The sequence below is a fragment of the Colossoma macropomum genome, unplaced genomic scaffold (genome assembly GCF_904425465.1).
Source record: "Colossoma macropomum unplaced genomic scaffold, Colossoma_macropomum, whole genome shotgun sequence".
NCBI classification, from domain to species: domain Eukaryota; kingdom Metazoa; phylum Chordata; class Actinopteri; order Characiformes; family Serrasalmidae; genus Colossoma; species Colossoma macropomum.
Window position 1 is genome coordinate 31,532,421 of NW_023494803.1, and position 243,079 is coordinate 31,775,499.

General features: G+C 38.5%; 19 protein-coding genes across 39 annotated transcripts; 11 read left to right on the top strand and 8 right to left on the bottom strand.

Moving 5' to 3' along the window:
• The first annotated feature begins 1,358 nt into the window (after nucleotides 1–1,358).
• On the top strand, nucleotides 1,359–12,750 carry LOC118823475 (peptidase M20 domain-containing protein 2-like). 5 transcript variants are annotated; one of them, XR_005008530.1, is made up of 9 exons: nucleotides 1,359–1,834; nucleotides 3,466–3,614; nucleotides 3,774–3,916; nucleotides 4,074–4,228; nucleotides 4,351–4,477; nucleotides 4,923–5,030; nucleotides 6,248–6,416; nucleotides 6,506–6,549; nucleotides 10,584–12,750. XR_005008530.1 is itself a non-coding variant. In XM_036593138.1 (8 exons), the coding sequence occupies exons 1-7, from the start codon at nucleotides 1,430–1,432 to the stop codon at nucleotides 6,394–6,396; spliced, it is 1,236 nt and encodes a 411-aa protein (XP_036449031.1). In that variant the 5' UTR covers nucleotides 1,359–1,429; the 3' UTR covers nucleotides 6,397–6,416; nucleotides 10,584–12,750. The 5 variants fall into 5 exon arrangements, 3 of the variants coding, with proteins under 3 accessions (XP_036449031.1, XP_036449033.1, XP_036449030.1); XR_005008529.1 differs by having other exon boundaries at nucleotides 6,248–6,549; XM_036593138.1 differs by lacking the exon at nucleotides 6,506–6,549.
• LOC118823476 (gamma-aminobutyric acid receptor subunit rho-1) lies at nucleotides 8,347–20,130 on the bottom strand. The gene is made up of 10 exons (XM_036593141.1): nucleotides 19,695–20,130; nucleotides 17,063–17,113; nucleotides 16,608–16,714; nucleotides 14,485–14,552; nucleotides 13,266–13,489; nucleotides 11,818–11,900; nucleotides 11,348–11,488; nucleotides 10,914–11,066; nucleotides 10,510–10,706; nucleotides 8,347–8,653 (listed from the first exon to the last, which is right to left on the bottom strand). The coding sequence occupies exons 1-10, from the start codon at nucleotides 19,808–19,810 to the stop codon at nucleotides 8,357–8,359; spliced, it is 1,437 nt and encodes a 478-aa protein (XP_036449034.1). The 5' UTR covers nucleotides 19,811–20,130; the 3' UTR covers nucleotides 8,347–8,356.
• Nucleotides 20,131–22,751: 2,621 nt separating this feature from the next.
• On the top strand, nucleotides 22,752–29,972 carry atxn3 (ataxin 3). The gene is made up of 11 exons (XM_036593464.1): nucleotides 22,752–22,838; nucleotides 24,027–24,191; nucleotides 24,286–24,330; nucleotides 25,295–25,380; nucleotides 25,483–25,549; nucleotides 25,789–25,876; nucleotides 25,980–26,115; nucleotides 26,463–26,626; nucleotides 27,173–27,332; nucleotides 27,540–27,592; nucleotides 28,340–29,972. Exons 1-11 carry the CDS (start codon nucleotides 22,815–22,817, stop codon nucleotides 28,375–28,377), a joined length of 1,026 nt encoding a protein of 341 aa, XP_036449357.1. The 5' UTR covers nucleotides 22,752–22,814; the 3' UTR covers nucleotides 28,378–29,972.
• A 221-nt stretch (nucleotides 29,973–30,193) lies between these two features.
• Nucleotides 30,194–32,973, top strand: si:ch1073-416d2.3 (protein Z-dependent protease inhibitor). 3 transcript variants are annotated; one of them, XM_036593462.1, is made up of 5 exons: nucleotides 30,194–30,334; nucleotides 30,637–31,251; nucleotides 31,418–31,691; nucleotides 31,885–32,032; nucleotides 32,249–32,973. In XM_036593462.1, the coding sequence occupies exons 2-5, from the start codon at nucleotides 30,657–30,659 to the stop codon at nucleotides 32,438–32,440; spliced, it is 1,209 nt and encodes a 402-aa protein (XP_036449355.1). In that variant the 5' UTR covers nucleotides 30,194–30,334; nucleotides 30,637–30,656; the 3' UTR covers nucleotides 32,441–32,973. The 3 variants fall into 3 exon arrangements, with proteins under 3 accessions (XP_036449355.1, XP_036449352.1, XP_036449353.1); XM_036593459.1 differs by lacking the exon at nucleotides 30,194–30,334 and adding an exon at nucleotides 30,367–30,516 and having other exon boundaries at nucleotides 32,249–32,631; XM_036593460.1 differs by lacking the exon at nucleotides 30,194–30,334 and adding an exon at nucleotides 30,382–30,405 and having other exon boundaries at nucleotides 32,249–32,631.
• Nucleotides 32,974–33,502: 529 nt separating this feature from the next.
• On the top strand, nucleotides 33,503–38,996 carry ddx24 (DEAD (Asp-Glu-Ala-Asp) box helicase 24). Of its 2 annotated transcripts, none has more exons than XM_036593457.1 (9): nucleotides 33,503–33,624; nucleotides 34,412–35,270; nucleotides 36,154–36,651; nucleotides 36,730–36,883; nucleotides 37,126–37,638; nucleotides 37,727–37,802; nucleotides 37,898–38,086; nucleotides 38,332–38,461; nucleotides 38,553–38,996. In XM_036593457.1, the coding sequence occupies exons 2-9, from the start codon at nucleotides 34,421–34,423 to the stop codon at nucleotides 38,789–38,791; spliced, it is 2,649 nt and encodes an 882-aa protein (XP_036449350.1). In that variant the 5' UTR covers nucleotides 33,503–33,624; nucleotides 34,412–34,420; the 3' UTR covers nucleotides 38,792–38,996. The 2 variants fall into 2 exon arrangements, with proteins under 2 accessions (XP_036449350.1, XP_036449351.1); XM_036593458.1 differs by having other exon boundaries at nucleotides 33,505–33,624; nucleotides 34,409–35,270.
• LOC118823708 (ubiquitin thioesterase OTUB2-like) lies at nucleotides 38,780–41,401 on the bottom strand. Of its 2 annotated transcripts, none has more exons than XM_036593465.1 (6): nucleotides 41,177–41,401; nucleotides 40,944–41,024; nucleotides 39,831–39,958; nucleotides 39,649–39,733; nucleotides 39,364–39,555; nucleotides 38,780–39,283 (listed from the first exon to the last, which is right to left on the bottom strand). In XM_036593465.1, exons 2-6 carry the CDS (start codon nucleotides 41,022–41,024, stop codon nucleotides 39,077–39,079), a joined length of 693 nt encoding a protein of 230 aa, XP_036449358.1. In that variant the 5' UTR covers nucleotides 41,177–41,401; the 3' UTR covers nucleotides 38,780–39,076. The 2 variants fall into 2 exon arrangements, with proteins under 2 accessions (XP_036449358.1, XP_036449359.1); XM_036593466.1 differs by having other exon boundaries at nucleotides 39,840–39,958; nucleotides 41,177–41,399.
• Nucleotides 41,402–41,861: 460 nt separating this feature from the next.
• On the bottom strand, nucleotides 41,862–45,834 carry si:ch1073-416d2.4 (coiled-coil domain-containing protein 42 homolog). Its single transcript, XM_036593463.1, has 9 exons — nucleotides 45,319–45,834; nucleotides 44,900–44,954; nucleotides 43,897–44,073; nucleotides 43,468–43,625; nucleotides 43,292–43,374; nucleotides 42,941–43,113; nucleotides 42,572–42,682; nucleotides 42,369–42,485; nucleotides 41,862–42,266 (listed from the first exon to the last, which is right to left on the bottom strand). The coding sequence occupies exons 1-9, from the start codon at nucleotides 45,423–45,425 to the stop codon at nucleotides 42,048–42,050; spliced, it is 1,200 nt and encodes a 399-aa protein (XP_036449356.1). The 5' UTR covers nucleotides 45,426–45,834; the 3' UTR covers nucleotides 41,862–42,047.
• Nucleotides 45,835–46,340: 506 nt separating this feature from the next.
• Nucleotides 46,341–60,466, top strand: asb2b (ankyrin repeat and SOCS box containing 2b). Of its 4 annotated transcripts, XM_036593468.1 has the most exons (10): nucleotides 46,341–46,371; nucleotides 47,012–47,121; nucleotides 48,590–48,688; nucleotides 49,172–49,335; nucleotides 49,603–49,758; nucleotides 49,893–50,138; nucleotides 51,766–51,937; nucleotides 52,930–53,536; nucleotides 55,018–55,171; nucleotides 55,361–56,391. In XM_036593468.1, exons 2-10 carry the CDS (start codon nucleotides 47,114–47,116, stop codon nucleotides 55,564–55,566), a joined length of 1,812 nt encoding a protein of 603 aa, XP_036449361.1. In that variant the 5' UTR covers nucleotides 46,341–46,371; nucleotides 47,012–47,113; the 3' UTR covers nucleotides 55,567–56,391. The 4 variants fall into 4 exon arrangements, with proteins under 4 accessions (XP_036449361.1, XP_036449362.1, XP_036449363.1 ...); XM_036593469.1 differs by lacking the exons at nucleotides 46,341–46,371; nucleotides 47,012–47,121 and adding an exon at nucleotides 60,354–60,466 and having other exon boundaries at nucleotides 47,188–48,688; nucleotides 55,361–55,410; XM_036593467.1 differs by lacking the exons at nucleotides 46,341–46,371; nucleotides 47,012–47,121 and having other exon boundaries at nucleotides 47,190–48,688.
• LOC118823711 (protein FAM181A-like) lies at nucleotides 57,006–58,267 on the bottom strand. The gene has a single exon (XM_036593471.1). It carries the CDS (start codon nucleotides 58,253–58,255, stop codon nucleotides 57,434–57,436), a length of 822 nt encoding a protein of 273 aa, XP_036449364.1. The 5' UTR covers nucleotides 58,256–58,267; the 3' UTR covers nucleotides 57,006–57,433.
• A 4,314-nt stretch (nucleotides 60,467–64,780) lies between the features above and the next one.
• LOC118823662 (proline-rich membrane anchor 1-like) lies at nucleotides 64,781–77,569 on the top strand. Its single transcript, XM_036593394.1, has 4 exons — nucleotides 64,781–65,467; nucleotides 67,113–67,254; nucleotides 70,861–70,987; nucleotides 76,042–77,569. The coding sequence occupies exons 1-4, from the start codon at nucleotides 65,372–65,374 to the stop codon at nucleotides 76,145–76,147; spliced, it is 471 nt and encodes a 156-aa protein (XP_036449287.1). The 5' UTR covers nucleotides 64,781–65,371; the 3' UTR covers nucleotides 76,148–77,569.
• Nucleotides 77,570–80,930: 3,361 nt separating this feature from the next.
• LOC118823809 (protein unc-79 homolog) lies at nucleotides 80,931–130,715 on the bottom strand. The gene is made up of 51 exons (XM_036593640.1): nucleotides 130,615–130,715; nucleotides 127,308–127,428; nucleotides 121,667–121,980; nucleotides 120,591–120,761; nucleotides 118,848–118,943; nucleotides 118,610–118,665; nucleotides 118,403–118,532; nucleotides 118,167–118,231; nucleotides 117,008–117,096; nucleotides 115,652–115,692; nucleotides 115,263–115,291; nucleotides 113,215–113,444; nucleotides 111,765–111,936; nucleotides 111,156–111,386; nucleotides 110,872–111,062; nucleotides 109,697–109,820; nucleotides 107,076–107,216; nucleotides 106,389–106,604; nucleotides 105,246–105,473; nucleotides 104,790–104,937; nucleotides 104,390–104,469; nucleotides 104,142–104,290; nucleotides 103,764–103,921; nucleotides 102,947–103,128; nucleotides 102,265–102,466; nucleotides 101,760–101,939; nucleotides 100,221–100,289; nucleotides 99,046–99,347; nucleotides 98,712–98,894; nucleotides 98,141–98,306; nucleotides 97,875–98,024; nucleotides 95,657–96,919; nucleotides 94,450–94,551; nucleotides 93,597–93,713; nucleotides 92,810–92,912; nucleotides 92,230–92,370; nucleotides 91,962–92,000; nucleotides 91,155–91,267; nucleotides 90,979–91,064; nucleotides 89,719–89,892; nucleotides 89,529–89,597; nucleotides 89,324–89,434; nucleotides 86,410–86,514; nucleotides 86,245–86,322; nucleotides 85,642–85,731; nucleotides 85,133–85,308; nucleotides 84,620–84,803; nucleotides 83,730–83,933; nucleotides 83,269–83,346; nucleotides 81,787–81,828; nucleotides 80,931–81,681 (listed from the first exon to the last, which is right to left on the bottom strand). The coding sequence occupies exons 1-51, from the start codon at nucleotides 130,634–130,636 to the stop codon at nucleotides 81,493–81,495; spliced, it is 8,100 nt and encodes a 2,699-aa protein (XP_036449533.1). The 5' UTR covers nucleotides 130,637–130,715; the 3' UTR covers nucleotides 80,931–81,492.
• Nucleotides 130,716–138,489: 7,774 nt separating this feature from the next.
• LOC118823393 (BTB/POZ domain-containing protein 7-like) lies at nucleotides 138,490–177,809 on the top strand. Of its 3 annotated transcripts, XM_036592957.1 has the most exons (12): nucleotides 138,490–138,824; nucleotides 151,024–151,276; nucleotides 153,493–154,692; nucleotides 165,387–165,595; nucleotides 167,078–167,153; nucleotides 168,220–168,380; nucleotides 168,622–168,765; nucleotides 170,164–170,353; nucleotides 170,739–170,917; nucleotides 171,469–171,861; nucleotides 172,356–172,409; nucleotides 173,351–173,491. In XM_036592957.1, exons 2-11 carry the CDS (start codon nucleotides 151,195–151,197, stop codon nucleotides 172,386–172,388), a joined length of 2,667 nt encoding a protein of 888 aa, XP_036448850.1. In that variant the 5' UTR covers nucleotides 138,490–138,824; nucleotides 151,024–151,194; the 3' UTR covers nucleotides 172,389–172,409; nucleotides 173,351–173,491. The 3 variants fall into 3 exon arrangements, with proteins under 3 accessions (XP_036448850.1, XP_036448848.1, XP_036448849.1); XM_036592955.1 differs by lacking the exon at nucleotides 172,356–172,409 and having other exon boundaries at nucleotides 173,351–177,809; XM_036592956.1 differs by lacking the exon at nucleotides 172,356–172,409 and having other exon boundaries at nucleotides 138,490–138,699; nucleotides 173,351–177,809.
• Nucleotides 177,810–178,247: 438 nt separating this feature from the next.
• Nucleotides 178,248–183,999, bottom strand: LOC118823394 (putative E3 ubiquitin-protein ligase UBR7). 5 transcript variants are annotated; one of them, XM_036592962.1, is made up of 12 exons: nucleotides 183,958–183,999; nucleotides 182,334–182,457; nucleotides 181,616–181,749; nucleotides 181,397–181,457; nucleotides 181,154–181,249; nucleotides 180,996–181,049; nucleotides 180,785–180,890; nucleotides 180,510–180,640; nucleotides 179,231–179,434; nucleotides 178,784–178,937; nucleotides 178,611–178,672; nucleotides 178,248–178,448 (listed from the first exon to the last, which is right to left on the bottom strand). In XM_036592962.1, the coding sequence occupies exons 2-12, from the start codon at nucleotides 182,454–182,456 to the stop codon at nucleotides 178,356–178,358; spliced, it is 1,218 nt and encodes a 405-aa protein (XP_036448855.1). In that variant the 5' UTR covers nucleotide 182,457; nucleotides 183,958–183,999; the 3' UTR covers nucleotides 178,248–178,355. The 5 variants fall into 5 exon arrangements, with proteins under 5 accessions (XP_036448855.1, XP_036448852.1, XP_036448851.1 ...); XM_036592959.1 differs by lacking the exon at nucleotides 183,958–183,999 and adding an exon at nucleotides 183,812–183,950 and having other exon boundaries at nucleotides 179,231–179,431; XM_036592958.1 differs by lacking the exon at nucleotides 183,958–183,999 and adding an exon at nucleotides 183,812–183,950.
• Nucleotides 184,000–184,093: 94 nt separating this feature from the next.
• ttc8 (tetratricopeptide repeat domain 8) lies at nucleotides 184,094–189,603 on the top strand. Its single transcript, XM_036592965.1, has 14 exons — nucleotides 184,094–184,270; nucleotides 185,661–185,781; nucleotides 185,877–185,940; nucleotides 186,293–186,452; nucleotides 186,655–186,744; nucleotides 186,846–186,890; nucleotides 186,979–187,064; nucleotides 187,219–187,306; nucleotides 187,407–187,517; nucleotides 187,646–187,785; nucleotides 187,926–188,100; nucleotides 188,284–188,406; nucleotides 188,809–188,892; nucleotides 189,179–189,603. The coding sequence occupies exons 1-14, from the start codon at nucleotides 184,151–184,153 to the stop codon at nucleotides 189,293–189,295; spliced, it is 1,524 nt and encodes a 507-aa protein (XP_036448858.1). The 5' UTR covers nucleotides 184,094–184,150; the 3' UTR covers nucleotides 189,296–189,603.
• LOC118823396 (C-type lectin domain family 4 member E-like) lies at nucleotides 188,490–194,681 on the bottom strand. The gene is made up of 6 exons (XM_036592964.1): nucleotides 194,474–194,681; nucleotides 192,715–192,831; nucleotides 192,346–192,609; nucleotides 191,991–192,154; nucleotides 190,566–190,702; nucleotides 188,490–190,000 (listed from the first exon to the last, which is right to left on the bottom strand). Exons 1-6 carry the CDS (start codon nucleotides 194,574–194,576, stop codon nucleotides 189,847–189,849), a joined length of 939 nt encoding a protein of 312 aa, XP_036448857.1. The 5' UTR covers nucleotides 194,577–194,681; the 3' UTR covers nucleotides 188,490–189,846.
• A 3,628-nt stretch (nucleotides 194,682–198,309) lies between these two features.
• On the top strand, nucleotides 198,310–207,902 carry ndc80 (NDC80 kinetochore complex component). The gene is made up of 17 exons (XM_036593427.1): nucleotides 198,310–198,389; nucleotides 200,980–201,076; nucleotides 201,228–201,308; nucleotides 201,635–201,761; nucleotides 201,991–202,163; nucleotides 202,302–202,404; nucleotides 202,658–202,747; nucleotides 203,039–203,132; nucleotides 203,526–203,626; nucleotides 204,428–204,572; nucleotides 204,999–205,204; nucleotides 205,945–206,097; nucleotides 206,196–206,285; nucleotides 206,470–206,562; nucleotides 206,942–207,072; nucleotides 207,197–207,299; nucleotides 207,658–207,902. Exons 2-17 carry the CDS (start codon nucleotides 200,988–200,990, stop codon nucleotides 207,784–207,786), a joined length of 1,908 nt encoding a protein of 635 aa, XP_036449320.1. The 5' UTR covers nucleotides 198,310–198,389; nucleotides 200,980–200,987; the 3' UTR covers nucleotides 207,787–207,902.
• Nucleotides 207,903–209,142: 1,240 nt separating this feature from the next.
• LOC118823347 (serine/threonine-protein kinase Nek9) lies at nucleotides 209,143–221,610 on the top strand. Of its 3 annotated transcripts, none has more exons than XM_036592885.1 (24): nucleotides 209,143–209,347; nucleotides 209,865–210,075; nucleotides 211,122–211,299; nucleotides 211,425–211,480; nucleotides 211,571–211,641; nucleotides 211,767–211,872; nucleotides 212,095–212,226; nucleotides 212,320–212,430; nucleotides 212,626–212,690; nucleotides 212,918–212,968; nucleotides 213,468–213,660; nucleotides 214,867–215,011; nucleotides 215,161–215,361; nucleotides 215,468–215,514; nucleotides 215,856–216,017; nucleotides 216,181–216,289; nucleotides 216,431–216,592; nucleotides 216,709–216,876; nucleotides 217,057–217,116; nucleotides 217,311–217,495; nucleotides 217,593–217,754; nucleotides 218,447–218,569; nucleotides 218,728–218,781; nucleotides 219,975–221,610. In XM_036592885.1, the coding sequence occupies exons 2-24, from the start codon at nucleotides 209,896–209,898 to the stop codon at nucleotides 220,086–220,088; spliced, it is 2,835 nt and encodes a 944-aa protein (XP_036448778.1). In that variant the 5' UTR covers nucleotides 209,143–209,347; nucleotides 209,865–209,895; the 3' UTR covers nucleotides 220,089–221,610. The 3 variants fall into 3 exon arrangements, with proteins under 3 accessions (XP_036448778.1, XP_036448777.1, XP_036448779.1); XM_036592884.1 differs by having other exon boundaries at nucleotides 209,143–209,285; XM_036592886.1 differs by lacking the exons at nucleotides 218,728–218,781; nucleotides 219,975–221,610 and having other exon boundaries at nucleotides 209,143–209,285; nucleotides 218,454–218,563.
• A 94-nt stretch (nucleotides 221,611–221,704) lies between these two features.
• On the bottom strand, nucleotides 221,705–224,495 carry zc2hc1c (zinc finger, C2HC-type containing 1C). 2 transcript variants are annotated; one of them, XM_036592888.1, is made up of 3 exons: nucleotides 224,322–224,495; nucleotides 222,408–224,050; nucleotides 221,705–222,167 (listed from the first exon to the last, which is right to left on the bottom strand). In XM_036592888.1, exons 1-3 carry the CDS (start codon nucleotides 224,356–224,358, stop codon nucleotides 221,937–221,939), a joined length of 1,911 nt encoding a protein of 636 aa, XP_036448781.1. In that variant the 5' UTR covers nucleotides 224,359–224,495; the 3' UTR covers nucleotides 221,705–221,936. The 2 variants fall into 2 exon arrangements, with proteins under 2 accessions (XP_036448781.1, XP_036448780.1); XM_036592887.1 differs by having other exon boundaries at nucleotides 222,408–224,495.
• A 78-nt stretch (nucleotides 224,496–224,573) lies between these two features.
• acyp1 (acylphosphatase 1, erythrocyte (common) type) lies at nucleotides 224,574–226,618 on the top strand. The gene is made up of 3 exons (XM_036592889.1): nucleotides 224,574–224,722; nucleotides 226,048–226,137; nucleotides 226,253–226,618. Exons 1-3 carry the CDS (start codon nucleotides 224,669–224,671, stop codon nucleotides 226,466–226,468), a joined length of 360 nt encoding a protein of 119 aa, XP_036448782.1. The 5' UTR covers nucleotides 224,574–224,668; the 3' UTR covers nucleotides 226,469–226,618.
• The last annotated feature ends 16,461 nt before the right edge of the window (nucleotides 226,619–243,079 follow it).

Sequence of the window (243,079 nt, forward strand, 5' to 3'; positions counted from 1 at the left end):
TAGTTAAATGTGAAATGGTGCATTGAGAAGAAACTTACCAACTCTGCTTTCTTTGCAGCGGTTGTGATTGGAACTGCAATAAATACAGTGAAAATATAGACATTTCATTTGCTGTCCTAAATGGCCAGTGAACCGACACGTGTCTTCTGTGCATGGGCGTAGCTAGAACTCTTAGCAGTGGGCCACCCCGTTCTAAGAAAAAATATAAATAAAATAGTGTTACTGTACAAAACTGACATATAAACTGATGCACTGGATTTTCTCTGTACAGAACAAAATCTGGCCATTTCCATATGAATAAAACATTACAATAATACAAGTGTTGCTGAAAGTAAACTACAAGACAGAACTGTTGATGTAATGTATTTTATTATTTATGGCTTTTTTTTCCTTTCATAAGGAAATGATGTATTTGAATCAAGTAAATTAAATGCATCAATTTTTAAATGTACAAAGTTAAGAAAAATATTTCATACACACAGACCACATAAATTATTTAGATTGCATTCACTACAGGTTATACGTGAGTCTAATGATTAAGTTAGCCAGACTGAACAGTATACTGGAAGCTACAGCACATGCATGTACTTAACTGTAAAAAGTGATTAGTTAGTATGATACAGTTGTAGCTGACTCATTTTTGATACTTAACTCATCTTACCATGGCATAGCCTATTTCATAATGCAGCTCACAGAGCAGCACTGCTGCACTGCACATCAACTCTGTTTGCTGAGCAATTTAGCCTGTCACAACAAGATAAGCTAATTATTTAATGCAGCGCCATCCGACTCTCATAACTGACTGGTAACTACTCTGATGGCAACTGAATACTTACTCTAGCTAAGTTTCATGTACATAAATGTGCTTTTACTAACAAAAAAAACTTTTGTTCTATTTATGAAACTGAAGGCCTTATTAAAACTACAAAGCTCTGTGACAATAAAGAAAGCCAAAAACTCAATGGACATATGAAATTTAATATTTTCAGATGATGGTCAAGGCCTAGGCTCTTTTTGTGTTTTATTTTTTATTTATTATTTAATGTATGCATGCGATTTATTTTCCTTAACATTTGGACGTCTGGCCGCCATGGAATAATTCACATCAAATCACTCGTTTTATATATATATATATATATATATATATATATATATATATATATGTGTGTGTGTGTGTGTGTGTGTGTGTGTGTGTGTGTTTTGTTTGTTTGTTTGTTGGTTTTTTTGTTTGTTTTTTTAACAACTATATTATGCCGCATGTTCCGATTTTTTTTTTTCGGTGGAATTCCCCTTTAATGGTTCCAGTACAATAACAGTACACTAGGGGGAAGTATTTCGCCCTGTATAAAAAAGACAAAATGAGGCAAGTTTTGTTTCAGAGAAACTCTAACGAGCAGTCCACCTGCTTGGCTTTAGCATTGAACAACTCATGGCGTCAGTGTGCGGGGTTGATGGAGAGAGACTGAAACACAACATCTGTGTTTGCATTGATGAGTGCAGAGAGAAGCTGTACGGTTTAAGTCGGGACATCTGGAGCAGACCGGAGCTGGCCTACAAAGAAAAGCAGAGCCATGACTTGCTCGTTCGCTTCTTTTCGGAGGCGGGCGGCTGGAGCGTTGAACCCAGCTACATTTTAGAGACGGCTTTCCGGGCGACTTGGTGTCTCGGCGCTCAGAAGAACCTCAAAGTCGTAAATGTTGGTTTCTTGTGCGAATACGACGCCCTGCCTGGTCTCGGTCACGCGTGTGGCCATAATCTCATCGCAGAGGTTGGTGTAGCTGCAGCATTCGGCCTGAAGGGGGCGTTCGAGAGTCAGGCAGACATTCCTGTGAAGGTAAAGTCAACGAAGATACTGAAACACTGACAGATTACTTTTTATTTTAAATGTTATTTAAACAGTCACGTACAGGGCTAAATGACCAGCTCCAATTCCATCTGGAAAGAATTAAACATGCAGATTTATATTGAACCTATTGGAATGAAAGGACAGTACATTCATCCACACATGAGCAATAAATTATAATTAATTTTATATTAAAAGTTAGATAAATGAAATTAACATTGTAAATAAATAAATTGACCTGTATATAATGTTGCTCAATACAGTGCTTGAATAAATTCATCTAACAGCTGAGTTGTCTTTTTAGCTTTTTTATGCTGTTGTATTTAGGAACCAAAAAAAATGAATCTGCAATCAGGTAACTGCAGAATAGCCTAAAATTAGGAACCAGAGTCATGACTCTGAAACTGTGTATATGAAATTTGCTGAATAAGGTTACAGACAAATTACTATTTTTTTTTTTTTTACTCTATTCGTATTGTAGTACAAACGTAATATGGGCTTACTACAACCCTGGACATTTGAGTGTGTTCCCTGCTCCCAACACACCTGATTCAATAAATCAATGATCTAATAATCAATAAAAGAAGTGTAAGTACGGCCCCATCTCATACAGAAAATAAATACATGTAAAGTGGATTTGTCAAGTGTAAAATTTTGGAATGAAGCAGTGTGTGTATGTGTGTATGTGTGTATGTATGTATGTATGTATGCAGGTATTTATCTCACATTTAAAAATTCCATCCCGTGTATTTCATGTTATTCTTACTTAACATGTCTCAGCATTTTTAGGAGTGTAACAATATGCATATTTTCAGGCTCAATACAATTTAGATTCTGAGATTTGTTAAAACATCTTACATTTTTTACATGTTCAGTTTCAGTTTCAAGTTTCAGTTTCAAGTTTATTTGTCATTTGCACAACATATCAGGACATTCATGCATTGAAATGCTTATGGTGAGGCTCAGGTAATCACTCTACAGAAAGTAAACAAAGTAAAAATAAAAATACAAGAAAATACTGAAACTGAAATAATATAAATATACACAAAATATACACAAAATATAGAAACAGGAGGGACTTATGTAAGGAGAAGAAGAATCCTCTCTGCTATGTACAAATATATTTATATTAAACAAGAATATATAAATTTTAAAGTGACTTAAGTGACTCAGTGTTATTGTTATTAAAGTGACTTGGTGTTAAATGTTATTGTCCATAGCAGTAATATGGTATAATAATAATAATAATACTGACAAAGTGTTAGCTCTACTGGACGTCTATCCTGTAACAGCATTTTTTATCCTAATTTAATGTTTAATTAGAGATTTAGTTTAATGTCTAATTGCATCTCTTTTAAATTATTGTTTTTTACATTCTCATTCTATTCTCATGCATCTCTTTAAACTTTAATTTGAAATATCTTTGTCCTTTTTCATTTGTAAAGCACTTTGAATGAACACAGTGTATTAAAGGTGCTATACAAATAAACTTGCATTCATAAGCTCTGCAAATCAGGTGAACATGAATCATAGGATTTTTATGTCATAAGAATGTAAATGCATAGAAGAGTGAATAGATGGACCAAGGTTGGGCTAAGTGTACAATAATGTGCATGCTTCAGATAACAGTTCTGGGAACCCCTGCTGAAGAGGAAGGAGGAGGTAAAATAGACCTGATCCAGGCTGGAGCGTTTGCAGACATGGATGTTGTGCTCATGGCTCATCCCTCCCAGGAAGATAAAGCCTTCCATCCCTGCACTTCCATAAAAGAGTAAGCATTTTTAAAGTGTTAGGTGTCACATTTCATTATGGTCTGCACATGTTCACTGTCCTTTGCTATGCTGACCTACGATCTTTTCAAAAATAATTTTCAAAGAATTTCTAAACCAGCATAGCATGTTTACACTCTGTTGTCAAACATGTTTTTCAGTTGCACTGTAAAGTATTATGGGAAAGCCTCTCATGCTGCTGCTTACCCATGGGAGGGTGTCAATGCGCTGGACGCTGCTGTGCTTGCTTACAGCAGCTTGTCCGTGCTGAGGCAGCAGCTGAGGCCAGATTGGAGGCTGCATGGTAAGAGACAGACATGCGGACACATCTGCTATGGAATTTCGTTCTTCCTATATAGTATCCTCAAAACATTAATCCTGATTAGCCTGATGCAGTTGTTCATGTTGGCCTACTTTTGATCCATGGTTTATGAGCATTGTCACCACATTACCTTTGGCAGGCATTATCAAGCATGGTGGAACAAAGCCTAACATTATTCCAGACTACACAGAGATGGATTATTATATGCGTACACCGCTGCTCAAAGACCTTCCTGACCTCAAAGATAAAGTAGAGGCATGCTTCAGATCAGCTGCCATAGCAACCGGCTGTCAAGTAAGTGGGAGAAAATAAAGACTGTCATATTATTGTGACTATTGATGTTGAACTTAAGGTATTTTGTTTGTTTCATCTTCTTCTTTGTTATTTAAATAGTCACTCAGTCACTGTCATTATAGGTGGAAATAACATATCCTCACCCAGCCTATTCCAACATCCTTCCAAATCCTTCCTTGGAAAAACACTATGAAGAGAATGGCAGAGCTCTAGGCATGGAGTTCAAAGAAGGAGGCAGTAATTTTTCCGGTAAATAAATATTTCAACTTTTTGTTGTTTTGTTTTATGTGCAAATCATATTCGTTTTAACAAATAATGTTGAAACCACCTCAGCTTTTAATGGACCTGTATCATGGAAAAATAAATGCCTCACTATTTCTAAATAAGAGTTTGATGTAGGATGTAAACATTGTTAAAGTCTCACGACATACTGTTCAGTCCACATTCCACACACTCCATATATGGAAACTATGCTACAAAACAGCCTGTGTATTTACCAAAAACAACGCATTTGAATATATCTGCCCTTTCAGCCTGCAACAGTTTAGCCCAACACATTCAGAAGCCCTGGACTGCTTTTTTCATGTGGGACAATACAGGACAGCAAATCAAAACAGAGATTATTAAAAAGTATGACTCATAAGTGAGAATTTTTTTTTCTTTCTCATTTTTATTAAGTTTGTTTTTTTGACAGGCTCCACAGACTTCGGCAATGTGTCCTATGTTGTCCCTGGAATTCACCCTTTCTTTTACATCGGGACTGAGGCACTGAACCACACACTTGAGTATGCAACAGCTGCAGGTGAGCTTCTCCCAATGGAAAAGTTTTCTTTTGACTTATTTAACTGTCAGTAGGAATAATTAACCCATACCACATGCTGCCACCACCATGCAGTTCACTAGAGATGGGATTTTTGACTCCTGCATTGTGTTGTGTCTGTGTTTGTCTGTTGCTCTGTTTTGGCGAAACAGCACTTTGCTACATGTGTCTATACTTAAAACATTTCAATGTGGACACTAATGAGTAACAAGCCAGATTTGTGGATTACTCAGTTTGTTTTTGTGAGTCACTGAGCGTGACCATTCAGCACTACAGTAACATCTGTAGCTCCTTTAGCCCTTTTAATTAAGAGCCCATATGTGGTCCAAAGTTCATTTTTTTCCGCTCTCATAATTTATAGTTTATAGATCAGTATCTTAGTAGTTACTGAATAATTTGTAGTAGTTACTGAACAACAAGTCTTAAGATTAATAAATGAATAATAAGCCCAGGGTTCAAAAGTTATTGGTGACCTCCTGAAAGCTGCTTGAATTATATATGGTGGTCCTGTGTGAAGGACTGACCAACTCAAAGCAGGCAGATGATGGTAGCACAACCTTTTCACCACTTTTAATATTCTTGTGCATTTTACAGATTAAAACACATAAATATTACACTGCAAAGTCTCTTTAACCTTGTCTTATCTTAAAATCTGAAATGTGTTGAATGCTAATTATAAAACACAGTTATTTTCCATCAATGATTTATTTTTTAGAAGGGCAACAATTTAAAACAAAAAACTCCAAACATTGATTTGAAGACACCACACTTAGAAACATGCCTGTTGTAATTTTTCAAAGGTGTCTTGGTCTAAAGTGTTAAAATCGTGTATTATACCACCATGACTGGCTACCTCGTCTGACATTTTATGAGATACACAAATAAGAAGATGCACTACTTTTTCACATTGATAAGCAGCAAACAAAAAATCATGCCAAACTACTTGGTTCTTTTTAGAGAGAAAGTCAGAAACATGTTTTTTTTGTTTTGACAATAACACCAGCTCTGAAACTTCACAAAATAAAGAAATATCCTTAAATCTCAGTCAATACCTATCTATTATGCTATCTTTTTTAACATATATATATAGTTATTCATTCATTTTTTTTATTCAAATACAAAAAAATAACATAACTCATGCAATAAATGTTGGCCTTCTGGCCTTGGTGAGTAAACTACATATTCACTCTCTGTTACAGGCTCAGAGAAAGCACAGATGTACACGCTGAGGACAGCCAAAGCTCTGGCCATGACGGCTGCTGATGTGCTTTTGAACCCAACCTTACTCAAGCAGGTCAAAGAGGAGTTCATAGTTGCCAAATGCTCACAAGAGCAAAAAAGCCAATAAGGCATTTACTCCATAAACAGGTATGACTTAACACATTGAAGCATTGCCTTATATCATGTACATTGTGATATATCACGTTCATTTCTTCTCCTGTTGTGCACCATATCAGAGTACCCTGAAGTTCCAGTAACAGACTGCATCATAACATAGCATGTAAGAGTCCTTTAATTCTGTCAGGTGTTAATCACATTTCTAACTTTTAGCATGATCTGTTAATGAGATGACTAAGACAGTGTGTAAACAGGTCCCAGGAAAAAGTGTTTGATTGCACCATTGAAACTTTCGCAAAATGGATTGTTTATTACACTTCTCAAACATGTTCAGATATGATTTACCTACTTGAAGGACAAATAAAAAAAATAACCTTTTTAGAAGGTAGAGGGAAGTTTAATGGATAAGTAAATTCTTTTTGGATTTGTCACGTTCCTAAATATGAAAGAAATGTTCTTAATTTGTTTGTTGTTCTCTGACACATCTTTTTCCCCACTGAAGACTGTTGTTACTGGCATTAATCAAATAGCATCATGCCTCTCGATTCACATGTAATTTATCCTGAAAAGTGTCCTTATTACACCATAAATTATTCAGTTTTGTGATGTAATAGTAACCAACTTGATATGGCTTTGCATTGTATTCACTATTATACAATGTGGATACAGTTAAAATAACATAGAAATGCATAATTACAGGCCAAACAACAAATAAAAATGAATGTCTGATTCTCATATACAACTTCCCAAACACAACAGTGCTTTTTTTAACAGTCTGGTATCTTTAGTTTTTTTTTAATCTACCTGGCATGCTCATGTACTTTTGTTTTGGTTTTGTATTTTTCATAGTAGGTTGCTATTGGCATTAGAATGGTACATAGGACAGATGCATGTATTTGGCAAAACAAAGCTGGGTCCTTATCTGTAAATAATGAATGGGTAATTCTTTGTATCAAAGCAAAAGGTGTTTATTTTCTCCTGTAGAACATATTTTATTAAGGAAGGTTGTGGTTGGTCAAGTTATTTAGAACAGTTCATGAGTGCTCATTCATGAACAGGGCTTATAGGTATTGAAAAAAAAAACTGTCATTGGGGCAGTACGCTCAAGGGTACATCTCAGTACCTTTAGTCAGGGAACATAATTAGTTAGTTAAGTGACCCTTATTAGTCCCACAGTGGGGAAAATTTCACCTCTGCATTTTAACCCATCGTGCAGTGAAACACCTCATACACACTAGTGAATGCACACACACTAGGGGACAGTGAACACACTTGCCCAGAGCGGTGGGCAGCTCTATCCACAGTACCCAGGGAGAAGTTGGGGGTTAGGTCCCATGCTCAAGGGCACTTCAGTCATGTACTGTCAGCTCAGGGGACCAAACCAGCGACCTTCCAGTCATAAGGCTGGTTCCCTAACCTCCAGCCCACGACTGCTATAATCCATTGAAATTATATTTTCTAAGTTGTATTGACTCCACACACCTCATCTCCAGGCTTTTTATGTTATTGTTCTGTTTTAAAACATTAGGTTATAAAAAAAGGTACAAATATGTACTTTCACCTGTGAAAAACCTATTTAAGGTGCACAGTTGGACTTTAAAACCACTGTTGTACCTTTTGAGGGTACATTTACGTTGTTTGTACCTTGATGAACCTGTACAGTACCTTTGTTTCTGACAGTGTCTAACTTGAACCTTTTTACACTACCTTACATTACCTAGTTTTAAACTATTTCAGTGAGAGATTCCAAAACTGTTGTCAAAATGCAAGAAACAAGATCCATTTTTTAAAAAGTACAAACAGTTCAAGACATGAAGCATGAAGAAGGCAGAATGTACCTTTTTATTTCCATTTGTCAGTGCCTCATTCCTCTAGTCAGAATATGTCACAAAGGATTCCCTGCCTTCAGTTGTTCAAATCGCATTGCTGTTTAAATAGAGGCAGGTGCTGTCCTCTGGCTTTTTATTGTGTTAGGAGTAGATGGACCAGTAGATGATGTTGAAGAGGGTGTAAGCTCCTGGAAAGATCACCCTTGAGTACTTGTCTATGGCATGTGTGTCTATCCAGATGTTAACATAGCCTCTTGAGCTTTTCACCTGCCTGGGGGTCTGACTGTCTGCTATTGTGAACTGGGCCAGCATCCTCTCCTGCCTCCCTCCGTTCTCTGGCATCCCATAGTTCCCTGTGGTGTTCTGGTCCATGTCACTGTAGCCAGTCGTCATCATGATGTCCTCGTCTGGGTTTGCTATACCACATGTGCAGGGTAACTAGGGAGTAAGAGCATCAACAGGATAAATTGCTATAATGAGGTGTTGGTTTCCACATTGTAAATTATAGGAGAAAGTGTTGTTATTTGTCATCAAGGATATTTTAGAAGTAACTGCATTATAATATGGAGTTAGAGAAGCTGGATGTGCACACTTGATTGCCAGTCCATTGTGTCATTATTTTTACCAGTTGGTTGAGTTTCTTTCTGCTGTATATTCTTAAATAGTTTATTTTTGCAAACACAACTGAAAACAATTATTTTATTCATAGTTGTTCATAGCCATTTGTAGCCCCTTTCTGCAGGCCACCTAGAGGCCATTCTGCTATTGGAAATTAACTAGGACACTGCTGTGACTCTGTGTTGAGCTGTTAGTAAGCAATGAGGGGTAAAAGGGGTGAAAACAACTCAAAACTTCTCTCTGTGCTAGGATGAAACAACTCCAGCTTTCTTGGTATTGAAAAGTTGTGCACGACTGACACAATAAAAATAGCATTGAAACACAATAAAAACACTTTTATAAATTATGCTTTCTCACCTATGAAGATGATAATCCAGTTCATTTCCAGAGTTCAATTCCAAGACTTGTAACAATTGGATTTAATGACTTTTTAAAAAGTATAATAGCTAATGTATTATGAAAAACACTTTTTTATTTTTCTAAGAAGGGTGCTATTAAATGTAACACAGCACTATTATTTCTTATATGTGTAAAGCCCACTAACAACAACATGTATCACGAAAAAAAAGAAAATTTTTCAACGAGGTCTATAATGCATGCATCATATATTTTGTCACAGAGTACATATTTCAGCTGAGGGACCTCCTCCAAAACAAATGGAAATTGCATTTCATGACTATCATGAAAAAGGGTTAAATGTGACACTACTGTGTGCTGGTGTATTTTGTCTGTTCCAAGCCTGTGATACATATTGTGTAAAGTAAGAATGTCCTCAAGTATCATCATGTTACATTTCACACTCTTAGCTCATAGCAAACAGTGTATAAAATATTGACAAAGTACCGTTACCAACATCAACATGTCAGCCTGTTAGTTATGCTGGTGTCAGTAGTGATGCGTCTATGTGTAAATGGGAATTTCTCTGATTTTTCACAATTTCTGCATAATTTAATGGTAAAAATGTAAATAGTCACTCAGAGTGGTTTGATATGAAATGCTCTGTTCTGGAGAAACTTACAGAGTCAGAATTGTTCACAGTGGTGGTGATAGGAACCAGACATAGGAGTATAATGCCTCTAAAAGCTACATCACAGAAAGTTATCACATGAAATCATTACAAATACACTGAATTTAAAATCAAGTCATGGTGGAGAGGCACATGCAGTGAGTAATAAGACAAAATAGTCCTAAAACAATTTTTTAGATTTATCATTATTTTACTATTATTAACATTACATATAAAAACTGATCATTTTGCATAACAAACAAAATGGCTATATTTGTAGACATTTATAATTTAGACTTTAGATTGTAGACATCTAATATTTGCGACCCCTGGTTCCTATCAGCGCCACTGTAAAGAAATCAGTGTCAGTATGTTTCTGTACATTGTGCAGTCACATCACTCTGAATGACTTTGTTTACATCTCAATGATTGACTTGTGGCAAAAGTCTGGAAAATTGGTTAAATTGTCCTTTAAAGCCATAAATCAGGGGTGTCCAGCTCTGGTCCAGAACAGTTCAGGGATTTGTCTGCACAGTGTATTTATTGATTTTTTAAGTTTAGTGGTTGTGTTTAAACAGGGAAATCCCCAAACTGTACTGGACACTGGCCCTGAAGGTCCAGAGTTAACTGCCCCGTCATAGATCACATGTGAAACTGTGTGCACACTTACTCTCTCTCTAAGCTTCCTCTCTCTGCGCTCCTGCACTGTGGTCAGGTAGTTGACTGCTGCATACTCTATTACAGAGAGGAAGACGAACACAAAGCTGACCCATAAGTAGATGTCCACTGCTTTGATGTAGGACACACGCGGCATGGAGGCGTTGACCCCAGTGATGATAGTGGACATTGTAAGAACCGTAGTGATACCTGAGCGAAAGCAAAGAATTGTATGACGCTTCTTTTTGCAAGTCCTGTAGTATCACAACTGATTTCACAGATTTCTTAATAACCTGAATGAAATGTGAAATTGAATTGTTTTGTCTAATCATAAATCATGTGTGTACAATTTTGTGCAAGTTTGTATACTTGTGAGGCTGGACGATGCCTACAGAATCATGGTGGTGTTAGGCCTACCTAAAGGTACTCTAGCAGGCACAGCTCTGCGATCAATCCAGAAGGACACCCAGGACAGCATGACCATCAGCGTGGCAGGGAAGTACGTCTGCAGCAAGAAGAAGAAAATGTGTCGCCGGAGGGTGAAATGGATGTACAGCCTGTTGTACCAGCCTGTGAAATGAGAAATACTGTTTAATAAGCTTGACAGCATACAGCAGGGGTCACTTCTGGGGACAGTCCAGCCATAGAGCTTGAGTCCAGCATGGTTTAGTGACTTTCCTGCTCTAACACACCAGCTAATCCTGGTAATTAACTGATTAGTTGAATCAGGTGTGTTTGAGCAGGGAAATCAGCAAGCTGTGCTGGATTAAGGCCCTTCAGCACTGGAGTTGATGGTCACTGACATACAGTGCATGGCAGTTTTGATATTTGTTGATAAAATAATGGATTACCTGTGCTGCTGTAGAAAGCTAGCTTTGTAGTTGTGTGAAACTTTTGGATGAGAAATTGCGAAAGTGAAATCCTGTCATCTGTGTTCAAAGATTCATTTCCTTTCTTCCAGTACAACATGAGGTCATCATCCGTGTATGCATCTGAAATGACAGCATATTCTCTTGGACACCACTTATGTAAACAGAGCACAGTCCTACAAAACTAGAACTTGATTAGTGTAATATGGTTTTATATATCAGTAATAAGTATTGCTTATATACACCTTAGTATGTGAAAAATGTTCTGGATAGAGTTTTCTAAAAGCTGTGTACCATCATGTCACAATCATCACTATTCATCATTACATGCTTACTGTAATGCTGATTGTGTGATACTGCTGATTGTGCTGATACTGTGATACTTTGGGAAATCAGTACTTCTATGCAAAGTGATTATAAATAAAGGAATATATTTCACATTATCTACATACAGCTCTCTATCTCAAGTGAGCAGGTCTGGGTGTCCAGAGGAAAACGACTCAGGTCCATATTGCACATGGCAGTGACTGTTACCCTGAAAGACACAAAGGACATCATCATGTACGCTTATTTGATATTATTTTGACAGTTTCATTCTATTAAATGGGAGTTATAATTTCTGCATAATTGAACTGTTAAGATGTAAACAGTGTGTTGATGTGAAATTCACCATCCCAGAGAAACTTACTGAGTAAGAATTGTTTACAGTGGTGGTGACAGGAACCAGACGTCTGAAACATTTAATGCTACATCACAGAAAACTGTTCCATTAAATAGTTACAAATACTCTGTCTGATATCTATATATATATAAAGCATTGTTGTACGACCGTTTTGAGAAAAGCTTTTAAGGTATTTTTTTATTATTATTCATTTATGGTGAAGAGCACCTCTTTTTTCTTTTGGGACTAATCACTGTTTTACCATTATCAACATTATATGTTAAAACATTACAAAGATGATGGGTTCTCTGCTCATTTTGGATACAGAATACAATGGCTATATTTGCATTGTAGACATCATGAACCCTGGTTTCTATCAGTGCCACTGTGAAGAAATCCGAGTTGGTAGGTTTCTCTACAGTGCACCATTTCGCATCCAACCACTGTGAATGTTATGTGAATGTTATGATTGAATTATGTATTTTTTTTAATTGGTGCAACATAAAAGGGCCTCAGTATTACAAATCACTGTACAGTAAAGCTCAGCTATTAGACAGAGTGTTGAAAACGATGCTCGTTCTACCATCTGATGATCTTTAAATGAAAAGATCCTAAATGAAAATCTACTGAGCATGTTTGACTGTTTGATGATAGAATGCAAAGTTATTGATTTTTGCCATTCCATGTACCATATATTAACATTATATTTACTGGATTGAATTTATCTTTGTGTTTATGGGTTTATTTCTTGTTTTATGTATTTCATGTAGAGTGATATGTTCTCATTGGTGGCCATTCATTGTGATGAGCGTTAGTAGTAGGTTTATTAGCATAAGCAAGAGACAAAGCTTTAGGGTTGCTCTTTTTATTGTTTACAAGAAAATGCAGGCCAAATCTTTACATAACTGTAGCTTCATAAGCTACACAAGGTTTGGAAACCTCTGTTCTCTGAACTGAGGAAAGAGGGGAGGCAATTTCTCAAGTGTTTCTGCAGCTAGCGGCATTGATCCACAGTTCATGAGTTCAGTATGGGGTAGAATGTTCTAAATTTAACTAAAAGTGGTGTACTGTGGACAGCAGTAGCCTGGAGGCAGGAATGTTTGGACACAGTTGTGGGTTTGATACCCAGCTGATGCCTTCTTCCTGCTGCTCTGCCTTGAGCAAAGCCCAAACCCTAAGCTTCCACAGAGACTGTGGATGTGTCCTTGTATTAGATGTGTTTTATTTGAGAAAGTGTACCTCAAACTGTAGAGCACATTTCCATCAGGATAAACACGCAGCATCACGTTGTCTGTGGTGGTGTCGTGGATGAAAGATCTTTTGGAGTGAACAAAGAATATGTCAGGCACCCAGATCTTCTTCACCAGTCTGCTGTCGAAGGTCATGCTTTGGTTGTTGCTGCTGGGAAAGGACAGGCGCTCATCCTTCCAGTAATGCCTCAGATACAGAGTCATGGTGAAGTCCTGAGACATGAGAAGGTCAAAGGTGATGTTTAAAGCTTTTCTACCACATGTTTAAGCTTTTAGAAAATAATTAAAATATGCAGCTAGTGATGAAACATATCACATTTGGCTACAATTTAGAGCAACTCAGGCTTTTCAGAAGACTTTTGGCCAATATTGCTTTGAATGTGTTTACGTTGTCACTAAAACATCTGTTCTTTTTTCTGGTTAAATTTCTTTTCTCTTGTCTACTACACCCCCAACAAAAGAAAGCCTAACAGTTCTTGGATCGTATTTACTTGCTTTTCATCATGCTTCTGCTTTTACTGGAATTGCTTTCTAAACAGCTATGAAATAAAATATTTTTTTTTTAAATAAAAGACTTTTATTTAGAGTAATATTTAAATAGTATTAAAGTTTCAAAACATACCATTCACTCCCTAGTCTATACAATCTACATATGAAAACTACGCTGCAAAAACAGCCCCTTTTGAATTTGAATTGTTTTTATGATGTCAAGAAAACCAACACATTTACATGTATCTACTGATTCAGCCTACAGCAGTTTAGCCCCAACCATTTATGCTGAAGTTATGAGAAATGTTTTAGCCCAGCCTGCTTTTTAGCAACGCACAATACAGGGCAGCCAGTCAGAAGAGAGGCAATTTACATATCTCAATCTTAAAGGCACAGTTTAATTGTAATTTAATTATTTCATTGTAAAGGATAAGGATAGGTTGGAAAATGGTCATGTAAAAATTAATTACAGTTGTTTTTGGTTTACAAAACCACAGAAACATTATAAGTGGACCTCATGGAAAAAAAAATAAACACAAAGAAAATGTAGGATATGGGCCCTTAAATGTTTAGTCACTAACAGTTTAAAATCACTCAGCTTATTCAAATATTTAACTATTCAACTTTCCTTAAATATTGTTCCAAAGATGTTTAGAAGTTTACCTTGCTTTTGTAATTTAAAATATGCTCCAACTAATTTACAGACAGTGAGGACTCACCATATCAACTTCAGAGATAGTGTCCAGGCTCTCCACCTGAACATCTACTCCCACTGGTATGGGAGGTCCTGTGATTGCACAATTAAATGAAAGAAGCACTTTATCAGGTCATTTATTTTCATACAATAAAGGCTAGCAAATTTTTTGATTAATCGTGACCTCTAAAATGTACACACTATTGTAATTCAGGGCTCAGGGAAAGGGTTTCAACAATGAACAGGATTTGATGGTGTTTATGGTGCACAGGATTTTTGCCCTATTTTAGCCTCAGACTCTCCATTATCCCCATAGTACAAAAATACAATTAGGTCACAATGGATCAAAGTTGTAGCTCTCACATCTGGACTGTGTCCAGGTCTCTGTTTTGCCTTCAGTAGGTGATTTTAAAGCTGTCAACAGTTGACGTCTGAAAAGCAAGCAGTTGAAATCAGCAAAAGATACTAGTTAGAACAGCACAAGATTGGCCAGACCAAAGTAACAGATTAGGGCATCTTATTCTATGTGATAGTGTATTTTTAACTTCATTGTCATGGCCTTTTCTAATAGCTATCGTTGTGTGTTATGGCCTCTTTCAGAGCTTGAAAATGCCTCCCTGTTGCTGCTCTCGCTGGGATGTTAAGTCAGAATACTTAGAGTCACTATTAATACAAAGGTCATGCTGTTTTCTAATCCTGTACACTGTGAAACCCACACCAAATCCCTGTACACTGACCATGAAACCACAAACAAATCACAAAATCCCGTTCACCCGGAGCATATTCAAATATTACCAGTGTAGGCTGTAGCTTTGAATCTGTCAGGGTCAGCATGAATCTGTATGAGGCACCACAGTGATACTCCTTGAGGATTAAGCAGGTTAATATGGCATTTTATACTCGCCCATAGAAGCATTTGTGAGTTTGCTGACATCTATCAAACTGAATGCATATTATCACTGTCAGAAGAAAACCATGTGTCTTTTTTTCCTCTTTACAGAATTTAATACACCAGCTGACCTTTACATTGGGTCGAAATTTAATTAATGATGAATGGACTAATAGAAATGTTCCAAAATTACTTAGAAACAGATCTTTTTACATTAATATCCATTGTAGGTTGAAAATGTTTTTTTTACAAGGTTTGTTCCGACAGTGATGATATATTTGCAGATATTTCATATCACTAGGTAGTAGGAATAGCACTTTGAGAACAAAAAAGAGAAGAAAAAAGAACGAATTTGATCCAGTCCTGCAACAAATCTGGCCTAAAACAGCACACACATAGATTAAGTAATGTAATGTTGTTAGCTACCTATCTTTCTATAGAGACATATAGGGTTCAGGTAGTTTAAGTATGATAATCTCCTTTTAGATGCTCATCTTAAGTGAAGTGCTTCAATTTAAAATAGCTCATTTAAAAGCTTAGTAGTTTTGTTCAAGTATAAATGTCCAATCAGTATCAGCTGGTACTCAAGCCTTCAACAGCAATATCAGAAAGGAAAAAGTGGTATCAGGCCATCTCTAATTTGAATTACAGTTCCCTCAGTAGACGTTGCCTTAATTTTCTTTAACACAAAATTGACAAACACATGGTTTAATTGGGAAAAAAAGCTCCATGGACAAAAAATTAGTCACATGCATAATTTCCTCTCTGATATGTGGGTAAACATCCCCAAGCCTGGATGACATCAGCAATTCTGTCAGGCAAAGATTACAAAAGTCTATTGAGTTCCTATCCATTTTAGCCCACGCTTCTTCTAACTTTGTGCTTCATGTCTAAGCAGAACACTGCATTGACATTTCCACATTCCAGGATGACAACTGTAGGGTGTCTGTATGTGACAGGTTCAACAGACATGCTGGAACAATGGGACACTGTGACTGACTAGCAATCTTGGCAAACCTCGATCCCAATTCTCAATTTGGGACAGGAGGTAAAATGCTAAAATAGGCACACATGAAATGTGTATCCAGTTTGTGTAAAAGTGGGTTGAAATGGTACAGAAACTGAAGTGGCTGGTGTAATGCTTGCCACTGATAAGATTGCCGCTCTAATTTAAGCAAGGGGATGTGTAACCAAGTATTAGAAAATTCATGTTGCATATGGCTTATTTTTTGCCCAGTAAGCCTATACTGAAAACTTACCTCCAAATGCTGGCCTCATTGTAAAGTCATGGTCATCTATCCTTAATAGTTGCTCTGATTTTGTCATGGGAGATTTTGTCATATCAGGACTTCTTCTGAAGATTGGACTGTTTAAACGATCACATATAATAAAGCATAGTTTACATTTGTAAGAAAATAAAATGCTGCTCATATAATCCACATGTCTTTCAGTAATGTCAAACAGCCTCATGAAAACACTTGATTTAACATATCTCCCCTTCTGGAGATATAGCAGAAAGTGTGGCAGATGTAAAACTGTCCTGTAGATATTTATGCCTGAAACAAAATGTGATGACTCACTATACTGAGACTGATCAAACTCCTGAAGCCTGTAATACAAATTCTAAATTCTTGCTTATTTCGCAGAGAACACTGGTTTAATGTACTGAAAACAACAGAAAAATGTTCAAACAGTATGAAGCAAAAAGTCAGACCTGCCAGATTTATGCGTTCCTCCTTGCACCACATTCGTTTCCCTCCGAATTCTGTACAAAAGAGGGTATAGACTCCACATCAGCTATAACACTTAAACTGCCATCCATACAAATAAATCATAACATGGTATATTTAGGGATTTCCCAGTATCGGGGTTGTTTTTGTCCTGTTTTCTGCACTGATGCTGACAATAGCTTAAGACTGGTGGCCTTGTGGCCTAGAGGTCAGTTATAGCATCATTATTTGAACATTACAGCTCATTCCTAACAGAATTTGCGCATCTCTGTGCAGTAAGCCTTGCCTGCGTAATATTAAGTAGGTCACAGTAGATGAATTTGAATGCCCAAAATGGATTAATGTAGGAACAAAGGAAGAGAAGTGCACGCTGCCTCACAGACTGTTGAAGTGGGGTGGCAAGGCGTAAAGTGGTGTTTTAATATTATCTCCTGTGACAATGGCAGGGTGTTGCTCTTCGGGGCAGGGGGAGAGTGCTGTGGTAATGGCTGCTGCTCCCCTCTGTCCCACTCACTCAGCAGCTGGTTACTAATCCTCTTGGCAAAAAGGTCCCTCCAGTACACTCCCCTCCTCCCTGCCCCAGAGAATGCACAGTCTACACGCTGCAGTGTTTTTCTTCTACTCTCTGTGTGCTCTCTTTCTTGCATATACAGTACTGTGCAAAAGACCACCCTACATGTATTTAATTTCCATTCAAAATGGCCTTAAGTACAAGTTATTAAGTTTTCAGGAGATATTTCTGAGGAGATTAGATACAAGATAATCCACTTACACAAGGAAGGAGAAAGTCAAAGAGAATTAAGTGAAAAAACAGGAGTTTACAAACCTGGATTAAAAGATATAGAGAGAATGGGACTCCTAACAACTATGTAAGACCTGGTAGACCTCCAAAACTGTCACCATCAGAAAAACAGCACTTAAAGCTTTCATCTTTGAGAGAGAGGAGAAAATCAAGCTCCACTCTTGCTTTAGTCCATCTTTCCACTGTGAGAAGACAACTCGACACTATGGGTCTGAAAGGATGTGTAGCTGCCAAGAAGACACTACTTTGAAAAGGCTATACACATAAAAGAAGAAAAAATTTCAACAAAATCAAAGAAAGAAGCTGCTGGTGTTCTCGGAACAATGGACTGTACACCTCAGAGTCCAGATCTCAACAACACTGAATGTGTTTGGGATTACTTGGATCATGAGAAGCAGAAAATACAACCAACTTCTAAAGCTGAACTGTGGAGGTGTGGGAAAATATCCCTGCAGAAAAAAATGGAAGCTGTAATAAAATAAAGGCAAAGGTTAGACACACTAGAGGCAAAAATTTATATTATATTATATTATATTATATTCATTTGTTGAGGTATCAGTGTAACTTTCTGTTTATTATGTGCTTCCTGCTTTTTTCCCTGACATGAAAAACTTGAATGTAATAGCCATTTTCACTGGAAATCAAATAAAGGGTCGTCTCTGATTTCTGCACAGTCTTGTCCATGCCTGAATAAAGAAATGTGTATATTAATAATACAAAGTGATTTGCCTTTATGCCTTTACCTGGGATGCTCACGTTTTCCTAGATCTGCTTCAAGAGAAGCTGTAGAGTAGCTGTGGGAAATCCCAATAACACTACACAGTGTCATCTAATTTGAAAAGCTAACTGCACTTCCAAGAAGCTGAGTCAAATGTTTGCAGCTAGTGGTTTTAGCCTTTGCTCTGTGCTGAAAGAACTCATACAAACCATATGTCCTCTGATTACAATATCTCTGGCAGATTAGGCCAGGAAAGTGCCATTTGGATACATTAGGAGTCTGTTAGTCTCAAACTTAGAGCCAGAGTTGCTGTATATGATGAAGGATTTATAGTGTAGACCTGCTACTGAAAAATCTTCTATCGCATTTGACAACTAAAAACATGCAAAATCAAGGAAAGGAAAAGCAAAACAACAGATGTGCTACAAATTTGGTCAAACAGACATTGAAGTTGTGTTATTTAGTGTTTTCTTACCTAAAACTACACCCATTCTGCGCTCAGTGTATTCTCGGTATTGCTAAATAGTAATATTTACATGCCTCAGTCAGACACCAGAACCTTAATTTGCTGCCTCTTCTCATACTGAATTCTGTGCAGAAGCCCTTAGTGCTCTTAGTGCCTTAATACCTTGGCCCTTGTACTTTCACTGCTTACACTAGAGATTAGTCAAGTCATTGTCATTGTGTGTTCTGTATGAAGTAAACAACAGCAGCAGACCTTAAATTTCAACCTGACACAGTGCATGAAGAGGTTGAAATAAATGAATCATAGTTAATATCTAACCAACTTAACTCAATCAGAAAACTTTTTGTCAGGTCTAAATTAAGATCACCAAAACTATGCTCCAAATGTTTCCCCTTCAGTCAAACATATGATGCATACAGTCCAGCAAAACAAGAGAAAAAACCTTCATGGACTCTACACTATGAGGCTAAAGTTAAATCTGAACGTGTTGGCCTTTTGTCCTGCTTCATCTCTTAACGGGTTGAAGAACTAGACTAAAGCATTTACAATTTACCACTTTCAATAATACAGCAAAAAAGACAAAAGCCATTATATACTGTTGGAAGTCTACTGACCAAATGACCTCTTTACCTGCTTTGCTTGTAGGTCTCCAGTTTGTGACCCCTCTGAGGAGCTGACCTCCCGGCTGCACCTATTAGCCAGACACAGAACAGCAGAACTACAGCATCTATCTGCATGGTGCACATACCCCTGCACACCACCTCCAGTCAGATTCTACACGCCTCACAGGCAGAAGATCCTGAACACACAGCCGAGGACATAGTTTTTTAGCATTGGAGCCTAGGAAGAATGCACAGCTCTGCTCTCACTGTAAACATCCCTCAGTGCTTAATCTCCCCACTGGGAAAAGCAATTTTGACTAAACCCATAAATCCTTGAGCGTCAGATGGCACAGATTTGATCCCTCCAGTGGCGGATGTGCCGTGCTCGCTCTGCACCGCCCCGAACCAATTCTCCTAATGATCCACTGCTCTGCATTTCACTGTGAGGTCAGTCACGAGGATGGAGGATGCCGCACAAACAGACAGACGCACTAGCTGCGAGACGCTGGCCCCCCTTTTAGTCTGCTCAGATCATCCAATCTGGATGCATTTGTGAGCACTGGCTCTAAAAATACAGTGTTTTACAATTGTGCTTAGATAGACTTAAATCCTCTGTGACATTTGCCTTTTGCTCATGACTGCACAGAATAGCATAATACAAGCAAACCTAGCACTTAATATTAAGGAACTAAGCAATTATTAGTGCACGGCACACAACTTTCAATCTCTGACTGAACTTTCAAATTCTAAGTAATAATGTGATGGTGCTGTGACTGTGATCATGAAGTAGGGTTAGTTTTATGAGTCACTTTTTTTTAAACTGGTATAAAAAAGCAGTGTGTGTGTTTGATATGTTTGATGCTGGGATTGGTGATCTTAGTGACCTAATTCTAGTAAGTGGGAATGACAGTAATGACATTCTGAATAGAAACATAGACCTCTGCAGTGGCTGTGGTTATACTTTATTGATCAGTGAAAAGGTAGGTTGGATTTTCATTTTGGCCAGTGATGTGGCTGCAACACTAGTGCTGTAGTACTCAAGTCTGATCTCAAACTTGTCTCTGGTCTCACCAGATTCTGTCTTTGGTCTTGACTGAGTCTTTTTACCATTAAGAAAATGATATATTTTGTTTATTTTTCCTTTTAAAGGGCCCATGTCATGAAAAAATTAATTCTCCTCACTTTTTTCAAATAAGAATTGTAGAATGTAAATATTGTTAAGGTTTCAAAATGCACTGTTCACTCTCCAATCCATACAGTTTATATATAAAGTTGTAAAAACAGCCTGTGAGTTTATATTTACTTTATCTACCTATTTTGCTTACAACAGTTTATCCCCACCCATTCCTTCTGCCTGGACTGCACAGGTCATTTACATATACCTGTCTTAAAGGCATAATAACAGAAACCACACAGTTTAATTCTAAGAGATGAAGAGAGGTTGGAAAATGGTAAAATGTAAAAATTAATTATGACTGTTTTTGGTAGATAGAAGCACACAAACATTATAAGTGGACCTGGAATGAATGAATGAATGAATGAATGAATGAATGAAAACAAGAAAAATGTAGGATGTGGGCTCTAACTGTCACCAACATGCACTGACTCAAGGAAGGAAAAAAATAATTGTGTCTGTTTGTGTTTCATTTAATTGCAGTGAAAGCGGTTAAAAGTAGTTAAGGCTCGATCTCAGTGAGGACTCTTTAATTTATTCATTGGGGGTTTCGGTCTTGACCCGGTATCACTTTCATTTAGACTCAGTCTTCACTTCGTCTTGGCTAGTCATGATCTTGGCATTAGGCTTATAGTGAACCAAGGTGGTCCTGACTACAGCCCTACCCTAGACAAGTATGCAAACTGGCATAACTTCAGTCACACACAATGGCATGCATTTTTTAAACCTTTCTTTCTGACTTTCTGTCTTTCTTTCTCCACATCAAAAATAATTTAAATTTAACTTACTATTTTTACTGTATAAAAGGCAGCTTGGTTCAGGTTTAGTACTTGGTACGGTAATGACAGTTCAGCTCAATGGCGCTTCTGTAGACTGAACTTAAATTGCGTCCCAGTTCCTGTAATCTACAGCCACGCTCGTCTGACCATGTACATTTATGTGGATGTCAATAGCGCCATCTGGTGGACTAGATGTCAAGACAGAAGATGCTAGACAAAAGCAACATCTATCTATTTTGTATTCCGGCCTTATTTATTTTTGCTGACTACTTAGGAAGACCGAATTAACAGAACCCATAAAAATACCTAACAGTACATTAATATCAAGCATCTTACATGGAACAGTGGCACCCACTGCCTTCAGAACCGCTTCAGTCGTGGCAGTACTGCTGTTCAACGCAGGGGCCCAAAATGATCTAGAAGCACAGTTTTCTTCAGAGTGCTCCTGAAAAACAGAAAACAGGAAAAAAAAAAAGCCAAGAAAGGCGTATTTCAGGCACACAGAGCAGAAACTACATTAAAAAGAGCTAAGAGTTGAAAGGGAATGTCTTCTTAATTAAATGGTTAATAAACAAAGTCACTCAGAGTGGTTTGGTGTGAAATGCTCCGTTTTAGAGAAACTTACAGAATCAGAATTATTCACAGTGGCGCAGATACGAACCCGACGTCGACATCTAAGCTTCCTGACAGAACTTTTTACTTTGTCTGACACAGTATAGTTTGGGGATAAAGTCCTAAAACATATCGAATCAGTTTATTTTAATCTATTCATGGTGGGGGGACAATAAGGCAACATAGTCCCTAAAGAAAACTCAGATTTTCTACGAATTTACCGCGGGTTCCTATCACCACCACTGTAAAGAAATCTGAGTCTGTAAGTTTCTCTACAAATGAATCATTTCACATCAGACTAGTCTGAATGAGTTTACATCTCAACCACTGAATTATGGCTCTGTGAACTTCTCCTTTAAACAGGCCTAAGTTTTATTCGCGGGTGGATTTTGATATAAATTAAGACTGAAAATATGTTTTGTGGGAGTTATTGTGCCACCGAAAATGTTTCTAAAGTCATCTCTCTCTCTCTCTCTCTCTCTCTCTCTCTCTCTCTCTCTCTCTCTCTCTCTCTCTCTCATGTGATGTCACACACAGGGTCAAAGTTGGCTCGTAGCTATGATGCTTCATAGACAATTCAAACATGGAGTCTATCTTCCACGAAAAAGTGAGCTCTGGTGTTGTTTCTTTTCTCTTATTATCTAGTTGCCGATTGATATTTTTATCCTAACTGCGAGCTGCACTTAATACGAATGAAAAAGTCGTCTATAAAACGCGTGTCTCGTGTGATTGTAGCTTTAGCTAGCGCTTTGCTAGGTTGTTTAGCTGACTTGCTAAGCTAGCTCGCTAACTGACAACAACACTCAAGCTAGACGGTGTTTTGACGAGTTACGACAAAGTGTGTAGGTGATGTTTATTGCGTAGATTTATGTATGTTGGTTGAGCTCGTTTTAGAGGCAATGTCGATGTCATTATAAGCCATGTAGGTTAGCTAAGCTTCAGTAGTTCCTGTGTGTTAAATAACTAGTTAGCTAACCAAAATATTACAAATATATTAGTGCGAAGTCAGCTTTTATGAGCTAGCTAACCTTAAGGTTAGTTAACGTCACCTAACTAGCTAGCAAGTTTCCGCCCCAATTGCATTGGAAGAAATTTTACGTTTAGCTAACGTGATGTTATTATATTACATGCTATAATTTACAGTTTTGTTAGATTCACATTCATCTGTGCTTACATTAAAGTTACATTAACGTTACCAGTGTTATGGCTTTCTCTGTCAGGTGGCCACAGCTACGTCAAAGGTTGCTTTCAGTTATGGTTCATTTTAGCTGGGATGATGTCTGAAAAGTACATGATATGTCCAAAACTTTATAGACACCTCCTCATCCAACATTTCTTGCTAAATTAAGGGTATTAATAGAGAGTTTGTTCCCCTTTTGCTGCAGCAATAGTCTCTACTCTTCTGAGAACGCAGGAGTCATTGTACCTGCGATTGTTGGAACATTGCTGTGATTATTTGACTGCATTCGGCCATAAGAGCATTAGTGAGGTCAAGTACTGATGGTAGATGTTTTGTTCTGGATTACAAATGCCACTGCAACTCATCCCAAATGTATTCAGTGATGCTCCATCACTCCAGAGAATGCAGTTCCACTGTTTCACAACCCAGTCCTGGGGGGCTTGATACCCATCTAACTGCCACTTGGCATTGGTCATGGTGCGCTTAGGCTCATTATACTGGCAGTGCTTTTCTGTGGAGATAAAACAGCCTATGTGTGCATATTTGATTTGCCTTTGTCAGCAATGCGTGCATGTCAGTTGTCAATATATTAAATGCCACATTATTGCCTTGTAGCAAGAGGGCTCTTTATGTGCCCAGCACTGCCTGAATAACCTACTTCAGGGGGAATATTTCACTCCAGTGGACTTGTCATCCATTGCACAGCAGCTGGATGAGGAAGAAAGGATAAGGATGGCTGAGGGTGGTGTACTGAGTGAGGAGTACAGGACGTTTTTACAGGTAGGCAGTAATGTTGGGGTACATGCAAGGGTCAGTGTTGTGGGAAGCTGTTCAGTAGCTTAACAGTGTTTTTGCTGCCCCATCTTTATCTCAGCAACCGTCCGGAAACATGGACGACAGCGGATTCTTTTCCATTCAAGTGAGATATTTTATATCATTTTTGACATTAGGTTTGTTAATAATAATAATAATGATACGAAGAAATAGAATAATTTATAGATATGTGTCATTCCATGTCACACTACTAGAGCTCGCTGCTACATTAGCAGTGTTGTCATAAGCACATTCAGGTACAAAGTTTACAAACATAAATTTGTAAAGAGCCAAAGTTGGCTACTTGGTTATAGAAATGTTCTTTAATAATCAGTTTTTTTATTTCAGCTATAGTTCTTCAAGTGTCTCGTTATTATTTATGTATGTATGTTAGGTTAGGTTAGGTTTATGTTAAATAAATGAAATTATATTTTCCCTGTCAGGATATTAACATCTCAAGTGAAGTCTTTTCCAGTTACTCTGGCCTAACAGTGCCCTCACCTGGACCGATTAACTATCACAATGATAGATGAAATTTAATAAAAACATAAAGCTGAAGACCTTTTGATAATATTCAGCAGCCATCTTGGTTTTCCCCATGATCTGTCTGTCAAGTATGTAAATATTAATCTCAAATGATCATGCTTTTTAAACATGTGTTTACATTACAACAGTGGTACTTTGGAGCTTGACCTGCTGTTTGTTGTTTTGAATCCCTCTGATCTTTCAACAATGATAGAGCTCCACATCTGTGACTCATGAAATTATTGACGATTAAAATATACTCTTAACTTAAAATAACTATGAGCCTTTCTTTGTATCCGATGAACATTTTTTACCAGCAAGTGCCCAAAGAGTCACATCAGTTTTTTTAATGGCTTTAAAATCCATGGTGGATGATGTCAGAACTGCTTTTCTTCAGGTGATTTGACATGGAATGACCTATATTCAAAACATCTTCGTACAACAAATGTTTGAATGAGACGTTAAAGAAAGCTTTTACTTTTCTATTTGTATTTGTATTTGAACTGCCAGAAAATGACTGCCTTGATATTATACCATCATGGCAGGTAATAAGTAATGCTCTAGGAGTTTGGGGTTTGGAGCTGATCCTCTTCAACAGCCGTGAGTACCAGCGACTAACGATAGACCCAGTGTAAGTACCTATGTGTGCTTTCATGAGTCAGTGTTGTCTTACTAATATATTTTCTGTGGTTTCTTTAATCCATATTTACTAGAATGTCATTTGTGGTTTCAGAAATGAAAAAGCCTTTATATGTAACTACAAAGAGCACTGGTTTACAGTACGAAAACTGGGGCAGCAGGTATGATGTCTGAATAATACATTTTATTTCTGAAGCACCTTTCATATTCATATGTCTTGTACAACTGTAATCACAAAAGACAATTTAATGAATTGTTAAAGTGCATAAATAAGCTGCTTTTATATTTGTGGCATCTGAAGATCTCTGATGGCTATCTGACTGAAAACAACTAAGGATTTTTGCAAAACAGTGTGTAATAAAAATTAAATTTAATCTCACTGTACTGTCATTCTTTGTAGTGGTTTAATTTGAACTCGCTTTTAACGGGACCAGAGCTGATATCAGATACATACCTGGCACTTTTCCTTGCACAATTACAGCAGGAAGGTAAACTCTTTTTAAGTAGCATTTTATTTGCTGCAATATCTTTAGTTTACCTTGCATGTAAAAGATGACCCTTACTATGGATGCATTCCTGTCTTGTCTTTAGGGTATTCCATTTTTGTGATTCGCGGGAACTTGCCTGAATGTGAAGCAGACCAGATTTTGGAAATCATGAGGGTGGAGCAGCAACACAGACCAAAACTCATTGGAGAGGATGAGGCTCAGACAAGTAGTGGTCAAAGGTATGGAGTCACAAGCAGGGACTACATTGTTATTGACAGAACACACCATGCACTGTGCACATCATACATGTTTTCACTTAAAAGCTATTTTAAGCCTGTATGCATGAAGTTACATCACCAAGGACCGACTTTTTTCTTTTTTTAATTCCCTTTTTTCCCTCATTCATATTGACTAACACTTCTTCTTAAATTATTAAGCCTGTAATATCATAATGAGCCAGTAGTGAGACCCATAATTGTAAGTACTGTAGGCAGAGACCCTGTATTTTTGGACTTTACACCAGCAAGGACAGCAAGGAAGTTTGACTTAATGCATTAGTTTAACCATGGCCTATCATTTTCTCCAGAACCTCAGGGCAGCATGCATTGGAGACTAGGCACGGTCTGGAAGAGGGTGTGATGGACGAGGATGAGGAGGAGCTGAGGAAGGCTTTGGCTCTGAGCAGACAGGATATGGAAGTGGAGGATGAGGAGGCTGACCTTCGCAGAGCCATACAGCTCAGTATGCAGGGTAAGACATGGATACATTAGAACATGTGGCGATGATGCTGAGGTTGTTCTCTAACATGCAAGTGTGTTATAGCCAGGATGAAAATTGTTTTTCCTCTTGGAGCCCATTCAAAGGTATCAATGTAAACCTAAACTCTACGATGGTCTTCCAAACACAGTATAGAAACTGTGAAAACAGATGGAACTCATGAATGCTTTACTGATTCCTCATCTGACTTGATTAGGATGTACAGTAGCTAGCAATATATGAAATGAATCTGCTTTCAGAAGTACTACCCAGAGTTTGACTGAAAGTCATGCAGCGAAATCATGTGTTGTTTGAAAGTCCACACACGCCCTGTTGATCTACGTAATGCTCAAAAATTGGCAATGGATGATCATATTGTTATTTGGTTAGTACATCCTGCTGTGGAAATTGCATGTGTGCATTTACAAATTCTGCTGTATTAACCCCTATAGGTAAAATATGCTCAGACATATATTGAAGCTATATTAATAATTTTGTAGTTTTGTTGACAATACCTACACAGATCTTCTCTTACTCTAGGAGCTTCAGGGAGCAGTAGCCTTATAGGTACTAAAGAGGTTGGAGCTGCCATGACTCCAGGTTCCTCAGGAAGCACTACAGGTGATGTGGCACAAAGCACTCCAAGTGAAAGCCTCACAGCAGAGGAGCTCCGCAGGAGAAGACAGGCCTACTTTGACAGGCATGAAGCATTTTGAAGCATTTTATTTCCACTCTGATCATTGAAGACCTTTTCACCTGTACATTTTTGCTTTTTGAAATTTACAAGGATAGTAAATTTCAACCAGTGCTACCTAACATGTAATTGTTGTCTACTTATGTTAGCAGCTCACATGCATGTCATAATGCTTTAGCTATTTGCTTTCCTTTTTCTTACACAACCATATAGGCAGTCCCAACAGCAGGCTCAATCAGCATCTTCACAGGACACAAACGTTGCTGGTAAGGGCTAATTCAGATTAGTTTTTTAAATGGTGTTATGACATGGAGCTAGATGTTTTTGAGAAGTCTATAAAAGCATCCCTCTTGATGTACTTTATATATAGTATTATAGTATGAGTAGTTAAAACACACATAGAATTTTATATGTATATTCCTAAAAAAGGTGCCACAGAGGGTTCTTTGAGCGATGCCACAGAGGATCCACTTGATTGAATAATGAAACCTAATGTAATGGTTCTATACCAACATAAGAGTTCTTCCTAGACCACTTACATTATGTGGAAGTTGTTTAAACATTCAAAAAGTTTTTCACGGGCTCCCAGCCATCTGTTGATGGGAGTCCAAAACAGCATAACTGTCCTTGCTTTGACTGGGTGGGTAGGATGACCCTCCCTCCCCATCACTCAGTGCAAAGCCAGCCAATGCAGGCATTCATTAGCGAATGTAACAAAATGGCAGTTAGCTAACTCCTCCAAGCGTGTTGAGCTGTCCAGTGTCCGTTGCATTAGTAGCTGTTCGAAAAGATGCGGTGGCACTAGCCTTCACCCTCTTAGTTTGGTAGATTGACGTGACCTAGTTATGGAATGGAATTGGCATTTATTAAATTGGGGAGAAAATTGGGCACAAAAAAGTTCCTCAGGGCACTAAAGGTGGTTTTTCTATGCCACTGCACAAACAACCCTTTTTGGTACCTTTTTTTTTATATGTGTATTTTTAAGTTTTTGGTATTACTTTCCTTTTTAACAGGTGGAGAGCAAGACACTGGGAGTAAACACAGCCAGTAAGGACATAGTGGCAATGGGGATCTATAGCCAGAGCCCTATATCAACCAACTACTACCTGCCCCGTCCACCTCTTCAAAACGTCTCAGTGTCTGAATGACAGGAAGGACCAGATCCCAGGAAGGGCCATTTACCACCAACGCACCACTATGTGGATCCATTCATAAGGCTCTTATATGGACAGAACTGTTAAACAGACATTTACATGAAAAATAGTATGATGATCTACTGTTTAAAGTGGTGTTGTATGCACTGCTGCTTTACCTTTTAAAGTCAGAGGGAAAAGGGAGGGCTCATTAGCCCAGTACAGTTTTTCTTGCTTACGTCTGTTACGGCCTTTTTACCACAGCGCCTTTAAATATGCTAATATAACTTTCATAATACTGATCTGTTTGTAATTTTTGGGACTCATAGTGAAACAGGAGGTTTGTGAATTGAGCAAGTGTGCCTGCATTGATGACTTAATAGATCAGCAGAGGGTGCTTTCACAAACATGTCAGCTGGGGCAGAGTGGAAAGGAAACTGAATCCCTTCTTTAGGGTGCGGGGGCTAAGGACCACTTAATGGGCACACCACACCCTGTCTTACCTTTCTTTGCCAGCTATAATTTTAAGAGGGACCGATTTCTTAGTGAATTCTGGTGCAGTACCTGTATCTGTTTGGGTAGTGCTCTGGGATGGTTTTAAGAGATTGCTTGAAAAAGCTCAAAACTACCTTTTTTTGGTGTGGGTTCAGTGATATAAGGGTCCACTGTGACCTCAGAATCTCATTTTGGGGAAAAAAGCTGAAAGGAAAAAGTATTGTCAAGTCTTATTTTACACTCTGTCCTCCCAGGATCAGAATTTGTCATGACTCTTTAAGAAAGATACTATAGCAATGGGCAGTATTAAACTGCATGGATTCATAGCTCTCAGTATAATCGAACAGTTACTGCTGTTTGTTCTTTAACAACTGTTGTTCGTCTCTGTGTGCGCTTGTGTGTTTGTGTGTTTGTGTGTGTGTGTGTGTGTGTGTGTGTGTGTGTGTGTGTGTACGCATCAAGCCCGCATAGATAACACATCTGTTAATGGATACTCTGCATTGGTCACTGGAATATAAAAGCATATAATGTATTGACAGGGCAGTTACTCTCAGACCCTACTTAATCGCTGTACTTCCAATGCAGTAAAGTAATGAAGCTTTACTGAGAGTGTTTACAGGTACCTCTCACTGGATTTACCAGTGCCGCGAATATCTTGAGTGAGTTTGACGTATGCAGCAATCAAGAGGTGGTTTTTCAAGCAGTCAAAAAAAATGTCATGTATACTAGTAGTAAAGAAATATGCTACTATGGAGATTAAACCATCTAGTTTTTCACCCATATTTTAATTCATTAATTTTCTTCCTAATAGACTATACTCACACACTTAGTTTTCAGTTTTTAATTCATTAAAACAGGCTGTGGATGTTGAAGACTTTTTGTTTTAGTACATAATCTTACTCCCAACCCTTTGCAGTAGACTAAGTGATCTTTATGCTCATGCACCGACAATTATCTTTGTAGCTTTTGATTTTTTTACTTCTTAAAATTAAATGATGGGTTTTCCCTTTGAATCGTATCCCTCTGCTCAAGTTTATTCCTTTGACTACTTTTAAAAGAACGCTTTTGAACATTCTGATTTAAGCCATATGACCTCAACAGACCGTGCGACTGTATGGTAAAACTGTTGTAGTAGGATTGCAAAGCAAAAATGTAAACTTCTCCTACACTTGAAAATGCATAATATTCTATTAAGTATTATTTTGACAAACTGCTCAATCATTCCATTAGATTTGCTTTGGATTAAACTTGCTTTGTGGACTGTACATGTTTGAACGCCCAATTGTTAATAGATAATCCTCGGTGCACACTTGCACTTTGTTTCTCCAAACAAATGGGAACAGAGCAGCCTGAAACGTATCCTTTAGCTGGTGTTTGTTGGTAAGTTAAAGGAGAACAAAGCTTGTCTATAGTCACATTTATGTTTTGATCAGTAAATAAATTGCATCTATGTATGTCTATTTTTCTGCATTTGACTGTCACTTTCTTTTAGACAGTATATTTTTTTGAATGTGTTTGTATAGTTTGCAAACTAGTGATCAGTGTATTTACTTGTTGCTCAGGTCAGTTTAAGCAATACCTTGATTTGGGTAGTTACTTTTAATGTAATTATATGTAATAGTTAATTTAGCTGAGGATTTTATGCTGATTGTAAAAGTTTGCTTGTTATTTCTTCTCTTCAGATCATACATTGAGGAAAGTGATGATGGAAAATAGCGTGTTCTTCTTTCTGATCTGCGCTTCCTGCTTCAAGACTTCCCTCCAAGCTCAGGAAGCCCAAGCTCCTAACATCACTCATCTGACCTTTAAAAATATTGACTTTGCCATGAACCTTTATCGCAAGATTTCCAGCCATCATGATAATAACATTTTCTTCTCGCCCCTGAGCGTTTCCACAGCATTTGCCACACTGTCTTTGGCAGCCAGGGACTCTACTCGCAGCCAGATTCTGTCAGGGCTGAATCTGGACACGCTGGAACAAAATGGGCAGCCTGAGGTCATTCCACAACTCTTCCAGCACCTCCAGGGGAACATCACCCATGATGGAGCACTGAAACTAGAACAGGGAACAGCACTCTTCGTGGACCTGCATTTCCAAGTAGACAGGGCTTTCAGTGATAAGATCAAGAAGTTCTTTGACGCTGATATCGAGAATGTGGACTTTGAAAAAGCTGACCTCAGTAAGGAGACAATTAACAAGCATGTGAGGAAGAAAACTGGTGATAAAGTGAAGGAGATAGTGACTAACATCGAACCACTGACTCGGATGATGCTGATCAATACCATTTTCTTTCAGGGTGAGTTATATGCATACTTAAACTAACAGTCATGGCATCCCAATTGGCTTGCTGACTGGAACTGGCTTGACTGGAACTAGCTTGACTTCGAAGTAGTGAGTTAAGTCTTAAGCAAGAGATGTTGCATGTGTGTATCTAAATGAGATTGTTCTTTTTCAACATCCAGGTGCCTGGGAGAGTCCATTTAACCCAAACAACACTGAAAACAGTCGTTTTTATGTAGACAAATACAACATTGTCCAGGTTCCCATGATGTTGAGTGTGGATAAGTTTTACATTGCCAGTGATGACGAGCTTAAAGTAAAGGTGTTGCGTCTGCCTTATTTGGGTGGTGCAGCTATGCTCATTGTCCTACCTGACAGCAATGTTGATTACACCATCATAGATGATGAAATAAATGCTGATAGATTTCTTAACTGGATCAAGAATATGAAAAAAACGTAAGTCTGAAAGTTAATGTTATGTGATTGTCAGTTTTATTTTGTTTTTTTTTGTCACCATGAACTCAAAATTTTCTTAAGCATTTCCATAAAATATAGATAAATGTAATGGGAAATCACTGAAATATCTGTGTTTGAAATTACAGTGCAGTTGCTGGAATTTAATGTCTCACTCTCTCATTCATCTTCCTAGAAAACTTGAGGTCTGCCTGCCCAAATTTAAGATGGAACAGTCGTACCCCCTGCACAAAATCCTGCCAGCTATGGGCATTCAAAACATCTTCAAGAACACAGCTAATCTCAAAGGCATGAGCCAGGAGCCTGGTCTAAAAGTCTCACAAGTATGCATTTTTGCCTGTAATATAAGGGCCATATTATGAAATGCTTGCGATGCAGATGCTTTTAAGGATGGATAATTAGATATTGCTACATCATATGCTAATATTTCACCTGTTTGAGATCAGTTTGAAATAATGTGAAACCAGAATATAAAATTTGTACAGTGGAGATCTTAAGGGAAAATATGGTTCGCTTACTTACCCTTGATTTGTGTGCAGGTTCTGCACAAAGCTGTGATTGAAGTGGATGAGAAAGGCACTGTGGCTGCTGCAGCAACAAGCGTGGGAATCACAGCTTACTCTATGCCAACCACCTTCATCGTAAACAGGCCTTTCTTCTTTTTTATATACCACGAAGCAACCAACAGTCTGCTGTTTATGGGCAGAGTGATTGATCCCACTGAGCACTGAATCAGCATGTGCTGTCATCAACAAATTAGTGCCCTGGATTAGAAACATTACTCCTACTATGCCCATGGTCACTTCTGCATTCTCACTGATTAAAGCACTGTTGTTCTAGATCATGTCAATTGGTTATATATTATCAATAAATATTTTTTTTTCTTAAATGGACATCTAAGCTACAAAGTGTACACAAACTATAGGAAAATATTTGCATATATGTGCAATAGTTAAATCTGTTCCTAAACTGGTTTGGTCATGTACTTTGGCTAAAGAATTCCTGTAATTTTTCAAACTACATTACTTTTTGCATTATAAGATTAGGGTTAAGTTTAGATTCAGACCACAACATACTTTTAGATTATTGTAAGGCTCATAGCAGACCTATCTGTTAAAGGTTGGTTTTATATTAGACTGTGAAAAAGGATTAGTTTTATGTTTTGGACTGAATTACATTAAGATTTGAGTCCTTTCAAGCATTGAAAATGTATGTGTTAAATAGCAATTTACAGTGTGAAGATATTAAACATCGTAAAACTGAACTTTGTGGTTTCAAATTTTTCATGATCTAATAAATTTCACAGTATCATCTTAAACAGTGGGTGATAAAAATGATCAAAAGCTGTTTTAGCTTGTAAGTTACAATTTTTGATATCAGAAATTCAAAATGTTAATTAGTTTTCGTTAGTAGGAAATATATTTTAGCATGAACGATTTCAGTTAACTTTTGTCAGTTTGTTTTAATGGAAGGAACACTTTTTACTAGTATAAATTAAATTCTAACAGATTAATTTTCCAAGTAAAAAATAATGTTAAGACAATGAAATTCTAATTATCATATGTTCAAAGTGATTTCTTGCTAGAAAATTAAAATTCTAAAGAAATTGAGAATATATATTAAAATCGCACATGAAACAATACAGTTTTCCCAAGCAAGAAATAGTCAAATTTGTCGAACGCCGACCTTTTTTAAATTAATGTCTGTGAGTTGCTATCTGAAACGACTTGGCTAGACAATTAAAATGGGGAAATGGGGAATTTTAATACGACAGCAGGTGGAGTTGGTTGGAGGTATCTGGCAACCCAGTTGGTCGTCACTACAGTAATGGCTGCGCCCTCGTGTTGGGCATGTGAATGAGGGAGAGTTTAATCAAACGCTTGACGTTACAACGTATTGGAGAGCTAAACCACCTGTGAGTACTGATTATATTTGTTTTGACTGCGTCCGAAAGAGTTAAAAACAATTAGTTATTAACTAGTTGAAGTGGATGATGTTATTTTAATGGATTAGCATAATGGCTAATGCTAGTTTGCCAAATATGTCCCTATTTGTGTCAAAATAATAAAAAAATATATATTTTAAGATAAAACTACAAGTTAGTTTCTAGTAGACCACCCTGCGTATTGTATGACAACTTTATATGTTTTTGTTGGGGACACATTTTTGAGAACTATTTTCGAGATCCTAAGCAGCAGCAGTCACTCACACACACTAGAGCAGTGGTTCTTAAAGTCTGGTCCTGGACCGCTTTCCTGCACATTTTAGGTTTTCACAATCCGTAAGTACACCGCATACAGCTAATGAACTAATCAGCGAGCCCTGCCTGAGGTAAACTGGAACTTAGAGACCCCCAGACAGTCTATATTTTTGCTCTATCCCCATCTGCTGTGAGCAGGGCTCAAGCAAAAATGTGGACCGTCTGGTGGTCCTTGAGGACGAGATTAAAAAACACTGCTTTAAAGAGAACCCTACGACAGTGGTCTATCCAGAACCAGGATTAGGAATCACTGCTGTATAATTGTTCTGTATTATTGGAATGTATTCAAAATTCAGAAATCTTAGCATTTATGAAGTAAATACTAAAATCAAACTTTGTATTTTGTTTAAGCCTGTTTTCAGGTATCCAGTTTACATTTTGTATCTTATTCAGTTTCATTCACTTATTTCATGTAACATTAACAATAATTTCTCTCTAGCAGGAAAAAAAGATGAAGACTAAGAATTCGCAGTCAAAGAAGCGCTTCAGATCTGCTAAAAAAAGAGGGATCCTGGTAAAGGGCAAATGGCAGACTGTCAAGATAGATCCCAGTGTTTTTGCTGATGAGGGCATGAGTGAGATAGTTTGCTTTGAAGAACTAACAGATTATTCCCTGATTGAATCCGAAAAGACAGCGACTGTGTCCCAGTTGCTACAGGAGCCTGTTGGGAGAAAGAAGAAGAAGAATAATAAGAGAAAAGCCTGTGAAATAGAAGATGATGATGATGAAGAAGAAACCTTTGAAGAAGCACAGGAAGAATTTGCAGAGCTGTCATCTGATGACAACATTGAGCAAGTGGATATTGTGGAGAAACCAGCTAAAAAGCGGAAAAAGAAAAAGAAGAAACCTAAAAGTGATGCTGCAAACCTTGAAATGAAACACCTGGACAATGATAAGAATATGGAGAGCTCTTCAGAAGGTTTGTCCAATTTGGCTGAAGAGGGGGAAGAACAGATTACAGCACAAACAACACTGAAGTCTAAAAATAAGAAGAAAAAGAAGAAACAAGAAAAATCAGCTGCAGAACAAACAAGGCCTTCTTCACAGGTAAAAGAGACTGATGTCCAAATAGGACCCATTGACAAGACTAAAAGAAAAACCAAGAACTGGACAGATGCAGCCCTCTCACACTCAGCAGGTCAGGACACAGATATATCTGCTTGGAAAGACCTGTTTGTACCAGCACCTGTTTTGAAGGCACTAAGCAAACTTGGATTTTCTGCTCCTACACCAATTCAAGCTCTCGCTCTTCCTCCTGCCATTCGAGATCACATGGATATTCTGGGTGCAGCAGAGACAGGTAAAAGAAGTCATACTGTTGTTGTTTCAGCAGAAAGCTATATCATACATACAGTGCCATCTATTAGTAATCGGGCAGTGACTGGTTTTTGATCATATGGGTCTGCACTCTATATTCTTCATTCGGTTGTTGGCTGGTCAGTTGTTTGTCAGCCAGCTGTGTGGTGTTTAGGGGTGGGTATCAAATCTCAATACCTTTACGGTACAGACCAAATTACTTTAGTTCTACTTATTGAAAAATTCAGTGTCATTTAGTATCAAGGTGTATAAATTACGTTCTGCCTGCATGTTAATATCAGCACTTCTTGACTAGCCTGCAGTCTGTTACGGTCACTAAATATACCCACGTCCAGCACCTTACACTCATTTCTGGTAGCAAAAAGTACTGAAATCAAGATATTGATATTGATAAAGTTTGTAACAAATCCCAGCCCAACCTTAATGTAGTTGCATCATTATTTGTACACAAGAGAGCTAGCAAACAGTCCAGAGTATATTCTGCATGCAGCTTTTGTATCTGTATTTGTATTGCTATTGACTGTTGTTCACCACCCTGACCAAATAAGTGTTAACAGCTGTTAAGCAGGACATTGTGAGGCTGAAAGATTAGAATTAAGCAATCAGAAGACATGACGAAAACATTGTGTTCATTATAAACTGTTTGACACACTGAATTGAAGCAAGAGTGCACTGGTAAACTGTGGTAGTCAGTCTCTCACTGCTTTATGCTGTTAATTGTTCAGCAGTTTTCAACCTTTCTCTTTCAACTCTTTCTCTAATCATTTCAGAATAACCTGATATTAAAATGTTCCTTGTATTGAAACAGGCAAAATATACACTTTGGTTTGTCTGTCATTGTAAACCTCATTGTCATTGCTCTACAGGAAGTGGGAAGACTTTGTCTTTTGGGATTCCGATGATCCACACAATATTAGAGTGGAAGAAAACCATCCACTGTAAGAATGCAGGGGCAGATGGGAAGTCTAACACAGAGAAGAACACTGAGCCAGGATTCAGCAAAGCAGCTGACATAGCAATGAGCACAGACAACAGTGAGGAAAACTCCAGTGCACAGGAAGAGGGCAATTTGGATGATGAAGATGAGGGGATCATATTGGAGTCAGCAGAAGATGGAGACGATGTGGATGGTCAGACTGTAGAGGAAGACGATGATGGTGATGATGACTGTGGTTCTGTTGATCAAAGTCAAGATGATGATGGCTTAACAAATGATGACGAAAGCATAGGCTTAGACATTAAAACAATGGGAGAAGTGAAAGAAGACTGTGAGAAAAAGCCTTTGCTTGGACTTGTTCTCACCCCTACCAGAGAACTCGCTGTTCAGGTCAAGCATCACATCGATGCTGTGGCACAGTTCACAGGTTGGTATCATTAAGTGCAGGTACTTATCAGAGTGGTTTGATTGGTATATCAGCACTAATAATGATCTCTGTAAACAGGTATAAGAACTGCTATTCTGGTGGGTGGGATGGCACCACAGAAGCAAGACAGGATGTTGAAGCGCAAGCCGGAGATAGTGATAGCGACACCAGGGCGCCTGTGGGAGATGGTTCAGGACAAGCACCCCCATTTACGCAATCTACGGCAGCTCAGGTAAGGTTGTGTGGTTGTAATGTTTTCATCGCTTCCCTCCCATAGCACATAGAACTAAGACATGATAGATGGTCTGATTTTTGCTTAGTTACTTCACCATTTAGAGGTGAAGTTGTTTCATATTTTATGATGTGTATGTTTGCCTTTTTATTCTATTTAGTATTATTGACTTTTCCATTGATAAAGTATAAGATGCAGTAAAAGTTGGCAGCTGTTAACAAAGTACAAAATAACCTCCTCAGGTGCCTGGTCATTGATGAAGCTGACCGCATGGTGGAGAAAGGCCATTTTGCTGAGCTTGAGAAACTTCTGGAAATACTCAACACCTCCCAGTTCAACCCAAAAAGGCAGACCTTTGTGTTCTCTGCAACGCTGACCATGGTCCACAGCTTGCCTACCCGTCTGCTGCAGAAGAAAGGAAAAAAGCTGGAGGAGCGCAGCAAGCTGGAGCTCCTCATGGAGAAAGTAGGAATCAAAGGCAAACCCAAAGTCATCGACCTCACCCGTAAAGAGGCCACAGTGGAGACGCTCACTGAGACCAGAATCCACTGTGAGAAGGAAGAGAAAGATTTTTATCTCTACTACTTTTTGATGCAGTACCCTGGGCGCACAATGGTGTTCGCCAACAGTATTGACTGCATAAAGAGACTTACGTCACTATTAACTATTTTGGACTGTACCCCACTGCCACTGCATGCTAATATGCACCAGAAACAGAGACTGAAAAATCTGGAGAGATTTGCAGAAAGGGAGAGGTAAGGGAAGAACAAGCAGTTCTGTATAATACATTGTTAAGCATTTTTTTACCAGTGCCTTCTGATAGAATTTTTTTTTTTTAAACAGTTGCGTCCTCCTTACTACGGATGTTGCTGCTCGAGGGCTTGACATTCCAGACGTTCAGCATGTCATCCACTATCAGGTAATATTTCAAGTAGATGTTTTGTATCTCTTCATTATATAAATTAATATTTATTTGTTAAATTTTTTTAAATCTTTCGTTTTGCTTTGGAATAGGTTCCCCGGACATCTGAGACATATGTCCATCGTAGTGGACGTACAGCTCGTGCAGCTAAAGAAGGTCTTAGTCTGCTCCTGATTGGACCAGATGATATGATGAATTTTAAGAAGATCTATAGGACTCTAGGAAAGGATGAGGATCTTCCCCTGTTTCCTGTTCAGAACAAATGCATGACAGCCATTAAGGTATTGGGAGAAAGAAATCACATTGAAAAAAGGGTGTAGCTCAGTTTGGAGACAGTTTCATTTTGTTTTTTTTAATGTACATTTCTGCAATTAAACATGTATTAAGAATTCATTTAAAACCAGTAGAGTGAAAATGTTTTGAACAGAGATTACTATTTCAGGATAGACTTTCTTAAGATGCAGAGTTCTGTGCCTAGATATTCTTCTTATAACTTAATTGGTCTGATTCTTTGTCATTTCTACAGGAACGCGTTGACGTGGCCAGAAAAATAGAAAAAATTGAATACCACAACAGCCGAGAGAAGCAGCACAATTCTTGGTTCAGACAAGCAGCAGAGGAAATGGATATAGATCTTGATGATGATCTTCTTTTGGGTTAGTAAAACGTATTCTACAATGCTGGTGTTACATTAGCTTATGTATAAACCTTTGTTATTTAGAAATAAATTGATTTATGGTTTTGCAGGAGCTGGCAGGGATGAGAATGAAGAACGAGAGCAGCAGAAGTTAGTGAAAGGCTTGAAGAAACACCTGAAGCACTTACTCACTCAGCCAATCTTCAAACCCCACATGAAGACAAAATATCCTACTCAGATGGGCAAGCTGCAGTTGCCAGAGCTACCCTTGGCCAACGAAACAGCTCTAATTAGTGTGACCAATCAACGGCATAAACAAAACCAGCAGAAGCGTAAAGGGAATCATTAATAGCTGTAATTATTTTGTTGAGGATAAATAGCTATAAAGGGCTTAAAAAAACATGCTTTTACAAAAAACCTGTGTTCAGTTTATATACAAATGATCTGTCTAATCAAATCTTTATGCTTGATTTTGTCAATTAAACTTAGGTTTATGTATGTAAAAAAAAAAAAGTCATTTTCTGGTAACAGCAGTTTTTCTTATAGACTGTGGAAAGGCTGTATAAACGTTTCTTGTATAATATAAAGCAGTCAGTGGTCTTCCAAATGTGGAAATTTGGTCCAAGTCCCTTTTTTAATGTTCTCTACACTTGTAGAGAATGTCGTAGTGTGATGTCTTGTAGAGAAGGTATAAAGAAGGTTGAGATCCTTCTGGAATAGTGTGGTATACAGGGTGGCCATCGCTGCCGTCCATAGATATGATACACAGACTAATGTCCAGTGCCTCAGACAAAGCCAGGATCTCCACATGATCACACTCCATTGCCATGGCTTCCACTTCCTGAGAAACCAAAGAGGCTAATGTCAGTGGTGAAGCTTCTCTAATGACTGTAGAATATGAAACACAGTAACAAGGCTGACCTGAGTACAGTAAGCTTTTAGGCTGGGGGCCTCCACAAAGTGCTGGAAGAAGTCTGCATGGTTCTGCAAATGTGCTGATGTGAGGAGCCTCAAGTACTTCACCATGCTGTCTGAGGTAGCCTGATCATTGAAAAACCCCAAAAGGGTCTCTTCACGATCATCTGCTTCCAGCTGATCCAGTACCCTGAGAAACTTGAACAATGCCACACTTTTAGGCTAATGCTGTAGTTTGTGGTTTAAACATTCAGCTGTAATCATGGAAATTATGTGGCTCAAAGTACTTACAGTGCTGAGAAGATCTTTAAACTCATTTTCATCAAATCCTGCTTTTAGAAGTTCTTCATGACTTCTCAACAGTTTGTCCTTAATTCTGAAAAATGTAGACACAACACAACATTAGCATTGTTTTAACAAAAGTGCCAGAGAATATTGCAGGGAAGTCATAAGCTGTCGAAGCATCAACTCACTCGATATACCTTTTCATGGCACTTTCATTGTGCACCAGTGTTTCTACAAGTTGGAAGCACAAGGCTCTGTAAAAACAATTTCCGTCTCCTTTTATTCTGCGAATAAAGCCAAACTGATGGCAAATGTCCTATGAGAAAGAACACAAAGTAGTTGAGACAGAACAAGTACCATCCTCTTAAAGTGAATGCTTACTGTTAAGACATGTAAGCCTCAATGTGGTGTACATTATAAACAAAGTAAAATACTATTACCCAAGAGAAAAACTTTGTATCATTTCTGTAGGACTTAGTCCAGTGCAACCATGTGACATCGCAGTGCGACAATGGCAACCGACCAATAGAGGTGTTTTGTTTATTATTTTTAAAAAATGTTTTATTTCTATCATACTTTATTTTAGTATTGGACGTGTAATATAAATCATACATGTCTTTGACAGTCAGGCTTCCCTTCCCTCCCAACTTTGTGCTTTCCAAACCCACCCTACCATAGGGTGGCATACCATATGTGATTTTAACCCGCTTATGTCCAACAACGCTGCTAGAAAAAACAGCATAGACCAGCATTGCTGGTCACCAGAAAAACCAGCATGTGTTGTGTTTCGGACGCTGGTATGCTGGTTAGCAGCAGTGGAAGCTGATAAGCTGATCACCACCAAAACCAGCATATGTTATGTTTTGATGCTGACATGCTGGTCAACCAGCATGACCATGCTGGGGTGACCAGCTAAACCACCGCAGACCATGAAATGCGTGCTGGTCTGTGCTGATTTTCCAGAAGAGAACACAAAGCTCGTTCTGACTGGTCAAAAGTGATGACATTTTGTATAGTTTTACTTTGGCCGAACATTAACAGTGGCTTTTTGAATTTCTTTTATTGTATATAATTTTCAAATTTCTATTCACAATTAAATAAAAAAGTGATGTGACCAAAACACTAAATGACGCATTAAGAACACACTTTTTAGACATATCTTTTAATCGAAAAAAATACCTCCAGATTTGTGTTCAGCAATGCTGAAAGAGCATATGGGCCACAGAAAATGTTACATTTTCAGACATGGACATCAATAGGTTAATAACAGCATCGCACACAGAAATGCATCGTACACATACCTGAGATTTTGTGGCCTCAGACTCTTCCAGTATCTGAGCTGAAGTTGCCTCTTTAACTGAGACTAACCCGGACTCGTCCATCTGAAACAGAGGGGTGCAAGTTTTCAAATTGATAAAATCTCGAACGTTTCATAAGAAACATCTCGATATGCCTAGATAATTCATGTTAATCGAAACGGCTATGAAACAATCTGTCGTGATAAACACTTCTGAAAGCTTCTATTCTGAGTTACCGTATTTAAACGCCTCGAAGCTGTGGTGAGCTAACGCTCAGTTGACAAAGCGCAGGCTGAGGTCCGTCTGCTGTATGTTCCATGCAAACCAGTCGACGCTTCCAGCCTTCCAGCACGCGCGCTTCCGAAACAGCTGCTTAAATTCAAATATCGTTTGAAGCAGCATTCTGGAACATTTCAGATGTGGTTAATAATTGTTGTCACAGTAACCGGACGTATGGAACAACCACGTGCCTTCCTTTTAAAGGGACAGAGGATAACAAAAGCGAAAGTAGCACAAGCTCGCGACATAAATTCATGAGCTCTGTTAAATTGAACGAGTTGATTAAAATAATAATAATAATAATAATAATAATAATAATAAGAAGAAGAAGAAGAAGAAGAATACATACATATTTACATATTTGTAATTTAAATATTTTGCAAACATGGTTTCTCCACGTTATGCAACGGCAGGGGGCGCTATAATTCAGTCTTTAATTCAACGCAAAGTGTACACGAGGGATCCTATTCGCAAGGCCAAAAAAGTTTATAAATCTTAAATCTTATCACCTTTCCATGTAAGATTATATTGTATGTTTAAATGCACAGTCCCATTTGCCAGCACTTTCAATCTGCTTTTAATAAACATCTGCAACATACACACTTCACAAAATTGGCTTTCAGCCTCATCAATGCAAAGTAAATATGAGGGATTCTATTAACGAAAGGCCAAAAAATCATATTGTTGTTTATAAATCTTAAATCTTATCACCTTTCCATTTAAGATAATATTATATGTTTGCACACAGTTCCATTTGCCAGCACTTTCAAACTGCTTTTAAATCACATCATCAAAATACACAGTTTACAAAATTGGATTTCAGTCTCATCAGCATTCATAAACATATCTCATTGTCTTGGTTGAGCTGAGCAGTTCACTCCTTCCACTGGCTTTGCTGGTACTCTTCAGGTGGACTTTACTGGAGGTGTTTCTGCTCAGGGCCGATCCTTTCCTTCCTCTGTCCACACTCCCCTTCGTCAGCTCTGAGCCAGAGTCTGTCAGTCGCAGTGCTCGCCGCTCCATGTCCGCCTTCTCCAGGATGAACTCCTGCAGAAATTGTTACAAGCAGGTTTAACTTTCAGTTCTGCCGTAATAAACAAAATCTTCATTCTATTCTTTGGGATACAAGTAATTAGAAAATAATATTACCTTCATCATATCCATCATAGTCAGCAGGCTCATATCTTCTAATGGTCCATAGTGTTGCAAGTGGCATTGCTGTCCAAGGTTTTTCACGGCTATCAAAAGACTCCCAATCTCTTCGACCTGACCACACAAAAATACATAAACATCAATACTATTATAGCGCAGAAGGACTCTGAATTTGTGCGATTGAAGGTCAGAAATCAGACCTGGTCACGGGACTGGCCCTGGTGTATGTGCAGGGTCATCTCCAGTTGTTTATTCTTCTCTTTGATTTGATCCCACTGGGTCTGCAGCTCTGACAGCTCCTTATTTGTCATCTGTCTCAGCAAAAAAGTACAGACAGTTTGATCTTGTCTAAGGTGTTACTTTCATGTGGTATACTGTACTAAAGGAAGCAACAGGCAAAGCATGCTGGCTGGTGATATATTAGCACTCTATTTGTTGAGCCTGTGACTTCACATAACACATATAACTGACTCTAAAGCATGATTAAATATCAATTCCTTATTTTTCCAACTCAATTCCTTATTTTTCCAATTTCAGAGTGCAACTGTGATATGTGTGTTTCCACATACCAGTTTGTTTGTGGTGTGCTCCTGTTTAAGTGAGTCTAGGCTGCGTTGGCTCTGGTCCAGTTCCTCTGCTAGGCTGGCCAGTCGCTGCAGCAGGTCCTGCTGAGTGATGGACAGAGTCTCGTGGCGTCTGATGATGGGCATTGCCAAAGAGTCTGCTCCATATTCTAGATAATCTGCACATAAGAACAACCAGTCCAAACCCCATCATTGACAGAAGGGAAGCTACATCAGGTTTAATGAGATATACAAATCACATCAAGATTAGTAATTTATAAGTTTCTAATGTGAAACAGACTTATATAGATTAATTACTTAGTCCAATTTGAAAGACAGAATAAAGTTATCTCTTACTGTCTGGGAGTAAATCCAGAATCTTCATCAGATAGACTTCATAAATCTTATATTTATCAACCCTTTCTTTGAGACGTTGATGCCTGTGGATAAATAAGCAAAAGAAAAAAAAATTGCAGATTCTACTTGAAACCCACGAGTTATGGACATTTTCAGTCTTGTCACAAATCGCTTACCTCATCTGAAGGTGCTCAAGTTGCGCAGATAGCTCTGATTTCTCTTCCTCCTTCAACTCATTCTGTTTTCTCTCTACCTGGTATTTCTTTAACGCACGGCGTCGCTTCACCTCATTTTCCTCCACAAACTTCTCAAATTTTTCTGCCCTCTCTTTTGTCTGAGGGAAAATTGAGGTTATACACCAAATAAAATTGCAATTTATATTTTCTGTGCGATCTAAGTGTTGATTTCTATTGTGTGTCTGATTAATACTGTTTCAAGATGTTTGTTGCAGTAGAACCTTGATAAGCATCAGGCAAAATTCACTGAAAATTCACTGGTTCAGAGTTACATCATGTGACACTAAAATGTCAACAGATGAACCAAACAATAGGAGCATTGAAATATGAGGAGGAAAACATGCTTTCTTAATCTTGAGGTCCACCTACTTCTTGCTGTTTGTGCAAAAGTTCTGCCCTTTTCTGCTCCAGGGCCTGCATGCGACCTTTGAACTCCAGTCGTTTCTGCATTAACTGCCTGTTCACTTCATCCACCTGCACCTGCTTCTTCAGCACTAGAGTTCTCTGAAGAGTGTTGACACCTGTGTCCAGTATTCTGCCGGAGGACTGCAGATTGATTTACAGCAGCACACAAAGTTAGTGCACATGGAAACTCTTTCATTAAAGGTGCAGCGTGTAAGATTTAGTGGCATCAAGCAGTGAGGTTGCAGATTGCAACCAACTGAATACCCCTCCCTTCCAAGCGTGTAGTAGAACCTATGGTGGCCATCAGGTTTTCTGTCATCGCCTGTCCCAATTTTGTTTTGCTTCTCCATGTTTTCACTTCTTTGTTGACAAGGATTCACCTGACCTTGTTTTTTCTTGTGTTGAATAATAAGTATGATTCTCCATTTGTCAAAATTTGAGTCCTCGAACTTCTCACAACACAAAATGGTTAGCCAGCACTGGCAGCAACCACTAATTCTTCTTTCTATGTCTTCCAACCGGTGCTATAGCACCACCAAATTCAAGCTGCTGCTTCAACATAAAAACACAACAGGCACTTTCTAGAGCCACTGTATGGTTTGTCCATTCTGGGCTACCGTAGAAACATGGCGGCGCGACATGACGGCCTCTGTTAGAAGATATGAAAGATATGAAGCTAACAAAAACACAATGATTTGAGTTACAGATAATTATACACTAACGAAACATGGAATGGTTTGTATACTATATTGCATTTCTGCGAATAGCTCCCCCTAAATCTTACACACTGTACCTTTAATGTACAGATCATAAATATGCAGTGTAAAGAAATCATTAACTTGAAACTGTCATCCAGATATTGGAACTTTCAAGTGAGAAGGAAAAGTGCATAAAGGTCAACAAAGTCATTATAGTCAGATTATTTATATGATTATGAAGCAGCTTTGTTTAATGTAAACTTACATACCTCAGTAATGACAGGAATGTGATTGACATTCTCAACATGTTCTGTGTTCTGAAAACTACAGGAGTTAAAAAGAAAGAAGCATTTATGCAAATGAGCCACACGCATTCCTGTGGTTGTTAAAAGGCAGGTCTGGCCTGCAGCTAGCAATGTTATGTGGTACTGGGTGTACTGTTTGAACTATAGACCAGCACAAAATATTTTGTCAGCAGTTGTGTTAAAAAGGTTGTTAAACTTTTATAATGTTAAATGTTCCAATAAATTCAAAATGGAACGTTAACATATTAACAGAAGACACATTTTCAGGCACTACTTATTTGATTCGACACACCACTGTATGGAATATGCGTTCTGTGAATCGCTACATCCGTAGTTTTCATCTATATGTCATCTATGTTTCATATATGCATATGAAATCGTACCTGATGTCCTCTGATTGCGTTACAAAAATATTTTTCAACCTATTTTCCACTTTCAGCTGCAAACGGGGGTCATCCTTATTCAAAAAAGGGAGAGATAATGTAGCCATTTCTGGGGAGGCCGCCAGCCTGTGTTCAGTCAGAATGTTAAATCAGAGGAGAGAAAAGTCCGCGCTGTTGAAGTCCTCTTGTAGATTTGTTACATTTGTCCCCTGCACTCGAACAAGAGCTCTCCGGTCAGCTCTTTCCGGGTTGTGTGTTGCACGTTACCGGGACACCGAGGCACACACACGCAGGCACGCGCTCTGATCAGCTCTTTGCTGTCATGGCAACTGTCCGGCAGGCGTTCTCTTCAGGTTAATGTGAATTTTCACTAAGTGGCCTGCGGGGGGAGACGGTGGGTTGATCTACACAGAGGACCACCGTTGACCAGCACGGGTCCCTTATAGTTTTTTTACCAGACCACCATTAACCAGCACAGGTACTGTCCCTTATAGATTCTCAAAGGGCCACTGTTACCCAGTGCTGTATAATACTTCTATGACAATCAATAATATTTTCATCTCCTATAATATTCCTGTTTTGCTGTCTTATGATGATCTATAATACTTGTGTATCCTGCTGTATACTATAACAATTACCTGAATTATCTTACAGGAATCCTGAAATTCCTCTAGAATTACTATAGATCTTTTTCATAAGGAGCGGTCCACCTGCTCTCACAGTTTGGTGTTTTCCTGCTCTAACATGCCTAGTACAGCAGTTATGAAATCATAAGATTTTAAGCATGGCCAAGTTTATAATCAACAATCATGAAAAAGGCATTTCAGAAACCACAACACTTCTACTGAACATATATAATAGTAAGCAATTAAGTTTAGCCTCCTCAAACACAGTTATACAGTAATGTGCACGGCTGGGGGTTCAGAGGCAAATGAAGCTAAACAATGTTAAGCATGTCCTTAAAAGGCATTTGTAGCTCAGTCAGGGCAGCTTGGCCTTGTCAGCTCAGTCAGGCAGTGAAACGGGTTTCAGATCCCCATCCACACGCACAGGGTGAGTACAGAATTTCCTAAAACTCCTCTTTCTTCTGCAAAGTATTAAACTTCTGGCTTTAAATGCTAACAGTGTAAATGTGTACAGTTGCATCCTCATATCTACCAACTCCTGGGCTGACTGTGCTCTGTCTTTTAAAACACTAGAGGTGACAATGGAAAAAATGTAAAACAAGGCATTTGTAAGGCTCATGTGCCATCTGTACTTTGTTTACCCTCACCACATCTGTACTACTGTACACTAAAAAAGGGTGATGCATTGAATTTACTTGTGTAAAGTATGTATTCCCATCAAACATAATAATTGTGTTGTGTGCAAATTGAGTTGATATACTTTATTCATGTGAAAATGATGTACACATTTGTGTGAAGTAAATTCAGTGTATCACTTTTTTTAGTGCATATGAACAAGCTGTACTGGACTTTATAAGTGCTATAACAGATATGACATTTGCTTGAGGCTGCTCAAATAGTATCATGGTCATTTGGGATTAGCTTGAGTTTGATAAAGAGTTTGATAAAGAAATAAATTCTGTGATATAAACATTTTGTGTGTTTTAGCAGGTGACATCTTGTAGAACTCTTGTTGCATTTTAACATATTCCTGTCATGTGCCCTAATTCATGATTGTATTCATTCAGATCAAAGTTGTTTGGACTGCCACACAGACACAAGGACCACCACTGCAGCATTTCTCAACAGCCTTGCAGCTTCCCCACTAGATCAGCTCAGAGTTGCTCCTTATGGCAAGGTAAGATTTTTTTTTCCTTGATATCATGGAAAAAGTGCGTGCTTAATGTTGTATGTAAATAAGCTTGACGCTTTAAAAGGCACCATTCACTCATCAGTCCATGCAAACCAAGCTGCAAAAAAAGTCCATTGCTTATGTGATGTCACGAAAAACATATAGTCATCTATTCAGCATACAGCAGTTTAGCCACGCCCATTCACGTTGACGTTGTAGACGTAAAGCAGGGCAGCCAATCAGGACAGGCGTCACTTGTCGTATATCAGACTTAAAGGCATAGTAACAAACACAAGCCAGGGCCAGGTTTCTTAATCGTTTCGTAGTATTAAGATCATCTTAACTGCTACAGAGAGTGTTTAATGTGATTCTGCTCTACCATTTAACACTGATCTTTGTGCTAAGAGGCTTCCGGGAAGCCCAGCCCTGTTTAATTCTAGGTGATAAAGATAGGTTAGAAAAAGGCCACATAAACATGAATTATGTTTTTGGTACATAAACCCACACACACGTCATAAGCGGACCTCAGGGGAAGAAGATAAAATACAAGAAAAGAGTATATATGGGCCCTTTAATTCTGAAGTTACAACCCAGTTTCCCAGCCCTGCCAATCAACATGTCTGTACACACAGTAAAAATAATATGTTTTATCATGTACTGTGTACAGGTTTTAAAAACTAATTCAACTTCGGAGGTCTGTATACACAGAGGCCATGCTGCTTCATGGCGTTTACTCTAGCTTCAGGAGAGGGGTCTAATTATGGGAGGCTAAGGATAGCTGGGAATCTGTTATCAGTCCAATCTGAGTCTGTCCGGCCTACTTCCAAAAATGACATTAAAAAAAAAAACAGAAGGAAAGAAAAAAAAGGGGGGGGGAAGAGGAGGAAAGAATATGAAAAACCATTTGACCTATGAGTTAATTGCAGCGGCAAATAGATTCATTTCATTTTCGTTTCTTTGGGAGGATGCCAAGTGCTTGTGTGGGTCAAATGTACTTCAGGTTTAGTGCACGGTTTTGTTTTGGTTTTTTTGTGCCTCTTTCTCTGGAAGTCTCCATGTAGGAAACATGCCACTTATGCCATTCAGCCTATCTGAAACCTTTAGCATTCTGGCCAAGGCGATTAAATTCCCGTGTAGCCTGGGCTAACAGAGACAAAACACAAACAGCACGCCCACTGCATGATGTCATTTCGATAGCCGAACGTTAAAAGCTGCCGCTAGCAACACAAAAGCGTCAAACCTGTCGAGTGGTTGGTCATACATGGTAATCCTCAACGGCCTTCTCTGCTGCCTAAAATTACCACAGAGAACAGCTGAGCCCTTGATGACTGCTCGCTCTCCCCCTCTCTCGCGCGCTCTCTCTCTCCCTTTCTCTCTCTCTCACGCGCACTCTGTCGCTTGCGTTATAGTAACAGCCTCATTTCACAATGACACGTTTTAGTTACGCGGAGTATTTTTCGTTGTTTCATGCAAGCGGAATGAAGAGCAGCTCGGCGCTGGCTGTGCTCAGCCAGTGTTTTGACAGTGGAGGGCGACGAGGGAACCTCGGCGACGTCACCTCAATCCCCCCAGAGTGAGTGTGCCTTTGTTATGCTGTTGTTTCAGAGCAGAAGTGGGTAGAACAGCCTAAAACCACAATGCATTAAGACGATTCTTCCTGCAGTCAAATAATAATATATAAGATATAAAAGTTAAGTATTCAGTGCAGCGTGTCAGCACAGGAGGTGAATTTTATGTGCAATTCTAATCTATTTTTATTACTGTCCACCTCTGCTTAATTCTTATTCTTATATTTGCATTATGCAAACAATTTCAGTTAGTCTTATGAGGCAAATGCAAAAACAGAGCATTTACTTCATTGAAACCACCCTGTCTCAGAGCATAACAGAGGATTAAGTAAGATGCCAGTAGCTCAACATTCATTATCAACAAGGTTATATCCTCCTTGAGCCATGTAGGTCAACCTCACACCTACATTTGCGATAAATTTAGTCATGTGTCATTTTCAGGATGTGCACAACAATGCAATTAGGCCTACGCGTTGTCTGTTTCACAGGGATGTAGAGCCCATGATGCTGGCTATTAGAAAAGGTGATGTGCAGACCGTGTCTGAACTAGCCGCATCTACATCATGCATCCAAACACAGATGGAGGACTGGACAGCTCTGCATGAAGCAGCATACTGGGGACAAGCCGGCTGTGTTAAAGCTCTACTTAAAGGTGAGCATACTTATGCAACATGTATAGAAGCCTAAAGTCTTTCTCTTCCTTGAGTATCAGACCCAGTTAACTTAGGGAAGCTGGGGACTCGGAGCCACAGGATGTTTTGCTCTAATCGTTTCTACGGAATTCTAGATGGGAGGATAAACTTGCTGTACGAGTTTAGCCGCTGTTATGATTTAGCCCAGCTATGATTTGGCACGTGTCATGCAAGGTAGATAAGTGCAAACTAAGCATAGTGTATGTGCATTTTTTTCCTTCGCCCAGCGAAACCCACTTCAGTAGATAAGCGCACGCTCCAGGAGCAGACCGCTCTTCTAATTGCGACTGATGGAAAACACCTGGACTGTGTGAAGTGTCTTCTGGAGGCAGGAGCAGACCCAGATATCAGCAATAAAAACAAAGAGACACCACTATATAAAGGTACCATATACACGTTTATCTTATCTCTTGTGCTGCATATGCATGAGAGAGTGAATATATATATATGTAAGCATTTCTAAATGAAGGAGTATTTAGGGTGTGTATGTTTAATACTCTGCACCCTGTATCTCCAGCTTGTGAACAGGAGAGCATTGACATAGTGAGAGTGATCCTAGCGTTTGGAGGTGCAGTGAACCAGCGTTGTCATCGGGGGTGGACAGCTCTCCATGAAGCAGTGAGGCGTGGAAACACAGAGCTGTGTGAGACCCTCCTTCAAGCTGGAGCTGCCATCGATCCCCCCAGCACCTATGGTATCACTCCACTCATAGAGGCTGCTCGGCATGGGAGGACAAAGGTTGTGGACTACCTTACCCAAAAAGGTACACTGAAGATATTCATGCCATTTCGTGATCATTAGCAGGCTGGCGGGCATCTCAGCGGGGGAGGAGGAAAACTGTGATATTCGTCAGCAGTTGTGTAGGGTTGGTAGCAGTAAGCCGGCAATCTGCAGGCAGTGTTTATCTTCAAAGTTTCATCATCTGATGTGGGTGACTGATAAAATGCCACTATAAGATTCCAAGCATTTTCTATAAATGCAGCACATACAGTCATATGCAAAAGTTTGAACATCCCTAATCAAATTAGATTTTCTTGAATATCTAAGTGAATATAGGTTAACATCCTCTACAGGAAGCAAACGTAAATATGGCAATGTTCTTCTAGTTTCAAAATGTCATAACAGTTACATAACAATAACAGTTTAACATGTTAAAAAAGGAAAAAATATATATAAAATACAACTTTACGATTGCATAGGCCACAGTTTTATTTTTTGCAATATGCTAAATTCATCAAATAAACCATACATCCTTTGAAATAAAGGTATGAAATTGTCACTGGGGCAGTACCCCTCTTGTCACTGAGGTGGTACCCTCAAGGGTACATCTCAGTACCTTTAGCTAGGGAATATAATTGTCCCATAATCGACTGAAATTATATTTTCTAAGTTGAATTCACTCCACACACCCCGTCTCGTCCCCAGGCTTTTTATTTTAATGTTCTTTTTTAAGTCATTAGGTTATGAAAAGCTATAAAAAGGTGCTTTTCACTCAGGAAAAACTTATTTAAGGTACACAATTGGACCTTAAAAACACTGTTGTACCGTGAAGGTACATTGACATTGTTTGTACCTTGATGAATTAAAAATGTACCTGCACATAACCGTTATTTCTAACAGTGTAACCATGCATTAAAATGTGCAGAAGTGTGTTCTCTCTAGAGGATATGTACTTATTATGAATCAACAAAACATGTCATTTGGCCATGGTGTCCAAATACGACTGTATAGCAGTGAATCAGAAACTGACAGATGAAAGCAGCTGTATCCATATCTGACATTTTAAATTTCCTTTAGTCCAAATGTTCTGAGCTTGCCAGAGCACAAATCTGAAGAAAACACTTGAAACTGATCAAACCACCTTTGAATTTTTAATGTAGTTTAATGTAAAAAGTTTTTTTCAAAGTCATTTTGAACTACTTAAATTAGTGCGTTTGCCAGGAAATCTTCACACAGTGTAAAGGACAGCAGACATTTTAAAATTCTTTAAAAAATGAAAAATGATAGAGATAGACGCTTTTGCTGCAACAGCTACAATAAAGGTATTTGTATTAACATGTTTTGAAACTGATTAAGTCTATCAGATTGCCATGCCCTGCCTATCTTCTCTTTGGCTGTGTGTAAGAATATGCCATCTGGCAATGGGTGTGTTAGCTGTTGTAGTCTGATAAGACATAACTAATGGAAGAAGGGTCGTGATAGCATGCCTTAACTGACACAGTGTAGCTAATAATAAGTGAGAGAGCCAACGGGACATATAAAGCCATTTCCATTTGTGTCACAAACACCGTAGCAACATGCAAATGCCTCTTTGTCATTGATAAGTGTTCCTCTAAATAGAGATGAATGTCAACACCCTGGCAACACCAACTCTTTTTTTATCTGTATAGGTGCGAATGTAAACCTACAGTCATGTGAGGGAACAACAGCTCTGAGTGAAGCCAGTAAACAAGGCCATCTAGCTACAGTAGAGCTTCTGCTCAGACACCATGCAGATGCTAACAAAGCCTCCAACACTGGGCTTCTGCCTCTGCACATTGCTGCCCAGCATGGACATAAAGAGTAAGTATAATAGTGTACAACCTAGGAATCATTACAGAAGCTGCCAATATAATGCAATTTTAGTAATAATGTGCCTTACTGGGTTTTCTCAGAGAAGTACCCCTCAGGCTGCTGGACAGCTGTAGTAGAGCCCATTATTGTCTCTGACAGCTGTATGTCGACAATGTGACATAAATCAACAGTAGCAGTCAGGGGAGACATGAGGGTTGAGGATAAAGGGGGCCAAGGGGTCAACAAAGTACATTATATTGACAGTGCCTGCTGTGTGACAGGTGATGCAAATAAAGCATTTGCCTATGGCAACTGCCAATAGCCATCCTTTTTTGTGAACTGCACTAAGGAGCTTGCCTTTCCTTTTTTTCTGATAGTAAATATAAACATACACCGATCAGTTTTGTTTCTACGCTCATTGTCCATTTTAAAAACTCCAGCAGCACTGCTGTGTCTGATCCACTCGTACCAGCACAACACACACTAACACACCACCACCATGTCAGTGTTACTGCAGTGCTGAGAATGATCCACCACCCAAATAGTAATTATACAATTATACCATTATATATTTAATTACAAGCTAGTTATACAATGAATAACATTTACATTCAATTTACATTGTGTATCGACATGTTTGAGTCTGCATTTCTGACATTTTTATTAAAATAAATTAAATACGACATATCAACAAAATTATATATTAAGTATTAATATTAAAAAAAGTTATATTGACAGATACAAACACAGTGCCAATTGAACATAAAGAATTCACACTTTTGGCAAAAATTTCAACAGTTTGAATGAGATACAAGGAAAAATATTAATCTTGTTATACCATGATTTTGTTATCACTGCCTATAACTGAAAGGGTTCTAGGGGCTAAAATCTGGCCTTTAACTGAATCTCTTTGTCAACACGCAACATAACTGCATGGAGATTTATCCTATGGAAGAAATCAGATTGAGTTAATCCTAACTTTGTTATCTTGTTATTTACAGGATTGTCTCCTTGTTGCTGCCTGTCACAAGTCGAGCTAAGATACGGCAAAGTGGGATCACACCTCTCCATCTGGCAGCTGAGTTCAACCATGAAAATGTTGTGTCTTTCTTGATCAGTTCTGGCTCTGACGTAAACACAAGACTGTCCGACCAACGATCATCCTTATTCCATGACCATCGTACTACAGCTCTTTACTGTGCAGTGGCAGCCGGTAATGCATGTATCGTGGACACTTTGCTCAAGGCTGGTGCAAACCCCAACCTGGACCCTCTCAGCCCACTGATGGTTGCAGTGCGCCAGGGTTGTTTCAGGACTATTTCCACACTGGTGGAACATGGGGCAGATGTTAATGCTCGCATACCAGCCCATCCAACAGATTTTCCAGGAGTGCTGTTGTGTACGCATCATTTGGGAATTTTACATTATCTATTGGACAATGGTTGTCAGGCACAGGATTGTTTCAGGTGTTACCATAAAGAAACCAGGCAGCCTTACATCATCAATCAGAGCAGAAGGGAAGACACAGGGCAAAGGCTTCACACAGTGATGGCAAACACAATTCCATCACGAACAACCTGCTCAGAATCAACCACCAGAAATCTACAGGTATGAACAAATCAGATAAAACAATTATGCACTAATGCTGTTAAGATTGTAGTTTTATGTATACCTATAAAGAGAATTTAGGCCATTTCAGTCACAGCATTCAACTAAAAAGGATGTAAACTCACATAAACCGTACAAAATGGATATAGAGTGAGTATGACACAAAATCTTTAGATTCATTTGAAGAGATGTTAATAACATTTTATAGTATTACATTTAGATGACTTAAACATTTTACTTTTCTCTATAATGATTCATATGTTAAAATGTTGTCAAAGCCAATGTTGCAGCATATGTTTGATATTGTGTAGTTTCTTGTAGATTTTGTAAGGCATTTAACCACTTCAACCAGGACTGCCTAAAGCGTGGCCTGTGGGTCAAAACTGGTTTCTGAGGACATTTGATTTGGCCCGCCACAAAATTGCCCTAACAAAAAAGAACAGATTTTTATAGTATATATAACTTATATTCTTATTTTCCCTTTATAATTGCATTTTTGAAGTATTTAGTAAGTACATATAGTTACATGTTATAAAATGCATTTTAAAAAACTTTATTCATATATTGTTTTGTCCTTTGGCTTTTGGGCCACCCCAAATGATAGGCCTCATTCACCAATATCTTCTTAATTTTTTTCTAAATTTGTTTTTGAGAAAGGTCCTAAGAAAAGATCTATGTCAGATTTGTGACTTCGTTTTAAACTGCAGAACTGTTCACACCTTTGTGCTCTTGAGTGTGTATATAGATTCTGCTCTTACACAAGAACAAATCCCAAAAAAGAAAACATGGGTGAATGTCAGAATCTTGGTGAAAACTGTGAAAGTGCAACTGCATAAGGTAAAAGAGGCCCATTGCTCTTTGGCCCCCAAACAAAAAGGTTGGGTACCCCTGCCTTACACATTAAGGACCTGTTAGCAGGACTTATCTTCCTCACATTCGTAACTATGTATATTACATATTAGTTTTGTAGTAATTACTGAATAATTCATAGTAATTACCTGGTAGTAAGCCTTATGATAAATAAATGAATTATAATCCTTTTTAAGGGTTTAAATGAATTGTTCTTAATGATGAGTTTAAGGGGTTAAATAAATTGTTCTTAATGATGATGGTGCACCATGATCTGGTAAAACGTTGCAAAAAATGCATTTTGTTGCAAATATCTGATCTTCTCAAATGCTTTAGTTTACTTACAAAGTGTACTATAACATGTAACTGTTATTTTTATTCATTCTTTTAATAACACTCAAATGGTCAGTGGTATTCTGTAAAATTGCTGCTCTAAACCATTACCTAGATTGAAACAAGCATGACTTACAAGATGAACTAGTCAAAAACCTTGATTTAGCAGTATAACTGAACATTAATTGCATGTTTTGGTGAATGAAGGCAATATTTCAGCACATTTTCAATAACGTTTTATCGTTTTAATGCTTCTGACATAGCTCTGAATGCTTGTGCCTCTCTTGTCCCAACCTCAGTTTTGTGAATGGATCTCCTCTGCCTCTGTGTGTCATATGGCAGCACCCCTGATCAGCCTGCTTCTGGACTATGTAGGGAATGTCCACCTGTGCTGCAGAGTGACTGAACAGTTAAACAGCAAAGAAGAGTGGATTGGAATTAAGGAAAAAGCATGTAAGTAAATGGTGTCTGATCTCTAAAATTCTGATTTGTGCATGCTCTCAAGGACATTCCTTTTAATCTCATAAAGAGATGATGTCCCCTACCTCTCTGTGAGGCTCATCTAACATAGCATGGTCAATCTACCATTGACTTACAGTCATTGTGCTTTGACCGTTGACCACTGTGCTTTGACCTCCACAGTGTCTCCTCGTCCACTGATGCACCTTTGCAGGCTGAAGATTCGTGAGCAGGTTGGTGCCCACAGACTGTCGTCCCTAAATACTCTTCCACTACCAGGCAGACTACTCCACTATCTGCACTGTTCACAGACCAGCACTAGAGAATACCCAGACCTCACGCTTGGGTCAGCTCAAACGCAACGTGCAGGACCACAAAGATACTTATGATGCCTTTCTCAGGTGTGGCAGTTTCTACACCAGTAAGACTTTGGTAAAAATGAGGCAATGGGAAGAGTTAGAAATGCTGGAACAGGTGTGCATTAGGGAACATCTATAAATGCTGCTTGTGATACTGCAGGTTATATTCCAATGGTGCTTTCTGGTAAATGTGTACACATTTGCATTATTATTTGAAGGTGGGGATTCTTGGCATTCCTTTGTAAGGTAGAAAGTGATTCGGCGGTCAAACAATCAGTAAGTCCAAACTCTAGGTGCTTCTAATTTATATGGAACAGTAGTAATAAGTAAACAGTTGCAATTACCCAGTGTCCTTAGTAGTCTATAATTTGCAAGTAAAGATGTATACAGAAGTATAAATAGCAAGTAAAATTGCCAAACGCTGTCTATAAGAAATGCACTAATTACACTGGGGAACACAGCTACTGAGTGGACTTCAAATGTGTTTTGACTGAGAATTGAAGAAGAAAATGTATTACTTGAAGGTCTCTTCGTTGTAGATGATATAGTATTGTTTTATTGAGTGTGTTTGTGTTCAATGTGACATAAAATGTGGCCAAAATGAGTGTTAGAATTGATCAGTTATACAAAACATGAGTAATGTGGGCAGGAAAATGTGCAGAAAAGTGTTTGTTAAATGTGTTGTTGTTTGTTTGCTTGCCTTTTTTGTCTACAGAAAGGATGAATATTACTGCATTGATTGAATCTGGCTTTATGCTTTAAATTTAACACAAAATGCATGAGAGTGATAAACAAAGGCTTACTGTAGTGGTTTAAATATGCACAGTATCATGTATCAGTACAATGGATGCCACAGAGAACAAGAGTGTGGAATTAAACAGCGATTCTTTAAGTGTTTTGCTGAATGTAAATCATTTGAGGTAGCACATTCTAATCATTGTGAATAAATCAATGCTTACAAATAATCCAAACTCTTAACAAGACCTGACCTGTATTGAGAAATGTAACACACATACATTCCCTGAATATGATACAAACGCATTCTGTACTCTTAAATGACTACAGCATGATGTATTAGTTTAAGTCAGTGCTATCATCAATGAGGTTAATATTAGGCATGAATTACAGCTTCTAAAACAGTCTCAGGGTAAAGCAATGACGTGAACACCTTTCCCTAGGTAACATAAGCTACTAGCTTGATTTGAGTTTGCTACATTTATTTATTTGTCATTATTTGTCATTTAAGTGCTTCATCAGAAATGGGCAGGCCTAAGGCCTATTTGTGAAAAATTAGACATTTAACCCAATGCGGGAATACAAACTTAAAGGGAAATTCTACACATTTTTACAAAATTATGCATAATTAAATGTGTAAAGAAATTTAAAGTGTAATGAAAGTCAGTTGAAATGGTTTGATGTGAAATTTTGGAGAAACTTACATAGTCAGAATTGTTTATAGTGGTGTCGATAGGAACCAGATGTCTTTAGTATTCAGGTACATCACAGAAAGCTATTAAACGGTTCTGGTTATGTGACCTGATGTCTGAGACACTGTTTTATTATAGTGTTTAGATAAAGATTTGGCCTAAAATTAAAAAAGCAAAATGGTGCCCAAATAAAACTTTTTTTGGATTTCCCTCTGTTATGCCATTATCAATATCACATATAAAACGATTTAATAGTCATTTTGGATAACAAATTGGTAAGTTTCTCTACAGTGTACCATTTCACATAAAACCACCCCGAATGACCTTTTTTACATCTCAACAATTGAATAGAGCAGATTTTTTTACATCTGTGAAATCCTCCTTTAACTCTCTGGATATCCGTTTAAAATATTTACCCATCATCTCAGCTAATAACAGTTCAGTTTACACTCAAACAGTCGCGCTGAGACCTAAATGAAGCCGAACACACTGAAAATGGAGGCTGAAACCGGTTTGGTGGGAATCGGCTTGACCACCACGTGTGCTGTGTTGTTTTTAAGACCGTCCGGTATTTTTTGCATCTCCAAGTCAGTTCCGTTTACTTTCGCCCTGAGGCCCACGTGGGTGAGAGTGGCCTGGGGCAGCAGGAGGTGTGTGTGCGCGTGTGTATGGAGAGCCTGGCTCCCGCGGTACTGGAAGGGACTGCAGCCGCATGTGAAAAACACACTCAGCGGCTCCAGGTCCGGGGAGCCACGCCGAGCAGACGGCAGCAAGTTAGCCTTTCGTTCGTCGTAAATCCTGGCGCTTTTCTCGCCGTCGGACTCGTACGCGTGAGTTCCCACGTGCGAGTTCCTCTTCCAAGCGTGATGAGAGCACGGCCGCTCGCCGTGAGAGGAGCGGGGCTCTTCCCAGAAAGAGGCCGGGAGCTGCCGCTTGCGCATGGGCACCTGGCCCGTCCGCTGAGGGTCCTCCGGGTCCGGGTCCAAATCCAGACGCTCTGTGCGCGGCTCTCGCTTCCCATTCGCGTGGGAAAGAGATGCAGCGCTCTCCTGCGTGAGCGGGGCAGGTTTGTCCTCGGTAACTTTGGGGACAGAGTCGGTGACTCTGTGCGCATGGCACCGGGGCATCCGGGAGCACTTCTGCGAGAAGCGCTTCAGCTGTTTCTGGAGGTATTTTCTGTGGTCCACGGAGCGTCTACACGGGGCTGATTTGTCCAAGGCTGCCTTAATGTCGCTGGAAGCCAAGTTCACGAAATTTAGTAATGTTTTCACCTCGCTGTCTGAGCTTGCCATCTTTTATTTATGGTTATTATTTTTTTTAAAACAATTTGGTGTCTTTTTAATCCATTCCGCTGAAGCGCTCCAACAAACTTCACTCTGCATGAAGTAAGAAAAACATCCTGTAATTTATCAAGGGAAAAGGAAATTGACAGTTAATGATGATGATGCTCAGGACGTAGCATTTGATTTATCACAGCAAAAGACAAAAGTCCACATCATGAATACTCTATGAAAATCATTATTGAAATTATTCGTTGTCACGCAATAATTAATAAAAACAGTCAGTGATATTGCAACAAGAACCTGCGATTAAAAAACCTCCAATAATACACCAAAATAAAACACTAATAAAACTCACTATTTTTGGTGAAGCGTCTAGCTTTGCCCCTCTTTCTCTCTCTCTGGAACGGTTTAACCACTTGAACGAGCTGAATGAATATAAACTTCGTGTAGTTATGGTGCTTTTCTTTGAGCCAATCAGCGACCTCAGTTCCCCCCACAGCCACCCAATGAGCTGAAGCGTTCCCTGCTATCGAATTCTTTACCCGCGCAAATTGTTGTCATGGCAATCCCTAAGAAAAGAGGCTAATAGATGCTATATTTCTTTGTAGCGACCGTTGTCTCATTTCCCCGCACACTCATTGGATCCCTTCAAGACAAACTTTGCTCTTTTTGTATTTTTCCCCCACTTAAAAAGTATATATATATATATATATATATATATATATATATATATATATATATATATATATATATATATACAGCCCACAAACAGTTAGCTAGTTAGCTACATAGCTTAAACATCAAACGCTTGGTAGGCTGTAGCTAGCTTAAGTCTGTGTCCACTAGCTGGGGAGCTGGCATGCTTCACCGCAACAGGACAATAACAAGCTTTTAGGGTTTCGTTCAGGCTACTTTTAACTGTTCTGATCTAAAGTTCTCTTCTCTACCTAAGAGTGATGTAAGGAAAAGTAGGATTTGGGGGGGTGTCTAAAGAGATGTGCGCATAACCATGGAAAGGGGGCTTGAACGCTCAAGAATCTTGTCTTTCTGTTTGCCCCCTCAATCGAGCACCACAAAAGCTGAATTACTCATTCAAACCTCGCGGGACAAAAGGGAAGGAGCTGGATAGCACTCCTGCATTTGTAGTCAAACATTTAGAGACTTAAATCGAGTCGTCATGAAGGAGAAAGAGTTAGACAAAGCCCATAGAATTGCCATCAGCAAACATTTTCCTGTGTCATATTAGTGGGGTCTCCATGACTCCTTCTGGCCCGGGGACAATAGCACAAGTTTGCACACTCGAATACTGTCACCCTGCCAACGCCGACAAGGGCCAGAAACAGGACAATCCCTGCAGAAAGCACGGGCTCCGCGGGGAAGGTCGCAATAGAAAAGGAAAAAGGGACTTGTGAAATGCTAATTGAGCTCCGTCCCACATTGAGAGGGGGGTAAAGAGAGCAGGCTACCTATCGTCCCGTTGAGCCACCTCCTCCTAGCAGAGCGGTATTAGTTGAGAGGAGCAGTTGTCTGGACAGCACACTGCAAAGCATGCCCAAGCACCTTAGCTTCACATGTTGAGGCCTAAGCACAAAGCCCACGCACAAAGCATCAGTACACATTTAAATGTTTTTAGCACATATAATGGAAATTTGTGTATATGGTGTATTGTAAGTCATCATGGATTATTTCCATTATAGAAAAATACAAAGCTTTTTTAACAACCTGATTATTACACTTGACTTCTCTTTCGGACAAGAAGCAAGGACAAGTTAGTTTCATTGCTGTTTTCTTAGTTGTGTAATTGTAATATAACAGAAAAACTGTGTCTTCAGGCCACAATAACCAACACCGAGACCACTTATTGAGAATTAATAGAGTGCATAATGAAGTATACCCTATACAGGGTGTGTACCCTTTCTGGTGTGCTTCAAGAACACTATGTGTCAAAGCAGATCCTAATATCTAAACTGTAGATGCGACAAGGACATGGTATTTACAGCCAACTGCTGCAGTTGGCCGGAGGTTTTTATTACTTATCTTCGTCCACTGGCCCTACAGCTCAGACTCTTTAATGGCTGCAGGACTCCATTGTCATTCTCTTTTTCAGTTCTCACCACTCCTCTGTCCATCTCGAAAGGCCAATTAAACAATAGCATACCCCTCCCCTGGCCGCCTGCCTCACTCCTGCTCTTTTGAAGTGACAGAAAAAGAGGGAGGAAAGAAGAAAATACGATGGGCTAATAAACCCCCAGTGTCGGCTTCTGTCTCTGACAGCCTGAAGAAGATGGATGGTTGGATTGTTGGACAGATGATTGATTTATCTGCAATTGAAAGACATGGTATGTAAACCTGGATGGGACTAAAATAAATATTATAGTTATGCTTTACATGCCCATGTATGATCATGCTTCACATCAACAATTTCTCAAGAGCAAAAGTAATGGGTGTGTAGGAGTAGGTATGGATACTTATGGTGTATAAGTACACTGAAAAAATTATTTTAAATGATTTGGATTAAGCCTCATGCTTGACTAAATTTCAGCATACCATTAGAAATTCTTTAGTCTTAATCTGGGTTTGGGACAGTGTCATTATGTGTAATATTTCTCTCTATATACTCAGTGACAATTATTCAAAACAGTTGTCTATAAATATATTCACTGAATCAACACCAACACTTTGTAATTCAGATCTAAAGAATTAAACCAGGCCTATTAATGGCTGAAAGTATTCCAGATCTTTGCGCTAGCACCGGCTTAAAAAGGAGCAGGTGCCAGTACAAAAATATTCATAGTACTAAAATATGCATAGCAATAAATTGATAAAAGGAGTGAATGTCTACACCAAGCACAAATACATGTATAATCAGTGGTTTTTGTGAAGTTGTAAACCGTTGTATTCATGCTGCTATTTTTATGTTGGGCAACTGTCTGTCCACCCTAAATGGCCTGCATTATCAGTGATTCCCACTAGAGGGCAGCAGTGATTTACTAAAATAATCCTTTCCTCCTTAACAGTGCACTACAACACACAGAATGCCTGTATAATTGTGTTATCCCATATCAGTAAATTCAGCAAAGCTGCACTCTTGTAGTGTTTTGTAGTGTTATGTTACTTCAGTACAGTTACATCAATACAGCCTTGGATATAACACACATAAATGTATATTTTCTGAACAATTTCTAATTTAGTTTTCTAATTTAATTTATTTCAAAAGATCCTAAGATCTTGTATGATACAAGAACAGCCTCAGAAAGCAAACATCAGCACATATCTCCTCCAGCATATGTAGTTAAAGGCTAATGACATTCTCATGGACCCTGAGCCACAGATGGTACGTGGCAGACCTCAGTATTGCTAAGCACTGCTTTTACCAGGTACGTCCTCTGGGGCGAAATAGGATCAGGCTGATGCAAGACCAGGAGTTCTAAATGTCAGGTCTGCCTTAGTTTATCTGTAATAACATAAAGGACTGGCAGCTCTGTTATTCTCCCTCAAATGGCACTTGTACCCTTGGGCTAGCATTGTGCAGCGAACATGTCTACGTGCCACCACATTCAGGCTTAATCACTCACACCACTAGTTTGTGAACATTTTGTGAGTATGTGTGTACAAAAAATCTAAGACTTTTCAATTCAGATATGATATTGAAACTGTGAAGAATATGGTAGCTATGGCACGCTATCTATTTAAAATCATTCATTATCTGTTATATGCTTGAGATCTGAGAGGAGTTCTTGTAAGAAAATCACTAAAGGCTGAACAATGTTCTGCTGTTTTATCATGCTAATTGTTTCTCTGAATATGCGCTGCAGTTGGAATACTTTGCAGGAATAATTTACAGTACTCTCTATGCTATTTAACTAATGAGACCCAGTTTAGTGAGCTGGAGTGTTGGTTTGAGTTTTCTGAGTTTTAGCTTGTGCCCTAAGCTCTGTCTTTCTAGAAGGTGAAGGGGAGGAGAGCAGAATGACATCTGGTGAGGAGCAGCATGAACCCCCGTGCTGAACAGAAGCCAGCATGCCTCTTAACATGCAAGCTGGTTATGGATGCTGAGTATCCCTGGCAGCATTATGACTGTGAGCTGAAGCACAGCTTCTCTTTTCATCTCGGCCCTGAACTGCAGCCAGTTACTTTAGTTAGATGCATACTTGGAGATTTGTACATCTGTGTAATATTCTCAGCATATTACACAGCTAGCACAGTTAACAGTTAGCATATTACACAGATGTGTAAGATGTATAAAGATTTATATTAAGAAAATAGTGTAAACTAAGCATAGAATCGACCAAATATATGCCCAAAGGTCAAAAGTTTGTTGATACCCCTTCTAATTAGCAAATTCAGCTACACCCATTGCTAACATAGGTGTTCAATTTCAACACAGATAAACTCTTGTATATTCTTAGTAGACAAGCATTGTAAATAGAATGGGCTGCTTTGGAACAGCTGCACATAAGCCTAAGGTTACCATGCCCAATGTCAAGCATCGACTAGACGTTCCTCAGGGACCCTCAGACTACCCACATTTTTGCCCCAAACCAACTTGTAACACGTAGGGATAGACCAAAAATATGGACCATATGGAGGTTCCTGAGGACTGCTTTGAGAACCACTGGGCCAGAGGGGTATCAGGCCCCCCTAGCTTTGGGCTATGGAGCAATGGATCCGAGTTCTTTAGAGTGATGGAGCACCACCCATTATCTGGAATGAGTTGGAGTGGCATCTGTCTTCCAGAACTAATCATCCAATATCAGTACCTGACCTTAATTATGCTCTTGTGGCTGAATGCCGTCCAATTCTCACAGCAATGTTCCAGCATCTAGTGTGAAGCCTTCCCAGAAGAGTAGGGGCTGTTACTGCAGCAAAGTGAGAGAAGCTCCCTAATGAACACCCTTGTTTTCGGAAGAAATGTTGGATGAACAGGTGTCTAAAAACCTTTAAACATGTAGTGTATCTTACCTTTTCACCTATGTCCATAATTGATTGCAATGATCAATGATACCAATATAGCTTTAATTATTGGCACTATAACTAAAGTTACAACAGTGGCACAGTGGTGGTGTATTCTAATATCCTCGCCACTCCATTACAGAGAATCAGGGCACTGCTGAATAACTCATGTTCCCAAGTTCTGATGAAAATGTGATGTGACATGAATGATTTGGTTTTTTGGATATGCTTTAGGCAATGTTTTAGCATCAGGATGAACCACTCTTTAATAGTATTTATAGAGAAAGAGTACTAGAAGGTTTCTACAGGGTTTCTTCCATTGATAATCCTTGTGGTCTATCTGCTTTCTTGCAAGAGTACACCTGATATAGAGGAAGTATCTGTTCCATAGCTGTTCCTTATCTATGGGCATTTTGTATTCATAGAGATGTACGGAAATACATCTGCCTGACTAATACACAGCAGGTTCTTTTTATGATAACATTGTAACACAATGTCTGCGCATTTAAGCCTCTTCTCCAGCTTATAGAGATGCTAAGAATGGTGAGTAGATGACATACTGGAGCTGACAGAGAGCGGGTCTCCAGCTAATATCAGCACAGGGCCAGAGTACTTACGCAACTTTCTAAGACTGATCTTGCTTCTTGAGACTCTGTGTGCCCCACATATCACTCAGGACTGCTTAGCGTTACCCATCTATTCAAACTAAAACCACTGCTGTTATACATACACTAACAAATGTGATATCACTACAATGGGAGAGATAAAACAGTGTAGACTCAGATATTATGAGCAATTAGGCAACATGGTATGCATAATTAACAAGCCCTCAGTGGCATTCATTCTTTCATTCAATTTTCCATTACTATAATAAGCTATTTGCTTTGCTTATTTATAGCAGTTCCTTCTGCTAATTTCTAATTTCTGCTAATCAGTATCTGAATCCACTCAGTAAATTTAAAATCAATTATTTTATATAACATACTTGCTATGTCATCGTAGTCTGGCATTTGGAGATTCTGTCTTGAACAAATCACTAAATTACTTAAAAGGGAAATTCAATTGATTTTTTCAAAATTTCTGCATTTAAATTATTAAGATGTAAACAAGGTCATTCGGAGTGGTTTGATGTGAAATGCTCCTCTCTAGCAAATGGACCAAGTCCGAGTTGTTGACATTGGTGTTGATATGAAAAGGAGTGTGAAGTTTTAATGCCTCTAAATGCTACCTAACAGAAGGTTGTTGCATGAAATGGTTACATATACAACGCCTGACAGCATTGTATAAATTCACCTTTAATTTAGCCTATTTACTGGATTACCTTTTTCTCATTTGGTAAGAATGCATTGGTACACTAGCTGAAACTGGAATAACAACGTCTCCCCTATTATTTGATGTACCTGCATCTACTCTATTGCTTTCTATTAAAGCTTGTATGAATATTACATCATAGGTATCCAGCTGAAAAGTACTTCTCTCTCTCTCTCTCTCTCTCTCTCTCTCTCTCTCTCTCTCTCTCTCTGCACCCTCCCTATCACCCTCCCCCTGGAGCTCCAGCACAGCAGTCCTGCGCAGAGAGGAACATCCAGAGGAGCATCCAACCACGCTTCATGAACTTTCCCCGAGCATCTCGCGCTGATTGGCGTTTGGTTTTGTTTACTTCTCTCCGCCTGACAAAGTATGAAGCGAACGAACGATTGTGTCTGGCTCTTTGATGCAGAAGGGGCAGGACTAGCGGGTGCGTAGTTGTGGAGTAGCACGCAGAGGGTGGAATGCATGCACCTAGTGCAGCTGACCACTCGACTGCCTCGTGCGTATCTGGCCAGGACTAGGGACGAAGATGCTGTGGAGAGACACTGGGGCCGGACGGAGCACATGCGTATGAAATAAAACGGGGCTGAATATGGGACTACATGGACGTGGTGATCGGCGTTGAACTCAGGAAAGTTTCCAGAGAAGACACTGTCCAAAATACGTCCAAAGTCTTTGCTCTCAGTCAGTCTTTCATGCTGTCGACCGCTGGCATGAAGACTTGGACGGAAAGGAGCCAGCTGAGCCCTTTGCTGGACTAGCCAGAACGGACGAGGTCCCTGCCAGCAGTCCAGTCCAGTCCTATGCGTCCTCCGTTTGCTTCCACGTTGATCTGTGCGCGAGAAGAGCCGAGGAGGATCAATGCTGCTGCTTCCACACACAGCACCCCTCACACTCCGCCTGTGCCCGTTTGTTTTCGGGCACTGCTTTCTCTCGTCGCTTCTGCTGGTGTGCCAGGTAAGCTCTGCTTCTTCTCCTCCACTGTCACGTGAAGTTTTTTGCGCACCGTGTCCGTGGTGCACGCACTGGGATTCAGCCCTGCAGAGCTGAGAGGAGGCAACGTGGTTACTGTAGTTTGCTTGGTCGCATACGTGAAGCAGTGAAGCAGTGGTATTGCCAGAAAAACCTCACTTTTTAGAAGACTCTAACTTTCTCAAAGCTGCCGGAAGATGGAGAAGATTCTGGGACGATGTGCAAAGTTGGGTTGATCTAGAATTGCTAGTCTTGAAAGGTGTCAAGGGTTTCCTACAAACAAACAGATGTAGTAGATGCTAATGGCAGGTCCATAGTCATAGTGGGGGTGAACAATATGACAATATTATTGTGATAAACTGTCACATTACAATGTGATTTTCTTAGCACATCAGATATTGTCTGTACCTAAAAAACACTGAAACTGCATGTTTTATTACAAAGAGAGTATAATTAGGCCTCTTTAATTGGATTTAGTGCAGCACAATATGCAAAACATTGTATAAGTAAGTGATAATATTATAATTTTGGTACTATTGCTTCTTTTTTGCCTGTTCATATTTATCATACCTCAGAAAAACGAAATAGTGTGATGTGTTAAATGTATTGTGAAAATGTCTTGAAGTAGGCTATTGTGATACTTTTGGTCATATCGCCCACCTCTACTTCATAATATTCATACAGGCCAGTGTTTCCTGAAATAAATATGTTTTCCTCCAACATACCCAGCTCAGGAAGGCCTTGTTCGTTTGCCGACTTGTTGGATCAGGTGAGTCAGACAAGGAGAAAACATCAAGATGTGCAGAGCACAGGGTACTCCAGGACCACGATTAGAACTACTGATGAAGGCGCATCATGCCATGACCAGAATATTTCTCTTCTTAGGCTTAAAGGCAAAACTGCAAGACTGGTGTGAAAATCACACACTGTTTTCACTATTTTCCCAACCAGATAAATGGTGCTAAAACATAAGAAATATAATTACCAAAGGCCTATCATTTGGGTCATCTCAGCTCAACTTACATATTTCCAGACTCTACACCAATGCCCACGCAAATACTAATAAGAACCTGCAGGCGAGTAATGGGGTTAAGGATCAAGAGTAATGTATTCTCCCCATGTCTCAAAGCCCACCCACTACCAGTCCTAAAGGCATAGAAAAGCCCACTCTGTGGGTGGGCGATTTTTGCAGAAAGCGGGATTATTCGCAGTCCTGAACGTATGGTGTGTTGGGTTTGACTGTGGCTGCAGGCAAAGCTCTTTCAGTGTACTTTTATTTTGATTCTAGTGAATGCAGGGGAATTGTGTGGAGCCAAATGATCATATTCATCAATGCGAGCATATGTCTTCTTTTTTGTTTTTTGAGATTTTATCAACAGTTGGATTGTGTGGTCACACCTCCATCATGTGGGCAATCATAGTAAATCTCCTCTCAGTGCATCACAGCCCACGCAATATGTCACGCTGTACGTGCATGGTCTGTTGTTGCATCTATCGCTCTTCATCTTTCACTCATGCATATTCTCCTACTCCCACCTACTCAAGCTCTGTCTCTCTGTTTGCTTCTCCCTCTCTCTCTCTCTCTCTCTCTCTCTCTATCTCTCTCTCTCTCTCTCTCTCTCTCTCTCAGGCTGAGCTTCAGAGGTCATGCTCACAGCTTGGCACTCAGAGAGGAGGTGAGCAGTGCCAGTCACTCTGCCACTGCAGGACCTATCCACCTCTACCACCCCCACCTCCTCCTCCGCCTCCTCCTCGGCTACTGATCCCCACAGGTAGGGGCTGCTCTCATACCTGGGATAGATTTCTACAACCCAGACAACACTGCAAACAACAGCTTCACAAATGTAGGGCTAAAATTGGAATCAGCATGCATGGCTTTTTTTGCTACAAGAGATATAAGCAGTTGCTTAGGTCACCCGAGTTGAAATGGGCCTGTGAGTATGTCATTTTTTCACATCTGTAATGGTTTGTGTCAGTCAACCCTGGTGAAAAAAACTCTTGACCCAGCTGGTCTACCAGCTTAACCGGCTTGACCAGTTGACTAGCACAGGGTATGTTTTCACCAGCTGGATGTCCAGGTAGTCAACCACCTTGACCATCTTATACCAGCAATAATTAGGGATGCACAATTGTATCATATTGATATCAGCATGAGTAGATAACTGCTTTAAAAAATTGGACAGAGGTTCAGATTTTACTGCATTTGTAACCCAATAGAAATAAATGTTAGATTTCCATGTAATACTAATCCACTAGCCCTAATTATTACATCATATAAGTGTTTATGTATCGTTATCAGCATCGGCATATATGTACATTAAAAATATCAGCACTGGACAGAATTCCCACATTGGTGCGTCCCAAGCAATGGTCTAGTTAATGACCATCAAGGATCAGATTGCGCGATTTGGAACCAGCCACCAACAGCTGGAATTTTCAACAGGGATGATATTAGCAACAAAAAAATCAAGGTTGCAGAAATTGAAATGGTATGTTTTATTTTAATTATTATTCAATTATTTTATTGCATGAACAATTCAATTGTTCATAGATTTTATTTCCTTTGTATATAGTCAGTTATTGCTTTATTGTATTTCCTTCAGTTTTTCTTAAACTTCCTATTTGAAATTAATTATCAATTCTTTTTTATTCTTGCATACAAAATACAATGAGTGGGATGGGCATGGAGCTTCCACGTAGGATGTTGCTTAGGGCCTTAAAATGTTCAGAACTGGCCCTGTCAGCAAGATTGCAAAATGAGGAGAGATGAACTGTGCTGCAGTCCAGTCCCAGTCGCAGACTATTCATATTTTCATCAATAAAACGTCATATGTTTTTATGACTAGAAATACTTTTGATATATGCCTGCAGAAAAAAAGAATCAATATTATGCATATGGAGTCTATAAGCAGCATTTGGAAAGGTTAATGATATGTTAGGAGGCTAATAGAGAGCTTTGCTGAGGTGTTAAAAAGTTTGATTCGTTGAGAACTTCAGCTGTGCTGAGGCATGATTTGCAAAATTAAAAGTATTTTCTTGCGGGAGAGTGCACAAACAGTGGGCTAATCACGCACCGGTTGACCTTGGGGAGTTCCCCATATGCCTGGAGCAGCTTGTGAGATGTTTGCCTGCTGCTCTGCCAGGCGCTTTAGTCAGCTTCCCCTGGAGGAGCCCCTGATTAAAACTCAGATGAGTTAATTAAATTAGGGGTTTGATACAGATAGGGGGCTAATGAACTGGGCCAACATTCCAGTCTAGTTTTTTGAAGATGAGCTTATACAGACAGCCAGAGGTATTTTAAAAATGAATATGTATGAAGTATGATTGTGTGTGAGTTTTGTATATTATACAAATTCAGAAAACACCTAAGAAACTGTGTGGTGTATGTTTGTGTAGGTTATAACAAAAAGCATTAGCAAAGTTAAGGGAACCGGACATTTACGCTTTGGGGAATAATTCAGTTTTACACCACTGTTGTAAAAATACAGGAAAGCAGTAAAAATGCGTTTGCTGACGAGCTAAAGTATACAGAATTCAACTCCCCTTTGCATGCACGCTCAACACAGGCATATGGACACAACATATAAACAACCAAAATCGCAAATGTAATCTATAGCATCTGTCTGTAGCGTGCACGTGAAGGGGAGTCGGAATTCAGCACAACAATGGCAAAGACAACATCAGAAGAGAAAGAGCCATGTTAACTTACAAGGTAGAGTAATATTACAGAATTTTATTACAGGAGGTTGCAAACTTTCAAGGCTTATTTGGCATGAGACTGACAAAGACTGACCAAACTTTTTGGTGTGAGATGAATTTATTTCTTTGCATGCTAGCCTGAAACGGGACTTTTATCATCTGGAAAATCTCCATGAGACAGGGATGACACAAATAAGCTTATAGCCTATGTCGCAATCTTTCATAAATAACATTGGCAGGGATGAACGCTCTGCTGTCTGATTTTTTCCTGTTAGACTGTCTTGCATCCTTTTTTAATCTCTTATTATTCCATGCTGGGAATACAGAGCTAGCTTTTTATAGCTAGCTGAAAAATAATCGTTGATGTGTGACATGTTGCCGCAAAGCATTACGCAGTTCTTGCAAGAGGTAAATTGTTACGTTCTGTTGTTTTTATGTAGTCTTAATTTTTAATTTCTTAAAGTGCTTCAGCTGGCCATATGAACCAAAAAGTTATGTTGCTCAGTCTGACTAGCAAGCTAAGTATATCAGCGAGTAGCCTACAAGCTCTGTATGACATGAAATTTCAATTACCGTTCAACCAATGTAAACTACATCCAACCAGACGTCTTCCCTCCGGATCTCAACTTTGTGTAAAACCAAATATTTTAATAAGAATGTAAAACTGTTATGGATTGAACGAAGAGAATAAAATAGCTGTTGTATATATATATATATGTATATATACGTATGTGTGTCTATATATGTATTCACTTTGGCAACTATTCACTGTTTTGCTGACCAAAGGCAGCAATTATGTATGCAAATCCTATAATTCAAAAGAATGATAGGATGTTGAACCTGGGTGTAAAGGATATGTCTTCAGCCAATGGGACATTAATCTTTGTATCTACCAATTACGTTAATAAATCCTGAGAGCTTCCCTGACTCTACTCATTTACCTTCTCTTACCTTCCCTTCCTGCCTCTGTTTAACCCTTGCATATGTATCTCCTACTCTTGCTGCCTAACAGATTGTTTTGTATTTATTTGTAGTATTGATGTTAAATTAACACCTACAGTCTTTAATTGTGTGCAGTGCTAATCTCTCAAGTGTATGCTATTGCCACTGTCGTTAGTTGTTTAGCAGTACTGTAAAATGTCATTTAAATTAATGGAATGGAAATTAAAAAAGGAATGAAGGGCGGTCTCTGACTTTTTGCACTGTACATTTGACACTGAGACATGATCGTTATTGTGTTATTTAGTTGTAATAATAATAACTGACTTGTAATAATAGCAAATGAAAATAGCATTTGTCAATAAAATTTACAATTTTTACATATGTAAGTAATTCAGTAGTGAGTGGTTGTAATGATCCCAGCCTCTTTTAAAAGATTTATGACTTCATGCCATATACTGAGTAAATGGAATAAGAGGGCTGGTTTCCGTTCAGGTCATGTATGTGTGCATGACAAATTGGTTGTGAGTATGTGTGTTTAGGTGTGTGTGTGTGTGTGTGTGTGTGTGTGTGAGAGAGAGAGAGAGAGGGAGACAGAGACAGAGAAAGGGAGTTAGAGAGCACAATTTATGATAAATTGCTTGAAATTCTTGAAAGTTTTATGGAAATATATATAAAATTGATTAACTCTTGACCAACCCATGCCATTTACACTGTCTAATGCTTTGTTTTTCTTTTAGTGGCTGAGCCTCCGGTTCCCCTGCTGAGGCCCTGGTGGAAGGACTTTATTGTGGTTGGGACAGTAGGATGTTCCTCAGCTTTCTTTCTACTCTTAACTCTCATCATCTGCTACAAGGCTATTAAAAGGTATGCAGAATTCACTGATTTGTTTTACGTAGTTGATTGGTATTCTTCACACCTGTTTAAACATTTTGGTGACAAACTGCTACTAAATGTTATTAGGCACATTAACATGCATGGTTAAGTCCAGGTTTTCTCAACCCAGGGTCCTGGAGGCCCACTGCCCTGCACATTTTAGTGCTTTTCCTGCGTTAACACACCCATCTTAACTCAATAATGTGCTGTTTATGAGCTGATTAGTTGGATCACGTGTGTCAGGGAGAACACTAAAAAGTGCAGGGCACTGGGCCTCCAGGACCAGGATTGAGAAATGCAGGTTTAGTCAACTCAAAGCTGGAGCACCTAGTAGGCTACAAGATAGTCTTCAGATGTCTTGAGTTTTGCAAAGACATCTGATTACTGAAAAAATTTACTTTGCAATTGATAATAGCAGATTCTGGATAATGCCATGGCTCGCATCACTTATCTCTCAACAGAAAGCCCCACCCAACCTTAACCACCACTTAGATAATTTATCCCTCAAATAAGCCCTTGTATGAACTGATTTAGCTGGCGAATTAGTGGTGAAGAAAAAATATTCTTGTTTGAGATTCAGTATGTGTCATTCAATACACTAGAAGGATTTGAATCTTTAAGGGTTTTGCTAATAGCCTGATTACAGCCTATTAATGATATTTTTCATTCCACATGATGGCTGTTTTTTAATGTCAGTAGAAGACATTTTGAGTCTTTTGAATCATCAGATGGAGCCTCTGTGTTAAGATGGCCAGTTGAAGGTGCTCTGAGTGCTTTCGCATCTCAAGGATAAGCTGGTTATCAACATGAACATACTGTGATATGTTCATGTTATAGACTGTTTAATGAACTGGCTGCATTGGTAATGTGACTGGACATGTTTGCAAAGATGGAGGTTTGAATATTTTAGGCTATTGATTTATTACATCCAGAACATTTAAAAATTAGCTCAGAAATGTCACCTGATGCTGACATCCAACATTTTTCATGTACATATCTGCTGATGCCAGTACCAATACATAAATATTTATAAAATGTAGAAATTGGGAGTAAATCCACCTGGACTAGCATTACAGACAAATGTGACACTTAGTTGTATAGGGTTAGAAATGCAGTAAAATTAATATAATGCAGACATTGTAGCAATAATAGCCTAGCATCACCTAAATGCACCATCAGATATTGGTTTAAAATAATAGTCAGATCTAAGCTTCTGTCCGATGGTGAGCAAGTATCTACCAATATGGATCTGATATCATTGTGCATCCCTAGTAAAAAGTCCTACCTAACATTTGCAACATGCCTGGGTAGTCTGTTCATCAAATAATCTAAATAAGTCTGTTCATAAGAGGTTGTGTAGCAGTCACAATGATTTCTAATAATTTTTTTACGGCAGTGAATAAGAAAAATAACGTTGTGTCTTTCTCTACTGAGGAATATCAGGTACATCTGAACTCTAGAAACTAATTTGGCATATCACGGAAAGAACACAAAAGAGGATTCAGCATCTTTGTTTAAGACGTCTGATTTCCAGACAAGGTGTAATTGATGCGTTTACTGATGCATTATGCTAAATTTGATCTGGCCCGCTGTGGTTGTGTTAGGACCAGGAAGTTATGCACTGTGGAGCACTTTGCCAAACACGCATGAATCCCACTTTCATTACCTGTTTTTTTAATGTCCTATGTGACTGATTTGCTGGTGTCTGGTGTCTCTCAAGAAAGTACTGCGGTTCTATGTATGTAAGTGGTATTGTATCACAAAGAAATCAAGGCTACTTCCCAATAATTGTGAGCTTTAGCTTATTAATAGCTGTACTCTCAGCTGCTGTCAAATGACTACCAGCTTCCTAAGCAGATAATTTCTACCATTTTGACTTATATAGACCTGCCAAGAAATATGAACTGAAAGCTGTACTTCATCTTCATCTGTCCATATTCAAAATGGCATGACTGAGATTAATTTGTTGACTGCAGTCGTTAAACTGTGTTACTTGCTATGTTACTTACAGATGACAAACTGAATAGTGACCTTTACTAAACACCACTCTACAAGAAAGACTGTGAGTCCATATCAGTTGTGCAACATCTAAGGTTTAATGTGGCATTTCTCAGCAGGGACATGTTCCCTGTGTTTGCAAAGAGGCAGGGGCAAACGCAGGCAGCGGAAGTAATGAGTGGCTGGCCTTGGAATTCATTATGGCAATTCTCCAGCCTTCTGAAGCCAGGGGGCATCCTCGTTTTAATGCTACACTAGCAAGAATGTGTTATTGCAGTGAGATGGATGCTGCGGCCCCAAACTCAAGTCATTATTTATGAATTAATCTGCCCAGTCATTCAGTCGCAGGCAACATCTTTTAAACATGCGAGCAGGTCGTGTCCTAAAGTTTAAACCAGTAAGAGCTCACCAGTAAGAGCCCAAGAGTAGTGGCTTTCTTAGGAAACCCGAATGTAACTCTGGCATCACTTGGTTCAGTGGAAGGCCATTTCACAATTTCAGCTGTATTTCAACTTTCCCATCCGGTTGCAGGGGATAGATGCACTCAGTCCAATCTGACAGCAATCCTATTTCCAATAAAGGAAAACACATTTCACATCCAATAAAAGACGCGAGTTCTGTCAGGTACGCAATATGACAGGTACAATGGGTAAGAAACTTAAGCATTTCATTTGAGACACAATATGAAGGTGAAAAACTGCATTAGAAGTACAGTATGAACTTGAATTGGAGAGAAATTGATCGGGCCATGCTATAGTGATGTACTCTTTACTTTTCAATTGAAACATAGTGACTTATAGATTGTCACAAACAAGAATGAAACAAAACTGGAGATGACTTGCAGTCAGTAAAATCAATCCTGGTCCTGAGAGAAAATCCATGGATGTGGTATCTCTCAAAATTTTTTGTAGCTTTTCACTTGTTAAAGATTGTCTTTCACATTTCGAAACATTAGGCTCGGGGATGTTGAGAAAGGCTTGAGTGCTAGAGTTCTGAATGAAAGAGAATAGTGGATAATGAGAAGGAAAAAGCTGGAAAACTGTAATTGAACGTTGGCTGTGAGACGTCTGAGTCAGTAACAACCAGGAGACAGTATTATCGTCTCCTCAGCCCCTCAGTACTGGGCTTCCCCAAAGGAACAGACTGGCCAAGGGCCAGGGCTGCCGTATGCCGTTGCCAAAGGAGGCCCTGCCGCAGCAGCCTCTGATGACTTAGACTGCAAGCCTTATCTGTATTTGTGCCAGTCATCCATCACTGGCAAAGAGGGCTTAAGTGGAAATAAATTCTGCTCACATCACCACGGAGGAAATCCTGGAAAAGCTGAATGGATGTTTACTCAGTGCTTTCATTTCACAAACAAATGAAGGGCACAGCAGCTTTAGGGAAGCAGTTGGAGAATTTCATATACACAAGACAACATAGGAAAACAGAGGAAAATAAACAGAATGTGCACAGTATAAATAGCCTGGCATGAAGAGCTCATATTTTAATTATTAAAAACAAAGACTATGACTATGATAGCCATACCAACACAATTATGTGGCCAATAAAGACTACTACAGTTTTAATTTGTATGTTTCTCTTTGAGTGTGCTCACCGCCTCGCCACGTTTTACAGCAGAATCTTCCAGCCACTTAGTCTACACCATTACAGCATGTTTTAAACTGTACAACACTTGTACTGGTCTCAGTGTTCTCCTCAAAACTTCAAACGGGGATGTGCACTGCACTTGAACAGCTTTGGTATAAAATATTTATCAATTCTGTGAAGTGTTGTGTCACCACCTGCCATGTGTCAACTGCTGCCATCTATTATTGAGGAGCCACAGTGGTACCAGGAACATGGGACGCCCAAATGGGCTGCCCATGGACCCTAGGCCATGCTACATATTTAGTTAATCAAGGCTCAGTTTCTCTTGTATACAATCTGAGATTCTTCATATCTTTATACAAGCCTTTTTCATTATATGTCACTTGTTTACAGCTATTGGGTGGAATTACACTTAAACATTGAATTATGTATTAGGGCTAACAGGTTACAGTACACATGAGCTAGCTTTGTATAGCATAGTCTGCAGGCTCTAAAACATAATTGAGTGTTAAAGTGTTAAATTTCATCTATATTCTCACATTTATACTGATATTCAGCATTTCACTCTTAACCACTAACAATGTAATCTAAAGCAGAAACTTAAAAACTTTTTTTACTTAATTAAAAAAAACTTGAACTGCCAAATGAAGAAGTTCTTAGGTAGGGAATGATGACAACTTGCCAACAGCCACGCAGGCGCATACAAAAGCTAATAAGAGCCTCTAATGGCTCAATGATGCCCACTTCCATCCCCCATCAGGGACCAAAGCACATGTTTGAGACAGCTGTCCTAGAGATGCTTCCCTCTGTACACAATTATAGAACTATCTTGGGATTTAAATGCCTTCCCACTGGACTCCGTTTTCCCCTAAAACCCAGGGAGATTTTGAAATTTAGCTCAAAGTTGTGGCCTCGCATGACTGACTCGCTCTCATGTGATATGGCGGTAACATTGTCACAAGAGGAACAAAGACAGGGGTCCTGATGTACCTTTAGGGACCTAAGCACCAATAGAGCAAGTATACAGTAGTCTAAGGAACAATGCCTGCACTGACTGTATTCAGCTCCATTCTGTGTTACATAAGCCTAAAAAGACTACTTGCTGGCACATATAAGACACAGTGCAGTGGAGAAATATAATAACCAGTGAGGTAATGAAAGGGAGACAGAGGGGTGCATGAATAGGCCATGTTGAGTAATACTGTCTTACACAGACCAAGAGATTTTCAGCATCATGTGGGCGTAGTTAACTCTGTTCCTTGTTCTCTTGTTAGAGAGGTAGGGAGACCGTAGGAGGACTACAAGAGGGAAAGTGGAAAATTGATCTTTTTGTTGTTGTGCTGGAAATATTTCACTGACCTGGCTCTGTACAAATTGTTTCTGTCCTTTTTTTGACACGTGTACATGTCTTCTGAACACTGTGGGTCAAGGAACAATCTTTCTGTTACTTTTTGCAGGAAACCACTGAGAAAAGAGGAGAACGGGACCAGTCGTGGAGAATATGCCATGAGCTCCCGCAAGAAAAAGACCAAAAACATTGCCACTAATAATGTTGTAGTGTAAAATACACACAGACTAAATGCAAACAAGATCACTGGCCACTTTTGGAGCATCATCTGCATCCTCTGACTGAACGCAGAGCAAATGAACGGCCGACGTCAAAGCAGAAAAGAGAGGAAATGAACAAGGTTGATGTGTTTAAACAGTGCAGGCTGCGCTGTAACAGTACTGCAGTGTACTCTCAAAGAGATTGACTCGCAACCTGTGGCTTAGAGACACTGAAGAATATTTGCATGATTTTTTTATTATTTTATTTATGAATTTTTTGTCACCATACTAAGCTAGATGCTTCATTTTACATTTAATGCACTGGTGTGAAAAAATGTAATTTATAGTTGTAGCCTTTTCTATATATTTATTATTTTATTATTTATTTATTTATTTATTTCCTTTTTTAAACCATGCAGTGAGGAGTTACGTTTTACAGCGAGATCTTGGGAACACCTTAAAAAAAACTATTTAGCATGGTATATCCTGGACACCTACCAGAGATCCTCCCTATAAAGTTTGTATTCAAACAATCATCTATAGATTGGTTGACATACACAACCAAGACTGGACTGTGGTATGTATATAAAAGTCAATGTCTTGTATCATTGAGATATGCCTATGCACTTACACTTACGCAAAGTATGTTACATCATCATTCTGTGATGAACACTGGAGTGTCTTTCCAGTGTTCCCTTGCATTATTTCTGTGGTGTAGTGTGGTTTCATATGTGCAGTGATACTAACATTCCATTTTTTGAGACCATATCCTCTCCAAGGCTACAATGCTAAACAACCCCCTTGTCTGTGCCAAATTCTAGTGATTACAAGGACAATGGACAGTTGCGCAGGAGGCACTTGGTCATGTTCAGATGTGATTACATGCTAATTGTTCCCTCCACAAGCCACCAGATAAGGGCCCTTCTGCAATAGTACGACTACTTTAAGCTGTCTGATGAACACCGCCATATTATATGAATGATTGTGAGAAGTGCAGCTGTGTTTCATGTACTGTGTGGCTGTCACCAGATGAATAATGAATGTCTATAACATTGCTGATGCTTTAACAAGAGTATTATGAATATCCTGCTACAGTGAAAAAAAACATGAGCCTTGGGATATGCATTACAATGACACAGTTCTGTTTCAGTAGTTCAAACATCGTGTTTTGTGTCAAAGTGCTGTCTGTCTAGATCTGTCGTCTACTTGCCCAAACCGTGAAAGGTCGTTTTCGCCTACATTGTAACAAGAGTATCCTAGAAAATCTCAGAAAGCTATATTTAAAATAACTGAACAAGTATTATATGTACAAAAGAGAAGGAATGATGCATGAATGTAAATATTGATTTCAGCATATTTGCCTTCTGGACTGTTACTCACTCATACAGAGTGGCTGAATATGTTTATACATAGTAGAAATAAAACAATGCAATCTGATGTGAATGTGGTTCTAGTTCAATGATACATTATGAAGGCTAATGTATGTTTTGTGAATATGCTTTGTTGTACCAAGCACCCCAGTCTTAGTGTTAACTACTGCAACTGAAAGAGACAGTCTGACGAGTGGTAATTATGGTTTAGGCTAGTTTCCCTGCCACAGATTAAGTCTGGTGTGTAACTGTAAGAATTTCATTTGAGACCAGGCTTAATATGTAGCAAGGAAAGTACCCGGTAATGTACAAATGGAAGTTTACAAATAATAAGGAAAAAAAGCATCATTTGTCTCCTACAGCATCCAGAACAAGAATTAAAGAAACATGAATGAATGGTAATGTGGATGAGAGTAATATGTCTAAGAAAGCTCCCTCTCTTCTGTAAATGTGCCACTTGAGGATAATATCATGTGGCACTCTGAGCAATTTAAACATTCATGCATTGTCTGGCCTGCAGCACTCTAAATGGCTAAAGAAAAAAACTGATGTGACAAGCCTGTACGGGTTGGAAAGGGCTGGGCTGTATCTGAGTCAGGAAAGCTCCTTGCAGTGGCAAATTTTCTGCTGTGGCATCTTGACTGCTGTGGGGAGAAAAGGCAAAGCTTTGTAAAGGATATGTCTGTAAATTAAGCTGATTAACCGCATCACATGCCGGTAGAACATGGTAGATTTCCATTCTTAACTATAAAATAGTTTTCATACTAAAAATAACAGAAATATGTATTTTTCTGAACCTTAGAGTCTCTGCAAAGACTGATTAATTAATTAAAATTAATGTCTCATTATATCTCTGGTCAAGCCTACATGTTGTAGCTAATGTATATGCTCAAAATTCATCATCCAAAGGTGAAGATCTGGCTTTTGTATCAGTTTAAATTGTTAATTGATTCAGTCTTATTTTAAGATTGTCTTGGCTTTACAAATCGTGCTGTGTATCAGACATGAGTTTGTGTTGCCATACAGGTTTAAAGCAATAAGCCACAACAGGCTGTGCATTACTGTGTTTTTACCACTGGTATGAGATGTTGTTAGGCACAATACAAAGTGGAGCTTTTATAAAATAGCCAAAAATTATTCAACATGAAAAAATACGCGAATGTTTTTTTTGTAATAATAATTGCGATAACAATTATTTCATCAAGATATGTATTGAACTGACAATTGAATTATGTACGGGCGGATGCCAAGAAATCTATCATAGTATCAATACAGCATCAACAACCTCGACTGGACAGCACACCTCCGAAGTTATTCTAGGCCACCTTGTGATTTTTGGGATGCAAAATTCCAGTCATTTCATGAACATTTTTGTTTTGTTTACAGATACAGTCATGTGCTAGTCACACATTTCGTCACATAGTAATGTTTATAGCAATTAATTTACATTAAAATTTACTTTTTCATTTGTGACAATGTTGGTAGCCATGTGAGTGATGTCAGCCAATGGAACAGGTGAACCAGTTTTGTAGACCCTGCTGAAAAAAACATAACAGACAAGCAAGCTTTCATTCATACTGGTCTAAGCTGGTTTATGCTGGTCTGATGCTAATCTAGTGCTGCTCACCCAGTACGGTCATGCTGGGTGGCCAGCATGCCAGCATCCAAAACATAACTTATGTTGAGTTTGCTGGTGATCAGCATTATAACTTCCACTGCTGCTGATCAGCATACTAACATCTAAAACACAACACACTGGTCCTTGTCGCCAATGGCAAACATAACTAACTATGCACAAATTATTTTATAGGTCAGTGGCCACCTACATAAAACTTGTTAAGTATTTATCATAAGTTCAGTGCTTAAGAGCAAATTTAAATCTCCAAATATACCCCCTGAAAGACCTAATCATGTTATGAACCATAACAGTCCCAGTGTTTAGTGTTAACTCCAGCACTCCACAATGGAATGTGTACCCAACAAAGTTCATTTGAGAAACAGAATAAGCAGTTGCTTGTGAGTAGCCAGGTGCCTAAAACACTCTGACCTTTCCACCCACACCTTACTTGAGGATTCTCAGAATCTCAGACTTCCAGCTACCCACTCATCAGGTCATCTCTCCACACGCTGCTTGGAGTGTAGAAGAGAGGCAGGCAGTGGCGTAAGGCAGGATCAGGCAAGAGGAGAGCCAGTGTTCCTGAGACTGATTATATAAGCAGCTTTTAATGAGTGAGATATTTGAAAGGGCTCTGAGTTCAAACGACCATGGCAGGCGTCTGGCAGATGCTGCATCTGAGCATGGGGAGTTGATTGCATGCACACACACACACACACACACGCTGCAGGATAGGGTCTCTTTGATGAGCTGGGCTTAGAGGTCGATGGGAAGGGTGCCTCATCCTCTGATTTGCTTGAGGGCAGGGTGTGTTGCCAGGGTTGCAGTGTATGCTGATGTGAGAGTTATTAAATGTGTATGCAACATAACTGTAGTAGCACATTAACTACACTTTTCCCTAGAGTTTTGTTTTATAGTTAAAGAAAATCTAATTTAATATATATTTAATACAGAATTTAGAAAGTGGAATAATAGACCAGCTAATGAAAGTCATTTCTCACCTCATTCAGCAGTATAAGCACTATGCTATGCCTACAGTGGATTAGCCCCACCTGTTCACATTGAAGTTATAAGGAGTGTCTCAGTTGAAACTGTGGACACAATATAGGACAGCCATGTAGAAAAGAGTTAATTTATATACATCAGTTATAAAAACAGCCTATTTCATTTTAAAGGATAAAGAGAGGTTGTAAAATTTTCATGTAAAAATTAAGATGGTTTTGGTACATAAAAACCACAGAAACATCATAAGGGGACAAAAATACTTGAAAGTGGATGACAGAAGGAAAGTAGGCTTGAAAAGGGCGATGCTGCTTATCTGTAACCTAATGAGACCTGGCCAGAACACTTCATCACTTTAAACTTGGTTGAGGGCAGCTGTAATTGTGTTTGCTGCATTTCTGAGAAGGCAGGACTGATTAATGAGTGAAAATGGCCACTATTCTCCTGTTTCACCAGGCTTGTTTACCTCCATTGTCTGTTGGTCAGGCTTTATTGAGTTACACGGCTGCCTGGACCTGGTTTGTGGTCTGATTGATTTGTGCTAGGGTGGATGCATAGAGGCAATATGTCTGATCTTGAAGCCCGAAAGTGGAGGAGGAGGAGGATACTGGAAATCCAAAGGCCAATTAGATTTGTTTGAGGTAGGCCATTAGCTTTGGTTTATGTTATTTTGGCAGCCACACATTTTTCCTCTGTTAAGGTTAAAGTAGTTTCTGAATCAATATTTATTTAAATGCCTCTTTAAGGCAAAGTTTTAAGCAAAGAACAGTTTGATGAGCAGTCATAAAATGGACACACTGTACAGTAAAGAAAACGTATTCTGTTTATTTTTTTTACTTGAAATGAGTAAACATAATATACACATATAAGCATATTACTCATCTTTGTAAGCCCTCTAGATTTAACACCATTCTCGCATCTTCTGTTAATACATATGGAAGGTGTGCACATTATATCCAGTGATTTTCACACCTTGTTTTACTGTGTGGCTGAGAAACATACGCACACACAAATACATGCACACACGCACTCACGCAGTAGGAAGACTCCTGCATCTGTTTGTGCCACGTTCTGCTGTTTTGACACCTTATTATTCAGTGTCAGTGTTTCATAATGATTACCTCACTTCCCTTATGCATGAACAGGATAGTTACATGCGAACATAAAGACCTCTATGAAGGTATACACAGTTAGCTTGTATTAGTAAGTGTATGTTTGCTGTTGCCAAAACCCACAGACTGTAGTACAATTCAGTCCATAGATACAAAAGCAGAGCTGCTAAATACAACTACATTTGGAGTCAGTATGCTGGTTGGAGCGGAGGACAGATATGCGCTGGTCGTGCAGAAGCTCCTATAGGACTGTGCTGCACATCACATGGGGTAAAACTGGGAGGCGGCCTCAGACGACTGGATCTCCACTTGAGCCATTTTAAACTGAGTACACTGCAGCCACTTGCGCAGGGCAAAGGGAAAGGAGCCAGAACCAGACCCCTGAAGACACTGGTAATTCACTCGGTTTTGGATCGCCTGCAGACGCAGCTGGAGACCCGCAGATAGGTGCTACGAATCAACACAGAGAGTCAATCAGCTCACTTGGAAATTGTTGTTATCGTGAGTCTGGACAGATTCATTTATATCACATTGTGTGACAGACAGAATACTTACATTTAAGTTGGACTGAATCATTGGCAGCCACATAGGAATTAACTGAAAAAAAGGTAAAGATTATGACAGTTTAATTATAGTTTCAGGCAAAACTGACCATACGCATTGAAAGAAGTAATGCACTGAATTTACTTTATTCCATGGTATAGGGTAACTTTGGGGAGCGACCCAGGGTAATATGTCCCCCTCATCCCAATTATCAAATCTAATCTTGACACATTTACTGAATGACTAGGGTCTAATCTATATTCTGAAATTTCTCCTGGATCACTGCATTTCTGGGACTTAGTGCCCTGTAAAATGTTTGGGGTCAGTTGATCAATTTTTTCTCACTGGATAAAAGGGATCTATGCATTAAAACAAGTTCTGCATACAATGCCTAACTAGTTTTAACCTCCTGGAACAGATTTTAAATTCACACAGCATCTTATTTTGGAAAATGAACTAAGACAAATATTACAAACAATAAATTAATGACTAGGCCTAATATAAAATGACTTCATTGAAATGTTGTTGCTGAAACTGTGCTTAATTAAAATAATTTGTTAAACTAATTTATAAAGAATAATGAAAGAAAATGAAAAAGGAAGAAAAGTGAGTGCTGAAAAGTGGCATTTTGCCTAACACTCTGCTTAACACCAGTGGACCACCCGTAAAAGGCTGAGCAAAAAGCCAGTGAGCTGCCAGCTTTGCCAGACCAACAGTGGCCCCAAGTCCCCCCAACACAAGTGAGAAAAAGCTCCCTTTTATCATACTGCCCCATAATTATTCATTAGTTATATTTTCACAAAGCTGACACAAAATTGACCAAAAGTTGCTCAACTGAGTTTCACTGAATAAGCAGCACTAGTGTTACATTTGTCTTTCGTCATAGGTTAAGAAAATGAAATGTAACCATTAACAAATAGCTTGCATGCAATAAAAACTGAATTGCTTGCTGTTCCATTTTATTTCTTCTAACCATATGTAGATTGATGCATCATCATCATCCTGTACATGCTAAAGCCATGCAGGGACATGGAAAGTGGGGCTAACTGCTGCAGCACCCCCAAATTATGAAACATTCTGAACTTTATAATGATTTTAAAGAGAGTTTGTATTTTATATTTTCTTTTTATATTTTTACAATCTGCAGTAGTCATGCACTGTTTAAGTAAATGCTGCATTTTTATTACACTGTGCCGAAAACTGTTGGTCACAGGTTGAGGTAAAGACAGACAGAAATCATCTTAAGTAACAAAATCGGTTACCATGCCACATATTAACAACCTGATCATTTCCACATGAAAAAGGTAAATACAGTGCATTAAGGTAATGTGTTAAAGTAAATTAAACACAACAAAATGATTATTGCCAAATTTAAATAAACAAAAGAAATGATGTACACATTTATATTGAGCAAATTCAATGCATTCTTTTTATTCATTTTCAGTTCCACAGGCATTTCTGACCAGACTAACAGCTAACAAATCTCAAACTTACTTTTACGAAAATGGTTGAATTACATTCTTGTAATGCTTCCATCAGACTGATGACATGCAAACACACCATCTCCACCATCTAAAGGGAAGAAAAACACAGCCTCTCTGAACAGTTGTCATTCGTGATTCGCAAAATAACATCATGCTACTGATCATTTAATTATTTGCCCAACACAGCTAAAGAGAATAAATAGTGTGAAAGTGCCTTCAGATCGAATATTGATCATATTACAAAGCCTGAATCATTTGTCAGCTGTGCTTCGATGCCACATACACCACATAGTAGCAGATGTCTCCCCTCATGACTCAGCCTCAAATGATGTTAAAGACATGCAGTGCAATCCAAATTGCAGCATAGATTCAAACAACACAAAAACATGCTTGTAAAAAGCCACAATGCAAAGAACAAGCTGAACATACATGGTGAACTAAAAAAAAACATCTTAGTGAACAGGGTCTTACTACTTTGTTGTGTGCCATGAGCTGGAGGATGCTGGGTGTGACGCGACTCCAGAACTCCAGGCCAGTGAGGATGGCTCCAGACGAGAACTCATTCTGGTTCTGGTTCTGGCCGGCCGGGGCTGCAGCGGCCTGCTCACAGTAGATGGTCCACAGCTGAGCAAACATGAAGGCGTGGAACAGGGAGCACATGTGGAGCACTGACGTCTAAGGAAGAGAATAGGAGAGGAATATCAATGTTAGAGTCTCTAATTCATAAACTTCAGCAGCACAAACAACACAAAAAATATCCTGTTGTGGAAACATTCTGAAAAAAATCTCATAATAAGAAATATTAGATGCTGAATAGACTGAAAATAATTTCACTTGCTAATCATATTATTTTGTAGTAAGAACTAAACCTGGTTTAATATAAATAAGATTTGCAAATCTGCTTTATAAAAAAGCTAATGCCATAATACAGGATCCTAGACATCCCCTTTACTGTAATTTTCAGCTGCTCCCATCAGACAGTCTACTGACCAAACCCAATATTTTTAGAAAGTCATTTATGGCTACAAATTGTTTTAATCAGTAAATAGCAAATAAAAATAAAAACAACCACCACTATAAGTCAATACATATGGACTTTTGAAGGAAGTTAAATTATCTTACTGTGGTCAGCTTGTTGCATTTAAGGGGATGAATGTTATGTATGTACATTAGATGTTGCATGTGATGCAGCGCGTCAAAGACAAATTTCTGTCTTGTAAGGATAGACAACAAAGTTTTGAACTTGAATCGAAAAAAAGTATATAGCTATATAAATAAAACCGAATTTAACTGAATGGAACTGAATTGAAAATACTGTACATCTAAAACCAGCTCTAGATTAAACTAACGGACTGCCGTACCTTGGATTGCTCTGGGAAGCCAATGAGAATTACAATGAGGTGGTCTGCGATATGTGAGCCAGCGTCTAGTGGAATGGGCATACAAGACGTAGAGCCCTGATGCAAAGCACAGTGGGTAAGAGAGCCCAGCAGAAGCCAGGAGAGCTGGCGGATGTGGGACACACATTCAATAAACTCTTTGGGCCTAAGGAAGAGAGAGAGCAACAATTAACATACATAAAATATGTCATTATTTACTATATTAAACACTTACTCATTAGGTAGCTTTTAGTTATACGACTATAAAGTATGACTTTAAAGTATAAATAGCATGACCATGGGTATGAATTGAGGTCTTTTCCTTCTCCATTTGTGGGGAAGATACTCTTACAGAAATTAGGGCATTCGGGTAATCAGGGAAATTAGGGTAAATCAGCAACATATTGGAAATGCTTCAAAATATATTCTAGTTAGCTGTTGGAACACATTTCTGTCATATTTCCAAATAATTAATTTTCATATGGGTGCTCTTACCCCTGTTGCATAGCAGAGGGAGGGTGGTAGAGCCATGGAAGGTAGCGAATCACTGCCTTGTTGTCACGGTGATTGCTTTTACTGATCTCCATGGCAGCGACCTGGGCCAATCCCACTTTCAGATTCCCGCCAAAAGTATCCTCATGGAGGGGCTGACAGCAGGCCTTCATATGACTCTACAGGAGGGACAGAAAGCATATCCCCGCTGTAAAAACCAAACCAGTATGAATTCCAATCTGCTCCAAGCTGGTTTGTGCTGGTTTATGCTGGTCTGGTGCTGATTCAGCTGGTCACCCAGCACGGTCATGCTGGTTGACTAGCATGCCGGCACCCAAAACACAACATATGCTGGTTTTGCTAGTTACCAGCTATGCTAGTCTATGCTTTAGTTTGTCTAGCAGGAATTTCCACGTACAATTCCTAACATGAACATACAAAAAAGTATTTTTTAAAATGTATTTATATTTGTGGTACAACGCTCTTTGTTTGTTGCAGGTTGTATACTGAACCTTTAATTTGGTCAGTGTATGCATGTCTGCGATGAAGTCCAGCAGCTCACTGAGGTACTGCCTCAAACACTCCATGGCCGCTGTTGTGCACTGAGAGAACAGAAAAAGATGAGCTATGTAAAAAACAGCACCCTATTGCTGTAACATAATCAAGTAATTAAAAGAATAATTCAGAAAAAAAAATGTGCACAGTTTGATATATATTGGTGATATAGGCACTATATTGCACTATGCTGGAGTAAAGCTTACTCTACAGTTAGCTACAGCTGTAAGCAAAAGTTTTAACACCCCTTGTTAAGTTACATGTTTTGTTGATTTTCGAGTTACATAAGTTAACACATGCTTATAAAATGTGCCATAACTGTTGCACAGGCCACATTAAAAACAATAATTGTGCATTAAAATGTGCAGAAATGTGTTCTCTGGTGATGTGTAACTTATCTTTACTAGGAACATCAACAGAATGTAATTTTATCAGGGGTGTCTAAACCTTTGCATACAACTGTACATTAGCTTCTTAGCTCCTGTGCAAAACTAAAGATGCCAATGTCGTTCCTTAAAATACAGTCTATTTCCATTTAAAGTAATGTACAAAGCACTCACCCCAGGTAAAGATGAGATCATGTGCTTTTGCAGAATGGTGGACTCAGATAGCCGTGTTCCAATGTCAGCACATACAAACTTATTGAAAGCAGAAAATAGAGAGGCAGCATTACTGTACATCTGTCTCTATATCTCACCTCTAAACTAGATCACAACACAAATTACCTGGACCAGTAGTAGTAGATTAGTGTCAGGAATTGGAGACTTGAACTTCAAAGCCTGCAGCAGCTCCAGAACGACAATGCGGGACATATAGAACTTGTCCCTTTCCTGCAGGAGAAAAGAAGAGAAACTTTTTAAATCTTTGCCTCTGGTAACCTCAATGTCTTTTCAGCGTTTGCCTTTTTAAATTTGCCTCAAGGATTATGAACTCGTGTCCTCCTATCTCTGTCAGTCTATTCTCCATGACTGTCTGTCTCTTACGCCCTAATTATCTCTTCCCCTCGCTGTCCGGCTCAGTGTAATGTTGTCTATCCATATTCCAGGCTGAAGACCAACGGATTAGAATGGCTGGCGGCCCAGCTCTACTGCCACAGTCCCAGCTCAGATAAAAACCATCTCAACTGCTCCCTCTCCCTCTCTTTTTCTCACAGCAACAAGATCTGTGTCTTTGTGTCAGCGGTTTTAGTCCCATCGGGTCAAAGCATAGGCGGAGGACAACCCAACTGTAATCATTATTTCTGTTATGCTTACGGAGGTCAATTTGGGATGCCACGCTGCAAAAAGAGTTTGTTCAAATACTTTATAAGAAACAATGTCCTCTAAATCTTTGAGTGGCAGTTTGGGACACAAACACAGGTTTCAGCTTTGTTAGGCCCTGTTTTTTACATATAATAGATGCAACAACAGCACTTTGAGATCAGATTATTAAAGGAGAAACATTTAAAGGCAGAAATAGCTGTGTTTGCTTTAGTGTCAAAGGGCTAGTATTATTAAATAGCTTGGCTGGACAACTAGCTTCTATTAGCCAATTTACATAGCCTGATTTCTGTCCTCATCTATGGAACAGATGGTAACTTCTTCACATTAACTGGCTTCTATCTCATTGTATTTACTATTAAAACAGCCCTCACACAGTCTGTCACTGTCCTAGAGCTTCTCATATAAGGTGACACTGGAGTAGCCAACCGAACCTGACACATTTATGATGCTGAATCATTCAGAATGAAGTCTATTCCCCCATCGTATGAAAAATGAATGCTGTGCAATCGAGAGAGAACATGTCCAAGACAAATCGATATACTGAGAGCATAAACTCATAGTGCTGACAGGTGGGAAGCTACAGAGATCCATCTGAAGGACGACTCTTCACACTCACAAGAAATTACTGCAGGGCCTCACTTATCATATCATCAGCAGCTCTCTGGGGCAGATGTATCTCCTGTGCCTCTAAACCAGCATTCTAAAATATGAAAATCAATATGGACTGATTGAATTCTTCTTCAAGTGGTAGGCAGCAAGAAAGCGAGAGGAAGGCCATATTTCACAAAGAGGAGAGGAAGAGTGGATTTATATTCAGTGAGTGGAGTGGAGCAGCTCTGTGGTGTATATGCCTCAAGATAAGCTGTGTGAATGGAAGGCTCATCAGTTGACCACTTCCTCTGGTTTGAGAAACCTCTTAACGTATGGTTTGGGAAAAAAATCTACTTTTCTCAAATGGAGTCAAGATATATTGGGCTTTTAAAGTTTGCTTAGAAAACGAACGAACATGTATATGCACAAATTTCAGGCTTCAATTGCTGTTCACGGCTGCTACTATTGTTTTATATTAGTTTGTCCAATTTTATAGATAACAGCAGGGGAAAGCGGGGTTGGTTGGCGCAGTTTTCACTCTTGACCATATATTCCAGACATACCATATATTAGCATTACCACACTAGCAGCAAATGAAAGCTGAACATCTTAGCTGAAAAACAGACACTTTCAACATCTGATAAAATTCAAGTTGTGCACTTGTGCCAAACAGCCCCAACATAGTTGGCACAATGTTAAAAAGCCATAGTTTTAAAGAATAAAGCAACAAATTGGAATAATCTGTATTTTAAACCAAAATGTAAAAACATTCAGTGACAAAAGAATAACATTATTTGTTAGGATTTTTCATTCTATTTATCATTTGCTTGTATTGAAAAACAAGAACAATAATAAACTTTTTTAATCTTTTCAAATAAAACATCAATGTGTAATACATTAATAGTTTGTGTTCAGAGTTATGTTTTTTTTTCATCTTGAGATATACTTACTTATCAAATGGCCTACATCTTGAAGGTAAGAATAATGTGTTACAAAGGCAATGTAAATGTAATATACACAGTATAGTATTACATTCTAGTGTGGTAGTTAGTACACTATTTGAGCAGGCTGAAACTAACCAACCTGCCCAATATGCCAACCAACCCCACCCACATCAGGACGCAACTCTGTATTTCGTTCTTGTTAGCTAGCTAGCATTACTTATTGTTGGCTTTTTGAATAATACACCAAAAGATAGCTGACTGCCATTTCTACCAATAAAAAATCTCTTTAAAACATTTCTAATATGTCCACCAGACCGTAATGTTTAAAGCTCCTGATAAAACGGATGAATGTAAGTCAAGAGGGCAATCATTTTCATGTTAAATTTCCTGCTGACACTGTGCCAACCAATTCCATGCTCCCCTATGTCATACAGTGCCAGAAATCACAAAGTAAGTCTGTTTGAGATTACAAGTTTGAGGCAAGCGTGTGACGATGCAGTTTGCACAATGCAGTTTGATGGGTGTGAGCATCCATTATTTGTTAGCTACAATATACTTGTACCTCAAGTGCAGAAAAAGGATTTTTTCTGATTGACTACATATGGAATAAGGGGAAAACTATTTTTTGGTATATTCAGCACGCAGAGTAGTTAAACATTCAGCCCACCACAGATGGATGTCAAAGTTATACTCTCACGGGATGTTATTATCCATTATAGTATACTTCATAAATAAATCAACACACCCACTTACACGGTACCACAAGAAAACCAGTATGAGTATTGATTGTTCTTGTGTGTTCTATGCACTTTAAAGTCATCCACAACATATATCATGCTCACCTTACTGAAGGTCTTGTAGCACAGGCCGCACAGTTCCACAAGATAAGAGAGGCTGAAAACTCCATACTGGATAACGAAACTCAGCAGCTTAGAAGAAGGTTCCAGCAAACTCTAGCAAGGACAGTCAGAGAAATGTTTCAGTCTCCAAAATTCACTTTTAATGTAGTTTTCAGTTCTTCAGCTCCATCAACTTAAATAAGCTTACTCTGGTTGCATTAGCGGTTGGAATCTTCAGCAAACAGATGATGATTCTCAAGCTGGAGTCCAGTGGATACTTAACAGAAGAATCAAATCAAATCAAATCGAGAGCATGAACAGTGCACATGGGTGTAACAACCACATCATGAATAATACTGAACTGTTGTCAAATGCAAACAGGAAAGTAAATTTAATACCTTCAGAGGCAATACAGCAGGAAGTTTGGTCAGAAAAGTTTGGAACTGGTTACAGATGGTTGTCCAAAGGTTACTAGGGGAGTCCATGGGAAGAGCCTCCATAAAGGAGGCAATGTTGTCCAAGCAGTGGAGCATTGTGCCCCCAGCAGGCAAACTCTTCTTATTGTTCAAACCCTAAAAGAACAGAACACAGAATTTGAGATTAAAGGGGAAACAATTTATTGTAGAGAAATTTATCAACTCTGATTTCTTTACAGTGGTGGTATTAAGAACCAGGGGCCATGATGTCTACTTTGCAGATGTAGTCATTTTACATGCTATCCAAACTACCAATGAACAAGTCTCAGTTTTTATTGATGCCTAAGAGTTTTCTTTGGCTACTATTTTGCTTTGCTATGCACTGTCTGTAGCCATCTGCCAAATTTGGCTTTTTGTTTAAGGCTGAAACATTATCACAAAGCCATCATAAACAATGTCTTAGGCGTCAGACAATGTATTCACAACCATTTGGTGCAATTGCTTTCTGTTTTAGAGGCATTAAACACTTAAGATGTCTGAACCACTGTGAACAACTCTGACTCAGTACACTACTCTAGAACGCCACGTTTCATTCTGTTCTGAATGACTTTGTTTACAGCTTAATATTTAAATTATACAGAAATTTTGAAACATCAGTGGAATTCTCCTCAAGTATGTTTAATATTGACATTAGACAAGGCACATTCACATGATGTATAAAAGTGCACCAGTTTATTAATCATCCCAGTGGTCTGCTTATACACTCTGCATATCATTAGCACATATTTTTTCTGTTTTCTTTTTTTGTTACACAATTTGAAAATATTAGTTGTTCTTTACATTATGTGAAATATTAACAATGGGCCAATACAAACGGTTCAAATTTACTTGACATAAAATATTGTTAGAATAATGTGCATTAAAATGTTTTCCAGGCACCATTTCTGAGGTACAAGGTTTTGTTATAACAATACGACAGTAAAGTTTCAGAAATCAAACATAAATTAAATATCCTCAACAGTGAGTTTAATTTTTGAGTAAATGATTACTATAACTGAAAAAGTTGACATTCTTGCAGAATGTTTTGCAGTCCCTGCTTTGGAAGCACTCAAGCTTTCTATTCTTTGACAAGAGTGCCATCTGCTGGAGGACATCTTCATTGTAACGAGTGAAGTGTATTTTTTTTTACACAACACAAATTGCACATACAAAAAGAGTCAACAAGCTCATTTTAAGTCCTACCTCAAGAAGCTGACTTAATGCTGCTACAGAGCTCAGTTCATTGAAGTCAATGAGAGATGTGGCTAGTGTGCGAAGGAAGCTTCCATCTGAAAGGGAAAAACATTATTAACTGGTGTTCCACATTTGTGAGTGTGTGTGTGGGTTTGAGTGAGTATGGATGAGCAGGTTTTGGATACCTTTGATGTTGCTCTGGAATAGCTGTGGGAGGATGCCGTTGGGTGCAAGCTGGTGGAGCACACAGCGCAGGAACTGCTTAGCTACACCTGCAGCATTGCCAGGGATCAGCATGCTACACACATACACACAAAGAGTACAGGGTTATAATAACATACATATATACACATATACACACTGAAATATGGACACATCCACATAGTAGAGGTATAAAAGTCATAAATGCATGGTGATGCATAGATCTGAGGATTCATCTGCTTTGTTATTATTTTGGAATGTTGGAATCAATCTGAATCAATTATACTAAAACTTCATATAGTATGTTTGTACTTTATGTTTGGCTTATTTTCAAACACAAAAATCAATGAAAGCTTGGTCTATAGTGCATTGTCTATATTCCTCTACTGAATAGTTCCTCCAGGCACATTTGTGTATTCACTATATTTTATATATGGTATTTTATTTTTCCTCCTGTATTGGTCCTGTATTGACTTTCAGTTGGTTTGATATATAAAACAGTCATAATTAATTTTACCACTTTTCTACATCTCCTATCTCTTTCAAAAAGAATTAGACAGGCTGTTTTTATTATAAAGCAGTCCAGGCTGAAACACTCCTTACAACTTCAGCATGAATAGGTGGGGCCAAATACCAAATTCTTTTTTTTTCTAAAAGAACAGGGACAATTTAATTTTCCATGAAAAAAAAAACTATTCTGAATCATACCAGAATAAATAATCAAATCAAACATGAAAACATTAATGGTAACCAGCCCCCATACCCATTGTAACTTGACATTCATAACATACCTTTCAGCCTGGCCCGAGAAATTCGCACTGGATGCCAACCTGCATGACAAAACACATTTTAAACATATTTCAGTCACTGATTTCCTTTGGACATGAATAACATGACAAACAAGAGCCAGCTTGCATTTATCAGCTGATGTTTTGAATTCTGTGCTTTGTGGCTTTGTGTCTTTTCCTGTGTTGGATAAACACTGAAAGTGATACCAAAAACCAACATCCTGCCTGCAGTGTAAGCTGTGCAGAGAAGAGTGGAGCTTCTGTACTCTACCTTCCCACTGACTGCATGATGTCCAGCAGCAGTGGAGCAGCCAGGTCCGGACTCAAGTGGATAAACATAGAGAGAACCACTACAGCCAAAGCCAGGGTCTCCTCATCATACTCCTCTAATACAGCCCCGCAATCACGGCACCTATACATATACACACACATACATACATACATATATACACATATGGAGCTATACATAAAGTATGTCTTATGTATTATATATGTAACTATCTTTATGTAATAACAATATATTCCATATGTATTCCATTGTAATATGTGCATAATTGTTATGTCGTATTGCTATTAGACATATGTATGTATGTCCTTTCTACATATGTACTTAAGTTTCTACCTGTAACAATAATATAACAGTATGTTTCATATGTATTATATATTTGTGTGTCTTTGTACAATAGGAATTGCCTAATCATAAACCTAACACTAACCATAATCTCAGTAACTAAAAGGAAATCGTTTTTCTCTTTCAGTTTTAAACAATGCAACAATGGTTTGTCTTGTGGTGTTTTTTTCTTCTCATTTTCGTCGAAATACAAACGCACAAACACATAAAATGACTTCACCTGTCAGCCATATTGGTAGGCTGCTCATCACTGAAGTCTTCTGGTGCAGGTACGTACATGCTGACTGTGCTAGGAGCTGACAGCAGGCTGGTCTTTGTGGGACCTGGTTGAAAAAGAAACTTTGAGGGTAAGTCCAAACACTCCCTAAAGCACATCTGGTTTGTGTTCATTATTATTTTGTACAGTTGTTGAATGAGGACACTTCATTAATGATTTTGACTATTGTTATCCAATTTATATTCTTCTTCTTCTTCTTCTTCTTCTTCTTCTTCTATTTCTTCTTTTTCTGCTAGATTTGTGTCTGCTAACTCGTCCTGCATTTTTCAAGATATCAACACTGTTTCAACTCCAGAATGTTCAGATCGGGAATGGTTGCTTTTTGATTTTTGATTTGATGCATGGTTTTTGTACAATCATCATTACATTACGAATTTTTCCCGATAGCAAAGAATGAAGGGTAAAAGTTTCTGCTTATATCACGCTGATTAAAGTCCATTAGCAAACACCCTATTAAACATGTGGGGTACCATAGCAATGCCCTTGCAACACCCTAACAACCATCTGGGATAACATAGCAATGGTCTAGCAACACCATAGCAACCAGTTGGGATACCATAGCAACTGTCTAGCAACACCTTGGCAACCATCAAGAAAACCATAACAACTGTCTAGCCACACCCTAGCAACCACTTGCAATACCATAGCAACCACCTAGCAACACCCTAGCAACCACCTATCTCAGTTTCTTACTCTGAACAGCGTGAATGAGAAAAGCCAACAGACTGACCTGTGTCCCAAGTGCTGATGTTGTGCGGAGCGCTGGACTGATGCTCCAGCTGTCTCTTCATCAGCTGACTCATCGTCACAGCGCCCAGAGAGCCTCGCTTCACCTGCCGGTACTGAGCTGTGGGACATAAACATAGAAGCAGAAAAGCATGAAACAACACGAGGATTTAAACAAGGGCCTAAAGACTTTTGAGTGCTCCAGGCTTTGCTCATGAGATCAACAAGATGAAACCAATGACACGACAGAATCCTGAACAAAAGTTGATATGATTTCACAGCGTCAATATTTTTCTGAAACAAAAAACAGTGTGTGTATGTTATGTGCCTATGTTTACAAGACTCATGTCCTGCTTTTTGTCAAATCTAATATAATAAATCTGAACCATTTAATATTGTTCAGTCTAATGAATGAAAAAATATTAAATGGTGTGAAAACCTTTAAAATTTTTATATTTAGGTATGACTAACATTTCATGGTTCCTTTCAGTTCTTTTTGTGCCTGTATTGTAAAGTAATACTGACAAGTGTTTTAGAACAACACTATTTTCATGAATATTTATTGCATCTCTCAGCCTGTGATCACTGTTGTTACAATTCAGTTCCTGTTACATTGTATTGGATACCTGTAAAATAAATTATGCCTAACAAGATAAAATTCTACCTCACTCTGGGGAGTTCAGATTGAGCAAACCCATTTATGAACACTGAAGAAGGGGGAAGGTGCTTAGGTTTATGGGTGAGGATGAGTGGATCTAGTTACAGATTTATGGTCTGCTTAATGGATTAAAGACAGCTTTATGAGCTAGAAGTACCATGTGATGGATATGATTAGTAAGAAGGTCTTTGGCTCCTACTTGTTACTGAGGAGCGGTTGCTTGTTTCTGGGATTGTGGCTTCGAGGGCAGGGGCTGAGGCCGATTCTCGTGGCTTTTCCAGTTTGGATAGAGCTTTGTGATCTGCAAGGCAATGCAGGGGGGTGATCGGAGAGATTTAGTGCATCACTACTGGTAGACCTCATATTCTGGCCTGTGGTCAAGTATCACATTAATCTCAAAAAGCAGGAGCCTGGAGGGATGTTTTAGTAACCTTTCTACTTACATAGAAAGGTAATTTGTTCAGCTAGTTATGTGGGATCACTAACTTGTGTAGGTCACTCTGAAGGACAAATGATTCAAATGTCCTATAGATGCTTCTTGACCCTCTTTATTGTAAAGATTTTTAATATTTATGCATTTAGAAGCGCTTGTTTTACATGATTTGTTAAGGGAAATTCTGCATAATTCATAATTAATGTCAAGATGTAAACAAAGTCAGTTGAGTGTTTAGATGTGAAATGGTTAACTGTAGAGAAACTTACTGACTCAGATGCCTTTTCCATGGTGATGATAGGAACCAGATTTTGCATACCCACAACATATAAAATGACCACTGTACCCGTTGCAAGTTTTTATATGTGATATTCATAATGGTTAAATAGTGGTATATATGAAAAAATACATTTTGTTTGGGTTCTCTTTTGCCTTGCAACACTCTTCATGTATATCTCCACCATGAATGTATTGAAAAACACATTTTATGCCAAAAGGTTATCCTAAGACCATTGTAAAACAAGGCCATGTAACATGTAACAACATTCTGTGAGGTCACTTTTAGAGGCACTAAACGCTTTAGATGCCTGGTTCCTATCGTTACCACTGTGAACAATTCTAATTTCCATTTCACATTCTAAAGCCATTCTGAATAACTTTATTTATATCATAACGATTGAAATATGCAGAAATTTAAAAAAAATGAGGGAATTCCCTTGTATATATATTCCCTTGAATAACATAATACAGAGATATTCGACATAGAGAGTGGTCATCAATTGGTACCAATTGAGTAATTGAGTTTTCTATCTTCTCATTACTAGATCTATATATTGCGTTACATAACTTGCTTCTACATGAAAATGGACAGAGACAAAGTGCACAATATTCCACACTTATATAAAAATGGAAACATATATAGAAGTCAAACATACACTTCTAATCTTAGCCAGCTGGATGACAATAAGTGTACCTGAGTCTGTGCTCTGTTCTCCCATCTTGTCCAGCGTATTGAAGGAGATGTCCAGGTATTCCCTCTGGATGGCACTGACCGCAATCTTCCTCTGTTTCCGCTGGCGAGGAACGATCTGGATCTTAAATTCAGCTTCGTCGCTCTCGTCGTCTGGCTTTGGATCACTGTCTCTCTCATCACCTGTATCATCATCATCTTCAGCGTCGTCTTCATCCTCTCCCTGAATGCTTCCTTCACTTTTCTTGGGTTTCAGTGGGTCTAGGCTGTCCAATGTGTCTTCAGGGATGTTGAGGAACACTGATCTTCCAGAGGGGCTTCCTCCTACAACTTTATCTTCAGATGCATCGTCTACTGAGGTGTCAGGCACGTGGGGCGTTTTTCTAAAGAGGTCTCGTTTCTGCTTCAAGGTCATTGGGCTCTCTAGTCCAGGGTGGCTTGTGGAGTCTGGAAGCTCCAGAGAGGCAGTAGGGGTTATATGAGGAGGTGGCCTGTTTTCACCTGCCTGAACAGGGCTTCTTTTGGCAGGGCTGCTTGAGACACTCTTTTTCTCCTTAGAGCAATCTTCCACACTGACTTGGACAACTGGGGATAACCGTAGAATAGTGCTTGCGGATGAGGGAGATGGATGTTCAGATTTATATTGCATGCCACTCGGAGGCTTTGAAAGCGCCTCAAACAAATCCTCATCACTCTCAACAATGCGCAGTGGTGGGAGTGGCTCAAACACCAAGGAGTCGCTGTCAGACAGAGAAAGAATGGAGCGCTTTTCTGGTATAGATGCACAATCTGAAGACAAATCAATCAGGTCAGCATCTTCTTTGCCAGGCCCACTAGATACAACCAGGGGTGAGTCCAGCCCTGTGGATTTATCCTCAAATGTCTCCATGCAGCTTAGACGGACCTCAGGAATAACTGGTCTGATGTTGTCAGCATGCAGGTTTGACCCCCGGCGGTCAGCGCCCGAGGAGCCATCGGATGAGTCTTTGCCGTGCCGGTCTCCCCGACGTGAATGCCTGGCCGTAGAGCAGGAGGACGAGGGGGGTGGAGGTGGGGGCCCCTGCAGGTCACAGCGGTCAATGCAGGACTTGCGGCGGTGCTCGTCAAGGTTGAAGAGGATGGAGTCCGTGTTGGCGATATCCAGAGACTTCTGTTTGTGCATGGCCTGCAGTCGCTTCTTTTTGCTGCTGCTGTCGTCTCGTGCAGGGTGCAGCAGGCTGTCCTGCAGCGTGCCTGGCTCTCTGTACTCTGCCAGCTCAATCTCACCTGAAACAGGGATGTGAAGGTTATTTTTACAGTGCATTGAGAGGAGTAATACATTGAATTTACTTGATTCTAAGCCTGGGAGATATCTAAAAAATTTACATTTTTCTGTTGACCGTTGGGTCATAAACTGTTTCACTTCTTTTGAAATTTGTGACAGCAAACGTGCGTTCATGAAGTCCTGCTGGTGTGTGTTCATGGCTGTTTCTTCTTTTTTAAATGACGCACATAAAAATGGCTTGTGCCCTAACAGCTCCTCCTTGTGGAGAAACTTCAGACTGTTAAACGTGCATGAATGAGAGAGCTCCAAAGTGGTTTACATGTGCTTCTCATGTTTTCTGTCATTTACCATCAGGAGACTTAAGCTGCACAAAAAATGCTGGGAATTTTCCTCAGATGGTTTGTTGTACTCTGGAAGACTCACAGCAAAGACTATGGAGCATTTGCTTTACAGTAGCCTAATAGCTTATTAATGCCCTGTAATAATCCATTGTTTTAACAGTAAATGGCAATAAAGCATTACATGTACATATTTTTATATAACACAGAAACTGCAATATTAAATGAAGTCCCACCTTTGATGCATCACCATCAGGGTACTTCAGTGGGGTACAATCATCCCTAATATCCAATTATATCAACTTATCGCCCAAGCATAGTGTATTCTTGCCACATGAACATAATTTATTGCATCAACAATTATTGCCAAAGGAAAATATTTAAAAGATTTAAAATGAATGTTAATGTTATATATTTTATATTATGTTGAAATAACATAAACATTTGAATAAAATACATTAAATGCGTTTCTCAAAGACCATAACTCCGGACTTTAGTTAAGATTAGCTGATTTAACTCTAAGACAGGGTATTCCAGGACTAGGGGAGCACTCCTCAAGATGAACTGCATCACGTTAGAGGAAATTATGTAACAATAAGTAAACAGAGCAGACACTTACTTTTCTGAGCATTGAGCTCCACAGGCTGATATTTGACAGATTTGCTGCCTCCAATCCTTTTCAGCCGTGCAAAAAATGTCTGAGATTCTTTACTGCCTGCTCCCGTTGGAGTGTCATGGATGTCTGATTCATCAAACACGCTGTCCTCCTCTGCAAATCAATCCATGCCAACAGACAAACAAATGTCAAAACTGGCTGCGATGACTGCCGCTGTGTGTTATTCTACGGTTCAAAATGCTTCACCTTAATGGTTAATTATAAGGTACCTTTCTCTTTCTCACTGTAGCGGCTGATGTTGGAGTTATCACTGTAGAGTGGGCCAGCAGAGGCATGGGGTCTGCAGCTGTGGTACTGCGCATTCAAAGTGTTGATGGTGATGTGGATCAGATGCAGAACAACCTCTTTAATCATGTCCATGTCTCTGTATGGGTACTGCAATGAGGCATGTTTTTCAGTTAATTGGACACCTGCTTACATGTTTGCTCCTGGTAACTGTTCACCTACAATTCATTTCTGCTCATGATATGTGAGAAACAAAAAATGGAATGTGCTTGTATGCTTAAAGTGGTGTAGAAGGAATACAATTCATGTATGCTTTAAAAAAATGAAGGAATTTATATGCTGTTCAGCTAGACTGAGTTCTGCCACTTGGGGGAGCTCAACTATTCATTCACTTATTCACTGCACCCCATTTGTAAACACAGCATCTGTCAATGTACTCCAGAACAGTCATGAAACAGAGCTACATAATCAATAATATATTAACAATAAACAAGACTGATTATCACAAAAGGAAACTGAATCAATGCCATATTCCCAAAATTGAGCAATGAGTACCTTGTAGAGGATGACAAGCAATGCTTTGAGCCACATCTGACGGATGTGTGGTCTCAGAGCCCATAGTGAGCAACGTGGAGCCTCCTGGAAGTTTGGTCTGAGCTGAGGGCATGTGCAGTACTTCAGCACTTGCACCACAAGGGGCAACATCTGCTTCCCCAAACTGATGTTGTAGTCCATTACCTGACAAATGTATAAACACATACTTTACTGCCACTGTTGAGCATTTTTGCTCATTTGAAGGATGCTGAATTTGGCTGTTTTGCAAAGATGCTGAGTATCCATCATGATTTCTAAAGTAGAACCATCTGTTTCTAGCATTTAAGATCCTCACCTGTGCAATGCCAGCAATGAATGCATTAAAGCATGTGGACGAGCGCATCTTCTGCGGGGCGATCATAAAACAGCCCATCTGCTGGTCGTAGCCTAAAAGCACATAAAGGTGCCTCTTCACAGTGTTGAAGGCTTTGGCACTGCCAATGTCAGCCTCCGCACTGCTCTTGTCCTTTGCCATGAACTTCATTAGCACCATGATGAGCTGGTGAACAGTCTGGTGGTCTATGCCTACATCCTCTGGGAGAAGATCCTTGATGACAGAGTCATCCTCTGGGGGAGAGCTCTGGCCAGGCAGATGGGCTGCAGAAAGTGGAAGTTAACATATTCACTACCTTATTGGAGAGGAGTGGAGTGCTTCAGAATGTGAGCTGAGTCATAAAACTGATTTAAGGAGCGCTAATCTTAGACCAGTGATTCATCTGCACGTTGCAGTTGATTTATGGTGAAGAAATGGTTCATTTCAGTGGTTAACACTGTCACTGTAAATGTCTGAAAGAAGCTCCACTCAGAACTGTGGGATGTGCCATCAACATAGCAAATCTTCAAACCGCCAACATAACAGGTGGTAAGGTGTAAAACAAAACTAAATAAATTAAAAACAAACCTACATTAATACAGTGTGGATATGAATATTTATGTTTTGGGTGCTTGAAAAGTAGGCTTCTCCTTCATTTCAAAGGAGAACAGAATGAATTTTAAAGGGACAGTTAAGCAAGAACATCAAATTTACACGAATTTTGCCTTACCCCAAACATAGTCAATCAGCCAAGACAAGTTTGTTGAAACTTCTACTTTAATTTTGCGGTGGAGCTACAAGGATAATGTAACTATAAAGTAATAGAAGTTAATACCCTCCATTTATCATAGCACATCATGCACAATTGCCTCAAACTGCACTGAGTTGTTAAGTAATTTTGCTTACACTGTGCGACACACTTTTATCTATAAAAGTGGAGGATGAAGTATGTGTTACCTACATTAATAATGCAGCTCCATTGCAAAACTAAACAAGTAAACTTTGGGCACCAAACATGTCTTCCCTTACGTATTATATCTGGGTAAAAGGGAAACTGTGTAAATATGATTTCTGTCTGTAACATCCCTTTAAAGTTGCAAAAAAAGTAATATAATATAATAAAAAACATTGTTTTGTTCCAAACTGGTCTTATTTACCTGGCAGGACTTTCTCTAGCATATCGCCGAGTGTGGGTGCAGACTGCTCTTGTCTTGTGAGCCTTAGAGCTATGAAATCACACATGGAAACACAATTAGGGAATCTAGGGGTGGGCACAGACACACATCTGAGTTTCCACACTGTTTCACCAATGATTAAAACAATCACTTGAATGTTTAACCTCGACTGCAGTCACAAAAAAAGTACAAAGTTCCTAAAAGTTGTTATCCAGAGGGAATTATTAAAAAGAAATTAGCATCATCACCTACTTTTCCGCATTTGCCTGTTTCAGTAGGCTGCAGTTGTAAAGAACAGTAGGGAAAAGCAGGGCACAACATAATGCAGGGTGAAATGTAACTGTAATTTTATGTAGTTAAACAGGTTCAAGCAGAATGTGTTTTTTGTCATGGTCTTGTCTTCACATAGCAACATCATCTGTGAATTTTCATAGCAATTTTCATAGCAACTAGGTATTTCTTAAGATTTACCCTGAAAAGTGTTTTTGAGTCATAAGTACACTGTATTCACACCAGAATTAATTTAATCGCCTTGGTGGCTGTAATATAGCACCATTTTGAAGCATGTAAACAAGTCACAGTGAGAACTAACCATGCTAAAGTACGGCCTCCATGCAGCGGGTTGAGTTTCAGCACAGTGTTATAACTTATTCAAGTGTTCCTGAATAAGCAATGACAGAAGTCTATATCCAGCCATATAAATTCAAAACAGTTCATTTTTGGAAGTTTTTATGCATAAATCAATCAAAAATGTTCTACAAACATCACGCAAATAATAAATATTTCAAATTTATTTCCTCATCATCAAAAATATATGTTTAACACAGCCTCTTCATATATTTTACGTATTTATGTTGGAAATCTTTCTCTGGTTCAAACAACATAGAATTGTATTGAAGTAACTGTGTTTGCATCAATTTACCAGACTTTTTAGTGGCTGTTACAAATAGCTCGCCTGTCTGATACAATTAACTCCACCTATGGGGTAAGTTAAGTAACATTTACACTTATTCTGCTTTTGGCTGAATTGTTTATAATGGTAGGTCATAAAAACAAAGTTTTCATTTATAGCAGAAGTGTGTAGGTTTTATTAAAAAATAATCTTTCTTGTTTACATTTAAAATTATTTAGCAAAAAACAAAATGTGTTAGGTTGTGCCCCTCTCTTTCCTGAAAAGTTCTAAAAAGTTAAAGTAATTCTGAGGAAATTATTAGGAGGAAATTGCATCACCCAAATTAAATGCACAGAGACCTTTGAGGCAATTTCTCTGTATTGATCCAAAAACATGAACTACTTAAAGCTTAAAGGCTTTGGATCAATTTTCTGGAGTTACTCATTTGGAACTCAGAGCGTTTTGTGCAGTAATTGAGGTGTACGAGCACACAAGGTGACAAGATGTTAATAAATTATTGACATACACTAACACACTGGTGAGTGAGGGGAGAGAGACAGTAGGAAGGTGAGGTACGAAAGGACAGAAGAAACAGAAACAGAAAAATACACAGAAGTGAGATGACTTACGCAGTTTGTTGCAGAGGGTCTCGGGAAGGGAGAAGGCACGTTTAGACTCTGATGGGCCCTTTATAGTGTCTCGGAGTGAGCGGACACTCTTCTGGCGATTTCTGGCAAAACGAGCCCTTCTGATCTTCCACATAGCTGCATCACTCAGATTGGCTGTGTTAGTCCTTACTGCAGTAATGGCTTGGGTTGTAAAGGAGGAAATAGAATTAAAATGGAAGTACACAGTAACTACACCGGAAATTTACTTCATTGTACATTGTTTATCAGAAAGAAAATGTATTTGTGCCATCAGAAAAATGTGGTTAATCCTTAAAGCTCTGGGCGTATTATTCAGCTATTAATCTTACTGTATATTACTCAGTAACAGCTGTGAAACTAAAATGCATTTTACGTAGTTACAACAGTGTTGAATGGAAATATGAACACGCCAAAGGCTCCTCTGAGTTTAGAGGCTTACGCTGTGATCATCAAACACATGGGTACCCACAGAGACACACATGCTTACTAGTAGGGAATGGGAATTCCTTGTTGCAGTCCAGGTGTAGTTGAGCCTCCAGAGACAGTGTCTCAAAGCGGTTCACGAAGAATTCCCAGCTCAGTGCTGGGATATCCCGCTTCAGAGAGTGCAGCAACAGCAGTTTGCTTAGGATGATGGGACGATCCCTCACCACTGTGTCAAACTGGAAGTCCATGCACAGACAAAGGCCCTGAAGGAAAACACAAATATACACACACTCACTCATACATATTAAAAAATTGTAACGATGCAATAAAATCTATTTCATCCCAGCATATTGTCACTGTTGTAAGAACAAAGGGGAAGAAAAAAGTGTTATTAACTTTAAATGTAAGTTAGTGCAACAAGATTTTATTCAAAGCCATTTTGAACCCTGTATTTTGGTCCTTTGGTCACAAAAATTTGGCACAATGTAATCAGCAGCTGGTGTTTTCAAATTCTGCCATAAAAAGACCAAAAAAGAAAAGAAGAAAACCTTTTTAAATGCTTACTAAAGCATTTGAGCCAACAGGTTCTGGCTTTGAAATAAATGTCTGTGGTAACTGAATGTGTGATACAGATATGGCAGATAAAAATTAGGTTGAAAACACTGAAGTATTCCTTTAAATTACACACTAATTCAGTCTTACTATTACGGTAATGGTCATAGTTTTATAATATGCATGCGCACCTGCAGTGAGGGGCGTTTAATGGTGTCTAGTAGTAGCCTGGCTCTGGTGGCCACAGCAGGGTTGACGTCCTCAATGCTGGCCAGAAAGCAGCAGAAGGCATGGGCCAGCGAGTACTTCAACAGATGACTCTTAGTGACTGAGCCAATGTCCAGAAAACGGCACAGCACTGCGACCCGCTCCACTGTAGAGACATTCACTCTTACTTCAGTTACTAAATCAGTAAAAGGTCTTTTCAAGGTTAATATCACGAGTAACAAGTCTAAAACAGCACCATAATTATGCTGTGAATACAAAGGAGAAATGGAGCTAAAGTTATAAGGAAAAACCCAGTAATGAAGTCAGTAAGTGAGAGACTGTTCTGTAATGCATCAGTAGATGGCACTGTATGAACAACTTCTGTTTTCGTTCAATATCACTAATGCATTGCCACCACTGTAAAGTGTATTCCTCTTCTACAGTGATTTTCTCTATTAGTGGGATGTCCTCTTGCTTCCCATACAAGGTCACAGCTTCTCTCTGCCAATCACCATAAGAGGCTCCTTTAATCCCACAATTCCTCAGTGCTGTAGGACAGGCTGGTAACCATGGCAACCAAATGAGAAAATGAGCATATGTATGCACACACACACACATGCAACCTGATCAAGATTAGCATGACAGGGGTCTGAAGGGGAGTGCGGAAAAAGTGCAGAGCAAAGCGCACTTCTACAGTAGGAGTGGCTATTTATTTTAATATAAGCAACACACTAAGCTTGAGTCATATGTCACAATACTAATGGCTTTCAAAAATGGACTCTTGAATCAAATGGATCTAACCTGCTTCAAAGCGAATCTTCCAGTCCTTGTTGTTGAAACTGCTGTCCACCAGCATCCAAAATATGTCCGCACCATGGGACAGTGAGAGAGCGTGGAGCAGCTGAGGCACTGCCAGAGAGGCCAGCTGGCAGAACTCAGACTTCAGCATGGACCACAGACTGGGCACCAGAGCAGACATTACATCACAAATTCACATTCACACATATACCATCACTGAAGTTCATTTTTATTCTCTGCTCAAGGGTATTTTCCATAAAATAGGTCAAATTTCTTTTTTCTTATTTTTCCCTGTAAATATATGTTTATAATTTGTTATATTAAATGACAATTATATAGTATTTCGATTATTGTAATACTATAAAACTAACTCATTCATACCAGGGAATAAGCATCTTCTCCTGGATGTAAGCCAGGAATTGAGGGTGGTCTTTGCAAGCATGATAGAGACACTCCCCATGTAGACACAGGATCTTCAGACAGTTCAGCATATTGAAGAGGATGTCCGGCTCCTCAAACTTGGCCATCTCCTACAGCAGGGAAGCAACATTTACCTGAATTCAGACACTAAACCAAACAGATAGTCAGTGTCATGTACAGTGTAGCATATTGGAGAATTTAATATTTACCTGCAGTATGGTGTAAATAAGCCTGAGAGAAACAGGAAGCTGCTGGTAGGAGAATTTCCTGTCAGCATTATTCTTTAAAGCTGGGGGAGAGAAATTCTTAGACAATCAAATGTAGGTCAGGAACATCTGATCATGAAAATCAGGTATACAATTACAGTTGCAAAAAACTGCTGCTGCAGACATGTATTAAAACGTTCTATGTTAATACACTGTTTATTATTCCTTGATCATACATTTTTCATCTGTATTCAGTTATTAAGTTGGTGCAGCTTTCAAACTTTTGGCCTATAATGTACCTAGCAGTATAATACATTTTTCAGAGCTAGTTACTATGAATAACATAAATTGCCATAACACTCTGTGTTATCTAAGTTTGCTGATAGTTGCCAAGGATACATACGTGGGTTGTCAGGGGAACGACTCTGGTTGCCAGGGTTGTCTGGGTTAGCACCAGATGTGTTGTCCCCCTCCTCTGTAACGTTCTCTGTTCGCAGACAGTGCTCTAACCTGGGGAAGACGAGACTTTCCTCAAGACTGTCTGCAGGCTCCTGTTTAAAACAACACAACATGAGCAGACTCCTTCAAATGACTTTGTTTGAAGGCCAGAGAAAAACTGGGCTAACCTACAATGTCAAGAACAACAAAATAGTCTTGACTTAGTGAAGTGCTGCAGGTTTCAGTGTTTAAAACTGAAAGGGCAAAAACATTTCTTTAGAGTTACTGAGATTAAGTTTAGTGTAAAGTTTAAGGCTTAGAAATGTAATTTACATACTTATAGATATTTAGACATATATATCTTAGACATATGTTTGACTCTGTGTCCTAATAAGGCACAAAAACAAATGTGTTTGCTCACCACTAGGGGTATCTCATCAGGAGGGGTAAGTCTCTGGAGGAGCTCACAGCCCAGCTGGTAGCAGAGGATGCTGGACTGGCACAGGTTGCACTCCAGAGCCTTCTCATCCTTCTGGCAAGTGTGTGAGCCACCCCAGGGAGCCTGGAACACGCTGTTAATGATGCCCACAATGTCCCTGCCCAGACTGCCCTCCAAACCCAGCATCACTCCATCATCCTGCAGCTCCATCTACATAGAAACGAGCATGGTTACATTAGATATCTACACTTTGGAGTCACACAACATTATCAACTATGTAAACTGCCTGAATTGGACTGTAATGTTTCACACCATGACTAACAACACCCCATATCCAGAGCTCAATTTGTGCTGTAACACAAGACTCTAGTTCCAGCACCTCCCAGATTGAATCCAACACGTATTTTACTGGATTTAGCACCTCATTCACATATTAAGTACATTTACATGACAATCTGTAGAGATGTCTAAAGATGTACAAAATAGAATTTTGTACAAACAATTCAATATATAAAACAAAACATACTATGGAACAGTTATACCAAATGCACCACTTCTGCTGATATTGGTTATTCCTCAAAAAGAGCTTAGTAAAGATGAGAACAGCCACTGGCTTGTGACAATGATTTATTAACTACTCATGCATTAGACTGGTTATTTCATTTTGGGAATCTCATGTATGAGAGAACATTCAATGGTTAAGAACCTCAATGACACACTCGTTAGTTGCAAAATTCAATATTATGGGCAAACGTCACACTGAGCTGTGAGTCTGAACCTTTTTTGTCTTTCTGGGGCCTCATCCCTCCTAATCGACCTCTCAGATCCATCATCATTCAGTGTTCTGGGACCTCAATATGACCACAGGGAATAACTGAAATGCATGGCCTTGAGTGTCATACAGCTTTTATAAAACAGTAACAATATTCAGTGATAAAACATGTGTTGAATCCATAATTTAATTTACTAATAATAATAACCACAATAATCTGTTCTTCAAGCAAGGCAGTGTAGTTTGTCAACAGTAGGCTATGGCTGCTAAGCAACCTAACAAAGATTATTTCTCGAAGAGCACAATATGGTGTTAATGCAACTGTTTAACAACATCCCCAATTTGTAGGTCACCTGTTTAAGGATGAGGTCAAACATAAGGATGAAGCAGCCCAGGTTCATGTCGTCATCATCACAGTCCAGATCCAGAGCACAGTTGCCTGTGGCATGGCCCAGGTTTTTAAAGGGGCTACAGCGCAGGGGGCTGCGGAAGGGGCTTCGGAATGGACTGGGAAACGGACTCAGAGTGTTGTGCTGCCCCCTTCTGCCAGGGTCTGAGACCACACTTACCTACACAGAAGGACATATGTACACATGTAAAACACATACATAAACTCTGTATAATCACCGCTGATGATCATATACTACATGATGATTTATATTTAGCTTTGTCAGACTAACATGGTTTTTGGGTAGTTCTTTTGTTGAAAGTCTGTAAAATATTTATTTAGTATAAGTATATAAGTATTTAGTGTCATAGCAAAGTGAGACATTATGATCTCAGAACACAATGTTCTTTTTTCCATTCACTTATCCAGCTGCGTTTGGATAGATTACTTTATCTCGCTTGCCAATAATCAAGCCCCTTAACAAGACTATATTTAGTCTTCAGCTTGTTGTCATGACAACCAGCCTCCCTTTAGTATTGCACCCAGTAATTGAGGATACTCACTTCTGTCTTGCTCTTTTTACAACCTTGTCTAAGCACACCACAGTGTATTATTTGCATTGTAACGATCCCATTCAAAATGTCAATCGTACCCTTCTGGCCCCTGCATTTCTCGTCAGGTCCGCAGCTCGAGCCTTCCTCTGATTGGCCAGCTCTTTCAAAGAGTTCACACCATCTGAGAACATGCCAATCAGCAATTGCAGTGGCACTACAATGTCAAGCTCTGATAGTACCTGCACACAGATGGTCAAACCATTATTTACTATAATTACATTTTACATTCGGGTACAGGGCAAACAATATATGCACAAATGGCTGGTTACAAAACTGTACCATCATACTGCATCACTCCATTTCAAATATGTGATGTTAAATCCTGCCATTAAACATCTACACATGTAACTGTGCACATGTAAAGGTGCTCCTTTTCAATCATATACATGTGCTTTTTGGCCATTTGTCATAGCTAATCTGAAATGACATCATTAAGCATGAACCACAAGACAAATCTCACTGCAGTAACAGTGTAAAATCATGCAGTGGGAGCAGTTGGTGGCTGAACATCTGACATCAAAGACTCAACTGCTATCTGGGAGCTACAGCTCACTGTGTTTGTCTCACGATACCACTGACCCAGATCCATACTCAGCATGGCCCATGCCTTTATATTTTCTCTCCATAATCCTCCCAAAATAGACACATAGCCATGCACAAACTGAGCATGTGAATTTTCAAAAGTGAAATCAATGGTATGTGCTGGTGTTAATGTGCAATTTTAGACTTAGACCGCAGATCTTGTTGCATGATTTTTGGACTTCTGTATTTGCCCAACTGGCAAAAGTATTTAGAAAGTTATGACAAGTATTTCATTGATGTGTGTGTGTGTTTTCACACATCTGTGTGTGGATTATTCCACATGCCACCTCATGGACTCACATAAAGAATAGACCAAAGGTTTATATTTATTTCAACCAATAATTAACATGAAACTAGTTGATTTAAGGGTCCCATATCTCACATCTTTCTTATATTTTATTTTTGTTCCATCAGGTCCATTTATGATGTTTTATGCACAAAAAACAGTAGCATTTAATTATTACATTTCACAACCTCTTTTTTTAATCCTTTAGACTTAAACATGCTGTTTTTGTTACTGTATCTTTAAGACTGATATTTAAATGATTCTGTTCTTTTTGCCTGCACTGCACTGGGTTTCATTAAAAAAGCAGTCCTTTTGGCTGAAACACTCCTTACGACTTCAACAAGAATGGGTGGGGATAAAATGCTGTAAGCTGAATAGGTAAATGTATTGTCATTGTCCAAAATTATATCTCCATTTTTTTAAATTTTTTATTTTTATACCCCTATTTGAACACAGCAGATGCCCTTTACATTACAATAGTAATACTACAATAGTATTACTACAATAGTAATAGTAAGTTAAAACAAAGCTCAGAATCTAAGATGACACCCAGGATTCATGCTTAATGCTAAAGAACTAAGCTTCTCATAAAGCGTTTTTCTACTGACATCTAAGTTTTCCACTGACATCAACTAGAGATAATATGTACAAAGATAAGAGCAAGGGTCCTAAAACTGATCCCCGTGGGACTTTGCATTACTACAATTACAGACTGTAGTTTCTCAGCATGCTTCATTAGTCCCCTTCTACCCTGTTCTTCAATAGTCAGGACCCCCACAGTACCACCACACAGCAGGTATTATTTGAGTGGTGGATCATTCTCAGCACCGCAGTGAGACTCACATGGTGGTGTTAGTGTGTGTTGCGCTGGTACGAGTGGATCAGACAGAGTTTTTAAACACCTCTGTGTCACTGCTGGACTGAGAATAGTCCACCAACCAAAAATATCAAACCAACATTGTCCTGTTGGCAGTGTCCTGTGACCACTGATGAAGGGCTAAAGGATGACTAACACAAACCGTGCAGTAAGAGCAGAGCTTCTGTCTCTGACTTTTCCTCTACAAGGTGGACCAACAAGGTAGGAGCGTCTAATAGAGTGGACACAGTTTTTAAAAAATCTAGCAGCACTGCTGTGTCTGATCCACTTGTACGAGCACAACATATACTAACACATAACCACCACGTCAGTGTTACTGCAGTGCTGAGAATGATCCACCACCCAAATAATACCTGCTCTGTGGTGGTCCTGTGGGGGTTCTGAGTCTGACCATTGAAGAACAGGGTGAAAGGGGGCTAACAAATTATGCAAAAAAACGGATGAACTACAGTCTGTAATTGCAAAACTATAACGTGCACCTATCGAGTAAGTGGACCTGATAAAATGGACAAGGAGGTGTACTTAAGGAAGTGGTCAGTCAGTATATGTTTTGTTTTGTTTTTTTCTTTGACAGCAACAATATGCAAATATTTTGATATCACAAAAACAATTAATTCAAAATGACCTGTTTTTTGGTTAGTTTCCACATATGGACTGTGTGAACTAGGAGTAAATGATACATTTTCAATTTCAAAAATGTATACATCGTACATTAAACTCTTTTGTTTCAAAAAAGTGAGGAAGATTTCGTTTTCCGTGATATAGGCCCATTAAAGTGAAATATTCTCCTTAAAATTCAACTCAGTTCAGTGAGATGACAACATTAGGTGAGAGTTTAAGAGATAATTTTTAATAACTAACTGATTTTTAAAGAAGTAATTAAGAACTTGAATGTGCACATATGCTATACTCACGTGTAGCCACAGTAAGGCTTGCTCCTGTACAGATGCAGGGTATCCTGTGAATCTACAGCTTATGAAACCAAACATCTCCTCCATGGAGAATGGTAGTGGACACAACTCTATATCAAACATCTTGCTGCAGGGAGAAGAGGAGAGAAAGAGGTTAGAGGGAACATGGCAGGCACACCTGCTTCATATTCAAAAGCAAAAAAGCAAACAAAGCACTTTGTTCTTATCAGGTCAAACCAACAGACTTAATTAAAGCAGAAGGAATGCATAGCAGAGCTGGACAACATAACAGAGGAGGCGAACGAGGGCAGGAGACGTAGCTAAAGGGCCCTTGGATGCTAACTGCTGTCTTCTCATTAAGACTGACCTCTATAAGGCTGCTCAGAACAGAAATAAATTCAGTGGAGCCAGAGGGAATTCAACGTTTGACCTTGTTTGTACTGAGGGTCATGGCACCTAGCTGGTGCGTGTGTTGCCATGGTTACAGAGATGAATGAGGCTCGGCTCGAGGGTGCTTGAACACACTGTACCTGAGGACCACTGGGGCTACTTTAAGCCGTGCTTCTAAACACCTGAGTCTTAATCATGGTTGAAAATAGTTGTCCTCATTCTGATATGATAAAAACAGGCAAGGAGTGACAAAAAACTCCACAGGCCACTGCCATGATACCTCAGTGTTAACTGTGCTGCCCAAACAGAGGCAAATGTGCCACTATTAACAAAAACCAGTAATTAAAAATCAGTGATTATTTTGATTGTGAGAAGCAGAAAATGCATCTAACTTCTAAGACTGAACTTTGGAGGCGTGGAAACAAATCCTTGCAGATTTTTTTGGAAAACTGAAAGCAAGTCTCCTGAATGGAATGGAAGCTGTAATAATGAGTAAACACACTAAATACTGAAAAATTGGATATTATATTTAGTTGTTAAGGCTTTTGAGTCATTTTCTGTTAATTATGTTTTCTGCTTTTTTCTGACTCTGAAAAATGAATAACGTTTACTTAATGTCAGCTTTGACTGGAAATTAAATAAATGAAAGGCATAATCTGACTTTGTACAGTACGTCTGGTGTATCATGGAAAGTATTGTTATATTTCATTACATCCCAATTCACCCACCCCTAATTCTGACATAAATAAATAATCCAAATGAAACATTTTCAGCAGAACCCTCTATACCTAAGCACTTCCCGGAACTCCTTCAGCTGGTTGTCTGGCACTTCAGTGCGGATTGCCTCGAGCCATTCTGGCATAAAGCACTCCCACAGCGGCTGGCTGATGACGTTATAAGGGATCAAACACAGGATGCGGTTCAGTCCCTCCTTCAGCTGTGAAACTGTACTGCAGGATTTATCCCAATAGCCGCCCACCTATGCACACACACAAGTACACACAAAAAAGACTCAGAGAAGCCCAATTCTATTGCAGCTTTTTGGTCTAATAACATTATAAACTCTTCTCACCCTGGCAAACTCCACTGGCTTGGGCAGCAGGCACATGACCATGACATCAAAGCGCACATCACACACTGTCTTCAGCCACTTTGTCACAAACTGTGGCTTGAGCTTCTCCACCAGACTGCCCACCTCGTCGTCCATCATGTAGGCAGTGGAGTGGAACCACTGGAAGACCATGCTGACCAGCCGGGCCAGGCTTTCTGTAGGTGTGTTTTCACTGGGGGTACACAGGCTCACCTGGGGCAGCGGAAGGGAAATGGAAGGGTGCAGGGTGTTTTGGAAATGGAAGTTAATGGGATTAGCTTGATGGTTAGTACAGCTGGGGGAGTGTATTAGCTGTATCAGTATGGTACATGGTGGGGTTTCATAATCTTGGTTGTGGGGCAAAAGGGACAGTTGTGGTTATTTGATTGTAATGCTCTGGTAAATTAGCTGAGTGTCCTCATTAAACAGTATTTGTAGCCTTAGTGAAGTAGTAGTGGTAGTGGTGGTATTATTGTACAAATAAAATGTTTACAATGTAGACTTATTAAAATGTATTTTATATATATATTCACATACATACACTGACAAAGGTAATGAACATACACACACATATATAGATATGTCCCCTACCAAGAGCCAGATGCCAAACTGACTGAGCAGTCTCTGATCATGCTGGTCATCTTCTTTGTTGTCAAATTCCAGGTTATCCAGCGAGTGGTGGGAGGTAGAGAGGCCCATCTGACGCCGCCGGTTCATCTCGAACTCCCGCTGCTCTGCATGGATCTCTGCCTCTTTCAGCAGGCTGCCATGAAGGGAGAAAAAAAACGCATTTAATAACACATTAAAAAACACAGGTACAGTACAGTGTCATTGAAACCTCAGTTATTACATATTGACTGACCCTTATTGGCTGACTACCTGACTTTTAATAAAAATCTTACTGAACTGAACTGCTCTGGTTCAGTAACTGACATATACAGTATAGTGCAAGTAAGAGATCACTTTTTGATCATTTAATTTACAATCAAAACAGCAATTAAGTTATTCATTTTTCAGGTTCAAAAGAGTTCAAAAGAAGAAAACATATATTTAACATATATTTAAGAGGCGTCCAACAGTAAATATAGTTTAAAATTTTCCTTTTTCAGTAATGGCTCTCTAACAGCTAAACATCCTTTTGGACTCATAGCACTGGGCTGTCTTCTCACAGTGGGAGGATGGACAGAATCACCTGTGGATTTTTTCAGATCTAAAACAAGAATGGAGCTTGTTTTTCTCTTCTCTCTCAAAGATGAAAGCAGAAATCTTTCATTAAAGTACTGTTCGTCATCTACCAGGTTTTGCACCGTTGTTAGGAGCCTCATTTTTATACATATTTAATTTTCTTTCAAAAAACTTCAGCTTTGGAAACTCCCAGTTTTTCACTTATTTTTCTTTGAATTTCTACTTCCTTATGCAAGTACATTATCTACTATCTAATCTTCTCAGAAAATCTCTGGAAAAACATTGTACTAAATGTACTAAAAATTGTACTAAATGGCCATTTTTACTGGAAATTAAATAAATAAAAACAGTGCTCTCTGACTTTTGCACAGTACATCTCTTTATAAACTGGGCCTATAGTGAATTGGTATGTATGCATCTATGTATGTATGTATGTATGTATGTATGTATGTGTCTATGCATGTACTATTATTGTTGTTATTATTATTATTGGTACTCTGAAGAACAACATTGAAGAATCTGTGATCAATTGTCTCACAATAATGTAAAAGATCCAACATGCAAATCAATACCCCATTTGGCATATAATTAATTTATTAATCTTAAGGCTTATTATTTAGTACCTATGAATTATTCAGTAACTGCTATGATACCATTATGTAACATATGTAGTTATGGCAGTGAATAAGTAAATATGGGCCTGCTGACAGGTCCCTAGAGTTTAGGGGTTACAATTCTAAATGTTTTTGTTTTTAAAAACAGCAAATCAAAAGCATCAGACATCAACAATACCATGAAACTGTATTATGTACTGTAGGGGTGTGAGGGCCAGTGCTGGTCAGTGCAGTGTGTGTACCTGATGACGGACTCCACAGTGCAGACCAGTTCCTCAGCTCCACACTCGCGTGTGTTGATAGGCGGAGGAGACGTCTGGTACAGATGAGTCTCTGCTGAGGCCCCCACCTCACTACTGTGATGGTTGACATGGCAACGCTTGCAGTAGCGCACAGGCCGGTTGCCATGCCGACCGCAGCAGCCAGCCGAGAAGCAGGTGACGACTGCCCGCCTCACATGAGAGCTGCAGTTCTGTTGTCGAGAAAGAAAGGAGGGGTATGATGGGGGGACACAGAGAGAATGAGTAAATGAAAGGAAGAGGCAGGACGAGGAGGGGAATCAATCACATCAAGCAATGGCAACACAGTGATTTATGTGTGATGTGTATACAGCATCATTGTTCTCTGACAGGGAACGGTATCCCTAGAGTGTCTCACTTTTCTAAAAATAAAAAGCATGGTGAGAGCAGGCCAGGCTTAATCTGATCAGTCCCTAAAAGCAATGCTCCTGAGATGCAGTGCAATCTATCAAATTATCTGATATGCTCCTTTACTAGTTCCATCTGTCACAACAGCACATTACTGGCAGAACAAGCTGTTAGAGCAAATGATGTGCAGCTTTAAACACTGTCTTACCTAATGAGTTTCTCAAAATAAGGCTTTAATGTAACTGAATGCAAAAACAGTATGTGTTTTGTCACTGGTATAAGGTGTGAGGCTGATGCTATGCTACAATTTCTGGTCCCAGATTGAAAGAAATTAAGGACAGAATGATCAAATTTCAGACAGAAGAAAAGATAAAGTTATTTTCAATGGAGTGCAGTATGTAAGAATAAAGAAACGTGAACTGTAGATTTACACTATCATAACATGATTTAAACTACTTCAGAAATACTGCTATCATAATCCACAAAGCAATTCTTTCTGCTTCTGGTGCTCAAAGAGTTTATATGCAAACCTAAACTAAAGTAGAATCAAAGCCATACACTTCTTTAGATGAGAAAACTGGCATGAGTCCGTGTGAATTCTGCACAATGACAAAGCCTATTTAAACGATTGTGGATTAAAAAGGGGCAAAACACTCTAAGCTTCAGGACAGCTGTCTCATGTAAAAACGCTATGTGGCTGTTCAGCCAGGCAGAGTACCTGAGATTACCACCCCTCCCTCACTGATTCACTGCGGAAATGTAGGGACGACCCTCTAGTCATAGGGGGTATTCCAGGACAAACTTCATTATTCCCTTTATTTCCATTATGATGAAGGATGGTGCATGCAAGATCCATCAAAATGCAATCTTAAAAAGCAGGGGCAGTTTTAAAAAGGTTCTGAAAGCTCTAAATGGATTTTTCAAAGGCTTTTTTCCTTTGGGCCATTAGCTTTTAGAGGAATTTACAGCTTAAATTTTACACTAAGAAACTTTGAGGTTTTACTTTTGGAACAAAACCTTGTGCCTATAAAGTGGTAACTTTGAAGAGGATTAGTTTTTAGTGTAAGTTAACTCCTTAATGCCCAGGGGCCCAAAAGTTTTATACTATAGTTATACTATATAGTTTTATAAAATGTTTTGTACTTATAACGATACATAAAAGTGATGTGCTTGACACCTGTATAGAAAAAGTGCTATTACCACTAAAATTTCAGCCCAGTTTAATTCCTTCAACACAATATGCTTGTACAACTGTACTGAGTTTCAACATATCTTACCAGTCTAAATGGTAATGCACCACAATAAGCTTCACTAGATCTAAATATGGACGCAGATGTAAAAAGTTGAGCTGATTATGTCAGTTTCAGATGAGATACAGACTGCCATGGCAACCACCATGCAAAGCACACACAGAGTCACAAGTACAACAATGGCCAGTGTAAATCCAAGGTGTGTAAGCTGAAAACAACTGCAAGGGAACAATCACACATCCAGTAACAGCACATAAGTGAAAAGATGAAGTATGACTAAAAGAACGGATTAGACCCCCCCATGCTCAAAGATTTGATGTCCCACCGACTACGAGTATATATTCCAAAACACACACATTACCAGACATCAAACACGTACTGACAAGATCTTACCTTCTTCTGACATATAGCAGATATTTCAGCTGTTAGGGTGAAACCACAAAATCACACAATCAAGAATCATGAACACTCAAGCAAGGCAAGCAAATCATCCAATAAGCAAATGATGCCTTTTTATCTAACTAGGAACATGTTGCTACCTCATGCTACCTCAGATTTGGAACATCCCTGAAGGTAAACACACTATATTTATATTATTTATAAGGAAAAGTGAGCAGGAGGTTCATAAATAAATATAGCTTTACTGTCCATCAACCCACTTGCAAACCTCCAATTATTTATATCTAACCAGACCTTCATATGTGAGGGTAGGTGGTGGGTGTGTGTCCTCATGAGTGTGACTAAGCACGTGTATGCGCTACATGTTGACTAGTACTGCTGACCTTGAGGTAAGAGCACATCAACAAGCCACTCAGCATGGTCTCTGCAGAGGCACAACATAAGAAAACATCACTTAAGAAAGAAAGAGTACCTAAAGTACTATAAGACAAGACAAAAAAACTCAAGAGACCTCTCTTTCATTTATATCATTTCCAGTCCAAATGGCCATTAAGAACTCAGTTTAAGTACTTATAAATTTCTCATTTTTCAGAAAAAAATGTTGAAAGCACACGTTCAACAGAAAATTACACTAATGTCTCCAACACTAAGTATAACATCAAATCTATTAGTATTTAATTTGTCCACTCTTTACTTTTGTGCATTCTACTGTCACTTTAACTCTTCTGTGTTTCCAGTCTTAAAGTCAACATGTTACAGCTGAGTCCTCCCAGCAAAAGGCTTTATGTTCTTCTTCAAAAAGACACTAACATTCACACAAGCAACTATCCACACTCACCTTAGCTGCCTTGCACACTTCTTTCTAATGTGCCTAAAATGGCTAAAAGAGGCATTTCTGCAGAGATTAGATATAAAACAATCCATTTGCATAAGTGGAGAATAAGTAAAGAGAAATAAAATAAAGGAAAATAAGTCATAATAATAAAAAAGTAGTTTCCAAAATTGGGGTTGAATATAGAGAAAATGGGACTCTTAACAACTATGCAAGGCCTGGTAGACCACCAAAACTGTCCTCATCAGATAAACAGTACTTAAAGCTTTAATCTTTGAGAGAGAGGAGAAAATCAAGCTCCACTCTTACTTAAGATCTGAAAAAACCCAAGTGTTTCTGTCCATCCTTCGACTGTGAGAAGACAACTCATGTTTTTACTTTGTTTTTACTATGTTGTCTTCTTTTTCCTAAACATGAAAATCAGTAACTTGTACTTAATGGCCTTTTTGACTGAAAATTAAACAAACAAAACGCTTTGATGTTTGCACAGCACTTTTTTACTTCCCTGTAAAGTTACCATTTTGAATACATGGGATTTTGTTGCGACAGCGACAATATTCATACAGACAACATCTATCCCTCACACAGTCTTGACCTAAAGGCCAATATTGACAAATACAAACTGGCAGAAGCCTTACCAACTCCCTACTGCATCTCACTCTGAGAATTACAGACAGCTTGTTCAACAGTGCTACAAGTCATATAGAAGATCAAATCATATAAAAGGCTAGATTAAGCAACAGAGAGGAACTCACAGCTCTGTTTCACAGTGATAATAACATTACAGACTCTTGGGGAAAAGGGGATAATATAACCATGGTAACTAGTCAGATAAAAAAAACAGAACGGTCAGACACTTGTGTAGCGTGCATGCGCCTGGCATGTGTGTTGATGCAGTAAGACCTACCCAGCAATCCTCTGACTACATTCCTCACAGATATAGAGAGGAGGGGGCTTGTCTCCCAGGGCAACCGAGAGAGTAGGGTCGATGCACATCTGAGGAGAAGACAGTAGGCATGTTGAAGGACACCAGAGCCACATTACTACAATAACTGTCAGCCAAATTAGACAATATTAATGAGAGGAAGTGACCGTCAGCAACATGCACTTTGGATCCTATCTGCTATGCATATCATCACTGTCATATAAAAATCTTGCCATTTTTTCTGCTTTTATTTATTATTTAGATTTTTTTCCACCTTTAGTAAACACCAGATGTCCCTTACATCTTTGTATTGTGAATGAAATATTACATTAATGTATATTAATATTAACAATGCTTTTGTTTGACTTTGAATTCTCCTGGGTAATTACCATCAACTTTTCAGATTCTGGGGCACATGTTTTGCATTTGCACTTAAGGTATTATGAACTGACGTATCTGCCCCTATAAATACAAAATATATTGTTATAAGCTGTTGTTATGAATATGTTGTAATATATATTTTCAATACCTTACAAAAAGCATAATGTATTTAAAATATATTGTAATATATTTAAATACATTACCTTTTTTGTAAGGGTGAATTAGTTGCAACTTTTAAAACAGAATGATACATTACCAGCATATACCCTGCAATGAATTCCATTCAAGTTATATGTTAGCCCTAAAATGCCTGCACTGTTTAATGAGAAGTTAAGAGTCAGTGGTTGGGCTGTAGCTCCTAAAACAAAGTCCAGTAATTTACAGTGCTCTTCCACACATGCGTCCACTCCATCCTCCGGCAGCACAGGGTCATCTCTCCCCATTAAGCTCCCCCACCTCCAACCCATAAAGCACCGTCCCCTACCAGGCCTGTAGTAATTGAAATGCGGCACCTGTCTGTTCCTGTTCTGCTTCTCAGCTCTGAGTGCAAGCTGAGCCAATACTGACGGAGCAGCACAAATGGCCACAGACATCATCGGGGAATGTGTGTGTGTATGTCAGACAGTATGTGTGTGAGTGTATGTGTCTTAGGCCCTATCATAGTGGAAAATGGAAAGCTAACTTCAAAGTTTAGTATGCAAACATAAAAAGACAGTCAAATCACATTAACCTATATTCAGTAAAAAGTTTTATACTTTACCTTTACTGCAGGTTTATTAATAGAATTCTGACATTCAATGTGTTGGCAGTGGATGGGATTCCAGGCTATCAAAAGCAAACAGAAAAAAGAAGATATTCGAATGCAGAGATTAATGACAAATGTGGCAAAAGCAAATAACATCAATTAAGATTAGAAAATTAGAAATTAGAAAAGAGAAAGAGAGGAAATAAACCAGACCTTTTTTAAATCTCATATATTTAAGGAGACTGACTCACCTGTGTACTGCAGCCCCCTGTATTCACTAATCGCACCTGGAGGCTTGAGGTTAGGCCAGTAATGGAAGAGCATTTGAACTGCTGGTGGCTTTACTTGGGACGGCCCATATGATATCACATAAAGAAGGTCCTAAACAAAAAACGAATTATTCATAAAGGACTTTCCTAAAGCAGCTCTTAAAAAATAATAAGATGCTAAATCCTTACCTTCCACACTTCTTGCTTATACTTCATCAGGCACTCCAAAAGCTGACAGTGGTACACTAAAAACAGCATTAAACAATGACAGTTCTTTCATACTGTGAGTAGTACATCTATGTTTTTTGGTCATTACACTTTAAAGTGGAAGTTATACTAATGCTAATGTGAGTCATGTCTAATTAATATCTTCTCCAGAAAGATTGGATACTATGGTCTTTTCTTACAAATGGGAGAACATGTTTACCTGGGTTGGAGGTATACTGCATAGCAATCATCAGCATAGAGGAAGCGGAGAGATTGACGTATGCCGGCACCCCTCCTTCTCTACGAGTTGAACCCACTTAAAAAAGAAAGAAAACAAAACAAAACAAAACAAAAAGCAGAAGGCACTAGTGTATTTCAAAAATCAATATGTGTATACACTACCATTCAAAAATTTGGAATCACTTGTTATATTAATAATTGTTATTCAATAATAACATATACAGTGTAGATTGAAATATTATAAACCTGAAACCAAAACATAAATCAACAATTTATTCACAGTTTAAACTACGTTAGGACATGCTACCAAATCATCATTTTGCCAAATAATCAATTGTAATTATCTATTTAAAGTAATTTCTTGTCACAAAATTACTACAAACAGCAATTTGATCAGCAAGATTTGGTCACCACTTTTCAAATATGAGGCATTAAGGATATTCACTTTATTGCACATTCATTCTCGTTGCTATAAAGCTATTATAATGGAATCATCTACAGCTCTGTTCCTACATACTGCTTGAAGGTAACAGAATACTAACACATTCATTTTATAAATGTATCTGCATTAAAATTGGTTTTATATCATTGAAAACACTGATTCCACTGAACCTTTGAACAGTAGTGTAAATATAGCAAATGTATAATGTAGAAAATTTAGATTTTTTTAAATATAGCATAATAAGGGTATCAAAATCACTTTATTGGTCAAGTGCACTTGCATGTAAAAAGATTTTGTCTTGTCTTATAGCTTGATGGCACTTCTCTTTGAATTAAAATGATTACACTTTCAAATGATTCAATTGAAAGTGTAATGTTTATAACTGCCAACAGCATCTTTGAAGTTAGAGCTGTGAGAACATCATGTTCATAGTGATCTTTGAGTCAGAGTGTTCTGTTCTATTTGGCTTTTCCCCCAATTCCGATGTGAAAAAGTACTCTTGGCTACTGAAGATGATCTCTGATCTTTGCAATTCCCCAGTCTGTCAGAAAGCCTTGTTCCATTTTACAGTGATGAAGACCAAACTATACAATACACAAGGGGTGTCAGACTCATGTCCTGGAGGGCAACAGCACTGCAGAGTTTAGCATTCCACTTCAACTCATCAGCGAATTAGCAAGGCTGTTGTGAGATGAATTCAGAGTGGTTAAGGAGGGAAAACCATGTGGCCCTCCAGAACCCGAATATGACACCGCTGCCGTATACCCTGATGGAAAAGTTGTGTTCATTGAAGCTCTAATCTACAGTGAATGAAATAGCTTTCCAAATGTGCTTGATAGAATATGTACAAGAGTCCCACATCAGTTGAATATATTATATGAGCACAATTATTGCCAAACGAAGATAAAATAAAAGGCAAAACTGTGTTTTATTTTTTTCATGTGGAAAAAATTTATACATTTGAACCAAATACATTCAAAACAATATTTTTTTGCATCATTATTATTTATGCACACTCATTATTGCAGTTACACATGAAAAATATTGCTTTGAATGTATTTAATTCAAATGTGTACATCATTTGAATATATTATATCGGCACAATTTTTGCCAAGGAAAGTTAACTAAAAGGCAAAATTTTATTAATGTGGAACCGATGTACATATTTGAATCAAATACATTCAAGACAATATTTCTCATAAAACTGCTATAATAAGTGTGTCTAATATTGTTGCAGGATCACAGTGATACCTCTCTTGTAAATAATATCAACATACTCACATATAGCCATAGGGAGGAAGGAGGTGCTCAGGTACTCTATGATGTCTTTGTGTAGGAAGGGAGGGAAGGTGGCTAAAGTGGAGATCATAGTATAGGGCAAAGTGCTGAGAATATCATCGCTGAGAAACGGTAGCAGGCAAGTTGTTGTGTAAAATATGGCCTGTCCCAGATCTGTAATGCAAAAGAGGAAAAGCAAAGACACAAAGAAAACACTAATGTAACAATCTCCTACCTCACACATGGAGATTCCTGAAGTAAAAAATCACAGACTTCAAAATATTTTTTATGCAATACATTATTAAAAGCTGTCCAAAATTATTTATATTGTTTGTTTCAAACAGCACTGGGGTGACTCCACTGTATATGTGGCTGTCAGCTTGGATAACCTGTGTGTCTCATGAATAACAAGCGTAAGAAATGAAAAAAAAAATCTAGGGGTTACTAAAGGTTATTTAAAGGACAACTTGTTAGGATCACTGTTCACTCAATAAAAGCCGCCATAGCTGGACTTTAAGAGTTTGCCTTCAGCAGAGTACACAGAGTGGAAATTTTGGGCTTTAAAGTTTTAGCGTCTTTTTTCATTTGATGAAATATTTATGAATGAAAAACAGCTCCATCACAGAGGGCCAACAGATGGGCAGACACATTCAACGACACTTCAGGAGGTCAAAGGAGCTTTTGAAATAGCTAACTTTTGCAGAATGACTGTGTAAGGTAAGTTCATGAATGATTTATTGCTGTCAAATCACTGATTATTAAGCTTATGGAACATAACCATGAATATTTTTCACTCTATTTTACTACATTTTAGAGCTGAAGTGTAACCCCTCAAATGCCAAAGACTCAAAGGCAGGTCCAGGCTTCCACTCTTTACTCCTAAAACTTATAAATAATTCTGCTACTTCGCATTGTTTTCTATGTGGTCAGGGAATAAAAAGTGCTAGGACGTAACTGGCTGAGATTTTAAGGGGTTAATTTACTGTATTTCAATACTCGGATCTGCCTTTCAGCCCTTTCACCTCATTAGGTGGGATGGAAGAAACAGTCACGAGGAATCTGATGGCATCATCACTCACCGTGCTGACCATGCTGCAGCAGGGGCACCAGGTCAAGCAAGGTGACGAGGGTGGCATAAAGCCCCTGATAGTCCAGAGAGGGGTACTCTGAGAGCTGAGCGTCCCGACTCTGCTGGGTGGCCCCCCCACGGTCGGCCGGGGCGTCCCGCAGAACGCTGTAAAGGAGGGAGCGAGTAACTGTAGGGTTGATGGAACTGACTTGTGGTCTTAGAGATGGGGTGAGTGGGAATGGCACAGGAAAAAGACACATGGTCATGGGCACGGCCAAATTGGAAGCTTCCTGGCTCTCCTTCCTGCCTGTACGGGACAGGATGCTGCTCCGGGGGAGAGGGGAACAGGGGAAAAAAAGAGACAACAAAGACACAAAGAAACAGCACATTACATTGAAATGGTTCTACAGAGACAGTGTAAGTAGAAAAGAACCAAACCCAGATAAAACCCACATAGGATGCAGTGTCTCCACTCTCGTCTTAGTAAGAATGTGCACTTTCTTTTTGTTATTGAAAGCAGTAATGTTTCCTTTTTTATTCATTTTGTTTGAATGATTTTATTCGAAAGCAAAAAGGTATAAACAGAAACTTGCAAAGAACTGCAATGATCACTGCATCTCATGCGTATCTGGTGACAAGGAGCAAAAATACAAAAAAAATGGCATGTTTTCAGTGGCAGCCCCGTACTTCTCCAGAGGAAAAGCTCTTATAAACACTGCACCCTCTCATTAAATCAATTGCGGGGCAGCTATGCAAGTCAAATCAGATAGGAGGCCAAATAACCATGCTTTGATCAAGAAAAACAAAAGAAGGAATGGCAGGGGCTGTCAAAGATGAGAGCAATTTTAGATTGGTTTGGGCACAATACAGAGATGACACTTCTGAAACATGCTTTAGCCAGTAATAAACATGTGTGTGAGGTTAGACTAAAAGCTCCTTGGTCACAACACATGTTTATTGCATCATAAAAAATAATGTCAGTATGTAAATACATTATGATACTGTCTCAGTATCATTGGGGAAGAGAAATAATGAGATCCAACAGGCATATGGATTTCAGTTCTAAAATAAATGTAACTAATCTACGGTTGGGGAAGAAACTGTAATGGAAAAGGAATAAGGTTGCTTCAAACGGGATGGCTGGCAGCATTATGCTTGTGAACTAATGGGGGATGGACATTTGTGTTTGCTGTCTCCTGGGAGTACTTTTTTCCCTAATTCTCTGAAGAAAAACGGCAGCAATATTTCATTGGGCTATGATGGGCTTGAGAGCATTTGGAAGAGAAACACTTGGTCTTTGGATGTACATTACATAAAAAAACAGTATGATGTTTCATTGTTCAAGCTATAAGCTATAAGCTATCTATAAACATGTATGCACAGCATTGGCAGCAATAGACAATGACATTTCTACTACTCAGTAAGTAAACAGTGGTGCTGAACTATACAAACAGCATAAAATTATACTCTTCAAGATTGTAGCCCTGCTATGTTTTTAAATAAACCCATTCTGAATGGACAGTAGGAATGTAAACTATAGTAAACAATGCCAAATCTTACAGAGTATAATTTTAAGTCACTGTCCTAACTGAGCTGAGCACTTATTTTCATCATCAGTCATAATAATTATATTTACTACACAAACACTAAAACATAAAGACACAAACTGATCCACAGACACACAAACAACCACATATCCCTTCCTCAACAGGCTGATGCTATCGTACATGTGTAAATATTTACAATTCAAGACTCCATGGATGAGTGAGTAACTGACCGTGTGCATGCCTGATATAAATAATAAACCAGCCATTGTAGACATGACATACAGTACTGTGCAAAAGTTGGAGACCACCTCTCATTTATTAAATGTTTAATGTCAAAACAAGCATTAAGTAAAAGTTATTCTTTTTTTCAGGATAGATTTCTGAGAAGAATCACTTGCATAAGGAAGAGGAAAGTAAAAGGAAATTAAGTAAAAAAAACAGAAGTATCCTAAACTGAAGTTAAAAAACATTATTAAAAGAGAGATGTAGAGAAAACTGTACTCCTAACAACCACGCAAGATCTGGCAGACCACCAACACTGTCACCATCAGATAAACAGAACTTACAGCATTCATCTTTGAGAGATAAGAAGAAAATGAAGCTCCACTCTTGCTTCAGGTCTGAAGCAAGTAGATGAGAAGGCAACTCAATGCTATGGGCATGACAAGATGTAGCTGTCAAGAAACCACTACTGAGAAAAATAAACAGACAAAAAATAATTTTTCCAAATCAAATATGAAGTTTTGGTGTGCTTAAAATAATGGATTGGTCACCACAGAGTCCAGACCTCAACATAACTGAATGTGTTTGGGATTACTTGGATTATGAGAAGCAGAAAATGCAACCAACTTCTAAGACTGAACTTGGAGGTGTGGAAAATATATCCCTGCAGATTTCTTTGAAAATTTTCTGCTTTTTTCATGCTTAAAAAATGAATAACTTGCACATAATGCCATTTTGATTGGAATTTAAATAAATAAATGTTGGTCTTTGACTTTTGCACAGTACTGTATTTTATATTATCATATATTATGTTATCAAACATTTCCCAAATTCTGAAGATGAAGTGATGAAACATGCCTTACAATCAAGGGTGCAGCAAAATATTACAATTTCAAAATAACCCAAGGTTTCAGTATGTAACATACATAATAAATGAAAGGAATTTAATACATACAGGATTAGAGTTTAAGTAATTATGCTTTTCGCTCACTCATGCAGAGAGCTTGATTTATTTATGTATGATTAAATGAGTAAGTTAAACACTTATCTAGCTAAGAGTACATAAACCTTCCCACAATTCTTCACAGTTATCTACTTTTCTTGCCCTTCCATGCTATGTGTCACTATCGCCCTGTAGCAGTCCCTACTGAAGCACTAGAGAACTGTGTCCACGTATCAAATATCCATTTGGCTGCTCCATCCTCTGTCTGATATTCTCTCTATGAACCTGACATATGCTGTGTCCCTGCCGTCCTGCTTTCAAGCTCCGCTGCTCTCACTCTTTACCCCAGGCACTCTGTAAAACAGGTGTCTGAAAAAATAAGCAAAAAGAAGAGCAGGGAGCATTTCAAACTGGTTACTTTCCTCTTTCTGAAGAGCACACTGAAAAATGTAAGCACTGAAAGTGCTCGACTCAAATGTGCACATTTATTCATTTCCACATAAATTAAATATAACACAATTATTAAAAAATGAAAGACAACATTGTGTTGAGTTGAATATATTGTATTTATGTGGAAATTATGTATACATTTAAATCAAGTAAACTGGATGTATTACTTTTTTTCAGTGTGACTTATGCTAATTAATTTAGAGAATCTGTTTTAAATAATATTTGGAACTCTCTGTTATTAGTCTGACTGCATGGGGTCAGATAAGTCAACCAGCCCTGTTTACATGCAGAACTTCTATCTGTTTTCATCACTGCTTCCATTATCATATCTGAACTGAACATCACTGTAATGGCTGCTCTGTACTGTCAGGGGGAAATGAAAGCCATTTGAAATATCTAGAGAATAATTCATATCAGAAATTATCATCCTAATGCATTATATCTGCTGTCAAATCAATAAATATTTAATATTACAGTTAAATAAGGTTAAAGAAGAAAAGCATGTCTGTTTTGGCAGCTCTATCTGCATAACGCTGAATGCAGACTTGAAAGAACTGTAAAGCAGTAAGCAAATACATACTGCTTTTTAATGGCCAGGGGCTAAAAGACAGTGCTACTGAATGAATTAAAGTACTATGTAACTGAAATCTGGAGAGGCATGGCCTAAGGGCCAACTGCTCCACTGAAGTCTGACTAACCAGGATCAAATTTGCACTCACTAGCTTATCTAGCATATTTTTCTGGTTTATTGTCTAGTATAATTCAATTTTTAAAGGGCCCATATCATTAAAAGCTGAAATTTCCTCTGTTTATTAAATAAAAGAGTTTGAGGTTGCATGTAAACATTGCTCAAGTTTCAAAATGTACCCAGTCCACATGATCCATATTTTAATTCATTCAATGCATTTCATTGCATTTATATTCAACTATTTAGCCTGCGAAACATTACACTCATCCAGGTTGAAGTTATAAGGAGTGTTTTCACTCAGACATTTTTTTAAATGAGGCACAAAAAAGGGCAGCCAATCAGAGCAGAAGAATTTTATATACCATTCTTAAAGGTAAATGAACAGAAACAGCCTGTTTAATTCAAAATGATAAAGAGAGGTTGGACAATGGGCATGTAAAAATTAAAATGACTGTTTTTGGTACATACAACTACGTAAATGTCATAAGTGGACCTGGGGGGGTGTTAAAAATATAAGAACAATGTAGGATATGGACCCTTTAACAAATATGTTAATATTTTTAAAATGTCTGCATAATTAAGATGCAAAAAATTCATTCATAGTGGTTTGATGTGAAATGTACCAAACCCCACTGACTTATTTACACACTATCAGTAAACCTTAACATCTTCTGAGTAAAATAGTGGTACATCTAAAAACAATTATTTGATTGGGCCCTACAATGCCCTGCATGTACTCTTTGACTTGCATGTGTTTTAAAAATGCATTTTAGGCCAAATGTTTATAAAAACTATCATGAAACAACATCTCAGGCATCAAGCAACATAACTGTAATCGTTTCATGTAATAACTGTGTGTGAGGTATAGCACTGTGCAAATGTATGAGGTCACCCTTCATTTATTTAATTTCTAGTCTAAACGGCCATTAAGTTGAATTTATTCATTTTTCAGAAGATTAGATATAAGGCAATCCACTCGCATGAGGAAAGATAAAACCAGTCTTTGAACATCACTATATGTGTTTGGGAATGTAAGAAGCAGAAAATGCAACCAACTTCTACGACTGAACTTTGGAGATGTGGAAAAATATCCCTGTAGATTGAAAGATTAAATATCCCTGTAGATTAAATTGAAAGAAAGTGTCACAAAATAGAGCAGAATCTGGGGTACATGCAAAGGGAGGACACAATAAATACTGAAAATGTGATATTATATTTCGCTGTTGATGCTTCCGTGTAATTATCTGTTAAACATACATTTCCTGATTTCTTGATGCAAAATAAAAACTTAATGGCCATTCTACTGGAAATGATATAAATGAAGGGTGGTCTCTAACCTTTGCACAGTACTGTAGCTTAGGCGTTAAACATCAATTAAGATGTCTGGTTCCTATCATCACTGCAAACAATTCTGTCGTGTAAATGTTCCCTAGAATGTAGCAAGTCACATCAAAACACTACTGAATGACTTTGTTTACATCTTTAAGCAAATTAAGCAAAAGAAATGTGAAAAATAGGTTTAATTCCCCTTTAAATAGCACTGTAGTATGCCAGACTGAGGCTGGAGCAGATCAAATGCTTTAATAAAAGTGATTTGTAAAATCGAAGCACAGAAATCTAAGCAGGTTTCTTACCATGCTAACAATTTTATCATAAACAATAACAAGGTCACTATTTCTCTACAAATACAGTAGGATACTAAACTGCCCCTACATAATCTCATACTATCTACAGAAACACTAAACACAGACATCTGCAGTGTACTGTACTTCACCTGTGGGTCCCAGTGTAGCACACTTACCTGAGCAGGGTTTGAGAAAAGTATTTCAGTGTGTTTGCAATGTCTGTTCCAGATGGCACAGGGTAAATATTGTGTAGCACACGGTTGTGATACTCTTGCAAGTATCGAATCTTAGAGGCAACTAAACAAAGAGCAAAGTAATATATAATCAACAGCAAGTGATGCCTCAGTCCCTTCACAGAGGATCAACAACATGCTTGAGTCTACAGATCAGACTGCTCTGCTAGTTCTTACTACACTGCAGAACACTGACCATAGCTGGACACAGTGAAGTGCAGGAAAGAGCATTAAGTAAGCCAGATTCTGTAACACTGCAGCTCATTTGTGTTCACAGAGCACAACCAAAGCCACCAGCAAATATCAAGATCAGAAAAGCTATAAACACTGCAGCCCACAAAATGTGGTGTTGTCACCCCCCCATCCAATTGAGCATGACAATAAAACACAGACCACATTTTAACAGTATTTTACTGTTTAGAGAAAAAAAAGCATACATGCTTGAAAATAAAGGCTCCTAAATAGTTCTTGGCTTGGACATATGGTTCCAGAAAAAAAACAACTTTATTTTATATCTTTATGCTATATGAAGGTTCTTTAAGGCTTCCTCATATTTGTACATCTCAGTTACACTTTTTAAAAGAACCATCATTTGAAAAGTTATTTAGGGAATATAAAGTAGTTCTTTTATAGCATCACTCCAAAGAACGCTTTTTGGCACACTCTTAAAAATAAAGGTGACAAAAATAGTTAAGTGAAAGTTTATTTATATAGCGCGTTTTACAACAAGCATTGTTGTTGTCGCAAAGCAGGTTTACAGCCCCCATGAGCAAGCCAATGGTGACAGTGGCAAGAAAAAACTCCCTAAAAGCAAGAGGAAGAAATTGTGAGAGGAACCAAGACTCAAAAGGGGAACTCATCCTCCTCTGGTCAACACTGGATAGCAAACAGTAAGCCCAGAGCAAGATGAACAGAGGATAAGGTTTTAACATCAGTATAAAATAATAAAATACAGAAAATGGGGAAAAACAGGTGAAGCTATGGTTATAATTAAATAGTTTGAGTCTGTGCAGCAGCAGAAGTAGCAGTATCCTCAGAAGAACCACTTTTCGTGGTTTTTGATGGATGGTACTTTAAAAAAAACTCTTGTAGGAACAATATAGTTGAACCACTTCTGGTTTATTAACAAACCTTTCAACTGATGGTTCTTTGAAGAAAAGAGCCATTTTTACAAAGAAAATACATGTGTGAAGAATCCACATCATATAAGCGTGCTTTGCCACTTAAAGGTTTTTCCTAGAACCATACATCTAAGCAAAGAACCATTTAGAATTTTAGAACCATTTGGAACCATTATTTTTTACAACAGTAGGAACTGTGCCTTCCGTTCTTTAATCATTTTACGAAAGAAAACACAAACAAACAAAACAAACGGCTCCGTGAGAGAGTTACCGCATGTCCACCAGCATCACACACTCCACCTTATGGGGCTGTGCTGGTCTGTGCTGAAATTTGGGCCTGCAATAGTGCAGGAATATCATTTGTCCTGAGTGTTTAACCTGCAGTAAATGACCTTTAAATATTTGGGTGGTCAGGTCAGTAAAGGCCCAGCGGACAGCCATTGTTATGCCATTCTTCCAATGACTCATATTGTTAGAGGTATTAACTCCAATCTGCCGTACCTTTCACTGTTCATAACTCATAGACCAAAACAGACTAACCACCAGAGAGAGAGAGAGAGAGAGAAAGAGAGAGAGAGACAGAGAGAGAGAGAGAGATAGAGAGGGGGGATAAAAGAGGAGAGAAAGAGATATACAAAACAGGAGGAAGGGGAAAGGAAAAAGAAAAGAAAGAGACAGAGAAGATGAGGAAGCAGAAAGAGGAAGTCAAAGAGAGAGGAAAGAGAAGAGAGGGAATAAAGAGAGAGAGAAGAGATAGAAAATAGAGGGGAGAGAAGAAGAAGAAGAAGAAGAAGGGACAGAAAGAAAAAGTATGGAGCTCTGCTGGTGGCATCCTGTATAAATAAAAATAGTGTGTGGCCACAACGGCATGGGAACGAAGTCATGGCCACGATTTAGTAAAGCATGGGGACGAAATCGTAATGTGTGGCTACAACTTAGTAAGGTGTGGGAATGAGATGATTAAGCCTTGACCACAGCTTAATAAGGCATGATCTCGTTCCCACGCCTTACTAAGTTGTGGCCACGCATTCCCTTGCGTTAATACACACATTATTTTTTATTTATATGTGATGTCACCAGCAGGGTTCCATAAGACAGACCGAGAGAGAGAGAGAGAGAGAGAGAGAGAGAGAGAGAGAGAGAGAGAGAGATGTTTTTGTCAGCTGCATACATTTTATTTTACAATTTTACAATATTAGATTAGTCTGATTAGAGAAAGAGACAGACAGACAGAGAAGAGGGGGAAAGAGAGTAAAAGAGAGAGAAGAAAGGGTGAGGGAGAGGAGAGAAAGAAAGAGAAAGAAGAAAGAGAGAGAAGAAAAATAGAGAAAAGATGAGGAAGAGGAGAGAATGACAGAGAGAAGGAGAGAAGAGAGGATATAAGAAAAGAGATAGAAAACAGGAGGAAGGGGAAAGAAAAAAGAAGAAAGAGATGGAATAAGAGGAAGAGGAATGAGAAAAACAAAGAGAAGAGAGAGAATAAAGAGAGGGGAAGACAGAAAGGAGAGAAGAAGAAGAAAGAGAAGGGACAGAGAGAGAGAGAGAGAGAGAGAGAGAGAGAGAGAGAGAGAGAGAGAGAGATGTTTTTTGTCAGCTGTGTACATCTTACACTGATGAGTCTGTGGCTGAAACACTGAGCTGCTCTGTGCTTGTCCTGCTGCCCAGCAGTGACTCACCTGTTCATTATAATAAGAGACCCTCCAGTCTAGCCTCCTCACTGACGAACCTACAGGAGGTTTCTACGTGAGGGTTTAACAATCACCCTGCTGATAAATCACAATCAGCTCGACCTTGAGAAGAGCGCATCTCGCTTCATTATTTTGTCTCGAAACGCCTAGACGCTTCAGCCAAAGGCGCGTCACCGTCACCTGAGAGTGAGCGAGCATGTATGGCCACTGCTGTTCAGTTCTCTCTCCTAAGCTGCAAAAGCTCAAAACGCTCAGCCTCGTCTCCTGCAGCAGGAGGACGTGTTGCAGCTCCTTCGCCTTAGCAACGGCTCTCTCTCTCCTCATCACCAAGGGCAGCTACCCACATCCACAGCCCCAATCTCAAAAAATAACGCACTGACCACCACAGCGTCGTGGAAATACATGGAGAGACAGCGAGCAGAACGTGCCGAGGATACTTACATTGCTCTGCTTTCGTAGACATGTCGAAAACTGGCCGCAAAAAAGCCCCCGATGGTGTTCTTTAACCCTGCGGTGTGTACACTGTTCCCCCCTCAGTGTTAGAAAAAGTGAACAGCCCCCTCCTGCCCCCCGCCCCCTCCACCTCCACCAGCTCGAGTTCAGGTTGTACCACTGCCGCCACATCAGCCGTTTTCTCTCATCTTATCGTGCCTTGTCCACACAAACCATCTCACACTCCGTCCATATTCCACTGCAGTCCGTCGCCTCCTTTCCAAACGAGACTAAAATATTAATCTCACAAACCTTCTGCGGGAAAAAATCCCCAAACATAGGTAGGCTAATCTCCCCTGCTTACCTTTACAGCAAATGGACTGTTCCGTGTCGAACAGTTGCCATTCATGATATTAATTTCTGACGACCAGAACGTTATTAGGAGCGGAAATACACCAACGCGCCTTCAGGCTTTCTCTCATAATGAACAGACACTCTGATTGTTTCTTTTATCGTGTAGTGTCTGCTGCACAAGCTCAATGTGCAACAGTTGGTTTTTAAGAAAGCATTTCACCGTTTTAGAGTAAAGTGATGTTGACTGTTCACACTTTTTAAGGTACTTAGCCATTTATTTGTGTCCTGTATTAGGAATGTGAATTGATATGATTATATATAGTATAACTTATAAGAGCTTTCATAATCACTCAAAATGACAGTTCTCACAGTGGACCTCAGAAACATTTTTTGCTCATTATTACTGGTTGCTAACATGAAAACAGACCAGATAACCCAGTGAGGAAAACAAATACACAATAGTTGCTTGTGTCACTGAGCAAACTGAACAGTCACAAAGTACATGTTCATTTCCTGGACCCTCTTTATGCCTTAGAATCAGCAGGTTGTTTTGGTTACTGTGCCTTTAAGACTGATATATATTTTAATAAGAGAACTTACACTTCCTACACATTCACTATATGGACAAAAGTATTGGGACACCTACACATTACACCCACAAGAGCTTTATGACATCCCATTCTAAATCCATAGGCATTAATATGGAGCTGGTCCCCATCAGCCGTTTTCTCTCATCTTTTCCTGCCTTGTCCACACAAACCACCTCACATTCCGTCCATTGAGAATTGCAGCTATAACAGAGTCCACTCTTCTAGGTTCAGGCTTTCTACAAGATTTTGGAATTTTTTCTTGGGGGATTTTTTGCCTATTCATCCAAAATAGCATTTGTGAGGCACGCACTGATGTTGGACAAGAGGGCCTGGCTTGAGATCTCTGTTCTAGTTCATCCCACAGGTGTTCGATGGGGTTCAGGTCAAGGTTTTTTGAGGGCCAGTTAAGTTCTTCCACACCAAAATCACCCAGCCAAGCCTTTATGGACCTTTATGCACTTTTGTGCACTGGGGCTCTGTAATGCTGAAACAGAAAAATGTCTTGGTATGCTGAAGCTTCGTGACAAAGCTGTTGTTGCTCCTAGATGCTTCAATTTCTCAATAGTAGATAGTATATATTATATATATATGTATATATATATATATATATATATATATATTATTATATATATATATATATATATAGGTAGATAGATAGATAGATAGATAGATGGAAATACATATATATAATAGATCTAACAGGACAGAAAATTCACAAACTGACTTGTGGCAGAGGTGACATCCTACAACAGTGCCACGTATAAAGTACATCATTTGATCCACCTGTTAGCTATGGTGTGGCTGAAACACCTGAACTCAATAATTAGGAGGTATGTCCCAATGTATATATATATGTATATATAATCGGCGGACCTGTACTGTATTGTGCCTCAAAAAGCAGTTGGAGCTGAAACACTCCCTAGAACTTCAGTGTAAATGGGTGGAGCTAAACTGTAGTAGGTTGGGGTTCGTTGCCTTGGTTTTCAGTCATCACAAAAACAATTCAATTCAAAGTGCACTGTTGCAGCTTAGTCCCCATATGTGGACTGTATATACTTTAACAATCCTTATACACTGCATCAAAATCTTTTATTTAAAAAATGGGAAAGTGTGGTTTTTCGCAAATGTGTTCTTTAAAAAAAGAGATTTGCATAGGTTAGGAAACTGTACCAAAGCATTTGGACTCCGGATTGTGTAATTTAATTTGATGAACAGTGTCATATGTTACACTTTACAAAGTGGAACATGGTGAATGTTGTGTTTTTAAGTTTTGAACTGATGTAAAATAGTACTTGTGTTCATCTAACCTATACATTTTGTTTTGCATTGTTTCATTCACAGCATTTATTTAGGTTGAATTAAACCAGTTAAACTGCTTATGACTCAGTGGAGTTTTAAGTTGAACTGGCAAACCATTTTCACTGAGATATACTAACAGAAAACAGACCACTGTTACACCACTGCATAAACTGAGTATGGCACTAATTTAAAGAGAGTTCCACTGATTGCTCTTAATTTTTCAATGATGTAATCACCAAGATGTAGACAAAGTTATTCAGAGTGGTTTGATGTGAAATGTTTCATTCTAGAGTAACTTTATTCAAAGTGGTGGTGATAGGAACTGATGCTTTTAATGTCTCTGATAGCTGCCTTACAAAAAAGGTATTTCATGAAATGGTTATGAATGCACTGCTTGATGCCTGATACCTTTACTATTAGGTTTTGGCCTAAAATGCATTTTTTAAAAACATTAACAGAGAAGGAGTTCATGCAGGGTGTTGTAAGGTAATATAGTGCCAATTTTCTTTTTTTTAATTACTACTTTAAACATATACATATGAAAACTCAGAAGAAACATGTAGGTTCACTGGTCATTTTGGATAGCTAATAAAATGTCTATATTTGCACTGTAGATGTCATGGCCCCTGGTTCCTATTACCACCACTGTAAATTTTGGTAGGGAAGTTTCACAATGCACCATTTTACATAGATCCACTCTGAATACTTTTGTATACATCTCAGTGATTGAAACCAGGAGGAATTTTTAAAAATCTGGAATTTCTTTTTTCCTTACATTCCGTTCACAGTTGGAAAAGAGGATTGCATAGGTCAAAACAACACATTACCAACACATTTGGATCCATTCCATCATTTATTTCAGTACAGTGATGTTATATGTAAAGATATGGCAGAACGCCGGTGATGCAGAATGACTGTGAGGTCAGACTTGTGGAGGTGGTCTTTGCCGATAAACTGGGATATGATGCATGATCCAACCCGCCGGGACCAGAAGAGCAAATGCAAAGACAGACATGGTGAACACTGTTTGCTGTGGAGAAATAATGGAGATGTGAAAGAAATTAAACACTTTACACATTATTGCAGAGAACTGAATGCACAGCCCTAGTGCTGAATTAACACTTCCAACACTGCAACTAAAAACGTCTAGAAACTGGTTGAATAATCTTGTAATACTCTTCCAACAATGTCATAATGAGAAATATTGTATATATTGACTAGATTTAGGATGATTCAACTTGTCAAGATATCATTTTTTCAATGAACACTGAACTAAATAAAGTGTAGTGTGTAGTGTCTCTAAAAGCTACATCACATAAAGGTAGTACATGACATGGTCACATATATATGTTGCCTGATGCCTGAGACATTGTTTTACCATAACTTTTTGGCCTAAGATGTTTTTTTCCTTTTAAATCTATGCAAGGTTGGAGAGGTACATGCAGGGTGTTGTAAGGGAAAATAGTGCCAAAAAATCCTTCCTTCTTCACACTTACTACTATTTTATTGTTTTCAACAAAACATATAAAAACTCAAAAGATATGTTCCTTCACAAGTAATTTTGGATAGCTAATAAAATGGGTTTTGTCATTTGCAGTGTATTCTTTGCATTGTAGACCATGTGACCCCTGGTTCTTATCAGTTTTTCTGCATGAACCATTTCACATCAAACCACTGTCCCTAAAGAAAACCAAAGCGCTACAGCCAAATGACTAACACTAAGTGCCGCCTCCTCACATTTTGAGTTATAAAGTTCTTGGGAATTTTTTCTACTAGATACTAATGCCAATAAAAGGGTAGTAGACTGTCCCTTTCCAAATCTCCAAATTATTGGGTTGCGCCACCAACAACAACAGCACTAAATGTGGGGAAAATTAAAAAGTTCAATGATGACTTCAGGAAGCACTGCAGATTACAACACTGAAAAAGTAATGCATTAAATTCACTTGATTCAAACGTGTACATAAATTCTACAATCATTGCCAGAGGTGAGTAAACCGAAGGACAACATTGTATTGATGTAATATATTTAATTTATGTGGAGATGATGAAGCTACACATTTGGTAAATTCAATGCATCACTTTTTTTTAGTGTATGACTGCTCTGTGATCGCTTATCTTGATCCAGAACACTCAGAATCAATAATTAACTTGAGGGAGAAAAAGCCTGTATTTTATTATTGAGCTCTTTAGTTGTAGGTTAGAAGTGTTGAATCTTGAAGAAAATACTGATTTGATTCCTACTACACAAACAAGTAGTGTCTACTGGATATTATGCTACTATAATCATATAACTAAATATAAATGCTTACCGCAGGTCCAATCTTGTCCTTAGGTGGTTTGCAGTATAAATTCGATCTGTGATCTTGTCGGGCCAGCTTCACTCGCGCAAGACCCCTGACGTGTCCTCTCAGGCCAAAAAGCATTTTTCACTCAAATTCTGTCAATAATTTCTAATCCAGTAGGATCCAAATGAAGTATCCCATGTATATGTCTCTGCACCATAAAGATGACTTGAAATGGTATGTCCTGTTATGACTGTACAGCAGAATTTATCCTACCAACAGGGAGGACCCCTAGGCCATGGTAATGATCCAAAACTATCCGCTGCACTTACAGTCTCAAGAGAATAGCTACAATTAGATTTTCTCACATTCTGTCTTTGACTTTGTTTTTAACATGGGAAGCGACATCACAGGACTCTCACATTGTGGCCCAAATGTTCATGTTTATAAAGAAAATAAATAAATAAAATGTGGTTGATTTTTTTTTCCAGGATTTTAACCCCTTAAATGTCCAAGACCTGCCAAGAGGTACAGGCTTCTATTCCTCACTCCTATATTAAAAAAAAGAAAGACAGAAATAGTCCACACAAAGGTTTGCCTTGTTTTACATGTAATTACTGCCTTAGAATGTAATAAGCCTGGAAATTTAAGATGATCAAGAATGGAAATCTAATATACATTTTTGTCTGTTTAAAAAGCACAACTTTATATATAAAAATGTTCATTCTTTATCAATGGTAAATTTTTCATTTTAGGGAGAAAAACTAAAATTAAAATAATAAAATTAAAAATGAGAAACACAATAACTTAAAAGCTTAATTCTTGGCTAGGAATAATTTTCATCTTTTCAGCTGAGAAATATAACTGGTAGTGTAATTTAGTCAAACACTAGGTTTAGTCAAAGCCTGGAAAACCACCACAAAATGATCCAGCAAGTAGCGACAAACAGCTGTGTTTGGTGTCCCTCAAGAGGAAGCCAGAGGTCAGTGGAGTCACCACAGCAGATGTCCTCTTTTAAAGAGCATACACACTGCGTGGATACTGCAAACACATATCTAATAACTCTGCACACAGTTAGACATTATAGCAGAGCAGTTTTCAGCATGATCTTGGACTAAATTGAGGATTTTTTATGTTCTAAGTTATTAGTATTTTAGACCCATTGCAAAATAGTATCTTAGAGAAATATTTCACATCTTCACATAAACCATTTGGTCTGGTTTTACAGGATCATGCAGCACTCAATACAGTTGATCACAGGATCCAGATCCATCAACTTAAAAACTAGGTTGGCCTTTCAGGAACAATTTTAGAATAGGTTAAATCATTCAATCAAACAGACAGTTTTTTGTTTCAATTGGAAGTCATTTATCTAAATGTTTCCTTTGGAGTTCCACAGGGTTCCACTTTAGGACCACTGCCCTTCTCATTGTACATGCCACCTCTAGGAAATGTGATCTGGAAACACACACACACATCATTTAAACCGCTTATCCTTCTGGGTCGTGGTGGGGTGCTGGAGCCTATCCCAGCTGTCATTGGGCGGAAGGCAGGATACACCCTGGACAGGTCGCCAGTCCATCACAGGGCAATCTGGAAACATTAAAATAATATTCATATCTCTGCTGATGGTACATGATTATACATCTCCACTTCATCTGAAAATCATCCCAGCACAAACCTCTGACCCACATTCAGCCCATAAAATTTCACATTTTATTTATCTTTTATGTTTTCTTCTATTTTATTTTACTTAATTTTATTTAAATCAATTTTACTTGCATTTATTGCAAATTGTTGCTATTTTCCTTTGTGTGTTTCTGCTTTTATTTTTATGTTACTTTATCACTGTAAAGCACTTCTGTATAAATATAAATAAAGCAACTCTGTAGGCTGTGCATGATAAAATGTGGCAAATACAAAGCAAAACAGAGAATTAATGAATGATTAAACAAACAAGTAAATAATAAATGTTTAAGGTAAGTGTTAAACTTTTCTTCTGCTCACTTGGGCTTCTACTTCAAATGCTCCCCATGTGAAAAGAATAAGACTGCAGCCTACAGTCGCCTCCATGTGAGTGACTGCAGTACTGCAACTAGATTCAGATTATTTGTGTGTGTGTGTGTGTGTGTGTGTGTGTGTGTGTGCCTTTGATCATTTGATCAAATCTGGAGAAGTAAACATATGTAACACAAAGTACATATTTTGATATGGACGACATATAGTGGGACGACAAAGTAATATTTTACTATCAAAATATACATACAAAATATAGCCTATAATTTGTTCAGTAAAAAGGATAAAGAGTATTTAATATATATATATATATATATATATATATATATATATATATATATTAACATAAAGCTCGGGAAAATCATCCTCTGTATATTATAGGTAAACATGTAAGGGAATACACTTACATTGTTAGTGTCATAGCAAAACCATTTTTTGATCATCTGAACACAACAGTTTTCCTTTATACTGTGTGAACATTTCATGATGAATGAACCAACAGAAATTATCCAAAATTGCTTGGAATAAAATCTCTTTACATTGAATCTATTTACACTGACGTTTCCTGAAATAAAGGAGTTTGATGTACTATGTATACATTGTTCAAGTATCCATTCACTCCCCAGTGCATACAGACCATATAAACTAAGCTTGAAAAACAGTGTGTTTGAATTCACTGTTTATGTGATGAAAACTAAAAAAATTGCATATACCCACCTATTCAGCCCAAAGTCGTTTAGGCCCGCTCGCATTGAAGTTACAGGGAGTGTTTCAGCCTGGACTGCTTTTGAATGAGTGACAAAACAGGTCAGCCAATCAGAACAGAGGTCATTTACATATAGAAATCTTATGGGTACAGTGACAAAGACAGCCTGGTTATTTCTAAGGGATAAAAATGAGTTGGAAAATGGTCAGGTATTGATGAATTACATAAAATCACACACAAAAAATGTTGGTTATGGGTTCTATCTTTAGGGGTTTATCTGCACAGCAAATTTATTTAATTTATTTATTTACGGTTCTCAAAATCACTAATGACATAATACAAAAGCAGTACTTATTAATTAAGAAGAAAAGTTATTGCCGCCTTTTTGTTATAGAGAATATGAAGCAGGGAATCAAATAACAACTTTAAATATGTGATGAACAGCCTAAAGTTAGGTTTAGTGGAGCTAATTCTGGCTTTGTGCAAATGAAATTGACTTCAAAATATATAAAACGGAAGTCACGTGTGTGTGTTTCCTCAATTTTGTCAATGAGGCGTGAGGTGAGTGTGCAGTTCTTCCACTGGCCGCTGGTTGGCGCCAGAGGACACATTAAAGCCTAAATCCCATCTGAGCTCGGCGGAGTGAGTCGGTCCTGAAACAGATCTACTAACGTCATTCACCACAGGCCACAACACCGAGAGAGAGAAACCAGCGCAAACATGCAACTTCCATAGAAATGTCTTTACCTCGGAGCGGCCAACAAGTGCAAAAAAGTCGGGATGTGAGTGTCTGTGAGATACTGTGGTCGACATCGCGCTCGCCAAGGAGACTCGAACTGTAAATGTAGGTGGCTTTGTGTTTCTTGAAAGGAAATCCCTAAACTTCACACACACACACAGGCAGGCGGGCAAGCAGGGAGGGAGGCTGCAGCAGGAAGGAAGAAACAGGACTCCGGGTTAGAAAGAAAGGTAAGCCACGGTTCTGCTGCTTTTTCCAGATCCTGAACTTTAAACGCTCGTTTAGTTTTATTGCTTTCAGATTGAACGATCAAGTGATAAAATATCAGCGCCATGCTTCCCTCATGATGGGACGAAGCTAAAGTCAGCTTCTTATTCACCAGCATCTTGTTCGAATTTTCCCGTTCCGCCTTAAGTGGGGCAGCAGCTACATCAGCTACATTATGGAGCTTCGGGTTCCAGAATGTAACTGCTGCAATATTTAAGGTGGAACGGGACGTTTCGAACAAGAAGCTGGCGTATAGGAAGCCAACTTCGGTCTCGTCAGGATAGGTGTGTTTTTGGTCAATTTGTTTATGAACCTGTCCGTCCGAGGAGGTCCATGTGCCCCCTCGACATGCTGGCTGGCTGGCTGGACAGAAAGAACAAGAACAAGATTGAAATGAAATGCAGGCTTGGCAGGCGTGCAGCAGCGATCCTGGTGTAGAAACACGGTGCTCGTGCTAACAAAGCAATCCTGTGCACTGTTCTGTTCTCAGCAGCTCCTGCATGCTGTGGGTTTGCTAGCTAATCCTCCTCCAGCGCGCATTATGTCGCCATTGTATGTTTGCAATGTACTGATATATCTCTTTTTGTACGTTTAGCCTTTAATAATCCTGAGCTGCTCACTCTTTTGACAGTAGCGCCTCAGTAGTCTGCTCTAGTGAACGTCTTACAATTGCATGGTGCATCCTGTTTGCACAAACAGGTAACCAGTCATTGTGTGTGGATGCTGGGACCTGTTGTTATGTGGCACCGGCCCCTGCCCTCCCTGCATTTCCTCTTTAAGATCATCTAAAATGAAAGGGGAAAAAGAAGAAGGCGGCATTGCCGCAAGTCACACTGGCTTTTCTTGGTCCCTAAAGTGCTGGGAATGCCATACCCAGCTGCTTTTGCTTTTGCTTTGTTTCTGTTTGTGTGCCTGAACTTAACATCCTGCCTGAAGTCTGATCACTCATTGTGCGGATGATAGTATCTCTTTTAACCACGTTTTTGTTCCACATCATGGAATGTGAAGTAATCAAACTGGTGGCCGGTGTAGAGGTCATCTGTGCAAAAATAGAGATGACTGTCCAAAATGTGGTGCCGCCTTAAAACCTCAGAGGAGTCAGCCAAATGTGTGTAATTCATGGCGATGGCTCTTGTCTTGACTTAGAAGCCTTTGCACTAATAGCTCCATTGAGAGAAAGGAGCTTGTATACCCCCTCGCCCTTAAACACGCCCGACACACTTATTCTTCGGGGGGACTGGAGTCCCTTCTGTCCCTTTCTCCTTCTTACTCAGACGCCCTCACTGGATTGCCTTTTTCCATAAACGTGCCAATTTGGAGGCTAGGCATGACCTTGAATAAAGCACACGCACACTTTTATTGTCACTGATCTCTTTGCAGTCAGAATAAACATCCTTTGTGGATCAGGTAATTCGAGTAAGCGTGCTGTCTCAGATTAGCCGGTTGTTACATGGGCTTTTTTATTGAAATGAGAACCTGTTCTGCATTGTTCTGTATCAGGTTTTATAAAGGGTGCGTTTGGAGGAGCTTGCAGAAGGTTGTATAAATTACAGCCTACATAATTTTGATGTAATGTCAAATGTCTGGCCTGTTAATTGTCTTCTGTTTTAGTGCTTCTGTATCCCTGGAGAAAATATATTCTGCCATTCAGAGGTGGATTGTAGCTGAGAAGTCCAGTCTGATATTTATCATGTTGTTTGCTTATTTACTATGTTTATCAGTTTATGCATGCATGGAATTAAGAATCAGTTGGTATCCAAGTTGCATATCATGTGGGTTTCTCAGATTTTAAAGAGACACTCCAGCCAAAATGAAAAAAATGTGCCCATTTGCTTGCATTCTACAGCTTTGCTGCAGTAGTCTCTAGAGTGTGGGTTTTTTTGTTCAAAGAGTAGCAAACTCTCCTTCTGATGTATGTTGGAGGTGAACCAAACTTTTGGAAAAACTGCAAATGCTTTGGGAGGATTTGTGGGGTGGGCTCTTTGTTTTTTTTTGTTTTTCTTTTTTGTTAGCTGATGAATGAAGAGCCAGATAACTGGCATTACTTCTAGGAAACCGAATATCATATTGCATATTGAATATCATATAACTGTCTTTACTTAAATGACAGATATTACACATTGAGGAAGACAACAAGCCAAAAAGTAAAGTTAGCAAGGTTGCTGGCTATCTAGGTATCATAATTTGGGTCCTTTTCTCTGACTGTAACGGTAAAAATTTGTCTGGCATCCATTTTGTGCTGAATAAAGATGGAATCGCTGTTTTCTGTATAAATTAAATATAGACTGTTGCTAACTTGGTTGTATTTATTAGCCTACAGATAAGTGGCTATGCTAGCTAGCAGCCTGGTTGACACCACAAGGATTCCTAGTGGTTATATGATGTATTTGTGTAAAGCATGCTGGGTACTGTCGTGACAGAACACCTATGAATAAAAACATGAAAATGATTTTAAAATAACAACAGATAACATATTAAACTGTAGTTTTAGGTCAGAATGTGCATTGTATCGTTGTATCATAGTAGCTTGTTAGCTTGTTAGCTTGTAGTTAGCACCTTAGTTGCTTGCTGCTAGAGTGTTAGACCAGGATACTATAAAGCGGTACTTGTTTCATATGTTGTGTTTTTTACAATGTTTTATGCTCTTTTAAACTGAAAATGAAAAAAAAAAACAGCATATTAACAAAAGGCACACTTTCATTCGGTCCTCATTGCTGTATCGAAAAATGCATTGAATTGAGATCACTGTATTGAGTTATGCATTTTGCCATTTATTAAACTCCTACTGGACATTGATACTAAATATACAATTGGAAATGTATTTTAACACCAGTTATAACAGATATGTTTCAATTCTGCATTTTTGTCTAATTCTCCCTCTCACTTTCCACTTGATGAAGTGATTTTATGAGTCACAGTGCTCTATTTGAGAGTTATTGCTCAGCCATTCACAGAACAGAGTAGTAGTTAATATGCAGACACTCATTGTGCCATGCGTGCTCCCTGGAGACACATGTGCATTGTTTGTTTATTGTGTGTCTTGCACCACTGAGAGCACTTGGAATTATAAGCATGTGAATTTTGTTCCATTTGGTGATCACACATGCAATACGTTTATCTGTTTTGGATCAGATTGTGGGCAGTTACTGTAGGCCAACACTAAATCAGGAAACTTCCTGTAGAAAATCTAATGCAAATTAGATCTAGACCAACATTGGGTATTCGTTAACTGTGCAAACAGTTATCTTGCCATTATTTCTGCAGACTTTTTCATAGTAATATTTATTTTAGCAATAAATTCTGGTTATGTTTTGTGTGGCATTGCATATAATTTATTTGTTTCCTTGTTTAGGCTTGTAATTTATTTGTTGTTTACTCATTATTTACTGCACCAGGTTTGTCTTTGAATAGGAATAATATTTCACTGTTCTTTTCTTCCATTGGCTTCAGCAGGGTCTGGTTCCTGTAGCTTCCGCTGTCTGCCGCTGTGTGGGCTAAACTTGATTGCGGGATACACAGGCTGCCATTGTTCAGTGGTTATATCTGAAAAGAAGTGTTGACGTTGCTGTATGTTGTGCTTTGACCTCAGGGAAATGTATGGTTGACTGTTACCTATTAGAAAGTCTGTGGCACAGAAACGATTAAACCTGTTGAGTCAGCAGTGTCCCAGCTGGAAAAAAAGAAAATACTGACACAAGCAACAATGGATGGTGTATATGTTTCTGTGCTTTCCATCAAGTAGTTGGATGTCTGGGTGCTCTGTGTGATGCCACAATTATTCTGCTTATTTATAAAAGCGCTTGGTGAAATGCTGGTCAATTAAGTTGTGTTCAAGACAGTTTATAAAGGAAAATTGAAAACATCATTCAGTAAAACACTGCAATTCTTTCATTTTAGCTAAATCGTTAGATGTGTAAATCTCATCTTAACATGAACACATTTTAATTATGATTTATTAAGAAACAATTCAGTGTTACCATGGAAATATTCAGTTATGCAAGGAGCTATTCAGTGAGGAACTGTTTATGCAGTTGTGGAATATAGACAATAAAAACCATATGCCAAGTTTTATTGGTGAATTGTATCTTGGCCAAAAATGTAGCTCATACTTTACTGAAGATTATTATAGTTGATTACAGTTAGGGTGTGCACAGGTAGTCGAGTACTTGGCTAAACATTTGTGGTGCACAACTAGGCTAGCTACTCTAGCTGATGTTAGCTAGGTTCAGCAATAACAAAATATATTTATTTACCAAAATAGACCTCTCGTAGAAGTTGATGAGCCCCAGTTTTCCCTAGTGTCAACTCATTAGCCCATCTGAAGAGGCAACCTCTTTTACTCATCCAATACGAAAACATACAGATTATCCTTTGACTATTTGTAAATAACAACAACAACAACAACAACAAAACCTGTTTTCAAATGTAATTCTCTGCATGCTGCTAAATTTTTTAGCCTGCTTACACCAGTGCAGTCACCTAAGTTATACTGCGTTCACATATATGCGGTAGACAGACAACGGTAAACCGAATGTTCCATTATTTTCAACGGAGCCACAATGGAAGATTCTGCCACTGCAAGTGCCAGCGTTCCATGGACCGCAGCAGTGAGAGGAACGTTCTGTCAAGAGCCACGGATGCCAAACGTCTTGTTGTTGAATTCCAGACGAATACAGTATATCAGAACACAAAGTAAGAGTACAGAGCGTCCTCCTGCCTTTTTCCACCTTAAATATCCTTGGATAACCTCCCATTTTCAACGGCACCGTGGTAACCATGGCAACGTTTGTATGGCTTCATGTCGCCGCTGGCCGTATACCGCTATGAGGTGCAGAAAGAATTTCCCTTTGAGGTCCGCTTTGTGTGGTTTTATTTACCAAAATTAGTCATTTATTTTAACATAAAAAAAAAAAAATCAACCACTTTTTATCCCTTAGAATTGAGCAGGCTGTTTTTGTTTTACTGTGCCTTGAAGACAAATATAAGAGAAGTGAGCTTTGTTGTGATTGTCTTCACTGTATTGTGCCTCATTCAAAAAGCACGCTGAGGTATAACACTCCTTAAAGTTTCAGTAAGAAAAGGCACGGTAAGCTGTCTAGGGCTGACTAAGCAGATATATGTAAATGGGTTGGTTCTTGTGACGTTACAGGAACAGTACATTCAAAATGTGTTGTTTTTGCAGTTTAGTTTCCATGGAACTAACATATGGACTGAATAGTGAACGGTACATTTAAAACTTTTAACGGTGTTTACCTACTGCTTCAAATTCCTTAATTAAAAAAAACAAGGGAAATTTGTTTTCTGTGTCATGGGCCCTTTAATTTTGACAAAGACTGTGTTTTTGTGGGTTTTTTCCCCCCTGCAATTCACCAAATGTCTGTTAATTAAAGCCGGATTCCACTGATATTTCAAAATTTCTGCATAATTAAATGGTTAAGATGTATGAGATGATGAGTCATTTGAGTGGTTTAATAAGAAATGCTCCATTCTAGAGAAATCAGTCAGAATTGTTCACAGTGGGAACCAGGAACCATTTGAAGAGTTTAATGTCTTTAAAAGCTCACAGAAGGTTATTACAAAAATGGTTACAAGTACCCTGCAAGATGTCTTAGATTTTTTTTTTTTGGCTTGAAATTGGCTTTTTAAAAGCTGTTGATGGCAGGGAGGTACATGTAAAGCAAACTAGTTCCTAGAACAAAATGTTAAAATATTACATATAACAATTAAAAGAACATTGGTCATTTATTTTAAAGTGTGCTGTAGACACAAGTCCTGAGTCCTATCGGCGCCATTGTAAAGAATTCAGAGTTGGTAAATATCTCTACAATGGTCCATTTCACTTCAAAACACTCTGTATGACTTCGATTACATCTCAACATCTGTACACAGAAATCTTAAAAACATCGGTGGAATTCCCCTGAAACTTTTACAAATACTAATATCAGGATTACTCGGAATGCACATCCCTTCTCGCATTCAGTTCTTCAGAAATATCAATGCAGACCTGTGCGTCGCAGTGCTTCATTTTTACTCCCCTATGAGCACTGTTTTATGTAGTGTGGCGTCCTGGGTGTGAATTCCTGTTTTTTGTCAGCAGATGGGGTGGCAGTCTCTCAGTCCTTGGACCAGGGGTCACAGTGCAAAGCCCTCTTCAGCAGTCCACATCTGACATGCAGGCCAAGCATAGGCGCTGCCCATGAACTGGTCTGGGGCCAGCTGTTTGTGTGCGCACTCCGGCACTTACGTAGCTGCTTCGGGGTTTTGGCTGACAGCTCAGTGGCCTGGCTCGTCTCAGCGGCCCTGACTGACTGCCAGCAGAGGTCACAGGAAGGGAATGAGAGAAGCTCCTCTAACTCATCCCTGCCTTGCGAGTTCCTCTTTACAGCAGTCCATACACCACATGCTGATTTAGGTTTGAGCTAACTCATGATAATTTTCCTTACATCATCCATCAGCAGTTATAGACTTGGAAGAGTGTTCTGTTGATGATTTTGAGACTGTATGATGTAGTCTGTCAAAGCAGACATCCCTAGGTGCCTCACGATTCAAGTTGGTTTTGATTCAGGGTTGCAGAATGTGAGTAGTATTATTATTATTATTATTATTATTATTATTATTATTGTTGTTTGATTTCTGTAGCCTGCAATTTTTGAGATTGCTTAAAAACTCAACGCAGTTTGAGGCAAATGTAGGATGATTGTCATGCAGTTTGCTAAGTGGTGTACATAAGCTTTCATTACTCCACTGTTAGCTACACCAGCCTTGTAGCTAAAAACTAAAGAAATACACTTCAGACCAAACATGTCTTGGCCGATTGAGTAAGCCATTTGGGCTAAGAGGGCTTTTCGACAAACTTTCACTGTAATCTCCGAGGTCATTGGAGGTATTAGTTTCTGTGTAGTCAGTGAAACGTTTCATAATCAAAGTGTTATGAAAAGTTATGATTTCCAACACCTGGTGCAAGCTGTGATGCTATGGGGGTTTCCATATGTAAGCTCAGGCACACGTTTTACTTTGACTGACTAGCCTCAGGGTAGTATTTGAATGGTTGAAGGCTAAACGCAAGTCAGTAACACTCCTTATTCTCACAAGTTAATGAAGCCCATTTTTTCCTGTGATTGTTGAGTAGCTGTGGTTAATGTATCACTGCTCTAGTTACACCACTGAGTTCACAATTTGTAATCTGAGACACTGTTGTTATTTTCAGCTTTATGTTCTTTTTTTTTCTTCGTGTTTCTTCATACAGAATTACTCACAGCGAGATGAGTCAAAATCCTTGTATGTCCTGCTGTGTTGATAAGGACAACATTTTGCATGTTTGGAATGTGAAAATAACAGCGTGGTGTGATTAAGCCATGTGTCATTGGTGCGCTTTGTGCTCGCTGGTGTATTTTTGCCAGTATCTGTTTTTTGTCTTCTTTGCCTTCTCCCATGTTTTAGTATTTGACTGCTCTGATGAAAATGAGGTGTTGGTTACTTCTTCACCTTCACCAAGAATATGTGTACTGAGTGGCCTGTTGGCCTTATCTTTCTTTGTGGTTTAGCCACGTTTACATGTCTGAATTTTTTAAGGTGTAGTTGCATGTGGTTACAGAGAGGCTTGTCAGGGAGTAAAGGGGCCGTGGGGTCACACCTAGACAAGGCTCAGACTGCGGCCTGGCTGTGTCCGCTCTCATTACTCTTACATTATCCAGAGTCAGCGGCCATCACGCCATACACACTGAGCCCTCCTCTCTGACCTGGCTGCTGTTTCTAAAGCTTGTTACAATACTGGTATAAGGGTGAGCAATATGATTATACTTATCATGATACATTATTTCAATTTCTCACCGTATACTTTGTGTATATCATGAATATTAATACTTAAAGCACTGCTTCAAACACTGACCAACTGCATGTTTCGCTACAAAGAGAGCATAATTAGGCCTGTTTAATTGCATTTAGTTTAGCACAGTATCTGAAACTGAAAAAGCTGACAAACAAAAGCTCTCACATAAAATATGTTTTAATAAAGATATTGCAGTATGTATGTGCTACAAAATCCAATGTCCTCAAAAACAGAGAACGTTTGGTCATCAAAGGCAATTAATTGTATTATTTTTTTATTTATACTTTGCACTTTGGCATTGGTGTTTACAACTTCTGTTGGTGTTGGTGTGCTAGCAAGGAATTTCCTTTCTTTTTCTGTTGTTTTGCTGTATTCTGCATATCAAGCAGGATGTCGGGATGTTCAAGAGGTATCAAACGTGTAGTGGGGTATTTTGAATTCGGTATTTTGAATGCTATACCTCTTGATACTAAGCATTTACAGAGATTATAAATTGCTTATACAAGTCAGAGTCAGTAACTCTTCGTTGTATGAGCAGAGCCTCCTTCACTGCTAGCTTAAGTCATTGTGGTTTTTTTTTGGTGAGCCCAGAAACTTTATGATAAAATTTTAGTTACAGGCATAAATAACCAAAAAGAAAAAACACTGACAACACATCTCTGTTTTCCATCAGACTTCAGTCTTTTAGAAATGTAAGAGAAGAAGAGAGAGCTTTTTATCGCTAAGACATTTGAGACTCTTATCTTGAGATGTTTGTTAGTGCGGCAGTGAGCACGTGGCTTTCGTCACACGGCATCAGTGGGTAACAGTTCCCCAATCTCATTTGTGAATTCAGTGTATTTTTATAAATGATTCTGAATTGCACCCGAATAGTAAAATCGAAGATGACACTTGGAATTTCCCAATAAACTGATTCATTTTCTAAAGAACGGTACGTGCTGTGAGGTCAAAGATTTGCACCCCTCAGCCTGTAAAACTGCGTCATTTCTTAGGAAAATTTTCTAGAAATCCTTATGGATCCTTATGTCTTTGTAGTGTGTGTGTGTGTGTGTGTGTGTGTGTGTGTGTGTGTGTGTGTGTGCGTTTTATACGTTGCAGTATGTAGGCCATGGTGTGTGTGTTGAGTTGAGAGCAGAAGTGATTTAGGTGGAGGATTAGTGCAGAGCAGAGATTGAGCAGTGGGTAAAAGCTTGTGTTTCTCTCCACTGAGCCTTTGAGGGGCTGTGCAACTGAGCAGATCCATCACTGCACCCGCACATACACACACACACGCACACACGTGTTTATTGCATGAGAAGGAGGAACTAACATAAATATCAGCCTGAGCTAAACCAGACCTCCCACAACACTCAAAACACACTGCCTGCCTTGCAGTGTGTCGCAAAGCTGGAAGAGGGAGCACGTGTGTGTGTGTGTGTATGTGTGTGTGTGTTTTAATTTTAGACTTTTGAGTTTGGTTAACAAGAGCTTAGGAAGGTTTTTTGTTGGTTTGAAGTTTGGGCATTATCTGTGTAGACTGGAACAGTCTCATTTTTTTATTATAATTTTCTTTTTATTACTTCCACTGTAATAATTTTTCAGTGTCATAAAAAGCAGAAAACACATTTAACAGGAAATTAAACAGAAACTTCCAACAACTACATATAATACAGCATTTTTCATTGTTTTGAGTGCCCACCCTTTACATTTATTACAGCTTCCATTCTTTTCAGGATATTTTTCCACTCCTCCAAAGTTCAGTCTTAGGTTTCTTTTTTTCCCCTCACTATCTGAGTAATCCCAAACACATTCAGTGTCTCTGGGGTGGACAGTCCATTGTTCTGAGAACACCAGTAGCTGACTTGTTTGACTTGTAGTTTCTTTTTCAGTAACAGCTACTTGACAGCTACATATCCTTTCAGACCCATGGTGTTCAGTTGTCTTCTCACAGTGGAAGGATGGACAGAAACACCAGTGGATTTTTTCAGATCTGAAGCAAAAGTGGAACTTAATTTTCTCCTGTCTGTCAAAGATGAATGTACCATTTATTTGGCGGTGACAGTTTTAGTGATCTACCAAGTCTTGCACGGTTGTTAAGGGTCCCAAATTCTTTTTGGAAACTTGTGTTGTTTCATTCATTTTCCTTTGACTTTCTCCTTCCTTGTGCAAGTGGGTGTTATAGCAAATCTCCTCTGAAATATCTCCTGAAAAATTAATAATTAAATAATTGACATTTTGACTTGAAATTAAAAAAATGAGTCTGTAGCTTTTGCACAGTACTGTATACATAGACACACACAGTTCAGTCTGGACCAAGAGGCTCATACATCTAGAACTGTACAACAGTATCAGTGTTATGTATTTGTCATGAAAAAATAGAGGTGCTCTGTCCCTGCTAGAAATATAGGCTTAATATGCATAGTCTGAAAAATAAGGCTAAATACAAATATATATATATAGGAGCTGAAAGCAAAAATTAAAGCATGAAGCTGTAAAATATAAATGTGAGTCATCTAACAAGTGAAGTAAATCATTTCATAATGAATGCATTGTAAACAGCATCTCAGAGTAATTGGCTGCACATGTGACAGAGTAAGCATGTGTTAGCCTGGAGTGTGGGGGGGGGTGCTAAAATGGCAGAATTCATAATTAAGCATGCACAAACAAAATAAATTATAAAACAAATGTCTTTTTTCTTTAATCCCATGAACATGAACAAATTGTGTCTGCATTTCTCTAATTCACGTTTGTTTATCATTACATTTATCAAATTACTTGTTTTCATCACTCCAGTTTCCATAATCATTTACATATCTTTGCCTTGGCCATTCTCTTGCATACTGTTGGAGAGGTAGTCAGATACATAATAACGCTGAATCTTATAAATGAAATGTCTCTTCTGGAAGATTTTAGTTGGATTTTCCGATGCGCGCACACTATCACTCAGTAGATGGCTAAACACATTGTTTGCGCTTACTCCACATGGCAGAGAAATAAACTTTTACAGCTTAATGTCACTGACTGCACTTGCTTTATTCACGTGTCTAGGTAGTAACATTATGGAAACATGTTCTGAACAGAATTTACACTCAAAGAGATGCAACTTGAAACAGCTTGTTTTACAGTTTTCTTTTGAATAATGTTCCACAAACTTTACCACAGTGAAAACTCATTCTAGTTGTCCCCTTTTTACTAAGCCAGCTTTTCCACCTCAATATGAACAATGCAATTAAGAGTACAGGTTATTCAATGAAGTTTTATATGAAAAGCTTGTCGATTGTGGCATTTTTGGAATTGCACTCAGGCATTTTTCAGTTTCAAATATGGGTATTTACATTGGACACTAATACAATTGCTGTATAATAGCTTTGAGAACCAGGCCTTACATAGAGGACTGGCTTTAGGGATCTTTCTTTTTCTACCATCTATCCCGATCCTGGTCACTGGTCAACTTTCATCTTTGCTAAAACATTGAGCCTCATTTACCAATACCTTCCTAAATTTCTTTTTAAATAAAATAAACAAAAAAGTCTATGTCAGATTTGTGACTTTGGTTGTAATAAACAACCTTTGTTGAGTTTGGACTATTTTATTCAGTTTTACAAGCTGTTAACAAATCTCAATCGTGGCCAGTTGTCATAAAAACTTTGCTATTTCATAGCTCTCCCCAGTCGTGCCAACAATCTAGGACTGCAAAGGCCCACACATGGCTCTCGGTCTGATTTGATTCAGCATGGTTTCACCTGCCTCAGTAGGTGCTTTCTCTCCATGCAGGAGTCAGTTTGCAGAAACACAAAACACTTATTTCCACAGAATGAGCAAAACAGTTTTTAGTGAGGTCTTCAGAAGTTTGTCAAAAGTCAGTCAGTGCAAGAAAAGCCATCATCACCGCCATGGGCTAAAGCAGATTACCAAAATTTACCTCTGAACCAGTGAAGCACTCCAATATATAATATAGTAAGATGTGGCTTAGTGAATAAATTTACATTCAGGCATATGTTCCATTTAGTAGACATAATTTTCTTCAAGACACTGCATCCAGGCTCTTTTTTGTGCTGTGTATCTAGGCAGCAAGTACTATTCTTAACTAAAAAAAACCCAATCATTCAAAGTCAGTCAGTTATCTGTCCATTGAAGTCAGTTAGCAATTGATTCCTGGTGAATAATTTGTCTACTGTTAATTCAGAGCCATCTTACCTTCCTTCTTGAACAGTCACGTTGACATCAGGGTGAAGTAGTTATTCAGTAACCATAATGATTGGGCCTCCCTTAATCTTACCTTATCTTACTAACCAATCAGCAATGTGATTATTTCGAAACAGTGACTCTGAGTTCTCTCCACCCTCTTTCTGTAGGAGGCATGGCTGTTTGGTCCTTGGCTTCCAGCACCCAGAGTCCTACACAGGTAGTAGTGGACAGAGTAGGCAGCTGAGGAAGGGAGCTCCTCGCTGGGCCGTAATGACGAAAAGACAAGGGCGGCCCTGCAGGTGGAAGTGAAGACGTGACCAGGAAGAGGGAGGAAGAAGATGGGAGCCAATGCTTCCAGCTACCCGCACTCATGCTCCCCTCGCTTTGGTGGAAATGCACAGACACAGCAGACCTTCATTGGTAAGTACTTAAATGGAAAAACTGGTGTTTGTACCAGTCTGTAGGAAAGTGTTTTTAATCTGTTGTTGTGTGGATACTGATCAATGCTTGTCTAATTGCAAGAGCAGTAAAATGTATATTTCTTTATATAGTTTAGAGACTGTTTCCGTGAACAGTTTACGCTGTCGCAGAACTTCACTCACTGATTAAACTGCATCATGTGACGTTGCAGGGCAGCTTTGATTAGTGAATAAACAGCCAAAATCTAAAGGAGAAATGAGACAGATTTGTTTCAGTGCCAGTCTGGTCAAGAAAGCAGGAATGCACCCACAAAACCACACGTCGGCCACTACTGAGGGTTTTTCTTTTTTTCTTCCTGGTCATGTGTATAGAACCCTTGGACATGGATGGGCTGTGCTTTTTGTCACTGTGTAGTACAGTTGCACAATACTGGCATACTAATGAGCTGCTACATTTCAGAAAGTTGTATAGATCAAATTCAGGATTTTTTTATGGCTTTATTCAACCATTCATCGTGCCGTTCAACCGTTGCATGTCAAACAACATTTGAGCATTTGACAATAAGTTTTTTGTTATTTATTGTTTTATTGTAAGTGAGCATTTAACATGAGTGTGCAACGATTGTTGCCTTGCCATCATTACAGTTTCTTTATCTGATTAGAATTGGCATCAGTGCATCTTTCACTTTTCAGAGATGTCATTCATCTCAAAAATGTCCTCTCCAAACTTGGAGACCTACTTACCTGTGGGATGTCCTCAGATGAAACATCCTAACCAAGATATTTGACAGCAGAATCCATAGCACTAATCGATGATTAACCCTGGCCTGTGACATTCGCTGGCATTTCTGTAATGATTTTTAATCCCCCCCTGTGGAAAGTGCAGTTCAATTACCAGTGAAATGGGGCTGGAGACTGTGATTAACAGAGTGTCACCGGAACCATTAGGGAGAAGGAGTGGGATAATGGGCTGCTGAAGCCTGCATGAACACTGGGTTTTTTTGGGAGCAGCTAGTTATCAGGTCAGTTCAGTCCTGGAGAATGTGTCTCTGCAGTCTGAATGGCTGCTGATTTTGGGGAAAAGAATCATTCTTCCTTGACGTGTTTCTAAGCATGGGTGGCTGGAGACGATTTACAAAGCTGTCACTCATCTGTAATTCCCCAGGTCTCTATGATCTTTCAGAACTAATTGAGTTATTTTTCAGTAGAATCTTCAATTGTGTTTTTTCTTTTTACTGAAAGCTTAACTTAGGAGCGTGTAATATAACTATATATAAGCTTTGTAGTTTTGTTCTTTAAGTTAATTTAGGGATAGGCGATATAGAAAACAATATCACAATACTTTTAAGACTTTTTTATGATACATGATATGTATCCCAATATTTGAAATTTTATAAGTTAGAACAGACAAGAAGTACCAGTAGTACTAATAAATACTGTCACAAATTATGAATACAATGATTAATAAATGCTTTACACGCTGTACCAAACTAAAACCAATTAGCCCTTATTATGTTCTTTAAGTATTAGTGATACCTGTGATATGCTCAGAAAAGCATATGCGATGAAGGTGGGCAATATAATCATATTTTATCATTATCATGATAATTTCTATTATCATGATGCACTATATGCACGTCTGAGCATGTTGTGGAGAGACAGTGGATATGTCGGTGCTTATAGAATACTGAACTGCATGATTTACAAAGACAGCATAGTTATTCGTGTTTAACTGGATTTAGTGCAGCAAAGGATGTGAAATGTTGGATAATATTAATTTTAATAAGTTTTTGATGGAATTTTTTAAATGTGACACTACTAGTGCATTGTATTGAAATATCATGATACGTATTGTGTATCTTGGAAATTTCTGTAAGTATTATGATATACAGCTTGTCATATTGCCCACCCCTATGATATAAGGAAGACTTTAAAGTACTAACCATGCTTTTCCACTATAGGCTAGGGATGGGCATACTAACCATTTTGCTATTTGATTGTCTCTGTATCCAAATATTTTATAGGTCTATTGTTCTGATTACAAAATGAAAACATTTCAACATTTGTTTGTGTGCAGCTAGAATGATCCATATCTGCTTGTTTGGTTTAGCTGATTATCTTAAGTAAACGAATACTAAGATTTCAGCTATCTGTATACGCAGATAACCTTGGCCAACCTTACTGAACTCAGTGTTTCTCTTTGTCTCCACCTCTCAGGAACGTCACTGTACTCGCAGCAGGGCTACACGTGGGAACCAAAGCTCTACAGTCTGGAACATAGTGGACATGAGAGGCCACATGACCGGAAGAAGAAGAGCTCGGGCCTGGCCACCCTGAAGCGCAGGTTCATCAGGCGCCGCAGGGCTGGCCGCTCAGCGGACCACGCACGGCAGATGCGTGAGCTGCTCTCAGGTTGGGACGTGCGTGATGTTAATGCTCTGGTGGAAGAGTACGAGGGCACCGCTGCTCTTAAAGAGCTGAGTCTAGCTGCTGGCCTGGCCAGACCTGAGGTGTCTGCGCTGCGCTCTGACATGGCTGCCCTATTCCAGCACAAGCACTGCACTGACGTGGACCTGGTTTTTCAGGACACCTGTTTCCCTGCCCATAGGGCCATCCTGGCCGCCCGCTGCCCTTTCTTCAAGACTCTGTTGTCATCCACAGGTGCAGCAGCTTCAGGCTATGGAGGGACAGAGGTGCTGCTGGATGTGGGCACAGCAGGCATGGATGTGGCACTGTTCTCTGCTCTTTTACACTTCCTCTACACAGGTGAGCTAGGCGCTGGAGGAGTGGGCGAGGCAGAAACGCGACTGAGGAACATGGATGTTCTCCGGCAGCTGAGTGAGGAGTTTGGCATGCCAAATCCTCTGGAGGATGACATGAGGGCACTGTTTAACAACATGTGCTACTATGACTCTGTCCTTAGCTTTTGCTCTGATCCTGAAGTTGCAGAAGCTTGTGATGGAGTGGGTGGTATTAGTGGAGGGGGTATCACCGGAGGCAGCACTGTAAACAGCAGCATTGGAAGTGGTGGGCAGTCGCCATCGCCGGAGGAGGACCTGAGGGCCCACAAGGCTGTTCTCTCAGCGCGCTCTCCTTTCTTTCGGAACCTGCTGCAGCGGCGCATTCGGACAGGCGAAGAGATGACAGAGCGCACACTGCAGACTCCCACGCTGATCGTACTGGACGAGTCCATCATTCCACGCAAGTACGCCCGTGTGATCCTCCACTGCATGTACACGGATGCTGTAGATCTGTCCTTGGTCCTCCATGGCAGTCCTTCTGTGGGCAGTCTGAGTGAGGCCCAGGCCCTGCTCACAGGCAGCGGAGCTGGCAAGGGTGCTGTGTCTTCACGCACTGAAGAAGCCATGGAGCTCTACCACATTGCCCTGTTCCTGGAGTTCAGCATGCTGGCTCAAGGTAAGCACGCTCATGCACTTTACTTGTAAGTAAGTAGATTTTATTTACAAAGCACTTAACACAACAAGGCTTGATTGAGCAGACTCAAGTGAGAGTTTCTAGTCAAAAAATGGCCATCAAGTAATAGTTATTTATTTTTTATGAGAATTTCTGAGGAGATGAGATATAAGTTAATGCACTTACATTAGGAAGAGGAAAACCAGTGGAAAATGAATGGAAAGAACAGGAGTTTCCACAGCTGGAAAAAATTACTAAAAGACGAAGTACCCGAACAGTACTTAAAGCTTTCATCTTTGAGAGAGAGGAGAAAGTCTGTTGCTTCAAATGTGAAAAAATCCACAGGTTTCTCTGTCCATCCTTTCACTGTGAGGAGACAACTCAATTGGCAGAATTGTGCCAACGTAGGGAGATGTATAGTATGAACATATGGATGTGTAGTATATATTCCTCATCCAGTAGCTTTGTCCCATGTTAAAATGTTCAGATTCCATCAGTTTTATATAGTGAGTGAGCTTGGGGAGTTTGTTGCTGAGTATTGGAGATTTGCATGGAAGGAAACAAAAGTTGCATCAACAGACACCAAAGTCTTACTGATGATTTGATTTGTAAAGGTGTTTGCTGCAGAAGGGTGAATATTTCTGTCAGATTTTAGTTAGATAGTTTGTTCTTATGGCTCGATGCAGGGAATAGTCTTTCCAGACTGACATCAGATAACAAGGATTTGGAAGGCCGTAGTTTGAAACCTATGGGCCTTAAAGCTGAGAGAAATTCTCGTTTATAGCCGTCTTCAACCACCTTCTTTTAGCACTCACATCTTTTCATTTCCATATCCTCTTATTCTTCTAGTTCTCATTTTTTCACATGTAATAGTCTGCTTTTTCCAATCTAAAGCGACTTTCACAATCATTCTGACTTTCCCTTTACCACTTCACGCCTTCTCCTTTCTGCTCAGTAATTTCCTAGTTTTGTTTTCTGTTAGCTTACTGTTTATTCAGACATGACCTGTAGAGGTAGGTCACAGTGCAGGTTTAGGAGCAGTTTGGGGTGTGAAAAACCTTCTCCCTCTTCCTTTTCCCCTTTTGGTGCTGTTTGGTCTCCTTTTCTGTGTGTAGTCATTTATTTTGAAAAAGAAAAATATATTGATTTGTTCCATTTGTGAAGTTGCATTGGGAGCTTGCTTTGTTGTTCGTGCCAGTTGATCAGCGCACTTAGTCCTTAGTAAGAGTATGCCAAGCAGAAATGAACTAATGAAGTCTTTCACACGCTGTATTAGGCCAAACACTGGCGGGAAAAAGGAAAAATCACTATATCAAGAAAACTTTGTTTTAGGTTTTCTGTAGTTTAAACTGTAGAATATTCAGATTCAGATTTTAGTACATTGTCATCTTCATATGCAACTTGTATTTCTAATGTCAAAATTTCTTAGGCGGGTCTTGGGAAGATATTGTGGGCCCTGCGCTATGCAAATCGCTTCTGTCAGAACGCTTCTCCAAAAAGATAACTTTACAGGAGAAGGAAAAACATATTTTACTTTTAGTGTAAATAAATGGAACCAGACCTTTTCCAAGTAGTTTTGGGCCATTTCATTTGGTCCATTCATCATATAATTCTCATATTGTATAAAGGGCAACAGGCATTTTCAAATTATGCCAAAAACTGAAAAATGTTATGTGGGTATATGTAGATATGTGGGTTTGCTCCGAAAGCAGCCATCCATTAGTAAATCCATGTAGAGTCAAGCAGTCCTGAATGTTACCCTCATCACCGATCAGTGAGCTAATAAATACAACCAAGATAGCATTAGTGTAACTCTTACCTTAGCCAACGAACAAAATAATAATGAATAGTAATGAATAATAGTATTAATCAGTGCGAAATGTAAGCCTGAGTTTTTTTTGTTTTTTTTTAACTCTTTCAGTCAGAAAAAAGCCAAACTGAGGGAATGTATTTAGATAGCCAAGTAAATATGCTACTAACTTTAGCTTTTAGCTTGATGTCAATTCTGACATTTGAGTAACCCATTCTCTCTATTGTAATGATTATTTGAAGACAGTAACTAAAGTTATATGACTGCAGTAAGATATAAAAAAAAAAAAATGATAACATCGCAAAGTTTGTCAAAAACTCCTTGCACTTTTAAGGTTCGTTGTCATCAGAAGGGGGTTTTCTTAGTGTTTTAAACTGTAAAATCTCGCTCTGGAGACTTTTGCACTTAATGTTGCAAGTATGTTTACAACAGATCTACCGATGGTTACATTTTTCATTTTGGCCAGTGTCTCTTTAACAGTGAGACATGGAAATGTACTTGGATTAAGATTAGTAAGTGATCAGCTGCTATCAGTGTCCACTTCAAAGACTTTCTCACTGGCCAATTATACTTTTCTTTTGTAGATAAGGACAGATATGACAGTGAGATTGGGTTTCTCTGTGGGACGTCTCGCTTTGATTGAGAGACTGTAGATGAGGTGATGTCCTTGCTCCACCTTAATCTGTTACAGATGAGGGCTGGAACACTAAAGTATGTCAGTGCTTTAATGAAAGATGATGTTAGCATGTATTTACTGATAGACAAGGAAAGGACATGATCATAAGCAGTGAATGTTTTAATAAATATTCTCTCTGTAATATCTCTGTCTGTAATAAACGCTGAATCCAGTGTATCATCATGAAGTGTGAAGATTACTAATATATGGTTATAATGTTCTAAGATTAAGTGTGCAATAATACAGGAGTGTATGTCCTACATGGCTCCATTGTTGCACAGTGTATGTTATGTATGCAAACAAATTTGACACCCTTGGTCAAATGACATTTTGTTGATGTTTTTAAGTAAATAATAAATACAAAATGTGGTGTGTGTGTGTGTGTATGTATGTATGTATGTATGTATGTATATATATATATATATATATATATATATATATATATATATATATATGATATGTGTGTGTGTTTGTGTGTGTGTGTGTGTGTGTGTGTTTGTTTGTTTGTTTGTTTGTTTGTTTGTTTGTTTGTTATTTTTAAGCTCAGCAAATAGTTATAAATTATGTGTTAACATTTGCAGGAAAATATTTAAGTTTGTTCCCTGTACAGGATGTGTTAACTTACTTTTCACTTATAAAATCAGCAAACATGTAATTTGACCAGGATTGATGAACTTTTTGGCATGCGTCTGAATTTAGAGCCGGGCAGTATGATTATATTTTATCATTATTGTGATACGATTTGTCCTAAAATACCTTTTTATTGTTGCTGATATTGTCAGAACTTCTAGAACACTGAACATTTGCTTGTATCATCACAAAGAGAGCATATTCAAACCTGTTATAAAGGCTGTAGCATAGTGCAGTATGTTAAACGTTAAATGTAATCATAGTTTTTGATTTTCTTTTTTAAACGTGATACTGCTCTGGCTTTTTTGTCTGCACCTTCAGGTGTCAAATTATAGTTTTGCTGTATTGCCTACTGCTACATATGGGCCAGTAACATGTTAAGAGGCAGCTGGGATTACTTATCTCTTAGTTACAGATTGTTGAAACATGCAGTATCAGCTATTGCTGTTCCACCTGTCAAGGTTTCATAATTTCCTTTATTTACTCAGTCATAGCCTAACAGTATTGCCAGTTATTGGCTGAGAGCTGTAGATGGCCTCTGTCAAACAGTAGGAGTCAACATCCATCCCAGCCATTTTCCCCTCTCTCAGAAGAAAAGGTGTCTCATGTGTTGGGCAGTGTCTTTGTTTTCTAGGTTAATTTATTTTAGGTATTGCCTAAAGCTTAATGTTGTGTCTACTTGTCTTTTAATTTACCTTTACCTTTTATTTACCTTACCTTTTTATTGCAGCCCTTTTACAATCTTTTTTTTATAGTAATTTTACTGTCAAATAAGGCCTTGGGATTCATGATGACGTCAATGTAACAGTGTCTCTAAAAGTTGTTTATGAGTCAATTATAGATCAGGTGCAATTACCTAGAAGTGGACAATAAAATATTAACTCTTTAACTGTCCAAGTGTCCTAGTATTATAAATCTCATTACTATCCGTACTTTAATGATGGAGTAAGAATGAAAGCGACTGCAGAGAGTGAAAGAGAGAGAGGGAGGATTTGAGCAAACTCATTAACTTTTTTCTGCTTTCTTCACCCAAAGTGACATGAACTCTTTTCTGCATTATGAAAACATACTTTGTATTTTGTATATTGTGTCTTTTTCATTTGGTTTTGTTGATTCAATATTGCAACAGCTCAATAGGACGAAATCACAACAAAAAAGCAATAAAGATGAATCTTGATCTCTGCATCTTTGTGATTGAATAAATTACTTTTCAGTTTTAATTTGACCAGTCAAGTCACTCATGCTTAGCAAAAAGTATGATCATATCACAAGTGCATTGCTTTGCTGTTATTTTATCGCTCATCTGTTATTAGCAGCAGCTTGTCCTTCAAGAATGATATAAATGTCTACGAAAAGCCAAAAGTTAAAACAGGTTGCTTATGCAGACAGTACAGCTCTGACGTGCTGATAGATGTTGAATGCTCTGATATTGAATTCCTTGTTTGGTGCGGATCATCGTAAAAATGTGTCCCACCAGCAGCAAACAAAACCACTGTACACTTGGAAGTGAAAATTCTAGATTCTCATAAGGACTAAATGGGGAGGGTTGCTGTCTTGCCTTTGTAATGTAATGGGGTAATGCTGAATTGTGTAAATATGTAGTAAGTTAAAGAATTAAATGCAGTATTTTGCAACACTAAATGGGATGTCTTTGTTGTAATAGCACATTTTCAGTCGCCTTAGGCACTTATTTTGACGGTTGAGGAAGCATTCAGTTGTAAAATAGCCAATCTCCCCAGAAGGCTACCATGGAGGAATCTGGGGCATGAGTCTGTTCACAAACCCTGAAAACCTTGAAAATATGTCTAATTTTAAATCTTCATAAGCTCCTGGTTAAGCGATTGGTATATTAACATGCCACTTTTATTTAATGATCTGTTTTATTGCTTTACAGTAAATTGTGAAAGCACTGTAGATTTCATCACATTTCCCATTATAAAAACATAGTGTATCTTTGCGTAACAGGCTCTATTGCGCACACACGTTGTCACTGACATCACCCATTTAACTTTGTTAAACTTCACCCACCTAACATTTTCTTATGACCAAGAAATGACATTTATTTCTTCTTTCCAAATAAATGCACTTGACATTATGGCAGTTTGGAAACACACGTTTAGAAGTTTTAGTTTCATGTCTGGGTTGACCCAGCTTGTTCCATCAACAGAATTTGCATTTGCATTGATAAAAAATATAAACGTCCCTTAAAAAGATGCAATCGTGATTAGACACTGAAAACAGTTCCAAAGTCACACATTTATTCTTGTGTATTCTGAATGACCCTTAATATGGAACAGGAACTAATGGCTCCAGACTTGAACTAGCTACACATTTTACATTGGCAACACATTTAAAAGCAATATCAGTAGCTTACAGCAGATAAAGTTCCAGCAGTATAGCAAATTCCAAACTTCCCTATGAACTCTCACTTCCTATAATGTCCTTACAAATTAGAAGAACCGCGATACAGCTGTCATTTCTTCACCTCATGAATTAGTTTCTGGCTAGTTTAACCATATTTGGTGAAATGTGGTGGACTTAACCACTGTGTTTTTGTTGAAGTAGAACATCAACGGATCTGTCTGCCTCTGCACTTGCATGAGCTTCATTACATCGGGAGTGTTTTGGTTTTTGTTTTCGCTCACTTGCATGCTCTTCCATTCATTTTTTTAGTTTGTCTTTCTTAGTATAATAAATTTGTTACTTTGTTGCGGTTGTTAGGTTTTTTTAATGGCTGGTTGTCATTGCCAGGTTATAGGTGAGCAAGGTGGCAAGAGATTATGTTGGAGTGAATTTATTGGGAGATGGTGGCTATCATCATCATATCATCATCTTAGAAAATCACATAGCAAGGCCAGAGGTAGTTTTGGTGTATAGTACACCTTACTGAAGTTGACAAGTTTTATACACTCTATTACCCTGTATTTCTGATGGTGATGGTTGTATGTTTTCGATAATTTTGGATTTACAGGGCCATACATTGGCCCTATAATGTTGCTTATGCTTGAAAAATCTGGATAATCTTTGATCGATTACATCTCTGATGCACTTACTACAACCCTGGGAAAGTAGGAATTGGCCTGCTCCAGATTTGACATTGATTCACATCACACAGGTTTATATTGAGAACGTAAAAGTTTTAAAGGTCTATATAGTCCTGTGAATCCCAGTTGGGTAATAGAGAACAGAGGCAGTTTCTTTCATCTCTCTGGCAGAACCTCCAAAGCAAACCTCCAAAGGAAAAGCAAGGATTTACCCTTCAAAGGCTGTGTGTGTGTGTGTGTGTGTGTGTGTGTGTGTGTGTGCGCCAGCTGTTAGAAGAGATACAGAGGAGTTAGGGAATGTGTTGGAACCAGATAATGAAGGAAATATAGGCATAGAGGTTATAGGGATGGGGAAAATGGAGTAGTAGGAGATTGGATGCAGTAAATGTAAAGTGAGAGTGGGGACAGATGGAGGAAGAAAAGTGAAAAAAAGAGGTGGTAGGGAAATGAAGGAGTGCTACAAAATCCATTTATTTCACTGTAGTCTGTTTATTAAAGATAAAGGCAAATCCTGATTTACCTCTATCAACCTGAGTAGTCGCTTGAGAACACTGAAGACTTACTTTACAATTAGGACACAGTGCAAGAGCCAAGAAGGAAGTGAAAATGATTTTTCAGATATGTCATATGTTTCCTTATTTTTGACAAGTTATACAGGTTATGCAGCTTGCCTTGACTGTTTTTTGCAATTTGTTCCATTTTAACAAACCACAAGTCCAGAAGAATTTTCACCCATTCACAAATATTCACTATTAATAACAAAACCACTGCTATCACCGTCTCACATGAGATCCAGAGTCTGTTTGGTTAGACACAGAACTGATCACATGAAATTATATTTTGTTAGAATTGGTCATGATGGCAATGTCCTTATTATGTACAGACCCAATTCCAAGGATGTTGGGACAGTATGTGAAATGCAAATAAAAACAAAGCAGTGATTTATAAATCCACTTTAACCTGTATTTAAATGAAAGCAGTATAAAGTCAATGATGGATATCACTACATGAGCTCAGGAATAATTTGACAAATTGTTGTCCGTAAACACTGTATGTTGCTGCATCTGCTATGCACAGCAGAAGTCATATGTCAACAATGTCCAGAAACATTGGCTCAAGCTCATCTGAAATGGATTGATGCACAGTGAAAAAACATGCATATACAATGGGCATCATGTTCTCTGGCCCAAAGAATTAATGGACCATCCAGATTGTTACTAGTTTAAAAGCCATGGTCTGTCATGGTAAGGGGGGTGTACTGGTGCTCATGGCATTGATAACTTTCACATCTGTGAAAGCACCATTAACACTGAAAGACATGCACACATTTTGGAGCAACATATACTGTCTTTTTCTGGGACGTCTATGCTTTATACTTCAACATGATAACGTCAAACATTCTGCTGGTGTTACAGCAGCATATCTGTGTGCTCAGAGAGTGCAGGTGCTAGACTGGCCTGCCTGTCTCCCATTGAAAACGTGTGGCGCATTATGAAGTGCAAAAAATATGACAACAAAGGCCCCATATGGTTGCACAGCTAAAGACTTGTATGACTGAAAAATCGCTTTTAAAACTGGATCAGTTTGTGTCTTCAGTCCCCAAACGATTTTTAGGTGCTGTTAGAAGGAAAAGTGATGTAACCCAGTGGTAAACATGCTAAAGTCTTAGCTTATTTGGAATGAGTTTCAGGCAAAGTTCATAAGGTAAAACTTATGAAAAAATGTGTTTTTGTACTGTTTTCAGTTTAATACAGGTCAAACAGAATTTAGTAATTACAGCTTTCTGTTTATTTGCATTTGACATACTGTCACAGCTTTTATGGAATTGGGTTTGTACATTTAGGACACTGCCTTAAGACAAGAGCCAAGAAGGAACTTAAACTAAATCTGCAAATATGTAATGTGTTCCCTTATTTTCAGTCTGCAGTGTTGGGATACACACTGTTCATCTTTTGAGCTTTACATCATCCTCCACATCGAACGCCATCATAACAGTAAACTGCATTCTAAATCATGTTGTCTATTTATGATGTGTTCTCATTTTGCTGTTTCAAGCCTTTGGAGGCGAAGCTGTTTCAAGTTGTCACTGGAAAAACTCAGAGTCTGAGAGATGTTGAAATGGGACTGCCCGTCTCTCGCAGAAGAAGCAATAGCCATTAAAAATGGAATCGGAAAAGAGGCATGATGATTAAGTGTGAGAGTGCTGTGGTGAAGATAAAATCCCCCTGCAGTTAGGTGATACTGGGGCTGTCTCACCATCTAGCACTGGAGATGTTTTCGGTACGGACCAGGGAGGTGACATTTAAAAACGAATCTTCTGCTATTGCCAGCAGCTGACAGATAGAGTTATGTGTGTGCTTGCCTCACTAATCACATCACTTTTCTAATACCAGAAAGCTCTTTTTCCTGTTTGCTAGTTTGCCTTAAGCAGTACTTGCTTGTTTATAGAGGAAAAAAAAACATTAAATGGATCTTTTATGCCCCTGTGGCTACCTCCTTCTTAATTTAACCTACATCACCTGACAGCTTATGTAGCCTCACATCCACTGGCATCACTAGTTGAAGCTTACTTTGAATAGATTAATGCCGAGCAGCTTACTTCCCTCCTGTCCATGGCCACAGTGTTTACTTAATGTGGAGAATGTGGGACTGGAATGGGGGCAGTAGGAAGCGAAGCCCGGAAGGTGTGAAGGTATCAAAGGCATTGCTGTGGGTTGGTAGTTAATGGAGTTCAAGCAGCACCCGCTGTTCTGGTATGTGCTCTGATTTGAGAAATGTTTGGGAAATTGGTTCAGAAGGGGGAGGGGGCGGGTGGTTAGATGACTGAGACTTCAGAGCACAGGATAGTTTCTTCCACTCTAAATCCATGTCATTAAATGCTGCTTGACCTTATTTTAATTTAGTCTTGGTTTCTCTCTCAAACCTGGGCGTTAAAACGATAATCATAACTATGATGACTTCATATCGGTAATACACATTTGAATTGAAAATGATGGTGCTGTTCTGTTTCTCAGCTCAATTAGCATCAAAGGCTTGAACTATGAGTAATTTGTACTTTGGTACACTGGGTTGCAGTGTGTGACTTTGTCTCCTTCTAGAAAATTAAGTTAATGGCTAGACTTCCTATTTATGTCAGCACACAACAGTGTGACAGTTAAAGTATACCTGAAATCATAATGGCCTGTTTTTATTTTGATAGTTTATGCCTGTGGTCATATGAATTGTGATTTTTCATATCATTTAAAAATGATATTAAAAAAAAATCCCAAAACCTTTCATCAAGATACAGTGACTTTTGTCTGCCTCAAAAACTTTGATTTCGGGGAAATAATGTTCATAATAATGTTCACCAGTCAGATATGGAATAATGTGCTAAATTTTTTTGGTCCTAGCACTACTTCTTCACCCTTCACCCCTGACTGTGCAGTTTCTGGGTTCTTTCAGAAATCAACTATGCAAACTACAAGGTTCAGTGATACTGGCATTGTGTTTTTCTGTTCAGTGGTACCTGGGCAGTAGTACAGTGTTATATTGCTTTGGCTGGGCTCAGGCAACTGTTGGGGGGGGGTGAGACTCTGACCTGCAGGTGATAATAAGAGCAGGGGGCCATGGTACTGCAAGCTTCAGCTTTTGAAAAAAGCCTTGGATTATCTTTGGGTTGGTGCTGGCCACATTCCGTGCTTGCTGCTACATAGAGTGATTCATAGGTGTTGAGCTGTGGGTGTGCTGGGCTGGGTCTCTGCAGCAGACTCGGGCTGATTTTATCTCTCCCCTCTGCCCTACTGTCCTTGTGCAGTTAATGTGTGCAGGAGGCATGTGGCAGAACACCCCAAATGGAAGAATACAACCTTCTGAGAAGACAAAAAACAGTACTAGTTTATACAACTCTGACTTATCAGCTAGAGATGGCATATCTGTATTGAGTATAGATATCAGGCCGATATCAGCAAACAATGCTGGATCAGCTATCAGAGGAAAAAACTGCCTGAATCTGATCCAGTCCTGCAACAAATCCAGCCTGAAATAGCACACACTCACACTGTGCAATGTGATGTTAGCTGTGTATTTTTTCCTGTGGGGTGGTAATTGAGTAGTCTGTGCATGATGGCCTACTATTAGATGCTCATCTTAAAAGAAGTGCTTCACTTAAAAATGTCTTATTTTAAAGCTTAGTAGTTTTTAAAGAAATGTCAAATTTCACCTTGAATTTGGTTTGATTCAGCAATTTAAAAATATACTGAATTCACAAATAAGGCTGTTAAAACTACTTACACAATAGTGCAATGTAGAAAGTACAATCTATACACAGGCTGTTTTGGGTTTTTACATTTGAAAACAGCCCAAGAATTTTATTTAGCCCCAAAAACAAGCACATCCTTTACTGAAAATTATTATAATTGTTTGTAACCTGTTATAACACTCCAAAATCTGTGTAGCTGAATAACCACCCTTAGACCCATAATTACAATCATTTCCACAGTTGTTGAAACCAGTACATTTTTAGCAGTCAAAAACACTGTAATTCTGTTTTTCTCAGGCTGTGAGGACATCATTGTGGAGAGCATCTCTCTCGATTCCCTGATCTCCATTCTGAAGTGGAGCTCCCAGCCTTATGGCTCCAAATGGGTCCACAGGCAGGCCATGCATTTCCTGTGTGAGGAGTTCAGCCAGATCATGACCTCAGAAGTGCTCTACGAGCTGACCAAGGATCAGCTGCTGGCTGCCATCCAGTCAGACTACCTGCAGGTATAACTCTGTGCTCCCTGATGACAATGATATTATTAAGGTGAACTCTCACCTTAATAATAACACTGTGGCGCATTGTGTTTCCTTTTTAACATTCATGGGGTGTAACTTTTCTCTCTGTCTTTCATTCATCTACGTTTACTAGGTCTGTATTTTCCTTTGTTTAGAAGGGTAGACATTATGTTCTTGTTTTTCTCATCATCATCCAAGCTGTATAATAGAGTGACCTGATGACCTACTTTCCACTGGGTTTTGCAATTAATTTGAGCTGCACCTCCCAAACAGGAGATATCTGATAAACTCACCTTTTGTGTCAATGCAAAACAATCTCATGGTTTAAACTGGACCTGAGGGCATAAGTATACAAACACACATACACACTTATACTCTCACACTGTGATTGATTTAAGGATCAATTTTAAGGCGTTTCTGACACCTCACGTTCATTGTCTACCATGCCTGAGGTAGTTGAAGGGGAATTCCACTGATTTTTCAAAATTTCTGCATACTTTATTTCTACATAAATCATTCACAGTTTAATGGTTGGTGTGAAATGCTGAATTGTAGAGAAACGTACCAACTCCAGTATCTTTACAGTGGTGATGGGGGGGGGTCAAAATGCCACAACTCAGATATTTTTTTACATTTAAAATATTATATTCAAAATATTTTATTTGCTATCCAAAATGACCAATGAACAAATATGTCTTTGAGTTGAATGTTTACTTTGTTTTATTTTTTTACCAATATGCTAAATTCAGGAAATAAATGGAAATTATCACTAACACTTGCAGAAAAATGTCATATTTAAGTTTGTTTCCTGTAGAGGATGTGTTAACTTATTTTCACTTAGAAAATTAACAAAACATGTCATTTTACTTCGGGGGTGTGGGGGGGGGGTGTTCAAACATTTGTATATGACTGTAAAACAAAAAAGGCTTTATTTGTTTTATAAATGCCCTGCATGTACCTCATGTACAAACATATTTTAATCCCAAACCTTCTTCTAAAATCTACTGTAAACAAAATGTCTCAGGCATCAAACATAAAAGTATTTGCACCCATTTTGTGTAAAAACTTTGTGAGGTAGCTTTCAGTGACATCCGGTTTTCATCACTACCATTGTAATTCTGACTTAATTGAGTTTACATAGAACAGAGCATTTCACATCAAACCACTCTGAATGACTCTGAATGTTTTGATTTTTATTTATTTATTTATATATTTTTACACATTTTAACAGGTTAATTATGCACAAATTTTAAAACCTTGTTGAAGTTCCCCTGTGATAAAGAAAACGTGCCAGACACAAAAAACAGGCTGAAGAGTCAGTGTAAGAGCTACAGTGGGTCCATGCCTCTGCACCAATCTGTCATGTGGGTTTCAAACCATTCAGCCCATCTTTGTGAAATATGAGGCTGGTGATATTCCTGTGCTGTGTCTCGCTGTCTCCCCGGCCCCTCCCCACCCTCTCTTTCACAGGCGAGCGAGCAGGACATTCTGAAGTATGTGATTAAGTGGGGCGAGCACCAGCTCATTAGGAGGATGGCTGACCGAGGTGAGATTGCTGTTCCCAATGACCCTCCGAAGTCGCCCCTACTGCACTGAATATTTCTGCCTTATCTCAAATATATGCTCTATAATAGGTTCTATAATGGACCACTATGACAGATACATATTTAGTATTCAGTTATACTGGAGATCTTTCAAAATTAGAGCACTACACACATGCTTTGTATAATGCGTATGTGTGGACATAGGCATACTCTGTCATTCAGAAGTTTGTAATCACGGTACAATTATTTTGCAGAGTTAGATTTCACAATTCAGATTGTTTACATCACAACACACAGAATGTGAATTGGATGTGAACAAGCAGAATGCATTTTGTTGGATTGAGGCAAATCTGAAAATGAAAGACAGCAGAAACACATTTATTTAGAGTTATGGGTGTTACTTAAATGATGAGTTCTAATGTCTGACTGCTGCTGTGACACCCTTAGAGGGCAGTGGTGAGCAATGTTTGTTTATTTGAGCTCAAGCTGTTTTGTATTGACAGTTAGGAAGCAAGGTGGTTAATTAGTAACTTTGGCCACTTCATGTCTGTACTTTAATACCCGCATACACAGAACAAACGCAATAAATTGTTAATCGCAATTATTGATCATATATAATACATATGATCATATATAATGATGATGATGATGATAATGATAATAATAATAATAATAATAATAATAATAATAATAATAATTTATTTCCACAAAGTTATCTGCCTCTAGTTTTTGATCACCACTTTTCAAATCCAATGCATGTATAACTTTATTTTCAGTGTAATACAGCTTTCTTGGTAATTTTAGAATCATCTAACACCCATTAATCATTAAGGCACATTTAAAATGAATTCCTTGCTTACTGCTAATTATTTGATATTTGTGTTGCAAAGGACTAGTGTATTAGAATCATTCTATATCAGCCATCAGATTGGTTCTGTATTACTGAAAACACTGATTCCAAATGTTTTGAACAGTAGTGTATAATAGAACCTTATAGTATGTATAGTGATATAGCACATAGTGATATAGCACACTACTGATGTATAACTACATTGTGTTTTGGGCCAGAGCCCAACCTACTGAGTGGTACAGCTCACAGTGTGAATAAGCGAGGGGTGAAGAGGAGAGATCTGGATGTGGAGGAACTTAAGGAGATCCTGTCACCTCTGCTGCCTTATGTTCGCATGGAGCACATTCTCCCAGCCAATAGTGATGTCCTTGCTGATGCAGTGAGTGTTTGTTTGTATGCACATGCATGACAATTCTAGATATCATTTGTGACAGGACCTGACCAGGTCATGTCATGGCTGGGCCCCAAATTACCTTCAGTATCAGATCAGGGCCCCAAATTACCTTCAGTATTTCACAATCTCTCTCTAATGCCACCAGTCAGTGACAGCTGAATGAAGGTGTGTGTGGAAGCAGTGTCAGCAGCTGTGCCGTGTTTGAGATGTCTTTTCTTTGCTGCAGATGAAGCGCGGCCTGATCAGCACTCCTCCGTCAGACATGCTGCCTACTGCAGAAGGAGGCAAGGCCAACGCCTGGCTCAGGCAGAAAAACACAGGCATCTATGTGCGCCCGCGCCTCTTTTCTCCATATGTGGAGGAGGCAAAGGTAGGACTTCTTTCTGCCTTCCTAGCAGACTCCTACACTGTTTCAGTAGGTTTTCAGAATCAGCAAGATAATTGGTTTTACTGGCATTACTCACAATTAGTCTTTACGGTAGCTCCCATTAAAGGCGACACAGAAACAAGTGGCAAATTGAAAACAAAGAGGGGACAGAGAGAGGAAGAGAGAAAAATAGTGATAAAAATAATATGTATATGTGCAGGTACTGAATACTATTTTTTTTTCTCTGTGTACAAAGTACACTATATATTTTGAACAATATAGTAAATAGAGGTGGGTACTAGTTCAGTTTAGTTCAACTAGTTGCATGTACTCTAAAATTTAGCAAAGTAATCTACTTTTTACTTGATTGCATTTCAATCATTAACATTTAGTTACTTCTTGTTTTCTGTTAAACTGTATTATGTTACATTGCTGAACTGTTTTGCGATTGGTCACGCCTCTCATTCTGGAGGTTTAGTATTTTATTTTTGACTAAACATGCAACAAAAAGCACCTAACAAACTCCTATGCTGTTCCTAAGTAAGTCCTATGCTGATTAACTTTAAGGCTGACACAAAAATTTCTTTCTTTTTTTTTTTTGTAATCTGCCCTTTTTTGTTAACAATGCAATTTCTGAATACTGTTGCATTTATTTAATAAGGTGCTGTGAAAAAGTATTTGCCCCTCACCCTGTTTTCTCTATTTTTTAAGTATTTCAGATCATCCAACTAATTTTATTATAAAGTAATGACAACACAAGCAAACTTTTTTATACAGCTTTTAAATGATTGTTTCATTTATTGAGGATAAAGATTTATTCAAAACCTATATCACCCATGTGAAAAAGTAATTGCAAACCTAACAACTGATTGTGCCACCTTTGGCAGTAACAACTGCAGTCAAATGTTTGCAATAACTTGCGATGAGTGGAGGAATATTGTCCCACTCTTTTTTGCAGAAATGTTTTAATTTTTAATTTTTAATTTATTGTTACAATAATAAGCATTTATCAGTCAGAATTGTGCCCTGAATGAGCTTATTCAGAAAAACGTGGTGCATGCATCTAGAAAGGAAGCAGATTCTACACACTGAAATGCTGGACAATTATGTAACTCTTTTCTTAAGTATTTTTTTTTTTCCCCTGGTACTTTTGTATTTGTACTCATTTTGGTTTTGGAACAGTACTTTTTACTCGAGTTTAGGTTTTGGCTATTTCACCCACCTGTAAAAAGTTCACTCTTTCTATAGGTACTGATTTACACCAGACATATACACTTTGCACACTTTATTACCTACTTATTAAATATTTTAAATTAATATTTTGTTCTTGAGTCAGTCAGCAGTCTTGCATTACTGTATAATGCATCTTGGATATGCACAAACACTTCTGTCTGTATGTAGTCAATCCTTGAGGAGATGATGGTGGAACAGACTGATCTGGTACGGCTGAGAATGGTGCGCATGTCTAATGTACCTGACACCCTGTACATGGTCAATAATGCTGTCCCCCAGTGCTGTCACATCATAAACCATCAGCAAATCAGTGGCAACCAGGCCGCTGCTCCGTCTGTTGTGGCCAATGAGATACCAGGTAAGAGATGGTCCCAGGTCATGGTCATGACTTAAGTGTTTCAGAGAGTGCTTCATCTGCTGTCTTAGCCACGAAATCTGTTTAGCAAAGACATTTAAGGGACATGACTTAGGATCTGATCTTCTGTCAGGTTCATAGATGATAAGAGACATCCTAGAACTGAGAGCCATTTAGTGGATAAATGAGGGACTTTGATGAATGTGAAGAGACAAGAGCCTAAAAACTCCAAGAAAGTCATGAGCGTCCTGTTCTTGAGACAGACAGGCAGGAGTTTGCAAGTGTGTGATGGCTTGTTCAATAATGCAGCAATTAGAATATCTGACCATCGCACCCTCCTGCCCCGTCTGTGTTTCTGTGTGTGTGTGTGTGTGTATGTGCGCATCAGTGCCCAGGCTGGCAGTGGTGAGAGAGATGATTGCCAGACTGCAGGAGCTGAGGCACACAGACCAGGTTCAGAGAGCGTATGCTCTAAACTGCGGGGAGGGAGCCACGGTCAGCTATGAGCTGCAGCTCCGTGTGCTCCGAGAGTTTGGCCTGCCAGACGGAGCAGCAGAATTACTTCAGGTGAGCATGCTGCCAAATAATAATAGATGTAGGGCTGTCACTATCAATTATATTAAAAATAGCGAAATCTTCTGATTGCTTTGATGATCACTTGACTAATTAATTTAAAAAAAAGGCTAAACAACAATATGGGAACTGAACTGAACAATCAAAAATTCCAAAATACTCAAAAACTCCACATACTCCAGTTGCTCTCAAGAGCCTTCACCGTAACAGGAATCCTTAAACTATATAAATGAAAGCAAGAGGCTACAATATCTTTAGAGTCAAATTTGAGAAAATCAAACAATTGTGATTGTGATAAACTGCACAAAACACCAAACACTGTAATTGATGGTGATTTTTTTTTTTCTCTTTATTGAGTAATCACACACGGCGAGTAATTGTGACCCAGTTGTTCAAAAAGGAACTAAACATTTTCACTGACAAGATGCTTTTTAAAGTGACTAAAAACCTCCTCTAGTCTAGACAGCAGCTAACAAAAGACTAAAAAAAACAGCAGCGTGGTTTGACTGGGCATATAATGTGACTATTTTGTGCTGTATCTGCAGAACCCACACAAGTTCTTTCCAGAGGAACGCTTCGGGGATGAGAGTCCTCTCCTCAGTTTAAGAGCGGCCGGCCGCTGCAGAGTGAACAGCTCCCCCGCTATGGAAACTATGTTCACAGACCTGGAGACCCTGGGGGCCCTTAACCCCCCTCTTCCTCCTCCACCGCCCCCATATCACCCTCCAGCCATGCCTGCTCAGGCCCAGCACAGAGGAGGCTGGAGGCCAAGAGTCCCTGTGCCTCCACCCTCCCGTTCATTCTCCTATCCCTGTAACCACACACTCCTCCAGCACCGAGGCTCCATCGCGCCCAAACCCAGCAGCCACGCCTACCAGCCTCCTGACTACAGCACTGCGCAGAGCATCGGGAAGACCCTTCCAGCAGAGTCGTGTGGGGTGAGTGGCACACAGATATGTGTTGTCGCTGTCATAAGAAAACTATGCAATTCTGAAAAGGTATCTTTATAAGAGAAGGATGAAACATACTTAACATCTGTTAATTTAACATAAAAAAAAAAACTTTTTACATGAAATAAAAACATTTTTGGTATGAAATATTCATAAAATGTATAAAAGATGTAAAAAAAAATAAAAACAGGAAAAAATTACACTTGTTTAAATGGTGAGAAGTTTTCTTATGATGGTGGTGATATGTCTTCTACAGTGTTACTTTCTCTAGAACTTTTTTTTTTCTGTGTACAGTGAAAAAAGTTATGAATTCTTGTGCCTTATGGTGGGTGTTCTACCATTCTCTATTACAAGGGCAAACTGAAGCCTTTTATGACCTGTTTAAAATTCACCTCACCACTGTTATAAATACTGTTTAGTGAGAGCAAGCTACAATATTGTAGTTCAGTGCTGTCCAGATATATGTGTATCTTTTCCTGCAGCTTCAGACTGACAGCCTTTCAACCGCTCTGTAATGAAAACGAGTTTATGGATGGGTAGGTCACCTATTATTAATGACAGTAATCTAATAAAAAGCCTACTGTTTAAAAATTAATGCCCAAGTAATCTAAAGTGCTGCATATCCATCCTTCATATCACAGTGTTTTTAAAGTAATGTATGTAAGTGATTATTTCCCTCTTTAGGCTTTCCAGTTTTAGTTCATTTAAATGCAATGCATTTTCTGTGTTCACTGTATGAAAAGAAAACTGGTTGTTAGACTAGACTGCTTTTTTAAATTCCTGAAGTGAGAGGTTAAATAACAAATTTTAAAGATAAACATCATGTATTGGAGATTCATCTGCTGAAGCCAAACCACACTGCTAAGCTTTTTCGCTTGCAAATATTATGGGTAATTTCTTGGGAAGAGTATTTTTGCCTCTTTGTGTTTGGAAGCTATTCAGCTGGGCTTGTCATGATCATGAAATTCCAGCTGATGATTAATTGCCATACAAATAATTTTGATCAACTTTTTTTGCTCGATGTATGCAACTACAAGTCTAACGCGGCCAAATTGGCTTTGCTTCCTAGCTGTTGATGCTTAGTAGCTCCCAAATGGCTGCAGCTCGAATAAATATTATTGACTGCTGCCCTTTAAACGCAGTACCAGTCAGAAGTTAGAATTTTTGTTGCTTTCATAAGACCCATAACGCATCTTAATAAATGTGTTTTCTGCTTTATTTTATTTACATGTATTTGCCATAACCCAAGTGATGAACACCCAGTTCGAATTGTCTTTTGTGACATAAATATATGATTTTGAAAGCTAACAACTGGAAAATGATTGTAGTCAGCTTAAACAATTGTGATGAGCCGAATATATAATAATTGTGACAGGCTTATATTTCCTTGACCTTTTCCAGTTTTTGTGGAATTGTCTTGTTCTTAAGTTCAGACAATTTATAAAAGACTTGATTGCGCATTGTGCTGTCTTTTTAGAGTCTGGAACCTCTCATAAATGATTACATGCCAGACATCGCCCTTGGAGTGTCTGCTATGACCCTGTCGGAGCACAGCGAGGCTCAAGACCTCACCCTTCGTCCTCATCCCACCTTGGCCTCTTCAATCCCTCACTACCCAACTGGACCCTGCCCGAGCGGAAGACACTCTCTCACACATCTGCCATGCAAGAGACATCCCCCCAAACCAAAAACAGAACCTCAGTCTGAGTATCCAGACCTGTATGACTTCTCTAGTCAACCAGACACCCCTACATCTAGCCATCCTCCTCAGGCCACCTACACAGGCTCAGACTTGTACAGCCACCGCAGAGGTACATTTAACAGCTTGCACCTCTCCTATCTCCCTGACACTTCCCTGTCTGTGCACTCCCAGGGCAGGTTAGGACAGCCAGCTGACTCCCTTCATTTGGATGTCTTGGGTCAAAGGCTGGACTTGGCCCAGACCTCCTCTGGAGGACCCTCTTTAGGGGGAGCTCTTGTGCCCAGTGGGTGCTCGATAAATGACTCTGACCTAACATGTGGTCTTGGACCTTCAAGGGTAGGTGCTGGCCCATACGAGGAGCACACACCAGTCACAGATGGCACAGGGAGCATGAGGGAGACCTCTGGAGGTGTTGTACATCACAGGGCCAGCAGTGAAGAAGCAGGGATAAGCCGGGAACACAGATCACCCAATACGCCAGAGTACCAGTATAAGAAATCTGCACTTTAATTGACGTGACAAAAAGGGAACTATGACATGGGGGCAATGACTAGTAAAACACAAGTCTGTTTAGGTTGTTACACTGCCAGTCAAAAGCTTAGAAACACCTTCTTGTAGAAGGGTTTGTGTTTTTGTTTTTTTAAGCCACCTGGAATGCTTTTCCAACAAGAGTAAAGATATTTAATTTTTTTTTTCAATGTTCATTTTGGAAATAAACTGATAAATAGCCATGACCAGCACCATTTATATTTGTTAAGGTAACAACTTTTCAAGAATTTAAAGGGCCCTTATCCTATATTTTTTAGTATTTCAAATTTTCCCTTGAGGTCTTATAACATTTGTGTAGTTTTGTGTACCAAAACCATCTATAATTTTTTTTATGACCATTTTTCAAACTTTTTTATCCCTTACAGTTAAACATGTCTTTGTTACTGCACCTTTAAGATTGATATATGTAAATGAGCTCTGATCTGCACTACATTGTACCTTATTCAAAAAGCAGTCCAGGCTGAATTCCCTTTTAACTTTAGCATGAATGGGTGGGGCTAAACTGCTGTAGACTGAATAGGTGGATATATGTAAATGTGCTGGGGTTTATGACATTAAAATAAACAATGAAATCTAAACAAGCTGCTTTTGTAACTTGGTTTCCATAAAAAGACAGTATGTACTGGTTAGTGAATAGTATGTTTTGGAACCTTGAACAATATTTACATACTCAAACTTTAATTTTAAAAAAGTGACCCTTTAAGTGCAAGCCTGTAGATCAAAATTTTTGAGTTTATGACATTACTTTCAATTGGGTGTTTCTAAACTTTTGACTGGTATTGTAAATCTTGGGAATGGAATGAAGAGGGTGTTACCTGTTATGTCAGAATGTTGTGAATTTTAAGCATGAGCTAATTAAGAATGAATGTGTTTTGTAGTTTTGCATTTTTGTGGATAGGATATTCAGAGAATTTTCTGTATTTGTTTTCAGTTTTCAACACCTTCCTTTTGACACCCAGAATAATTTAGTGATCACATTAACTGATGATGGTAACATCAATAAAATATGCCTACCATTAAAAATGGGGATCAGCATAGATCAACATTAATGGCATCACTACCATGGTATAAATTCTGTTTATCTACTATATGACACTTATATGAAAAATTGAGGACTTGGACTGAACAATTCGGGGAAAATATCTAATTGCGATTTTTCTGTGATTTAAATGGCAGTTATTTTCTATAAATGAAGGTTTGTTTTTTTGCAATGAAGACTAGAACATCCACTTTTTCAGCCAGTATGTTGCAGTTGTGATGTCACAACATATGAGGGTTTGGTTGCCTCTGATTGGTCAACTTATCTACAGGCAGTTCACAAGCTCTGTTATGAGGTTAAATTTCCCCTTTTAAAACTTGACATTTTTGATAACTTAGGCTATAACTGTAATAAATTGCAGCTCTTGCAATTTGAAAATTGCACTCTTAAATTGTGATTTCGGAATAAAAACGATGAATCTTTCAGCCCTAGTAAGGACTACCACAGCTTGAACAGCCCGGTAAAGAACTCTTTGGGGCTGCAGTCAGTAAATTGGGAATAAGATCAGTTTTATTTTGATTGGAGCAGGACATTGTTAGTATTTCTTATAGTAGGGTTGATAACCATGAGTCATCATTTGTGGGGTACTAGACAGACTTTTAGAATAGCCATCATTCACGTAAGAGCTGACTTATTGCCAGTCCATTTCAGCATGTTAGAAAGTGGGGAATTATTGGGGAAATTGTATAAAATTTGCTTTAAAAAACATTCTGACTGCAGCTTCAGTGTGACTGTTCAGATTAGTCCTTTATTCCTGTGCAAACATTGAAAACCAGTGCTACTAGTTTTCCATGACCATTCGTAAAAGCATGATCTTCATCCAGAAAAATATCTAAAATCCTCACTCTGCCGCAGGACAAATGTCTTTATACATATTGGAAAGAGTTTGTTTTCTTTTAGTAGTGATCATTTCCTCTAAGCATCCCATAGAAAGGCCATGCATGGACAGGGACTAATAGTATATTTAAACAGCAGCCATTGGTCTAAGAAATATAAAGGTTGCCATGTGCACAGTGTTATCATTGATCAGGTTCAATGGACTTGCAGTTCTGAATTACTATATAATTAATTGTGTGTTTTTAATGGTCTCATGTTCCCTGTGCTGTGTACGTATGAGGAAATGAGTGATGTTTTTATACCGATTGAGTAACACACCATTGCTAAGTACACATTTAAATTATGTAAGAGTCTCCTAGTTTCTACAATCAATCAGGACTGTTCAATATTTGCATTAGCACCAGCCTTGAGAATGATTAATCCACGTACTGTAGAGAACATACTGAACATGCTTGAATTCACCTCCTTCTCACATCCAGTGGCCTTAGCTGTGGGTTTTGATCTCAGACACCGTGGAATGATTGCAAGCCATTTCTCATTTTCCATGGTTTTAATGATTGTTCTTTTGGTCCAACTTCATTTAGCTCCATTAATGAAGTGTAGATTTTGTAGTGCAGGGCACAGTCTAAACATCGCAGTGAGTCCTAACTGCTTGATTTCTCATCAGATTTCACATTCTTAACAATGCCACCTGGTGGTACAGATGGATGCCAGAGAGCTTTGTGGTAATAGTGCACAGCTTCTGTTTTTTGCCAGTTGGCTAATAGCTACCGAAGGCTCTTCTCACAAGGATGTTATGTTTTTAGGCCTTCTGACACCCACATATTAAAAGGGGCTTCCCCCTACAAGTTTCACCAGCGTACAATTGAAAGTAAGATGTTTTATGTTTATTAGATTGCATGTTGATAAGTGATGTTACGTGTTTGCAATGTGGCAGTAGGACACTATATTTTTCATGCTTGACCCAAAATGAGAGTTGTATTCTTCATGAAGCAGCACTCCCTAATCAGATTCCATACTCAAAACATTTTGCTGGACACATTATTGCTTTATGGACAGATAAGTTCAACATTTGGGCTGCATAGCTATTTCCAATGCCTCTATAAAATGAACTGATGCAATGGATACAGTGTGCTATTGTTGGAAATGCCCTATACTTTTTGGAAAAGAAGTCATTACTAGCCTAGATCTATCTGTACTGTGGAAAAGCCCTTTAAGAAGGCAAATGCTGCTTATGCACTCTGGGTTGTTTTGCTGCTCACTAACTTACTTTAATAGCACAAAAGAAGAGGGATTAATATACATGAACAAACAGCGCTTGCATTCATCTCATAACACATTGCATTTGGTTGAAAAATGTAAAAAAAAATAAAAAAAATATCTCTTGTGTGAGATCTGAGGGCTTTAGGGTTCATCCTTGCATTCATGTAACACTGTAGAAGACCTGAAAGTCTGTGCCTTGCCTGGCAGAGGCTAAGTATTTTCTTAAAGTGATTTTGGCCTATGCAAGCCTTCTTAGGAGCCTGCGTCCATCTGTCAGTTTCTAAACTGCCTGTATTGCCTCATGTACATGAATTTGAAGATAGTATTTTTTGATTTTTAGGTACTTTTAAATCAAGACATGTGTTGTGGTTTGATAAGGTTGTTTCAAATAAGTATGTTGATTGTACTTTAATATATAATTGCATTTCTTGTAATGAATTTTGAATTTTCACTGGTTCTATTTTTCTACTTTTACCTCAAAAAGGGTAAATAACCATGACCAACTTTGTAGCTAGAGAGCATCTTCAAAATAAAGCTTCAATATTACTCAGTTGCAATTTCATTTTACAGTCTGGTTATTAGCATATTTATTAGTCTGAGACTTCCCATCCCCCTGCCCCCCCTCTCCAAAAAAAAAAATAAATAAAAATTCTATAGGTCACTAAAGGAAAAAAAAAAAATCACTGGAAGCTGGAGGAAAGTACAGTTACTGGCAAGTTCCTGTGAACATTTACTGTTCCTATTAAAACCTCCATAACCTTGGAACTCCTGTGGACTGTAGCCAGCTAATGAGTGCATCAGTGTATATTCACTTCTAGGATAATGACCATCTTGTATAAGAGCTCCTAAATAGACCTCCACCACTGTCAGCAGCACATCAGTGTCAAATTAGGTGAGAGGCATTCGATTAATAACACTCCAACAGCTTATAAAGTGCAGCAAAACATTTTTACACTCGCAAAGACCTCTCTTTAGCAGCAGCAGTCCTTTTGAATTTGCAGCTTTATTCCAAACAGGGTTTCTAGAACACTTTGAGAGAAAGTGTAGCTTGTCCAGGGTGTGGAATGCAACAATGGCCTGATCCATACCAGCTCAGCTGCAGTAGTACTGCCCAGCGCTGGACCGTCTCCTTTTCCTAGCCTGAAGCTCTTCGAAAAAGGTGCGGATAGCTTCAGGGGTCACCTCCTATAGTTACATTGTAAAACGGAGAACGATAAAATCATTACAAAAAAATAGTTTTCAATTAGGAAAACAGCAATTGCAAATCCTAAAATACTGAAAAACAACATGAATCATACAAAATTTGCCCTAATATTTAAAAATCTAAAAAAGCCTAAGACTCCTTACCTTCCCCTGGTCTGCGAATTCCCGTAGGAACGCATGTAGCTCAGCCTTCATGTCATTGTACTCTGATGAGACAAAAATCAGACACTTTGACCAAAACATTCACCAACAAGGATACTGTCCATGTGGCTTAATATTAATGCTTAGGGTAAACTAGGTAGTAAAGAGCTGCTCACGGTAAATGATCTCCAGTTGCTGGACACGGTCCAGGGAGTTAAGGCAGGACATAAGCAAGTCTTCCCTCAGCAGTGCTTTGCCCCTGTTCTCATACGCAAGTACAGTGTCTGACTCATCCAGCAGGAACTGAACACCTGCCTCCACATACGCTCTCTGAGCAAACAGATCAGTCACAGTCAAACCACAGACTTGTTGCAGGCTAATGTGGGAAAACCGCACTTTATTTCAAATTCGAAACTGAATATGTAATTCATAATATTCACATGAAAATTACTTGGGCTGAGAGACTTAAATGGTATAGACAGGTGACCTGATCTGAGAGTCTTTTTGATGCTCACGGTCAACATAATTATCTACCACTTTAAAGACACTACAGTATAGTACATACATCATTAAAACGTCAATAAAATTCCATTTGCATCATTTAATGCGTACATAAATCATACCTTGCAGCCTGTGCAAGTGCAAAGCTTGGACCGCCAGCAGTAAGGCCAGAACACTGCCCCAACCCTGGGTCTCACCAAGCCTTTGGCCTTAAGCTCCTTTAATTTACATGGTGAATTTTCAGATTGGCATGCTGATGAAGTGCTCTCCATCTCCTCATGAGTCCTCTTGTGGCTTATGGCTCTAGTACCATTAAGAGTAGGCTGCTAAAATAGGAATAGAAATCATTATTTTCATGCATAATATTCATCCATAGGAAGACGTTTTAGCATTGTTTTTATCATCAGGACAATTCTTGGAAACCCCTAGCCATAGAATCATCTTTTGTTTGAGGTTTTGTGCCCTCTGCTGGAAGAAGATGAACAATGACAAGCCTAACCTTGCCTAGACCAATTGAGAGCAGGAGCAGCAGCACCACCATCAACCACACCCCTGCATCTTCTAGGTAGTAGTGCAGACTTGAAGTCATATATCATAATATTTTACAGAAATAGCCTGTTAGTGTATCCTCAGATGAGTTTGCATTAATAAAGTTAATGACTCCCTACTTTATGCTAAAAGAATGTCACACCTGATACAGCATGTTTTGATTGGAATGTTATTTTCTCTTAAAATTATTCCTATACCGAAGAGAACCTTTGACAGTGTTGTACATATTAACCAGACAGAATCCAGGGTTTTGTCTCACAAACACTTTTGCCAATGCCACTACATAAGTGCTTATTGGAGTAATAACTGGTTTGTGTCCTTGCTTTCATGTACTATGATTTGTCTCCTCTCCTGAGAAGCAATATTTTTCACAAACTGATACCAAAAAAGTGACCCAAAAAGGACTGGAGGGATCCACCTCCATCAGAAGACTGTCCCTGATCTGTCCCAGAGTTGTTTATGATTCAAAATCCCAGCAGGTTAGGCATGCTGGTGGTGTAAGCTGGTAATAATGTGATCCACCGTTGTGAGAAAGAAAATCCAGGTAAAGATCAAAATCAAGTTTTAACTAAAAACTTATCTGGCTAAGAAATATATACTGCTTTGTAAGACAGGCCCCAGATTGCAGTTAAGTGTCAGGTCTATCAACCTGAAAATCAACATCATAGCGCGACACCCAATATCAGGACTGATATGGATGATGATATATATCGCCCTGTACTAGTGTAAATGCTCCATAATCTTTTTAACTTGCTTAATTTGTACTGAGCCGTAGTGTGCTGGCCGGCAGCTGACAATGCTGTAACACTGCAATTTCACTGTCATACACTTTGGTTTGTTTCTCATCTTTACCTCCTTTTGACAGCCTTGACTTGTGGAAGGTTCATCATGCCCATTCCTGCATGGATGCAATGTTGTTTCCTTCTCTTCTTCATCATCCACCACAGTCACATCTTCATCCTCTTTACTGGTTACCGGTGAAGCTTTTAGAAATGCAATACATATTACATTAAAAAAAAACACACACACACACAATATAAGTGTAAAGCCTGTTGTGAAAGTCCTGAATGAACATATTCAATCAGCTATTAAACAAACAAGTGTATGTGAGAACACATATAACCTACTTGCAAAGTATGCAGCATAGGTCCACAGGAAAGGAGCTCTGTTCACACAGCTCTCACATACCATCTCCAGTAACTCTTCTGAGTCTACTACTGCACAGCCCAGGTGCTGAGATAAAGAAAGAGACGCTCAGCCAAAAAATCAGATTGTAAATTAAACTGCACGTAAGATTTGATACCACAAGAAGAAAACCCTGGTTGTAAAGCAGCCTACCTTTGAGTGGTACCAGTCTTCACACAGAATACACTGTATCATTTCTTCACCAACCTTCAACAGAAGAAATATGACAAAAATGAAAAAAAAGACTTGATAACAGTAATTACACATGCATACACTACCAAGGTCACCAAGCAATGGCTTGTGCTACATACCTGATCATCATCATCAGGGTAAGGTCTGTCACAGGAGCAGTAACGTCCAAAGTAATTGTGGTTATAAAGGTTTTTGGTGTTCTGACCATCTTTTTCCTACAAAACATTTGATAAATAGAGAATTATGATGATATTTCCGGAAGCAAGAAGAGAACAAAAAACCCAGTATCAATTCTAATCAACATTATACGCTGACATTAAACATATGCAGTAAACAGATGGCATAATTATGTATCAACTTACAGGACTAAGTTTGCACTTAAAAGAACCAAATTTTCTATTCCCACAATCACAGCGAAAGTTCCTGTTAAAAAAAAAACGACAATTACAAGTGAGAAAAAAAAGTTTGTTCTAGTAAATTAAAACGGTAATGGTGCAAAGTATGCATTAAGTCAACACACACAAGAAGTAATATCACAGAAAAAAGCTTTAACTGTGCTTTTAAGTATTGGCAGTTTATACCTTTTTGTATACAGTTCAAAGATGTCATGGCCATCATGACAGTGGTTAGCACAGGCGAGGCAAACTCCAGCTGGCTCCATGCCTTCACTTGTGCAAGTACTGCAGGCAAACACGGCCTGTCTCTTCACATACCCCTGCACCATGGGGGGGGAACAAAGGCCATTACTGTATTACCATACATAGTCAGACTACCTTCACCAGTAAACCTATAAGCTTGGAGATAAGGTATTAAGCAATCAATTGCCCTAAAATCCACCATATGTCCAAATGTTTGTAGACACCTGATTGCATTCAGCCACAAGAACGTTAGTGTAGGACAGGTACTGATGTTGGATGATTAGTTCTGGATCACAAACGGCACTCCAACTCAAAGATGCTGGAGTTCCATCACTCCAGACAATACATTTCCACCACTCCTCAGCTCAAAGCTTGGGGCTTTATACCCCTCCAGCTGATTCATGGCATTGGGCATGGTGACCTAAGACTCATGTGTAGCCGCTCCAGAGCATCATATTATATAGGCAATGCTTTTTTTAAGGGAGATTATACCATTGCAAAGGTATATTATTTAAAAGTAGGACCTTAAAGTAGCTGAGCTCACTAATTAAAAGGCGTGTCTGGATACTTTAAGGCATAAAGTGTAAAAAGCATGTCCACTTCAAGACCTTCTCTTACTGAGACGTCTGCATTAATTCAGATGTCCCCCTCTCTCTCTCACCTGCTGATAGGAGCACTGGTTGGGGTCACTGCCAGCCAGAACTGCAAGAGCTTCACGAAGCTCCTCATCCTCAGCTACATCCACCAATGACAGAGCAGCCTCCTTTCCTTCATTAACAGCCATTCTTTGGTCGACACACACAAAAAGAGAACCCGTTTAAGTTACGGTAACCGCTGAGGAAAATATTAGGTAGAAAAACACAGGATCCTGATACATACGCGATAGCAGCAGCACAAAGCGGCTACAAACACTAGCGGGAGAAACAACATGTGATTTCCGGTTTGGACCGACGTCAAACTTTTGGCGGGATTTTTTTTTCATTTCACTTTTCAGTTTTTTTACATAATTTGAAAATGCCTGTTGTCCTTTACATTGTATTTAAATTTCATGATGAATGGACCAAAAGAAACGACCCAAAATGGCTTGGAAAAAAGTCTGGTTCCATTGAGTTACATTAAAAGTAAAGTGTTTTTTCCTTTTCCTGTAAAGTTACCATTTTGGAGATACGAGGTTTTGTTCTGACAGCAGCGATTTATTATATGCATATAATATATTTGTCTATATATGTCCACCAGTTTGTCATAGCTATTTTCGTCACTGATATGTTTAGGCAGTCTAATCCAGGATAAGAGTTCACATTCATCTCATTTAGCTATTTATTTAACTTAAACTTAAGTTCAATTTATACAATTACGACTCAATCTCTTACACTATCAGTCTATACCTTTTGATATACACTACAACAATGCACTAGGTCATTGCTATTTTTGTCACTGAGGTGTTCTGGTAATTTAACGTAAATTAACCTGCTGTTATAGAAACGTATAGAAGCCCACCGGGGTGTATTTAAAGGACCGGTTATTAAACCCAGATTAAGCACAATAATAGACTAAAAAGGATTCAATGTTAAATCTCTTCTGGCATTTAATCCTAGACTAGACTTAACTCGCACCCAAAAAACCGACCCTGCAAGTACAGTAATTTCAACCTAATAGCAGCCTGGCTTTTTTTAATCACAGCTGACCGAACTGTCGCCATGAAAAGATACCTGCATAATTTTGAGAAACATGTGAACACCTCTTACCTTCTCCACACAGAAAACGAGGCCAGTCAGATGTTAAACGGTGAATGAGCCCTTCATTAAACCGAACACTGAACAATGGGCTTCTAAAGCTCATTATGACGCGAAAACAGCCTTTCTAACGTGTAAAGTCTCGCACAAACCCGAGACCTTATACTCTGTACCGGTATTTTCCCCCATACCGGGTACTTTTAAACAGCCTGAAATTATGTAACTTTTTGGAAATGTGTAAAGATGAGACAATTAAATAATCTGAAATATAGTTGTACAGGTATTTATATAATAGAACAATAATATTAGAGGTATACAGTTGAAATAATCTATTGTAGCAGAGGGTACAAATGCTTTTTGACTCATAAGCCTGTCAGATAAAGGGAGAAGTCAGGAACATTCCTACCGGATAGTCTTCACTTTGGGTTTAACTGAGAAGCCCTCATTTGCGAAATACATCCCTACACCAAAATTACAAGTGTGGTTTGTGTGTTATCGCCCTCCTATTTCTCAACAGGGGTGTTTAGAAAAGGATTTATGTGATCTTCTCACCATGTAGTAAAAAAAATGCGCAAATTAAAACAACCTTTGTTCTTCAGCCTCCGCTCAGACACATGCGCAGTTGTCTGCCTTCCGTTGCCAGGGTAACGAGAAGCGTGAGGCTTAGCTAATAACATTAGCACGCTAGCAAGTTATTATCAGGAGGGTGTTTACAGTTAGCTAGCGCTCCAATATTTCCCTGAAAATGGAGGTGACCTTGTCTGTTGACCCACTTTTTCTTGCCTGGAGCTATTTCAGGCGACGGAAGTTCCAGAAATGTTCGGATATTTGCACAAAGGTGTTGGAAGACAGCCCGTACGACCAGGTTAGTTTGTTTAGGATAGCCGAGCTTAGCCTAGCAGCGTCGCTGGGTCCATTAGATTTAAGCCGATAAGCTGGATTGTAACGCTAGCTAAATTAACTCTAATGCTGGTTATACGCTGTTAGCTTTCAAACATATTCATGTGGTCCGCTATCTATTGTTATAGCACGATCAGCTAGCTAAGTTAACCTTAGCTAGCTGCCTGACGGTGATTGTTCAGTATTGTTGAATATCTTTACTAGGTTAAGTAAGTTACACTCTTATAGAAGATGGTTCTTCTAGGGTTCGTTAGTAAAGACAATGGCTCTGTAAAGAACCATGGACACTCAGAGGACCATTTGCACGTTTAAATTGTTCATTGCAAGATGAAATCGTTCATCAGATTGATAAAAAATGTATTGTAGTTATATGGTTCTGTGTAGAACCCTTTTGAAAATTGTTCTATTTAGCACCAAAAGGGGTTCTGCTATTGTTACGATGTCAAGTTTGTAACAATAGAAGAACTCTGTGGTGATATATACAACTCTTTTTTAAAAATGTTTTATGTAGAAGTATATATAACACACTGTCTATCAATCTGAAGAACCATTTCACCGTCCAAACAACCATTTATGCATGCAGATGTATCTTTGAATGTTCCTGGTTCTATATAGAATCATTGTATTTGCTAAAGAATTCTTGAAGAACCATTTTTTGAGTGTAGGTAACTTTGCTGGCAAGTTAACAGATACTCTGTCACTAAGAAACGCACTGGTTTCTAAAAAATCATTCTGTCTTCAGGAAGTTTTAAAGGGGTTTGTGGAATCACAGTTTTGTAGTAGTTTATTTTCTTTAAAGATGTGGTTTGTCAGGTCATTAACGACTAATCATTAGAGATTCTCTCACTTTTTAGCTACTTATAATTTTATCACTCTTTTCCCCTTTGCAATTTTTTTTGCCAAGGAACATGATACATTACTCCATATTTCTGAGGTAACGATCAACCTGTTCCTGTTTTTATTATTATGTCTCCTGTCCCCCTGCTGCCAATCCCCCCAAATGCCCCCCTGGAGTCCCCACTGCTCCACTGCTGCCCAATGTACTGAGGTGTACTCAAGGCAGTTAGAAACCCAACCTTACATCCACCCTCACTCCACCCTCCACTTTTACATGGAGTTTTCAATGTGTTGTTGAAAACCTGTAGCAATCCGGTAGCCTCCATAACATGCTCCTGCATATAATCTCCTTGTCTCTCAAAGACATCCTTTTATGTGAAATCACACCATCATACAAGCTAGCATTTGAGTCTTTTTGGGAAACATTGTATCTCTTCATGGAAGGGACTGTGCTCTCCAACACAGAAAGACAAGTCTAGATATAAGGCACACTGGTGCAATGTTCTGATTACTTTAAGGCGGCATGGAGTCTGAAGACAAGGGCACTGACTGAGATGGTGTACATCGATGAAGTGGAAGTGGATCAGGAGGGGATTGCAGAAATAATGTTGGATGAAAGCTCCATTGCACAAGTTGCACGTAAGTGCTACAGCAGTTCTACCATATCAAGCTCTCATAAATGCTTTGATGTTAATCTAATCTATGCTAGAATTAAATTGGTTATGTTTTGTCAGGCCCTGGAACATCGCTAAGACTTCCTGGAACGAGTCAAGGTGGAGGACCTTCTCCAGCTGTCAGGTGCATACACGTGAAAGGGATTAGTTTAGTTAAGCTCTATCATTTTATGTCCCTATGTGAAGCTCAGTTTCAGAGCCATTTACCCTCACATAATCAGCATGCTTTGCTGAGGTGACGGTAGAAGGCTGCTTAGTTGTTATTAACCACCAGTGTTGGACACAGAAAAAAAATTCTGCTGCCCATGGCCATAATCACAAATGACTGGAATGGTGTAAATGCCAGGCTGAACCAGAATGAAAGCCTATGTTTCAAATTAGGCCAACTGAATATATTATAATTATTTGTTTGTTTAATTATTTGATGGTTTGTTTTGTTTGGCTTTTGAGTAATGGATTTGTCTAACATCTCTTAGACCAATGACTCAGTCAGGACGCCCCATCACAGGATTTGTAAGGCCCAGCACTCAGTCTGGTAGACCTGGGACTATGGAGCAAGCCATCAAAACACCTCGAACTGCAAACACTGCACGTCCAGTCACCAGTGCATCTGGCAGATTTGTCAGATTGGGCACGGTAGAGTATTAAACAGTGTGATTTAAAGAATGTTTAAATGTTCTGCAGTGTTCTGATATCCAGTATTCTAGTACCACCTGCAGTCTTCTTAAAGCCATGTCTTTATGTTTCTGTACAGCAATACCAATCACTGTGCATTCAAAAATATCTGTAAATTCTACCTGTTTGTCATTTCAAAGTTGTAATCTTCTGTCTTTTTTAGGCTTCAATGCTAACAAATCCAGAGGGACCTTTTATAAACCTGTCCAGGTTAAATTTGGCAAAGTATGCCCAGAAACCAAATTTATCTAAGGTATGTCAAAGCTCTGACAATGTTTAATTATATCATGAATTGCAGTTGTCAGAAAAGGTTAAATCCATTTTTCTTTAAATACTTCTGCTTTTTCTCTCTAGACCTTATTTGAATACATCTTTCATCATGAAAATGATGTAAAAAATGTAAGTAGAACCACTCACTCACTAGATGTTTATGTATACTTGTTTCCAGTCCATGTGTTTTATCAGTTCTCAATATGGAACATTGTAGGCATTGGACCTGGCAGCTCTCGCCACCGAGCATGCCCAGTTCAAGGACTGGTGGTGGAAGGTCCAACTTGGGAAATGTTATTACAGGTTTGTCAAACTGTTGTAAAAACATGTTGTCCATTAATTGCATAATGAAGATAAAATCTTATCCAAATTTAGAGGAACTGTTATATAAATATGTAGGTTGTTATGCTTTACATATAATTATTTGCTAGTTTCAGTAAAGCATTTGTCTTTTCAGGCTTGGTTTGTATCGTGAAGCTGAGAAACAATTCAGGTCAGCCCTAAATCACCAAGAGTTTGTAGATACCTACCTCTACCTTGCAAAGGTATAAAGTCACCTCCTTTCATATCAACTTGTTACACACAAATAGAACTAACAGAAACATAAAATAAAAAACTTTGCTCTTTCTGTTGACTGGTACACAGGTATATCAGCGACTGGATCAGCCTATAACTGCCCTAAACCTCTTTAAACAAGGTCTGGACCATTTCCCAGGAGAAGTTACTTTGCTGACTGGAATTGCTCGCATTCATGAGGCATGTATTATTGTCAGTCTTAACAATTCAGCCTAATTAAAAGCCATGTAATTGTAATTATACTAACAAGCAGAACTGTATTGTATCCTTTGCCAAATGTAGTAACTCACAACTTTGGCCATTTCCAGGAGATGAATAACATCAATTCAGCAACCGAGTACTACAAAGATGTCTTAAAGCAGGACAATACACACGTAGAGGCCATTGCCTGCATTGGAAGCAACCACTTCTATACAGACCAGCCGGAGATCGCCCTGCGCTTCTACAGGTCATTTTTTCTGATTGATGTGGAAGAAAGAAGATTATTTTATGGGAGTTTATGTGGCAACTGTAGTTACTGCATCTGATTCACCTTGTCTCTCCTTCTGTCTGTTTTTTCTCATCTTTTCATCTCTCTTTCTGTCTCAGACGGTTGCTGCAGATGGGTGTCTATAACTGCCAGCTGTACAATAACTTGGGCCTGTGCTGCTTTTATGCTCAGCAGTATGATATGACTCTGTCCTCATTTGAAAGGGCATTAGCCCTGGTTTCAAGTGATGAGGAACAGGCAGATGTCTGGTACAATCTTGGACATGTTGCAGTGGTGCGTCAGATCTTTTGAACCAGCCCTAGCACAACCTCTTTCAGAGAAAAAAATGATGATATAAACAGTTTTGCTTGTTTCAAATTAATGGTAATCATAAGGAAAATTAACAGATATTTAAATTAGTTTTGTGGTTCATGCAGCATTCACCATTTTGTTTCATTAAACTTCTCTCAATTGCAGGGTATAGGTGACTTGCCTCTAGCTTATCAGTGCTTTAAACTAGCTTTGGCTTTCAACAATGATCATGCTGAGGCTTACAACAACTTAGCAGTACTGGAGCTGAGGAAAGGCCGCATTGAGCAGGTGAGACATCACAAAGTGAACAAATCACTGGGACTGCTGTTCATTAGAATGCTGTTTAGCAGTGAAAAGGCCAGACTCAGATCAATATTGAGCAAACTGTTTAAGAATTCTATAGGGTGATTTAGGGTGTTTAATAGGATATGTACTTCTCATGGTAGTCTTGGTCAAAAACATGGTCAAAAACAAATATGTTAAACCATATCAAACAGTGAGAAATTACTTCAGCTCTAGTCATACACTATATAGACAAAAGTATGGGGACACATTTCCCAATTATTTCAGCCACACCCATTGCTAACAGGTGGATAAAATTAAGCACATAGCCTTGCCTTCTGGATAGACAAACACTGGCAGTATGTGGTAGTATTGTTGTAATGTAGTCATTCTTTTCTTTTGTTGCAGGCTAAAGCTTTTCTGCAGACTGCTGCTTCTCTGGCCCCTCACATGTATGAACCACATTTCAACTTTGCTATACTATCGGACAAGGTACGGATTACTGAACTTTTCTTCGTCTTAGCCTTATTGGACTCCTTAGCAAGAACAAGTGGCTTATATGTGATTTTAGAACATCTGTAGATGTTTCAACATTCAGCAATTGATGTTACTACATTTATTTTCCTTGTTTCCAAAGGTTTTTCAAATATACTATTATAAATATAATATTTTTGTATATTTGAAAGTATCTTTGAGCATCATTGCAGAAGACATTCATTTATTTAGTAGGAAAAGGGGTTAATAGATAATCTTCCCCTCTGTGTGTGTGTGTGTGAAGGTGGGCGACCTTCAGAGTAGCTACATGGCTGCCCAGAAGTCTGAGGATGCCTTCCCTGAACATGTGGACACTCAGCAGATCCTGAAGAACCTCAGGCATCATTTTGCTGTGCTATGATTTGGCAGTCATGTGAAATGACATATCAGAGCACATGCAAATAATGTTTAGAGACGCTTAATATTTTTTCCCTAGGCAGACCAAAGACTGTTTTCAGGAAAGATTTCATGGATTCGATCACTGTAATGAGTCTTATAAACTGTGAGCAAACAGAGAAAGTTAGCTATAAAGGGTCTGAGTTTTGTGAAGTGGAAGGTAGTGCGATTCCATTAAATATAATGTGAAATGTAAACTTGTGTTAAAAAGTGTTTAGTATTACACATGTATAATGTCCATAATGTTTAAGCAAGTAAAATAATTTAAAATTATTTAAAATTATCATGTTTTTTGCAATGATACTGTACAGCGATATTTTAGAACAGGTAAAATGTTCCAGGCTGCCAAAGCAGCAAGTGTGCGTCTGCAAGCTACTTAAAAATAAGAAACACTCACCTGAAGTAATTAAGAGTCAAATTTCATAATCTTTAACAAAAATAATAATAATGATATATCAGGATGATTAATATATAATACAATGGGGATTGCATTATGTTCCTGGGACATTGTGGATTCTAGGGTGTTTTAGTTATTTCCTTCTCACAAATCCATTTTAGTGGGTGTGCACATGGTACATCATTCCAAGACTTCATTGGATTGTTGGTAGGATATACGGCTGCGCAATCTTCAATCCCATATTCATCATTTGGCTCTCCATCCATCCAGTTTCTATAAAGGAAATTATGCTGATTTTTACCTTGATCCAACAACTTAGAAAATGAACTGCAGGCATAGCACAAGCCAAAAGGCAGTCAAGGTAATTATGTTTAGCATAAAGGAGCACTTTTGCATCTTATATACATTATAATTATGTACAGTTGCATGCAAATGTTTTAACACCCCAGTCAAATTGCATGTTTTATTGGTTTTTGTAAGTGAAAATAAGTTAACACATCCTCTACAGGCAACAAATATAAATATGACATTTGTTCTGCGAATTGTGCACAATTTGTTTGCTTATTTATTTATTTATTTGAACCAAAAAACATCAATTATCATGTGTGCCATCACGTGCAACATTTATAGTTTACTTTTTTATGATATGTTCAATTCTGCAGATAGAGTGATTGAATTCAGTGATTGTGCATTAAAATGTGCAGGAGTGTGCACTCTCTGTGCACCTCTTTGTAGAGGATGTGTACTGAATCAACCATAAATGTAATTTGACCAGTGGTGCCCAATCTTTTACATATGACTGTATGTATCCTACATCATATACACTTAATCTGACTACCCTTCAGTCATATTGGTCCCGTGCAGCCATTTCCAGACCCCTTCTGTATGGTCATCCTTCAGTCCCATCCAGAATCCATTTCGATAATTAAATTGTAAATTGTACTTCATTGCCCTTAAGGTGTCCGATATGAACTCCTAATAGATAAGAACAAACAGAACCATAGGATTAATAATTATCACAGGTTAATGGACTTTTATAGGTTAAAGTGGCAAAGTTTAACCCCCAGAACGACCCAGAAGGATAAGCGGCTTAGATTGTCTGTGTGTGTGGGTGTGGGTGTGGGTGTGGGTGTGGGTGTGTGGGTGTGGGTGTGTGTGTGTGGGTATGGGTGTGGGTGTTTAAACATTAGTTTATGAGAAGGTAGACATACACAACTTATTTAAGGTACACAACTGTACCTTAAAACCACTGTTTGAGTTTACATGTACATTGTATGTAACTTGATGAGTGAAATATGTATCTGCAGAGTACCATTTTTTTCTGACAGTGTACAATGGTGCCACATTAGACTCTAGAGTAACATTTTCAGGATTAAAGTGAAAATCCCCTTCTGTTAATGTATCTTAAAGGTCAGAGGAACTTTTGAGAAACTTCTTAGTCATAGGGGAGGATACTTGGGGCCAGAATGTTTTTTCCCCTGGCTAACTGGCTAATGCAGAAGAAGCCAGATAACTAACGTTACTGTTAGGTAGCCAAATGTCAAGTCTTTATTTATTAGCCTCTACATCTGTGGCTATGCTAACAGTCAGGATTTCTTTGTTAGCAGCGTCACCGTAAGTGGAAAATGAATGGATCACCTCTTTTGGATTTGTGCACTTCAGTTTTCTGAGTTCTCTTTCAAAATTAATAACAGCCAGTTTTCAGCTGTGTAAGCCAGTTGTCAGACATCCCTAAGCTAACGTCCCATCTTTCTCCATAGTATGTAAAGAAAGTCACAACACCTCTTCACGCTACTTCTTACAAAATGTTACAGAGTGCCTCAACACACTTGGAGAAGAGCTCTGTCTTGCCTGGTTTTGTCTAAGTGCCTTTAAATGACACATTATATCAACCAAGACAAGCTATGTATGTCGTTTAGCCTCTGGACGCACTCTCAATAAGCAGTGATAGAACAAAATTGAACAACATTCTAGGAAGGAAAGTGATTAAGAGAAGCAACAGTTTGTGGTATCTGTATGTTCACAGGGTTTGGACATTCATTCCTGTGTAGTTCTTCATCCACACTACACTTTTATGTTGGCAGTTAACACATGAATACCTTTTTTAATCTGATGTTTTATTTAGTTATTGTGAATTTTATGGAAGTCTATTTTTTTCTTTTGAATTATCAGATGAATACTATAAATCTGTAAAAAAAACTCATAATCAAATCTCATTTAGAATGTAAAACAGCACAATGTGGTAAGAAAAGTGTAATATCACCTGCTCCTCCTTTGAATTTATGACAAGTAAGTCAGCTCCTTTTTTGGTGCACTCTTGCCTGCCTGCAGCCCAGCCCTTGCGTGGAATAGCCTCAGACACAGCAAAGAAATAACACGTGTTGTTCATCAGCAGCCAGTGTGGAAGGCACTGGCCACAGTTTTCTTCTGTCTCAGTAAGACAAGAGATAAAATAAAAGATAAAAAGATGAGATATGAAATAGAAATTAGAAGAAACCAAATTGTTTTATTGTTTCTATTACTTTGTGTGAAAGACCTTTATTCGTGTGAGACAGTAATGATGAATAGAATAGTCTGTGAATCATTTTAGCCATATGCTCATCATGAAACAAACTTACCAAGATTTGTGAGCTGAGACTTTAATTTTCTTTTCTCTTCCCTCAGGTCACGATTCTGAGACTGCAGTTCATTCTTCAGTCTCGTTTCCGTGGCCAGGTTTGTCTGCAGAGATTTGATCTGTTTTGTGTCTTCATCGTGCTTGTCCTGAAGTGCCTTTTTGGACTCGATCAGGCTTTTGTGGTCTGATTTGAGCTGTGCAAGTTCAGAATTGATCCTGGAGGTGTTGAGAGACAAGCTGTTGTGATCGTCACTCACCCTGTTAACTGAGAGAATAACAGATTAGTATACATGGCAACTTAACCTTCTGAACTTACTTTTGTACATTTTGTGGTGAACATAAAATATTGAGCATTTCAGTAAATACTCACTGCGAACACTTAGTCCTATCATAATGGCCAATAATACAGCACTGAGGATGCCCAGACTTATGGTTGCCAACTGGTAAGGCCTTGATCTGGGTCCATCTCTGACCATGAACCTGGACACTGGAGAAGAGAAAATAGTTAATAACATCAACATTCAGTACATTCTGTCAAAAAGAGTTTAAAAACTACATTTGAATGTGTCATACAGTTACTGCTGTTAGGCCTGTAATGATTTATCTTATTGCTCTTTTCCTGTCTAATAGTTAATCTACATCAGTCTAGGAAAAAGCTCCTGTCATTTAGGTTATGGGTCTATAAAGAATTTCTGTGTGCAGCTCCTTTCATTTTTAGTGTGTATTTTCTAACTGGATATCTATAGGTTACAAAATGTGATACATTTTTATTACATTTTTAATTAATGTTGTGCTATAACCCGAAATGGCCATTGTTTATTCAAAATATGCAAAACCTTCAGCAGTAGAATATAGGCACTTGTAGCAGACCTTGAAATATTACATGGACACTTCAAATTTTCAAAATTTAAATGTCCTCAGGAGCTCAGTCTTTTAAACCTACCTATCTGCTTGAACTAGACATTTGGCATCCTTTCTTTGCTGCATGTTTATTAAGACCTCGGCTCAATTCCTGAGCTGCTGAGCTAATGTTAAGTGTTTATATTGGTTGAACTGCAGCTGTAATACATTTTGGTGATATGACTGGTGTGGACTTAGATAGTATTGTGTAGAATTGAGGTGTAACCGGGGGCTCAGAGATTGTTGTTGGGGTAGAAGAGTCGGGGCACTTTATATTGCAGTGCTTGCTGGGGACTGTAGTGCTAATATTAATAGAAAATGAAAATACTTTTGCCAGCCAGATGGAACTGTGTTTTACACATGGGGTTTAATGTGTACATTGTCTGTATTCCCCTAATACTTAATTATTAGTTTGTCTACAATAGGAAATAATATGTAATAAATTAATTACATTCAAATTGTGAATGTTTAAGTGAAAAAAATACTTTTCAATAAAGTGGTTCAAGTCCAAAATTTCAGTCAAAAGTCCAAAATGTGTAGGAACACTAGCCAAAGAATAAACATGTCTATATGTGTCTTTTGTCTTTTGGGCTTATAACAATCAAAGGGGATGGTTAGGGCTTAGTATAAATACAGATGGCAGAAAAACAAGTTATTCCTGGTTATAAAAAAATACTGCCTCTCTGATAAGTTATTACAAGATGAGGTAATCTGTATTTACTTTAACAAATTACAATCAATCTTAAAGACAAATGACAAGAATGTGCTCAAACGCTCTTAATAAGCAGGGGTGGGCGATATGGCAAAAAAGTTATATCATGATTCTTCAAGAAATCTTTCAAGACACACAATATACATCACAATATTTAGTGTTTCTGAGATTTAATAAGTTGGAACAGACAAAATAGAACCGTAGTGCCACAAAAAAATACTATAGTAACAATAATAAATCTACAAATACACTGATTTTTATTCAATGTTTGACAGATTGTGCTGTGCGAAATCAAATTAAACAGGCCTAATTATTCTCACTTAGTAATGAAACATGTAGGTAGTCAGTGTTCTTTATGAACTGATAATGTCCACAATATGCTCAGAAAAGCATATTATGATATAATTTATCACAATAACAAATAGAATGTCATCATATTGCCCACCCCTATAAGTAAAAAATAAAAGATGAACAGGCTGAACATTTTTAAACATTTAATGGACAAACAATGACTTACCATTCGAATAAAGAGGATGCTCATCTGCAGTGAAATCATCATTAGTTTCGTAATCATTGTATGTTTCTCTAACCTTGTTCGTTGAGGTCTCTGAAGCTGTCATTTCCCTAATAATTCTACAAACAGTGAATTAAATGTCCGTGCTCTCTCCTCAAAGCACACACTGAGCTATCTTCTGTTTGTGCAAATAGGGTCATTGTACTTACTGGCAGTTGCTTGTGGGTGGACTTATGCTTACTTATGCTTCAGGTGGGGGTTATGAGAGAAAAAGGCAAACCATTTTATGTAAATCAAACTAAAACATACATTTATGTACAGCCCAAAATTAGACAACTGTGATAACATAATTAGAATATTATTAACCAAATAATAAACAGTTTATCTTACATGTAGTCAGCCTAGTTTAACTTTATCAAAATACAGTGTTTTTATAATAGCAAATGTGGATCTTACAAGGTGCTTCAGAAGTGTTTCAAAGTGTGGGCTTAAAATATACAGTAAATAACCCATATGCTACATTATTTCTTGTATTTACATTTTCCCCTGAAGTCTACATATGACATTTGTGTGGGTTTATGTACCAAAAACAGTTGAAATTCATTCATTTTACATATCGTCACTGTCCAAAGAAAAACAAGTATCTCCAAAATAGCATCTTCACAGAAGAAGTCAAACCTTTCTTTGCTTTCAGTGTAAGTTTATGCGAAGAGATTTTATTCCAAGCATTTTTCGAGCATTTCTATTTGTCCAGGCCTTATGAAATGTTCACACATTGTAAATGACAGCTGCTGGGCTCAAATGATGTAGAAAAGAAAAAAATGAAAAATTGGAGATACATGTTTTTCTTTAGACAGCAATGATATCCATTTTTCAGGCCTGCTTTATTCTATTGAATTAAACAAGCTGTTTTGGTTGCCATGCTTTTAAAGATTGATATGTGTAAATAACCACTGTTCTGATTGGCTACTTTGCGTGGTTTGCAATTCAAAAAGCAGTCCAGGCTGAAACACTTTATGCCTTCAACATGAATGGACAGAGCTAAGCTGCAATAGACTCCCATATTCATGTGGATATATGTAAATCCAATGATTTTCATGATATCAGAAAACAACTAATTCAAAGTGGGCCACTTAGTTTCCATGTATAGACTGACTGAGGAGTGAACTGTTCATTTTGGAGCTTTAACAATGTTTACATACTACATCAAACTTGTTTAAAAAAAAAAAGAGGAAAATTTGGTTTTCTATTGTAAGCACCCTATAATTCCTTTTATTCTACCCTTGTCCTGAATAACTGTTAGTGCATTGTGAAAAGTATGCACTGTGATTCACCACTCCATAAGCCAGCTGACGCTGAGGATCCACTGTACTTTACACAGCAAGTTAGTGATTATCTTTCATATGGTTTGTTAGTCAGTGGTTTGTGCACTGGACCAGTCATTTGCTTCTTCTTGGTTGTGGTTCCTATATTATTTTGCAATACAGCACAGATGCAGGATATATAAATAGAGCGCTGAACTGCTCCTAACTATTCTCTTTATATTGTGCTTAAATGGCTCTTCTTATGGCCAACTGAATTTTCTGCACTTTTTTTAATAAAAAAAAGTTTACTGTGGTATGCAAACGTTAAAATTTCAAAGCATATCATTTACAGTCCATATACGAAAACTAAGCTACAAGAACATCTTGTTTTAAAATCATTTTTGTGATGTCACAAGAAGTTATAAGGAGTGTTTCAGCCTGGACTGCTTAAGGATTAAGGCACAGTAAAGGCCAATCAGAACAGTGATCATTAGTCTTGTTAGTTCCTGACCCAGGTCCAGAAACTCTAAAGGGCTTTCTCAAAGTGGTCCCCACCCACTAACACTTCAATACAGAGCGCCGCTCTGTGCTGGGAAGGACTCTCCTACATGGGTAAATTTTGGGATGCCCTTACCATGCCCCAGCAGAAGGAAGAAGGTGCCCTCACAGTAGCTACAGAAAGACCTTGTGCTTGCTGAGCTGTGTTATCATTACTGGGCAGAATGTAAAATATTTAACGTTTTTAATATTTAAAGTTTTATTCTCACCACACGAACTCCATGATTTTTTGTAGGACGTTGTGAAAAGGCTTTGTGAGAAACATGCCTCCCTAAAACACCTCACAGCATAACCAAACATAGGTGATAAGGTGAAATAAGGTGAAACTAACATGCTGGTTCTGCCATCCTGCTAAACATGTTCCTCTTCCATAAAATGTTTTCATAAGTCTGTATCAATGCTTTATAGTATATTCCCACTCCCCACTAAAATGCTTTGAGGTAGCCCTTAATACGGTGAGCCCTCCATGTGAAAATGCGCAAACAGATGTAGAATGAATAGGTAGAGAAAGTAGGGCCAGAAACAGACAGTTACTGTTTCTGCCTACAGATCCAGCTCCTCTTTTCTATGACCTGGAAACTGATTTTGTGATGGCATCTTCCTGGCTGTCCAAATACCAGAGGAGACAAGAGAAGCTGCTGCTAACACCTGCTGAAGAAGCTTCTTGTGGAGAATACATGAGTGTCTGCTACCCAGGAAGTCTTAGAGATTTTAGAGTGACATCACTGCATGCACGCCTTCTTCTGCAGGCCCCCTAATGGCCATTCCACTGGTGGAATGAAAATTGACTGATATTTTTAATCAATATAATCAAATGAAATATTTTTCCCTTTAACTTTGACTATCTGATTAACTAGGACACTGCTGTGAAATGTTGTAACTGTGTTGAGCTGCCAGCGAGCAATGAGGGGCGAAAAGGGAGAAGTGACAAACCCCTGCTTCAGATCTCTTCACAAAGGTCCATGCCGAGATAAATTGGACGTGTGTCTGTGGTTTAACAAAGATCCCTACAGTCTATGCTTCTCTCTGTTATAAATAGACACAGGCTAAATCTCAAAAGCCCCCCTTCTCCCTGTATGCACACCCAAACAGTGCCCTATATAGGTGCACCCCAGTCGCCCTTGTAGTTCCCTGCAAAGTGTACTGCACAGGGAATTCAGACATTTTAAGTGTGATTCCAAACACAGAAAGCGAAAAAGTTCAAACTGCACAGGGAGTAGTGAACAACAGTTTATCATTTCGCAGGAAGCTGCAGGAAAGTTGCATTATCTTTTGAAGATGCGTGTTTCATTATAACGCTGTAGGACGTTCCGAATAAAGATCAACTGCAGCTCCCTTAACCGACATCTCGTACTCAAATATGGGGAATACGACAGCTGTTTAGGAACCCTGTGGAAGGGAATGCAGCCCACGTCTTCTACACCCAGACAGTGCAATATATGTGCAGCAGGGAATTGTGCACACGTGGCTGAGTCACAAACGGCTATTTGTTAGGCATATCATACATTTGGGTGCAGGGGCCATAATTTTAAGACCAACGTAGTGCACTACTTAGGGAGTAGGGAGCCATTTGAGATTCAGCCACAGCGTATATGGCGGCCGCTTCTTAAATATAACGTTTCCGAATAGTTGAAAAAAACTTCTATTCCTGTTTACCTTCCTTGCATTTTACTGGTCTGGTAATCGTGTGAGGCCATGGACGTACAAATCGGGGAAAAGTAAGAGAAGTAAACAGAAAAGGAAGTTTCGTTCAACTATTCGGGACGCAGCCAGGATATGAGCTCGGTAGCACCGCCCATTATGAACAACGTGCGTTTAACACGGTCTTGATGACAAGTTTTTCATCATTATAATTATTATTATTACACAAAAATGTAAATCTGTTGCCTCTCCTTTTGTTTTTAATAGTAATAATTAACCACAAAATTATCATAAAATAAATTTAGAAAGTCAAATGAGTGACGTCACGCCGTGGTCCGTTGACAAGGCGTGTTGGCGGAAATTTTTGAAAACGGCGAAGAAAGGAACAGCCCCGAAAAACTGGAGATTCATCTAAGGTATTCTTGAGGATGGTTAAACATTTAGCAACGAATATATGCAATCATTGCGCAATTATTGGAAAAATTGTAAATATTTTAGTATTGTGACCGTTTGTCCGGTTTTAGTTGCTGTTTTCATTTTCCAGAATTAGCCATGTCGCTAGCTAACGTTGGTTAAAGCTGACCTCCGTTTTGTTTTCTCTGGTGTCTGGTCGTGTGTGTGGAGCTGGCTAAGCCTTTAGCTTGGTATCAAAGTTATTTACCTGGGCTCTGCCCATTTGTATGGTGTATATTTTAACTCTTTCCTGTTTAATTTCTCGATGTTTAGCGGCTTAACGTTAGTTAACGAAAGTGAAGTTGGTTCCATGTCTGCCAGCTTTGTATTCGAATATTCCGTTCCACCTTAAATGGTGCAGCAGTTGCATTCAGTCAGAATGTATCACGCAGCTGACGTTAGCTTCTTATGCGACTTTACCGTTCCACCTTAAATGGTGCAGCAAATAAAATAATCGTCCACAGAATAGAGAAAAGAATGAAATAAAAATACTCTCTAATGCCAGACTCACCTCTGTTCTTTAGTTAGTGCCAGCACTCCATAATTAATAAATTGAGCAGAACAGTTAAATACAATGAAATTTAAACAACGTAGACAACTTTAGTGATTTTGTTCCTGTGGTCTTTTATTCATTATAAGGTTACATTTGCGTACAGTGGCACATCTGTTTTATTGCTTGTGATTCAAGTAGCATCAGTGTAAGTCTTGATAGCATGTCAAGCCAGACGAGGGCACTCTTGTTATTTAGTGATGCTTAAGTTAGGCTTTATATCTTTTGAGTTCTCCTTTAACAGTACTAGTAATAAGTGAGTTCTAAATAAATACAAACATTTGCACAAAATGAGACTCTGAATGATTACAAATATTGGCTGCATTATCTGTGCATCTAGTGAAATTTTCAACAAACCAGAATACTGAAACAGTCTTTAACATTCATTTTTGTTAGTGTTAAGCAACGTTGATGACACTATATCACACTCAATATTGATCAAATTAAATAACAATATTTTCCAAATATATTTGTCAAATCATAGTCAAATCAACCCATGCTTTAAAAAAATAATGTTAGCATTAATGAGGTTTTGGAATTCATGCTTTGTGAGTATTGCTGCTTTGTGCTAAAAATCACATAGCTTCTTTTGATTCAGTTGTTGTTGTTGTTATTTTTTATTTATTTTTTTTTGGTAAACATTACCCAGACATTCATTCATTCATTCAGAACCATTCTTTGACAATCTTAGGCATCCAGCAACTATTATGCATTGCATTTGATGATCAGATCTTGGATTTTTTCATACTTTGGATGTTACAGTTTGGGTATTTTCTCCTGTAGAAATTTAAACCCAAAGCCTGTCTGAATATTATTGGAGCCTGTTAGCCTGTTGGGTGTATACCCAGGTTGCTGTATTGAGAACAGCATATGGTCCAGTCAGTTAACAATGAATAAGAGCTAATATCAGTGAAAAAGAGCCACAGAACACAGAAATGTATCCTTTGATATGTAATGTTGCATCTGTTTTACCTGTCAATCAGAGATGTCTGCATTTGCACGTTTTGTATGTTTTAAATGTGTGATTTCAGTATCTGAGAGGTGTTTAGTAGAATTGTGCATGGGTAATCAAGTACTTTTGTATAGTACTGAAAAATTAAAATACTAAAAGCACTATTCAGGTTTTTGTTATCATAGGAAGTCATTTTTATATCAATCACAATTTGAAAGAGTGCAGTTTTGCAATTATGTTACATTATTCAGTGTTGTCTTAACAAGATTAAAGCGGGTAAATTTAATGTAATAGTGTAGCTTGTGAACTTATAGTTTAGCACATTACATTTAGCATTCAAGCTGTGTTAAGACCGAAAAAATGGATGTGCTGGTCTTCTCTGAGAAAAAAAGGCCTAGAGTTTAATTTCTGGATAATAATCATAATTAAATTGTAGTCTCAGTATTGGTCAGAAACAGTGCAATTAGATATTTTGCTCAAATCGTTTAGCCCTAACTAATCTATTGTTTGTTTGTTTGTTTGTTTTTTTGTGTTTTGTTTTGTTTTTGTTTTTTTTAAGAATTTAATAGCCCCAGTTAGACCACAGTTTATCATGAGCCATGAGTAAGAATTACATATGACATATGGCCTTTAATGAGATTATGTGGTGATATTTCATAGAACATTTGTTGTACATTGAATATTTTTTTTCCGTTAGTTATGGTTAACCAAATATCCACCCATTACAGAATGTCTTACAGATACTCAAATATCAAAATTAATTAGAACGCACCTCCCTAGTGTTGAGCCTTAGTCATTTGATATGGAATTTTGCCTGTATGTCTTTTGAAAGTACTGACCTGAGTGGACCACAAGGTTTTATAGAAGTGTGAAGGAACACATTCAGTGACAAGTCTTGTGTAGTAGCCTGTCTTTAATCTGATAAAAAGTGATGTGGACAGTCCTGCTTTAAATTATTGAGATTTGAACAAATGAGTGTTTCTATGTCATTTTTCTACTTCTACTTTTAATGGTATATAATGATGTAAATGACGCCTTGCTCCTGCTTTAGAGTCCACGATGAGCCGAAGACCTAGCAGAAGATTTTCTGAGATGCCAATGCGTGCAACTGATGGCAGAATGAGTTTGGTGAATGCGACGCCGCAGAAGTATGTGTTAATCTGTGTGTCACTTTGCACTGTATTTATAACTGTAAACACATTTAGTTTCTGATTGGTTTACACAGTACTGCACTACAGTATGTTTCTAGATTATGATTGTTTATGTATGTGTCTTACATGAAACCTTTTTTACACTTAGCAAAGACAATGTCTTTGGAAAGCTGAACATCCCAAAACCTCAGTCTGGCACATCAGAGAGGAGGACCAGCTTTTTTGGAAAGTGAGTCTGATTGTTAACTGTGCTCTGTGTTCTAACAGTTGATACCGTATGTCTCTTCTGTGTGTTTCTAACAAATGGCTGAAAATGAGATGTTGTCATAATCCTGTATAATTGGAGTTCTTATCCTTGATGCAGTATAATCCAAGGTGTTGTGTAGGTGAATTCCTGTCATTTGATTTGCAGTGCCTTTACTTAGCTGTTTGCTGTTAGTTAAGTTTGCTAGGTTTCTATAATAACAACTCTGTTTCAGTTATATAAGCAGAGAAGTAATAACTAAACCTACTAGTTTTAGCTTTTTTGACAGTCTTTTACTTGAATTTCTACAGAGGTGCTGGTGGTGGTGGCCAGAGAAACAGCTTGTTTGGGTCCTATGGGGGCACAGAAAAGATCAAGGATCCCAGACCCCTTCATGACAAAGCTTTTGTCCAGCAGTGTATCAAACAGCTTTGTGAGGTGTGCTCAATGTTAATTCAAGAGTTTCTTCAATATAATATGAATTCTAAGTGTGGTTTCCCCCTATTGGAAAGCTTGGCAGATATTGTCATTGGCTACTTGGCTACTAAACACTTTTTTTTGACACTGTACCCTATAATACTGGAAATCAGTCAAAAGGATTTCATGGCCATTTGAATGGAGCCATCATGTTATGCTCAATGGAATCAATTTCTCATATTCTTTGTAGTTTCTTGGAGATAGTGGATTCCCTGGCACAATCACAGTAAAGGCCCTCCAGTCGCCTTCTACTAAAGAGTTCCTGAAGATATTTGAGTTCATCTACAGTTTGTTGGACCCTACCTTTCAGATGCCCACTGCCAAAGTTGAAGAGGAGATTCCTAGGATGTTGAAGGACTTGGGGTAAAAAATGGACTAGGCGTTTAGTGAATTTTAAATTATGGGCAACACAGTTCTCCTTAAGAAGTATACTTTTCCAGAAATGTCTCTGATATCATCCTAATAATAGTTCCTGTGGTGCTTGTCGCTCTTTTCTTTCAGGTACCCATTTCCATTGTCAAAAAGCTCCATGTACTCCATTGGGGCTCCACATACCTGGCCACAGGCTCTAGGGGCACTCATCTGGCTCATTGACACAGTTAAAGTAAGTTCAGTCAATGAATGGACCTTTTGTAGTTGAATCAGGAGTGTTGCATTATGAATAATATTATCGACATCTGCCAAAAACAGTTGTACGTTCTTGCTGTTCACAGTTTTTCAAAATGAAAATTCATACATTAAAAACAAATGAAAACACTTATGATATTGATATTTAATTTAAAGTACTGCTTTCCCCGATCTTGAGAATGGGCTTTTCAGTGTTATCGTGTAAAGAAATCTTGTAATTGGTCTTGCAGATCTTTAACAGTATGAAAGGTCAGAACCTACTGTTTGCTGACTTCTCAGATGGCTCCACTGAGCTAGAGGAGGGTGTCGAATACAACAAGGTATGGTTTGTTCACTTTCAGCAAACACTTATTAACCAGCATTGCATACAAACTCTACTATCCCATAAGTACTGTGATTGCTAACCTCAGAGTCGGTTTTGAGGATATGGATATAGTGACACCACTTGTTAAAGTAGAAATCAAATTGATTAAATCTTTAAGAAAAACATTTTAAATAATGCTAATTCACGTTTTTGAGACCACCTTTGCAAAAAGGTCTAAAAAATTCTGTGATGTTTTTTTTTTTTCTGAAATGTAACAATGTTAACAGTATGTTCCATGTGTCTACAGCTCTTCTTAGACTACTGTTCTAAGACCTACAATAACTTCATGCAGGGAGCAGACACCTTTGAGGATGAGGATGCAGAATACCTCAGCCATCTGAGTGAGTTAGACCTGGTCACCTTTCTGAGGCCAGTAATGTAATTAAGATTTCACAGTGATATCCTGACTTCTCTTGAACAAATCTGATGATGTATAATGACAATTGCGAGAAGTAAATATGTGTAAACATAAATGTTAATGATGTCTAAAACTTAAGAATACCCTGAATTAAACCAACGCAACATGTCTTTCATAATTGAAGTACTGTATCTTCTCACTGCAAAATAGAAAAAAGTAGGAACTTCAGGTCAGGTAAAACAAGCTATTACTGAGCAGGACACACTAAGGTCTGTAGAATAAGACGATATAACCTTTCCCCTAACCCCTTGCTGTTATCTGTGGCTAGTGTTAATTGTTGTTATTAATAATTTTGATGTGTATCTGATGCTCACAGAGAGGCTGTACAATGTGGATGAAGCTCTACTAGAGTCACAACAGGAAAAACACAGGATTCTGATGGAGGAGGTGGAGAGACTAGAGAAAGAGAGTCATACTGTAAGTATTTGCATTTTGTTAACTTGATACTTTAGCTTTAGAATTTCATCAGCTCATTTATCAGCTGATCATTTAAACCTCCAAAATGATATTTGGATGGGAGGTTTACATGATTTCGAAGTTTTATAAGGAGAGATGCATTAATGTAATGATTAATACCAGAGTATCTCTATGATTTCAGTCCTTTCCAGACCTGTCATGTCTCATGTAACATTTTAATCTGTAAAGATTATGGTAGTTTTAACCTACTATAACATGAACTGTAGAAATACCCCAGGTTCTTTTAATCTGAGTGCCAGTTAACATATTGGTACATAATATCATATCCTGGCCTGAAGTATAATAAACAATAATAAGTTCAATTTATATAGCATCTTTCTCAAACTCAGGGTTGCTTTACAGAGGCAAGGGGGGGGGGCAAATCACATCAGTAAGGGGAAGAGTGCTAAGAAAAGAGTTTTAAGCTGAGCTATAATGGAGGAAAGTGAGGGACAGCCACAGAGATGTTGCAGTTAAGTTCAGCTCAAGATAGATGGTTTTAATAACATAAATTATGATAAATTTCAGAATGTTTTCTATTTCAGTATTATGCACCAAATTTTTTTGTTGCAACAACAATGTGCCTATCATGTAGACATTCTTATCTCTGTAGTTCATGTGGTTTATCTCTTCTCAATTGTGAATTGGTCATAAATATTATAGACATATTGTGGTAGCATTACAGACATGTCTGGAGAACTCACCTAATATTACTTAAACACTTGGTTTTATTGTTTTGTTTGTATGTGTATGTGTGCATAGGACCGGTTGATGGCACAGAGGACTGAGAAGCTGAGGTTACAGACTGATCTGCAGAAACTTCAAAGCTACCGTGCTCACATGGAATCATTCAAAAGTCACCTGGAAAACAAGGCCACAGGGCTGTCTGAGGAGCTGGAGGCTGCTGGTACGAGTTTTTTCGCTTAGATGTTTCATGCTGTGTATAATTATACAGTGCTTTCAAAATAATAAGTTAGGTTATTTAAATGAAATTGTTCTCGTTACTGAAATACAGAAGCCAAATACAGTAACTTTTTTTTTCAACATAAATACGACTTAAATTTTGCTAAATAACCATACTTATCCAATGAAATATTACAGGACTATTATACCATCCATGAGACAATAATAATATCCCCATTATGGAAGATGAGATTGTATCTGTAATGTCAATGCATTTATTTTCTTATAACCAGAATTAATCAATTGTTTTCTCAAATGTTCAACAGACTGTGAAAAGTTTGATTCTAAACTAGATTTAAAAAAAAGACCTCCCCTAGCTTTCCATATGGTTTTAAATACAATTCTTACAAATAAATGTCTGTCTGTCTAGACCTTCAGCTAGAAAGTCTGAAGCAGGACAAGGCAAGACTGCAGCACATTCTGGAGAATCAGAAGTTCACTCCAGCCGATATTGAGCGCATCAACAGGGAGAGAAATGAGCTACAACAGACCGTCAGCAGTCTGAGCCGCAGTCTTGAGGAGGCCCAGCAGCTAGCATGGAATGAGGAGATCACCCTTGTCAAAACCAGGGAGAGGGTAAGTAGGCTACTTTCTGCCGTTCCTTTTAACCATCTACTACATCATTCCTATATTCATAACTGCTCAATTATCTTGATCAACTACGGGCTGGTTTGGAATATTTCCCCTCAAGCAGTTGGGAGTGGATTTAGATATTGTATACAAGTAGCTACAGTGTTGTGTATTCCGGGGTGGGGAACCGAGGACTGGAGTCCAACACAGTTTGTTGATTTCTCTGCTCTGACACAACAACTAAACCTGGTATTTGACTGCTGAGTTGAATGAAGTGTGTGTAGGCAGAAAAATAACCGAACTGTGCAGGACTCTGTTCCTCCAGGACTGGAGTTCCCCACCTCTGATTTATCTGTATAATGCTAACAGACATCATGCATGTTTTATACCCCAAAATATTAAAAATTTTCAATTAAGCCAACTTCTTTGGAGTTTATGTTAAGTTTACAACTTCTGCCTGTATAGCTAGAAGCAAATTACACTCTTAGTTAAATTTGACTGATTATGCATGCCCAACATGCACCTAGTGAGTCTCAGTGTTTATGCTTCTGTCTAGTTGAACATTCCTGCTTATTGTGAACTGCTTCAGATGAGTAAATATAATACAGCAGTACTATAATAGCTCTTTGGGTAATGAGGGACAGTTCAATTCCTTATAGGCAATTTATAGTGGTTGATATTTGCATGGAGATATCCTATAACCTCTTTTAACCAATTAAGACATTTCTCCCATGTGTAAACTGTAGGCTGAGGTAAAGTTGGCAGAGTACCACAAATTGGCACGCATGCTCAAGCTCATTCCCCAGTCTGCAGAGAATGCTTGTGGCCATGACTTTGAGATCAAAACAGTCAGCGACTATGGCCCCACCACTGCCACCCAGATCAGAACACAGATACAGGTACGAGAGTTCACCACCACAAACAAACCCAGGCTGCAGAATGTACATGCTATGACTTCTCTGCTCACAGTATCACTTTCTTGTTGATGTCTGTACAGAATCCTCTCAAAAACATGCTTTTGGATGTAGAAGAAGAGTTCAGCAGTCTGACCAATATGAAGCTTAGTCTAGAGGAGACGGTGGAACAGGTATGAAAGCTCTCCTACACTCATTACTTTAGCTTTATCTATTAAAAGACTCAGAAGTGGGGGTTTAGGTTTTTCATGTTGGCAGCTAATGTTCATTTCCACAATATGCTATGTTTGCATTGGCAGTCTGAACTACTGAAAAATGACAGACAGATTAATTATCTCTTGCTGCTTGCTGCTTCAGATAAAGTCTAACATTTCTGAGAAGATGAACGACATAAAGCAGATTAAAGATCAAATCCGCAGACTGGACCAGCAGCTGGAGCATGACATGCAGGTATGTCAACCAGAGATGGGTGTTTGAAATGTTCAATTACTGTTTCTGCACTTTAAGCACTTAAAAATGGTAAAAGGGAAAACAGTGAAATCTTCCAGTTCATAGATGCATCAGTTAGCTCCTCTTGCCATCAAAACATGCTGGTTACAAACATAGAAATAGAAGCTGTTCATCATTAATGCCTGACTGATCTGTAAAGGGAATAAAGTGAACCCTTGCAATATTCTTTGTAGTTTTATACCAGATTACTCTAGGATTTTAAAGTGTTTATGATGAATGTTATGTGAAATACTACGCTATAGCTATGTTTTAAACAACTGGGGTAAAAATGAATTAGTTTGCATTGATAAAAATAAGCACTAAAGTATTGTTTGAGTAGGAGATGGCTCAAGAAGAGGAAAAGTGGGCAGCAGATGTGGATTCTGCTGAAAGAAACAAAAAGCTTCTAGAAAAGAAGGTCATGGATGGCTACGAGGAGGCTGAAGAGCAACTGAAAGCAGCCCAACAACAGTGAGAGATCATGCACAACTTTGTTCTGTCATCCTTTTAACTTTTTATTATATTTTTTTTGGACAATAGAGTAGGAAGATGGTCTGTATTCCTCTTAAGTAGATGATTTTTGTTCTTCCATCAGGTACCACCTTGTGCTTCAGGAAACCAAAGAGGAGAGCCGGTTGGTGGCAAACAATTTGACTCATGTCTTCAGTGCTGCAGCCAACCACTTGGGTATAGTTGAGGTAAGAAAACACTGACATTACTTAAGATAATTACCAGCTATGAGGTTATGAAAGCAAGTCTACATGAATTTGATCAGAAGTCCAAGTTTAGGACTACTAATAAATTCTGAAATATATTAGCAGTGCTCAAATTGTGGGCTTTGATTACTTCTTCTGTTGTTTTAAGTGTAAGTGAGGTATTGTGTGTGTACATATATATATATATATATATATATTATATATATATATATATATATATATATATATATATATATATATATAATATATATATATATATATACACTGTGTGTGTGTGTGTGTGTGTGTATATATATATTACTGTGTTTGAGTGGTTTAACATGTTTTGGGCTTCTTTCAGAAACATTGTAACGACCAGCTGAAAAAGATGGACAAGATGAACGAAATTGTTCGGGAAGACCAAGCAGACCTGCATCAGCTGAAGGAAATGATAGAATACTTTGTCACTAGAGCAGATAGCTTTGCGTGACTGAATGGGAAGCCAATTTGTAAATAGTTTTGCACTCAGTTACTAATGCTACTTACATGTGTAATTTGTACCCGTTACTCTTTGTATTCTGTTTAATAAATGTGTTCTTTTTTCCAGCCAACCTGTATCCGTTGAAATAAGTGCTAATTGTCACAGTTATTAATGTTTTATGGATGGGGTGGAGGCAAAGAGTAGAAATACCAATGTATTTTCTGTTGTGCACATTATGTGTTGCTTACAAGGTAGTTAACAAGATTCTACACAAGTCCTGGATGTGGGTGTAAAGGCTTTTAAAAATTAGTGCCTGCATCAACTGTGCTGACAGATTTGTTATATAGTTTTTAATAATAGTTTAATGTTTCCTTGCATTTGACCATTTAACTCTTTGTAGAAATGTGTGGTACTTATGATAAATGTTTTAAATTCCTATTACGGTCACTATATGACTAAAATTAAAGAATCCAAGCTTTTACAATAACAGATTACACAAACAATGGGTAAAAGTATTCAGAAGGATCACTATTTCAGTCCAGCTTATTTATTACAATTAAGGTAGTTTAACATAAAGTCTAATACAGTTCACAGTGTAGAATACATGTAAGTAAAACTATTCAAACGGCAATAACATTCAACAAGCGCTAGCCTGTCTCCTTAACATGTAAATCAAATATAGGATGTTTGTTTATTAATGACCTGTGTAGTAGTGGGCAAACAAATGACTTATTTCAGGTTCATGCTTTCACAGTAGCTCGCCCAAGACCTGCCATGCTGAAGTTGTTTACCAAAGTGCCCGCCGACATTTCGAGTTCAGCCCCCAGCACCTAGTTGGCTAAAACGATGCGAGCTGTACCTTTTAAAATATGGGTCAACACAGCAAATTTCTGTGCATTTATAAAGTCGCTACGCTTAATTTATAGAATCATCAAGAGGAAGACGAGTCATTTGATTATTGCTGTAAATCTACACTGTTGCCTATTTTTAAGCATATTTGATTTTAAAAGTACGTTACTAAAATCATACTTTTATTTTGAATTGTACATGTGAATTGATTCGATTCTTTAGAAGTGCTTTGCTCAAATTTGGAAGTACCCAATCTTTCTTATTTCCTGCAAAAAACAATGGGATAAAGCAAATGAGATCGAGTCCTTATAAAATAACTGAACTACAGGGAACACGTTTCTTGTTCAACAGCACTACTTTCAAAACTAATATCGGTGTACACGTACCATAAAGAGTTGTTAGTGTAACATGGAGTTAGTGTGTTCCGCTCGGCTCAGAGTCGGTTCACAATGAACTGAATGTAAATGGACTGATATAATGATTCACTCACGGAATCGATTCCCTGTGCTGGCTACGCCTTACAGCTGCTTCAGACTGGGACAGAAGAAACAGCACACGACAAAAAGTGGTTATGTCAGTTTTAACGAACAAATAGAGTTTTTGCTGTATATGTGATTTTTGCACAGAACCCTTCGCGTTGTAACCCCGCCATAACACGGGTCAGTGTTTATGGGGTTTGTGGAGAAATTAATGGTTTTAATGCTCGAGGTTAGCTAGCTAGGTAAGTTTGTAGTTTAGCAGCTAGCTAGCCAGCTAGCGCCAAACTTTTGGCGTGTGTTGATGTGAGGCCAAACCATGGAAGTGCTGGAAAATTGCTTACCTGTTGAGTAGCTAACTAGATAAATTGTTATAAAAGGGAATAGGGAAAAGCCATTTTAACTCGGGATTAACTTGCTGAAATTCTTTGATCCTAAATGTGCTTGTTTTAACGTTAACTTGTTCAGTGGCGAGAAAAGAAAAAAACACACCTAAATTAAACTAGTGTTGACAAGTTAATTTCAGCTAGCCAACAAACGTTAGATAGCAGCATTTTAGTAGTCAGCTAGCCAGGTAAAGTTAATCTGACCAAAGCACTGGAATGCGCTAGACTGCCTTGTCATTATTTCTGCATCAACAACTTTGTTAACCTAGCTGTCTAACGCCAGCTAAGTTAACCTAGTTACCCTCTTGATCAAAGTGTAACGTCGTCGTTCTTGGCGGTGCATAGTATTGATTTTCCAATATTGTCTCATTGTTAGCATTCTCATCAGCTGCACGACTGTCAAGAAAATGTCATTGGAAGATTATGAGAGACACTACGCGTCGCTCTCGGACTCGGGATGTGAATCTGTCAGTGGCCCACACACATCTGGCACATTCAGCAGCGAAGAGGAAAAGTTGCACTACATTCCCATTCGAGTCTTGGGTAAAGGGGCTTTTGGTGAAGCCACCTTATACAGACGCACCGAGGTAGGCACTGTCAATAGTCCTGTCTTCTGTTTTTTACTGTAGTGACAAGCGCTTGCTTTTGATCACTGTCTTAATCGTTTTTTTTTGTTTGTTTTATTATCAATAATTTAAATAATTGAAAACACAATGGAACTGAAAACGTGAAAGAATAGTTTGTCCTGAACTCATTTGGTATGTTGACCACTCTGCCCCTTTTCAGTTTTCTCACTTAAGTTAGAGATGCCAGAGTGAGAGCAAGATGCATTGAGGGATCATTTGTGTCCTATGAAACGAAACTATATTTTCCTTGCTTTTTTAAAATAAGAGAAGTTTGATGTATGTAACCATCGTTAAAGTTTCAAAACTTACCTTTTTTAACTTCCTGGTCCATATGTGGGAATTAAGCTGTAAACCATCCCATTTTGAATTCACTGTGTTTGCGATGTCAGGAAAACCAAGGTATTTACATATATCCATCAGTTTTGCTTGCCCTTTTACATTGAAGTCATAAGGAGTGTTTCAGCACTGACTGTGTTTTGAAAGAGGTACAATACAAGGCAGCCAATCAGATCACAGGTCATTTACATATTAGTGTTAAAAGCACAGTAATGAAAAAACACCTGGTTTTTGTAAGGGATAAAGAGAGGAAAGTTTTATAGAAGTTAACTTAAAGAAGAATTATAACTGCTGTGCACATAAACCCACACAAATGTTGTTATAAACGGACCTCAACAGAAAAGGTAAAATACAATAAAATGTAGATTGTGGTCCTTTTAAATGGTCCAGTTTTTGTGCCAGTGTAATTCAGTTGGTAAGAGCAGTGAAATTTAGAAGGATTGAGATGTAGGTACATAAGCTAATTACCCTGTACCATTGAGAAAGTGCTTAATGTCTGTTGTGAGTGATCATTATTCTAGGGACTCTAGAGATTCTAGTGGTTCAATTTTGTTATTTTTGTAAAGGAGTAGCTTCTCCAGGTATCTTATCAGAGTTTATTTGTATTTTTAGTCAGTTGTTGTGAGACTTTTAACAAAGCTGACAGGGGCATGTTTTTTTTTCCTTTTCAGGATAATTCTCTGGTTGTTTGGAAAGAGATTGATCTGAATAATCTCTCAGACAAAAAGCGCAGAGATGTCATGAATGAAATCAGCATCCTGTCCATTCTCCAGCATCACAACATCATAGCGTATTTCAACCACTTCTTGGACAAGAACACCCTGCTGATTGAGCTGGAGTACTGCAATGGTCAGAAAACCTCTTTCATTTTTCAGAAGTTACATTCTAGTATTTACTTAGCAAATTTGCTAAATATAAGACCAGCATTCAAAAGGATTATAGGTTATGTATATTAATATCCTTTTTTTCTCCAGGTGGAAATCTTTATGACAAAATTAACCAACAGAAAGGGAAGCTGTTCACAGAGGAGGTTATTTATTTTCAAATTTACATTAATTTAAAATCTGAGGCAAATTGTATGGCTAATGTTTTAAACTTAACTCTTGTTGATTTTTCCTAGGTGGTCATATGGTATTTGTACCAGATTGCCTCAGCTGTGGCTCATATTCATAAAGCTGGTGTCCTGCACAGGTAAGAGGCATGTTATTTCTATCGAGTGTAAGTGCTTATAGTTATGCCTTTTGATTTTTTTTTCCTGAACATAAGCAAACATTCATCTAATGGAAATTTAATGTGCATTTCTACATTTTCTACAGGGATATCAAAACGTTAAATATCTTTCTCACTAAGACAAACTTGATAAAGCTAGGAGACTATGGTTTGGCCAAGAAGCTGGACTCAGAGTATTCAATGGCTGAGACGGTGAGTGATTTCAGCTGCTTTGCATTTTATTTTGAAATGATTCACTTCCTTCCTCTTTCTTTTTGTATCTTATTTTAAATAGATTTACATTAGACTTTTACTTGATTTGGTAGTAGAGTTTTTTTTGCCTCAGGGCATGTAGAATATTTTCCCCGTTTTGCAGACACATAAGTGGCTCTCAAGGTGTGCTGCAGTCTGTAATTTTTGGTCATATCTTTCCAGTGTGTAGGTACACCATACTACATGTCGCCTGAGCTTTGTCAAGGAGTGAAGTACAACTTTAAATCAGACATATGGGCCATGGGCTGTGTCTTATTTGAGCTTCTGACTCTCACTAGGACCTTTGATGCAACGGTATTCATCCCAGTCTTTTTTTCCAGTCTGCCCTTTGATAGAGTTGATAGTTAATGAAGCAGTATTGCTTATTTTACATTTTGAACTTTTCAGAATCCTCTGAACCTGTGCGTGAAGATTGTCCAGGGCAATTGGACCATGGAGATGAACTCTGATGTTTATTCACCTGAGCTCATAAAGATAGTCTATGCGTGCTTAGATCAAGTGAGCATGTGCAGCTTTAAATATTTATTTTTTTGCTGGTTTATGTTTAGTCATATGGGTATGGATAGTCTCACAGAAATTCATAGAAGTCTTTTATGTAAAATTTTGGTCAAAGACAGCAAAAAAGGAGCATATCATTTGGTTAACACATTGCTCACAGCAGATTCAGTGAAAGCATGCATGTTTGTGTTACAGGATCCAGAGAAGAGACCTACTGCTGACCAGATTCTTGACCAGCCCATCATATCTTGTGTTAGACAGTGAGTAATAACAGGGAAAGGTTGACAAGGGTGTAATTTGTAAGGGATGAAAGATGTTAGATTCGAAGATTGATGAAGAGTGTTAGTACATCACTGAAGAAAACTACATTGTCCAGTGTTTATTCTGTCATTTTTTTAGTTTTGCTGCAGCATCTTATTCCAGTGTTTTCAAACTAGTTAAACCTACTCTTATGCTGAATAAAGCCTAAAATCTTTTTCACTTGCAGGGCTTTGGAGGAGCGTGTGGCGGTACTCAATTCAGCTATCAGAAAACCCAAGTATGTATAAGAGACTTTATCCTCTTCAGCAGGTTCTGTTTTTAGTATAATATGCCTTTGCAAATTTATGTTCGATGTCTTAAAGGGCCCATATCATGGAAATTTCTCATATTTTTGAAATAAGAGCTTGATGTATTATTGTTAAAAAGTTTTAAAATGTCTGTTCACGCTGAAATGATAAGTAGTTTTTTTCTGCCTGGACTGCAAGGCATTGTAATAAAAAAACAGCCTTTTTCATTTTAAGGGATAAAGAGAGACCCTTATGTTGTAAGTGAACATCAAGTGTTAAAGGACAGATTCGTGAAAAATCACATTTGCGTTTTTCTCCTTCATCTAAAAACAGTTTGCGGCCAAGAAGTGTTCGGTATTTTAGTTTTGTACTGGAGTCTGTGGAACCCAGTCTTTTTGGGTGACAGACAGCTGTTAGCCTTGTAGCTCCAGTTTTTTGTAAACTCTTCCTTATAAGTTGCATTCCCCATGTTGTCTGTCTGTTTTTTAGGTTGAGTACAGTATCAGACACACCGGTTGCTGTAGTGACAACTCGCTCAAGGGAGGTGTATTTCTGGGGAGGAGGGAAGTTCACTCCTCAGAAACTGGATTTGTTTAAGGGCGGCAACAGTGCTCAGCAAGTGTACGCAGGGGAAACACATTTTGCTGTGGTTACTGTGGAGAAAGAGCTTTACACTTGGGCTGTAAGAATCTTTCTAATTTATTTGCTTTGAGTCAGCCTTGAATCAGTTCAAATATGTAGTCTTCCTTTTCAATGCATTTAAATCTATGGAATATCAAATAACTGCACAAACAAAGAACTACGGTAATCATTGGACAATAATCAATGATTTTACAATTACATGTCACAGAACAAAATATACTTAAAGACCACTTTACTTAAATTTAGTAAAAGGCAGTTTCTTTCTTTCACATAAAATACAAACCCAACAAACAAAACATAGACTAACACTTTTATTATGCAAATGACTGATCCTTACCTTGCATTAGAGATTAAAATGAAAATTCATCATATGAGTGAGCAAATTTATAATTTTTTTTGGTGCTTCTCCTCAAGTATTATATTGATATGCTTTTTAATGAACTTGCTGTCTCTTTAACACTAAAAACTAAACTACAGTTTAAATGAACATGAAATTATCAACAGCGCTGTTACTGTTTACTGTTCAGATTATAACTATGTAAACATGTCCTGATGCATACTTTGCCTGGAGACTGTAGCAGTAGGCTGTTTACTTCCACTCTTTATTAAAGACAAAAGACATTTGAAATTATATTTCATATTTCTCTCAAATAGATATGTAGTGCAACAGGAATGTAGTACAGCTTTTCCTCCTTGCTACTAAATGTGCCAGATGTTTTTGGGCCACTGACAGATTCACAGATCACTGAGTTTTATAGTAAATTATTAAAATGTGTAGTCTGTCTTTTTTATATTCACTCTTACATACAAACTGAGTTTTCTTGGGTAACAGTCATTTATTATCAATATATTATTGTTCCCGTCTTGCATTAAGACTGGAGCTGCATGTTCTTTCAAAATGTCAAGGACTTGTGGCGTTAGCCAACTCTCATTTATTTGGTCTTCCAAAATTTTGGTTCTCTTAAAATGAATTTCTGTTAGTACTTCTACAACAAATTATTACATGATTGCTTAGCATAATAATCAATCTTTTATAATCTGAATACTATGGTGATTGTGATGTGTATATGTAGCACATGATGCTGTTTATATTTTCAATCAAGACATGAATTTTTTTTTTTTTGTGGGACAGAGCAGGATTGATTTGTACTCCACTGTCACCTTATATTGTGCAGTCATCTTGAAGACTAGTAGTAAATGACACTGAAGTATGGTGCCTTTGGGATGCTGTTTGTTTTCTCTGCAGAGTGTGCAAGGGGGTGCTAAGATGGTGGGCCAGCTTGGTCATGGAGATCAGGCCTCGTACCGACAACCTCGCAAAGTAGAACGTCTGCAAGGAAAAGCTATCAGGCAGGTGGCTTGTGGGGCAGACTTCACTGCCTGTGTGACTGGTAAGTGGAGATCAAAGATTAGAACTGACTTTTATTGCTATAGTGCCTGAGATACAAGTATGCAAGTTGGTAATGAATGAAACATCTTATAAATGACTACCATTATGTTTAATGAATTAATAAACTTGAATGTTGTTTGTTCTTGCCAGATGAGGACCAAATGTACATGTTTGGCTCTGACTATTATGGCTGTATTGGTGTGGAAAACGATATGGGAATGGAGGTTCTAGAGCCGGTTCTGCTGGAGTTCTTCCAGGAGCGGCCAGTGCGACAGGTATCCTGTGGTGACAACCATGTGGTAGTGCTGACTCACTGTGGAGACATCTATTCTTGGGGCTGTGGAGAACATGGTGAGCACTACATGTATTCACAGCTTTAAAAAGTCATTAAGAGTCTTAGTTGTGGGTTCCAGTTAACATAAGCTTTATTGACAATGAATAATACTCCTTTGTGCAGGTAGACTTGGCCTGGACTGTGAGGATGACTTTGCCTCCCCTATGCTAGTGGGTGTTGACTTCTGCATTAACCTTTCAATCAGGAATTTTTGTTATGTCTGTATTGCATGTTAACTGTACTGTCTATCATTTAAACACTGCTATAAGGTGTGTATAACACTAATATATGTGGTGTGTGTGTACCACACCGGGATTTGTGGTCCATTGCCATCTATACTTTAATTATAGTCAAAAATTATACACCATGTTACTGTGATGCCAATTTGCATAGGTGAACCTAAGCTTGACTGCAAGTTAAAATAAATTATCTCACTGAATATGTGTAGGAGTTGCTGTGTGTTCTGTGATCTGTGCTATTGATTTCCCTTCATCATGTCTGTGATCTGTAGGTGGAAGTACCAAAAAGTGCCAGCATTAACTCTGTGTATTGTGGGAGCGATGGTACTTTCTTCCTTACAGAGTCTGGGAGAGTCCTGGCCTGTGGAAGCAATGAACAGAACAAGCTAGGTCTCAATCAAGGCATCACTGGTATTAAGAACCACCCTGGGGAGGTAAGGAATGCACTGTTCGCTATTTTTATGTTCGTTACATTAGTGTTCACTTACTTCACATGTAACTCTTTATCACATTGCAAAAGCAATTATTGAGTGTTTGTGCATTTGATGTGAAGTCTCTGAATGTCTGTGTAACAAGAAAAAAATATTTGTGGATTAGGGCCATCAGGAGATACCATACACCACAACTCTGACTTTAGTAAAGCAGCTGGCCCGCTTTAAGATTCAGATCATTGCTCCTGGGAAGACCCATACGGCAGCCATTGATGGTACTGCAACTATTCTCTTTGCTCATGTTCTTATAACATAATGATTCCATAGTCACAGTAACATATTCCGTGCTTCATATGCAAATATGTATAGTATAACTTAGCGATTTAGGTTTTTCTTGCATGTCTGTGTATCTTCAGAGCGGGGGCGTCTGATGACCTTTGGCTGTAATAAATATGGCCAGCTGGGTGTGAAGGACTTTAAAAAACATCAAGGGGTTCAGCTGCTTTTGGGACCCTTTGGGGGGAAAGTTGTCACCAAAGTGTCTTGTGGAGATGGCTTCACAATTGCTGCTACAGAGGGTGAGTGAGAAAAACAGAAACTCAAAGCTTGTTGGAAATAAAAAGCAACGTAACAAGGTTTTTAAGTGACAGTGCGCTGAATATTGACATCTATAGTGGTTTCTTTGCCCCCTCAGATAATCAGATCTTTGCGTGGGGCAATGCAGGAAATGGACGTTTAGGCATGCCTGCTGATCGAGGATTTGGCTCTGAGGTTTGCCCTGCTCTTCCTCGGCCCATTTTTGGCTCCCTACACCATGTGCCTGACTTGTCCTGCAGGGGTTGGCACACCATACTTATCATGGGTAATAGGCTCACTGCATTTGCTTTTAACAATTTATTTGTCATGGACTAAAGCTGCTTATCTGTGAAATGTGGCAGGTGTCACTTATTTGCAGATGTAGCGTTCGGAGTTGGTGTAAGTGCAGTTAATAGTCTGTCCGTGTGTGGTTTTTTTTTTTTATTTTTTTTAATACTTTTCACAGAAAAGGTGCTAAACTCCAAAACTATCCGTTCAAACAGTAGTGGACTGTCCATTGGAAGTGGTGAGAAGATGTCTCTTATTATTATTATGATATTCCTAATTGTAAATGTATGTTGTTGTCATATTAATTTCAGTCACCTTGTGTGAATCTGTAGCTTGATGTTAGAAGTGTGTGTGTGTGTGTGTGTGTGTGTGTGTGTGTGTGTGTGTGTGTGTGTGTGTGTGTTCACCTGAATTCTATACAATAATCTTAAGGCATAGGTCAGGGCTCGAGCTCTTCTTTGGACCTGGGTATTGAGCCTGGCTCAGACTCTGAGCTGCGAGACGGTATTTTGGGGGGTACTGTGGAGGCTGACATGGAGGACAGAGGTCTAGAGACTCCTATTTTTTCAATGGAGAGCAAGACCAATGAGAGTTCTTGCCCGTCTTGGCTTCGCAAGGTATGCACTTTACCAGACACTTCAGTAAAGCTCTTCACTAGGCAAGGCAGCATCCCCATAAGCTAACTGGGTATCATCTCCAACTTTCTCTCTTTAGGAGCTGATGGATGCAGAGTTCATTCCCATGCCTGACGGCTCAAGAGACTCAATGTCTGGCCCTCTGGCTTCCTCTTTTTCAGAAAGTGCCACACTCCCATATGAAGAGCTTCAAGAGCTAAAGGCAGCTGCTGCTGCTGCCACCAGTGGGAATGGCCTCATGGTAAAGACTGTAGAAAAATACAGAACATTATTTCTTCTAGACCGGGGGTGTGAAACTCCGTAAACACCAGTAAACCAGTAAACACTTTGAAGCACTTGCAGTAGACCTTGAAATATTACATGGACACTTGAAATATTCAAAATTTAAATGTCCTCAGGTGCTTTTAAACCTTCCTATTTGCTTGAACTAGACATCTAGCATCCTTTCTTTGCTGCAAGTTCTTTAAGACCTCGGCTCAATTTCTGAGCTGCTGAGTTAACGTTAAGTGTTTGTATTGGTTGAACAGCAGCTGAAATGAATTTGGGGATATTACTGCTTTGGAATTGGGCAGAAAAGTGTTTTATTACTGAAAAGTGAATTACTGTTTAACCGCTGTCCTATAGATTGTTGTTGGGGTAGGAGAGTTAGAGCGCACATTACGTTGCATTGCATGCTGAGAATTGCAGTGCAGCATGTTGTGAAACCGGCTAATATTAATAGAAAACTAAAATACTTTTGCAGGCCGGATAGGATTGTGTGGCGGGCCTGATCTTGCCCGCGGGCCTTGTGTTTGACATATGGGTTCTAGACTCTGTTATGCTTGAATTCTGCCTTTTTGGGCTGCTTGATTAATATGACACATATGAAAACAATACTAGATGAGTGAGTAATTGAGTGCCTTTTCATAACTCATGTGCTGTGTTTCTTGCAAGCAAACAGCATGTGTAGACTACGAGAGGGTCAATGGATTGGAATCTGGAGCCTGGAAGAGAAGTAGCCTCTCGCAGCAAGATGCTCCGCAGACTTGCTGCCAAGCAAGTAGTGAGCTTGCTCAGGTAAGGGTTACATAAACAGTAATAAACACAGAGATACACCACTCGTACCACTTTCATTTGAGAAGTTTTCATGTAAAAAGTCATAAAAAATGCATATTACTGATTTGACATGTTTTTTTAATCACCATTTGAAAATAACTGTATTCTTTCGTTTGTAGCTCCGGGAAATGGTGAAAAGGCAAGATGCCACTATTCAACTGTTACAAAAACAAGTGAGTAAAAATATATTTCTGTTAAGCCCTGCTAAGCCCTGTTGATGGTGGTAGTAATGATACTTTTTTTGTTTGTTTTTTTTTTTTAACTGTTGTAAATCTTTTTCCTTGCCAAGAAGCAGAGCCAAGAGAGTTTACTAAGAAAATCAAAATTAGTCATTTATCATTGCACTAACAAATAGATTAAGTTCTGCTTTGTAGTTACTTCATAATATCTTCACAAGCTCTGATGACTATTTGACATAAATGTGGGTAAAGTAATAACCAGAGTATTCATTAATCTTGAGCTTATCCTGCAGTTTGGAGCAAAGAGATATTTGTGGATGTCAGTTTAGCATTTTGAATGAAACAGGAAATCCCACCAGGTCAGGAGTTGCCCACCCCTGATGTCGATTAATACATACATAGTCATAAGTACTACAACAGTGAAATCAAGATTTTTTTGTGAACACATGAGTAATGATTAAAGACTATTCTGAATGTAAAAGTATTCTGAATGTGATTATTTCTGGATGTGTTTTTGCATTTTGGGATTATAGCTTATTTGCTTCATCTTTCAAAAAATTAATTAATTATCACTTTCTTTGCGATTATTTGCATCCAGGTCCCACATTTTGTGTTAGCAAAGGTATTAATTTACTGTTAAAGTGGTTAGGCATAAAAGCAAACAGTGAATTTTACTGACACTGTCATTCTTTTAGGATGCTTTGTTAAACATTGTTTTTAGTAGATTTCTTTTTGTGTTTGGACATATAATCAAAAATTCAGGTCTAGAATGTACTCCATAGAAGTTTGTTTCAACTGCTTGGATATCTCTAATATTGGTTTGCGCTAATTAAAGAAGCCACACAGTGGTGAGGATTTTTTTTTCTTGCTGAACCTGAACTGTCCACCTCTGCTAAAACAGGCATTTGGATCCAGAAAATGATGCAACTGCAAAATTATATGAAACATGCCCAAACTTACTCAGAAATAAAGGGTAATTTAGTCCGTGAACACTAACCCCTCATGTAAGTATACCTGTGCTTAGAATGGACTAAACACGTTTCACCATTACTGGTACTAAAAAAAAACTAAAATGAAATACACATTTTTTTGTGTACAAACTGCTTCCCTACTGTTTGTCATAAACTTCATGCTCTTGCAGTTATTTTGGACTGCTAAGGTAATTTGTGTTGCTGCTTTTTTTTCAGTACAAAGATCAACTCGAAGAGAATGAAAGGCTGTGGAGGGCCATTCATGACCTCAGATTAGGAGCTGATCATTGTGAAAACAACCACGAATCAAGAAGTTTGTCTGATGAATGAGGGAGAGTTTACGTGCACATATTTTCAAAATGAATTACAGTGGTTATTATCCAGAACAACCCACTGCTGGTCAAGACACACCTTGAAGCCTCAGTGAATGAGCTAATTGGTGAGGCTGAGTATGTTGCTGAAATGTTAGTTGTTTGGTCCTCATACTTTTTCCCCATTACAGGATGAGGGGGAGGACTGTGTGTCTTATCAGTCACAAAATACTTTTGCTGCCTCTAGGTAACAAACAGAGATTATACTCTTTGTTTTATTGTGGCAACATCAGGTCGTGTTAGATGGTAAAGCCATTACATTCCTCCTATTGTTAGTGCTGTGTTTGTACCTGTATATGTGCCATGCAATAATATAGAACTTTTGCCATTGAATCACAACATTGATGATTCAGATTCAGGATTACTCAAAATGGAAGCAGTCTTGACTTACTGTAACAAGTTTGTTTGTGCTGTGGTGGTTTAGAGTGCAGCACAAACTACTGTCCAAAAAGTTCTTAACAAGCTTTAAGCTATTTTGTGTTAATACACTGCCAACAGTGTCTTCAGTATTGATTTCTACACCAAAAATGCCTTCAGTACTTTTGCTCATAATTTGAAAATGCATTTATTCATTTTTCATTTAATTTCTTTCAAATGTGGATTGTGTGGCTATGGACTCAAAACACTTGCATTTAAAAGAATACACCAAAAGCTGGAAAGGTGTACTCTTTGCACGTGCCACCATATACATTTTTGTTATTACTTTGAAGAGTTTGAAGCGTTGTTGAGACCAGCAACTAACGGGACAGTGATTTTAAAAGGTTTGCTTTGTTATGTGCAAATGTATGTAAAATGGTTTTACATTTCATTTAGTGATCTATCATGTTCAACATGGAAGAATGTACAAGCTACTGATTTTTTTTTTATTTTCCATTGGACTCCCTTGTCTTTTTCTATTACGCAATTTTAGAATTGATATTTTAATGGAACGGTTAACACTCCGCAAACAAAACAAAATGCTGGGCTCTGAATTTTTGAATGGCCAGAGCTCCTTCAAGAGTTTTTGTATGAATGCATCCCTACACCCATACATGTTGAAAGTACAATAAGAAAACCAAAGACTTTGTGTGTTTGTGTGTACATTGTTTACCTAATTTTGTCATATTTTATATTATTTTTCTTTTTTTAATAGATGCATACAAAACAGATTTTACTTTCAAGCTGTATTTGTATACTCTGTTTGGTAATTATGGACAGCAAGTGCCACACTTCTTTAGTACAAATCTTTACAATCTTTACAATCTTTAGCCTGTAAACCAAAAAAAGGTCATTTTAAGTGCCTTGGTAATTTTTAAATTAAGCTATGGAGGCTTAGAAAATTGTTCTCATTTTTAAGTTATTTTTCTACATCGAGTTTGCGCAGCATTACATTTTAAGGGCAATGCGTATACTGGGTGTATGTATTCTGCCTGTAACTGCTCACACTTGAAAGAGAGCATTGCATTGCATGCGTTGTATAAATAAAAACACTTCTACAAAGACTATAAGGTGTAATCAACTGCATCATACTGTACACATACTTGCTTCATAATAGTACATCTTTAAGTGAAAATGCACATTCATAAGCCCTTTGTTTTAAAGTTTATTGTATCTTGTTAGATGATAGATCGTTATGACACGTTTCAGTAGTGTAAAGTAAAAGTCAACTAAACACATTTCATTTTTGCACTCACATTTTCATTATTGGTGCAGCTGCTACGTTCTACAGTTATATTCACTTTCCATTTTATTGGCAGTGATGACTTATTAAAACACAGCTATTGTAAAAGTCTAAAAGTTGTTGTAAAACATAATCTTGCCATCTTGTTTAATGACGATGCCTTGGTGGTGGAGGTCTGCTCCTAATGTTCTGACACTTAGGAATGTGTCTCTCTGCTGGACCAGGAGCAAAGCGTCTCCCACAGTGGGGACAGCTTACATAATCTGGATTCACATCTGCACTTGGCTGGGGCTGAAGCCCTCCTGGTGCAGGAGCACGAGCTTGGCGCAGGTTATGAATTAAGGCCTCATGCTTTTGACGCCAGTTGTTCTTCTTGACCTAGGGATATCAAAAAAAAAAATACTTTAGGCACATGTAAGCAATTGACCTTAATATGTGTAACATTTTAAAACAAACTGAATTGTTATATTACAACAGAAGGAAAATGAAAAAGAACCCTCATACTGTGTGGTCTGCAGGGCCTTGGAATAAACTACACTAATGTCTTCATGTCTTCACTAATGACTAAGAATTGAATTGACATATGGCAATGGATTCTATTAAACAGTATAACTTTACCTCTGGTGTCTTAGGCCTGCTGTTTGTCTTCATGAACACCTCCAGGTCGGTGCCCTTGGCTCTGAACTGTGCAGAGTCAAAGGTTTTACGTTTGGACTGCTGCTGTTTCTCACAAATCCTGCTGTGTCTCTCCAGACGATTTTCTGCAAAGCATCTGTGGCATATTTTACAGGGTACAAGCTGAACATGAGCATTAGGATCCACTTCTGGCCTGAGTTCGACTTGCTTGAGCCTTGCACTGTTCTGGTTGAGGTGAGCAGATTGAGGAGCTGGTTCTTTGGATTGACCTTTTCTGATGCTGCTTGTTGTCTCCTCTGCAATCTTCAGACTCAGCTGCTGCAGTCTTTCTTGGGCCACCTGCTGATCTGCTGTATCCCCATTTGTTTTGTCATACTTAGAGGATGCTTTTACATGTGACTTTGACTTGAATGTGTCCATTATGTTCCATTGCTCCTCTTGATATTCCTTGTCCATACTCCATCCATACTCCATATCTGTTTTATATTTTGCTCTTTCACCCCTCTTTTCTCCATCATTTGCTCTTTGCATCATTTGCTCCTTCTCTTGCCAGTCTCTCCTGTCCCATTCTATTGCTCTTTCTCTCCTTGTCTTGTCTTTTTCTGTTCTTGCTGTTTCCCATTTCTGTTTTGTCATTTCCTCATAATGGTCCCACTCTTTTTTCTGATTCTTACAGTCTGTGGTTCGCTGAGTATTTCTTCGCCTGTTTTCCTGCTGTATTTCTTCTCTCCTCTCTGTGTAACGCTCATTCATCTCTATCTCGTAATTCCCCCATCTTTCGAGATCATCTTTGTTGCCCATCCCCCAGTCTCTGACTCTCTCCCTCTGTCCTTCATTTCTTCTACCTTCTTTGGCCCTTTCTATGGCTCTCTCCCAGTCCCAGTTTCTTTTTTCAGTACAGTATAACCTATTTTCTGCTTTTTCTGTGTTTTTAATCCTCTCCTCTCTTTTGACCTTGTTCCCAGATCCAGTCCTCAGCTGGATCTTTCTCAGTTCTTCTTCAGTTTTTAACAGCTTTTCTTGTAGTATTATTTCCTTTTTGCGTATCTCCTTCGTCAACCGACTGTCATTTCCAGGAAGTCTGTAGTGGTCCTCATATAATAACTGATACGCATTTGTTGATTTCCCATTAGTCTCACCTCTTTTCCGTGATGGCTGATGGGACTCAGTATCAAAAGAATCTAGTTTACTTAGATACTGTTTCTCCTGCCTCCTGTTACTGGTCTGTTTACCTTGAGATTGACAGGGGAATGGGTAATCAAGTCTCCTCCTGTCATTTTGTTTAAAATAGTCGTTGCCTGCTTGGCAGTTGTTCAGGTTAAATGCCCTCTTGTGGCACACAGGCTTCATAGGAAAAATACTGTCCATTTCAGATTTCTCCATGAAAATGTCATAATCCTTCTCGAAGTCCGTTTTGCGCCTGGCTGTGGCAGAGTTTTGCGTCCTCTGGACATCTGGATTATGCCAGTTTTTGCGGAACGAGTAATCTTGCTCCCAGTCTTTAGGGGAATTCATCCTTCTGTCCCTCTCTCTTGGCGTGCTTAAACGGGAACTGGAAGGTGAGGATACATCCTGTGCAATCCTGTCTTCTCTGCGTAATGGTGGCAGTTTTTCCAGTATCAAATCTTTCTCCAAAAACATTTGTGCAGAGTGAGATTGATGCACCATTTGCACACGTGCCATACTGATTATGTATCACTATATCCAATAATGACAAAATCAAAATAAAGACCTTTCTCTGCAAATCAGACCAAAAACAGCTATGAACTTACTACCGTCCTGGTTGATCTAGCTAGCTATAACCTATCTTAGTAGATTAGAATTAATGTATTAATAACCTATCTTAGTAGATTAGAACTAATGTCACTGCTAAATGTGAACTGTTTTACAACTCACCAGGACTATATCGTTTCTTAGGTGACTGTTCTTTCATTGTGCGATCTCATCAGGTCTCATCCCGTCTATGCTGCTACGAAGGAAAATGAGAAAAAAATAGTCTTCTTAACAGAATAAAGTAGAGAAGTCTGAACAGGTGAGTCGAATCTGTCTGGATTCCTACATCGTACACATTGTACTGGCTTGTTGACGCGCGTTGCCTGGATACAAGAAAACAAACGTGACGTTTCTTTCGCTCGTTTGATTGGTTGGTGAGAACCGATGGAAGTGACCCGGATGTAGCAGTGCCGCGACTCTACCAACTATGAAACAAACCGGAGCCACATGAGGGACAGTGTCTGTTACCTATGAGCAGAGCAGTCCTGATTCAGTCGCTCGTCATTTATTTATTACTCTTGAAGGTGCATATCAATTTCCAGCCTCCTTTTCTGCTGTGTTTTTGTAGCCAAAGCTTGGTTGGTTTCGTGTTGAAAGAGCCAGCTAGTTTAGCTGCATGTATTAGCAAAACACGGAGCGGCTAGTTTGAGTAAAATCTGACACAATGTCGCTGACGCTGGTATTTTAGTTGCCATTGTCTGTGTGTCTTTATTTCGTTGAGCTGTTTGAATTCAGTAGGTTTAGGTGTCATTGGCGTTATGCGGCAGTTCTTTAGCTATAACGAGACGGGTAAGCTATTTTTATGTTAGCGTGCTAGCCAGCTAATTCCTTAATGTAACATTAGCTTTGCGGGCGGCAGTATATTATGCTGTTTGATTTTGCAGGTGTTCTACAGGAATAAATGGCTTAAAGGCATGTTAACCAACCTACTATCGATAGTCTAACTTTCCAAAAAACAACCTGAAATCATACAAAAACTGCAGCTCTAATACTTACGTACTTAGAGTAACTTGTAGTGAACTGCAGTGGAATTTCTTACTACATCCAGCATGTATTAGAATAGAAACTGAAGTTGAATTAACCCTTGAAACTAAATGCGGTTAGTTTATGAGCAGTGAGTTTTTTGATGTTACATTTGAGAATAACAGAAGTCTTAACTTCCAAAGTCTTTATGTTTTGTGCGATAAATCCGTTTTCACTAAAAATGAGTATAAACTGTATAGGAGACCCTGTCTCGTAATTATGGGCCCGTTAAAAAAAGCTGGATGAGTCGACACAAAAATAGTCCAGATAAATAATGAGAATAATAAAAATATCCGCTACTTTTTCTTCACTCATTGCACTGAAATAACAATACTTTTACTTGAGTATGGGTTAAGACCAGCAGTTCCCAATCCCAGTCCTGGCAACCTCGTTCTTTACACATTATTTGGGTTTTCTGCCTTACATACCTGACTCAGCACGTGAAGAGCTTGTTAATTAGTTAATGAGTTGAATTGGGTGTGCTAAATGAGAGTGCATGAATATATGCATCATATGGGGTCACAAGGACTGGAAGCCCACCCCTATTGCTGTTTGATCAAATAACAGCAGGAATACACATTTCTCCTATGCACCTTTGGACTAAAACATTTGGGCATTTCCAGTGCATGAAAATACAAATGCCTTAAAGTCGTTAGAATGCAGTTACATATATTTGTGGCAAGTGAACAACACTGAGAACACAGATTTGGAGAAGTTGTAATGACCTCAACCAGGGCTGCCATATGATTGGTAATAGGTGCCCTGTCCGTAATTACTGCTGTTATGCTAATGTCGAAAACCAATTGGAAATTTATGCTCCATCCAGACCATAACCATGTCAGAAGAGGAACTTCTGTCAGTGGACTATGAAGTTTATGGGAGAGTCCAGGGTGTGTTCTTTCGAAAACATACCCAGGTAAGCTTCATGTGGTCTGCTTATACATTTATGCATGTCATTGAATAATTGACTGTTTTATGTGCGTCTTGGATATGCATTCATGCAGCCTCACATTGTATATGTCTGCTTTCAGTCAGAAGGGAAGAAACTTGGCCTGGTTGGATGGGTGCAGAATACTCGAGCTGGAACCGTGCAAGGGCAGCTCCAAGGACCCGCCTTGAAAGTGAGAAAGATGCAGGAGTGGCTCAGAACCACTGGGAGTCCTCAGTCACGAATATCAAAAGCAGAGTTCAATAATGAGAAGACAATTGATAAATTGGATTTCAAGGACTTCAGAGTTGTCCACTAATGAATGCAGTAAATGAATTACATTCTGCTGCCACTGCTTCTAAGTTATTAATAGTATTTTTTTAGATAAGTTATTTGTCACACTGAAAGTGCACTCCAATGCAGAGGTAAACATATGTCCTCTAATAAATACACCTGACAGTAAAAATGATTCTGTGTTCTATATTTGTATATGCAACTGTTATTTATGTGGCAGAGGTTTCATTACAATAGATATCAGGTTTTAAAAGTAAAATTAAAATTGATGTCTTTCAGCAATAATTGCACCAGGTTCTAAGTGAGCATGATATGGCAGAACTGTTTGTCATTTTGCCAGATGGTATTTTATTTTAGTATTTAAAGGATTGTTTATTGCAGACTGTTGTGGGCCAAATATGGAATATCCTTAGAGGATTTGTTTCTTTGAATTTCTGTATTATATATATATATATATTTTTTTTTTATTTGCTGATAGATTACATTTATCATAACCTATTCTGATATATAAATATGATTTGTCAATAGTATATTTTCTCTCCACCAAAATCTAAATTCAAGACCGAATTAACTTTTTAAATGTTAGATTATGTTTAATTCTTTATTAATCCAAAATGTGTCTGTAAAATACTGGAATAAATAAAGCATATTAAATTCAGCAAGTAAACAGTAACTCTGCATTAAAATGTGCCAAAGTGTGTTCTCTGTAGAAGACATAGAAGAACACTAACAGAACATTTGATGAGGGGAGCCAAAACAATTGCTTATGATTGTATCAGAAAATATCAAATTCAAAACTGCTCAATTGCACAGCAACACAAGCTGTTTTAACTTTGCTGTTCCCATTCTGTGAAGAACTCCTGTGACCTGTGCCCCGTAATAATAAGTTAGAAAAACAAGTTCTGAAAAATCACCAAATAGCACTAACAAATAAGCCTAAAAAAACAAGCATCTCTCTTTTTTCAAAAGAAATGGCAAAGCCATTAAAAATAGATTCTGGTGGTCTAGTCTCATTAGCTCTACTGACAGATGTTTTGGTTTTTCAAGTTTGGCAATCTTGGGTGAAAAGAAATGTCTGAGTAAGCACACAACTTGTGTAAAATCAAGTTGTAAGACATAATTTCACACAATGGAATTACTGTTGTTCATGGCTGCATAGAAATTTTAGAAGTATTTAAAATAATTGGCAAAATACAGTGGTGGTCTCACCAATACCTTTTTTTCTGGTGTGACCAAATATTTTGGAAAATTGGCAGTTTATGTAAATACTAACTAGATGAAGTAAGCACCGTACATCAATAAGTGCTGTAACAGCACACAAGTCCAAGGATAATGCACATAGTCTCATTACAGGTTTAATTGAATCTCATTAATACAGCACCAAATTCTCATAGTACAAAAAAGTGTATTTATTCCACCTTGGCAGGTCCATTTCCTTGCAGGAAGACATTTAGTTGATTTCAGCACAAGGTAATACTGGCGCGTGCTGGCAACAGATACTTACCTCTTCATAATTCTTGCTTAAACGCCATGTTTCATGTCTAAATTGACCAGCTGGTCTGGGACCCTCCCAGTACCTAGACCCCAGAATGAAAAGACTTATTGTGAGAGAGCCAAACATTCCAGGAAATGACTGTTCCCCCCTCCACCTCTCTCCTTCCAAATCCAAGCCTGGCTGCACGTTTTGTACACTATCTTTTTTTTTTAAAAGGCTCAACAATTCCAACCACCCATATGGAACCTTGCACCACGCATAATACCAAGTCCATTTAGAGAGGCACTTGCACTGTTTGGCTTCACTGCTGTTTCGTAGCTACTGCTGCTGTGGCACGTGTGGAAGGAAAAATACTCACGCATGGAAGATTTGCTCTCAAGGCAAACCTCAGACATGCCATAGTGCTCCACTGTGAAGGCAATTGAGAAGAACTGGCATTCAGTTCATTAAAAGTATTTGCAAAACCAGATGTGTTGTTCCCAAACAACAGACTGTCCTACTACTATGACAATAAGATTTGAAAATTTAGTAACATGTAACTATTAGTAATAGTAAACGTATTCTACAGTATGATGAAAACTCATACTATCCTGCTTACAGATGACAAATCTTTATGTTCAGTAACCTTTTGTTTCTTCATTTAAGTTCAGCAGTAATGTTTTTTTGATGTAGTAGTATTGTATTTGTAGTTGACACACAAAGTGGCTGATTATCAGAAGTTAATAAAAGCACATTTGTGCGTACCACAAATAATGCTGCAGGATGATAATGAAGTGAATGGAAAGCTTGTTGCGTTCACAGCCTGACCTTGACCACCTGGTGAAAATCTGAACCTTCAGGGATATTTGAAAGAAAGTGGCCCTGATTTTTTTCTTACATGTCTAACTGATAACTCTGCCATGAAAGCCTTTATAATATAAAGACAGAATTCTGATGATTTCCAAAAGTTCTGCTTAAGTCTATTTGAGATGTAAACAAAGTCATTCAGAGTGGTTTGATGTGAAATGAGAAACATACCAACTGAGATTTCTTTACAGTGGTGCTGATATGAACCAGGGGTTGCAATGTCTACGGCACAAATATAGCCGTTTTATTTACTATCCAGAATGGCTAGTGAACTTACACATATCTACTGAGTTTTTAAATGTAATGTTGATGATGGTAAAATAGTAGAAAGTCAGAAAAAAACTTTCTTTGGGTACTATTTTGCCTTACAATGCCCTGCATATACCTCTCTGCCATGAAGATTTAAATATATATATATGTATATATATATATATATATATATATATATATATATATATATATATAAGATGATAATATGAGGTTTGTTCAATAGATTTCTGTGCGGGAGCTTGTAGAGGCATTAAATGCTTCTGATGTCTGGCACTCTGATGGACTATACGGCAGAAAGCTTCTCTAGAATGGTGCATTTCACACCAAACCACTTTGAATGACTGTTTATGTCTCAACAATTAAATTGTTTACTTGTATTCTGTAGCCTGTGTTCTTCTTGTTTCTAGATATCAAGTGAGTGGAGTTAAAATATTTCAAATATAATGTTCATCACAGTACTTTATTGATATGGCATTAAGGAACTTAGAGAGGAAGAAGATAAACATTTTATTACAGTGCTATGCCAGACCTGCATAACGCCGCTGATCTCAATCTGTAAACTCCAGTCAGATAACACTCACTGGGAGTCAGACAGCTTCCAGTGTAGCAGGCTGATTATTATTACTGAACCCACTAGGCTTTGCTCCTGGTACAGCATCACTGGAACCTGGGAGGAGCTGTAGTGTACCCTGGGCCACAACAGGCATTTTTTTCAGAACTCTTATTTAACAAGTAATTTAATGTATTTATTGTAATTGATTTACATGCATTCTTACCTCTGTAATACATTATATGGCCAGAAGTATGTGGACACCTGACCGTCACAGCAGTATGAACTTGCTGGACATTGCATTTCGAAACCAGGGCATTAATATGGAGCTGGACCCCCTTTTGCGGCTATAACAGCCTTCCACTCTTGTGGGGAGGCAATAGAGCATTTATAAGGTCAGGCACTGATGTTGGGCAAGAAGGGTTAAGGTTAAGGAGTTACTTCACACCTCACTTTGTTGTTGGGCATGCTGGAACAGGAAAGGGCCTTCCTAAAACTGTTGCAACAAAGTTGCAAGCATATAATTGTCTAAAATATCTTTGTATGCTGTAGCATTAACATTACCTTTCACTGGAACTACACTGAGAAAAAAGTTTCTGGAAGGTTTTTTTGAATTTATATGAATCAAATGTGTACGCAGGCACAACATGAATTAAATATGTTACATCAACATAATTACTATGTGTAAGAACTTAATTTAACTTAGGTTGATGTAACAATTAATTTGTGTGGCACCAATGTACATTCACTATATGGACAAAAGTATTGGGACACCTACACATCACACCTACAAGAGCTTCTCTTACATCCTTTTCTAAATCCGTAGGCGTTAATATGGAGTTGGTTGCTTCTTTGTTTCTATAGCAGCTTCCACTCTTCTAGAAAGGCTTTGTACAAGATTTTGGAGTGTGTCTGTGGAAAGTTTTGCTCATTCATCTAGAAGACCATTTGTGAGGTCAGTCCCTGATGTTGAGCGAGAGGGCTTCGCTTGCAATCTTCATTCTAGTTCATCGCAAAAGTGTTCGATGAGGTTGAGGTCAGGGCTCTGTGCAGGCCGGTCAAGTTCTTCCACACCACACTCACCCAGCCATGCCTTTATGGAACTTGCTTTGTGCACCGGGGAACAGTCATGCTGGAACAGAAAACGTTCTTCCCCAAAATGTTCCCACAAAGTTCGAAGCGTACAATTGTCCAAAACGTCTTGATATGCTGAAGCATTAAGATTTTCCTTCACTGGAACTAAGGGGTCTAGGCCAACCCCTGAAAAACAACCCCTTTAGCATTATTCCTCCTCCACCAAACTTTACAGTTGGCACAATACAGTCAGGCAGGTAACGTTCTTCTGGCATTCGCCAAACCCAGACTTGTCAGTCAGACTGCCAGATAGAGAAGCGTGATACGTCACTCCACAGAATATGTCAGTTTCCATATATAATATAATAATATCAATAATAGCGCTTACAGTTCACAGATTTAGCAGAACAAACTGACTTGTGGCAGAGGTGGGCTCCTATGACAGTGCCATGTTTAAAGTCAGTGAGTCCATCAGTACAACCCATTCTATTGCCAGTGTTTGTCTAGACTATGTGCTTAATTTTCTCCATCTGTTAACAATGAGTGTGGCTGAAACACATGAGCTCCGTAATTATAATGTATTTGAATCATGCAAATTCAACAACTTTTTTTTTCAGTGTAAGGGGCTGAGCTCAAACCCTGAAAACAGCCCTGGTCCATTATCCACCAAACCCAGATTTATCCATCATACTGCCAGATAGTAAAGAATGATTTGTCACTCCAGGGAATGTTTCCACTGCTCCAGAGATCAGTAGCGGCCTGCTTTACACCGCTCCAGTTGACGTTTAGCATTGTGCGTATTGATTTTAGGCTTGTGTGCAGATGTTTGGCCATGGAAACCAAGTTCATTAAGCTTCTGATGCACACTTACTGTGCTGATGTTGCTTCCAGAGGAAATTTAGAACTGAGAGTGATGCAACAGAGGACGGGTCACTCTTGCATGCCACAGTGCTTGGTGGCCCTGCTCTATGAGTATGCATGGTCTATTCCACTTCATGGCTGAGCTGTTGTGAACATGTTTAAAGTCACTGAGCTCTTCAGTATGACCCATTCTGCTGCAAATGTTTTTATGTGGAGAATACAGGGCTGTGTGCTTGATTGTATTCACTTGTTAGCAATAGGTGTGGCTGAAACACCTGGACTCAATAATTAGGAGGGGTGTCCACATACTTTTATCCTTGTGGATAAAAAGACATCCTATGTGTCTTGTGCTCTGATGCAGCCATCATGAAGCTAAAGCCAAATGTACCGTAACTTTTTCTGTCTAAGTCGTTGACTTAGCCTTATTGAATGTAGGTAATACTTAGATGCTCTAGAAGGCCTTTTGTTGAATCAGCTCTGAAAGATGATGGCTGAAACCAAACTCTGCAGGGTAGTTAACACTGCAGTAGCAGGCTCACATGCCACTCACAAGTTTGCTAGTTTTAAAGTCTCACTCATCAGGGTTTTCAATGCAACACTTTAAGCTGGTTTGACAAATGCAAATTTTCTATTGTGATTGAAACTGAGGATGCATTTTAGCTCAGGACAAACTTTAATTCCATGTCTGGGAAACCAGCTCTTGAATTCAGTGTAATTTCAGTATAAAGCTGTAGAGAGTAGGTCTGATTGTGCACAGCATATGTGAATGAAGAAAGCACCGAGCACTGTCTCCGTCCTCTTCCCCAAATGGAAACAACAGAGGCACTTAAAGAGCAACACTGCTTCCAAGCAATGCTTTCCTGGGAATTCAGACTACAGCTCTGCCATCGCTGTGAGCAGCATGGCTGCCAAGTGCACGACATGACACAAATAATGTTCTGTAACTGCTGCTCCCATAATCATGATCAGTGTGCTAGTTTGTCATTTTGATTTTCAGCCACACTCTGTAATGTAGAGCTTGATATCTTCAAATAGCCAAAATCACATCATGCCTTATTCAGAAGTTTTTTCATTTGTAAATATACTACTCACAACACCCCAAAAAAGCAAATCACACCTGCTATGGTGCTGAGGCTAACAACACAGGGTAACACATTTCTCATTGATCTAATGAGCTGAAATGTTTATGATAACTTTTTGGTATCAAAACTAGCTTTAAACATTATTAACTTTAGACATTATAATTAAACAGCCAGTTTGCCAGCTCACCAGATGTATTATGACTGCCTGTCTTTAGGACTGTTCTCACTGTAGAGCATTCACTAACATTGCACTCTCCAATAATCTCCTCCATCAGTCATTTTAAAGATTCATGTGTAAGTAAAGTGAGACCAAAAACATGATTTCAAGTAGGAATGAAAGTATTAAAACTGTACTTTATCTAGATGTGACTGCAAAACTAGCTGCATTCATAGCAGAACTTCTAGCACATTGTAGCACAAATCTGGCTCAAGCAGCCAGGTGGAACTACACTCAATGGCCATTATCATGGGCACAAGTTCATCAAAACTTTATTTAGGTCAAGAGTCTCTCTAGCAATTAGCTCCTACTTGACATGTATTATACAAAATGCCAGGCCACACTTAGTCTATAACAGCTGGCTTCTTAGGTGAACCTGTTTGACTAATGGCAGTGGGATGGATTAATATAACTATAAATCTGATAATAAATATGGAACAATTGGAATATCACCACTCATTATCATATAGATACAAACAACTTTGATACAGGAAATGTTCACTTTTAGGTTGAACTTTACCACTGACCGAAAAAGAAGGTATTACTGTGTAGTTTCTAAATATTAACCCTTTATATTCCCATGCTTACTGCATCCTCAGGCTTATTATTCAGTGACTACATAGAAAACAATGCCAATGCTGACTGAATTCTAATTAAATTTTAGGAGTGAGGAGTGGAAGTCTGGACCTGCCAGCAGTTTCTGGGATTTAAGAGGTTAAATATGTTTGTTCTCTTAAACTATTTCAGATACAATAAGGAAGGTATTCTAGATTGAGACATCTGCACTGTCTCCCTAGGATGATCTCTCATGAACAGATCAATAAGAAGATCAGATAGATCAGAAAGCCATGCAAAGCTCAGGACTATTTCTTGTGATGGGCGCCACTTTTATTTTATAAAAACACAAAATAGGCCTTCAAATCCCAAGCATGTTTGGACTATAACATAAAACTACAATTATTAGTGGTGTTGTGTATACACAAGCAGGAATATGCCATAAACACACATCAGAATTGACCAATTTACCATACACATATCTACAAAGGGTAAAATACATTTGTCCCTGTGATTTTGTGCTTTATTATGACCATGACCACCAAGACCAAAGACTTCATATTCATCCAATCAGATGAGCAAAATACCCAGTGTGTTCCATGTCTTTTATTTTATGTTTTGTACTTGATTTTATAATGCTAGCCAGCTACCACAGCAGTAGGACAAGAGCAGAGTGAACATGTCTAATCACATTATTTGAAAAAGTACCTTGACACCAGCTACCACCCAACTACCCAACTACGTTACAGTCCAACAAATCAATTTTGAGATCCTTTATGTGATGATATCCTCTCGTCTCACCGATCTTTTGATGAATATTAAACTGTTACACTTGATATATAGTGTGTTTAAATGAGTTTACATGAAGCTCATTAAAAAATACCCTTTTTTACACAACAATTCTGGACCAGCTTTAAATCCTTTAGTTATAGAGCATATTGAGTTGGGGATTCCTTGAATGCCTCATATTGTACTTTTTTGTGTTTTACTTTTTCCCTTAGGTTCACTTTTTGAGTGGATTTATGTACCAAAAATTTTCCAACCCCTCTTTATCCCTAAGAATTAAACAGGCTGTTTTTGTTACTGTACCTTTAAGAATGATATATGTAAATGAGTCCTGTTCTGACTGGCTGCCCTGTATTGTGCCCCACTCAAAAAGCAGTCCAGGCTAAAACACTCCTTCAGTGTGAATGGGTGGAGCAATACTGCTGTTGGCTGAATTGGTATATGTAACATGGGTAAATGTAAATCAATTGGTTTTTGTGACATCACAAAAACAATGATTTCAGAACAGGCTGTTTTTTGTAGCTTTTAAATTGACTCTATATACATTGACCATATGGACTGTTGAGAGAATAGTATGTTTTGGAACTTTAACAATGTTTGCATACTAAATCTAACTGAGGAAAATTATTTTTTTCCTTCAAATAGGCCCTATAAAAACCACAGTATACCCACCTATCCACCACTACACCACTGCTGTATAGTTGTATGCAAAAGTTTGAACACCCCTTGTCAAGTTCCATATTTTGTTGATTTTCTAAGTAAAAATAAGTACATTTGGTTACATATCTTAGCTAAAAGGCTGTTAACATTAGTACTGCAGCCAGCCACTACACTACGTTTATTTAGTTTATATAACATCCATTAGCTGTTAGGTGTCTAACATTGTTTGTCAGGCACATCTTTTTCTTTCTTTATTGTCAGGACATTTACACAGAAAGCCATTGAGAAGAACATAACTATTAATAGCATATGTTCAAGGTTATAGACTTATACATATCACCTTTAACAAAAAGACTCAGTGCAGCCTGAGCTGAGTTCCCCTCAGCTTAAGCCCAGTTCTCCTCCTCAGCCTTTGCCCACTTATCCTTCTTTGGTCTTGCCCAGTTTGCCACCTTAGCCTCAGCTAACTTCCCCTCCCTGGCTGCAGGTGACATCTCCTCCATTGGCTCAGCTTATTATTGCTTCCTTGTGTGAGAACACCTCCCCATTCCAGTTCTCCTACCCAGCCTGAACTCAGCTCTTCTTCAAGATGCTTCAGAGTGCTCTTCAGGTAAATGTTAACACATACTTGTTATTAGCTGTAACTGTTATTTAAGGAGCTGTAATAAACAATTAATATTTCATGTTACAAGCAGCTAGAAAGGGTGTCAGTCTGGAAACTTGCAAAGTGCCTACTTTGTAGTGAGTATTGTGACAGCTTTAACCTTTGTGGCACAAATGCCCAGGAGCCTTTATTAATTTTTAATATAAAATTATTTAGTAATGTCTACACATTGGATGTTTCCACAGTAATTACTTCATGACAAAGACAACCACCAGCTTTCCTCTTTGACTGACAGCTTTCCATCAAGCCTTATATATATAACTCCTGTCTGAAACAAAACCTCATATCTCCATTTTTGTAGCTTTGTGCTTTTCTACAGAATTTGACAATACTAACTGAGCTTTACAATGTGCCAAAATTTCACGATGAACAGAACAACAGAAATGCTCCAAAAGTGCTTGGAAAAAATCTAGTTCCATTTGCTTCCATTCAAAGTTAAGAATGTTTTTTTGCTTCTCCTGTAAAATTAACATTTTGGAGATAGCCAGCTACCACAGCAGTAGGACAAGAGCAGAGTGAACATGTCTAATCACATTATTTGAAAAAGTACCTTGACACCAGCTACCACCCAACTACCCAACTACGTTACAGTCCAACAAATCAATTTTGAGATCCTTTATGTGATGATATCCTCTCGTCTCACCGATCTTTTGATGAATATTAAACTGTTACGCTTGATATAGTGTGTTTAAATGAGTTTACATAAAGCTCATTAAAAAATACCCTTTTTTACACAACAATTCTGGACCAGCTTTAAATCCTTTAGTTATAGAGCATATTGAGTTGGGGATTCCTTGAATGCCTCATATTGTACTTTTTTGTGTTTTACTTTTTCCCTTAGGTTCACTTTTTGAGTGGATTTATGTACCAAAAATTTTCCAACCCCTCTTTATCCCTAAGAATTAAACAGGCTGTTTTTGTTACTGTACCTTTAAGAATGATATATGTAAATGAGTCCTGTTCTGACTGGCTGCCCTGTATTGTGCCCCACTCAAAAAGCAGTCCAGGCTGAAACACTCCTTCAGTGTGAATGGGTGGAGCAATACTGCTGTTGGCTGAATTGGTATATGTAACATGGGTAAATGTAAATCAATTGGTTTTTGTGACATCACAAAAACAATGATTTCAGAACAGGCTGTTTTTTGTAGCTTTTAAATTGACTCTATATACATTGACCATATGGACTGTTGAGAGAATAGTATGTTTTGGAACTTTAACAATGTTTGCATACTAAATCTAACTGAGGAAAATTATTTTTTTCCTTCAAATAGGCCCTATAAAAACCACAGTATACCCACCTATCCACCACTACACCACTGCTGTATAGTTGTATGCAAAAGTTTGAACACCCCTTGTCAAGTTCCATATTTTGTTGATTTTCTAAGTAAAAATAAGTACATTTGGTTACATATCTTAGCTAAAAGGCTGTTAACATTAGTACTGCAGCCAGCCACTACACTACGTTTATTTAGTTTATATAACATCCATTAGCTGTTAGGTGTCTAACATTGTTTGTCAGGCACATCTTTTTCTTTCTTTATTGTCAGGACGTTTACACAGAAAGCCATTGAGAAGAACATAACTATTAATAGCATATGTTCAAGGTTATAGACTTATACATATCACCTTTAACAAAAAGACTCAGTGCAGCCTGAGCTGAGTTCCCCTCAGCTTAAGCCCAGTTCTCCTCCTCAGCCTTTGCCCACTTATCCTTCTTTGGTCTTGCCCAGTTTGCCACCTTAGCCTCAGCTAACTTCCCCTCCCTGGCTGCAGGTGACATCTCCTCCATTGGCTCAGCTTATTATTGCTTCCTTGTGTGAGAACACCTCCCCATTCCAGTTCTCCTACCCAGCCTGAACTCAGCTCTTCTTCAAGATGCTTCAGAGTGCTCTTCAGGTAAATGTTAACACATACTTGTTATTAGCTGTAACTGTTATTTAAGGAGCTGTAATAAACAATTAATATTTCATGTTACAAGCAGCTAGAAAGGGTGTCAGTCTGGAAACTTGCAAAGTGCCTACTTTGTAGTGAGTATTGTGACAGCTTTAACCTTTGTGGCACAAATGCCCAGGAGCCTTTATTAATTTTTAATATAAAATTATTTAGTAATGTCTACACATTGGATGTTTCCACAGTAATTACTTCATGACAAAGACAACCACCAGCTTTCCTCTTTGACTGACAGCTTTCCATCAAGCCTTATATATATAACTCCTGTCTGAAACAAAACCTCATATCTCCATTTTTGTAGCTTTGTGCTTTTCTACAGAATTTGACAATACTAACTGAGCTTTACAATGTGCCAAAATTTCACGATGAACAGAACAACAGAAATGCTCCAAAAGTGCTTGGAAAAAATCTAGTTCCATTTGCTTCCATTCAAAGTTAAGAATGTTTTTTTGCTTCTCCTGTAAAATTAACATTTTGGAGATAGCCAGCTACCACAGCAGTAGGACAAGAGCAGAGTGAACATGTCTAATCACATTATTTGAAAAAGTACCTTGACACCAGCTACCACCCAACTACCCAACTACGTTACAGTCCAACAAATCAATTTTGAGATCCTTTATGTGATGATATCCTCTCGTCTCACCGATCTTTTGATGAATATTAAACTGTTACGCTTGATATAGTGTGTTTAAATGAGTTTACATAAAGCTCATTAAAAAATACCCTTTTTTACACAACAATTCTGGACCAGCTTTAAATCCTTTAGTTATAGAGCATATTGAGTTGGGGATTCCTTGAATGCCTCATATTGTACTTTTTTGTGTTTTACTTTTTCCCTTAGGTTCACTTTTTGAGTGGATTTATGTACCAAAAATTTTCCAACCCCTCTTTATCCCTAAGAATTAAACAGGCTGTTTTTGTTACTGTACCTTTAAGAATGATATATGTAAATGAGTCCTGTTCTGACTGGCTGCCCTGTATTGTGCCCCACTCAAAAAGCAGTCCAGGCTGAAACACTCCTTCAGTGTGAATGGGTGGAGCAATACTGCTGTTGGCTGAATTGGTATATGTAACATGGGTAAATGTAAATCAATTGGTTTTTGTGACATCACAAAAACAATGATTTCAGAACAGGCTGTTTTTTGTAGCTTTTAAATTGACTCTATATACATTGACCATATGGACTGTTGAGAGAATAGTATGTTTTGGAACTTTAACAATGTTTGCATACTAAATCTAACTGAGGAAAATTATTTTTTTCCTTCAAATAGGCCCTATAAAAACCACAGTATACCCACCTATCCACCACTACACCACTGCTGTATAGTTGTATGCAAAAGTTTGAACACCCCTTGTCAAGTTCCATATTTTGTTGATTTTCTAAGTAAAAATAAGTACATTTGGTTACATATCTTAGCTAAAAGGCTGTTAACATTAGTACTGCAGCCAGCCACTACACTACGTTTATTTAGTTTATATAACATCCATTAGCTGTTAGGTGTCTAACATTGTTTGTCAGGCACATCTTTTTCTTTCTTTATTGTCAGGACGTTTACACAGAAAGCCATTGAGAAGAACATAACTATTAATAGCATATGTTCAAGGTTATAGACTTATACATATCACCTTTAACAAAAAGACTCAGTGCAGCCTGAGCTGAGTTCCCCTCAGCTTAAGCCCAGTTCTCCTCCTCAGCCTTTGCCCACTTATCCTTCTTTGGTCTTGCCCAGTTTGCCACCTTAGCCTCAGCTAACTTCCCCTCCCTGGCTGCAGGTGACATCTCCTCCATTGGCTCAGCTTATTATTGCTTCCTTGTGTGAGAACACCTCCCCATTCCAGTTCTCCTACCCAGCCTGAACTCAGCTCTTCTTCAAGATGCTTCAGAGTGCTCTTCAGGTAAATGTTAACACATACTTGTTATTAGCTGTAACTGTTATTTAAGGAGCTGTAATAAACAATTAATATTTCATGTTACAAGCAGCTAGAAAGGGTGTCAGTCTGGAAACTTGCAAAGTGCCTACTTTGTAGTGAGTATTGTGACAGCTTTAACCTTTGTGGCACAAATGCCCAGGAGCCTTTATTAATTTTTAATATAAAATTATTTAGTAATGTCTACACATTGGATGTTTCCACAGTAATTACTTCATGACAAAGACAACCACCAGCTTTCCTCTTTGACTGACAGCTTTCCATCAAGCCTTATATATATAACTCCTGTCTGAAACAAAACCTCATATCTCCATTTTTGTAGCTTTGTGCTTTTCTACAGAATTTGACAATACTAACTGAGCTTTACAATGTGCCAAAATTTCACGATGAACAGAACAACAGAAATGCTCCAAAAGTGCTTGGAAAAAATCTAGTTCCATTTGCTTCCATTCAAAGTTAAGAATGTTTTTTTGCTTCTCCTGTAAAATTAACATTTTGGAGATATGAGGTTTTGTTCCAACAGCAGCAATATGTACACCACATAATGTTGTATATTTTAGGTCTATTTTTTATGTTTCTGACCCTTCTCTGTTTCACTCTGTGCATCATTCTGAGCTACCAGCAGTGCTGTAATTACATCTCTGTTGCTGGTAGAATGGATCTTGCTGAGCTGGCCTCTTTGAACTCCAGGTTAACAGAATGATCATGATCTAAAACACATTTACCAAATGAATCTGTATGATCTGAATGATTTTGTAATGATATTTTGAACTTCTCTCCTGTCCTGCAGAACCTGACTGTCTTTGAAGAGTATGACTGCTTGAGGCTGGTGGCTCAGAATCCTCTAAATAATGGAATGATTGAAGCTGAGCTGGCACAGATTGGAGTCAGTTGGTCTAGCTAGACTTTAGTCAAAAACAATGTCTTGCAATTTTAAAAAAAATTCAGTGAGATGTGAGATCCAAAAACTGATTATAGATTATTACTGGGAGAGTGCTGATATGTAAGAGATATTTTCTATCATCTATTTCTATCATCTATGTTCATCTGTTCCAGATTCTGGTGGGTATTTCTTAGGTCATCTGATCGCCATGCTTTTCTCTCACCATGGCCAGGGCTGATTATTACCCGTTTCTCCTCCAGATAACAGTTAGAGTCGATCACACCACAAGTGCATTTAATTAGAGCCCTTGTCTAATAAAGTACATGATCACTTCTCTCAATTAATTGTGTTCAATCTAAAGGGGATTTATTGGCATGACCATATTAAAATCAAAACATTCAAAGCAGTGTTTATCATACATCGGTGTATTAATTTGACAACATTCAAACATTGAATTCTACCTATATCAACAGTATTACTTTGACTATTTTAACTATATATGTTAAAGGTGCAGTGTGCAAGATGTAAGGAGATCTGTTAGTAGAAATGGAATATAATATACAAAACCATGTTTTAATTAGTGTATAATCACCTGACTATGAATTGTGTTTTTGTTTTTAGTTTAGAATGAGCCCTTCATATCTACATAAGGAGCGGGTCGTCTTCCAATAGAGGGTGCCATGTTGTACTGCCATGTTTCTATGGTAGCCCTGAAGAGACAAACCAAACACAGGCTTTAGAGAGTGCCTTTCTTGTTTTTACGTTAAAGTGGCAGCTTGAATTTGCTGGCACTGTAGCATCGTTTGGAAGGCGGAGTGGTTGCTGCCGGAACAATGGAGGATCATACTTATAATTTAGCACAAGAAACAGCAATGGAGGGTGAATTCTCATCATCACAGAATCGAAAACTTGAAGAAGCAAAACGAAATCGGGACAGGCGACAGCAGAAAACCTGACAGCCATCACAGCTTCTACTACATGCTTGGAAAGGGAGGGGTGAGGGAGGGGGATCTGTGACCCCACCACTATATGCCACTAAATCTTACACACTACATCTTCGAACTACAAACCAGTGCCACTGCTGACATTATACCAGTGTGCCACAGAGTTCTTCAAGTGCAGAGACTTTTTTCTTTGAATTGATTCAAGTATTTTTTCTCTGTTTCTCTTTTAGGATGAGATGATGCTCTTCTTGAATGATATCTTTTCTATGGAGGAGTGGTTGTATGCATTGCCTAGGCCTCTCGCTAATGCTGTGTGGGAGCGTCTCCAGTATCACATCAGGCAGCTCCCGAAGTGGCTGGAGGTTGTCTGTTGTCCCAGCATTTCTTTGGATCCATTATTCTTTCATGTCCTTCTGTTTCATCACTTGCTACATCATTATAATAAATAAATCAATCAATAAATAGGAATAAGAATAAAACATATTCTTTTTTAAATACTCCACAGCCAAGTAGAGAAATAATTAAGAAATAATACCTCCATAGCTAAATACTCTTTAACCACTAATACCCTGCAGCTAAATACCCTTTAACCATTAATTCCCCACAGCTAAATACCCCTTAACCATCAATATCCCACAGCTAAATACCCCTTAACCATCAACATACCACAGCTAAATACCCTTTAACCATCAATACCCCACAGCTAAATACCCTTTAACCACTAATACCCTGCAGCTAAATACCCTTTAACCATTAATTCCCCACAGCTAAATACCCCTTAACCATCAATATCCCACAGCTAAATACCCCTTAACCATCAATATACCACAGCTAAATACCTTTTAACCATCAATACCCCACAGCTAAATAACCCTTAACAATCAATACCCCAGAGCCAAATAACCCTTAACAAATAATACCTCCACAGCTAAATACCCCTTAACTATCAATCAAAAACGTTTTTTATTTGTTTCATGAGAATGGATTTACGCTCTTTCCATTAAATAATGCATGATAATGTGGGAGACAAACATGCTATCTTGATTTCAATTAGACCCAAAGCATATAGACTTGGGTCAATATCTGATGTTTTTATTCTATGTATGAATTTAAATATTCGATTAGAGTGGTGTCTTTATCTGCTTCAGAAGAAGGAAAAAAGGAGGTGGGATATTTTTTGTGAAGAAGACTGTACAGAAGGATATTGTGCCTGTTTGTGTAGGTATAGCCAGGTGTGGACTGAAGCAGACTGAAGACTCTCCACAAGGGAGAGCCATTAACACTCATGTAGCTTTTGTGTGTGTCACTGAAAAAAAGGAAACTGATCTTAAGCCAGCAGGATTTCACAAATGCATGCAGGCTAATTCTAATAAACCATCTCCAAGTAAAATTAATATTACTCAGTTAAAATGATTAATTATTTTAGGTGATTTACCACATACCCACCCACAAACTTTGTGATTTTTGTGTTTGATTTGGACCCTGACCACTGAGTACAAAAACTTCATGCTCATTCAATCGCAAGCCAAATAACCAGCACAGCCCACGTGCTGCGATGTTTTACGGTTTCTCCTAGTGTTTATGTTTCCTGCCATAATGCGCTACAATCACCAATAAATGTGATATTATTATGTTAAGTAGCTATCATGGCACTAAGCTAAGGAATAAAGTGAACACGTCTAAGAACAAGATCAATTATGTGATTATATCCTCTTATTCCTTAATGCTTTTGATTAATATTTAACATTCACATTTGACTTGTGAACGAATGCAGTTTTATACATGTTGGCTATAGGAATATATAATGCCCCCAGCACTGGGCTGTGGAGCAGTGGAACTGCATTCCTTGGAGTGATGGAGCTCCATCCAA

Coding starts and splice junctions, on each gene's coding strand:
- LOC118823475 (XM_036593138.1), top strand. CDS start 1,430: ATGGCGTCAGTGTGCGGGGTTGATGGAGAGAGACTGAAACACAACATC. Junction 3,917..4,073: donor GCCAGATTGGAGGCTGCATG/GTAAGAGACAGA, acceptor TACCTTTGGCAG/GCATTATCAAGCATGGTGGA. Junction 5,031..6,247: donor TGAGTATGCAACAGCTGCAG/GTGAGCTTCTCC, acceptor TCTCTGTTACAG/GCTCAGAGAAAGCACAGATG.
- LOC118823476 (XM_036593141.1), bottom strand. CDS start 19,810: ATGTGCACCATGCAGATAGATGCTGTAGTTCTGCTGTTCTGTGTCTGG. Junction 14,553..16,607: donor AATGAGGCCAGCATTTGGAG/GTAAGTTTTCAG, acceptor GTGCAATCACAG/GACCTCCCATACCAGTGGGA. Junction 11,067..11,347: donor AGCTTTCTACAGCAGCACAG/GTAATCCATTAT, acceptor CTCATTTCACAG/GCTGGTACAACAGGCTGTAC.
- atxn3 (XM_036593464.1), top strand. CDS start 22,815: ATGGAGTCTATCTTCCACGAAAAA. Junction 24,192..24,285: donor AGTACAGGACGTTTTTACAG/GTAGGCAGTAAT, acceptor TCTTTATCTCAG/CAACCGTCCGGAAACATGGA. Junction 26,627..27,172: donor CATACAGCTCAGTATGCAGG/GTAAGACATGGA, acceptor CTCTTACTCTAG/GAGCTTCAGGGAGCAGTAGC.
- si:ch1073-416d2.3 (XM_036593462.1), top strand. CDS start 30,657: ATGATGGAAAATAGCGTGTTCTTCTTTCTGATCTGCGCTTCCTGCTTC. Junction 31,252..31,417: donor CAATACCATTTTCTTTCAGG/GTGAGTTATATG, acceptor TTCAACATCCAG/GTGCCTGGGAGAGTCCATTT. Junction 31,692..31,884: donor ATCAAGAATATGAAAAAAAC/GTAAGTCTGAAA, acceptor TCATCTTCCTAG/AAAACTTGAGGTCTGCCTGC.
- ddx24 (XM_036593457.1), top strand. CDS start 34,421: ATGAAGACTAAGAATTCGCAGTCAAAGAAGCGCTTCAGATCTGCTAAA. Junction 35,271..36,153: donor TCTGGGTGCAGCAGAGACAG/GTAAAAGAAGTC, acceptor ATTGCTCTACAG/GAAGTGGGAAGACTTTGTCT. Junction 36,884..37,125: donor CGCAATCTACGGCAGCTCAG/GTAAGGTTGTGT, acceptor TAACCTCCTCAG/GTGCCTGGTCATTGATGAAG.
- LOC118823708 (XM_036593465.1), bottom strand. CDS start 41,024: ATGGACGAGTCCGGGTTAGTCTCAGTTAAAGAGGCAACTTCAGCTCAG. Junction 39,959..40,943: donor CTGAGGCCACAAAATCTCAG/GTATGTGTACGA, acceptor TCTTTCTCATAG/GACATTTGCCATCAGTTTGG. Junction 39,734..39,830: donor GCCATGAAAAGGTATATCGA/GTGAGTTGATGC, acceptor TACATTTTTCAG/AATTAAGGACAAACTGTTGA.
- si:ch1073-416d2.4 (XM_036593463.1), bottom strand. CDS start 45,425: ATGGCTACATTATCTCTCCCTTTTTTGAATAAGGATGACCCCCGTTTG. Junction 43,375..43,467: donor CTTGAGCACCTTCAGATGAG/GTAAGCGATTTG, acceptor ATTTATCCACAG/GCATCAACGTCTCAAAGAAA. Junction 43,114..43,291: donor TCTGGATTTACTCCCAGACA/GTAAGAGATAAC, acceptor TCTTATGTGCAG/ATTATCTAGAATATGGAGCA.
- asb2b (XM_036593467.1), top strand. CDS start 48,543: ATGACACGTTTTAGTTACGCGGAGTATTTTTCGTTGTTTCATGCAAGC. Junction 51,938..52,929: donor GCCCAGCATGGACATAAAGA/GTAAGTATAATA, acceptor TGTTATTTACAG/GATTGTCTCCTTGTTGCTGC. Junction 55,172..55,360: donor TGGAATTAAGGAAAAAGCAT/GTAAGTAAATGG, acceptor TGACCTCCACAG/TGTCTCCTCGTCCACTGATG.
- LOC118823711 (XM_036593471.1), bottom strand. CDS start 58,255: ATGGCAAGCTCAGACAGCGAGGTGAAAACATTACTAAATTTCGTGAAC.
- LOC118823662 (XM_036593394.1), top strand. CDS start 65,372: ATGCTGCTGCTTCCACACACAGCACCCCTCACACTCCGCCTGTGCCCG. Junction 67,255..70,860: donor TCGGCTACTGATCCCCACAG/GTAGGGGCTGCT, acceptor TTTTTCTTTTAG/TGGCTGAGCCTCCGGTTCCC. Junction 70,988..76,041: donor TGCTACAAGGCTATTAAAAG/GTATGCAGAATT, acceptor TACTTTTTGCAG/GAAACCACTGAGAAAAGAGG.
- LOC118823809 (XM_036593640.1), bottom strand. CDS start 130,636: ATGTCTACGAAAGCAGAGCAAT. Junction 113,445..115,262: donor CTGCTATATGTCAGAAGAAG/GTAAGATCTTGT, acceptor TCTCGACAACAG/AACTGCAGCTCTCATGTGAG. Junction 107,217..109,696: donor AAGCCTTACTGTGGCTACAC/GTGAGTATAGCA, acceptor ATCTGTGTGCAG/GTACTATCAGAGCTTGACAT.
- LOC118823393 (XM_036592955.1), top strand. CDS start 151,195: ATGGGAGCCAATGCTTCCAGCTACCCGCACTCATGCTCCCCTCGCTTT. Junction 168,766..170,163: donor CATATGTGGAGGAGGCAAAG/GTAGGACTTCTT, acceptor GTCTGTATGTAG/TCAATCCTTGAGGAGATGAT. Junction 170,354..170,738: donor TGTGGCCAATGAGATACCAG/GTAAGAGATGGT, acceptor TGTGCGCATCAG/TGCCCAGGCTGGCAGTGGTG.
- LOC118823394 (XM_036592958.1), bottom strand. CDS start 183,864: ATGTATTTCGCAAATGAGGGCTTCTCAGTTAAACCCAAAGTGAAGACT. Junction 182,458..183,811: donor CCCAAAGTGAAGACTATCCG/GTAGGAATGTTC, acceptor TGTCGACCAAAG/AATGGCTGTTAATGAAGGAA. Junction 181,250..181,396: donor TTAAGTGCAAACTTAGTCCT/GTAAGTTGATAC, acceptor AATGTTTTGTAG/GAAAAAGATGGTCAGAACAC.
- ttc8 (XM_036592965.1), top strand. CDS start 184,151: ATGGAGGTGACCTTGTCTGTTGACCCACTTTTTCTTGCCTGGAGCTAT. Junction 184,271..185,660: donor AAGACAGCCCGTACGACCAG/GTTAGTTTGTTT, acceptor GATTACTTTAAG/GCGGCATGGAGTCTGAAGAC. Junction 186,891..186,978: donor ATGAAAATGATGTAAAAAAT/GTAAGTAGAACC, acceptor GGAACATTGTAG/GCATTGGACCTGGCAGCTCT.
- LOC118823396 (XM_036592964.1), bottom strand. CDS start 194,576: ATGACAGCTTCAGAGACCTCAACGAACAAGGTTAGAGAAACATACAAT. Junction 192,832..194,473: donor GCATCCTCTTTATTCGAATG/GTAAGTCATTGT, acceptor TCTCTTCTCCAG/TGTCCAGGTTCATGGTCAGA. Junction 190,001..190,565: donor GGGACCAATATGACTGAAGG/GTAGTCAGATTA, acceptor TTTCCTTTATAG/AAACTGGATGGATGGAGAGC.
- ndc80 (XM_036593427.1), top strand. CDS start 200,988: ATGAGCCGAAGACCTAGCAGAAGATTTTCTGAGATGCCAATGCGTGCA. Junction 201,309..201,634: donor AGGACCAGCTTTTTTGGAAA/GTGAGTCTGATT, acceptor GAATTTCTACAG/AGGTGCTGGTGGTGGTGGCC. Junction 204,573..204,998: donor TGAGGAGCTGGAGGCTGCTG/GTACGAGTTTTT, acceptor CTGTCTGTCTAG/ACCTTCAGCTAGAAAGTCTG.
- LOC118823347 (XM_036592885.1), top strand. CDS start 209,896: ATGTCATTGGAAGATTATGAGAGACACTACGCGTCGCTCTCGGACTCG. Junction 211,873..212,094: donor AGTATTCAATGGCTGAGACG/GTGAGTGATTTC, acceptor ATATCTTTCCAG/TGTGTAGGTACACCATACTA. Junction 216,290..216,430: donor CCATACGGCAGCCATTGATG/GTACTGCAACTA, acceptor GTGTATCTTCAG/AGCGGGGGCGTCTGATGACC.
- zc2hc1c (XM_036592887.1), bottom strand. CDS start 224,108: ATGGCACGTGTGCAAATGGTGCATCAATCTCACTCTGCACAAATGTTT. Junction 222,168..222,407: donor GCAGGCCTAAGACACCAGAG/GTAAAGTTATAC, acceptor TGATATCCCTAG/GTCAAGAAGAACAACTGGCG.
- acyp1 (XM_036592889.1), top strand. CDS start 224,669: ATGAGCAGAGCAGTCCTGATTCAGTCGCTCGTCATTTATTTATTACTC. Junction 224,723..226,047: donor TTTATTTATTACTCTTGAAG/GTGCATATCAAT, acceptor TGCTCCATCCAG/ACCATAACCATGTCAGAAGA. Junction 226,138..226,252: donor TCTTTCGAAAACATACCCAG/GTAAGCTTCATG, acceptor GTCTGCTTTCAG/TCAGAAGGGAAGAAACTTGG.